A 288,358-nucleotide genomic window follows, 5' to 3' on the forward strand; every position below is an offset into this window, starting at 1 on the left:
TCCAAGCACGAAGTCCTTTCTATAATTCAGCCTCCTAAAGAAAGAATGAGCGTAACTTGCATTTATTTTTAGCCTGGTTCTGAGTTTGAACACCTCAGGGCTAACTTTCTCCTTTTGGCTCGCATGTTGTCCTCAGGGGCCTGTCACTTCTGCACGGGCTCTACATGTGGAGTGGAATGTAACCTGGTTGTCCAGGGCAGGCTGCTAATTACAGCTTTAATTTTATTGTATTTAGGAGGAGACAGATATCCAACCTTTTCTTACTTGTAACTACGGATCTGAAGAAAGGCATGATAGCAGATAAGACATGCTGACAGACAGGATGGCCCCGATGGCAAATTGCCCATCAGGTGAGTAAAACCTGCTATTGATGAGCGGTATGAAAGGATGACTGTTACTATAACAATGTATGTAGCTAGGTACAGCTATGTATCTACATACACATATACTCATTACATGCACACACATATATGTATTTGTTTCTATGTGTTGTTAAAGAGTTTAGAAAAGAGAAGAAAAGGTATGTTTTGTATTATTCCTGTGTATACACTTGCTTATGTAATACATGCTTCATTTCCTCTGGGGACTTCTTAAGGAAGTTACTAATGTATAAGCAGCACAACTTAAAAGAAACCAACTGGAATCTAAATAGTTTCTTACAATGCCTACAGTTTTGCGATAAGCAAAAAAAAATTGCACTTTGAGGCAACAGAAATGATCTATTATTTTACAAGAAATGAGCTATTATTATACCGTAAGAAAATAAAAGCAAGGGTCTGCTCTTAGCTGTAAATACTGAAAAAATTATTTTAATTTTGAAAATGCTAAGATGTGGTTTTGTTAGTTGCAAATTGTTGCAGCTCCATTGCTTTGAAAGGGAAACAGCTGATTTATATCAGTTGGAGATCTGTCTTTGCATTGTTGATGTTTTATTCAGAATTCTTGGATCACAGTACATTAGAAATTGCTGTGGTAGATTTGCCATAAATATTCAGGTTCTGTGATGCATTATTCCTTGAGTAATCCCATTAATTTCAGAGGCTTAAAACTACTCTAGAGGACAGATTCCCCTGGAAAGAGGAAAAGCTGATCAGTCTTGAAATACGGTTACTGGGTGTATTACCACAGCCTGCTTTCCAGTGTGGTGATGAACTTAATTGCTATAGTGTCAGCTCTGTTCCTTGTTCCATGCACTATTGTTTACCAACTGTGTTGGGTTCAATACAGCACCTTTTGAAATTGATAGGAGCCTTTCCACTAACTTCATCAGGCATTGGGTGTTTAGGGATCTTGAACTAGCTCAAATAGAAGCTCTTAATGCAGCTTGGCCTTCTTCCAGCTTTAGTTATTGCCTGTGGTGCTTATACAATCTGGTATATAATTTTCTCTCATTTCATAAAAGAGAGAGAATGACTCAGAGCCATGCTATGCCACTTGGTGGTTTTGTTTGTATATTGTCACTTACCTTGTATTCAAAGAAGACAAATCCAACAGCAATCTAGTTACTGACCCTTTCTATATGTGTTTATATATATGAAGGCTGCCCTTACATTTATATGACTGACCAAAATGATTATGAAAATACAAAGCCATGTTCATTCTCTCTTAAAGTACTCATTTTTCAAAATGGGGACAGATGTTGGTGCTGTTGGAAGAAAAAAACATAAAACCTGGGACAATGGAAATGTCCACTTTTGGTGCTGAGGATGTTTCAGAAATGGTTGAAATAATTCAAATTTTAGGATGGTGTCAGCCTTTTTAATTTAAATTTTAGGCAAAAGAAAAAAATAATAAAGAAAACTGCAAAAAATATTTTAGTTAAGTAGTTTGCACATTTCTCCACTCTGTTAAGAGTTAAGAGCAGGGACATGGTCTATAAGCGAGTCTACCAGTGTTACAGGCACCTGAGCTTGGTATTGTAGATGCTGTGTGTGTTTTCTGCACTACTGGTTGAAGAAGGCAAGAAGACTGCCATCCGAAGTTTGGTAGCTCTCATCACATTAGGATTTTTCTCCCATTTCTCTCCATTTCCACCAGCAGTTTGTCTTGTTTTCTGCTTTTTTTCCTTTGGTTATTTGAATGAAACAGGTGTTTCACAGAAAGACTGAGTGCTTACAGCTCTAATTGGTGTCTCTCACAAATGGATCTTTTGTAGTGTCTGGTGGATTAATAGGGGGTTAGGTGCTTAAAAAAATAAACAGTGAGTGCAAACAGTGGGAAGGAAGGGGGAAGGAGTAAAGCTGCATGTGGTTGATGGGCGAGATGATGTCATTTATTTAGCAGAGGTGATACAGTAGTCAAGAGATGCTATGAGAGGAAGGGCTCCTTTTAAGGAAACACATTACACCACCAAGGTTGCGTATGCTATCAGCCGTGAAGCAAACCACAGCATATCTGTTAGTGGCCAATGAAAAAAGTTCATTGGTTTTGAAGCCTTGGAGCTCAGGTGCAGTGAAAGAGAATAGGGCTCATTGTTAGGGCAAGGATAAGCACTCCCTTTTGTTCATTCCCCTGCCCCGCTCCTCCTTTGGCACTACAGTAATAATATCTTGTCACTCCTAAGACATGCTGGCATAGATAGTGTTCACTGATGGATGTTCAGTCAATGAATGCACTAAAATGGTTTGTTTCTGTTGATGTATGTCTTTGTAGACTCTTCTAATGGGAATGTAAATAAATGAACCCTTCACCAGTGATTTCTTTCAATGTAGTCCAGTTTAACCCCTGAGTGCCTTCCTGCTAGGAGGCTCTTCAAATGCTTTACTGCCTTACATTACTATGTCTTTTGCCTTTTTCTTGAGTTTCATGTATTCCATTTGCTGTCCAAGTGCACAGGCAACTTTCTATATGGCAATGCAAGTAATTTTTTTAAAATTGGTGCTCAGTAAAACAAGGTTGAGAAATTAAGGTGGGCAGTCAAGAAAGGTAAGGGCCTAATGTCCACTGAGACATTTAAAAAGATTTCTCATTATTTCCCTGGGAACTGTAGAGGTGATGACAAGCTCTTGAGATTCATTTCTTTTAAGCTGTGTGCGAGACCTGGTTTATGTGGGGTTGTGAATCATAGAACTGGAACATTTTTTCTGTGGTCACCTCTCACATAAATACTACAGTGGTACTTGTCCTCAAGACACTGGAACTCAAGAACATCTTCAGAAAATACCCAGAATGAATATATTTACCCTTAATGATAAATCAAAAATAGCTTTTACAGAGAAGACAGGCCCTAATGTATTAATTCTCAAGGAATTTTTTCATCATAAGTGTATGGGAAGGAGAGTTTTGAAAGGAGATTAACATAGTTTTCACAGCTCCATTCTAGACTTTGAAGTGCTCGTACTTGCACAGTTTACTTACACCACTGGAAATGCCATCTTCCGTAATTGTGCATTTAAAGAACCATTTAATGACCACTAGCCAAACCCCATTTCTTCAAGTCTCCACTTAAAGAGGCTTCTCTTCCAGAGAAACTTGTACACCAGTGGTAGAGAGCTTCTGATGAAGATGGAAATGGAAGCTAACAAGCCTAATGCTGTCAGTGTAATTTCAATTGTCATTTGGAAAAAAATGCAAAACTGATTGCAGTTTCCCCTCCATTTCCATAATCAGCCAAATCAGTCATGGAATAGGATATACTTGCACAGCAGAGATTGAGAACAGTGGAATATCACATGGCTACAGAAATGCTCACCAAGTGCAGAGCACTATCTGATATGATCTGTGTAACTGCGTAACAGGTCATGTGTTGGGACAACATACTGTCGTATCATATGTCTGGAGCAAAGACAATTAAAACCAGCCTTCTCCTACTTCAGCCTCTTGTATGTAGGACATGCAAATGCCAGATTTTGCCAGGAGACCGACTACTGACAGAGATCATCCCTTTCTGAAATGCTTTTGCTAAAACTTGTCTGTTCTGGAGTTTTCAATGTGAATGTACTCACTGAGGGACAAAATCTGCTTTTTAAAATATGCTATTTATTTTTCAGCATATATGCTTGCTGACCCTGCTAATAAAGTGCTATTTAACAGCTATATTCTAGAATGGGGAACTTTGTACCTCCAGCCCCTTCTCCTATATATTTATTGTAGTGGAAACATAAGAACTTTATTGAATAGTTGGCTGTGAGGACACTGGAACAGAGCATCCAGTATCTCCATATCATTCCTTCGTAATTTATGGTTGCAGCGTAGTAACTTGCAGCACCAGATGTGAGTAAGAAAAAGGAGGAGTGCAAAAGACAGCTTCAAATGACTGTGATGAATAGTTGAAAGTGAACAGAGGGGCTTTTAAAACCCTTTAAAGAAAGCCTAATGCTCTGCTTCCCTAAGCAGCAGGCTACTGATGATGGAAAAGTCACAGACATACCTGCAGAGATTTGGGAAGCTCTTGTTTCAGTAGGTCTTTATGGCAGCTAAAAAAAAATTCCTGTGCTCCTGCCAAATTGGTTGGTGTGTCCAGCTTGCTTTTCTTCTTTGCATTTTGCTCTGTGAGGACAACATGCAATGACTCAGACAGTGCTGACTTCCAAACTGTGTTTATTCTTAGTTAGCTACCCCCACCAAGACCAGGCCCTACTTGTGTCTGGTACTTTACCTTACAGTGCCAGGATGGGTATATTGCAAGTGATGTCATACAGAGGAAAGGGTTTTGCTAGGAAAATAGTTATTTGTCATCAAGACTCTTACCAATGAGACTGAATTCAAATTTCATGTGGTCATAATCTTCCTGTCCAATGCACCGTCAAGGTCTGAAACACAGAGGACTCGAGCAGTGCTATCCTGAGGACTGCTGTCTCCTGGCTGCATTTGCTTTCTGATGGTAGCATAAAATACCAGGCCCTGAAACCCCTGTATCTTCTCTGCCTTATTAAAACCAAGTGGTGACATTTTACTTGGCAGGCTCTACCTGTACTTCCCTAACGGCACCCTTGAAATCTAACATTAGAATAAATCATGAATGAAGCACTTTGTATCCTCTTCCTGCATCACCCTGTTTTATAACAAGCTTTCTAAAATATTCTGGATTCAGACTAAATAATGTTGGCTTTTCCAACCATCAAATTCCTTGATTCTATTTTTTTTTCCTTTTTTAGCATCACGATTTGAAAAATTCAGCAAAAAATTTTGACAGATGCAAAGGATTTTTTTTAAGGGATTCTTGAAGCTTTAAGGGAGTCTATTGTTTGAGTACAGCTAAAATTGTTTAAAGTGGAATCAAACAGTAGTCTTTGTGTACTCTGAGCTCTGCAGGAGTATGTCTCTGAGGGGGATGCAATATGCTGCAAGTGAACGGCAGAGTGCTGCTCCTCCCCATGCCTGCTGACACTGAGCTGCCACTTCATGCTGTCCCCACAGGCATTGTCCCTCCTGCCACTTCCCCTTCCTACTGTGGTGGGTGGGTGTGCTTCAGGGACTGAGTAGATGCACTCTGGGTGGCTGGATCCTGGAGGTGTGGGTGAGCTTGTTGTATGGAAGTGGGGGTCAGTGAGAGCCTGTAGGTATTATGGTGTGTGGGCAGCAAGGCATGTAAAACATGGTGTGTACAACTGGCCTGAGCATCAGTGCTGCCCTAACTGATGATTTCCTTGTTTTATGGTGATTCCATTGATAGGAAAATGCCCTCAAAGAGCTTCAGCTCTTAAGCTAACACAATTTTTGTGGGGGTGAACTAGTTGGCATAATATAGCATGCCACACCTCTTATTCACACAGGCATTTAGGAAATGGTAAAGCAAATAAGCTCGGTGGTGCCAAAATCAGAGCGATAGCTGATGAAGCCCTGATGGGGAGAACAGCCAAATAGTGTGAATGGAATGTCAGTAAGTATAGAAGTTAAAAATACACATCTCAAACCTTGAGGACACTCTGGGGACTAAGAAGCTATGTTGATACTAGACTTCAAAAGATTCAAATAAACAGCAGGATTTTCTCAATGCATAGAAGTGCATACTTGTGATGTCAGAGTGATATTATTTCTGCACTGTAAATCTCAAGACAGATGCCTTAAAAATCAGTCCAGATAAGTTGCTTCTTATTTAATTTACATTTATAATTGCACTTATTTTATTTTCATTTATTTTAGAAACTTAGTTTTAGATTCATACTGTGAATCCCAATTTCTGTATTTCTGGAGATAACATTACTCTAATGCTTGTTTAGGGGAAAGTGTGTGGCTTGTGTGGTACTGAGCAGTGTTTCAGAGCACTAGAGTTCAGCTTGTGTCTATGCTAGATGACCCTGGGCAAGTAAAGCAGGAATAATAACATTGATTTGCTTTGTGAGATACTTTGAGATCCACAAATGAAAAACAGCGGAGAAGAGTGAGGTGTTAATCTAAAGCCAGACTTTTTCTGGATGCTTCTCATTCTAAGTGTTTGGAAGACCAAGATGTCCCTTCTCCCAGTGCAAGTGGCTTCCCAGTTCTTAAATGCTGCGTAGGCTGTGGCTTTGTCTCTTTATAATAGACAAATGAAGACTGTAGATGGTATATACCTACAGTGCCTGGGTGGAAACTGCTAGAAATAGCTACAATTCTGGTATCTCCATCTGTGTTACTTATCCTGGTCTCCTGTTATAATGAGCAAAGAGGATTTTAGATGATTGAAGTCACCTATTTCAGATGTCTGCTTTAGGATGAGATTACTTTTGTCTTCAAGTACCTGTTCCCTCCAGTGCTCACAAAGGGAGTTTACTGTGACTACCTGGATCCTGCGATGGAGTCTTAACAAAAGCTCCCAGTGTGTGTTTCACACTGCTGCATCAGAAAATAGGTGCCCTGGCTACCTGGCAGTGCGCATCAGCAGTTGGCTTTCTACTGGTTAGATGTGGTGAAAAACTGGGAGATGCTTTTGCAGATATGTTTCAACTCACTTTGATTTGGCTAAGAGAAAATGGAAAGATAGTAAGGTGGGGAGAAATTTTTTTATATTAGTGCCCTTCTTGGTCTAATAGCAAAGCTCAGATAGAAGCAAAGGCATGACAAATACAGACCATAAAAGAAAAATTTTTTTTTTTTAAATTTTTTATTTAAAAGTACTGATTTTTTAACAGTAGAGAGAATCTATGGAATAATTTTCTGTGATATAAAATCTTTGAATCAGTAGTAGGCTGGATTAATTGATGACTGTATTCTATCTGTAGATCAGATTGGTGAATTGTAACAGTATTCTCAGAAATGAAACGCCCAAGCACTGCTCTAGAGGAAAACGAAGAGCTTGTTGTTCTTAGGACAAAGTATATTTATGATAAATGCCAACCTCCTAGCAGGGAGCCAAATTATGTGCATTTTTATGAATTCATAAGAGTAGCAGCTAGTTGCTGCGGAAGAACGACCTCACATACGGCAGTACAGTTTATGCATATGTTGACATGAATTAAAATAGCAGCATCAGAATATTAGCCATCTGCATGTCTTCATGTAAAAGCTTGATTAACTCTGAGAACATGAAACTCCTATGTTCTACACATGCTGTTTTGCCCAGACTAGATTTCTCAACAGAAATGCAGAAAATGTAAAAACATACGTAAAAACTTAATAAGGTTTAAAAAACCCTACATTAAAGCAGCATCTAGATTCACCAAACAAAATCAGGGACCACTGCATACTGCTGTACAAATGAGTAGTAACAGACATCCCCCGCTGTGTGAACATTCAAAATACACGGAGGGAGCAGTGTTCTCTTGTGAAAGGCTCTGGCCATGTGAGTTGTTTCAGTGTGAAAGGGAACAGCCATGTCTAAGGGAGGAGGAGAAGACCACTTCAGTGCATTTTATCACTTTCTATTTTAGACAATACTGTAGTCCTCAGAGCACAAAGAAAAATGCCCTCTATATCCTGTTTTGTATGTTTAATACTCCCGAACTATTTGTACAAGAATAAAGCTCAGACAGAAATATTGCCGAGCTTTTCTGTATGTGTCCCACCTTGCAAATTCCCTTAGTTAATCTTCTCACCTCTGTGCTTCAGTAGTGTATATAAGAGCTCTGTAGCGTTCTGTAGCACCAAGTGAACTTTGGCAGGGGAGCTGCTTTTAGAGCTGGATTTGAGCTCTATTATTGAGAACTCATTGGAGGGCAGTGCACTACAAAGTGGGACACTTGAAAGCTAGGTGCTGGGGAGAGGGAAATTGCTGCATGAGCAAGAAGTGAGATTATAAATTCAGCTCAGCACGTTTGGAGCCACAAAAATAGATTAGGGGTTTGTAAAAGAACGTCCTCAAGGATTCAGAATTACAGCCAAAGAGGAGGGAACACATAATGCTTTAGTGCCCAGTGATTTATGCACCAAATAAGTTTGGATTAGTCACTAATGTGAAGTGGGTCTGGGAGGATTAATAACTCTTAACCAGCAGTTATTGTATGATGATCAGCTATAAATCTTTGAGTGAAACAGGAAGTAGCCAAGTCTTTTCTCTCTGGAGATGGGCAATACTCATGCCATTGTTCAAGGGCAGCCCAGTTTGAATACTGTTTTTTTCTCAGGGTAAGGCTATGGATCGCTCATGGCAACTTGGCCATTTCCAGTTTACTTAGAAGATACATGCTGCCAGATGGGCCTGTCAAGGGATGGAACAACTGTGTGAAACTATGAACTCCCATTTGCCTGGCTTATACAATTAGCAGCATACAGTTGACTTTTTGGAATGGGCACATATGCCCAGAGAGGGAATAGAAAAAGTGTGAAAATACTGTAGGTTGCAAACTCTTCGTTGTTACTTTTCATGCTCTATTTCAGTCCTGAACAACTTCTAAGATCATTTTTCCTACTTGTTGTGGTTGTTTGAAGTGGAAAACTTTCCATTAAGGACTAAAAATCCTGTTCCAGTTGATGTTTTGCCCATTTGTGTTTGTGCCAAAACCAGTATGACTTTTGATTTCTTCTGAGCATATGTCAGCTGGTGACCCACCACACCTTTTCTTGTGTGGCCTATATAAACTGATGCCGACTGAAGCTTCAAAGAGTGACTTTCCTCCCTGTAGGACTCTACCTCACACTTATTTCCAATGAACTGCCATCCTTTCAATTTTCCACAAGCAACAGTATAATTGAGCAGTAACCTTAGTGTATGAAAATCTGTGTGGCAGATGAAAAAAACAGCATTAGACTAGAGGCAGCTGGAGTGCACTCATGAAGCATAAAGAGCTCAGCTCCCATAGAATCTTTTTCATGAGTATTTAGAGTTTAAGAGAAAAAACTGTTCAGCTGTTTGATGGAGGTGAAATTCTTATCAACCCAGAAAAGACGGAGAGCTGTTTGAGTAAACAAATTGTTTTTCATCCAAAGAGTAAGGAGGGAAAGTTACCCTTCCCTGTGAAGAGGCCTGGCTAGATCAGCCAACTCTGAACCCCCTGGGGTATTTCCATCTGGACAGTCAAATTTGTTTAGGCCGTTGAGGGAGAGGTACCAGAAGATGCACTGTCCATAAGACACAGGGAGTCCTCTGGATGGCAGAAAAGACTGCTGCTATGTTATAAAAAGCTATCTTTGTTTGTTGCTGTCTTTATTATTTTAAATGAATGTTTATCATCTTTTTGTTAAATTTACCTGAACTTACCCAGCAGATATTTACAGCAGCTTTGCTGCTGCAAACTTATTGCGAAAGATGTAGTTGATCTGCATAAGGCATCATGGTGGACTGAAGCACAAGACTGCGACGGACCTACAATCAGCACTTGCTCTAATGTCCATTCTTAAAAATGTTCAAGGCTTCCCTTTCCTGAGGGTGCACCAAGGAGGTTGCCGTAGTTGCTGAGAAGCCGGATGTGTGGAGTAGAAGTGATACCTGCTCTTTTCACCTTAGCTGAGCAGTCCTAGAGAGCCAAAGCAGTTCCTAAGCCAAGAGTCACAAGTATATGTCACCACAGCTGTTGCCCATAGAAGTTGTTCCAGGTGGCTCTTTCCCCTTTTCCAATGTGGAAGCATTGCCTGTTTGCTTCTAAGAGGACCGTGGAACAAGCTAGAATATCCACATGAAAATCAAGTGAGAATTGCCTTGGTTTTGGCTTACCTTTTCCAAGTCTATGTGGAAGTACTTGCAAAGCTGATTGGTGGATCTCTTCAAGATTAGGCTCCTGGCAGTACTTTTGTGAATAATGGTGGTGGAACCAGAACCATAAAAGGCATTAAAATACTCTTCCTAAGTACGCTTAACCCTGTGCACATCTGTGGAATGTGATTTTGAAATGCCTCAAATTCACACTCACACAGAATCTGTCACCATTCCCTGTGACCTTGATCAGGAGCATTTCTTTTAATGCCTGTTATGCTTCCAGATAAGCAGAGCACCACCCATTGACCCAGGCAGGTCATTATCCTCTTCCTCTTTATCAGGAATCCTTCAGCCAATTAATCACGCACTGCTCTGCAATCTTGAGGCTCAATTATGCCTGGACAAGTGTTGCTCAGCTGTTCCTCCTGCTACAGATGTGACATATCCTGAGATTAGCTCTGATTCACAGAAGGTCACTGATTCAGTATCAGGCGCTAAGAAAAGCTGGGCTGTCTGGGAGGGAAGTGACACCATCTTAGAAGCATTTTATCACAAAGTAAGTGTAGATGTCTAAAAAATCCTGCTTGCCACCACCACATCACAGCAAGTCCTTTTCACTCACTGTTGCCTCTCATCCTGAGACAATTTACCAGTTTTTTCTAGATGGAGATGTCAGCAGACTAATAAACTGTTAGTAGCGCACCGCTGACAGACAGTAGCTGGTTCTCCTTTCAGATAGTAGGTAGCTTAACTTTGAATCCCTGTGAGAAACCTGGTTTTTCCTATTTTGTGAAAACCCATTTTATGCAGATCAAATAGTTTTTGTTTTTCTTTTCATGTTCCTATTTTTACTAGTTGCTTTTCACTAGTTACTCCATCATGGACATGTTGCGCATGTGAAGTAGTTTGATGGTATTTTTGATTGTTCTAAAAATTCTGCCTTAGGTTTGGGGTTTGGGTTTTTTTTGTTTTGTTTTTGTTTTGTTTTGTTTTGTTTTTTTCCAGTGGCTGTGGCTTGACACGCTTGTTTTTAGAGTGCCTTGGTCACAGTATGTTTTGTGGCCCCCAGAAGTACTATGGGGCACCCACTGAAACGATGAGCAAGTTGTGCCTAATCTTGGCAGCATGATTCTGCATTTGTGAGGTTGTTCTTTTGTAACCATTTTCTATTCAGTTATGCAGAAACACAGGCCAAGATTTAGTAGAGATGCTTGCAATTCTATAAAATTGTATTATCCTTTTAGAAAAAAATGGCCTTCCAATTTCTATAAGCAGACCTTGTTAAAAAAAAACTCTGAGTTTCAAATCTTTAAATATGGTTCTTACTGTTTTTATTTAAAAAACCCTCTTTTTTTGAACAAGATAAGCAGATGCTGAATATGGAATTGTTTACTATAGAAAATTGTTTACTACACAGAATAACTACCCTTTATCACTTTCAGACTTCAAATAAATTTTCTTAGGAATCCCTACTGAATGAAAGCAGTATTTGCATTGCAGCTGTGGATGGTGCCACATGGAGTCAGTGAGCAGATAGGATCTGGTTCTGCACCATGCCCCTGGCTGGGGGCTCTTTACACGCTGGTGTGAATACAGAGATATACAGTGAAGTTAAATAGGGTTTGGAACTGTGTATGAACAACTTGATTTAACTGGGCCTGAAGCAGCTGTAAGCACACAGCAGGGCTGTATGTTAGCTTGCAGAGCTAAGCCTGCCAGTTTGAGAGCTGGAAAGCTTCTGTCTTAAAATACCCAGATATTCTGCACCTCATTTTCTGCAGACAGAGCTACTGCTATTACTTCTCACCTTGGCACCTAAATTTGCAGTCTTAACTAGAGCTGTTTGCAGGTTAGATATTGTTCAGAAGCATAAACAAGATAGCCTTTTTTTTTGTAACAAGTTATGGCTCACCAGACAAGGGAAAGGGGAAATGTGTTGTCCAAGGTTAATACAGCTAAGAAAGTGCAGGACAAGGAGAAAAACCCAAACTACATTGCCGTCCATGACACCCTGCAATGGATATTGGTGAATACATACAGACAGTTGTAATAGTATTGTGGCTGGTGTTCTCACATAGACTAACATTACTCTTCTACATTGTTTTTTAGAGGTTTAAATAAGGTTTAGAAAAGATTTAAGTGGGCTTATTTTGAATGGGCTTTATTACTCAGATTCTCACATACAAGTTCTTATCGAGTGGTAAGTTCAGGTTGTGGATGCGTCCCACCACGCTAAGACGCTGAAAAATGACTCTTTCTTCAGAGAGTGTATTGCAATCTAAGTATAGGGCTACATGAGTCTGATGTGATATATTTGGTGCTGAAAAAGTTATATTTCCATCTTGTGATAAGAATTTATTTGCATTTTCAAGGTACAGAAAATGGAGACTGTGGAAAGATGTCATTGTAGAAGGCATACTTCACTTGATACTTGTTATATTTTATTTGTCAAAGTTACAAGATAATATTTGGGCTTGGTTGCTTGTTCAACAGCAAATACTGCAGATGTATCTATTTTTTAGGACACAGTTATTTGAATTACAGTACTGCTATTATTCTGACTGTCCAGAAAGTTGCTGGGAAGCAAAGCAAACTGAACTCTTAATGAAAATAAATAGTTGCCTAATTGAGACATTTTATCTTAAAAGCCACATAATTAAAAAGATGTTCAGGAGAGAAACTGGACACAAATGCTGTAGGTGTTCTTCAGAAAAATATTTTGTGCTGTTCAGCAAAGGAAGAAAGCGCTGTGGTCTGTGATGTTAATGAATACAGGGTCCCTAATGGCATTGCCAGAAGGCCTGTGGCTGAAGGCTGGCGCACAGTGGTGATGGACTAGAGGCTGAGGAACTGTATTGGGACTCACTCCAAGGCATCCTCTGTTGTGTTGTGCTGTATGCACTTGCCTTGCATCGTGCGCTTTCAGTGCAGGACGTGTTCCCAGCAAAGACTGCAAGTGGTGTCTGATGCTGTGTTTTACTGACTAGCCTGTGAGCTAGATGTCACCTTCTGCCATGCCTTCTCAACACAACAGCCAGACTTAGTTGCATGCCTTTTGCTCGCCTTGTGGTGTGCGTAGAGTTGAAGCCTCACAGAGAGAGGAGAATATAGACTGCTTTTGCTTTTGCAGCTCAGAGCTCTCCAAACTTCCCCTCAGCCTTTTAAAAATAATTAAATGGGAACCTTAAACTCAAACACATCTCCAAAAAACCAAATAGAGGTGGTCTTATCCTACAGATGAAAAAGAGGATTAGAACTGGAGGGAACTGAAGTTATTTTGATGTTTTATAAATAATCTTCCAATTTCCTATCACTTGTCACTTCATCTTTCATGGGGTTAGTGCTGGACTCTGCTACTCTTTTTGTCAGACTTTCTGCTTTCTGTGCTGATCAGCCGCAGGAGTGGAAAAGAAGCTGGAAAGATGAGAGGAGCTATAGAATCCTAAAAAAGCCATAGAAATTTGCTAGAGATGCAGGTAGGAGTGGACTGTGCAATTCAGCTGGGGGCAGCTACATTGCCATGTAGTCCCAATAGGAACCAGGCAGAGCTAAGAATAGAGCAGATATGAGAGCTGGCTTCTTAGTACGAAGGTGAAGGATGTGAAATTTTTCTATCAAATCAGATATTCTTGTTCTCACTGCTGCCCACTGACAGTTATTAGATCATTCGGTAAAGACAAAAGAGGCTGGCTGAGGAGTTAATGAACAGCGTGTGTCTGTTATACAGTGATTGTCTAGTACAGCAGGAGTTAGTGGACATTAATGCAAGAGCTCTCTTCTGGGCTTCTTTGTGGAAAGGACACCTACCCATAAGCAGGAGAAGTTCTTGGAAACCTTGAGTAATAAAAAGTTAAGCCAAACTTTTACTGCTTTTCATTTTGTTACCAGTATATTCAAGTTATTTGAAGGGGACCTCTACTATCACTGAAAAGCACAAGAAATTTTCATCTGTGTATTCAGATCTAGATTAAAATTTGGCACATTCCTTCCAACATTGCAGTATTTATAAACAATTCTTAAAACCAAAAAAGCTCTTTCTCAGCTTTGGCCCCAAACCTTTCAACCTCTATGGCTAGAAAATAAAATACTTGGCATATAATCTGAAAGGGATTATATAGTGCTGTTTCTCCAGTGTTGGATCTTCAGTGCTATATCTCTGCTGCTCTGCTGGTGTCTTGCAAAATGAAGAAACACTGAATGAAGTTTATTTCCTCTATGGCCAGATTGTATCAGTTCTGTCTGAAAGCATATCCTTTTATTTTTATTTTATTACCATATATTCTAAAAGCATCACTTCCTGCTTTGAAAAAGATAAATATTTTTCTTGTTTTCAATTTATTTCACTAGTTTTAAAATACAACTTTATATACAGTCTTGAGCATTATTGTTCATTACTAAAACTAATTTGCTTTACCATGTCTCAAATAGAAAGCTAAACATCACCAGCCACCTTTTACAAGTAGGGATATGGAGGTGCAGGAGTATCAATTTGTCCAGGATCACCCTGTAGCTCAGCAGTAGACTCAGAAGTAAAGCCCATGTTTCTCTGCTTAGTCCAAGAAGAATCACTTTTTTGGGGGGACATGTAAAATTTAGTTGAATTATAAGATATATTGTTAGTCATTGTCTGAATGAGCAGATTATTAACTGTGGTATTGGCCAGGGAAAATATTTGTGTTCAGACACTCATTATCTTAACAGGTGTGACTGAATGTGATTTATCACAGGGACTTTACTAATTTAGAAAAAGAAAGACAAACATTGGGATACCTGGTAAATAATGATAAACTACAATAAGGTGAAAATATTTCAGCAAAACATAAAACCAAAACTGAGAGCCCCACATTACAATGAGTTATGGTTGTAAAACAATATCGTGAGTAGAGAATAGAGCCCTAAGCATGGAGTGCTATGGCCAGTTAAAGTCACTACAAATGTGTCTGTCAATTTAAGGAACATTGAATCCTATAAGTGGTCCTGTAAACATCTATACAGTCTTCTTCAGCAAAATGCTTATTCTTAGGTCCTGCTTCTCTTTCCTTTTTTTCCCCTAAGAAATTATGGACTCTGGTGGTGGTGATTGTACTTTGCATTTTCCAAGTTCCTTGGTTCCAGATGGATGTGGTCAGGATTTCATGAGATTTTAGATTAAGGTCCTGTAAGCAAATGCCAGCATGCATGTAAGCACTGCTCTATGCTTTTCTCCTTCTCTAATTTATTACCTTGCAGCATCTGAATACAGAGGAAATTAGAGATTCAGATTTGTACTTCTCAAAGAAAAAAAAAAAAGAGAAAGAAAAAAGAAAGGGAAGGATCCCACCAAAATTGCTTTGTGATTCCCTGTGAGGTCATGACCCCATCCCGCTGAGACTGCTGTTCCAAAGTAGTAACTTGGTAGCTGGAGTTTTTTAAAGTGGTTGTTGATTGGCTTAGCTGTAAGAAAATCACATTTCCCTGAAACTCTTAGGGATACTTTAAATGGGTGGATTATCCAGCTGCCTGATTAGAAGTTTGGGTCATGTAAACACTGAGTGTTTAGATTTAGGCTTTTCGGTTGAAGTCCAGGCAGCTGTTTGCACTTAACTCCATCAAGAAGCCCAGTTAATCAAAGAGCAGGAAGGATTTTTTACCTTCTTAAACCTGTGTCATTATTTCTGCTGTCCAAACTCTTTGGAGTTAGGCTTGTTGCAATGTAGAACAAGGTATTTTGGATGTTCTGCTGAGGAAACAGGAAAAAATGAATGGGGTTTTGGTTAGTGAGATGTTGTGCCTTGTGGATTTTCCCTTCTTTGCTGTGACGTAATAATTTCTCTGGTCAAAACTGCATCAAGCCTCTAATCGCAACCAGTTTGTGCCTTTAAAGCTATGGATCATAGTGGTGATCTATGTTGTTGTTATCCAATCTTGTTTAGTAGCTTCTCTGCATATTTGTGTATTTGAGGGATCAGCTTGCTTTCATAACCTCAGTGGATGAAATTAAGTCCTTTTCTGTTGGATATCTGCCCTTGACCAGGGGTGTGAGACATCTTTCCACACTTAGATCTTTATGTCCATGTTCTGTAGTTGATGTAGTAGAAAAAAGTAGATGACTTTTCATGGCCTTCTTCTTGGTGCTTTTACACTGAAAGGATCCTACACCCTGCTTCTTCTTGTGGTTGTTTTTTTTTTGGAACAGCTCCAGCAAGTCCCATGGGGGCACTAACATGGCTTGAGTTGTTTGCGTGTTGTAACATACAGTATGTGCTACATTTGCCCATGGTGTCCTCAGATGCATGCTCAGAGAGGCAAATGTCAATAGTGGAGTAGGTGGGAGAAGGAGAGGATACTCTGGGGAACAGGGAGCTATCAGTCAGGCCCCGAGGGAACAGAGGGGGCTGAGGAGAGTCCCTAGAGTCAGAAGGGTACAATTTGCTGTAGCTCAGAAGGCTATTGAAGCCAAGGAAGAAGAGAGAGACAGGGAGTTACAGTTATAACTCTTGTATCAGAGATTATATCCTTTCCTGTCATTTTCTACTTGCCTTGAGTTTTCACTATAAAAAAAATCAGTTGCTGTTGAAGTCAAACTTGACTTTTTGAGTCTTACTTGGGAGCTTCTTAGAACAGAAAGTTGAGGCAGACCCACCTCAAAGCTCTGGCTTGCTCATGTCACTCTCCTACACACACACCATTTCCAACCATCAGGACCTATGGACCCTGTTTACACTGGATTTATTTTAGGGAATTCTTGACAGTCTGAATAGATAGCACAGCAGAGTAACTAGCTTAACACTTCAGGATCCAAGCAATGAAAGAGTCTTTGTGTAGCAAAGAAACAGAGTCTTTCTTCTCCAGGAAAAAAAAAAAAAAAAAAAAGAAAGAAAGAAAAGAAAAAGAAACTTCTAAAAAATTGGTTTTATTTTTATGGGTTCTGTTTTAACCCCTACCAATTTGGAAAATACAGGAGAAAAAAACAAAAAACAATAAAACTTTTTGTGAAACAGCTTCTTTCAGTGGTTATCTCTTTATGTACCATTTCTGATTGTTGTAGTTATAATCTTGCTTTTTAGCTACAAGTCAGCAATATTAATTGTTGATTTCTATTTCTGACATTTTTGTTTGTTTTCTAAATTTAGAGATATCCAGAGGCAAACAACAAGCACTTTAATGTGCGTCCCTGACAGCATGTGTACTTGTGATTAGCTAAAAGTAATTTTACTAATTACTTGGTACCAGTAAGATTTGCTTCCTTGTATGTATGCTTACAATTGAACTGTGTGCTACGTAAACAATATATAATACAGTACAAATTTGTAAAGAAGTAAATCAAGTTTAGCTTTGACAAGCAAAACATATTAACATATTTTATTTTTTCTAAAATCATCTTCTCCAAGTCTTTGAAATTGCTGGCTATTATATAGTTCTGACCGTGACAGCACGACCAGTAAACTCTCATGATGCTGTTAACACACAAGTGATACTACTTGCATCGAACTGTCCTGAAGCCATCGAGGGCCCAGCTGTCATCTTTTATGGCTGGAGAGGAAACACCCAGAGAACTGTGGTTTAATAGGGTAGGCGTTTCCCTATCAGTTTACTGGATAATAACTCCAAGACCCATAATTCCAGCCTGAATTACTAATCAGTGTCATACTGTAATTACAGAAAACATTTTTGAGAATGTTATTGCTAAATATTGATTTGCTTTTAATCTATAAAACAAACCTTAATTTATATTTTATAATGTACATGGCTTTCCCTGTAATTAGATCTAATACTTATGATGTTGTTAACTAAGAAAATGTGTGTCAAATTATCTTAAGGAAACAGTAATTGACATGGGGATCATTCTATCTTGTGCACAGTATGGGGCCTGGGGACAAATCTAGTCCTGTAAGAATTAGAATAAAAACCACACAAATAATGAGCATATGGAGATACAATAGTCAGCAAAGGACTCTGGTGAAAAATTGGCATGTCTCTGCTGACATTTAATAATGTCATCTAATATTGAGATACTGATCGATATTTGGAGACAATTTAAACTGATCAGATCGTCCTGATAGAAAGATCAGACAGTTGAATGTTTTTTTATGTTTTCTTTCCTTTTGTTCACATTGGTCTGAAGATATACTTTACAAGTGCTGATCTGTGAGGTGGCAGTTAGCTCTCAGGTTGTGGCCATAGGGACTGAACTGATACTGAGTTTTTGTTATTATTGTTCATATTGGGGTGGAATATAATATTGTCACAGCCTTTCATGTTTTCACATGTATTCATCCCTGTGCTTTTCTACTTGCCTGTCTCGTTTTGTGAGCCTCGCTTTTGAAAAGGAGCAGGCAGTGTTTCAGATCGCTCCTCTGAGCGATCCTGTGCTATTTATCATTAGCAGATGTGGAGGGCTTTGGTGTCCCTTCTGTAAAGAATAAGGTAGTACTTGGGGCTTGTTTTTCTTACAGCATGCAACACTAGAATAACATTATAAGGTACTGCTTGGTCTCCTGGGAAATGCTTCCACCTTCTACCTGTGATTAACCCACCAGGCCACTTTATGTCACTATTGCTCCACATTCAAATGTCGTTGAAGCAGCATTTATTGAGCAGCAGGCCAGGATGCACTTTCCAGTTTGTTATAGACTTCAGAAGTTCAATCTTCCAGAAATAGGATCTCGGAATTGGCCTTGGACGGCTCCTTTTGGTGGGAACATCCCTCTCAGTTGTGTACAAGCTAGGTGACTGGTTTCCAAATGCAGGAGATACCTGGTCGCTTGGGTTGCCTGGGTAATTATTTCCTTTTAGATTGTGCTCCTTTGTGACTTCTGCTGGAATTAGATGGGCTGAGGTATGATCTCACTGACATTGTCTCTTTTCCCTCCAACTTCTGGGACAGCTGGCTTAGCAGCCACCCAGTTGGGAATGGTAGGAAGCAAGTCCTCCCTCTCTGCAGTAAGGCTGTGGCCAATAAGTAAATGTCATGCTTGCCAAGACAGGGGTAATAAAATCTCATGCTTGAGGGCATAAGACAATCATTGCAGAAGTCAAGCTGAAATTCCTCCCCGGACATGCTACAGCATTACAGTTACCTCAGCCAACAGTTCTCATGAGCTTTCCATAGTGTATCTTCTCTTCACAAGGAATGTCCCTTCAGAGAGTCTTTTACCCACATCTGCATGCTGAATCTTCCTTGTAGCTGTTCTAGTGCTTACTTGTGCAAAAAAGTAAAGTTGGAAAAGTTGGGGGGTAGGCAGAACCTCACCTTGATGCCAGTTGTGCTGTTGCTGCTTGCTGATATCTACTTACCACTGACGTACGTACTGGGTTTTTCTCCTTTCCTTTGGAGAAATGTCTACACTGAAGTAGTTTCTGCAAAACTCCTACTGTTGTGATGCAGCTGCCAGGGTGGCAGTGTGAGTTTAAACCACCTGTGGGTGTTTTCTCCTCCATATGTTCTAGACTCTGCTTTATATCCAGGCTTGGTGGAAAAGAAATGTGTGCCAGAGAGAAGGTCTAGGGGTTTAAATCATCAGCTGATATAAATGGGCATCGTTCCATTGACCTCAGTGGAATGACACTGGCCTGTGCCAGCTCAGGAGTCTCTGTGGTAGGGAGGGAAACTGGAGAAAAGCAACTGTGAGGCATATTCATTCACTTGCTTTAGCTTGTGAAGTAATGGGAAAATTTTCTTGAACAACTTGAGTCCAGAAAAAGACTTGAGCATCAGCAGCCTCAGGGTAGGAGCATGGGCTCCCTGTGCGTGACCCAGGAGAGGCACATGACAGCATGCTGTGCCCTTTATGCTGGGCAGTAGGAAGAGCTCAAGCCTGGCCCTCTGCAAAATGTCTCCCTCCATGGGCATTCAGAGACAGGAGCCTTCTGGAAATAGACGTTTTAGTGGCCTTTGGATGAAAGAAATAGAAGTGAAATGGTCCTTCCTTTTAGATGGTGCTTTAGTGGTTGGTACTCACTATTTTGCTAGTCCTGTGGTATCAGGGCAGTATCTTCTCATTCACGTAATCTATGTGGGAACCAGTATATGAGAGATTTCTGAGATGTCTGTAGGTGTCTGTGATGCGAAGACACAGCGTTCTCCCGAGATGTGGACCTTGCAGGGAGTTTTGTCTCAGACCCATGCCGCTGGTTACTGTGAGCTAGCACGTGCCCCAGGCTGGCACTATTAAGACACAAGACGCTTTGAGGTCTGGTGAATGCTGTGTTTGCACAGTGAACCAGATTAATCACAGAATTACTTCTCAGCGACAGTAAAAGAGAATCTATAATTATGATTCAGTGGGAAAATATACAGTGGTCAATAACCCACATAACTCTTACTTCTATTTATGTGGTGCAGAAATGTAGTGTCAGTGTCCTGAGCTCTAAAATGAAATATCTACATATATTAGGTTTTCCCAGCACTCTTTGCTTAGTAAACTTAAGAGCACAGCTAATGTGAACTTCGGATTTTCCCTGTCTGAAGGGAGACATGCTGCCATGCCCCATCTACTTGACAGACTGGAGTGGGAATGACAATTGCTAGAGTCAAGTGGAGGTTCTCAACACAGAAAAGTTGATCTTTCACTCTTAAATTTTATTGTATTTTAGTAGCTGATTCACTTTTCACATTTATTGGCTTTGCTTAATTTTTGGGATAAGTACCTGTGTCAATGGTAAAATTGGTTAGAATAATTAGACCAAAATGATTAGGATTATGCAAAGATACTGCTTTGCCCTCTGAATAGTTTGGATGTCTTCTCTTATCTGAACCAGAATCTCCTGCTGTGTTATGCCCTTGGAGAGAAGGTGGGGACAGCTATGGGCACCAGGGTCCTGCTGCATCCTGGCAAACACAGCAGAGCCTGGCCCAGAGGGGATAACAGCGACACTAGGCAACTAAAGCAGAACTTCTCTTCAGTCAATGTTTTGAAACAGAAAGAGATGAAATTTTGGCCAGAATAGTCTCATCAAAACTGAAATCCAGTTCAACAGCCAACTGTTTTTTTAAAAGCTCCTCCTGCAAAAAATGAGTCATATCATCTTTGAGTGATTTTTAGAGATAGATGGAAAGATTACTTTCAAGTGTGATTGTCGTGGTTTAAGCCCAGCCAGCAGCTAAGCCCCACGCAGCCGCTCACTCACTGAGGACAGTGATTTTTTTTAATTTTTTTTTTTACATTACAAATATTTAATCCTTATATCCTCCAACTTTGAAATACAGGCAGGGGATATACTATTTATATATTTATATATATATACACATATATGTCAAGAGCTCTTGGTAAGGTAACTGCAAGGAAAAACCCCAAATCTTTAACAGACATCCTTTATCAGAAATTCTAACCATCCATGTCAATAAAAGTAAACCAAACCTAAAAGTTTTTAAGTTTCCTTTTCCTCTTGGTAGTTACGTTATCTGCGTTTCAATGCTTCTACAGTAATTAGAGATAACTTTAGCACTCATTAAGCTAACTTTAATGCTGGGGCAAAAAAATCACACAAAATCTAAAAACAACTCAAAGCAAATTTGAAACAATTAAGAGCATTCTTACAATCATTTGCAGATAATATCTCAGATTTTAAAGAAATAAAAACTTCCTAATGAATCCAGTTCTTCCTAATCAGCAGCAAAAAATGTTGGCCAACTTCCCCCCCTGCTATACAGCATTTATTTGTCCCCTGTGATGTTAAACCTTACTGGTAGGTCACACCCCAGCCTTGTTTCAAAATGAGGGGTTTTACTTCTTGGATGACATAAGGCACAACTTTCAGTCCCTGTGAATCTAGGAGGAGTTTAGAGTGACCGAAGTTATATATACCTACATAATGTTTTGCCCTCACAAACCATTAAAGCACAAAAGCCAGTGAGAGACAGTGACACAGTGCAAAAAGTTTTATTTGCCACTCAGAGTGGCCATCATTGCAGAAAATACAGTAATTTCCTGGTTACTTTATTAAGGGTTAGTAAACCCTGTTTACTTTTTTTTTTAGTTTACCAGGTTGCTGAGTCCATCTCTAACTATCCCAAAATCAAACTCTACCAGCAGAGCAGACTAGGAAACTTACAGCAGAGCTGCAGAGTGCCTGCTACTCCTGCTTATAAATAGCAGCATCTGTGCAGCAGTAATTAGGAGCTGTAATTGAATGGGCCATGTTGCAAAAGTAGTTTGGCCAGACTAGTGTGGCCCAGCGTTTTCTTACAGGCATTACCTGTTTCAGTTAAATGGCATTCTTATGTTTCAAACCTAAGAAGAAAAGAAGGATGGGGGTACTAGAAGATGCAAAACTCCTGAAGCTTCCCAGAGCTAAGGTGACCAGATATTTTCATTATCCAGTTGTTGAACCTGCCTAAACCTTCCAGTCCGTTCCTTTTAGCTGTAGAAAAAAGAAACATGGCTCTTTTTTAGTAGTTATTTTTCAGTAAATTCACCAACACCAATAAAACCAAGAAAGTTGGTTCTTTGAGTCACTGATTCAGTGTTAAGTCTTCATCCCATTTTGCCAAGGTATACAGTGCCATATATTTACTCTAGGAGATCCTACTAGTAGTAAACAATTTCATACCATCATTTTTCCCATGGGAAAACTAAGAAGATAACCAGCTGTTAACAGAGGAGGTATGGAGAGTGAAGTAGCCCAGGATGCTCAGAATATAAAGATATGTGTGTTAGTGCAGGGGAAATAGTCAGCTTTTTGCACTGCTTGCTACCTTGCATTTTCAGCGCCAGAGCCTGGCCCTAACTGCTTCCAATTCTGACAGCCAATTTCTGACCTTTCACTCTCTATGATCACTGTTCATTTTTGCAAGCAACTTGGTCTCCTTTCTTGTCCAAAAATTTTAAGCAAATATGGTTGTTATTATGATTACCTCTGCAGTATTGGCTTCTAGGAACCAAGAAAAATCTCACATCACCACTGTGTACAATTACATCATCTCAACATTGCAGCTGCCAACTCTTACTATTTGCTGGAGAGTCATTACTGTTGCTTTAAAGAGATGGAGTGACCTCATGAGCTTCTGAAAAAACCCCACAGCTGACTGCTTGCCATACCGACATAATAAAATGGTCATATGGGACTTTGGTTGATTAAATACTTAAATACCAAAGCACCTGTGCTTATTGCAAGAGATCAGGTCCTCTCCACTAGACCAAATCCTAAATCTGAGCTCCTCTTCTGTGTCCTTTTAATAGTGGTAGACTGAGAATGGAAAAGGGTAACTGTTGTTCACAGCTAATATGGAATGTGTTGGGATTTAAGAAAAAAAAATCTGGCATTAGTTCAAGCTTCATTTTAAAGCTGAAACAAATCTAAGTATAATTGAAAACAAGAGCATGCATCGAAATTGTGAACCTGATTCTTATTTACACTGCCCACCCTTTGCACCTCTCCAGCAACGTGAAAGGTCTTGGAGCATGGCTCAGTTATTTTTACACTCTCATGAAGGGCCTGTTTATTGAGTTGGAGCTTAGGAATATTTATACAACTGCAGGATTTGCCTTTTAGAGCAGTGGAAAGTCAGCACTATATAACTCTCAGGCACTGTGCTTTAACTTACTTGGGGTATCCAGTTGGACAGTTGAGGGGAAAAATAGGGACTGGACAATGGGTGGGTCAGAGGTTCAATAATGAGATGTGAAGTACCTCATCTGTAGGTCATTTGTGTGAATCAAGTAGACTTTGGTTATTGGCTGGAAGTGATGTGGCCTTTGATGTCTAGGTGAAAGCAAATGGTCTCTGGGCTGTCTCATTGGCCAGATGATCTCATCCCAACTGGCAGTATTTGAGAGAACCACCCTCATTTGACACTGTAGGTCTCACCGCACAACCTAATGATGCTACAAGATAAAGAAGTATCCTCACGTTCTTATGGGAGAAGACCTGCAGGTCAAGGTACTCGGCATCCTGAGTGGGACAGTGCATGGAAAAGCTTCCATTGGTGTTGCCTTTTCTGTGCCCATTCTGAGGACAAGCAGACACGATCAGGCTCCTGGATGACTGAATGCTGCCTATTGAAACCTCTAAATTGGCTTAACCTTTACTAAAGTAATGGTAGAAAATGGAGAGGCAAAATGAGAAAGTGAAGGAGTGCTCTGGGAGAAATATAGTCATCAAGAAGCTAGCAGGAAAATAAGGGCTTGATTATGTAGCTCCAAGAGGGCCCTGCCAAACTGCAGTGCAACAGGAAGAACCTGAGCTGGTGGCAGTCATTTCTTAGGGTGTTGACATCCTGTGTAACGGAGGTGCTTTCTTCACTGGGCTGAGCATGGTGAGTTTTCTTCTCCTGGCAGTGCCAGTCCTGCTCTGCAACTGAGGACTGTGATTCTGCTATGTTGCAGGTTCCCTCAGTTGGCTGCCTCCAATTGACTGGGACCCAAGCAATTCCTTAGTGTGCAGCTTATACTAGAATAAAAGAAGGATGCATCTGCCATACGTTTCTTATTTCATGTTTTACCAGTTGTCACGGTCTTTCTTAACACATGAGCTCCAGGAGTTACAGGAGAACTTAACTTTCCAATTTTAAGTGGTTGTAGAGGAAACCTGGAAAACACAAGACTTTTTAAAGCGCACTCAGAATGAAATAAAAAGACACAAAGTCAATGTCTTAAAAAGTCCTGAGCACTATTTGGGGAATGTGGGAGAGGAAAAAAGATGGAGATGTTCAGATTATTGCCAACACAAAGTACTTGACACTGTTACGCAACATCTAACACAGCAGAGCCTTGCTCAAATGGCTTTTCAGGGAATTTCTGCCATACCACTATTTGAGTCTGTGCTATACAGAGGACATCAAATGCAAGAACAAGTTCATACCTCTGGCCAAGCCAAGAATGTTTTCATTCTCCCCCTCCCCAAAAGAGGCAAACCACTAGCAAATCACAGTTCCAAAAATGTTTGACTAAAGCAATATTTTTATGAATCAACATTAAAAATAGACCTCAAGAATTGGACCTTAAAAAAAAATAATAATCCCGCTGCCCTGAATTTCCTGTCACTCTTGAATGTTGTATTAAATTTTGATATGAAATGTATTTTCTTAAATTGGAATTTGTCCTTAAATTACTTATGAACAATGAACTCTTTCAAGCAAAAGAACTGCTTGCTTATCACCAGAATTAATGCTGTGGTTTTTGTAAGTGAGTTTCCATAGCTTATCAAATCCTTTCGTTCCTTTTAGTTGGAGAGGAACTGAAAAATGTCTATCAGTTAATTTTCTTCAATTTCAAGATTTTAAATCAGGTAATATTCCACATTTTACCTCACTAAAAGTGGCTACAGGCCACCATTCATTCTTGTTCTCCCTTGTAATATCTTCAGCCTAGAGAAACTCACTCTTTTTTTTCACTCATTTTACAGCTGCTTTGACTAAGGAACCATACTAACACCAATATAAGTACATATGTTCTTTTGCAACTCATTTTGCTCTGCAGGATCCCAGCGTGGTTATTGCGTGATTGTTTTTGCCACTGAAGTACTGCCACCTGTGGGTGAATCCGAGTTGTGATTCTTCATGGCAGGGTGAGGGGAAAGAGAAGAGTTTATATTGCTAGTTTGATTGAGAGTTAGTGATAAAAATGTCTGGTTTGTAACATTTCAAAGCTCATTCATGGTTATTTAGGAGTGTCACGTTAGTTATATGTGTGACAGTGACATTCCAACCCTTTGACCTTCAGGTTGATGCTGCATTAGTGGTAATGAGCTTAGTTCAAGCTATAGATAATAAAAAGGTAATATAGCAGACTCTACAGGTGAAAGTTGCAACCAGTATCCCTGACTTCTGGCATGCCTTGAAGGTCAAAGTTTGAGGGCCTTTTCATATTGAAAGGCTATGTTACAAGTGTTCCCAGTAGTGTCTTGCAGAGGATGGAGCCTGAATCTGGGAACTTGTAGCAAGAGCACTAGCTAATTTCTGCAATGGTGGCAGTGTAAGAAGATAAATGGTTCCTGAAGACTTGATCCAAACCAAATGGCAATCAACATGACTTTCAATTTTTTCTTTGGTGAGCCTTGGAAGTCCTCCAAAGCACTGATTCCCAAACAACACTACATTTCATAAGTTAAAACCAGCCCCAGAGCTTAATCACATAAACCATTTGATCCCACAAGAAATCTGGGAGTGCAGTGTATGACATAGATCTTCCCTGCTTGTCACTCGTGGCACTGAAGACGTATCCCAGTGCATGGTCTGTGTTCCCTGCTGAACAAAGTATGAGTGGATTTCAAAAGCTCTTCCTGTCAGGATTCAGTGAGGAGGATGAGCGAGGGATGAGTGTGAAATGGGCAGACCTTTGAAAGATAGGTGACATTGGTGGATATAACTCAAGGAACAGCAGTAGCCATGCTGAGTCTTGCTTTTTAAAGTGTGTAGTTTCATTTATGGAGACACAGTTTCTTGGTGACTGGCAGAATGTTTGACTGGAGGAATAGGAAAATCTAATACAGCATTGCCCATCAAGTGATGAGGAATTGCCTAATTTGGAAGGCTGTCTGTATTTAAAACCCATCAAATCCTTGTGAGTGTCAATAACTAAAAAAAAAAATAATCACAATGTGAAGATTAAGTGAGCTGCACAATTTGCAGTTAAGATAATCATTTAAGCACAATTTTATTGGCTTCAGGAACTGCAAGCATAGACCCAAAGTTAGGTGTTTTCCAGAAAGGTAGTGTTTCTTGCACTGGGGCTAACCGCTGTAATTCATAGCAGTTGCATCATCATATATTGTTCATTATTTCTGGGACACTGAGAAATACAGGTATGTGATCAGAATTAATATGTATAGTTCCATACAATAATACGTTCTTTGTGCTTCCATTCATGCAAAAAAATCTTGTTTTCCCTTAATACTATTGAAGTATATGCCTAAATATGATGTCATTTCTAAAGCTGAAAGCAGATATCTACAACAGGTATTTAAAAAGAAAAATTGTACTTCCTAATTTGTATAAAAGGGAAGCCCATTAAAAGGGTACAGAGGATAATGCTTAGATTATTTTTCGAATAACAGACAACTTCCATATTCCCATTATGAACAGTACACATTTCACAGTCCATCTGGCAGACAATAAACATTGTGACTTTATGGGCTTGAAATGCTGGGTACTGTACTGCCAAAAAGAAAAGCTCTGCACATATGGCATTGGGTGAAAAAGCAGTCATGGCATGTCTCTCCCAGAAAATATCCATTATGTTTGTTAGTTTTATGCTTTCTGCAAAACAACATGTACTTAATAACTACTAAGCAGACCTATGTGAGTATTTGGTATCGACCACCTGCCACTGAAGTGGCATGGATCTTGCCATATTGAACTGCCACAAAGGTGACATTTTGTTGTGTGCAGCCAGGCACTTTACATGACTGTGCATCAGGTTAATGAATTTGATCTTGCTAGAGTCGTCTGAGCTCTCCTAAAGAGATTTTAGGAAATTTGGAAGAGCCAGTCAGTCTAGGGAAAAGCTGAAGCTGGAGTCATCAGAAGATGACTCCTTAAGTTGTGGAATGTTTTAGTGTCCTTAAAAACACATGTGCAGTGTTGCTACTAGAGCTCAATTTAACCATTGGAAGTCTTGTATATCAAATTATTGAACGTTGACATCTTATAAGGCACTGAGAGTCACAGTCCCAGTAAGTAAAAGTCTTTTCTCCCGTTGTCCTTATGACTGGTCACTTGATTTTGGGGCCAAATTGCATGCTAGTCTTCACTGTTACCCTGTGTGTGCTTATATGCATTCTTTGCAAGAGAAAATATTAGTCTTGCTCTTTGACTGTGTAATCTCCCAGGAAGCCAGTGGAAAAAAGACAGTCTTACACCTCTTGGATACATGTCTGTGAGTGCCAGTGTCCTTCCAGGTCGCTCTTCAGTGAAAGGTAGTTGCAGATTTATTATACTTCAACTGGTTGCCATCACCAAAGAGAAATCTGCTGCCACAAGGCAGCTGGGAGTAATGCCTGGTCAGTAAGATCAATACTAGCCTTGGCTTGAACTGCCCGTGACAATTAGTGTCCCCCACTCCCACCCCTTCCTGCATGGTTAGCTCCTGGGCACTCCATAGCTAAGGGCTGCAACTGCCTGGAAGTTCAGCACTAGTTCACAGCATTTGAGGATGTGACATAAGGTCCAACTGTCCACACCTGCAGTTGACTTCCCAAAACATCTGGATCATGTTAGAGGCAGGCTTTGCTGCTAATTTTGATGCTAGAAATGGAAGGTGTGACCCTTTTCAGGGTCTATTACAGGATGGGATATGTCGCATAGTCAGTACTGATACATCTGAGTATTAAGCTTCGTTTCAGATATTTCTGGCCTCCTATTACTTATGCCACCAGGTGTCAAGTTCCATCTCTAGTGTGAGCAAAGAGGAAGAATCTGCAAACATGTTATGTCCACACCTTGAAGAGCTAGGAAACCTGGGGCTTAGCTGAAGAGTTCATGAAAGTAGCAGGCAAACTGAGTGTTGTCGTGTTGATGGGATTTTTTTCCATGTCTTGACTCATTCAACTCCTGGGGGTGTGTGACAACCAACAGAGCAGACAGTGCCAAAAAGAAACACATTTCTACACTCAGCTGCCTTTATGTTATGATTAGCATTGCCTGTTGTGGCATCATTGCAGTAAGACCAGATTACTTGGTTTTACCAATTCCATACTTGTACTCATAGTGAAAAAAATGCATTTGAAGTGGATTAAACCCCCCTGTCTTTTCCTTCCTCCTGATTTCATTCTCTTTAAATATTTATGAGCGCTGCAGCCCCACAATGGCTAAACTTGCATGATTCCAGCACCGTAGGATTCCTCTGAGGCAGAGAATTACCATTCCATTTTGTAGCTGGAGAACTAAGGCAAAGCAAGGTTCTCCATGACCTGTTCAGAATTACACAGGTACCCTGAGACAAAATCAAACCCCACATTTGCATGTCCTGAGTCCTATTTCACTCGTTGACTCAGATCTCCTGAGGTGCCCTTCCTTTTCTACCCATCTGGGCAGCACTAGAAGGGCTTCCTGTAGCAAACAAAAGCTAACGAATCTCGGTAACTAGCTAATGAATCTCAGTAACTGTATGTGGGTATGTATCTGCTTGAGGTGAGAGAAGAGATTTCCAAGAGGCTGAAACTGGCATGCTGATGAAAATGAGCAGAGATTATAACTAGGAAACTATTTAAATCTTTGCTTTAGTGGAGGAGTTTCAAACGATTTTCATGAAAGAGTAGGAAGCATGGTTTCCTGCTTCTGTAATTTTGTTGTTCTTTATAGTTGATTAGAAGCTGAAGAGAGATCTGAGAAGCTCGTTGGAGCTTCCTTTTTGTGGAGATCCACAGTTGATTGTTTGCTTGTAGGACATCCATTTGCAGCTGTGTTCTCAGTAACGTTGCCGTTGGAAAGCTGATATGCTTTTGTCAGATTTAACTTTATAAAAAAATCAAGTGTCACTTTGCAAGCTCTGAAATGTTCAAACTCTCTTTTATCATGGCACCTTTGATCTACAGCTTGTGCCTTTACTGCCCGGTCAGGTTGGGCTTTTTATAGTTTGTTGTACTCTCTTCTCTCTGTCCCATGCAAAACCTGCAGTGAGCTTAGCACTTCTATCAACAGGGACAGGCCTTACTGAGAGTGAGAGGACATCAATAGGTGGGAAAAACCTTCCATAGATACTTAAATGAAAAATAGAGGAGTTTTTACTGTTCAAGACTGGCACATAGGTGACGTCTTTGACTGCACGCCTGAGCAATAAAAACCATAAACAGCTACGAGACAGAGTCCCATCTTAAACACTGGGCAGCTGACAGTGTCCCTCAGATGCCATTGTATCCAAAGGACATTAGGTCTGCCTCTGGACTGTGAAAAACCATCTCCCTTTTCCTTAGTATTTGAATTGTTCTGTAAAAATATATGCAAAATGCTGTTTTCTCTAGTTTGCAGATAAATCAATTTTTCTTCATGTCAAGAGACAGAAGATGAGAATAGCAAATACTGCCTCCCAGGAGCTCACATGCAAATATCTTCCCATTTGATTTAGAGTGAGTTTCATATACAGAAAAACAGCTGAGTGCACAGCTCCTGTTAACTCAGAAAAGGTAGCAGTCTTTAAAGAAGAATTACGGGAAGTGGCATCAAAAGACATTATGTAGTCTTGTGACTGGAGAAAAACAAATGATCTTTCTAAATTGTTCTTCTAATTCAAATCCACTGAAGAAATGGAGTGGCTCTCACTGACATTTTTCTTTGAATCTAGTCCACATGAATGAGGGCAGCTTTATTGTGCAAGAGTGTCCTGGCTTAACAAATCACATATGCAAAAGCAGTCCTTCCGCTTTGCATCTTCTAAGGGGCTGAAACATCAGGTTGTCTAGTCTCAACTAGAAAGGGGAGTCCCACAGGAGCTGCTCGTTGCCTGGTTGTCCTTGCTCTGCCAGTAGCGACTAATCTTACTTTGGGTTTTCCTCTGCAATATTCCCCAAGTGTCATCATGGTTTGCAATGGTTTCCACAAAAGGAGAAATCCTAGGATCTAGAACAGTGGCATTCAACCTGCCACCCACATAACCTGGGGAAGAGGCTATTTGAAGCTGACAAAGCTTACAAAACTCCCTTGAGAGAAAACCCTTCTTCTCGGCTTGCTACTGCCAGATGTTTCATGAGTCACTGTGTCTTACTGCATCTGCCATTCCTTGTGCATGTAGACTGTAAGCTTTTCAGGGCAGGGACTGTCTTTTGCTGCATGCTTGTACAGTGCTTTGGTCTTGCCTGGTAGCCCTAGGGCCTACCACAGTATAGATCAATTTAGCTGTAACTGATGGGAATGATTCTTGATGAAGATGCACAACCAACCAGAAGAATCCAGCTGGCTCCTTTATATACATGTGTATTCTGCAGTGCTAACAGCCGTAGAAATTAAGCAATTGAAACTGCAGATGCTTATAAAGACTTTGATTACCCACAGGAAGCACATCTTTTGAATAAATCAGTGTGGTAATTTCTTTTCAGACTAAAAGGGATATTGAAGTCAGGAACAAACTTGCAGTTGTTGGGAATATTCTATGAATGGGTAAGTGGTGTTGTTTTTGGCAGTAGTTTATTACAGACATCTTAGGATGGTAACTGCAGGATCACTGATAATACTCAGGCAGCATTCCTGCTTATTACTAGCAGGGATTTGGATCACTGCTTTCTTCTCAGAAGGTGATTATTCCGAACAACAGAAGATTTTGAAATATGTCACTTCAGCATGTTTCTGTTTATCTTAGGAATTAGTATGTTTGATCATTCTACTTAAAACGGTAGCAAGTTGTTCGGCAACATATGGTTTACAGGTTGAGTGTGCTGTAAATACTACCTTTTTAAAATAAAGTCTTGGAGATTTAGCTGTGTCTGGTAGAAAAATGGGGAGTACAGGTAGATGACTAAGGCAGTGAATAACTTAAAATGGCTGTAGACTTTAGTTGGAAATAGTGCAGTTGGCAGGCACATGTTGTACCTTACTGATGCTTTCAGACCTGCCTGAGGTTTGCCTGGCATTAGTTTCAAACTCCAACCATGTCATTGTGGTGGGTGATCTGATATGCAAGAACAATGTTTAAAAAAAGCACCTTACTTCTATTTTCTGAAGTGACTTAGAGATGCAGGTATTTCAGTCTGATTGGCAAGATGTAGAGTCCTATGCAAAGTAGATGAGACATTTTTTTGAGAGGTGTTTTTCCAAAAGAATGAGACATTTACTTGAAGTGAAAATCTTTTGCAGTAATCAGTCAGTTTTCATGTATTGTTTTATGCAATCTTTTTTTTTTTAAAGAAAGCTCGGTTTGATTTGGCAAGGACTGGAGAGGAGATGGGAGGGCATTTGTGTCTTATTTTTCATTTGTTTTTGGGACTGGCTTAAGGGTTGAGTGTGCTGAAGCATGTTGCTTAAATTATATCAAGAAAATTAATTTAAGCCAGAGGGAGGTATTCTTCATCTAGTTCTTCTGGTCGGGCACTTTTCAAATGTGTTTACTCACCTGGCAGAGTAAAGATTGAACTCGGATCATGGGCCCTAGTTGTGTATTAAAGAGGCAATCCCCTTACACATGGTTACAACACACACGATTGAAGTCATGAGTCCCCTCCATGCCATTCCTGCTCATAATGTGGGATGGCACACTGTTTTTGTTTTTGTTTTTGTTTTGGGGAGGAATCTGTTTGGTTTGGGTTTTTACGTGGCTCATTTTTGGTGAAATGGAGGGGGTTGTGTCTGCAGAACAGCACTGACAACTTGGTACCTGGAATAATTTGATGACCTTTTGCTTCCCTTTGGCATGTGTATGCCTGCAGAAAATTCGGTTTGAAATAAAATGCACCTCACTGCTAAGTATTTGAGTTATTTAGTAAACATTTTTTCCACATGTGCCTAAAGGCAAGCCTGAACAATACAGTGCAAAACAGTGCTTTCTTTGTTTCTTATTAAAACATATTAAGCCTAGCTCTATTCTGGACTTCACTGCCTTTCCATTTTACTTGGTTTAGAAAACCTTCAGAAGGAATCATGCCACATTATGCACTGTTCTGGTTCTCTGTTTGGACTGCCTGTACAGATAGTGTTCCTCATTTGGAGGGATCAGGAACAGCAAGGATTTTTCATGCTATAGCTGCATGGTGTGTCAGAGGAGAGCAGGCATCTTCTTCCACAGGTCAGCAAGGGAATCTGGACAAGCCTGCACTTTGCTATCATCTTTGCTGGTGCCTGGAGTTCAGAGTCCCTCTGTGTGTCCCCCCAAAATTAGACATGCAAATTTACTGGCCCAATCTCATAATTTATCTTGTGGAACTTACCCAGCTCAGTCATCAAAGTGTTTTTGTATTGAAAAAACCATACTTTCCATTGTCATGCCTGGGAACTAAAATCTGTAAGTGTTCAACATCAGAGGTTTTAAGGTACACTTGAATTTCCTATGCCACCTACAGCACCTTCATATTTGTGGGCATATGGATATGTGCTGGAAATTTCACCTACTCTTAGCTCTTATTTGAATTGTGCAGGGGTAAAAGGATTATGCCATAGAGATGGACATGGGTCCAAGTGCTGCTGGGCAAATGTACATATTATAGTGGACCTTTATCAAATTACTTTTCTGCTTATCACATGACTGTTACTGACTTGTGTATAGTATAAACACTGAGTAAGGAAAAGAACTGTAACTACAGTGAAGAAAAAAAAAACGTAACAGAAAACGTAAGGTGAAAGACCAGAATATTTCTGTTTGGAAAGGCTTCTGTAGTACCTGGCTTTAAACTTCTTTCTTTAAGCTTCTTTAAACCTGGCTTCTATTTGGACTGATCCTCTGTGGTCTCCTCCCTTAAAGATGATAGATATATGACATTTGAAATGTAATTCATTTAAGGAGTTTGGCTTAGATGAACACCAAAGAACAGAATCCAGCTCCCATGGAACATTGCAAAGGCATGCAGAAATGTCTTTGTGCATGGTTGGAATACTTTAATATTTTGAACAATCAGTTTCTTCAAGGGAAAAAAAGGATCCTTTTCATGCAGAATGGGCACTTTTCAGAAGAATTGTGTTACGAAAAAAACCATTCTCCATCAAAACATCTGTGATTCATTTCCAGACCACTATTTGTAATGATAGCTAATTTGATTCATATTTTCCTCTTTCTCTTCATGAGTTGTATGTGAAAAGATGGTGATTTTCACATATGGCTTTGCATTTCAGCCATGCTTAACAGTCTTTGCCTATAGATCATTAACTGCCAGTTTGTTGAAAAGATTCAAGATCTGAAATTTAATTGATGTTGAGTTGCTGTGACATAGTATAGAGGGTGGGATTTTCAAAATAACTGGTTGATCTACCTTTACTGCTACTAAAGTCAGAAACGGTATCTGGGAAGGAAGATGAGGCTACCTTGGAGGCACTTGGAGGCACAGGTACAGTTTCTGCCAGCAAATATTAAAAGATTGGAGCTGTTCAGAGAAGTAGTAAATAGTAGGGCCTGGATTTCAAAAGAACTCAAGACCAAGAGCACTTCAGAAAAGCAGTGATAAATTCTGCCCTTCCCAAAGAGAATATGGGGTGTGAAGAATGGTTGGGTATGCTTGGAATATTTGAAAATCTGGGCATTTCATTGATCAGCCTGGAAACTGGGTGCATGTGAGAATGTATCCTCAAGCGTAGATGGTGAACTGTTTCAAAATTAGTCTTTTGGTGCTTATTGGTAACTGTATTTGCAAGACTAGGATCTTCAAAAAGCATCTCTAGAACTCAGAGGCACAAATTTGATTGATAGACTGTGTTCCTAATTCACTGAGGACTGTTTTATGTAAGTGCAGTTTGGAGTAAATATCTGTAAACATATGGCCCTAAAATCTGTACCCTAAATGACTTGGGAGGTAGCAAGTGCCACTGACTTTTGGTGAGGGACATGTAGGCACTTACAGAACAGTATATACAGCTGCTAGAGTTCTTGAGTTATCTCAGGCATGCCCAGACCAACGCATACATTGTGAGCGGGAAGCACAGGACTTTCCTATCCTGCCTTGCATTGCCAAAACGATATAGGTGTCTACCTCTGGATATGACTCTTTCCTCACCTTGCCATTATTTCTTGCTTAGAATTAAGGCTTAAATCCTATCTCATATAAAAAACAAACAGACAAACCATAAGAAAACCAGAAGAGATCTGATACATTTTCTGCTACCTAAATATTCTTCAAGTCTCAAGGCTGGGCTTTGAAAACCAGCTTCCCACCTCTGGGGAAAGGTTGATCTCCAGGCTGTGGAGTCATTCTGGGTTTCTCTCATCCCCAGTGAATCTTTCAGTATTTTACACAAAGCAAAGGAACTTCAGCAGGAAGAGCATGGCAAGACCCTTCAGTAAGCCTTGCAGCCAGCGACAGCACTCTGCACTAAAATTGGAAGAGTCCACATTTAAATCTTGCTCCAAGTTTGGCTAATGATGGAGTTTGAATGAGGTGTTCAAGGTACCCTTGAACCTAGGCACCTAGGGTTCAAGATAAACGGTACCACTAAGCCCCATCATGGGGAGCAAGACGGAGCACAGGTTGTGATGACGCTTATGTGTATTTATTGTGTACCAACAAGGCCCAGTGGGTGATCACGCAATTTCTGATTCAGCCTGGGATTTAGGCAGGAGGTGGGCACTGAGCTGCTTGCTGCTGCCAAGACACAGCCTGTGCCTACCCACCGAGAGACATCTTGGGGACTTTCCCAAAGAAAGAGGTGGTGGCAAAGTCAGGATCTGGGAATGCCAGTCTGACTGGTAGAATTAGGACTGGCTTCAGAAGGGGGTTTTTGCTCTTAACTTCCTCTTGAAAATGGGACTTTGACTCCTAAGTCAGTAAAGAGCTTTTAAAAACATGAGCTTTAGCCCTTTTGAAAATCCCAGCCTTGATCCCTACCACCAGTAATTTGCATTGGTATCATGTGAATGAAATTAGCCCAGTATGTTTTCTGGCATTGCTTGCTTACTTGGAAAGTCTAACTATCTAGTCCATGCTGTGTCTGAATTCTTTTTTTCTTGTCTCCAAACCATCTGGGGCAAATGGGGTTTAATCCTATGCAGATCTTTGGAGTTGGATTTTTTCCTTTTTTTCTTTTCTCTCTCTCTTTTTTTTTTTTTTACTATCAGACCTGATGCATTTGGTTTACAGCCCAGGGTGAAGAAAAAGAAATAAGGAGGGGAGAGGATATAAGGAGAAATAAGGAGAGGAAGAGTCTGACTGAGGTGGGAAGGCCAGAGAAAGTGATGAACACAGAGAGGCAAAGGACAGAAAGTTGGCTGCTGTGGAGGTGGAGAAGTAGTGGCAACGTACAGACAGAGGGTGTGATGGCACAGACTGAAGGCTGTATTCCATCCTGGCACTTGGTGGAGGAGAAGGGAAAGCCAGAGTGCAGCCAGCCACAGGTTCTGGTGAGGCCTGACATATCACTGTGAAGAAATAATTGGATGATGTGCTACCATCTCTTCTTGCATAGCTATGAGGATGACACAGGGCAGACTGAAAAAGGAGGTAGAAATCAGTGAGGGAAACACAGGAGAAAAAAGGAGTAGTCCAATGTAGAAAAAAAGGAAAGGATATGCTGCTAGGTGAACAAGGAAAGAGGTAAAATAACAGAGAGAGAGAGAGAGAAGAGTCACAGCAGCAAAAGTTCAAGTGGAATATGATTTCCTTAATTCTCCAACCTTTCTCGTATAGGGGAAGAAAACCAGCATTTGCAGAGAGAACTGCTGAAATCACCAATTGGTGTGGCTGAGCCCTTTCCTTGAAAAGGGACCTGTAAGATTGGGACTTGAGGTACCTATTTTTTAAATTTAGCATTTATATTTTATGGTCTTTTGTAGGAGAAGGGGTAGACTTTCAGGGCTGATTGTGGTCTAGGAAGGGAACAGATTGTTGTGTAATTAGGGATGAGAAGAAAAGGTAAAGTCTTTCCTATACCGTCTATGACCTGAATGTGGTGGGAAAGATTAGGCTTGGTGGATATTTCCATAGCAAAAAATGCAGGTGTGTTCTTAATTTGGATTTGCTAACCTGAGCTAGATAATTCAGATTAAATCAGATAAACCAAAGCAATTTGAGAGCCCTCAATGTTATTTTAACCTGAATTGGCCAGCCCCAATTAAAAGCACATATTTGTAGACTTGCCCTGTGCTAGGCAGCCATGCCCATGTACTTATTGGCTCCGGGAAGCATGTCTGTACAGTCACCATTGGAGGGTTAGTCTTTGGCTGTGCTGCAAGCCCTCAGCTTTTGTGCATAGCTGTGCTGGCCCAGGAGCAGAGTGAACTGGAGAGATTGCTCGAGTTGTCCAGGATCAGACAGGGAGTCTGGCAGAGACAGGGACTGAGTGGAGACCTCTTGAACTGCAGCCCAGCGCGTGGGATTGGATAAGCAGAACACTTAATATTGGGTTTCTGTTGAGAATACACACAATTATGAACACTAAATTTCTTTCCCAGGAGCATTCCCCAGTACTGATTTAAAACGTACCATTTCCACAAATATTTCTGCCAGAAAATTAATTTGTTAAAATATTCGTTGAAAGCAAATATGGAAAGGAGGCTGGCACACAGCTGAAGCAAATTAATGTTAAGGATTCAAATGAAAATTAAATCTCTTTTGCAATAGTACATTCCTGCCTCTAATTATGACTCTGGGTGAGTAAATGACTCTGTAAAGTCACTCCTGGAAGGTGTACATACAGCAATCAGTGTGATAACAGCCTTGTAGATCGAAGTGGGTGGATGACTTGAGCAGTATGGTAATGACATACGGAGCCTTCCCTATCTTGGAGACAAATTCCTATCTAGCTCAGATCAATAGTGGGGTGAGCATTATTGCTTGTGGAGAAGCTCTGTAACACAGAGACATCCAGAGGCTGTGACATGTTGGGAGTTGCTGGCCACAGCCCTGCCAGGTCCAGGAGCAGCCCAGGGCAGGAAGCCAAGCCTGAGCAATTCGACTCCGTGGGCAATAGCCTCCTGTTGAGATACTGGCATGGATGGGAACTGTGATGAGAAGGTGGTGACCACCCATTCAAACAAACTCCAGGCTTCTCTTGGTGGCTTTCATTTAAGGCCACATACCCTTTTAGGTACCTGGAGCAAACTCAAGATTTTGGGCTAAAATAAAGAAGGATTTTGAGGTGTAATAGCCTATGATACACAGGACATCAGCCTGCATGATCTAAGGGTCTGTAGGCTGTGGAGAAGCCTGCCTGGTACAGGCTGGCCTGCCTGCACCTGTAGCAGTAGAGCTGTGTTAGTTTGCAGTAGCAGACTCCTGCCCAGCCAGCACTCATAGCCAGCCAGGTGGTGCATCTGGCAATTTGTCAGGAAAACAGCTCCTACCATCTTTCTGCCCCTCGCCCCCTACCTTTGGCTCCTTTGATACTCATATAAACGGCCTTTTATTTTATGATAGGTGGCTTTGGTTTTATCTTCCTTGTGCTACTCATTTTTCTTCAGCCACGTTCACTTTCCCCTCCTTGCTTCCCTGCCGTCCCCTTTCCCTTCCTTCCTCCACATTTTATGCCAGTAGATGGTGGTATTCAGCAAGTTCTTTGAGTGCCAATGTCTCTCCCTTTGTCACTAGCTGGCAGTCCAGCTCAGCAGTAGGAAGAGCTGTTAATGTGTGCAGGAGTTTGTCTGTGGTTGGGCGACTGTCATAGCGGTGACCTGCAAGAACAAGTTCTGCTAAGTTACTCTTTATTTTCTTTCTTGTTAGGTCTCTGAAGGAGCTGTCAGATTGACAAAGAGTCCTAAACATCACCAGGGGAATCAATTATTTGTTGTCATGGATGGGATTTGGGAGAACTTCGTGTACACATTTCTGTGGGGTTACTCAACCAGCTGGCAGAGGCTGATGTTGGCTTTGTAGCCTGCTGTCTCACAAAAAGTTAGGGCTGGAAATGGGGGAACATAATTCTGAACAAGATAATCACTGGTGAAATAGTAGGTCTCAGATCTGGATGTCCAATGCAGGACAATTGAATTATAAAAACTCAGATCCCTTTAAACTATGTCGTGTTGGGCACCAAAGAATTGAAATTCATGGTACTTCAGCAAGCGAGTTCTCAGGAAGCCTCACCCCTGCTTAAGGGCAGGATTTGCAGCAAGAGGTTGGCTGAGGTTTTCTTCTTATCATGGATAGCATAACGGGACTAAGCATGCTTTGCACCATATGTTATGCAACCAATGAAGAACCTTAATCCAATACAACAGCATGCTGCTCTGTAGATAAAGGTACGGCAAACATTCTCTTCCACATCTTCATTTCATGTGCTTTATTAATTCATGTAACATCCATATTCCTCTTTGGAAACGGTTTTTATACCAGGACCCTGGTGCTTATGTGAATCAATGGGAAGGCTGTATGGAAGTTATAGAAACTGGACAGAAATTATGTTAAGGATTAAAGTAAAGATTTTCAAATTTGGTGGTGGGAATAGTGTGCAAAATTCCTTCTGAAAGAGGATGGGCAGCAGTATGAGCAGCACATGTACTTTCTAGGTGCTGTCAGTTGCTGTTCTGCTCTGTGATGCTTCCTGAAATATCTAACCAGCAGTGGCCAAAGTATTTTTTAAAAAGAAATGCTTTGAGTGTGAAACATTTCTTGCCTTGCTTTTAACATCTCCCTGTAGTTCTCACATGTTCTGCCTGTGACTTTGCAGGTCTTTCCATCCCAAGCCCCTTTTGGGCATGCTTGAATGGGAATAGCTTTTATTCCTTCTCCGAATTTAGAATTTGGGCTTCTTTCCTATGGAGACCTCAACTGCAGCATCAGATCTGAAATAAATTTGCTGTTTAATATTGTGATTAGTCATTAGTCAGTTAAGAGTAGCCAGAAAACAAGAACTAAAATGTTGAGGTGTGGTGCTTTTATAAGCTTCTGGCTGGAAAATTACTGATTCAACTCTACAGAAAAAATGTGGAGAAATCTGAAGTGGCGTGCTATTTTGGGTGTCTGTTTTAAGAGATTTTGAAGGTCTCTGGTATTCAAGAGTTGCTCAGTACTTACTTTCTATAACAACTTGTTTTAAACATTTTAACCTGAGAAACAAATACTTTGCTAATCTGAAGCAAGAGTCACTTGACCTTAGAAACCTTAAACATAAACCTTAGAAAGACCTTGTGTCTTGCTGCAAGAATTGCTGTGTTTTTGATGCCCCAACCTGTCATTGAGAATATGCTTATCTCTTTTTAGTAATGTACCTCAGCAACATATCTTGTCCCAGGAAGTGTCTGTCTTTTTCAGTTGCAGCACACTATTGTTTCTTGTTCTAGCAAGGAGTGTTTCATAGCCAATGCATCTCCTTCCCATTCTTTCTCCCCTTTGTCATTCCCTGGGGCTTTACCAGCCTAGTTGATAAACGTTCATCATCATACTGTAGATTACCTCATCCTCAGATAAGAACTCAATACACAATTACAATTCTATTTCTAAATAACAGTGGGCCAGGCTGTAATGCCTTTTCTCTTCCTAAATAGCACCCACAGTTCACTAGTGGAGTGGCTTGAAATCAAGATGCCATTCCGTGTGGTTAAGAATATTCGAACTGAGCCCCACAGTCCAATGGATTTTAATTCAGTATTACTTTTTCAGTACTTCCCTTCTCTAATTTTCATCTAGTTTTCATTGCTACGTTCCAAAGATTGCTATCCCACATCTGAAGTTCTTTGAATATCTGTAACAAGCATGTTCTCCAAGATCCCAGGATGAACGATACCTGTGTCTCCTAAATGTTAGCAATGTTACTAATGCTGCTTTGTCTCCACATGTATCAGCCATAGGACTGCTTTAGAAATGTCTTTTCCATGTGGAAAAATACAATTAAAAAATCCCTTCTTCTGCTATTTTTGATGTATGTTTTATTCAAATTTTTTTTGTGAGAGGGTTGCAACAAGAAACAAAAGCAAGAACTAATATAAAGGAGAATTTCAACATCTGAAATAATGTTTTGTTTTTTTTTTTTTAATCAAAGATACTTTCTGATCCACAATCAAAGTGTTTAGTTTGGGATTTTCATTGAACTTGAATTGTCAGTGAAAAGTCCAAAATTTTGTCAACAGTTCAATTGTGTTAGTTGAAGAAGCCAACATCCTTCAGCAGAAAAATCTTGGCCAGTCCTAATCAGCAATGCTGGAAAAACTATTGGATCCTGCAGAAGTCCCCTTCAATCAATGAAAAGACATAATCAGCTCTGGACTTGCTTCTGTTTATGTAACTGTGGCCAACATTGCTGCTGCTCTATCAAATGATCCTGCTGAGAACAAACCTTCCTCAATGTGGGGTCGAAATTGCCAGCGGTGCATTATAGCATTGATGGAGCAGAGCCAGTGTTTGTAACAGTAAGTCTGCAGACATGAGGTTGATTTCCAGAAAAACATCTCAGGACAACTGAAAAACATTTCACAAATCCTGAATCTAGTTCTCCATTGGAGGAGAGAGCTGTAGCATGAGTAGGATCAATTTCTAACCTATTTGCCCACTGAAATGCTGCTCTCCACCCCACTGTGGAAGCACATATGCTGGATACTGGTCCTCTCCCTTGTTCCCTGCACTGGATTCAGAGGCATTGCTCCTGAGCAAGGGCCTGTCCATGTGAATAATATGTCACAGAGAGGTTTCTAATGAGCTGTTAATTTTAGGATTCCTGGCTAATTGCCAGGTAGACAAATGACAGACTTTATTGTAAATACAGCTCACTTCAGCCACTAGAGCTGTTAACTAGCATTGCTAACCCAAAGCATTAAGAAGTCATGAGTCAAGCCTCTCAAGTCATACCACTGGTTAAAAATGATGAGATTTTGTAAATAATGCCTTCTGGGGTTTTCTTTGACTGGTGATTATTCAGGTTCATGTTTCTCTATTTCATTTTCTGCAGCTGTGGGAATTAGAGTTTTACTATTTTGTTTTTTCTAATAGCAGCACTGATCATCACCCCCTAGATTGTCACACCCATGTCTGCATTCCTAGGGTCTTCATAAAGGTCTTAAAAATAAAATCAACAAAGAGCCTTCTGCCTTCTGGCCTCTCAAATTTTACTCCCAAACTTGAGCATTACTTGCCCTCAAAACTTTGAAGCCAACCATCGGAGGTAATTTGGAAGACACTTTGTTTAGACATTTCCAGGTTATGGGGCTGGCAATTCCTTATCATTCTAACTTGGTTCGCATGGCATGAGATAGAGATTACAATCTAGGAAATCATATAATCTTGTGAAGATTATATGGTCCAGTGTATCATCCATGTTAAATGTGCCAATAAAGCCTGCCATTCTTTCTTAAAATGTGTGTCAGATGCTGGCACATCATGCTCCCTGTGAAGGCAATGATGAGATTATGAATCCTCATGGGGCACATCCAGCACCTTTGTTAGATAATTTGCTGCATATCTACAAATATATATTTTAGATGAGCAACTTTGAGCAATCCATGTTAAGAAGATATTGGATGTTTTACAATATTCCCTCTCAGAGCCTATTTCTGTAAAACTTTTAAATCATTTCTTAGTCAGACCGAATTCAACAGAAGTTCTGCATGAGTAAGGAGTGTGGAAGGGATCTCTCGAGGGGCTTGGAGGTTTTCCTGTGCGTGAGCACATCTGTGTGTGAGTGCATCCTGCAGTGAAGACTTTATGAATCACACACATCTTTCAGTTCAAGGGGCTGACCATTTCCAAAAGGATGCCTGAGTAGGCCTGCTCTTGTGTAATATTCCAAGCTCATCAAATTTGGGTTTTGTTGAGCATTTGGTGAGGAATAGCAAGTGGTGACACCTGTAGGAGAATATCCTGTGATATAACAGGCACTACCATGTCCCTCCTAAAAGGGAGTCTTTGCTTTCCTCACAGGTCTTCCTTTTTCCCAGCTTTTATCCGCTTTGATATTCAGGAAGGTGTTCTGCCTGAAAGGCAGTTTTTATAGTAGAGAGGTACTACTACATGGCAGAATGGAAGGCCACACCGTTATTTTCTCTTTTTGTTGCTGTCTGTTTAAATGATTTCCTTTTCAGAAGGTATCATTATTTGATAGGTAGGAAAAACTGAATAGTGTCAGGATGAGGCTCCTCTTCAGCCCCTGCTTTCCCCTTTGTGCACCTTTGCATAAGATGAGGAACCTACATAAACCAAAGGAAGCTGCAAGCTCTCTTTTCAGTTTGAAGAAGGCAAGGGAGGAAGTATTTAATTCCTGCTGCCTGTAATTTATTGGTAAAATGCCAGGTTTTGAAGAGTCCCAGACTTGCTCTGGGAACTGCTCTGGTAATCAAAGATGTACAGGTGGGTTCTCATTTACTCCAGGACTCTCCAGGTGTGTGCAAAGTATAAAACAGGCACTGATGCTGAAGAGATATTCATGCCAGCTCCTGTCCTTTCATCTGAAGTTGGTAAGGAACCTCCTTCAAAATTTTTTTTTACTAGAAGAAAGAAAGAAAGTCTCTCTCAAGGATCAGTGCCACCACAGGGAAAGGAAATGGCTCATAACAGAAGAGATGTCACAGCTCCATCTCTTTCATCCTCTACTAGAAGAAGCTCTACTGTACATCAGCACCTGAAGTATCCTCCACTCCAGCATGCTTAAGTATCCAGCATGTACTATCTTGTATTAGGCTTCCCTAGGTACTGTAATATGCAAGAGGAGCTTCAAGGGCTTTAGACTGAAGTCAAGCTAGTTGTTAGGTGGTGGACCTCATACCCCAAACCCACTGCACTTATGTGTAGAAGTCTCTGTTTTGCTAGCAGAACTCAGAACAGCAGCAGATGGACATTTGGGGGTTAAAGCTTTCTACAGGGAAATAAAGTAGGAATGCTTTTTCTCAAGACGACCCTCTGTGAAAACTCTGAAATTCCATCAAAATAAATTGCTTTTCTGAAGACAAAACATCAGATTGTTTCCTATGTCCTCCTATTTGGGCTTCTTTTTCCTTTTGTCAAAAAATTGTCAGCAGTACATTACTGCATTTAAAAACACAGGAAATGTTTCTGTTTCTTTAAAACTTTTGGTAGAAAATATTTCCTACTTTCCTTCTAGTTGTGATCAGAATCTCACCTGCACTTCTCAGGTGTTATCTGTATCTAATCTGAACAGGCAGAAGGAGATGCTTGAAGCTGTCATGTTGGCAGATGTATTTGAAAAGCATTCCCTGGAACGAACTCAGTGCAAGTTGGTGGTGGGGGAAAGGAGAGCAAAACTTAATTTTAAGCTGTTTGGGAGAGGCACTGTCATTATGTTCTGTATGCATTAAATGCAAACACAGAACAGGTTCAGGTCTGTGGCTGGTGCTCTTAGGTGTGACAGTTGTACAAATGAAATAATAATACCAAGTAATCTCAGTTGGTCATTAACCCTGCAGTAAACGCCTGTTTCATTTGCCAGGTAGGAGCACTCAGGGAGCTCAGCTAAAATTGGCACCTTATTGTGCTAAGCACACACAGACACCTAATTAAAGACAGTCCCTTTCAGTGAAGTGTTTTTTTGGTATAGATGGGCAAGACAGATAAAGGATGGGAATAAGAAAGCATAATTATCTCCATTTCACAGATGGGGAGCTGAGAAACTCTGGTCACACAGGGACTCTGCTGTGGGTTTTCTGTGCTATCCTGGAGACATGCTGTGGATTAGTAGGGTCTTACACCCTAGCCCTGTGCTTCAGCCACAAGACCATCCTTCCTTTGCAGAAGGATGCATCGAGTTTCTTGTTGCTTAAATAGAAACCTCAATTTACATTTTCCTTGTTTCTCTTTTAAAGAAAGCTTCCTGACCATTTTGGTTTCTCTCGTCCTCTCAGAGTGTTAGTCATCATTTAAAATACACACAATGATTACAATGAGTCTGATCATGTTCAAGTACAATATTTCAGGGAGGCTACTTGGTATGACTTGCATGAGGACATGAAATGCCAGAAGGACCAGTGCAATCAACAGCAAAGTTCTGTGCCAAAAAGAGTGGGTGGGGTCATGTGCCGTATACAAGGGATTCATAAATGTTTACTATAATTTGCTGCCTGGTTATATTTGACCTCTGTGGGTTGGCACATGGACTGATTTATTGCATCCATGCTATCTTAATTACTAAGGACACAGCTGAGAGCTTTTTAAAATTAAAAGTGACTTATTTTCCTCAATTACTTAAGTGCAGAGGCTCTAGCACATACGCAGTTGTATTTTTCTATCAAGACAATATATGATTCGTATAGCCAGTTACACTTGTTTGTGGTTCTCCCAGATGCTGGACTGTGGGTACATGCAGATGCAAGCACTTGACACTGGCTTATACGGATATGTTTATGAAGACTTTGCAAACTTTTCTTTCCCCCACTGCTGGTCCTGCTTACAAAACTTTGCTTTTCCGGGTCTCAGCTGGAACTGGAAGGCAAAATGAGGAAAGTCTCTGAAAGGTTGCTCTGAGTGTTTTTCTAGCCCAGCTGGATGCAGGTATTATTGGAGACCTCATGAGAAGGATTATTCCAACAAAATTTTCACCCTGGCTTCATGGACTAAGGCATACAAACAAGTTTTAAATAAGTATCCAAACTTAGGCTTGCTTAGCCAAACTCAGACACTGAAGCTTTTGATGCAGCCTTGCTAACGTGTACATCGTTGGACCATTTTGAATGTATAACACTAAGCAGTTATGTAGCAGGTCAGCAGGAATTCACAAGTGCTTGGACTTAATTTTTTCATAGTTCTCATTTTGAAAATGTGTCTGGATAATCAGGTCAGACGTTAGGGAAGCTGGTTTTCTGTCAGCTATAGCACTGTCTCAACTTTTGCAAATTTAGGCAAAGATTATGAGAAGCAGTTTGCAATTTGAAGTTCTCTGTCTGAGACTTGAGACTTCCTCAAAGGGTCTAGCTTTCAGAGGGTCTTTCAGTGTAGCCCCTAAAAACTGAACAGTCCAAATTGCTCCTATGTTCCTCTTAATTATTACTGCAATTCCGCTTACAGATAAGGTACATAACCATATCTATGGATCTGAATTTGCTGTGCTAGAGCGTAGTTGCAGACTTAAGAACTTACAGGCTTTATTCTTATATTTAATATTCTTATTCTTTATTCTTATTTCACATTAGTTATGCTCACACATAAATCAGCTGAAGTTGGTGGCATTTTTCTTCACATCAGATAGCAGTGCAGTGCAGTGATTTTTAGCATCTGGTTCCAGGACCCCAAGCATCATCTGCAGGATCTGAGACAAGTAAAACACTCAGTAAAGCAAACCTGTCAGAAGACAGAAAGTGACTCTAAAGATGTTTGCATCTCTTCTGTAAGTGGAAACAAGTTGTGAACTCTGAACTGCTATAAGAAAAATGGTAATTCAGTTTCTGTAAATCTCTGTGATAGCTCATTTCATGCTCATTCCAGGATTTAAAATACATAATGCAAATAGCAACTTCATATGAAAGTGTGTTTCTCTCCCTTTAACATCACTTGTTGAGAAAGCAGATAAAATAAATTCAAGCTATCCCAGTCCTAAGTCTTATCTTCTCTTCCAGAGCATGGGGAGGAAAGGGGGAGACTGAAATATCACAGTGTTTGTGAGCTGCTAACAAAACTATGGCAGCTCTGGAACAAAACAAGCAGGCTGCAGGCAGGGAGGACCACCTCAGTACAGCCTTCCAGCCCGCTTGCTTCTGGCACAGCTAGGTGCGTACTTCTGACAATACAGCATAGAGAGAGGAACTGTCCCCTGGTCACTGACTGTGCACCTACATTGCAACTGGGAGGTGTGGTTGCAGCGCAGATAATCAAATAACAACTAGCTTTAATCTTCACAGGGTTTAGGGCAGGCTGGACAAGCCTGCCCAGGATGCGGCATGCATATTCAAGAGCTGGTGCCTGAACACTGTGTCTCCACTGCTTAAGGTATCCAAAGTAGCTAGATTGAAGCTGGTCAACGTGTTGCTGTCGTGCCTTTGAGTGCAAGGCAGACAAATTCACAGCTGCAAATTAAGGTGTTGTAAGTCAACATGAGCAATAGGTATTCTCCATCCAGAATTACTACAGAGATGCTCCCAGTTCTGTACAAACCTCGGGTCCCATTGCTCTCATTGCTGTGCAGAGAGGCAGCAAAACCGGCACTAGTTACTGAAGGACTTGCAGTCCGAATGTGCAGGACGTCTCTCTGTACAGGCAGAGATAGGTCTGACAGTGCAATGACTTCTTAATGGTCACGCCAGAAGGCCAAAATGATCTGGAAACTTAGACCAAATTGCCAATCCAGACCCATAATAATATCAACAAATCATTTTCCCTCGATCATTCACTAATAGCTAGGGTCTGTTTGTAGACCTATGTTACAAAAGGGTATTAAATACAGAAGACCTGATCATGGAGAAGAGAAAAGCAGGGGAAGGGCAAAAAACATTTGAAACTTGAGACAACAAAGGAGTGAAAACTGAAGTATTGAGATGTAAATATGGATGATGTGTACACAGATACACCTGGAATAGGGAACTGCGTCTGTGATTGTACAGTACCAAAGGAAGAAAAGAAGCATAAAGAACGTGAAGCTTTCAAACAGGCCTCTGTAACAAGTCAGGACTAACCCTTGGGGTGAGATTGGAGGGAAATCAGCATTGAAGAAACATAGAGAGCCAGTTAGTAAGGAGTTGTGTAATTAAACCTTGAGTCCAATGGCAGCAGAGTCCTGCATGAAATCATGACTCTACTGAAATCAGTGGCAAAAATCCCAGTGATGTCAGTGGAGCAGCTCCTGGCATTTACCCATAGTAATGTCTACTGGTTCTGCTCGTAAGCTGTGGGACTGTACGTGGTACTGTAGCCTGCATGAAAAGAAAAGGCTAGTAATAGGAAGGTTCACGTGTGCACCAAGAGCATGTTTTTTTGGAAACATGGCTTTTTGATTAGGTGTGTTTCTTTTGAAGAGTGCTTGCTTTCTTTGAGAAGTGCTACTGTCACATCAAAAAAATGAAACTTTTGAAAAGCAGTAAGTTTTCAGCTGAAGTAGATGACCATCCTGGAAAATGTCATTCATCTCAAGAACCTGACCTGTAGAGTCAAAAGGAAAGCACAATTTAATTTCCAATGGAACACCAAAGACACCATCTTGAATCACAATATTAAGGGATTGGCTAGAATACTGCAGTGATGTTTTACCTCCACGTCAAATTTTTCAGCACAAAAACCCGTTCTGTTTTGTGAGCAATGCGGAAGCCGAACTCAGAGGCCTGCTTGGACAAAACCCTGTTTGTCCAGCTGCTGCACAGGAAAAATCAGCTTCTTCCCAGGATAAGCCAGCATCTTGCTGCCTCTCAGAAGGTGTATTGTCACCTTTCCAAGGGTAACAGCACCCCAGGCCGAGTCCCTGGATGCAGGAATTGAACCCGGGACCGACTGTTTTCGTCAGTAGAGGGGGACAGAGAGCTACAGCAGGAGACAAGCCCGTACTGCGCTTTACAGCTTTCTCAGCAGATGTGTAAGAAATGGCATTTTGTTCTGTGTTTTTACAGTGACTGATGCACTGGAGTGTTGGTCTGTGACCTGAGACCCTGTATGCTTTGGTAATACAGATGGAGAATAATAGTTCAACAAAGGAGCATTGTTAGATAAATCCAACTTAAAATAAAGGCTGGTTTTGCAACGCAAATTCAAAGCCACGACAGGCAAGACTTTTCATTTCATCTGCTGCTAAAAGCAAGATGCTTAAGGGCCTGTCTCCAAAGGGTAAATACATGCTCATTTAATTGCATCTTTTTTTGGCAAAGGGAGAGTGCATTATTATTATTATTATTTATCATTATTATTATTGTTAGACATATTAGAAAGAGCTATATGCTGTAATATCCTTCATTGCAACCACATTGATTAGCACTAACTGAGAATGTAGTATAATATTAACACGAGGTACACAGGACTTGTTTGGCCTGTCCTGTTACTTAATTACGCATGTATAAAGTAAGAGGCACAGCACCTGTAGAGATTCCCAGCACCTCCTGTTCAGCTAAAGCAGGAGCTGCAGTGTATGAAAGCAGTAACCAAATCCTGCAAGCATGTTTACATTTTGAACTTCCCAAATCTTCCCAAGTGGAATGCAGGGTCCGGTTTCAGCCAAGGAACTGTTAGCAGTGAGTGAGAGTTAATGGATCAATCTGCTGTCTCTTGTCAGTGCTTTTACTGTTGACTTCTGGAATGTGTTTGATGAAAAGAAAGCAACTTCTTGAGACAGAAGATACAGATGTAGCATGTTAAGGTTGGGACCTACATGAACAATAAAGCAATGTTATCAGTGTTTTGCTTCCCCAGTGCTGCTCGCCAAAACTGACAATAGAATAGCAGCAAAGCATTTCTTTTTTTAACTACCATAACTGCACATTAACCATTTGCTCTGATTCTTTTTGGAGACACAATTAGATGTTGTACTTGGTGCTATAAGTGAAAGATGCCAGATATTTAAATGGGAGCATGTTGCACAGCCCTCTGCTGCATTTCTGTGGCCAGTGGAAGTTGCTTTCTGAAAAGCTGAATTAAAATGGAATTTGCAGGATTGTTCAGCCGAATCAAGCCTGCCATCTCCCTGTGCTCTACATGCTGCCCAGCAGCAGAATGCCCAGGCACCATGTGAATCTTATAGGATGCACTCATTCTCCCCGTATCCCGACAAGGCAGGCTGTTACACAAATTGCAGTGTAATTTTGAGGCATGTGGGTTGTACCCACCCAGCAGAACGCAGTGCTGTGTGGAGATACCCAGGCTAGCTCTGAGCATGCTGTAGCTGGGAATGCTGTGGTGAGAGCTATCCACAATCAGATTATATTCCACTCTTGGCTAAATAGTAGACCAACACCAGGATATTGCTCTTTTACCGGAGCCAGGTTGTTAGGAGTTAGCTCTGATGTGCCCACTCGGTACTATAGCTACCCTGTGCTGTGTAGACTTAACCACAGAGGCTAAAATCCAGATCCATTGAGGTATTTAGGCTTTTAACTCTCACTGAAATGTACAGGAGTTAAAAGCCTAAATACCTTTGGGGATTTGGGCCTAAGTGGCTTACAGAAAGCCTGTGGCACAGCAGAGACTCAGATATTTTGACTCGGAGGCTGGTGTCTCCGATATGAAATCATTCTTCCTCTCTACATCTGGTAGCAGTTTGCATTCACATTTCCCAGCTTGGGCCATCAAAAATATGCCCATGCTTAGGACAGGAGGTGAAGAATAATTTAGGTAATTGAAACTACAGCAGGAATGTGGTTCTGTCAGAGGGCTGTTGCCTGACCTGGAATTTAACCAGACAAGTAGGGCTTGGGGAAACTGCACACCAGCTCTCGCCTTTCAGGTGCACTGCAGGCAGTTAGTTTCTCTGGTAGAAGGCAGATAATAGTTGAGCTTATGTGTCTGTTGAAAAGGAAGCCATATTGCTGAGAATGAAAGCAGGAGACTTGCCAAACACTTGCCTTGTTATCCACATGACTGTTTATCAGTTATAACTAGAGCTGAGCCAATAATTCTTAATGGGTAATTCATATGATGAATATCTCCCCCTTACGCTATGTTTGAATGGTGTATGAACCAGCCATTACTTTCAAATATTTATTTACTAGTCACAATTATTTGTTTAATACTGTGAATAATTCATGGTTTGTGGAATGTTTTCAGGCAGTTTTCTGAAAGTAGCCAATACCCAGGCTATTTTCATTGGGCAGAGAAGTAAATGTAGCCTTTTTCTGATTACACCAGTGTTAACTGAGGATAACTTAAAGTCAAAAGGCTGGAGCCTTCGCTGATGTAATTTGGCATAGCTCCATTTTTTTTCAATTGATTTCAAATGACCAGTGTTAATTCACACCAACTTACTAGATGGTCTTGAAAAGAAGAATTGTATGAAGGAAGAAAGACTCCCACACCATATTGTCCCAGGACTGGCTAAATGTACTGCATTTTGCAGTCACATCTTTTAATTAAAATTCTTATATGTATAAATTCAAAATTTACCTTTAAAAATATCATTCAATATTAATATCTTAGTTGCTTATTAATGAGTAGCTTTGCGGTAAACTAGGCTTGTATGATTGTATGCACAAAGTGACAATTTCTGCAGAAATAGTCCGAGTTCAGTTTTTATTTGCAGGGCATGGGGGGAAATTGTTTTGAGGACAAATCTGTGGCTTGTGTTGAGGTTAACCTGAAAAACTTCCTTGTTCAGTGTGCAGGACTTTTCACTTCCAGTATTACTTTTACCATTACAAAATCTTCCCTTATATAAGTCTCACTGACGTCAGTGGAGCTTTGCCACTTGTATTTGCCTTATCAGATTTCCAATCCTTAAAGCTATTTTAGAAGACATTTTTAACTAGATTCTCTGAGGTACCCAGCTAATGATGAGAAAATTAGAGCAGGAGATTGTGTTGGATTGAGTCTCTCTGATTCTCGCACCAGTTATCCGTGATCTCCAAGGGTTGTATGGCAGAATGATTTTGCTGGAATACCTCATGCCTTGTCTGTATCCTGTATCTGTCCCCCCCTGTCCCAGTTCCCTTCATTACAATAGCAAATTATATGTAGTGATACCACCAAGAGAACCAGGGATGGGTTAAAGGCTGGATCCCTAAAAGTAGATTTCTAGGTGGTTTCCGTTTCCAGATTTTCAGAGCAATGTGTCAGGCTTGCAGTCAACATTGCTGCAAATTTCCCAGCTGAATCTCTGCATATCTGTGTTCCTCTTTAGTATTTCTTGTCTAGCTATATAGCAAAAATTTAAATGCTGCCACTCAGATTGCCACCATAACGTGGCTGTGGTCTTGGCCACAGGATCCTTGTGTTCATAGCAAACTGATTGTTAACAGCGCTTCATAGGGAGAAGTCTTGTGCTTTTCTGTCTTCTCTTTCATTCTTGCTTTTTGGTACTTCTGCTCCACTGATGGTATGGCTCCTAGAAATACAAAAGCATAAAGAAAAAATCACATTTCAGAAAGATCTGTTGCTTTTTTTGCTGAAGTAGCACAACCAATTTGAATGTTAAAGAATCTACTCAGACTAAATGTCCAGGTGCATGTCATTGCTCACTACACATAATTTACTAATGAGTGGATCCGGACAAACAAACTGAGGATCCAGCATGCCCTCTGGCTGCCTATAAAAATGAGGAAAGATGATCAAGTGGTGTGAATCAGGGCCTTTCCATAGCAGCGAGACATGAAAAAAGCTGGAACACAACAGCTTTTGCTGTTAGGTACCAAACATTATCTCAACAGTTCGGTAACCAACCATGGGGGCAAATCGGTTTCACAAACCTTATTAGATTAGCACAGTTAGCTATTTAATATTTTTCATGTCTCAGGTTTCACATTTCTGGATGTCAACATAAGTTTCCCTTGTAAATTTGTATATGTTTGGCTTTTGACTGTGCAAAGGTAGGCGTGATTCTCGGAAAGGCACAGCTACTGACCTTTCTTTAATTACAAGCAAATGCAGGGGGTTGATGGATATTGCCATAATGTTGGTTTCTTCTGTTGAGTGAACATTACTGAACGGCCTTCTGAAAAACAGTGGTGTCTTTGTACTGCAGGCTGCAGTTCACTAGGAACACACCTGATTACACCAAGCTCTTTTTAAGCAGAGCTCTGCACAGTGTCAAAGGAAAATGTTTTATTGTAAGTGTAGGGAAGAGCAGATGCATAGAAGAAAGGTCAAAGAAGAAGAGAACCAATTGACCTGCTAAAACAGAGCATCTTTGGGGATTTTTAGCAGAAAACCTCTTTGTCTTCCAACCACTGTGATGGTACAACCCTCAATCAGAAAGAACTGCTGTGACCTGAAAGATATGATACCTTTTTGTATAAGGTCCTCCCAGCCAGTTCAAAGGCAGTAGTTCTTCAGCCATGTGCTGTCATTACAAATCTTTCCTGGACTGTGATTCAGGGCTCAATTCTGCAAACACTTGGTTTCCCATTTGTATTTGGTTTTGTGTGACTCTTACTTCCTGAAACACAGTCCTCGGAGACGCAGGCTTGTAAAATTGTCCCTACTGACAGAGGGAGTGACGGAGATGAAGAGCACACACACACCGCACAGGGGAGCTGGCTGCCCCGTGTTGGTACAGCCACACAGTGCAGTGCTGTCTGGGGACACTTGTGTCATCCAGTGCAGACCTATATCAGGGTCCTGTTACGCTGAGCTGTTTCTGCAGGACAAAATAGCTTGGGCATAGTGTCACGCTGACTTGGTTATACTGCCGCAGCTCTTGCTCTGTAGCTATCGCAGGAGATGTTTGCTGAGAGATCTCAGAAGCATTGGGTCGCTGGCAGTGCATGTGTATCCCCAGACACTTGTTCCTTCCCAGCAGGGAGATGCCTCTGAAGGGGGGACTGGCATTAGCATTTTATTTGAGATCAACAGTGTGCTTCTGAAATGAGTCTCCCAGTGATCCCCACTTAACTGCACATTTACGTCGCAGAGCAGTCATGGAGGACATGAGCTGGATTCTTCTGGGATGGCACTAAGCTGATGGACATGCTTCGGGACTGCACCTGGCACGGGATGGCTCGTGCTGGTTGCTACTGCCACTAGTCTGCAGCTAGTCTGAAGTAAAGCACATGCAGAATGGAAATGGCATGGTGTGGATGTCAGGTCCTCGGCACCAATTGTTTCTCTCTATATATCCATTCCTCTTGTTCTGCACATACTTGCTATTATAGATATGGACAGAGATGCTGCAAGTCCCATCTCAGTACCTTGACTCTTCTTCCCTCCCCTGGGCCATGCCAGTCAGGCTGTTTTCGATATGTATGTAAGACTTCAGGAAATCAGGTTTACTTTGATAAGACTCTCCATATGCTTACAGTGATTTCTGTATGTAAATACCTTGCTGAATAGGGACTGGTGGGTCAGATCAGGCAGCATGAAACCTAGAGCTCTTGTACAGCTGCAAAGCTATGAGGTGTGTGAGGGGCAAAGGGTGAATTTCTTTCTTTCTCCCCTTGTTGTATGGTATCTGATCACATCTCATGATAGTCCCCTTCCCCTTGCTTGCACTCATATAATTACCAAACATTGCTCTTTCGTGCTGCCTCTGGAGACTGACACTGTTGAAGCATGTAGTTTAACTATCCTATTGACCCTCTGGGGGAAAGATAGGAAGAAACACTGAAATTAAACATAGGTGGGGTAGCAATGATAATTATGTTGGATCATAACTTCCACTGATCTAATTAATGCCACCTAAGTTGTGGCTTGTGCAACTGCCTTGATTTATTGGTTATATCCACAGTTCACAGAATGACGTTTTTGCAGAAGGCCCATGGCTCTGATACATGGAGTGATAGAAGTCGTATTTTATGAACTATCATGTGGTATAGTTACAGCATGTGTAACAGTTTGAAAGGTGCCTGTTCTGTGATGCTCTTTAGAGGCACTGTAAATTGGTGATCCAGATAGGACTAATGATGTAGGCTGTACAGCCCAATTAATTTGTTTCCAGCCAAAATCCCTTCATGCTGCTCTTAAAATTACATTTTCCTATTGAATCTAGTATAACAAGCTCTAGGTGTTCCCAGCATTAAGTGACAGTAAAAGATGACTCTTACCTAAGTTCCAGTTTATGTATTTGTTTTATTACTCAGGATATGTCTGGATTTTACAGCTGAGTATGTTAGGAATTTAGTTACAAGTTGAAACCGCTTTATAATGCGTGGCTATAAAGATCAAAGGTTGCAAAACCAACATTGGAGAGCCAGGTCCTGCTCTTCCAAGGCTCATCAATCATGACTTAGTTCTGGCCCATCTCACATAATTTTCCACCATGTGCTGTCATTCAGACAAATGTTTACCCATAGCAGTAGACCACAGACTCCCACAACTCTTAGGCTAAGTATTGCCATCGGTTGCTGACAGCACTTCTCTTTTTCTATTTACCTGGTATCTCTTTTTCCTCCTCAGTTTTTTTTCTTTATCTCAGTTGATAATTTGAGGCATGTGGCTTCTGCTAGTGGCACACTGGGAGTTCCCCTTTCTTCCAGGTGGGCAAAAATCAAGATCAATATAAAATCAAGTTAAAGATCTTCCTTGCTTCCCCCTAGGTATCTGCTGAAGACCATTACATTTGTACTTGCTGAAGTTCTGCAACCCTCTGCGAGCGCATGAAGCAGAAATAAGGCAGGAGAAATCAAAGTAAAAGCTTTATCCAGCAAGTCTGACTCTACACTCCTATCAGATAGGTCACTGAAGGAGGAGTCGAGGTGAACCAGATTCTTTGCACCACTGCCATCAGTCTGCAATATGGCACTGGATAGATCACTTTATTTTTGGTTTCCCATCTTTGTTTCTCTTTTAATTGTGAGACCCTCAAGTAAGGGGCAGTCTTTTGCATCATGGGACACCCACAAGCCACAGTCTTAGGAGGCTTCTTGATGCCACTGTAGTAGAAAAAATGATCTCTGTGCAATTCATCATTCCAACTTTGCCTGGGAAAACTGGAACACCTATTATGAGTTTTCTTATGAAAGATTCCTTGGTGGGAGATATAAGAACAACTGGTAGGCACTCCGATCACTGGCAATTCTGGGTTTTTAGGTCTTCCTAAATGAATTTTTCCCCAAGATGTTCATTCTCTCAAAAACTAAAAAAAAAAAAAAAAAAAAAAAAGAAGAATTTTGTCTCAAATAAAATGTATTGTGCAATCCGAAACCAAATATTTCATTTACTAGTTTTTGAAACTTTTAATTTATTTATTTCAAAAAATAAAGTGAATTTAAAAGTAAAGCAGCTTTTGGAATGGAGAAATTCAGACTTTTCTCCAGAAATATCTAAATTAAATATTTAAATAAAAATAAGCATCTGTATATTATTAGATTTAGCATCAAAATGTAACAGCTCTTAACTTTAGGTTTGAGTTTTGCCTACTTTGGTGACAGAGTTTGAGAAAGTCAGCAGCATAAAATGTGTTTTAATATTTTTGAGACCTGAAATTTTTCCCCACTTCTGTTCCTGAATGAACTTTTTGTGGAATTCCAAGAAGTAGATTGAGTTTATAGTCAGTTGTCATTTAAGTTGCAGGGTTAGAAATGAGAATTACTCTGAATGGCTGTTCAAGTAACTCATTTGTTTCCTTCTGAAATATCTGTTGCTGTAGATCCAGCTTTGGTTTTCTCACCCCATGCTGGCCATTGCTTGTAAGGATTGCTAGGAAGAAAAATGATTAATGTAATTTGCTTCTTATTGTGGCTGTCACTGTCATGGCTGGAGGGTCAGATGCATATTTGACAATGAAAATCCAGATTTTCAGAAATGATTGGCGAGTCTAGGTACTTCTTTTTTTCCAGTGTCTTGTCTTTGGATATGTGAAAGAAGCTCAAAGCATTGAGCCTTAATTTTTTAAGGTGCCTGAGAAAACAGTTGCAGGCAGAACTGTTTCCTCTTCTACTTTGTGCCTTTGAGGGTGCAAGTTGCATCAAAAGGCAAAACAGCAAAAAAAGAAACAGGGAAGCATGGTTGCATTATCATTCTGAAGAAGCATTTTTATGCAAATGCATGTAACAGTTAAAATAAAGCTCATGTTATGTTGCCTTTGACTTTTGTAACTGTTGGGGTGTGACAGGATTTAAACTTTTCATGGCATGCCAAAAAAATTTCTTAACATAAAGTTACTTTGACTAGCTAATGTAATTATGTCCATTACTCACAGGGATTCCACTTTGTCCTGTACTTTGTCTTATTAATGTATTTGTTTACTGCTAGCGGGAGCGGGGGCCAGTGTTGATACCAGCACTCAGATGTTTCTTGCTGCTGCTGTTCACCCCTGGAGTCTGCTGGAGGTTTCGTGGAGGAGGAGGAGGATAGGCATCTGGCTCGCTTGAGGGCTGGGAATGACAGGAGCTCCCAGGGTGGGGTAGAGCTGGAGGTAGAGGTAGGATTTGAGCTGGCGGCTGCTGCAGAGATGAGACAGAGGCTGGGCGAGTCGTGCTGGGTGAAACGCCTATGGACCCATGAGCTGTGTCCCCAGCTGGAAGGAGCCCTGTGGATAAACTGAATCAACACTGGCTGGGGCTGCTGGGCTGGCTTGAGCGGGGAGCAGGTTTGTGCTGGTCCTCAGGCGTAAGGTTATGCTGGGGTCTGGAACTGGTGCTGGGATAAGCTTACGTTTGGCAGCAGTGGGCTACTCTGCCTGGATTTCCGCCTGAGGCCAGCTGGGATTTGGGTTAGAATTTGGCTGTTTGGCTGATTTCATTGAGGGTTATGTTGTATAGCACTGGGTGGGATTTTTAACGACATTGAGCTACACATCCTTTAACTTGTAAGAGGGCAAAGTTATTTCTCCCCATTGGTCTGCATAACTTCTGAGGGAGCTATTTTTCTGTCCTCTCAAGGCAGAACCCAGATGTCCAAGGCAGACATCCCCTGTGAGCACAGGACCACATGGGTGCACCTCTCCCTGTCCTCCTGGGCAGGGTTATGGTCAGATGCAGAGACCTAAAGCCTCAAGTTGATTTAATCTGTACCTGCCTCTGTAACTATGCCTGGCTTCCTCTGACCCAAATTACCTAACTCAGCTGGTATTTCCTTCCACATATTCCTTCCCTTACATCTACGCATCTCACCTGCTATAGTTTAACTGGCTGCAGTGGGGGAGTTGGGGAAACTGTGTGCTAATGCTGTGCCCACCTCTGCCCTTCTCCCTGCCTGGCTTAGAGAGACACTGTGTAAATGGAATTTTTAACATCAAAAGTTTCAATTACAGCAGGAAATGTCAGGCCAACAGAGTGCGACTGTTCCAGGTTTCCCATAAGGAATACTCCCACCCCTACTATTTACCCATATGGAAAAAACAACCTCTGATGGTATTTTTTTAAGTTCTCAGGTAAACGGAGCTGAATGGTATCATCACATACATGGCAGGCTTTCTACAGGAGATGAAAAAGTGTAAATCATAGCACAGGGTCCAGAGCCTTTACTGTGCCTTTTTCATGAAAGAAAATCCTGGGATACAGGCTAAGTGGGATGGAGGCTGTTTGAGAGGCAACTTAACTTCTAGCAAGTTAGCAGTCTTCAGGAAAGAGGAACAGGGTGGAAATGTTGATTCAGAACAGGAGATCATATGGAAAGCAGCATACAGGGTGGCACGTACACATAATGCTGGAGAAGGTGGGTTACAGGAGAGCCTTACTGGGGTGCTTTCTAGGAGATGCGAGTTGTCAGTGCAATGACCAGCAGAGCTCTCTACCTTCAAGAAGAACCTGGCTCTGTCTTCTTGTCTCTGAGGTAGCTCAGGCAGGAATAATGTCTCCCCTTCATCTTCTCTTCTAGAGGCTGAACGAGTCTAACTCTCTCAGCCTCTCCGTGGTCATCATGAGCTCCAGCGCCTGATCATCTTGATTGTTCTCTCCTTGATTCATCCAGAAAATGTATCCCCAACATGTCTTGCAGGTCACTAGGCAATACCATGTTCAGCTTTTATTGGAAGAAATGTAACACTTTTCCCATGGCCTCAGAGATCTCCAGTGGTCTTGGGTCTTGCTTCATAGTACAGAGCCACTGCTGAGATGGATGATACAGCCACTTAATTCACTACCACTCCTGCAGGGACTCTATCATTTGCCTCAAGCAGGAACAGGTCATGCTTTTAATGACAGTGTTCAACCTGTGGGATTGTCTTGGACATACTGGTTCCTGAAATCGCAACTGGGGCTTCCAAAAAAGCCTGGAGAACTTCAGTGGTCAAATTAAATCTGTAGATGTGGTAAGGAATTTGGCACTTAGGTCACCTGCCTCTTCAGGATAATTGAATGTATCCCCACATCAGGCTCAGTCAGCATATTGTCCAGCAGAAGAGTTGTTGCTGTTGAGTTTTCAGAAGTGTTTCAGCTCTCCAGCCTGCTCAGCAAACTGCTTCCTAATGGGAAGTGTCTGTCTTCATGTGTGCAATATGTATAGATTGGCACTTATTTACAGGAGGGAAGTTTTGCATGGGTCAGTTGGAAATATCATGTGAAACCTCATTGTGTTTCTCTGCAGAACGGCACAAGATCATAGCACAATACAATAAGTTTTGCAGATGTGGTGGTACAGTGCTTCTGGTTAGGGCAAGTGGGAACACAAGAATTTAATTTAATAGAAAACGGTGAGGTTTTGAAATGTGTTTTTATTCCATAGGAAGATGAAAGCAAGGCCTCCTGAAATGTTTCATGAAAGAAAATGAAAGGGAAGGAGAACTTTTTAAAAATAGCTATTAGTTTGCTGGTTAAGGAATTCACCTGGGCAGAGGGATCTGTGCATTGAACTTGCTGCCCTCTATAAAACAGAGCATGAATTTTTACCTACATCCTGTGTGTGAGCTGGGGTGGTAGTGAAGAGGGCTCTGTCCTCAGCAGGACTCAGGGATCTTTTGGATGGGTTGTATTCACAGCATTACTTGGGGAGGTGGAAAGGGAACAGAGCTACGTGTCAGCAAGCAGATCCAGCCATGGGTTCATCCATGGGCACTATCCTCAGCAACTCAGCTCAGCTCTAGCTTACCTGGCACTGGGAGGACCCTCTAATAAACAAAGAAGCAGGATAAAGGACATGAGATAGGGTGAGAGAAGGTATCCTCTGAAATCTTTATCTCCAAATACAAGTTTAATAGATGTCAAGGGTCTTTTTTTTTTTTTTTTTTTTTTTGAGAAGCCTATTAGCTATGGAAAAAAATGTAGTACTATTCCCCATGATGTAAATCTGTATAGATTTAAATTGATGGGAAAAATTTGCAACTTGTGTAAACAGGCATAGCTCTGTGAAGTCAGTGGAGTCACACCAAATTATATCAGCTAAGGATATAACCCATCATTTTTAATGGTATCATTCTTCCATATGAAAAAAGGCAAGGAAATGGGGTTATGTGAGGGAGAAAATGAAGAAAAAAACACAGCACAGCACACGATTTACAAAATCTTGTCCGTCAATTTTCTCAGCTTCTGCATGGAAAACATCTGCATGTTACAAAACACTTTGATGTCTACCATATAAACTCCGGGCTCTCCTATCCACTGAATGGTACATTCACAGGACATTGCTTCTCTGATGTCAGCTGCCCTCACTGGGAATAGGCAAGCCGAATATTGCTCTGAGCAGCTGAACATACACCACCTGCTGATTCCAGTGAGTTCATTCTGCTTGTCTGCAAATATAAAATATTGAAAGGGTCGCAATTATTGTTCCTTTGGAGACATTAAAGTTTAGAAGCTGCCTCTAATGACTGATGTATAGTAGTAGACGGTGATCTTTCCATGGAAAGATGATGGCTACTACAAGATAAACCTTGTGTGGGTAAAATAAATAAGGTCATTCTCTTAGGAGCTAATGCATGATGTTTGGTTAACCAGGGCTACCAAATCCAATGGGATTATACCTGTAATTATACCAGGGAACCATGTAGCTTTCTAAGTTCAGAAATCTGCCTGGTGAAACACTGATCAGTAATGCAGGAGACCAGCCGAGGTGTTTGCAAAGGTCCCTACTCGGGCTTTATGTCTACATATAAGAACTTGGCTAACCAGTTCTGCTTCAAGCCTTTGTGCTAGAGCAGCACCGCCTGTGCACACGTGGTGGTCTTCATGTTCTTGTTGCTTATTGGAGGTGTAGGAACAGCAGCTGGTTCCCTGTCCTAGGGTCAGTCATAAAAGGCAGCTTAGAACAAGGCAAAATGGGTGGGCAAGGAGTAAAGGATGCACACAAGGCCAATTGTGTGTGTAAAACAGCTGTGCTTTTAATTTGTCGCAGCAGATCAGCATCTGACCACTCACTTGGGATGGGATTCCTCTGGCTGTATGTGGACATGTACAGCTGATCTAGAGCTAAATGGTCTTTGTAGCTGTCAGGGAGCGATACTGATCTCATCCTAAGGGAGGCATCTGCTGTAGGCCGGGTGATTTACTCCCCATAAGTGCCTACTCACTCCTTTAACTCTGGTGGGAGGTGAATGAGGCTGAGCAGATGTAGATACCAACATTGTTGGGAGGTAGGTGAGAGAAAGTCCATCCTTTGCTACAAGGCAAGTGGTGATCATGCTGGCTCATAGGGAAAAACAGTAGGTCAATGAGTGAAGGGTCAGTCAGACAAATCTGCCTGAAGCCCTGCTGACCTCTCTCCAGCCTAGCCCAGTAAGTAACAGAATTGTGCATTTGGAGAACTGCTCCTGAAATACTCAGTTACCTTTTGCCAGCTGCCAAGTTAGTGCCAGGTGTGACATTACTCCTAGGTTGTGTTTGGAGACAGTTGTGTTGGAAAAGGCAAAGACAGCCTCTTGGTATGGCTGGAAGTGGTCAGCATTGGACAATTTGTGAAAAATCTTGTTCGCTGATCCCTGCCAAACCCCATCTCTCCAGTGGAGCCAAATTTAGCAATGACATCAGTGGCAATGTGCATTAAATGTCATTAAAGCAACAGTGCTAGCACCGTGGATGGACTTGTCCCAGAGGGAGAACATTCCCTTTTGATCTGCTCTGCAGATCCTTTGCCCTCGATGTGTGGATATGTACACCTCGCTTCTTCCACACACTGACATCAGTGGAAACTCCACGTTTAGACAGGTGCAAAATATGCAGTACTTAGATGCATTGCAGCGATAAGGGCTCTGAACTGCTAATCGTGGAGGAAAATTCCCCATCCTGCTCCTACCTTGCTGTTTAATTTTGTGTTACCTAGCAGGAGAGCATGATTCTATGATGTACCTTCTTCTGAGATGACTGAGTTTTCTGTAGGGTGAGACTCGCCACACTGAAATGAGTAATTTAAAGAGTTCAATTAGTAATTTATGAAACAAATTAGCAAGATATTAAAGGCCTAGTGCAATGACGTGCTTCTGAAGTGATCTGATGAAGGACTTGTAATGCAAACTATCCTATCAGATAGGCTAATAATAATAATAATAATTATAAAGCAAACTTGTTCATTCAAAAGAAAATAGTCATTTTGAGGCTACCATCCTCTGCCATAAATACAGCACTGTATTTATGTACAGGGCTAGCACTGTACAATGTCAGTGAGCAAAGGTGAAGGGTTTTTTTATGGGAATGGCAATAGTTTGTAGGTTGCAATTAGGGATGTATGAGGCAGGGTCACTATTTTTGTGAAACTGTGAAATTCTGCAGAATGCTTAAGGGTGCATCTGGACTGCAGTTGGGTCAGAGGATCCCAGTACAAGTTGCTGTGGCTGGGCTAAGCTTTAAATTCCAGATTTTGGGTGCCAGGTGCACTTATATCATCAGACAAAGGAATGCCCACATTGTCCAGCAGATATGTCCACTGCTTTTTGAAAACCCTGCAGCTCACACTGAGAGCCCTGCTCAGCCTAAGTTTGGAAAGGAGCAATGGAGATATGGGAGGGGAGGAGAGGACAGAGTGTATTTGATGCCTCAATACATTTGGCCAAAACTTTCCTTCCTCCAGGTTGCCTGACTTAGACATGGGCGCAGTCTAGTGTGCACTTCAGTCTGAGACAGTCCTCCAAAAAGGTTCTGAGCTCAGCTCTTCCTCAGGACAATACTGAGACTTTGAGCACAAGCAGCAGCCAGTCTAGGAGCCAGAAATGTGGACAGAAAGCAGGTAAGTCACAGGGCTAGGCACACTTGAACTGTTTTGAATCCCACTCATTACACAATGATGTAGAAATAGCCTTGGATTATATTTTAAGACTGTTTAGCCCTGACCCACATCCCATTGAAGTCAATGAGATGTTTGCCAGTGACTTAAATGGGCTCTGGAACAGGCCTGCAACGTTACTAGTGCCTTCAAATACTTCCTTCACCTGTAGGATGAAAGTCCTTCTCCTGAGTCAATGGGCCTCCTTACTTCTTCCTCCCCTCTCAGTTTCCATGGGCCCCTAGCATGGGAAACTCACCCTTATTCATCTTTGTATTTCCATGTCTCAGAATCAGGCAGGTTCTGGGTATGTTCCACATAGAAGACTGTTATCTTTTCAAATGGCAAAAAAGAGGGGATTTTTCCATAGTCACATAGTTTTTCCACAGAAATGTATTCATGAGAGTTAAACTTGCCCAAACTATGTTAATGTATGTGGTTGGCTTCTGTGCCAATTTTCATTGTGAATAAGACGCAAAATAAAAGGGCTCTTGTGTCTCCCTTTCCTCCTCCCTGAAACCCTCCCATAATTTTTGACTTCATAAGCCCATTTTGTATGTGAATCAGATCAGGAGGGAAAAGGCAGGGGGATTACTTTTTCTTTTAAACTGTGCCTTTGCTTTAAACTATTGATAGACACATGAAAGTTATGACTGAACCAAGAAGAGGTTAATACAGTGGGGCTGGATCTTAGGGTTAGTGTAAATTGGGATAACTCCGTTTGTCCTGGGTGAACCTTGCAGATTTACACCAAAGGAGGACAGAGCCTTAGCTCATTAGGGGCTCTGTTCATTGCTATGTTGTTATTTGAAGCCATTTTCATCTGACAAGAGAAACGGTGTCTCTCTTTAATATGGATGTTAGGACTTAGCTTGACAGTCTCCTTCCAGAGCATGCACCATGGGTTACCACAGCACACACAAAACATCAGTTGAGTTTAGGCAGCTCTGTTAGCCAGATGGCTATGAAACATTCATAATACAAGCTGTAGCTGTTATGAGCCATTTCTCTTTGGTGCATGTCCTGACAAGCTGCTGTTATTAAGTTTCAGTGTATTTCTGTTAATGTTACCTACCTATTTTCATTCCTGTATGCTGTCACACAGAGCTGGTTGGCGTGGTCTTGGGAACTGGGCTTCAAGGCTCCTCCCTGTGAAAGTTGCCAGCTCATTTATTTGTTTCTTTCCAGTGGTTCAAGCTGGTGCGTTATTCAGAAACTTCTGAAAGAGCAGGGTTGGGTAAACCTCTGATTCAGTTCGTTTGAAAGCACCCTTGAAGTCCTCTTCCACATCTTGCCTTCCTGTGGCTCTGAAATAGGCTTGATGAGGCTAACTGGAGCCCGTTTCTGAGAAATCATCAGTGCTTCTGTTGAAAATGTCCCTCAACTTGAAGGCCCCTGTCCCTTCTTGCAGAACTGTGATACTTCTTGTTTGGGTCCTGACTCTCCCTGGTGTTTGTTTCTCAGTCGTAGAGGGCAGAAGTGCAGGAGGAGAGGGGGCAAACACAACGTGAGTTGTGGGGTGTGAATGTCAAGTGGCAAGAAGATCACTTGTATTTTATCCTTATCCCAGCATTACTCTGCAGGGACAGTGGTCACCAGTCCAAGTTACATTCTCCCGATGGCTGCTCAGTTTTGCAAAGCCCATTAACTTTGCAGATGGTGGCAAGGACATGGGACTCTCAAGGGAGCTCTGAGTACTCACTGCTTTTGATTCTGCCAGTGTTGTCTCCCTATGTTTAGCAACAGAAAGAGCTGTGGTGCAGAAGCCACTCTAGGCTGTTGGCTGTTGGTATAATCCTTCTGGGATGGGTTGTATTAGTTGAGGTGATTTGACTGATAGCTGTAGGCTCTCCTCAGCCCACCTTTGCCCTGTAGAAAAGCTGCTGATGCAGTTATGCAGAAGTCTGCACACAGCCAACTGCATAGACCGTGAGCTGTTGTCTCTATGGATGGAGCACACTTCTACATGCCTGGGCTGAAAGGGCAGTGACAGCAATGTGCTAAATGGTTACATGCAACTTGAAATACTTGGTAGCTAAGGGTCATTCCTGACAAGACATTTAGTTTTTGGAGGAAATGTATACTATGTAAGATTAACAGACAGACTAAGGAAGCTCTTTGTAGAACATACTTTCAGCAAACCAGTTCAGTTGGTTTGTCAGTTTATAGCACTTATATGAACCACCTGCATACTGACAGATGTTTCATTTTTTATTTGACAATAGTCATGTTAGCATCCAAAAAAGTGTAATCTTGAGATTGGCTTTAGAAATCCTGAGATTTTAGTATGTAGAGCTGGGCAAAAGTTGCCTTCTGGTTTTTGCATCAGAGGCACTCAGGTCCTTGCATTCACAGAGGAAAAAAACTGACTTTAAATCAGAGATGAGGTTCTTAGGTACAAAAATTATTTTAGAAGAAAGTCATTGTATGTAGGACTACTCACTACAAACTTGTAGGAGTTGGCTGTTCTGGAGAAATCGGGCAACAGCTGGTATTTGAAGAAATCATTCACAATACAAGGAGAGCCTTTTGTTCATGTGCAGCTGAATATGTAGCAGACAGATCTAAATTACTCTTTGCAAATGTTTTGTTACAGTGGTGAGTGCAAGACCCTTACAGGATGGATGCTGCAAAAATAAGAGGGCACCCAGAAACTCGTTGGCTGTAGTAGCCTTCTGCAGCATCCCCAGAATCCCCCTGTGACTTGACCACATAAGCCAAGGTGCAGTCCCTGAAGGGAAAGATCTCCTCTTGACAGATCTTGGTGGCTCTCATTTCAGCTGCTACCTTTTGGAGAGGAAGAGAGAGGAGTGAATGCATGGTAGTTGTTTTGTAATGGATAGCCTAGGAAATTTCCATCACAGTTGCAATCTGCTTAGGTGGACCCATGTACTCCTTTCCCAGCCTGTGAAGAGAAACAAAATGTCTGGCAGACAAGAACTAGATTTTTTTTCAGAAAGTCCCTGCTCTTTTTTCACAGAAGAGCTTTTTGCTGTGATACCAGACTACCCAGTCCTGCAGACTTTCTTCCCTTGGCCTTGGCTCTAATCTCCAGTGTTCCCATCCTTTACTGCGAGGGGGGCTTCTTTCACATCTCAGATGTTTATACCGAAGTCAGCCAGGTATTCATCCAAAGGAACCAGTGTCTCAGGCCCCGACACAGATCCTGACCTGTGCCCAGGGGACCCATGCACCCATCCACCTCCTGGTGTTCAGGAACTATGACAAGGCTTTGGGTAGTGTGTTTACAGTACATTTTCCAGCTGCAAAGGGATGAGGGTTTTCATTGCAGTTGTATGTAAATTGTTGTGGAAATGGAGAGTAATAAAGTTCTTGTTTCAAGAATTGTCACGAATGCTTGGTTTTGAGGCCAACCATTCAGGTCCTATTATCTCTAGGAATCAAGATGTTTATCTGTCTAAATGATTGCAGTGTGTCTCAGGTATTTGAAGGTGGTTCTTCCTATTTGTGGGAAAAAGAAAAAATAAAATAAAAGAATCAATCTTTGTTTCCCAAACTATCAAAAGCTTATTAGCCTCAGGCAGATCTTTTTATCTGCACAGAATAAAGCAGATATGTCCAGATCCTCAGCCAGTATAAATCAGTTTAATGCCCTTGGCTCATTATTTTTTCTCATGCAGTTTCTCTCGAGTGGGATCTAGGCTGTTTAAGCATCTCCTTGTCTTCATGTGTCCAGTTTGAAGGTTAGCAGAACAACCATTAGCCCAGGCTCTTGGAGAGCTTGCACTGGATGCCACCCTGGTCTCCAGTGCCTACAGAGTTGGTGGAGTGAGGTTGTGAGCCTTTTGTCAAGTAGCCAAGCAAGACAATTGTTTTGAAGGGTCAGAGGAGAAATGTGAGCTCAAAAGGTGAAGGAGAAAGTGGTGGAGCTGAGTTCAGGCGACCCCAGATGTAAGCAGCATGCATATATGTGCCTCTTAGTTTACTGCAAGGCTGATGCAGTTTTATCTGATGTTTAGGTAGAACTTCACCCAAGGCAGTGGGTGCCCTGGGGAGCTGCTGAAGGCTTAGGCTTCCCAGCTTCCCTGCTTCTCAGCTGAATTGACTGGTGCTCTGGCGAAGTGGGGTATGTCTCCAGCAAATCTGGTTGCCACATGAAATCGGCAATGTTTTCCACCCAAAATAAACCTACAACTTCCACTTGCAGTTGGTTAGATTGACTAAGGGACATAGAGTGGAAAATTATAACGTTCATAGAGACGCAGAGACTCCTCTGCCAAGATTCATGTCAAGAAGAGGGTAAGAGCAGTAAAGGAGACCGGCTCCTGCTGTTTCAGGATTACTGGCAGAGCAGGCCCTTCTTCCCCTCCAGAGGGGCCAGCTACACTAGCCAGGAGGAGTGGTGGCACCAGACAAGGAGGTGAGGATGGGGGGCCCGAGGGCCATAGGTGCTGGGGGTGCTGGCAGCCCTGCCTGCACTCCCTAGTGCCTAGGAGGAAACCTGCCTGTATCAGCCCAAATCCCTCTGGCAGCTCCCAGCCCCGTAGAGTACCCCCATGTCTCCCCCAGGTGGGACCCTGCCTTAAAGCCAGGGCAAACCCTCATGTATCCCACAGGTGATTTCTTTGGGGATGGGGGTATCAAATCAAAGCAGGTTGGCCCTTCTGGCTGAGAAGGTCAGGTTACTGGAGTTCTCCCCCCCCCCCCCCCCCCAGCCTTTTCCTTTTTTATTTTAAGGGCGTGGTATATTTTGTAAGTTTTATGTTTATCAAGAAGTTGATTGTGTAAATAAAATTGCGGCCTTGTGTGCCAAATAGCTGGGTTATGATTTCCTGGAGGAGAGCCAAGGTGGTGTGTGGGAGCATGCCAGTGTTAATATGTTCACTTTGCTAAGAAATACAGCATGTGTGAAGCAGTGAGGGAGGACACTCTTCCAGCCATGGTGCTGGTTAACCCTTCCCTGGCACCATCGTCTCCATGCCTCTGCCGGGCTTCCCCCAGCAGTGGTTCACAAACAATTTGTGCATTCACCGGCAGAAGCGGCTGAGGCTCTCATGGGCTTACCTGGAGCCTGGCCAAATCAACATGGAGCTTCACAAGGCTCAGCATCCCACCCTGATTCCCCTCCTATGGCAGGAGCTCAGTGTTTTCTTCAGCTGGCATGTGAAGGCTGCGTCGCACAAACCTCAAAGGGGCCTCCGAGAGAGGCCAGGTCAGGCACGTGCCTGGGGATGCCAGGGCAGGGAAAAGGGCCTTGGGCTAAATGAGAATAAACTCCCCGACTGTAATAACTTTATTCCCTATTTACTACTAAGTCCTATCCAAAGTTTATCCTGTTTTTTATCCTGCAGAGGCAGCCAGAGTTTTTCTCCAGTGGCTGTTCGAATAGCAGCTGCATCACTGAATAGTTTGAGAGTATTTTCTGCACTGGATGGTGCTGCAGAGAGGAAGCCTCATGTCACTGAATGCAACGGGAGGATTACTACCAGGCTTTGACCAGAGTTATGCTCTCGTTGCTTGTTTTGTTACTTTTTTCCTACAAATCATGCAGTCCCTGTCTCCTTCCACTCATCCTTAGGTCATTACATTCTGGAAGTATTTAAAACAAATGAATGCTGAAAATGTAACCTCTCGCTTTCCACCAAAAAGGAAATAATGAGTTGGCTACTTCTGCAGACAAAGCAAAAGTCCCGAGGATGCAAGAAAGGACTTCATTTTGTCAAACAGCAGGGAATAGAGTTAGCTGTGTTACAGTGGGGGTGGGGGGTGGGGGTGGGAAACGTGTGTTCACAGGGAATTCTTGCAACTCAGGCAAAAATAGTGACTTCCATTATTTACCTACCTAAGCCGGAAACCTGCTTGCATTTCAGGCATTTATTGTAATTCCTCACATAGCTGGGGATGATAAGCCCCGCTAACTAGTCATTGCATGCTGACTGAAAATGATAGTTAATGTACACTGTCTACCCAAACAACTTTCTTCTTTAACCCTTTCAAACTTGCTAGGTTTGGTTTTTTTTCAGATAATATTGCTGCTGATCAGCCTCACCTCAACCCTCTGTCTTTATAAAATTCAGTTTAGTGGAACTCTTTGATCGCAGTCTAATAATCTATATGGGAGACTTCTCAGAGCAGTTCACACGTCTAAGATAGAATGACAGTTATGGCTCAAATTTCAAAGGAATCAAAGGGAGCCATTTGGCTGACTTCCACTAAATGTCACTGAAATTTGGATGCATAACTCCTATGTGTTCCTTGAGTAGGCTGGATACTGTGGTTTGAGCCTATTAATGATCCTGAACCATAGCCCGTTGCAGTCGGTGGAATTCTTTTCTTTGTATGCTATTTTGTATTATCTAGGCCCAAATACCGAGGAGGCGAAAGGGCTTTGCTCCCAGGGGAGCATATGGGGAGGAAGCGCCCATCTAAGGGTTAGAGTTTAGGCAAGGGGAGCTTACCTTTTCCATCTGTGCTCGTGCATGTATCCATGTCTTCCTGCAGCCATCCTGTCTCACTGCAGCCCTTGTGGCTTTGCCGTGTGCAGGAGCATGGTCGGCTGTCCCAGGCACCCCGTCCCACGCGGGCTGTCCTCTCGGCAGCGTGTAGCATGTGTTGCCTGGGCTGGTGTGCCCGTGGGCTTTGTATGGCACACCAAGCTCTAGACCTGAGGTCACCGCTGAAATGCCTGATGGAAACATTTACTAATTTCAATTCGTGGGGGAAGAGAGAGAAAGAGTTTTCAGTTGGGCTCCTGCCCAAAGCTGTTTGCACCGGGGTGGTGCATCACATGACTCCCAGCAGGCTGTTGTTCTGGGGATTTGGCAATGTCAAAGATACAAGGTGCATATTGATGTTTGGTACCAGCGTTATATAAATGCTACTTGCGCAAGCCTAGTAGCTGATTTTACAAGACGTGGGGAAGGACGCTACTTTTTCCAAGGGCTGGATTTAGCCCTAGCTGCAATATCTTCCCAGCCGTGATACAATAACAATACTTAGCAGGCACGTAGTTCTTAACATCATCAAAGCCATGTACAAGCAGCAACTAATTATCCTCACAACACCCCTGTGAGGCAAGTATTACTATCCCCATTTCACAGATGGGGATGATGTGACTTTGGGAGGTCAAGTGACTTGTCCAGAGCCAGTCTGCAATGGAGCTCATTAGTTCCTGGCTCACAGCCACTGCTCAATGTACTTGCTCAGCCTATTACTGTATTTTATTATGCAAATCCCCATGGAAATTAGAAGCCCAAAGCAACCCACAGATCTAAACATGGTGACATAGATCTAAATGCTGGATCCATTTTGTTTGAAATCAGTTCTGGAGGCCTTCCAGTAATTTCACTGGATTTTGGATGGCAATGGAAAAAGAAAAGAGTGACTGTCATGCCTGGAAATCTCCAAGAAAAATGGAGGTCATGAAGATGTGTGTTGGTGGCTGTCCATCTTTACCATTGTTTGCACAGTGTCTTCTGAGGCCACCAAATAGTGCCAAGCTAGACAGGGTGTCACTGAGATCAGTAAAATGGCAAAGAAAAGTTCAGCCTCAATTCCTGCAGGTGTATTGCAAGCAGTGAATGGAGACTGGCCTGCCTAGTCCCTGGAAGACTCTTCGGCCACAAGGTTAAAGCTGGCTGAAGAGACAACCCAGGAAAGCCAGCTAGCTGCAGTGAACTGGGGTCTAATTCAGGCTTAAAGTTTTTTTCTGTATTGGCAAGCTTTGCTCAAAAGCTGATGTTGTCCATGCAAACTGTCACTGGTTTGATGATTCAGAAAATAAACCAAGCCCTGTTTGGCTTGCACAACCACAGTTCTTCCGGAAATCGCCAGGGATTTTGCATCTGCAAGGAAAGGAAAAGATATTCACCATGTAACGTTGGATCAGGACTGGTTCCTGGCTTCATATTTCGTGGACTGACAAGTGTACTGCTAGACTTCATGAAGGTGTCATCATGCCACTGAAAGTTGGCACTAATTTACACTAAGTCACCCTGCAGAAACTGGGTCACAACTTTTTCTTTCATGAGACTTGGCAGCGATCTCAAGGTTTACTGGAAGCTGAAGAGAGGATGCCTATGTGCAACGTCAAAACCAACTTAGATGCAAGGGGAACTGGGCCCTGTGCCACTGATCAGTGCATGGCATGTCGGGCTCCAAAGGTGATGGGATGGGACTTCACTGCTTTGCAGCTCCAGCGGTTGCTGCTGGTTGCCTTTCGCACTCTGAACAGGTGTAAATGACTACCCAGAGGCAAAACATGGCAGAATCGGGGCCAGATCTTCAGTTAGTGTCAATCAGTGCCTCAGCTTCAATAGGGCTGCATCAATTTGCCTTAGGAAAGGGTGTAATGTGGGAAACAGAGATAAGGGAACTCATGTTCTAGCACCCTATATCCTATATAATTGCTTAAATAAGAGCACAGCCCAAAACAAGTTTGCCAGATGCTGGGGTGGTGCAGAATCAATCCCGTGTTTTGCGGGCAGGTTTATACACCCAAATGGAGAAAACCTATGGCCAGGATGGGCTCACCTCCTGCTCACTTTAGCAGCGCAGCTTGGGTACCAGCTGTCAGGAAGGATATGGTTATATAGACCTCAGCACAGAGCCCATATATGAGGCCTTACATTGTGGTTGCTGGGCTCTGCTTGGGCCATGCCTCCGTATCTCCTCTGCTCCTATGACCCACGGTAGCTGGAGTGAAGCCAGCTCTGGTCTGTAAGCTGGAGCAACAATCATACCTTTGTTTTGCCAGGCAGATGAATAGATAGATAACAGCCAGTTAATGGATGGCAGCCCCTTCCCCCCCACAAACGTCAGTCCTATCACTCAACTCCTCCCCCAGCAAAACGAGGCCTCAGGGACAGAGAAAGAGCGCAAAGATTAAAACTAACCCGTTGCTTTGGAACTCCTCAGTGAAAGGGGCTGATAAGAGAGGGCTGAGATCAGGAATCAGATTTCAGGGGTAACAACTGAATAACCAGAAAACGGAAGGATGCCGAAAGGGTTATCAGAAGAGAGCGAGATGGTAAGCACGTCCCAACAGCTTCTCTTTTGAAAAAAAGAGGAAAAGTGTTTCTCTTGTAGCAGCTACAGACACAAAGAGCTGTTCAGACCACTTTGCACCCACCAAGAACCTGGAAAGATGAAAGAGTGTCCCAGAGCTCTGGTGGAGGTTTGTAAGCTGTTAGACAAGTACTGTTTCCATGCTGGCAGATTCTCAGGAGGTGTAAGCCCCACTGTTTTGTGCTCTTGCTGGGAAACGATCAGCACTGGAAAGACTCGGGAAGTAGGTAGGGCTCATGCAGCAGGCTCTGGCTCAGGCTGGGCAATGTGGTTTCTATTTAGGAGCTCTCCTCTCAAAAGCCTCCATAAAAGCAGCCTGAATATAAAAGCCCATGTTCTTACAGCGTAGAGGCGTTGGGAAGACTGTCCCCACCTCTAGAGAGGAATAAGATTCAGCAGCAGAGGCTTCACAAAAGCGCTGCAAAAGTAAAGTCTGCACCTCTGTAGATCTCACAAAAAAGTTGTTGGAGTCACTGTGTGATCCAAGCAGTGTATTTCCCCTGCTGAGATATGGGCCTTTCCTATATTTGCACAGGACAGGTTATCAAGAGTAAGCAGTACAGTGGGAGAGAGGCATCAGGGAGCTTTTCCTCCTTTTAGGACGGTGAGGAAGGGGGAACCCACTTGCTATCTTTCACCCCAGTGGAGATTGCAGGGGGTTGTTTAACTTGGAGGAGGAAGGCAGACAGCTATGGCAAGGTTGCAAGGTTACTCCAGCCAGCGCACAGTTAGCAGGTTTCTGGGTGATCTGATTGAAGCTATGAAAGAGGCTAAAAACAGGCAAAGAGGATCCTGGGGCCTTGTCACTCCCACCTGGCATGGGGTGATATGGGCTGGTTTTGATTATGTCTTTAAAAATAAAGGTAAGCCTGAGGAAAGGGAGGAGGAGAGATCTGCCTTTGAGAATTTGTTTTCCCATTCCCAGTGGGTGAGCCTGTCTACATACTCACTTGGGCATGTAGTAGTTAATACAATTTTCTTGATAATAATAGTTTGGGGGCTCTGAAAAGCCAGCAGGTGGTAGCCAGATAAACCAGTTGTGAAGGTAAGCATTGACAGCTCCTTGAATGGCCCCAGCCATCTCCAGCAAGGCTGTGACAGTCTCGATTGTGGGGCTGGAGACCCGTCAGCACCAGAGCAACATCGTCATCGTCAGCCTCAACAGATGTCCTTTAGTTGCCCACCTGAGTGGTGAATATGCTATGTGTTTTCCTTCTTTTGAAATTCTGGATTTGGAGCCCGCATCAGTCCTCTAGTTTTGCACCTTTAGCATTGCTGTTTCTGAGCATGTCTGGGCAGACCCCGAGGCAAACTTGTGCCGTTGCAAGGACAGGGGTTTTAGAAGCGGTACTGGGTACCGTGAGACTTGGGAAAGAGTTGGAATATTAGGCAGCTTTCCTGGCAGCTACTCTAAGAACCATTTTTAGGCCTTGCTTACATGAAAAATTGCCTTGATACAATTTTTTTGTTAGGAAATAATTCCATATTAATTTTTTTACCACCGGTTATAATGGGACAAGACCTCATGTGAATGCGGTTATTTTGGTGTTGAAGTGACTTATACCATACAACTTTTCTTTCCAACAAGAGCTGTAGTGCTTTCACTATTCTAATATACTCAAAGATGCACTACCTTTATATGTAGATGAGATGTTTAATGGCAGAGACTTCATTGCGGCACGGTGAGGGTGAGCAGGAAGGTAATTATAGTCTTGCTTTTTATTGTTCTTATATAACACTAATGTGGATATTTTCCACCCCAGCTGTGGCTCCCAGCCTGCCCAGTCTTACTTTCCATTGCGGTGTGGATTTTGGATCCCACAGATTCAGGGATACATGGCAAGATGGCACAGAATGGCTCATTTTCCCCTGCGCCATGACCATGGAGGTGCAGAGGCAGACCTGTGCTTGCAGATATTGTCAGTGCATGAAGCCAGGCATACTGTCCAGTTTTCTTTTCACAGTCAGTTTTCTAGAACCAAGCAAGGGCCCAACCCCAAAGCCGGATCCTTAAAGCAGCAGATTTTTAAGGATACTTGAAACCTGAACCTGGCTTTCACCCCAAATCTTGTGAGCAGTGTTTGCACTTATGATAGATCAGATCTGAACTATACGATCAGAAATCACACAATAACTTTCAACCATGATGTGCAAGCACCTTCCCGTTGCAGGATACAGCCACCATGAGTCTGACACTTCTGTGGAAGAGCTAGACTGTAGGTCAGTGTGCTTTTGTTGGGCTTTGTGCGGGTTTGCTGGCTGTGTGGCAGTGCTGGCTGAGCCTTGCAGGTGGGCTCAGCTGTGTGAGCACCTTCCCTCAACATCAGGGGAATTGTGCTTCTGGAAATCCCAAGCTAACAGATTGATTCCTCGAGTCCTTTCAGTTGAGATTTCCAAGCAGGGAAATCAAGAGTAGAAAACGAGACATACAACAGCTTTCTTAGGCTGTGTGTTATTCTTCCCCAGTAGTTCTTGACAAGTTCTGCAAAATGGCTTCATAAAACCTTTCCCTGAGGTGAGAGTATTCTTGCAACCCGGAGAAGCAGAAATCAGTACAAGAGCTCAGTAGGTCCTACAAGGCATTTCATGCCTCATTGAATACTAACAGAAACTTTTAAGGAATATGAAAAAAACCCCATTCTTTAGGATTTCATCCCATGTCCAGCAAAGATACCATCAGGGGTCTTACACCTGAACAATCCTTATGATTGCATGTTTAGATCTTCTGTGATTTCTCAGGGAGATAACAAGAGATAATGGCACACATCCCATTAAATAGCTGGTAGGGCTATTGAACTTCTCCTCTCACCACCTCTGTGATGCTGGGTCACAAATCCTTTTGCTATATGCATGTAGAAGAACTAGCATTTTGAAATCTGTTAGCCCTACAATGACACTATTAGTAGTATTACTCCTATTGACACGACTACTGCTACTAATATGTTAATGAGTCATATCATTAACAGATTAAGAATTAATTATGTACTGAGGTAATGTATGTTACACTTTGATTTCAAGTGAAGGCCATTTGCAAATGTCATGCATGCCTTACTGTGGGGATGTATTTCCCTGCTTAGGAGCTCTGGTGCTAGAGAAACATTTGGCATTGCTCCTAGAAGTTTTCCACAGAATTGCTGTTTATTAAATGGTGCTACTTATTTTGCTCTTGTTTTCATTAATGAAATAAGAAAGGACCTAATTCTATATTTTTTGAGGCCCAGAATTTCCCATTAGTTTTGAAAGGAACATGAAAGAAAAGAAGAAAAGTACAGGGCCAGTCCTCAAATGTGCTCTTTGAGGTAGGAGAAAAGAGACAGTGAAGCATGCCTCCTTCTGACTCCTGCGATTTCAGAGAAAATTCCCAGAGAAGCACCTTTAGCACGGTAATATCCATAGTCTACCTACCATGGCCTGGACAACACTTCAGCAGCATGCTTTATGCAAAGTAATATTCCTCTGTGTCAACAGAACGATACTTGATTTATATCTGCGGATTTGAAATTTGATGCTGTGACTTCATTTTTGGAGGAACTGTATTCCCTTCCAGGGGAAATTCTTGTGAAAGAAAGAAAGAAAGAAAGGAAGGGGGTGGGGGAAGAAAAAAAGAAAAGAGCAGGAATGATAGAGGTTACGATAGTATTACGTTACCAATTGGATAAACTGACAAAACAGCCTACTGTGACTTGGAGAGTTTAATTTTGTACATTTTGGCAACTTCTTAAAGCAGAAAATGAGAGCAGTACTGTCAACAGGGCTTTTGATATTTCTTGGTGTTTATACTAGAGATGAAAGTGCATTCTGAATTAGGGAGGAAGGCAGCAGGCCAGATTCTGACTTTGGTGACAAGAGGTGATAAACGCTGCAGATCTACCCCCCTGTAACAGCGGGTAGGAAATGGTTCTCCTGTTGCACAAGATGTTGTGAGGTTTCAAGTTTTTTCCATTCCGCTTGAAAGACATAGGATCCATAAAGGGTTTGTTTTTTTCTTATTACCGCAATAAACCAGTAGATAGCCAAGTCACTCGCTTGGCGTATGGGAGACCCAGCATCATGTTCCTGCTCTTTCTGGTTCAGTGTTCTGGACTCTGGGCTGCAGAATTGGTCTTGCTGTTACCAGCAAATATTTTATGACTTACACCCGATATGAAATGACTCCTACAGAAAAGCAACATCCAAGAATGGCCTCTTGCTGGGACATTAAGATATCCCTCTTGAATTTAGGAGATCCAAGTTCAACTCCCTGATCTGTATCAGGCCTTCAAATGTACGTCTTTTGCACTCCAGCTAAATGCTGGAACCGTTGGCTGCTCTGGGCAGGTTTGTTTATGTGTGTTTTGACCAGAATTTTCCTCGTGGACCAGAGAAACCTTTTCCCAATGGAAGTTTCACTGAAGCTGATACGTATAAACAACCAAAAAAGCATGTTGGGGGGGGACACACGACAAAACAAACTATCAGAACCAATTCTCTGAACAAATATGGCTTAAGACACGTTTGCCAGTGATTCAAATCGGTTTCTGTGCAATTGTGTCCTTTTGCTAAGATTTAATGGAAAGAGCTATAAATTGTGGTTATGATTAGCCAGCAAGAAAGGTATCTGTCAGGCAAGTTCTGCCACCCTTACTCATGTGCGGTATTTCATTTCACAGGTTGTCTTGGCTATTTCGTTGGACAATCCCTGTAAGGCTGCTCTGCCCTGCTCCTCTGCCTCCAGCAGTGTTATTAAGGGAAGGAGGGAGTTGTGAATTCCTGCAGTCTTTGGTGAGGTACAACTTCCTTCCTTGCTCACAACTAATGAGAAAGGCTTCACCTCTTCTCCAAACTTTCTTGCCTGTTTATTTGTAGAGGCCAGTATCCAGACAGTATGGGTAGTGCTTCAAACCAGACTTGGACCTGGGATGTAGGCTGGTCCAGCTCAGCTGCACAGTAGAGTTTTTGTTGCATGGAGGCATCTTAGTGTCCTGCTTGGGACATAATATCTTGCCTCTAAATAAATGGTCTGCCCTGCAGGGTAAGGTAATTCTCAACATGAGTGAGGCTGGTGGAGCTGGCCTTATAAAAATATCTGGGCAGTGGAAGAAAATAACTGCTGTTTTCCAAAAAGATGCATTTTTCTATTTTATTTTTTTTAAGGCTGTGATAAAATAAATGTTGTCTATGATGTAAAGCTGAAGGGTTGACCAGAACTTCCTTTGTGGTCAAGCTCTTTTTTTATTGATTGATTTTGAATCCTCTAAATTTGTCAGGCTCACAAGTGCAGCGGTGACTTAAGTTATAAGAGAATGTTTGTGTCTTTAAGGAAAAATACAGCGACCCCTCCTCCCCCTTGCCCTTCTCAACCTTGTAAGGAAACCTACACTTGGCCAGAATATTTTTTCTCCCTCAGTGGAAAATGTCAATTAAATATTCAGAAAAAATAGCAATTAAACCCTCATACTCCTAAATCCCAAGAATCTTTAATGGGAAACCGCTGAATATGGAATAGTTGCATAATTTTGGCTGAAAATGCACGTTGGCATTTTTTGGTAGAAGCTCAAAACTTTAAGAGAAATGTTGTGAAACAATCACTTTTCTGTTGATAAAAAGAGATATTTTTTCAAGCATTTCTGTGCAAGCTGTTCTGCAGTTGACTTGGTTGAGCAAAGCTGTAGCCACATGGCTGTGCCACTGAAAGGCACATAAGTGACTTTCCACACTAATTTTTTCTGTCTGAGCCAATTATTGTTTCAGTTCAGCTTTTTGGTCATTCTTCACACCAGGACAGACATCAGGGTTTGGGCTGGGATCATTTGAGTGGTCAAGTCCAGTCTTGTCACACTGTACTGCTGCTGCTGCTGCTGTCAGCCCCTCAGGGTCTGGCATCAAGCTCTCTGCACTTTTGGGACACATCTTTGCTTAGCTGGTTTTACTGGGGTAAAATTCCTCCTCTTATTACTCCCCACTGGCATACACTGCTTTACTGCTGACTCAGATTTGTTCTACAAACAATGTGTAAGTGTGGTGTGTGGAGGTACAAAATACAAAATGACCAGGTGAGATGACCAGGTTATGGCAAGTCAGTGACCCGAACAGCAAAGCTCAACTGAACTCTGTGTAGTGAGGTCACAAAGTACTCAGTCCTCAGATAACAGAGAATTACTCATCTTCCTTCAAAATCCATGCCTACTTATGTAGCTAGCTTTTGAATGTAGAAATATATGGAATCTGGATATAAGAAGTGAATTCCAGGGAAGAGAAAAACAAGCAATATGAACGTGGAAGAGCTTTGCAAATCCATGTAAACACTGCACTGTTTCTCTTATTCCCTGGGCACGTTGGCTGCTTCTCTAGTGCATTTAGTACTCAGTGGTTCTCTGGGTTTTCTGTGTTAGGGGTCCGATCCCTCTCCCATCTGTCTGGGTCTTGCTTCTGGTTGAAGATTTAGAGAAGAACTGGATATTGGCAATCTGCAAGACTGGAAAGAGAAAAGGTGGAGCAACATTTTGATATTAGTTGAGTTTATTTACACTATTTAGGATGTGGACTTCTCTGCTTTGTTTTCCTTCGAGGGAAAGAGATACAGAGAAGTTAAAGGAGCTCCTGTGTATGATTGCACAGTCAGCAGCAGAATCAGCCATGTAGGTTGCCTGTGAGGGTATTTCTTCATGTTGGCTCAGTTGAGCTGTTGTTGAGGTCAGTTTTTCCAGTGATCTCTATTATGGGAGCTGAGGTTGGCCATTCCTTATCCACATCCCAGTTGGCGAGGGGCCCTTATGATGGCCAGGAGTACAGCTCCAGAGTAAACTAGATGCTCACAAGGTACACAAGGCAGTTTTCAGTGGCACTAGGGAAAACAGTTACCAGAAGGGGAAGAGATTCTTTCCACAGACCTTTGTTTTAAAGGGTATTTTGGGGTGCGAGTTAACCTTTCCTTGGGTCTCTTGCCAGCAGGTGGGAACCTTTTTAAGTTGTCCTTTTTCTGAGAAGGGCTGAATCGTCCGCCCTAAAGCATCCCTTAATGCAATTAAAACCAGCAGTACTGCTTCTCCAACACTGGGGCCTCCGATACTGGGAGGGGAAGCGGTAGCTCTTCTTTGAAGTCCCACCTACGTGAACATCAGTGGCAGGACTTCAAAGGGAAGCTGCTATTTCCTGTTGGAGCTCAGCCCTGGTGCTCAGCACTGCTAGCAAAGCAGTTGGACTGGTTGTAAAGGCACTGATCCAGCAGAGAACTTCAGCACATGCTTAAGTCCCTCAGGACTTAACCGCATGGTCTGCTGGGTTGGGACTCAGCTTGTCTGGAGACTGGACTGATGATCAGGGTTATGTCTCCCAGGTCAAATTTTCAAGGGGAAGACCCAGGTTAAAAAGCCTTTCACAAATGGCTTGATGGGTGCTGCAAAGCTGGGCTCGCCATTCATAACCCAATGGCTTGGGGCACCTGTGCAGCAGCAGGAGGTGGAAATACCACAAGCAATACTACTGAATTTAGCAAACAACCTGGAGACAGACAACAGGTTGCAGTAACTATCAGTAAATGCTTGTAAATCATTAATTTGGAGCTAGCCTAAATCAGCATTGTTGAGTTCACCTCAGAGGAGCTGGCCAGGTGAGGATCTGGCCCAATAAATAGAGTTGTAGAGATGGGACTCTATTTGCAAACAGGTAAGAAATGCTAAAGGCACAATCACTCAGCCCCACCTTTTGCTGAGTAATATTTTATTTTAGTGTTAGTTCCTCTGCTGTCTGTGGAGCTACTTGCAGACTAACGGATGGCAAAATTGGGATGTAATTTTCTAGCAAGCATTACTTAGGTAATTCATGTAATTGGCACCAACTTACTCTCTCAGTTTTTGTCCTCAGGCTACAGACAGACCTTGTGGTCGTGATCTGCAGTTGGTGCACAGGTACCACACACTGCTAGCCCTGTTCTCAGCATCATGTTATTCCTTCTTCCGTAGCAGTGCAGCATGAGAGGTTCTTCCTCATCACAACCTACATGAAGCCCCATGGTTGCCTTACGTGTAGCAATTAAAAGATGTTTGGGAGATGTTCCATGCTGGCAGCATGGGTGTTTGCAATTGGAAAGGCTGCTCTTCTTTGTGAAACAGATGTATTGGATTGAACATGGTACTTTTGTAGGCTGTGGGAATAAACAGGTCACAAAGACAGAGAAACCCCGGTATTTTCCAGGTCCCGCTCCCTGAAGTCCTCCTGTACTTGGCCTAGCACTGCCTGCCAAACTCGACAGTAGACTGCAGTTTTCCTCCACTGTGCTGTTCTCCCTACAGGGGAACACATTGCCTAGTGGCTAATCCCCCATCCCAAGACAGTAAACCGAGAACAGTGTATGGATATTGTCATCTGAGACGAACTGGAAGCATCTTCATTTGGATTATGAAAACACCTATGAAATTGTTAGGACACTGGTTTTGGATGTCACCAGCAGACATCTGCCCAGCCATTCAGGTTCCCAGAAGAAAATTCTGACATATCTTCACTGTGCAGATGAGCACTGCGTAGTTAGTGCTGACCAAAGAAGCAAAACTTAATTCTGTGCTGACCTGATGTGCCTGCAGTCCTGTGGTGCTGCCCAGGGAAAGTAAAGCCCCCACACCTCCACTTCTTGGGTTGGGTGTAGGATGCTAGGACAGTGCTAATGTTACTGTTAGTGCCGCATGATATGTCCTTGGCATACTCCTTGTTGGCTCAGCTTGCTGTCTCCACTCTGTGATGCTGCGTGAAGGTCTGTTTTGGAAGTACCCGCATGCAAAGAGCAGACATGCTTTTCTTTGGGTGGGTAGGTTGGATGGGGCAGTCATTGACAAACACCAGTGTGACTCATTGCTCACACCTGAATGCTCTGCGAGGGGTTCTTGTTCCTGAAAGTAAGTGTGGTCACTTCACCTGAGAGTGAAGCTGGTGACCTCCGAGACTTGAAAAAGATCAAACTCAGCTTTTCTGCACCTTGAAAATTCACAAGACTCAGCTGATGCAATTTCTTGGGAAGGAAGCCTTGTGTTGTGACTGAGGCATGGGACTAGTGTGCAAGAAAAGTGTTCAGTTCTTGGTGCTGACACAGATGTCTCACGTGGCCTTGAGCAGTTCATTTGGTCTCTTTTTTTCTTTGGTCTCCCACCTGTAAATTAGGCTGATAATTCCTTATCCATCTGGGTATTAGCCAGCAAGTTCTTCAGGTAAGGGGTATATCTCATTGTGTGTTGTATAGGTACTAGGTTTGCTCTTGAGCAGGATTCTCCTGTAAAATGAAGAAATAATATTAATAACCAATTGAGACAGGATGGATTTTTGGAAGGACTGCTTCCAAAGGCTCTTTGGATTCAAAGAAGGTGCATTTTGTTAATCTTCTTAATTTGTGTGGTTTCTACCCATGGGTTAGTACTGAAAGGGTTTTATCCGATTCCGGGTGTACATGCAAATATTTCTATTTGAATAATACTGGAGAATAAATTTAGAAATGTTTAAAGAAGGTATGAATACCTCAATCTGCTAGGTGGAAAAATTACTACTTCTTGTGGGTAACCCAACCTGTTTAAGTTGCTAAAAACATACCTGACTTAAAAAAAAGAGGAGAAGGCATAGCTGAAAAGAGAGCTTTTTAAAAAAACAACTCTCTTCAGATTTCTAGTTTAATATTTCACCATGCAACAGTATTTTCATAACTGCAGCTTTTTTGGGCAGATGTGGGGGAAATTAGAATATATTAAAGAACTCTGGAAACCACTTTCTATTTGTAAAACATGTTGTGTGTGTATCATAACACCTACAGTACTTGTAGCTTTGCCAGATTGTGCATCGACTGCCAGAATTTTCCTTGCTAAATGACAATATACTACTTTGTGGGTATTGAAAACAAATATTTTGAGGGGAGGGAGCATTCTCATCCACAAAATGTTCATCGTGCTTGCAATATTCAGCCATAGTGTTTTATTTGAAGGCAGTTGCGTTTTTCAGCTGCTTACCATAAGTCAAAGGATAGATTTGATGAATGTTTGTCTGCTCTCTAACTGTTCATTGGTATGTATTTTTTGCAATATAGCAGCCCCTAGGGGCTCTGAAGGAGATGAAGGCCTTGGGATGCTGGGCATTGTACAAACATGTAGTAGAGGACACTAGTGGAAATTGAAAAATATGGTGGTTATCTTCAGAAGTGCAGCCCCAGAGTAGTTTTACCTGCACAAGACGGTGTTGGGACGGATGTGAGATTGCCCAGCTGGGTGGATGGAGCAAGGTAGATGGTGCTGGCATGCGGTATGGTCAGGTGAAGCCATGGGACATTGCAATGAGGACTACTGGTATAGTGTCTGGTGCTGGAAATAAAGGAGATGGGAGAGATGCATTGCTGGCTGGGCAGCAACCATTGCTGCTGAATAGGTTATGCAAAGGCTACAGTTTTGCTATGAGATGCAGATACACAGCAGATATCTCTAACCAGCTGAGGTTACCAATTATCCCAGGGTCTCCCACACAATTGTGGGTTTTGAGGGTGACACAGAGGCATTCCCTTGCCAACATGAGATGAACTCTGACAGATCCCACTGTATAAAAGTCTCCAGAAGAGGAGTGAGGAAGGAGAAAACAGGATTAGAAGCTGCTGAGGTCTCCTCAGTTCAGCCGCTGGAACAGCCTCCACTGGGCTTTTGCTGCTGCTTATGAAGTACAGACTGCTCTAACTTACACCCAGGGTTATGCCCCAACGACAGCCCGGCACAGAGCTGTTCCTGTGCCAAAACCCAAGAGGAGCCCGGAGCATTGCCCAATGCCCTTCAGTGCCGTGATGTCATCAGCACATTGCAAGCTGCATTTGCCAAGCACAGAAGTGGAGACATTTGCTGACATTTTGTATTATGTTTCAGTGGCACTCCTGGTTTTATTTGGCATAAAAGCTGTGATTAAAATGTAAGCTAATTAGTAGTTAGCTATTAATATCTACTTGCTTTTTAATCTTAATAGACAGTTGTGATCAGTTTTCACAGGTATAAAGAACTAGTGTCCTGCTAAAAACTGTAACATGCTTTAATCCGCAGCTGAGCAGTTTTCTGTGACTGGAGAGACCTGTTGGTTTTTAGAATTTGTTATTAGAGATGGACGATTAAAATAGAAAGGAAATGGAAAGATGTTTTGGAGTCACTTAGGAAAAAATCTTCTGGAATGGTCTCTTCTGGGTTTTTTTTACTCTCCTTCTAGAAATTATATTATCTAGGGTGGATGGGGTTGCTCCAGAGGCTTCAGGGCACATTAAAGGGTAATAAAAGGGCATGGGGTGAGAAAAAGGTTCCTGCTGGGTTAAAGAGAGACACATGATAGCTCATCTGGGAGCAGAGAGTCAGGTTTAATAATGTCCTTGCTAAACACAGTTAATAATTGAGGTCAGGGCCCTGGGTGAGGGTAATAAGGGGATAGTCTCCCATGTGTGGAGTGATGGGGTAAAGACAAGCTGTTCAGAGTACACAAGTGATGCTGATAGCAGGCGCACAGCAGAGCTGGACTGGGTCGCTTGGGACCATGATGGCAACAAGTAGTTCACAAAGCACTGCTTTTTGTGTGTGTGTGTCTTTTATTTTAAAATGCCTGATAATTACATCACTTGCAGAATAGGGGGGCAGCACAGAAGCAAGTGTGTTGGCTTAGCACCGTCAAAATGCTAACTGATCAACTAGTAGAGATCTGGTTAAGACAACAGGCTTATCTTGCTCCATCTTGCTGATGTGGCAATGTATAGCTGGAATTAGGAACTAAAGGGCTATGAATGTTTCCATCAGAAGGATTGGTTTTAGGTATCTGAGGGTCATTATGCATGCTGTACATCAGAGTGCCTCCCAAATCCCAGTGCAGTCATCCTCAGAGCGCTCTGCTGAAGGCAGGATTACCTTTTCCTTGTTGTACAGGTGAGAAATCAAACTACCAAATACCTGAGAGACTTGGCTAAAGTTGTACAGGGAATCTCTGTCAAAAGAGAGTTACGTTTTTACTGTAAGCACTGGTGCTGACCAGTTCCCATAGGGCATTTATGCTCACATGGTCTGTGTCACCACTGTCACAGACATATTCTCACAAAAATGTTGGGAGAAGAGTTCATTCCTACTACAAGAGACAAAATGTGTGATGATCATGTTCAAGACACCATTTTTTGGGTTACAAATGAAACTGAACTGTTAAGAGTAGAACAAATGTTACTTTCTTGTTACATCTAGTTGTCATCAGTCTAAGAAGGCCAAACCACCTCTGTATCAAGGAGATGGTGAAGAATAGCCTTTATCTGAAAAACACAAACTTATTTAATATGTTGGTCGCATTGCATGGCCTGTACTTCATGGCCCTGATCCTGCCACAAGGTGTGGATAGAAGAATGCCTATTGGTTTTGGTGGGACCATGGGCTGCATGCTGCAAGCCTGGTGCTTTCTGTGCAACAGGATTTGAGCTACAGCTTTCTGGGATGAGGCACGTGTCATTCTTGGCACAGCAGGGGAAAGCAAGTGCAACCCATCACAGTTTCTTCCATGTCATGACAAAGTTGGAGGGAGGATGGAAAAAAAATGCTCTCTGATTACAACTCACGTATGTGCTTTGGCAGAGAGAACACAGTGTAATTGTGGGCCAGAATTTTGCCATTAAGTGGTAAATCCTTGAAAACTGTAATTCTGCAGACTTTAGGCACGGGAAAAGCATGTTTCTCAGGTTTGCACTGAGAGCGGGGAGGAATGGGAACATGTTGTTGGCGGGGAAGAGAAGCATTGTGGTGCTGTGTAGATCTGGGTTCAGCTCCAGGCACTTGCACAGTTTCTGTTGCAGTATGGCCCTGCCTATGCACTTGATCAGCCAGTGCCTTTATTGCCCTTCCCATTACATAGGAGGGGGGAAACTATCTCTACCTAGTTAAAAGGTCTGGGAAAAGGACACCCTCTTCTTAGTCAATACATTGCCTAGCACAGCATCGATACGTTGCCTAGCACAGGCAGGGTCCTGTGACCTGCAGGGACTTCCGTGCCAGCAATTAATAATAAATCACAAATATCATACAAGTTCTCTGACAGACCCTTCCTTCCTTCCACAGGCTTGTACTCAAGGTATGGGGTAAGAAAAATAAAAAAGGAAAGAAACAGCTTATTAAATGGCCAGATTGCATTAGTTTGGCAGTCTTTGCTTGAAAAAGGCCTGGTAGCACATGAAAAATTAATCAGCATGTGAAGGACTGGAACATAGCACAAGATCTAGTAGACTGATGAAGGACTGAAAATACTGCATGAGTAAGTCATTCATAGCTTATCATCCCAGAAATCATTTCCTCAGTGATAACCACTTTTTAGAAAGCATTAAACTGAACATGGCATGGACTTAAAATTTAAGATAAATTCAGGTCACATTTTGGCTGTCCTTGAGGTTGAGTGGCAGAGGGGGGATGGCAGGAAACGAGCCATTTCTGTGAGCTCTTTGTGAAGGGATGTGTGCTGGGCAAGTCCCCAGGGTCAGCAGCGCCCAAAGAGCCATCTTATAAGGGATGCAGTTATATACAATTCCTCTCACATCTAAATGCCTCAGTTGTCCTATGTCAGTAAAATACTTGGCATAGCTTGTGGCTAGCTGGACCTTCCACATCCCTGCTCCCGAGCATGGGTCCCATTCCAAAAAAATAGTATGTCGTCTGCAGAAAAAATATTATACTGTGAGGCATAAGTTAATCTTAATTGCTGTGTTTCCTCACTTTTTAGGCTTGGCTTTGTCACTGCCATAATGTTCTTTTAATGTTGTTATTGTTTCTTATATACATTAAGTGTTTTACAAATGATGGATGGCCAGGTCTCTCCGATGTTTGGTTGCAACAGCTCAGTTACATGTACTGCTAAAATGTTAGCCAAAGGAGACGATTAAGAGTCTGTGTGTACAACTAAGATGGATTTGGGGCTTCTGATCCTCTGGCTGGGTGTTTTCTGTCCTCACAGGTATCAACAGCCCAGATTACGCTGTTGTACCCTTCTATAACTTCTTCTGCGTTACTCCACTGTTCCCAGAGGAGACTCCATCCCTGCTAGTGGTGGCGGGTGCTCCCAAAATCACAGAGTCCCAATTGTCCTCCCTGTGCGATTCATTTGCCACATGTTTAAAAATGAATGTAGCTATGTGAATAAGAGGAAAAGTTCAGGCAGAGGAATAATTTATAATTCCCAATAATATTGCTTCTAGCTACTGCTCTATAGTGCCAGTTCCTGCCCAATGTGGTTTAAGCAGCTAACAGCTATAAAAGTTTGTTGACCTGAGAGGCTTAGTATCAACCATAGGTACAGTCAAAGTCAATATGGAGGCTGAAAATCCAGTGCTAATAGAAAAATAGAAGTCAATATTTAGGATGTGAGTCAGGAACTTAAAATAGGAAAGTGAAACAGATGAAGGCTGTAGCTGCAAGAGTGCTGGAGGTGAAATGTTTAGATCCAAGGACCACTGCTGATTACTATCTTCCCCTCTAACAAGGTTGCTCATTCTGCTTCAGAAATTCATTTCCAGTGGCCAGGCCACCTCCCTGACCTATATTTCTCAGACTGCCATTACGTCAGAGCCTGCCTATTTGGGGTTATAAGTGAAATCCTCTGTCTTCTAGGTGAAATCCGCAGGTAATTATATGTGGGGCAAATATGGGCTGGGGCATGGAGAGGCCAGGAGAAGAGTTTGGCTTAGCTCTGTTTATATTGGAAAATACCCTTTCTAAGGCTGTACTGTTAAGCCTTGAAAGGGAGGGGGCACAGGGGAACTTCCCCCATACGAGGCAGTAGCTGCCGGGAACAGGGATTTCACAGTGCGGCTCTTCCAGCTAAGCATTGGGCGGAAAAGTAACCAGCCGTAAGTGGGGGTTTTCATTCTGGAGAGGAGCATGAGGAACTGAGAGCTCTTACCCACAAATGAAAATGATGTGGCCTTATTTACACGATGAGGGATGGGGAGCAATGCCCGAGCATGCTGATGATGAATTTATATGCCCTTCAGTGAGGTGGTATTTTAATTTATACATCCTTTCCTCAGTTTGGTTGCAGTGGACCAGATCTCCAGCAGATGTGAATCTGTCCAGCTCCATTAAAGTCAGTAGAGCCTCTTTATTCTAGCTAGGGACTGCATCCACATCTTCTGGTATTTAAAGAAATTGCCATCTGCCAGGTTCTCCCATTGCATTCCCTTTCCATAGAGAGACTTGGTATCTGAGAAGGTTTCTCAGGACTCACACTGACATTATCTTGCTTCTTTAAGAGGACCCCATCATATCCTCCTCCAACACATGTGATGACATTCCTTAGCTTTGGCTTTGATGTCATAACCTTGTTTTCACAGACTTGCCCTGATCTTGTTGTGACAAGGTCAAGTCCCATTCAATTCAAGAGGGAAGTATTAATACCAGGGTGAAAACCCCTGGTATTAATTAAGCTCTGAGCATTAACTTCAGGCATATGCTGCTGTCTTTATTTCTTGCATGTAAAGTGCTACAGCCAACACAATTGGTTCATGATGCAATCCTAGCTTTGATGAAAAAAAAAAAAGTATGTACTCTAAGGAGTGATTGCTGGACAGGAAGCAATCAGATTCAAAATCTGAACTGTGCTCAAAAGTAACACCAGAAGTAGCAGAGAGCTAAGTCTGACAAACTGTGTTGCAGCACCACACGGTTGACTGGGAAAATCTGTTATCAAAACTATTTTCTTGTGAAAAGTAAGGTTTGTTTGAACTGAACTACCTGAGGTCTCTATATAAATTTGAGTTTTTAATTTTTAAATCTAAATGCCCCAAACCTCAAATATTTAAGCTGAAACAGTTTGATTGTAATATGGTTCCTGATTCATGCTACCACATCTGACTATTGTGAACTGCACCAGGTTTTAATTTAAAGTAATTGCAGATTCTATAATTTGCTAGCATTATTGTAATATCAATAGTGTTTGTTATTTTTTCTGACCAAGTGCTCAGGCAATATGGCATGTCAGCACATCCTAAAATATATACATTGGGTTATGCAATGCCTGGTAGCTATTTAACTTAGTATTTCAGGTGTAGAAACTGAGGCACATTGCAAAGAATGATTTGCCCCTGGTCCTTAATGCAACCTGTTGTAGACTCAGTACGTAACTGGATCCCAATCTTATGGGATGTTTCCCTGAACTAGAAAAAGTCCAGTCATCTCATACTCTCCTTTGCTGCAGCCTTACTTTTGCTAAGGAAGAAGCAAACTGATCTCTCTCTCTCACCTTGGGGACCAATATTAAAATGGATACGGCACCTTTCAGCCAAGCTTTTTCAGCTGGAGAGTTCTCAGAGATAAGGTATCCATAGAGATACATTATCTATACATAAGGGTGTATGTAGAGGGTTCTCTTCAGGCTGGCAGAAATCCAGCATTTCTGATTCTCAAGAAACCAAAAGAAACTACATTTTCTTTCCTTTTTTTAACTTCAGGTAAAGCAGCAGCACTTGGGTCTGGCAGCTGCTCAGTTTCCCTTCTGTAGCAATTCTGCTAAGGCTGTACTTTGATGCCTTTCTGCCTCTAAGAGAAAAGTTCATGTACTCCTGGTCCCCCAACTGCCCTTTGGCTCCTTGCTCCATCCCTGCACAGCAACTTGATGGCCTTTCACCCTTGTTGCTGCTGGTATTTGAGTAGCTGTGCTATGGGGCTGGGTGATGGGAACTCGCTGCTGATCCCAGCACACCATGGAGCTGCAGGGAACTTCCGCTATTTCCCTGCTGGAGCACAAGGCCCACTTCAAGGTCACGTCATCTGCTGCTTCCAGGTATACCAGCAATACAGACAGGGCTCTTTCTGAATTCTTGCTTTGCCTTTGATAGGGCAAAAGTGAATCAAATGAAGGATATTCCAGATGAAATTTTTTGAGGCTCCTTGAACCATTGTGTCTGATGGAACTTTGTTTCCATAGAGAGCCTTTCAGCTGGGAGCAGTTTTCAGCATCATACCTCTGGGGTAGTCCCATGATTTCGGAATAGGCAAGCCATGAGTCAGTTATAAACAAAACCACAAACAAGGTTTTGTTTGCAGATCATTGTATAAAGCATTGGGTATGTGTCAAAGGCTTTGAAGATTTTGCTTTAAATATAGTTGGGTATTGTAAAATGTTCTTGTTACAACATAAAGATTTCCTATCATGTAGACACAAATTCAGCAGTACAGATTTTAGAGGAACAGAATGTCCTAAATTGACCTAAAATTGTTTTACTCTACATAAACATGTCATGATTTTTAAAGAACTTAGGCTCTTTCATGGACAGAAACTTGGAATTTCTCCCCTCAGACAGTACAAAGCTTTCCATGGTGAGCTCTGATGAGTCAGGAAATATTGGATCTTAAACTTATCACTCTTGCAAGACTGAATATTGCATATTTTGTTGCTCAGAAGATTATAATTTTGCAGAAGTGTTACCCATTGAGGAACAAAGTTTGAATCACTGTCATCTGTGCTTATGTCTAAAGATATGTCTCCAAGGAGGTCCCAAGGAGGAATATTGACATCTGTTTCCTTACTCTGCCAAAAAGAGGATGAAAAATATCGTGACAAGTGGACATGAAGAACTTTGTAAGAGTGGTCTAAAAATGAGTTGCAAGACAAAACAAGTTTTTTACCAAACCCATGACTGCTCAGAGTAGAAGACAACCACATTCTTCCCTGCCATCCCAATACAAAGAAATATGTGCCTGGATGTGTTAAGATGCCACCTATATTCCCCAGATGCTCCTACAAAACTGATCATGAAAAAGGGAAGAGAAAAAGTTAGAAAGTAAAATAAAATATCTCTTCCTAAGAGGCTATTTGACACACAAAGAAATAATTTAAGTGAGAGGAAAAGAGCCCTCCCACCATTGCATGCACCTGGGTAAAGCTGGAAAAAACAAACCACAGGCTCCCGGGCTGCAGGTACATTTGACCCTATTGCCCAAGCTGTATTTCAGTAGTATATCTCAAGGAGCATGGGCTGTTAAATGATTCAAGATGGATAAGATTTGCTGCAATGGAAAACTTGTATGCATCTATGCCTCTCTAGTTGAAAAAACATTTGCAAAAATAGATTAGCAAATACTTGTTGCAAACTGTACTGTTAACCTAAGAGTAGAAAAAGCAAGGGGATTTGAAACTGCATTTTAATTTGTCATGCTTCTAAATAATTTATTATACATCTCACAATATATTGAAATTAAAACCTGAAGTATGACATACAGTAAATAATTCAGAATGGCTCTTTCACCAAGTGTGAGCTAGGTTATTGATACTTCATTTTAGTTAGATAGACATTAATGTCATCTCCTGCTGGGGATCTCTCAGTTGACTGATTTTGCTTGCATTGGTACCAGTGAAAAATTTAGGGCCAGAAAAATGATCAGAGGGCTGGAACACCTCTCCTATGAAGAAAGGCTGAGAGATTTGGGGTCGTTCAACCTGGCTCCAGGGAGACCTTATTGCAGCTTTTCAGTACTTAAAGGGGGCTTTTAAGAAAGGTGGGGACAGACTTTTTAGTAGGGCCTGTTACGATAGGACAAGGGGTAATGGTTTTAAACTAAAAGAAGTTAGATTTAGACTAGATATAGGGAAGAAATTTTTTACATTGAGGGTGGTGAAACACTGGAACAGGTTGCCCAGACGGGTGGTACATGCCCTGTCCCTGGAAACATTTAAGGTCAGGTTGGTCAGGGCTCTGAGCAACCTGGTCTAGTTGAAGATGTCCCTGCTCATTGCAGAGGAATTGGACTAGATGACCTTTAAAGGTCCCTTCCAACCCAAACTATTCTATGAAATCCTCCTTTAGGTAGTCCACAAACCCCTTGTGCTAAGTATTCATTCAGTTCTTCTAATGATAAAATGCCTGTAAGGAAGACTTCCTGAAGCCTGAGAAGCAAGGGCAAATAATCTCATCTAAGGGTGCAGCCTCAAATACACTTTGGGAGCAGCCACACTACCTTGAGGATAAGGCTGTAGGTCTTGATCAAAACCTGATCATCTCCATTACATATCTAAGATGCCCGAGAAGAGTGTGTACAGTACACAGCAGCAACAGAAGCCAGTGCAGGAGTGGTATGTTATTTGCAGATTGATGGCTCATGCTTTCACATTGGCAAAAACAAATCCATGCATTACTGCAAAACTGTTTTTGTTATTTGAGATTGAAATCTTAACAACCAATTAGTATCTCATTAGGGTTCTATTTACATAGCTAATGAAGATAATTTATGAGGAAAGAAAACATTTGAGACTCCCCAGCACAGTCAATTGACTTTAACTTTGGTGAAGCAGACAGCCAACTGCATTTAGAGCTTCCTTTTTACCTGGATAATAGGGAGAACAAAAGGATATTAACCCACAAGCAGAAAACAGCCTTCCTGTACCATGGTGGGAGAGCATGACTTAAACTTCCCTATGCCTCAGTTCCCACTAACCAGGCGTAATGAGCTTTCCAATCCCCACACACTGTCTATTTGGGGTACTGACTTATCCTGAGCAGAAAACGTGGTTTTCTTTGTCTTTTTTTTTTTTTTTTTTTTAAATCTCCAAAAGAAAGAAGGGGGGTCATCAGACTTGTTTGAAATTTGTGGATCGATCCTGTTCAGCCTGTATCAGAGGAGGTCTGTATGTTATTGTAGGTAATCCAGAGTTTACTGCAGGACAGTGTGAATTTGGCACTCCCAAGTTTTGGGAAAGATACACTGAATGATGTTATGAGTTTCTGTAGTGAAAGATGCTATTTAGAGTGGTCCAGTATACCAGACCCCTTGATGCTGCCTGTAGGCATAGAATTATAGGGTTTACGAATGCCTGGAGGGCACTAGCTCAGTCGTTAGGAGGTGGGAAGAAGTAAAATATTTTTAATTTGGAGGGGGTTTAGCAACTGTGGTCTTGTGGAACTGCAGTTCATGTTTGCAAGTAGCAGAACAGCAAGGAAATGGAGCCTCAATCTTCCACAGCAGAGGGAAGTCAAACAATGGGAGCTGTGAACTTGTTTTTGGTTTCCAGTGCCAGATCAGGATTTAATCTGATCGGGGCCTAAGCCTTGCAGCTACTTCTGTGCGTGTTCACCAGAAGGCTCTATAGAACAAGCCATGACCCAGACTAGATTGACGTGTAGCACCGTGTTTCTGGCAGAGGATAGAAACTTGTGTGACGCCGCACCCAAGTTCATTCCCACAGCCTCGGGAAGCAACTGTCTGAGGAAGACGGAGCTGTGGCTGGAAGTGTCCAGAGCAGTACTTTGGATGGCTGTGCTTACCTGCCTTGGCATTCAGATGCTGCTCTACTTTCTCTGGAGAACTGCTTTGAGGGGAAAGACAATCTTTTAAAAGCAAGAGAAAAGAGGTGATTGTTTCTCATCAAAACCAAATATTGACATTTCCTGCCCGTCAAAACTTTTGTTCTTGAACCACTGTTAAGGAAAAACACTTACAAGCTTAGAACAAAATCTGAAGCTAGAGCGCCTGTAGGAATCATGGGAGACTGTCTTTTCCTTAAAGATACTGGTTTTTTGGTCATGTTTAATCAGGGACTAGTCCCAGAAATGCCAAGATATTGTAACAACCATTTTTAAGATGGGCTAGGTCTTCAGGTGCTTTGAGTATACACAGTTTCAGCTGAGTTATACAAGTTCACTAGATTTAGACTTCATATTCCTCTCCAAGACTTAAAATAGGAACGCTAAAAAGTTGCAAACCAAAGCTGAGCTAAAGCAAAAACTGTTATATTGATACATATTCAGACCTTAAAGAAGCTATACAAAGCTATATAAAAATGTGAATCTGTATTTATGATCTGATTGTAATTATTAGCAAATTGCACTCTGAAGATTAAACCATTCATAGAGACAGTAGAGAACTTTTGTAGACTTTCAGGTAGGTACAGGGAACATATATAATGATATGTATCTAATGATGACATCTAGGCAATAAAAAGAAAAAACCAAATTTATTAAAATCAGAAACAATCCATCTTCTTTCCCTCACTAATAACCCCTTGATCACTCATGGTATTCCTGAGAAATACCTTGCTGAAGGTAAACACTTGTAGTGAGAGACAGTTAATACAGTGGATGATGACACTGTGCTCTATGAAATGCCTGTATGAGGTATGTGTGTGTGGCTGATGCTCATGGAGTTTGGAAATCTTATCTTATCCCATCCTTTTCTTTTTTGCATCCATACATCCATGAACAGAAGACGTTCTTCACAGCGTGGAAGGTGGGCAGTGGCTTCAGCCCCCCACATCCATCACTGGTCGGAAAATTGTTTCAAGCTATGCTTTAACACACAGCACAGCATGAAAAGCATGCATAGGCCTGGGATTTAACTCGGAGCTGGGATCCTAAATCTCAGTATTAAGGGGCACCTGAGTGCTTTCTTCTCTGGAGTCAGTCTCAGTGGCTCTGAGGAAGTGTCTTCATGAGCATATGAAACATTTTTCTGTCTAGTTGACTAATTCAGCTGCTTTAGGGATGCAGCTGCCGCTGCGCTGAAATTGTTTTCATTTACTACGTGCTCCAACATTTGTTCTGAAAGCTGCTGCTGCAGGAGAAGACACTTATCCCTTGTCTGCTGGAGGATTTCAGTGAGATTATTAAACTTGTGCTTTGCTGGCTTTTCCCCCCTTTGCCACTTATTTTAATGATGCTGCAGAAGCTCTTCATTCTCGCACTGTTGCTGATCCAGTTCGTGCAGATCACATGGGCAGCATTCCCAGGGAGACTGGGTCACCCAGGAAGAGAAATCAGCTTGGGAAAATCACTCCTCTTTTTTCATACATCCTTGTTCCTCCTCCCCCCGTCCTCCTGTGTGTATGTGTCTCTCTCACTCAAAAAAAAAAAAAAAAAAAAAAAAAAGAGGGGGAAAAAGAGGCAGAAAAAGCTTTGAAGGCTTAAATCTCAGATGTGAGCTTACTTGAGCTTTTATTGCCTTTTTTTTTTTTTTTATCCAGAAAAGCTTATGTTCACTCAAAATGGCAATTACTTGAATCTAATTGGAACCATTTTATGTAGCTCCAGACTCATTGCTTGATCTCAATAATAAATGAACTTACAAAATATTTTTGTTACTAAAGGAATTGTAGTTGGGCAGGCCAGATCATCAATCATGATTTCCTTTTGGAGGCTTAATATGAACCTCATTTGATTTTGAACAAAACAATGTTAGCTGAAAAGTTAGCTACTGCACTTTCAGCTATGGCAGGGAAGGGAATGTGGCTCCTACAGATTTTTAAATCACTGTTTACAAGTTAAAGATTTTAGCTGAGATTTAATTATTAAATGAATTTACATTTCATTTAAATATAAAGGGAAAGAATGTATTCGTAATGTGGAAGTTCTAACTGAGATCAGGTCTCCACTAAGTGAAGTGCTGTGTACATGCTCAAAGAAGGGATTACTTTTCAGACAAACCAGCTCTTTGAACCTGTGCAGTGCAGGAGCGGTAGTTTTAGCAGAAGAGATGGAGCGGGACTGGGTGGCTGGGGCTGGGAAGGAGGTATCTGAAGGGAGGGACGATGGCAGCCTGTGCTTTGATCAACTGAGTTGCTTGGGACTGTGTTCTTGACAGCTGGGCTTGCTTGAGAATGTTTCTGTGCTGAATAAAGGGCAGATGGAGAGAGGAGGGAAGGGCCCTTCATCTCTGGGGTAGATTGGCCACTGGAAATGCAAAACCTGAACCCAAACAAGGTGTTATCGAGCTGCAGCATACATGGGAGAAGTGGTTTCACCTTGGTTGTGCAGAAGACCCAGGCACAGGTGGAGATCACTGATATCTTCTGCCCAGTTTATGGCTTGATAGTGAAGGAATAAAACTTGAATGAGGTGTGACTGAGAAATTGTCTCTAGTGGACAGATTGGGGGGGTGTGGGGGTGTGGTGTGTGTGATTTGGGACCATGTGTTTGTCTGGTGAACTGGATAAAAACATATTCACTCCCACCACTGAGCTGTTTTTAAAAAAAGACTGAGATAAAACCTGCCCAAAGTGGTCACACATCCTCAGCTGGCATCAGTGCTTTCTCATCAGTGCTTTCTGACACACCAGCTGCTCATCCCTGCTCCTTTCCCCCTCCCTGGAGCTGCCACTCCCCTTTCACCTGCCAGCAGAACAGCACATACAATTGCTCCCTAACGTGGTCCAGAGAAAATAGTTGGTTAGCTTAAATGCATGGAGAAGTTTTATCCTAACTTGGAGCATATGGGAAGACCTGAGTTAGGCAGTGGTTGTGCATGTGAAGCAGAGGAGGCACTACCCCTCAGTGAGGATGTGGGAGGAAAAGACAATCCCTTTCACTGCTCCCTGCAACCAGAACAGGGTTTATGACCATAGCGTGACACCCTGATAAATAGGGTGCCAGTCACAAGTCAGGTGCCAGTTTGGACCAGCTTGTGGACCAAATGCAATGCAAAACTATGTTGTGGTACTTGCCATTAGTGTGCCAATGGAGAGCTCCATAGATCCTGGCAAGCCTGTGCACAATTTGCAACAAATCTCCTTCAGCCCTTCTGTGGGAATGGCTGAGCACAGGCCACGGCCCTGCAGGAGTCCTTGGGAGTCCTCTTGCCTCACCACAGCTCAGCAGCATCTTGGGATCCCACCCTGTTTTGGTACAGGCCTGCCCCAGAGCTGCTCTCTGGATCAATGCAACTCCGCTTTAAAGTGGTTTCCCCTCTAGGCTGCTTTAAACGCTCTCTTATCAACAACTTCTGTATAGATAAAAGGTGTGTTCAACAAGTGTATGAAATCACGATCAGCTGACTGAAGTGATGACACTGTTAATCTAGTCCTGCATCCTCCTCATGGTACCTGGGCAGGCAGAGGTAAGCATGGCCTTGGGCTACACCCATGCTGGTAAATAAAGCAGTGCCTGGGAACAATTTTGGGCCCAGCTAAAAGCCAGCGACTGGTTGCACTGTCAGGACACCTCTGGTATGCTTTTGGGTCACGCCAAGAAGCTCTCTCCCAAATGGTTTCTAGCCATGGTTTGTTTTAACATTCCTGGGACCATCCCCAAGCAGCAGTTTGCATGCAGCCACCCTGGTGCGGAAGCTAGCAGTGAAGCAGGCTTTTCCATGCCAGCTGGCCTCCATGCCCAGGAATGTTCCCAGGCACACTTAATTTACTAGTAGAGATGTAGCCTTAGAGGAAGAGATACAAACAGGGCTGTGGGTCTAGCTTGCTCCCATGGAATTTTGCCCTGGGCTTTGGAAGAAGAGGATTTTGCTTCTCTGGAAGTGCAGTGGGCCCAGGAGGAACACAGAGCGATGTGCTGTTGGAAGGGAAGGAAGTGGGGAATACAGTACATTTTTCGTCATGTCTTTGAGCTTGGGCAGTGATATGACAGGTTGCTTTGGTATTGCTGGACCTGGATTGCTAGTTAATGCCCTAAGGTGGTTGTAAATTGTACCTTCAATGCAAGTGAAGGAAGAGTTGCAGTTTCGATAAACTGGGGAGAAACTGGAGACACTCTGCCCCCGGAACCCCAGTTTCTGGCCTGAAAGCCTTGCCTTGTGTTGGCTTTGCGAGCCGAGCATGATGACTGAAGCCTCCCAAGCTGCAGTGCCAAATGCCCATGCTACACACCGCTGGCCTAGTAAGAGTGAGGTGGGGATTCACTTCCCTACACTTAACTTGGGGCTTCGTTTTCCCCCTTAAGATGGGATCGGATGCTGAGGTTTTTTTCTGCTTGTAGAACATGAAATATCACAATAAGAGAAAAAGCTCTAAAGCTTCCTCATTCGGGTGGGTTATTTAGGCTTTCTTGGGTTGATTACATTGTTTATGTCTAAGCAAACCCCTTTGTCAGTAGCATGGTTAATGAAAGGATTGCCAGGAGCAGTTACACCCCTCCTGAGGGACATTGAAAATACTATTTCCCTGAACACAGTGGGGATATTCTTTCTGCTAATCTGCTGGTCTGCTTAGAAGTGTTTAATTTAAATGATCACCATGTGGTAGCTCAGGAGCCTCCTTTCCACATGGGGTTTTGGGAAAGCCACAGAGCAGATCAAAAGCCAAAGAGATGGACCTTAGACCCTAAAGCTAACTGCTGCAATAGCTGATACCCAATGTGTTGGGACTGACAACGCACCGTAATATTAGCAGCATCTGTTTGAGTTACCTAGGTAGCTTGTACACGTCATTTGCCTGCAGACTGGATAAATCAGACAACTTAACGCACAGCTTCCCATGAGCCCTAAGACCAAACACATCAATGAAGTCTTCAATTCCTGCCTTTTGTTATTGCTTTGGAGTTAGTAGCAAAAGCAATCAATTCTTGTAGCGAGTCTACATAGCCACACATACAGCTTGTTGCAGCAATACAGCTGAGGTATGCAGTCATTAAAATTCATATGTACACAGCAGACCAGCACAGGGCCTGTATGCTACTTTGCCCAGGTTTTATGGCCTAACTTACATGATGCATAGGAGCTACCCTAGCTCTTCTGTATAGTGGGGATTTTCAATCCAAGAACCTAAAAGGCTTTTTAAATACAGGAGAAATATTTCAAATAGAAGCTGTCATCATGATCCAGTGTAGAGGAATTTTGTATTTCTAATTAAATTAGAGTTCATTATTTCTAATGAAAGCAAACATGTAAAATATGTGTACAGCTGCCATGTGGTGCAAATGGCTTTCAGTCAGGCTAGCTGTGAAATCACTTTGGCTTAAGGGAAATAAACCTTTATTTTATCATATATGTATATATTAATTTGGAGAGTTTGTAGAAATGCTTTTTCACAGTTTTGGCCCTCGTAAATTCAGCTTGTTGTATCAGACCATGTCCAATATTGTAAATGAATGGAAGGAAGAAAGGAAGGAAAGAAAGAAGGAAGGAAAGAAAGAAGGAAGGAAAAAATAATATTTACATATTATTATTACAGTGGTGTATTTTTTTAATTTATCAAAGTTCCTTAATAGTAATGTCTGACATTTTAGAAGTTGCTTAGGAAAAAACAGATACAAAACAGTCTACTTTTTATTAAATTTATTTTGTAAGGAAACTATTTTCCCACCAGCTGCAGAAATGAACGTCACATTCGATTGCACAACTTGGAATTTCAGTTTTCCACTGGTATGGAGAGAGTGGCCCTGATTTTTCAAGAATTTATTCACAAACTTAATTTTTAGGTCCTCAGGGTTCTTCCTAGGCTGTGTGAGCATCTGAACCAGCACTTACAGAATCCATTCAGTCTGTTTAAAATTATTTGAGGTAGCAATTTTGGTCTTGCGGTAGTCTTGCTTCTTTCCTGATTCATGTGCTGGCTGCCTTTTCTGGCAAACAAAGAAGGGCAGGAGAAATTCTGGGGCAGTTCCTTTTTCTTTTTCAAAACCCAGTGGTGGCTGTTAGGGCTGTATGCAGAGGCTTGGGAAGTACACAGGGGAGCAGAGAGCAAGTGAGAGGGTCAAAGGTGCAAAATAAATGGCATTTATTCCATGTTTCCCCAGCTTGTTTGTTTGTTTAGTATTTTGATTTATTTGAAAGGAGTTTATTCCATGGCTGATGAAAGGAGTGTATTCAATGTTTAGTATACCCACATGAAGTGGATATGAATGTTTACTGAGTCTATACACATCAATACTGTATAGAAAAGAGAAAATGTAAGAAAGGGCAAATCTCCTACAATAATACAAGGCTGCATAAGTCCAGTTAGAGAAGGCAGAATTGAAGGGAATAATGGAATTAGTAATTGGATAATGCTGCAGATCATGAATGTTTTATGGTACTGCTTTTTCAGCCTAATCCTGAAGAGGCTGAAGGATGTCCTTAGTTTTACAAGCACGTAAACTAAGGGTAGATAGGTCATTGCAAATTTCAGAAAAAAGCAGGAAGCTGAGGCGTGGCGAGGGAAGGTAGTTAAAGGTATTAAGGACTAAAAAGATTGGCCCAGGCTTTCCCAAAGTGCTAAGCAGGTTGGCTGTACAACACCCACCCTGCAGTGGGCCCTGAAGAAAAGCAAAAAGGAGGAGGTGATGGCATAGCAAGTGAGGGAATTCACTGCACACCTCTTCTATGGTGACTGATCCAGTTTGGGAACAAATCTGTTTGTTGATACCCTAACCAGTATCTTTGTCGTCCTGACCAGGGTTGTAAAAATCCCTCTCTTTTCAGTGCAGATAGACTTACAAGATCAGAGCTTTTCTCCATAGTTGAATGAGATTATAATACTCCTGTTAGGATTTATGGGTTGCAGTAAGAACCGTGGACAAGGCACTGCAGGAATTTGTCAGGAAACTATTGGGTAATAGATTTGGTATTGGGCTTTTCAAAAATGTCTACGTGAGCTGAGTGCTTAACATCTCACTGAAGTTTTCGGAGTTTAACCCCAAAACTGTGTCTAACCTGATTATGCATCGCCGAGAATCTCAGTGTGACCTATATAGATCTTTGGGCCCCTGTACACCTCTTAGAAAAACAGCCTTTCACCACTTTCTGCCCCTTTTCCCCTTCTGTAAAATGGAGGGAGCAGTTCTCCCTCCTCTTGGAGAGGAATGGGGAAGCCAAATACAGGAGGAGTACAATGATTTTGGGGCTACAGATGTTCCAGGTATAAACGACACCTTGAAGCAGTTCAATGTGTGCTGCTAATAATCCATTTCTGCAGTTTAGATCGTGGTTTCTGGAAGGCCACTGGAGCAGACAACAGCCTGGGAATGGTCAAAGGATGTTGTTCTCCTAAGACCCCTCCCAGTCAGGAAATTTTGTAGCACACAAGCAAACGAGCTACCAAATAAAAGTTACAGGGTGGTGATTGAACTGAGACCTGTGCCCATCAGAGCTTCTCTCGAAACCGGGCAGAGCTGGGAACAAGGGATGTAATTGAAAGCAACTTGCAAATAGCTTTACTCCCAGCATGAAGCAGGTGCAGCAGCTGATCGCTTGTGCCGAGCACATGCCACAGAGCAGGCACAAAGCTTTACTATTACTTTCTGTAGTTCTGTCTAGGTTTAAGAGGATATTTAAAAATTGGAATGATAATGACCTGAGAAAACATGACTTTACACCAGAAAATAAAATTGCAAATGTTCACTATCAAAGGCATTCTGGCAAAGAAGTGTTAGAGTACAAGAATGCCTGATGATGCAATGTTTTTCATCCTGCAACTGAGCACAGAAAACCTTTTCATATGCCCTAAATCTGCAGCTACAATAAAGCCTTCATACACACAATCTGCTTAAACAGAACGTCACACTTGCCTTTATTTTAATAGCAAAACATTATCCAGTTTCACTGCTAAAATATGCCCTTCTTAAGGCAATATGCGTAACTTTATATTATCCTCCATTTTACTTGACGTCAGTATCTCTGCAGTGATGAAATTATAAGCTCCTGAAGTGGACCATCTATGACGCAGCCATTTTTCTTTTATGTGGAGGAACACCCTCACCTCATTGTCTTCCTAACAAGACTTATATAATTTTTAAAAATCCCTCTTTGCTCCAAATCTTCTGACTGGAATAGTCAGCATCGCTGTCTCTTCATCACTTAAACATGTGAGCCTATAGCACCAAAACCAGCAGGAATTTTGCCACTGTCTTTAAGGCAAGATTGAGCCCTGGGATTCCAGATATTTGAGATTACTATTGGCATTAACCTAGTATTTATCCCCAAACAATAGCAGGGCCTAACTCTTAGTGCTTTTACTTGAAGGTCTTGCAGGGACTTACAAGTGGGGGTCAGCATGATCATCCCCATTTTGAAGGTGGGAAAACAGGGGCACAAAGGGAAGGACAGAAAAAGGAGGTCTCCCAAATCTTAGTCAGTTCACTGCCTGCTGAATCTCCCTAGCCTGACAGTCTGTGACTATCCATACTGCACATAATTAAATGTACATAAATGGTGGCGGTGCCTAGGAACCTGTCTAGTGATGACTTGGTTGTTCTTCAGGCTATACAGAGGCGTTATGGCATTTTTTTCACCTCTTAATGATAAAAGCCATAGGTCAAATACTGGATTTTAAAATTTGGAACTTTGTAGCATCAAGGTGAAAACAGTAAAAAACAGGTTATCATGTTAGCCTCCCTTTTTCCTCTTTCCCGAGCAATAGTATTACAAACTGTAGGAATTTGTCTTACAATTTAAAAGTTGCACGGCCACGTGAACTGATTACTGCAGCCTATATTTGCAGACATAACACTATTAGGAGGAACTGTTACCATTCACTAGCAATGGAGACTTACAGAAATGTAGAAAATACTGGGTCTGCACTGTATTTCCTGATAAATACCAACTTCCCTGCCACTATGATGGAAGGAAAGTGGAGATTTGATGAATGAAATTGAGACTCACTGTGAAACAGAGCAACAGCTTTGAAGAGCTGCCAGATTTCAGCGAAGGTGAATAAGAAAGAAATGGACATTTCTGAATAAACTGCTTTCCCCTCTTCAAAAACAAATTACCATCTTGTAAATTATCTTCTCGGGTGAGAATCCATTCTTCATGGAACAGGAGGCAGGCTGTGCGCAGAGACAATTGATAGATGTTAAAAGACAAACCACCAAAAGACAAATACGTCTTCAGAAAACAGTATTAAGTAATATTTTAAAGAATGGCCACACATTATATTCACACAGATGCCAACAGGAAGCACAGTTCAGGAACAGAAAAGCTTTCAGATAATCTCCACCCATTATGAAGCCAAAACCTCAACATCACTAACACATCTTAACTCATTTTCAGAAGTCGCCCCTCTAGCATTTGATGCCGTACCATGTATACGTTTCATACTTCAGCACAGATTTTTATCAAGAGGTTTATTCACTAAAATGTGCAAAATCTATAAAAAAGCTCACTACTATTAATATTTCATGTCTCACATACTTACCATATCTAGGGGGCAGTGGTCTAAAGTGGGCATTTTCAAAATTGCTCAGCATTGGTCTAACTGGTCTGCTGAAATGAGCAGTAGAACTGTTGACTATCAATGTGCATAGAGTGATGGGAGTATTTCTGGAGACCTGTGTTTCTAACTAGATAGAAATTAGGTCTTTTTTTAAGGTTTACAAGTTCAGGTCAGAGACCCTAGTAAGCATTTCTCATCTAGGTCTTCCAGATGAAGTCTTCTGTCTGTAGCCATCGACAACGATGGTTGCAATTTAACCAAGTTGGAAAAAAAGACCCTACATGGTGGCAGTATATAAATGTGATTTAGTATAGTATTTGTAAGAAGAAAATGCTGGGGGGAGGGGAGGGGGGGGCGGAGATTTTCTTCTTCCCTCCGCTAGTCTTGAAAAAGGACTCTCACTGTGTTGTAAAACCTATCCTTTTGGACACTTCTCTATCATTTTACTAAGAAAACCCAACCATACCTGAAGTTGAGATCTGTCAGCTGTGTTTGGGTCCTGGAAAGGAACACCTGGATCTGAAACCTTAGCAGCAGGTGCCACTAGCTGAGTATTTACTGGCTCAACACCTCTCGAAAAACCCCACTAAACCAAAAAAAACCTCAAGAAAAAAAAAAAAGAGAGAGTGCACATGGGAAAGAAGAAAGAAATTAATCAGTCCAGTCAACTATACAAAGTTCAGGAGCAGGGAAATGAAGTTTCACAAAGAAGATTAGCAGATATTCACAGTCAGGTTTCCTAAAACCCCACATCTGCACCAGATTTTTTCAGTGTAAATGGTGGTTTCTCTCTGGCGGGAGTTTAGCTGAAGAGCAGGCTTGATCTGGAAAGTAACTCTGTAAAATGAAATGACATTGCGGGAGCCCAGCACAATGGGGCTGGATCTTTAGCCGATGTACCCAGCTTCACAGAGGTTGTAAGGAATTGCAGCACCAGGAAACACGGCCAGCTGAGCTTCGGTTTCTTTATCTCAGGTGCACTGCTGCACAGCTGTAGGGGTGGGAAGGAGACAAGGGGGTTATGCCTGCTGCAAAGGCTCATTTGGGGAGCTGGAAGTCTGGGTGGGCAGGTCCTGGCATGTTTGCACTCCACAGAGCAGGTGCTGCATTTGTTGTACCTAAATACACCTGTCTCTAATGCTCTCTATCATGATGAAGATGCTTCTCAGCGTGTGACCTCAGGTGCGCTGATGCTAGGGATGCAGCGGGAGCAGGCCTGAATGCAGTATTCAAAGGCAGCGGGCTCTGCAGAGAGGTATTTAGTCGGTGGGTGTGCTGATGAGGCATGAACCGTAACCAGACCTTCATGGATGACACTTTGGGGGCCTTGTTCCCCATATGCACCAGGGCACTGGCTGAAAGGGAGACAGATCTGCCTCAGTGAGAAAATTCTATCTGGGGCTGGCAGCGGGGGGAAGCTGCTGGGGCACAGCTGAGGTTCTGGTGTGAATGCCAGTGCACTCAGGGAACGTACTGTAAGTGCTTCAGTGTTGTCTTGTTGGGACCTCATGGAAACAGATGGGAAGGCAGAGTTACTGCCCCAGCAGCTCCTGATCTAACTAGACTGAGAGATGACAAACTAGAAGGGGAAATGTAGTTTATAGTCATGAGAACAGAAGACTGTGAGAGCCTATTTCTGTTTAAAATTGGAGAGGGGCAAACCTACAAGACCCTCTTGATATCAGACCAGAGTATATGCTGGCCTTCAGAACAACCACGAACACATTTCTCCCTTATAAGGCTCATCATCCTAATATAGAAAGCTCCTGGAGATAACGTGAAGCTGGGCATACAGTACAGCCTATGCTCCAGGCACAGGGAGTAAGTGTTGAGGCAAGAAATGACTTTTTCCTGGCATGACCCACTACAGATTGAACTGGAATAGCAATTAGAAGTTGAAGTGCTCATTTAATGTCAGTGATGTGTAAACTACGTTGCCATTGTTATTTTAGTGCTGATTTACATAATTGGCATACCCTGAAGTCACATTGCACGCACTTTCAGTTCATGCTAAAGACTTGCAGGAAGTCATAAAATTAAACATTATCTGCGCTGGAATGCAACGGAGAAGTAACTAAACTTTTGAAGGATTTCACCTCGTTCTGTGTCACCTCTCCCACTGTATGTGTGGTGGCGAGCAAAAATCAGGTTAACAAGTGTTTGGAGCTGTTGGTATGAAGCTCTTTAATTACATTGGTGTAGTTCTAAGGTGGTTTGTTGCACTGGTATGTAACTCCCCGTGTGTTCACCTCGTCCTCCAGCGACATTTTGCCGGTATAGCTGAAGTCATTCTAACGTGATAGGAAGGCCAAAAGGAAAGGGTCCACAGGAGGAACTATTCCAGTCCAGACGTGCTGAATTCCTGCCTCAAATCGGTGGTTTTCCTACATTGGAAAGTCGTAAGATGGAGGGAAAAGGCCGCTCCCAAAGGAGGAGCTGGTAATGGAGCTGTCTCAGTTGTTATTGCTTTAAATCCTCCTCCGCAGTAATTCAAGGTGTCAAAGGCTGTCTGTGTCTTTTGCAAATGAAGCCCCCGAGAGGTATTTGGAAGAGGAGGTGCAGCACAGGGCGCTCACCTTGCCGAGAAGGAGCCTGGGCTGCCACTGGGACCCCGGCTAATGATGGCATGCAATGGCTTCAGCTTTGATGGGGACCCTAAACTGCTCGGTGTCGCATACCTGCGCAAGAAGGGCCAGGCCCTACCGCAGAGCCCAAGCAGACAAACCGGAGATGAGGCAAACGATGTGTCCCTACCCCCAAATTCCTAAACCGTGTCGGGATTAGATTTGCCAATATCGGCAAAAGGTGTGAGGGAGGTAGCCGGGATTGAGAGCCCGATCCCACTGAGCACGGGCCTGCCTTCTTCATCCCCGCCACCTCTGTCCTCCGCTGTGCCTGTACGCAGCTGTACGTGATGCCGGGCCCGCGACGGGCTCCCGCGGCTGCAAACCAGGGGAGCACCGGCGGGGGCACGGCTGGGCGCCCGCCCCGCCGCCACCGGCCTCGGCCCGAGCGCGACTCGGCCCCGGGGCAGGTGCCGGGCGGAGGCGAGGGGTCGCGGGCAGGCGGAGGGTGGTTTGTGATGGGGTTGCCGGTTCGGGGCCGGAGATCCGCCGCATTTCCACCACTGGAGGGCAGCCACATCTTAAAAAAAAAAAAAACACCAACCACCCCAAAACACCAACCCCTCTGCTGTCCGCAGGGCCGGCCGGGGCTGAGCCCGCAGTCGGATGCACCGCAGCCGCCCTCCGGGAGGAGCCTCCTCCCGAGCCCGGACGCTTGTCTTTCGGGGAGGAGAGCGAGGAAACCCCCAGGCTGCCAGCCCTCGCCCCGCGGCTGGGCTGCGGGACGCGCCACCGGCGAGGCCGAGGTCGGGCAGCAGGCTCCCGCGCTCTGCTGCTGGCCGGGGTAGGAAAATAAGTATATATATATACACACACACATATATATGTTTAAACTGCTTTTAAAGCACCAGGATTCTCCCGATACCTTACGTGACCTTCACACCTTACTACCCCGGCAGCCCCGGCCGTCCGGGGCACGGCGCTAATCCGATTTGCGGCGGCGGGGCCCGGGAGCGCTCGGGGCCGCACAATGGGTCATTGTTTGGCCCGGCCCGGTCCCGCGCCCCGCGTCCCGCTCCGGGCGGCCGCGCCACGCCGTGCCGGACCGGCGGCGGAGCGCGGCCGCCCGGAGCAGAACGCGGGACCGCTCCGGCGGCGCTTCCCACACCGGATCGGGGGCCGGTGCCGCAGCTTAACGGGACGGGGACGCCCGCCCCATCCCTCGTCCCGGCGCGGAGGCCGGCGGCACCGCGACCCGGGCGCGGGCGGGCGAGCAGCCGCGGCGCGGCCGGTCGGGCGAGGGAGGGAGCGGGCGAGGGAGGAGGGAGGGAGGGAAGGAGCGAGGGAGGGAGGCGGCGTCTCCTTTAAAAGCCGTGCGGGGCCGCAGCCCGCTCCCACAGGGCGGCTGTGATTGGCGCGGGCCCGCGAGCCTCCGGGGTCGTGACATCGCCGCGCAACAAAAAGCCCCGGCGGCGGCCGGCCACCCCCGGCAATGGTGCGGTGCGGGGCGGGAGGCGGGCGGGCCGGCGGGGCAGCCGGCGCTGTCCCCTAGCGCGGCCGCTCCACGCGGGCCGGCAGCAGGCTACTCCCCACCCTTTTTTTTTTTTTTTTTTTTTTTTTTTCCCCTCTCTCCTCCCTCCTTTCTTCTTTCTTTTTAAGGGAGCGGAGAAAAGTCAAGCTTCATCTTAATGTTGCTGCGGGAGTCTCAGTAAATGTCCATCTGTCTGATGTGGGTGATGCAAAGGACATTTTTTAAAAGGAGCCTTTTAACTCCATAGACACATAGGGACCCCTTCACGGGCAGGGGCAGGCACAGGCACACACACGCGAGGAAGAGGCGGCGGAGGAGGAGGAGGAGGAAGAAGAAGGAGAAGCAACAACTTTTCGATCGCTGCTTTTAAAAGGGAGAAGCCCTTCCCTGGCCGGGACTTGCCTTCTGCCTCCTCAACCAGCTGCTAAAAGTATGTTTCTGAGGCGGACTGTACTTCAGGGAACTTCTGTTTTCTGCTCGGCAGCTGTAGAGGAGCAGCAGCGAAGTTTGGAGTAACACCAAGTGATGCGGGAAAAACACCCCGAGAGCAGAAAACCCTCCTGCAGACACAACCCCTGCTGCTGCACACAGGTATAACTCCGGCGGTCACAGATCCGCTGAAAGCCTTCTCCGCAGGATGACTCCGTGGGCCACGGCGGAGGTGCTAGTGCTCTGGAAGAGAGAGGGGGGACGGGACACTAATAATAATAATAATAATGATAATTATAATAATCCAGCGCAGAGTTTCACGGGGCAGAATATCATCCCGTGGGTTTGGCTAAGGACCTAGCAGGATTTGTATTTTCCTCCTACCCCTTCTTCCACTCCGCCGAGGGAAAATAGCTCTCCCTCCCTTTCTCTCCGTTCTGCCTCGCCGCGCAGCCCCGGCGCGGGGGAAGCGGAGCCGGCCCCGAGCCCCCGCGGCTCAGCGCGGCTCGGCCGGGGGTGGGGGGCGAAGCGCGGGGGTCGGGACGGGAGCGCAGCGGGGAGGTCGCTTTGCGCGTCGGCTGGGCAGCCGCCCCTTCCCTATCCCGGCGCCGGGCGCTTTCCCCGCGGAGCGGTCCCGGCGGCGGGAGGCCCGTCCCGTCCCGGCGCACACCTGCGCCCCGCCGAGGGCAGCGGCCCGGCCCCGGCGGTGCCCCCGCCGCGCTGACAGCGGCCGCCCCCTCTTCCCCTTCACCTCCGCGCTCCTTTGTTGCGGATCGCCCCGCTCCGCTCCCCCGCCCCGTCCCGTCCCGTCCCCTTTGATCTCCTGCCACGGGGATTTTCGTGCCTCGCTCCGCCGCCCGCCGCCGCCGAGCACCTGAGGCGGCCCGACGGGGGCCCCGCGGGGCGCTCCTCCGCGCCCGCCCCACCGGGGGCCGGGCCGGGCCGCGGCGGGGGCCGCTCGCCATGGCCCGCGCCTCGCCTCGCCGCACCGCGGGGGGCCAGGCCGGGCGCTGGGGTGGGACCCACCTGCGGACCGTCCCCGTCCACCGCCCCCCCACACCCCCCCGCCACCCCGCGGCGCGCTCCCCCGGCGCGGTGTCCGCGCTGACTGGTTCCCATCGCCTCCTCCTCCTCCTCCGCGCAGGTTGATCATGGTTGCCGCGACCCGCTCCCTCCTGGCGCTGCTGCTCTGCCAGGTGCTGCTGGGCGGCGCGGCCGGCCTCATGCCGGAGGTGGGCCGGCGGCGCTTCAGCGAGCCGGGCCGCGCCGCCTCGGCCGCGCAGCGCCCCGAGGACCTCCTCAGCGAGTTCGAGCTGCGCCTGCTCCACATGTTCGGGCTGAAGCGGCGGCCCAGCCCCGGCAAGGACGTCGTCATCCCCCCCTACATGCTGGACCTCTACCGCCTGCACGCGGGCCAGCAGCTGGGGCAGCCGCCCGCCCTCGGCTACCCGCTGGAGAGGGCCGCCAGCCGCGCCAACACCGTCCGCAGCTTCCACCACGAAGGTAGGGGCGGCGGGGCGGGGGCCGGGCGCGCGCGGGGCCGCGGGGGGGTGGGGGGGGGGGGGGCGGGCGGGCGGGCGGGCCGGGGGTGGGGGGCCGTTAACGGGCGCGGGCTCCGCGCGCGCGGCGGCGTGGGGCGGCCGCGGGCCGGGCGGAGGGAGCTGGAGGGGAAAGGGGAGGGCCGGGGGAGGAGCGTCGGGGCGGATTCCTCCCCGGGCGCGCGTCCGCTCGGCCGCCGGTAACGCGGGGTGTGTTGAATCCACCGGGGCGGCGGTGTGCTTCCAGCGCCGCGGCTGCAGGCTGCGGGGTCGCTGCTGTGGCGCGCTTGCTCTGCGAACCTCCCCCCTCCGTCCGCCGAGAGGCTGCGGCGTTACTGACTTCCTCCGCTGAAACAGAGCGGCTCCGCGCGAAGCGTTCCCACAGACAGCTTTTCCGTTGCGAGGCTAACGAGCAGGGAAGTCTCCCTAAGGCGCGGCTGAGCCGGGGCCCGCTGCGGAGGTTTCTAATCCTTATCTAATCCCCGTGAGAGATCAACGAAACAACCGATCGCGGCCTCCTCCAGCGCTCCCTCGCCCCGCCGTCCGGGAGCGGCTTATTCCGGGCCGCCCCACGCCTCCCCCGCCGCCAGCACCCGGGCTGGGAAAAGCCCTGTGGCCAGGGTTCAGCTCTCACCCGCAGGTAACCTGGCCAAACGCGGAGCGGGGCGTCCCGGCAGCACCCCCACCCCTCCCCGCCTGCAGCCCACCCGGGCGGCGGACCCTCTGGGACGGGTTCTTGCTCTCGCTGAGCAACTGGGTGCGTTTCCCGGCTGACGGAGCCGCTGCGGCGTTAGCCAGGGCACGGGTAGGCCCGTGCAGCCGGTGGTGCGCGTGTCGCTCGCGTGCTCTTTTGGGAAACGTTTCCCCAGGTTGTAATTGTTCCTGGCTGCTAGTCTCCGGTGCTGGCGTGCAGTGGCCCCGCTGTAAAAGTAACAAAAGTGCAGTTTTCCCCATGCTTTTAAGGTGAAACTGTGTTGAGAAAAGAAATCCGTTACTGTTGAATGTTTCTGACGGATAAAGGAGGCGGCCTCGGAGAAGTGGACGTGCCGTTAAGTGGAAAGCCTTATCGTGAGAAAGGAGACGGATGATGAAATGTAACGTCTCATCATCTGCATTTCCCTACGTGGAAAGTAAACACCTAGCAGCAAAGGGGGAAAAGCCAGAGCACCGGTCACTCATGTTAAACCTGAGTATAGGTAGGCAAGGGGCTGAGCAAGAGAGGAGCCGAAAGGGCCGAGTTTATGATTTTCGGCAAGTGTAAAAATCTGCAGTTTGAAGTAGTCGTACTGTTACAGCAAAGACTGGTTTTGACATAAAAGCTATTCTACAATTCTCACAGAATTGAGAAGAAAATCAATCCGTCTCCATTATTTTTCACTGAGCTCTCATTCTGTATTAGTGGCTTCTTGGAAGCAGAAGTTCGTCTTGTGGCCACGCAAAGCATCTGCATATTTACAAATATTGGGCTGGTCCTGAAATACCGTAAAGCTGAGCCTTACCTTACACAAAAAGTCATACTGGATTCAACAGGGGATGGTTACATGACTAAGAACTGCTAACAGCCGTTATGGCTTCCCTTTAGAAAGTGAATGTTTCTCCAGGATGCTTAGCACCAAAATTAATTTGTTTTGGCAAAGATTTTTAATTTCTTCAATGTCTGTAGCAGCAATGTACTTCTTAGCAACCCTAGATATATTTTACTCCCTCTGAAGCTCCATTCAACTATTTGTTGACTCAAAGGTGAGAATGGCCTGGGGTTTAGTGACTTTTTAATTTAATTTTTTTTTGTGGTTTTGAAAACCTGTTGTTCAGAAGTGACTTTGTTTCATTATCCATTTACCATCCACCTCTTTTTAGCAGTTGAACCTTCCTGCTGTTCCTTGTGGCCCTGTTGAGTAAATGCTAGGGTGTGCTTTCTAAAGTGCCGTTACAGATGTTGAGTTCGCCGTCTCTAATTAAGATGCAAGAATCCATATGTTAAGATTCGTAAGTCACCTGAATTGCGCAGTAATATTTTTCAGAATGGAGTTTAAGGGATTGATGTTAGAGCCATATTCTTGAAAAAAGCAGACATGCAATAGTTACCCTAAGTCCTCAACCAGTTTCAATGATTCTCATCAGACACCTACGAACTATAGTGCTTGAGTTTTCTCACTAATGTCCTTGAATTCCACAGTAATGCTATGTGTTTCTTGCCGCTTATAACCACCTGGTATACAAAGGACACCAGTATTCAATCAAAATGCATAACAATAAATGAAGCATTCTTAACTTCACGCTATACATGCTTGCATAAATGAACAGAAAGACATGGGAGACGGTATTTTCTGCCTGAAAGTCTTTCAGATCTTGTGTGTCACATGTGTTAGCTGTCATTTGAAAGTTGCCAACAGCAGGCTATGAGGGGTTTGGTTGCTTGTCTCAGTTCCTGAACTTTTTCTTTCTTTTCTTTTTTTTCTTTTTTTTTATTTTCCCTGTTTAATCAAATTAGAAGTTCTGGAAGAACTGCCAGAAACAAGTGGGAAAACAGCACGGCGTTTCTTCTTTAATTTAACTTCCATCCCTAATGAGGAGTCTATCACCTCAGCTGAACTCCAGATTTTTCGGAAACAGGTGCACGGAGCCTTTGAGAACAACAGCAGCTACCATCACCGTATTAATATTTATGAAATTGTAAAGCCAGCCACAGCCACCTCTAAGGACCCTGTCACAAGACTTTTGGACACCAGGTTGGTGCATCATAATGCAAGTAAATGGGAAAGTTTTGATGTAACGCCAGCTGTTTTGAGGTGGATTGCACATGGACAACCTAATCATGGGTTTGTGGTAGAGGTGGTTCACTTGGACAAAGAGAACAGTGCCTCCAAGAGGCATGTTAGGATTAGCAGGTCTTTACATCAGGATGAAGATAGCTGGTCTCAGCTCAGGCCATTATTAGTAACGTTTGGGCATGATGGCAAGGGACACCCGCTTCATAAAAGAGAAAAGCGTCAAGCAAAACACAAACAGCGTAAACGCCACAAATACAGTTGCAAAAGGCATCCGTTATATGTGGACTTCAATGATGTGGGGTGGAATGACTGGATTGTTGCCCCACCGGGGTATAGTGCCTTTTACTGCCATGGGGAATGTCCTTTTCCGCTGGCAGATCATCTAAACTCAACAAACCATGCCATTGTTCAGACTTTGGTCAATTCAGTGAATTCCAAAATCCCCAAGGCTTGCTGTGTGCCGACAGAACTGAGTGCTATTTCCATGCTCTACCTTGATGAAAATGAAAAAGTTGTATTAAAGAACTATCAAGATATGGTTGTGGAGGGTTGTGGGTGCCGCTAACACAGCAAATATATTAGACAAAAAAAAAAAAAAAAAAAAAAAAAAAAAAAGCTGACACTTTAATATTTCCCAATGAAGACTTTATTTATGTAATGAAATGGAAAGAAAAAAAAACACAACTATTTTGAAAATATATTTATGTCTACGAAAAAAAGTTGGGAAAACAAATATTTTAATCAGAGAAATATTCCTTTAAAGATTTTAAATGTATTTTAGTTGTACATTTTATATGGGTTTAACCCCAGCACATGAAGTATAATGGTCAGATTCTTATTTTGTATTTATTTACTATTATAACCACTTTTTAGAAGAATAGCTAATTTGTATTTATATGTAATCAAAAAGAAAAAAAATATAGGGTTTGTACATAATTTTCCAAAATTGTAGCTGTTTCAATTGTGTGTATTTAAGTTGAAAAGAATACATGGAAGGTTACTATGGCAAAGTGCATAGCACATTTGCTTTCTGCTGTGCTACTGTTAAGGTCACAAGTTCAAGTCCAGAAAAAAGTGGATAATCCACTCTGCTGACTTTCAAGATTATTATATTGTACAATTCTCAGGAATGCTGCAGGGTGGGCTGTCCACTCCATGAGAACTGGCATCCTCTTTAGGTGAAACATTTGGATAAGAACCAGACGTTGCTGATCTAGTATAAATACTACTATTCCCAACTAATTTGCAGCGTGAATATAAGAAGGACCAATAGAAATCCTCCGGGAGGTGGGGGCGGGGGAAGACTGAATCCTTTCTAGACCTACAGAAAAGTGAATGTTTGATGTTTCCTTTAAAAGTCCTTCCTTTAAAAGTCCTGGCCAAATATAAAATAATAAAAACTAAAATGTCATCCTTTTTTTTTTTTTTTTTTTTGTGATTATGTACACTAAAGAGGAATACTTACCTTATTTGTACTGGCCCTTGTCTTTAACTGTTGGAAAAGCATTGCATACTTCCTCACCTCAGATGTGAGCTCACTTCTGTGGAGTGTTATAGTGAAACTAATCTTCAATTTTTGCCCTACATGTAGCAAACTGTTGTTGTATGCAGCCTCTTATCTAACCTCAGCTGATGGTTTTGCAGATTAGCTTGTCTTCCTTTCCAGGGTTTTGTGTTTGAAAGCTTTTTTTTTTTTTTTTTCTTCCCAAATGTTTAAATCTATTTCAGATAATAAATCATAGAATTCTGATATTTCTTTCTGAAAAGTCCAGTCTGTAAGAAAAAAATGGTTCATTTGTGCAGTCATCACAAGGGTAACTTTGCTTACATCTTCTTACTTTTTAAATCCTTCATGTAAGGGGCAAAAGCATGATTTGCAGTTGGCAAATGCAGTATTAAAGCTAATATTTGTTGTGCGTTAAAAGACTGGTATGGCAGTCAGGTTACTAGCAGCAGAACCTGAGATGAGCATGCAGAGGCTGGGTTGCTTGTTGTGTGAAAGTTGTGCTGAAACAATAGAGCAGGAAAGTAGCTTAAGTTGGTTGGCTTCTCGGTGATCAACTGCAAAGTGCACTGAAGCCAGGAACAGAATGAAATTGTGTTAAGCTGCTAGCGGTAAGTTCCTGCCTATTTCAGGAGCTCTCTGCTGTATTTAGTGGATATATAATGACTGTGCTGATACCTCCAGAGATGTCAGAACCCCCCTCATGCTCTGTTGTGGATCTGTTTCTGGATTTGGTGAACTGAGGCAGTGCTTCCTAAAGCCATGTGTACAGTTGGCCCATTAGAGACCTCTCTAAGTCAACTCTGGGGATCTCTGATTTGGGCCTCCTACTAGCCTAACTTTTTATTAACAGAAACCTCTTTCTCATGGCCCTCCCCAAATTCCTCCTTTTTTACCAGAATCATCTGTGTTACAGCGAAGGTACTAAATAGGTTCGTTGATCAGAAAGGCTAACTTGATGATATCTTAGGTCGTCTTATAGAACAGTTCTCTATTGCTAATCATCACAAAAAGCAATGGGTACAGAGGATGAGAGAGAAAAACTAATTTGCTGTTGGCTGCTTCCGTTTTTCTCATGAGCTTAAAAATATCTTAGGCTAGCTGTAAGTTTCTGTGGTGAGATACAAACTTACGTATTTCTTTGTACCAGCAGTATTTTTTAATAGCTAGTAGAGAACAATCCACCACTCTGCAGTTTGGCTCTGCTTATTTTTGAGAGGTAGCTTATGTTATTGGTCACGCTGATAACTACATAGCAGCCTACAAGTTCGCTGTGTTGGACAACCTCTATTTCCTTTTTCGAAAGACCGGTGCCGTTTTGTTGGCTACTGTTTTTAGGGGGAAGCATCCTATGGACAGAAGCGTAGTTTGTCTTTTGCTTGTTGCGAGCTTTGCTGGTGATGCGTGAGTTTATGGCTGTTGCTTTGGGAAGGTTGTCAGTCACAGGATATACCACAGTGAAGGTTCTTCAAAAATTCAGTGATTGTTTGCGATGCGCGGTTGTGCTAGTCAGGTCACAGCAGTGTTAGCGTAGTCTAAAACCTGAGCTTGCAGAAGCTGGACATAAAGTGCTGAAAAATTGAAGATCGTACCATTTCTATGAGCAGGAAAGGTATGATCCCAAACCTGCTGAAATCAGTAAAGACCCCATGGCACTTCTAACCAGATCCTAAACTCCAGTGTTGCAAGGCTTAAGTTTCACAGCTCCTAGCCCTTTGTGTGTAACTAGATTGAGGGGGGCTTTTTACGGAGTGGTGACTGCTTTACTTCTCCTCTAAGGCATGAGAACACATTGATGCTAATCTTGTTTCAAAAAAATTGACTATGGCGCTTGTCTATGCATGAGCAGTAGCTGGCTCATGGCGTGGTGCTGCATTCCTTGTAAAGGCAAACCTCCTGTTGCTTGACAAAGAATTGCATCCTTAGTAAAATACACTGTGAGGCCAAGGTATAATTGTAAACCTATTAAGACCCACTCTTGTAAGCATTTCTATACTTGCTTAGTGTTAGTCACAGAATCATGAGTTCCATACTGAATTTGAGGTGGAAATATGCATGTGTCAAGCTCAGCATGTCAATAAATTTCTGCAGAATTGTTTTTGTAACATATCTTTAAATCCTTAACCTCTCTCTAGATTGGAGATGTGAGAGTGCTGCACTGAAGAGTTTGTTTAGGATTTAAAATAAAAGAAAGAAACCAAACTTTCATACATGAGTAGTAGAAAATTCTCTTAGAGATCAGTTGGGTTCCTGAACTCTGCTAAATAGGGTTGATGATCAAACAGTCCTTCTGAAAGGTTTGGGCTTTCTGATACTTCCAAGACATCTTCTAAGTCGGGTAGTGACTGCTAAATAATCCTAAATACTAAAGGTATTCTGTTACCATAGTACTCCAGTACTTATTTTAGTTCTTTAGTACTTACTAGTATTACAGGACTCTACAAGAAGAAAAGAGCTTTTTTTTTTTTTTCCTCTTAAGTGGAGAAAAAGCAGATCTGGAAGGCAGAACTGCCTTTGTTACCCTATAGCCTATTTCCCCTAAACATATTGCTTCTAGGCACTTATATAATCTATATAGGCAGAGATTGTGATAGATAATGTCACCCTTTGTGCATTTCAGATAAGCATCTCTCTAAACACAAATGTGATCAGCATCTCTCCTTGTCCTTTTGAGACTCAGTAACAGCTTTGTCGAGAGGCTTGATAATTTTTGCGCAAAATTCAGTTGGACTTCTGTGGTCAGCAACATGTAAAAATGACGTGGGAAGATCTTCAGTTGAGGTAAGCTCTCCCGAGAGCATTGGCCATTTTCACCGAGCAGGATCTGCTCTGCTGCGCTAACCTGGGCTCATCATAATCAGGCATTGAAACCTTTCCTGCTCATATGATAATTGGGTTTGGGTGTCCACAGACTTATCACCTGCTTCTCTCCCTGCTAGGCAGTTAGGTGTCTCACTTGTGCAATCAGTACTGATGAGGCTTGGAGAGGAACATGATTTATTGTACTCTCAGCTTTGAAGAAGGAGCTCATCTGGACTGCATTTATATTAGACCCACTTTGCTACACTATTAGAAGAGGATAATTATTGAGCTATTTATTGTACAGCTATTCCTAAATTGTTGATTTTTGGGGTTTTTTTTATTGATTTCAGGAGGCAGCTAATTGCCATATGGCAGCTTGATGTTAATGTTTTATGAAGATCAGGAAACAAAAGTTTATGAAAAGCTTTTGTATAGTAACTGCAGAGTTTCAAGAACTGTTTTATACTTCCTGACAGTGCAGGTCTGGCTTAATGGTTTGTTTTTATTGCTTAAGAGTGTAAACCTTTCTTTAGCCGATGTGTGGAAATTATATCCTCATCCCGCATTACGCATTTCTCATTGCTCATTACTCATTCCCTGCTTTCATTTCTGCCATCTGTAATCAGAGCTTTACTGTTTCAACTGCATGCAAAATGCTCCTATCCTGTTCACAGTAAGATACTTTTCCTTAGCACTCATCCACCCTTTAAAAAAAAAAAAAAAGTGGTGGGGAGGGAAAATCTTAAAAAAAAAAAAAAAAAAAAAAAAAAAAAAAGGGGAGGAAAAGCCTACTCTGTCTATATTGTTTTTCTCTGTTTTGGGTGGAGTCTGTCTTAGATTCTGGTTGCTAGATGGTTTCTGTAGTAACAAGCAGAGAAAAATCCAAGACTGAAAAGGCACTTTTAAAGGTGCCATATCTTGCCTGAAGTATTATTTATCTAATGATGGATATGGAATGTTTCTCTTCTCCTTTATATTAAGGCTACCCCTTTTGGTAGGGCAGACTGCTGCTATGAGAACTTGATCTGTTGTGTTCTTACAGCACGAGAACATGAGAACCACGAATCTTGTTCCCAGTTGACTTAAGCTGCTCAAAATAATGATGAAAAGCCAAAGGCATTAAAATGTACTTTTAAAGATGTTATAAATGGTTGTTATAGGCACAAACCACTTTGTTTTTTAGTTACATAGGAAAGAAGAAAGAAGCTAGGTTCAGAAGGACACTTGGATTTTACATATTATTGCTGTAAGAAGGGTGTTGGATAAAAGCCGTAGTTGTCTATTTTGTTAGACTACTATGTACAAGGAAAAAATCCCAGCTCCTTCAGAATATAACCTTACTTTGCTGTACTCCAAATTTTTTGTTTATTTCTCCTAAGAGATTTTGCAGGTGTGTGAGAAAGTAACCATTCATGTGTGTCCACTACATTTGCCTTGCTTGGGCACAAAAAGAATTAAAGATTTATTTTAAGATTACCTCTTTCCTGTCTCTCCAGTACTAATCCTTCATTACCTGTATTCCTGACAGCCTTGTCTGCAACAGGCAGTAATGATTTCCTAAGGTGGAGTTTCCTCTCTTTTTGGAATCTAGTCACCTGTCAGTGCCCTCTGGGATTTAGCAACCTTCCGTCCACAAGCCTCGTGCAATGGTCACTTAGAAAAGCAGGTACACTGGTTTTGTTCTGGTTCTGTGTCTTTTACAGAGGCAAGTTTGTCCCTGCCTTCAGCAAGAATCTTAGTTTGGGCAGGGTCTGAAGGCTTGCCCCCATTGCGTGCAGCAGGAGACACCTTGTAACACCAGGGACTGTGTTTGTAACTTGCCAGAAGTCTGAAGGCCAAAACTCATTTGCATCTGTATTTACATAGTGCTGTGAAGGCACTCAGCTGTAGTACCTGCCTGGGCTTGTATTGCCCTCAATAGATGAACAGAGGCTGAGAGTTGTTGGACTTCTCCAGAGGTAGGAAACTTGCAGTGGGTCGACTTGGTTCTCAGCTCATAAGGCAGGGTAGCGATGAGATGTATTTTTGCTCTTCATAGTTCATTCTTGCAGGGGCTTCTGCGAAGTGTGCTTGGCTACCCATACAGGAATTAGATGGGAGCCACTGGGTTAGGTCTGCAGTTGGGTATATTGGCTTAAGTCCAGCAAAGAAGCAGATCTGTGCCTTTTTAGTCTGAAAAAAGGCAGGGATTTTTGTGGGAAGAAGCTGTAGGAGAGGGAAGTGGGAAGGACCCTGCAGGCTTTTGAAGCTCAAAGTGCTAAAAATTTCTAGAGGGACTTCAGGTAAAGAGATCAGAGCAGCAAACTGATAACACTCTGAGAGTTCAGGTTCCCACAACAGCTGGACTGTGGCAGATTTACAATTTAATGAGGCTGATAATCCCATTAGAGATTAAATTAAGAAGGTTTTTCTGGGAGATCACCAAGAAAATTATGAATATTGTACTGTAGCTTGGGTCATAATGCCAAGGCAGTGGAGAGCTGACGTACTTCTTGCACTGCAGGATACTGTTTCATTCAGTGTGTCTCATTAAAACAGAGCATTCAACTCCAGCAGTGTTTCACTACAAACAGGAGCAAATGTATTATTATTTTTATTATTACTACTACTATTATTACTGTCATCATCATCATCATCATCCTAGAAACAACATGCAGATTAAAAGATGGAAATATCAACCAGATCTGCAAATCAGCACAGCTCTACTGGCTTTGTTCTCAGATGGTCAGCTCCTTTTTATTAAAGCAAATCCTCAGAAGGCAGGGTGACCACGTATAAAAAATAATGTTTTTAAGGTAACTATTGACATAACTCCAGTAGCTTGGAACTTGCACAAAACCATTTTTTATGGCATCCTGCACACCCTGGTGATGGGAAAGTGTTGTATGGAATAATGACCCTGTAACCGCAGACTTCAAAAGTATAGAATATCTGCAGCATGATGGAAATAGCTGTTTCCACATCAATAATATACACACAGGCGTATTGAAGCTTAATTGCAAGGCCAATGGTGATGGGAGGGGGAAGGGGGAAGGGGGAAGGGATGTCTGACTACGGCTGCACCAAACATGCGGGCTGAGCAGAATGCCTCTGTTTTACAGCCAGAAAGAATGATTCATTTCATTATAATTTTGACTTTTGCATTTTTCTCATGACTTATTGATAACTTTGTATGGGACTTCATAGACCAAAGGAGTTATTGACTCCTTAGGAATTAGGAAGAGAGACAGGGTATGTATTATTTCTTATAAACATCACTCTGGCTGTTGTTTTAAATTTTCTATTTTAAGGACAGTTCTAATGCAATTTCTTCTGCTTGCATTTTCTCTCTTCTTTGAATGAAAAAAATCTTTTACTTAAAAGCAGTCTTTCACTCTGAGGCCAGCTTTTATGTCCATTTTTATGAAGAATCCTGATCTTCTAGTTGACATCATAATGTTAACATGAAGGCAGTTTTGATGTCACAAACTGTTGCTATTGGACCAAGCCGTTTTCCCAGCCTTGGCACTGTAAATAAAAGGTGGGCCCAATAGCATTAAGTGAAAAATGAGCGTTTTTGTTCTGCAAAATGCTGGCATTATTGATACTCTTTTATTCCTATTGTTCAAGACCTAGATTAGTGGAATGACAGGTATGTTGTCATTTTACTGCTTTCAGTGTACAGGCTACTGGCATCGTGCAGGATTACTTTAAAGCTTCCCCTGCTGTAATTTTGTGAGGACACCTGGAGCCTGAGATTCTTAGAAAGAAAATTTCCTTACACTCTCTGGGGAGAAGCCTCAGAATGCCACCTTGAGACTCAAAGATCAGAAAGAAATGGAAATGAAGTTCTCCTTTTCTTAGCCACTGGTATTTTAAAGTCCAGCAACATTTTTGGTTACTTAGGATTAGCAGTAACCCATGTTCTAGATGATGTTTTTACTGAGGAGAGGATCAAAACTAATTGATTAATATTTCCTGGTCTGGTAATTTTTTTGAAAAAGTTTTTTTTTCTGTTTGGTTTGGGGTTTTTTTAGAAATAGTTAATTGTTAACTACTCCTTGACATGTTGGGCAAAGAAGTCTCCCAGGTTGCAGATGAAAAGACTTTCATCTTTGAAAATATAACCCAAATGTACCCTAGAGGGCAGAGTCATTTAGAGAGAGATTCTGCACACCTGCTGAGTTACTGATTCATGCCCACTGCAGAGTTCCTCAGTGAGAAGGACCAAGCCCTGGGAAAATGATGTTGGGAGCATGGGTGGAGCCTTCTGGTTTTTGTCAGCAGCAAAAGTTGAGAAAGTGGTCTGTGACTCTCCTGTGTGCAGGTTCTGACAAAAAAAAAAAAACAAAACCAAAACCAAAAACCATTAAAAAAAATCAGTAGTTTGCAAATGAGTCTGTATAAGCCAGCAGGCCATTTTGCTGGCACGTAGCTATTGCAGCTCTCACCTGCTGGAGGGTCTTAGCCTTTTTTTGAGGGTTAGATTTGATTGTCAAATAGAAGCAGCTTAACTTGTGCTTTATATCAAAGAAAATAAACCAGGTGCTGCCCTTTTCAAGAGCCTTCTCCTCTTGAGACCTGAGCCACACAGTGGGCTACTGCCAACTTTTCTATTTAACTGGTGAGGAAAATTTGTTGTCAGGCCTTTCTCTGTGAGCCTGAGTGTCTGGGAAGGTCTTTCCAGCTCCTCTTGTATGCGAGTACTTCCTTCAGGGTTTCAGGCTCCATTCCTCTCTTCTTTACCTTATTCATCTAAGGGGGGGGAAGGTCAAATACTGGGACACTTTGAAGAGTGTGCCTTTACCAAGCTTTGGTTTTTCTCTCTTCCTGGAACTCTCATTACATGATCCTGGTTTTCTAAGCCAATTGTTAGCCCAAGGCCAAATCCTTAACCTTGGGCTAGATAACAAAAGCACAGCTGAGGTGATCTTGACTCCTTTAAAAAGGCTGTCTACTCTTTGATGCACTCAGAATGAGACACATAATTCATTTTAGTTCCAAACATTGTTCTTAGCATGGGAAATTAGCAACCTCCGTGATAAAAAGTCAGCATGTTAAGTATATGTGTGTGTGTTTTATGTTGATCTCTGTCTTCCATTGCGTTCCACGTACTGGAGGGTGTTGGTGTGTCTAGGGAGAACCGAGATTGAATCCTATCTGGGAAGTTTTACTTTATGTAACTGCATCAGTTCATACCAAGGCCTGAAGACTTTGCGCCAATGATAGGAATCAGCATTTGGAAAACGTAGCCTTCCGACTTGGCAGCTGTAAATGAGAGGAGCATGTAATTGGAGTCTATCCTCAAGAGAAATTAAGCTGAGATCAAGTTTATTAATGGATATCAAAACTGGCTTAAGTGCAGCCCTCTTCTGTGCAACGACGCTAGAGGAATGAGAAAGGCCAATGAGTGTCATACAGTGCCAGTGTCTGGCAGTGCTTATGTGCAGAGGCTCTTCTGTCTCTGTGGTGTGGAAGCCTCCTGAACAGGTCCTTTCTGAGTTTTTAATTTGGGAGAGGACTCTTCCACCATATGCTTTATTGCTGAAGACTCGGTGCTACTCTGAATAACTTTGAGGGTTTATTTTGTACTGTGGTCTAGCAAGCCTGATGGCAAGAAACATAGCATCACTGGTGGCTGTAGTGTCAAGTGGGCCTAGTCACGAAAGGTGGTGGAAATCACCGCTAGGCTGAGAGCAACAAGACAGGCTTTGGGGGCTAAACCTGTTAAAAGGAAATGCTGCTAGTCAAATACTGCATCAGAAAAAAGAGGCAGTGTAGCAGCAGGGCCACCAGAGTAAGGACAGGAGAGACAGCAAACTTTACTCTGCTGCGGAGCTGGAGTGCGCCATTGGATATGTCCCTCACTGTCCTTATGTGCTAATTCTCAAATAGCTCTTCCCTGCCTCGTAAGTGTTTTGTAATGATATGTACCTTAAAGAATGCCCAAATGCACTGCTGTTTATCCTGTAGGGTAGAGATAGATAGCTACATTATATGGCATAATAACAGGTTTCGTCTGTTGGTAACCAGTTTGCATGCGGACCAGGTCTGGCCAGTATTAAATTGGAAAGCAAAGATGGCTTTGTGATTAAGGTGCTGGAGTGGGACGCTGGAAATCTGGGTTCAAGTTGTGGGTCAGCCATAAACTCCCTGTGTGACCTTGAGCAATATAATTATTCTGAGACTTCAAAGGTATCTAAACAATTTGGACACCCATTTTCCAGTCATTTTAATTAACTGGGGTGCTTTGAAACGCTCAGCTTTAATCTCTCTGTGCCTAGGATTCTCATTTGTAAAACCAGGATAATAATATTTCCTTGCGCATGAAGAGGATGTGTACGTTAATGATTGGGAAGTGTGCAGCTACTTAAAATGCAGCAGATACGGAGCTTGCAAGTTTAGTGAGGGGGGAGCATGTTGAGTTTTGCAGGCATGGGGCTCATAGACATATATGGGTGCTGCGCACAGGACAAACTTAGCCTATTTCAGTGAGATTTGTTTACGTGTGGGCATAAACTAGGGGATAGTTACTTACCATGATATATTACCGTCATATTGGTTCTTGGGAGATAAATACTACTGCAAGTAAACTGCAACCAAAATATTTACTGAGAGGAACAACTCATTTATTCAATATTTCATTTAGCTCCATAGCAACATCTTGCTGTTTCTTTTGTGTCTTGCCATTCTTTAATAGTGAATATTAAACTTTTACAAGATAGAATGACTAGTTATTAACATTTCCATTTCTGTAGCTTTACTTCATAACAAGCCCCTTTAGTGTTACTTCATAACACTCCCCCTTTAGCATCATCTACAGTTATGTCCCTTTGCCCAGTGTTATGTGACTGTGTAATGAAAAGCCTGTAATGCACACAGGCAGCGGGAAGGGTTAAAAGAGCCAAGGGAGTCTTTAATTCCTTCATTTTCTGACTTTTGTGGGTTTAATACACAATCTTAACATTCCATTAGTAAGTGGTTGCATTTTTTTCTTTTTAACTTAAGAGATTAAAGGTTCCTTCAGATTTTACATTTTTTCACTACTCTCTTTAGTCACATCAGTTTTGTGTGCTAGGCAGGCGGGAAATGAAAAGCTGTCCTCAGTAACCATTGATGCTACTCCCAGAGCCGAGTGATGGATGTCTAGGAGATGCCTGTCCATAGGGGGCTGCTTTTCCCAAAAAGAACCTCTATCAGGGTAGAGAAATGTTTCAAAGGCTCTAGGACTTGGGTTCATCACTGGCCTTTGAGATGACCATCACCCAGCGTCTTTGAGTAAAGTGCTTTGCAAACTGCATGCAAAACACTGTACAGTGTTACTGTCAGAACATCTGATCTGGCACAAAAGTTATTGATATGTCAGTGGTAAATATATATTGAAATAAGGTTTCACTATATAAATGTGAAGGAAAGAGCTGGCTGCTACTCTAAACAGCCTGCACTGAATCAGTTGCATGTGTGACTTCAGTGTGAATCAAATCCGAGTCCTTTTCATTGCTCCCTCCATTGGCTTCTTATAATGACTGCTCTGTAGACAAGAAAATCTGACTCTCTCACTTCTTGTTAGCATTATGCTAGGATGGCAACGGAGTAACTTGTTATTTATCATAGATTTTCAAAGCAACCATGAACGAAGTGATTCTTTAATGTGCTGACATGTATACTTGCAGGATAGGTGACCAAATATTTCTCAGTTTTGTTCTAAAGTCTGTATTATGAGCATCCTGAATATTGAATGGCAATTTATCCTTGAAAACTTATTCCACTCTAAGTGGAATAAGACAGTGAAAACTCTGGTTGTAGTTTTCACTGAAAACCAACAATCAGAGTTATAAAGGATTTGGGGTGGTAGCTGTTATTACCCAAGATTTTCCTATTACTTTGATTTAGCTTTTTACTGAAGTGAGCAGGTAAGAAATACTGACAAATTATCACTTCATGTTCTGTACAAGCAAATGTCATCTCTATAGATTTTACAGAAGAATAGCTATTTTATGATGAGTCTAAGTAAACATTTTCAGATAGTCTCACCTTGTAGAATGTGGTCATTTGTCTCTGGTAGCTGCCTAGTTTAAAAATAAAAGCAAACAAACCAGGAAAGAATCAAGTCTAGATAACTACCAGAAGTTAAAATGACCTTAGATAGAGAAAACTCCTTCTGGATTTTCCAGGAGAAAATAATGCATTGAATTAATTGACAAAGATAAAGCTAAGAACAAAATATGGTAATATTTGGGGTTTTTTTACCAATGGCACAATTCTGCAAAAACTTAATGGTCTTATTGGCTATTTTTTATTCTAGGCCCATCAGAAACTTTTGAACAGAACTTAATTTGGTATATTGTTACAAACCCTGATATCTGCCCAACTTTATCCAAGTTCATGAACCTTTTGAACAGCGGCCCCCCTCATGCCCCTGGGGTTCTGGAGGGGGATTTATGGCTTCATGTGCAAAACAGTGTGAAACTTGGCACTTGCACATGGCCTGAACCCTGACAACTCCAGCAGCACTAAGCAAAATCAGGGCCTATGAGCTCAACCAGCTCAGAGGCAAAGTAAAGGTTTATTGAAACGCATATGAACTTGAACTAAATTCCATTTTAAAAAATCTGGCCCTTACTGTCCATCATTACCTTATCATTAACATGGGAGAAATCCATCCCACATGGCTGTTGTGAAGATAAATTCAGTAACATTTATGGCATTCAAATAAGGATGGTGGCAATGGTGGTGTTGGGGAGGGAGTTAAGGACTTCTGATATTTCGGAAGGAGGTTGATGACTGGCAGATACAAATGTCTTAATAGTCAGTGTATGAATAGGAGAAGTTCCTCTGAGCTCGTACTTGCTGAAGAGCCAAGGCAAGCCAGTCATTAGGGCTGTCTGACAGGGTAAATGAGTCACAGTCAAATCAGGCACTCATTTACATCACCAGGCTTCTTCAGAGCCCGTGCAAACTGCAAGCTCCGGTTCATACTGAAGGCCAGGTTTGCCTTTTGCTTTCAGTGGGGTTGAAAGCTTAAGAGTGGGAATTTGGCCGAAGGTCTAAAAATCTACCTGCCTCCTGGTTTATAAACTGGCAAAGGTGCTACCTGCAGCCAGTATCCAAGTCCGTTAGAAAGAGAGCGTCAGTTTCCTAACGTTATTCAGTTGCAGTTCTGCAGATCTTGTCCTTTTCATAAGAATGGAAGTCTCTGGCAGTCATTGGAATTGACTGATGCTGGGGATTGGGCCCACAAGGTACAGAAATATTTCTTCCTTTGCTCATTTCCTGGCCTTGCCCTCTGGACAGGGGGTAGGCTGTCTGGCATTGGAGCTTTCATCATTCAGGTGGGTCATGTTATGCCTCTTTTTACCAGGTCCTGAAATGAGCCAGTGTTGCTCACCTCCAGGCCCAAACTGGCTATAAGTGAACACTTTGGGCATTAATTCTGTGTTGTGTTGCCTCTACTTCTACACTGTATAAAGAACTCGAGGGATCCTCCACAAGTGAAGCCATGGGTGGATTTGTCTGGGTGGACCTCTTTCAAAGTTGCTTGTAATTGTTGCATTTATGGGGTATGGATTCCAGCTGTGATCTTATGGTGTACTTAGGATGATAGTGCCTTGGCTTATGAAGTTACAATAGGAATATTCTGCTGTTAACACATGCAAAAGTCTGGTTATCAAGAAGTGGGTTCATTTTTCTGACACTAGCATAAACCCTGCCAGGAGAACTGTAACCCTCCCGACATCTGCTGGAAGGGCAGTGTGATGGGGCATAAGCAATTCAGGAGATTTACAGAGTACATCAGGGACAACTTTTTGATGCTGGTGCTGGATGAGCTGACTGATTGAAGTGCTGTGCTAGACCTGCTGCTCACGGATAAGGAAGAACAGTTTTGGGGTGACTTAGCTGCAGTATCATGAGATGGTTGTTTAAGAACCTGAGGGAAGTGGGAAAGGCAAGTAATATAATAACCACTCAAAATTTCAAGCGTGCGGACTTTGGCCTCTTCAAGGAACTGGTAGGCAGAATCTCCTGGGAGTCTGCCCTGGAGGGCAGAGACCCATGAAAGTTGCTTGATCTTCAAGGACAGCCTCCTCAAAGCACAAGAACAGTCCATCCTGATGTTCAGGGTGCTGAGCAGGTATAGCAGGAGGCCAGCTTGGCTGAACGAGGAACTCCTGACTGATTTCAAATGCAAAAAGGAAGAGTATGGAGGTGGAAGCAGGGACAAGCAACCAAAGAGGAATACAGAAATGTTGCCTGGGCATGTAGGAGCAGAGTTAGGAAAGTCAAAGCTCAGCTGCAGTTGGAACTGTTGAGGCTCAAAGCAGATCATTTCTATGTGTACATCAGCAACACAGGGGAGACCAAGGAAGGTGTGGGCCTTTTGCTGAATGTGGCAGGTGATGTGAAGGCATGGGAAAAGGCTGAAGTATTCAGTGTCTTGTCTTTGTCTTTATTGGCAAGATCTGCTTTCAGGCCTCTATGTATAGTGGCAGAATTTGAAGAAAGAGGTGGTACCTGCATTAAAGAATTAAAGATCACACAGGTAAATGTGGCACATACAAGTCCATGAGGTTCGACAGGATGCATCAGAGGGTGCTGAAAGGCTGATACTATTTAACATCTTCATCAACAGCCTGATCAAAGAGAGTGCATCCTTAGCGAGTTTGCAGGTTACAGCAACCCAGGAGAAGTGGTTGATATGCTGGAGAGCAAGTCTGCTGGGCAGAGGAACCATCTGAGAGGTGAGCTGGAAGAGTGGGCTAACAGGAATCTCCTGAAGTTCAACAGAGATGGATGCAAAGTCCTGCGCCTGGGACAGAAATGCCCCATGCCCAGGTACGGGGGTACCATCTCGTCACCCAGGGACCTGGGAGTCCTGACAGACACCACACCCAACATTTGTCAGCAACGTGGCTCCTGCAGAAATGAAAGCCAACTGTCTGCTGGGTTGTTCTGGAGAGGACTGATTATTCCACTCTGCTTGCACTTGTTAGGATGCCACTGGAGTACTGTGTCCGATTTGGGACTCTGGTAGAAATACTGGCAAACTGGAGAGACCTGAGAGCAGCTGTGGTCGTTAGGTGGCTAGACTGTGTGACACATGAGGAGAAGTGGGGCAACCTTAATTTATTTAGCTAGGGGGAATATAATTACACTCTTCCATGACCCAAAAGGAGGTTAAAGAAAGGATGAAGCCAGACTCTTCTTGGCGGTGCACAGCAAGGACAGGAGGCAGCTGCCACATATTATAGCAAGGGGAAATGTGACTGAATAAGGAAAAACATCTTCACAGCAACAGTGGTTTAGGACTTGAGCCCTGAGAAGTTGTAAAACTTCCACTTTTGGAGATTTCCTGAACTTGACTAGTCAAGGCCCTGAGCAACCTGATCTAACCTGAAGCTGGACCTGCTCTGTATGACCAGGAGGTTGGACAAGATGACCTCCAGAGGTCCTCTCCAACCTCAGTGTTTCTGATTTTGTGACATAGAGAAAAACCATTGAGCAAGAGCAATAGATGGAGCAATATGAATGTGGCAAGTTCTAGTTTCTGTGTATACCATGTTATTTCTCAATTGTGCTTTTGTGCTCCATTTAACAAGCAGAGAAAAAGAGAAAACCTGCTGCTTTGTTTTTGTTTTGTTTTTTTTTTTTTTTAATCCCCCAAATCATCAAAAATTTGTAGGCAGGAGAACTGCTGCAGTATGCAGATTAGGATGTCATATTTGTTGAAAGACTGTGTCCAATATCAATGAAATAAGATAAGAAACAGCTGATCATTTATTTCTGGCAGGCATTTTTCTCATAAAAATCAGTTTTGAATGAATCCTAACAATGAGTTTCAAAAGATCGTCATGCAGACAAGAGAGACTATAATGCTAGTCTCGGTCTAGCAGTTCGGTCTGAACTTTTACAACAAAAATTATTCAGTACAGGATAATTAATGATTTCAGTAGAAAAATGAAGTAGTTTGGATTTTTGCTCACAAAATCATTGCAGCCTGGATGACAAAATGATATAAGGACATCTTTGACCAATTAGAATAAAAATTAAAAAAAGACAGCAAATTGTTGGCAGACACTGACACCTGTTAAGATTTGAGCCCATGCTAGAGTATCAAGCTTCTGCCGAAATGTGTACTGAGAGTATTTTTGTTTTAAATATGACTTCCCATCCTGGTATTTGCAGGTGCATTGTACTAAAGTGAACACAATCATTTTGTTAATTGCAGTTCAAGCTCATTAGGGAACTATAAAGGCAGAAGAATGAATGTAACCGTGCATTAAATGGTAAATGATTTTGGGGTGGGAAGCAGTCAGGTGTGTTGCCCTAGGCTATGATTTTCCCCAAATTAACATACATAGCAAAGAAAGAAAGAATGAGGCGGGTGGGAAGAAAGAAAGGCCACAGGTCACCAAAGCAAACCTCCCAAACTTCAGTGACGCTGAAGGGAAATGTTAGTTGCTGAAGGGCTGAGAATCTGGCTGGTACTGGCTCACACCAGGCAGTTTTTGTATTGGTTTTGGTTCATTCAGTCTGAATATGGTGAAATCTGAACCAACTCAGCATTGTTCATGTAGTTAACATGTAACTGAGCAGAGCTTTAGAAGGTTTCACTACAGCCTGCAAGACATCTCGGATGTGCAATGTTAATGACTTTTATTACAAAACCATCTTGAAGTAGTGTATGCTTGAGCAAACAGCCAAACATTTCCCCTCAGAGTTTTGATGGAAGGTTTGTAAACTTGAAAATGTGTTATGTGTTATCACAAAGCTTGGTTGCTTCCATCTCCCTACTGGACTTTCAATCCAGCAGGGATCCACGGGTTTCCAGATGGTTTTACAAGCATATTTTGCTGCCTCAGAATAATAATCATCAAGTGAAATGAAAACCTTGGCCAACACTTCAGATCTGAATAGCAATACTGAGTGTCTCAATGTTTGGGTGTCTAAATGGACATGGCTCAAAGAAGAGTTTCTTTGGATGGCCATAATTTGGATCTTCTGGAAAATCAGGCTCCTTTTGGTTGCCTCTTGTTTTCCGTTTTACCTTTTCTTGAAGTGAAAATACTTGTTTTGAGAAAGGAGGAAGGTGCTAGGAGAACTGAATGCAGAACTGAATGAAAATTTTCCCCTGGAATTTTTTCAACTGATACTGTATTTTATGAAGAAGCCCCTAACTTTTCTTTTCTGTTTGTTGGTTTCTTGTCCATTTCCTGAAAGCATTTCCATTTTATGCTGCTCTAATGAATTGTTTAACCAGTCACCAAAGTTAAAAGTTTCACAATTTTTAGAATATTTCTGTTATTATGATGGGTGGATCTGAAATACAAATCTGTAATACCTGAATGGCAATTGAGCTGCAAATGAACTAAGTTTTTTTAAAGCTTTCAGAAAAATAGCTGATTTCTGTCTAGTCCTAAAAAATTCCTTCGATAGAAAAGAGAAATACCATTATTTATTAATGTTTATATCTGTTGTACCTATATACCCTTTAGCCATTGTTTAATTATATCTGGTTCAATTTCTGTGTTCTTTAGTTGTATCCCAAAGAGGAGACATCTGTGGACAGTGTTCTCTCAGTGCTTAAACATAACTATGAAAAGCAATTAGTCTGAATTAACAAAAGTCTGTATATTAGTCATGAATTTTCTAATTATTCAGGAAAATTATTGCATTCTCAAGCAATTGGACTCTCGAGCCCCAAAAGTGTATACAATAGACAGGAATATTAATATTTTTCCTCCTCCCTTCTCATATATCTGATGCTGCGTAGCATCAGGGAAGAGCTTCTGGAATGGTCTTGGTTGAATCTTTTCCAAGATTGAAGTTCTTTGAAATCCCGGCTTCAGCAGCTGCTGCCAACTTTACTGTCCAACATGAGACCAGTAAAACCAGATTTTGCTGGTAGGCCCAGTCTCCAAGATGGCTTCCTTTTGTAGAACCAAATATGGGCAGTTAATTTGCTTTTGGATGTGTATCGTATTTAACAAGATGGATATTTGTTCCTAACAGCTTAAACGCAAAGGTGTGTACTCTTGTCTACTGTGTCTATTCCCAGTTAATCCACTTGCCGTTTATTGTGGCACATTTGTTATTTGCCTGTTACATATAGTAGGTCTGCAAAGAAAATGTATGCAACTTAGTGAGTCTAAAATGAAAGTTTTCAGCTTGAGGTAGACAGGTGATGAGCTATTCAACCATAGCCAAGTGAGGGAAAAGTAAGGAAAAAACCCTCTTTCCTGACAGCTGATCGAAAGTAATAATATTAAAAAAACCCAAACAAACACACACCCATGGCTAGACTGGTACAAAAGTCATCTTTATTGGTGGCACGTGGGCAAATACAGTGGAAAAGCTCTTTAAAATATTACAGGAAGGAATTTCAGCCATCATGGGGTTTTCTGTTATTATGATGGGCGGATCTGAAATACAAAACTTCCCTGACATTTGCTGTAAATTGGGACAAACCCATCTCTTAACTTAACAATGTAGAAATTGTGGAAGTGCTGCTCTGTGTGTGTGTATGGCATGTGATTGATGTGGGACTGGCACCACCAGTTTTTTGGGAAAAGGAAAGAAAGTTTTTCTTGCCTTGAAACAGTAAGATATCCGCCAATTTGAGCAGCTCTAGCACCACGGTGCTGTTGAGATTTGGCAGGAGAGTGACTTTCACTTTGCTTTCCTGCCAAACTCAGCCACTTAATGAACATTTCAAACCTCTCAGCTTGCACGTGCTCGGCTAATGTTTGAGGGAAAAATCTCGTCCTTGCAAAGCCGGCTCAGGCTTCTCCCTGCTGCGTGGGGGCTGCTCTCCTGCAGCCCCCACCCATGATGGGTCTGTCCCTTGGGGAGATGGAGGGGGGCACAGGCAAGAGAGGAATTTCTCTGTGACTGCAGCTGTATTTTCAGGTTGCGAGTAATCTCAGGAAAGCCTGCATGTCTGGTTGAGTATCTCCCGCTCTACTCATGGGAGGGGGATAGGTGTTTGCAAAGAACTCTTCTGTCCCCTTGATGCATAGATAATGTGGAATAGAGTAGAAAAGAGAGCGGGAGACTTCTGTATTTTGGGGAGGTGGTAGAAAAGTTTGTGTTCAGCACGTTTCCTTCCAGAAACTTGAAATGGAGCTGGCAATTCCTGCATTTTGCCCTTCTCAGCAAGTGTCTACAAAGTCCCCAGACAAAGCGTGTGCTCAGCTCCCTTTTGTTTGCACAGCAGAAGGCAATGTGCTCTCCTTCATGTAGGTACTTTGTTAGCTTTAACTACTTGGGGTCTCTTCAGTAACTCCAAGGGTCCCAGGCCTGCTGGAATTTGCTTTCAGCTATGCAGTGGATTTTTGTAGCTTCATTTCGATTTTTTTTTTTGAAGTCAGACATCACACGTGTGCGTGTGTGCACACTGTATTTAAAAATACTTAGGATATACCAAAATTATCTTGCGACTTTAATTCTTTTCCCAGCCCTGCTCCCATCTTCTGTGTTATGATACAGTCTTTAATTAGACCACTACAATTACAGACCTGCTTGGGGAATGAATCAGGGTTGTGTGGTAAAAGACACCATTGTCCAAGGATCTCTACCCCTTTTCTGGCAGGAGTGGAAAGATGAACGGTGAATGAGGCAGGGGTTTGTGGAAGGAGGCAAAAATATTAAAGGCTGTTCAGATGTGCGCTAGAGAATCAGTGCTTTCAGTGCTCCTGCCAGAGCGATTCCAAGCAATTGACTTAAACCAAACTCTTCATGGGTGGTCACTAATTCAGTGTTCCTCATATTCTGGGTGTCTGACTTGAGACCCAGGGGTCTGACCTGAAATCCTGGGCAGTCACAGGTGCAATAAATGCTCAGGAGACCTGCAGTATAGCAAATATCATTGTAGCGTGCTGGAAAATGAAAAGCCTTTGGCATGCCCAGTTGCACTGTCCCCATAGCTGTGGATCCTTCAGCTCCCCTTTTCCTTCCTTGCTTCCCAGCCTGCAAAATGGGGGAAAGGTCATCCCTTCACTTTGTTGGGGAACAGTGAAGATAAATTCAAGTTTGTGACGTGCCTAAGTAATAACATCAAGAGTGCCATAGCAAAACAGATGAGGACATTGCTAATTCTGCTGCTGCAGCTGGGTTTGAGTCATGTGCAGCAAAGCGGGCCTGGGAGCATGCAGTGCGCGCTGAGGCTCACATCAATTATTGCGTTGCTTTCCAGGGTCAGACCAGCCCCTTCCTCACCCTGGCTAAGGCTGGGGCAGGCACTCTGCACTGAAAATAGTGTGGTCATATCACTACAGGCTGTGTCATCACGCACATGCATGAGGGGAGGTAAAATTGCTCCATTTACTGTAATTCTGGCTTTTTCCTCAATTTTGAGTGCTCGGCTTTGCAGGAACATTAAGTCTTCTTTATCTGTTGTCAGTAACAAACATCCCTATACACCCCCCAGCAAAGAAATGCTTTCCTAATGGTTCTTTAAGGCAGAATGTGCTGCGTTAGTGGCTTGTTATTAGGAAGAAAACTTGGAGGCACAAATGTTGATCTTTTACTGCACAGCAGTTTATGGCTGGATAAAAGGCTTCTGAAAATAGGTTTGATTTAAATAAAACAACTATCTCCACTTTAATTTTTCATGTGTGAACGCTTCAGAGAGTGCTTCTGTAAACTTCATTACAACGCATGCCATTGTGTGCCAAATTATAAGTTTCAGGATCTTTGAAATTAAGCATCTGTTATCTCTTGCCTGGGGTTTACTTAAGGAAAACAAGAATTCAAAACATGAATGCGCACAATCTTTAGAAAAATACTTATGTTTACAGTTTGACCTTTACTTTCTAGTGTTTACCTAAGGGCTAAGTATTTGGAATTATGCTTTGGCTTATAAATGTTTATCATCTAATAAGAATGATATCAGAGTTCTTACAAAAATAAGAGTTCCCTGGAATAATTTGATGAAAAAAAGAACCACAGTGAGGGGAAGGGAGGGGGGGAAAAAAAAAAACCCTGAAAGAAAGGCTTGGAACTTTCTGGCATCGCTGAAGTTTTGATTGAGAACAGTCCCCCCAGGGCAGGTGTCCCTCGGGGTTGGGGGTGGCAAGATGCTGCTCCACAGCCTGTCCCCGGGCTGTTCCTGTCCCCAGGTAAAACCCAGGGCCTTCAGGGAGGCCCTGAAGGCCAGCCCTTAAAGCTGGTAGCAGTGTCCCAGCTGGGGAGGATACCGGGCCAGACCTGAAGTTTAGCTGAGGAGTGGCAAAGGTGGAAGCTGCTATGGCCTCGAGGAGGTGCAGTGCTCATGGCGTGGAGATCTGTGCAGGGGCTGTGTGCAAGGCTCAGCCCATGGAGATGCAGAAGTAGCATGAGGGAAGGTGCAAGTTCATCCCATGTTATGAGCCTTTTGAAAGCTGACTTGCAATACTGAGGCTGTGGCGTAGGAGGTTGTTCTTCTGTCTTTTCTACAAAATTACGTAGAAGACTAAAACAGGTGGAATTTCTGAACAATGTTTTTGAGAACCTGAAAGAGGGACAATGAGATGATGGTGTGTTGGGGGAATGGGGATGGGGTCAGATACAGTGTAGGAAGGGCCAAAGAGAGCTATAACATATCTCTAAGCTTACACTTTGTCTCCCTTATCATACAGTACCCTGCTTTTCCAATTTCCCGGGCATCTCAAGTTGCTGTCATTCTTTGTAGGACTTGCTGGGGTCTTCCCTTATCTGAAAAAGTGCTTTTCAGGGTGCCCTTTCCACACAGGTGCAGGAAGTCAGTAGGAATTCAGTTTAAGAAAGGTGGCTCAAAGTGCCATTACTGTGTTCTTTTTCTCTGCTAATGTAAACATGCTGAGATGATGTTTGGATTCCTCTGCTGTCAGTAAGGACAACTCAGGGTCAGTCTTTGGTGGGTTTCTTTTATCAATTCTGTTCATCGATGAGCTTATGGTTTGCCTGCCTGCTCAATTTTTTTTCCCCTTCTCATACTGTTTTTTCACTCACTTTAAGAACAAATTCCTCTTCCCTCTCTTTCTCCACGAGCCGCACCCAAGTGTTTCCCAATATGACATAGCTACAAAGCTCAATACAGTCATTGACCCTATCAATAGCCTGGTGAACGTGGGCTTATTTCAAACCACACCCATGATCTGCCATATTGCTGTGGTGAAACTGAAGCTTATAGGAACAGATTTTATTGTTGCTGCAGCATTTTTTATGTCCCTAATGCACCATTAGTGTGCAACAGTGCCACCATATAGAGGGAAGGCCTAAAGACAATGCAAAGGCAGCCAGTTCTGGTTTCTGCTGTCTTGACCTCAGATTTTCATATCCTCTGTAACTTGCTGGGCTTTTGGAATGCTCTTGAAGCAGTTGCAGATCTTGAGGTGGCTGGGTTGGTGGGTTTTTTTGGTTTGGTTTGGGTTTTTTTTTTACATTTCTTTCCCAGCTGCATAGATCAGGCTCTGCATGTTTTTTAACTGTAGTTTGGCTCCAGATGCGAACTCTGTGATCTTAATTAGCTGTTCTCTGATTAGCTTGCTGTGGAGAGGAAAGGGATTATATTTACAAGAGGTGGCTATTTTTCTGGAAGTAGAGGGCTCTCTCCCTGGTTTACTTTGAGACCAGCAGGCACAACTTGGCTCCTGAGGTCAAATACACTTGCGTTCTTCCTGCCCAGCTTGCCTGTGCCAATGTATAGCATTTGGTGGGTCAGGACAGGGATGTAAGTAATGAAATGAACACAAGGGCATTTCTGCTGCGGCATTGGCTTGTGAGTGCCCTTGAAATGTATAGTGTTTAAACCTCATACTCTGCTGAATTCTTAAATTTGGGCAGCTTAGCTTTTGCTGCTCCTGCACAGCAGCTGGTCATTGACAGTGCAAACTTGAGGTAAACCACTACTGTTCTGGCTGGATTTTTGTACTGGATATTTTCACTGGCACGTTTGGCTACAAAAGCTGCAAGTGAATGGTGAGCCATGCCCAGACATGCCAAGGAGCTCCATTCAGGTGGTATCCCCAGACTTAATCGCTTCGCTCCAATCAGGGAGCAACATAGTTCAAGCAAATGCCACCTTTGGGTGAGGAGGGTGGCTGAGCTGAGCTATGGAGAGCTCTGGATCAGTGGGAGCAGCCGCAGTGGAAAGCACGTGGAAGGCAAACCAGGGAGATGTCGGGGGACAGAAAGCAGTCATGAGAACTGAGGTAAGAGGGGAGGTGGGGCTTTGCTTAGCTCTTGCCCTTGGTCCTAGGCTGGAAGATGTTTCTCCTGACCTACTTCATCCTTTCTTCCAGTTTCTCTGTGGAATTTGATTTGCCCAGCTGGAGTAAATAGGAAGATGTCAGACCCCTACTTCCTAGAGATCATGGCCCTTACCACTGCCCAGAGGGGCAGCATTGGCCATGGCAGTGCTGATCCCATTGGCCTTGGAGGTCTCTGTGCGCTCTTGGTGACGGCGGGGCAGCTCTCAATTATAGTCCCAGGGGTGAGCTTGACTAAGCAAACTTTGCTGCTGATGGGGTCACTGGGGATTTATTTAATGTAATTATAGTGAGGCTCCTGCGGACATGGCTGGGTGAGGAGTGTACTGAATTTCCAAAACCTTGGAGAGACCTTTGCATGCACTGTTCCATTTTTTTTTTCCCCAAATTTATGGCAAGAGAACAAAATGTGAAGCAGGTTGACAAGTTTTCTGCCAATGCCTCCGGCATTAGCTATGATTCATTAGCCCAGCCTTGAAGAGATGTTCAGAGGTCCAATAAAACCTATTCAAGATCTTGTTTTGAAAGGCCTGCAGGAATAGGGAGTGAGAGGTTCTTTACAATGTAACGCCGTCCCTTTCTCTTCAGGAACAGGGTTGGTAACTTCTGTTTCCTGCCTGCCTTTGAAGCTGTTTTTTTAATGTATATTAAATAGTGCTCAGCCACATATTCTGATGTGGATGGGTTTGCAGGACTAGTGGTAAGGAAGACAGGCCCGCCTCTGCCCTGTCCTCCTCCCTGTGTAACCTTACACTACAGAGTAAGACCAAAGTGTGTGTAAAATACAACTTTTTTCATTCAGATGGCATTTTTTTTACCATTGTTCCCACAGCATGCAATTCAGAGGAAAAATCCTAGAAATAGCATTTTTAAGCAAGGGTCAGTGTAATTCCTCCACTCTCATTTAGGAAGCTGAACTGTGTATAGATGTTAAGTCAAACTCACCATTTTTGACCCAATAGATGTAGAATAGGTAGAAATGCAAACATAATTCCTTAGGTTACACATATGTCAGAGTTTATGATAGAGGCAGAGCTGCTCATTAGCCCATATAGAGTGGAGACCAACCAAAAAAATCTTCAGAGGAATCAAGTTAGATTCTAATCTCAGTTACAAGAGATGTGACGCCAGTGGTTTTGGGAAAGCTCTTCCTAATGGATACGGGTCACTTAGGGCAGAATGAAGCCCATCCTGTTTTAATAAGTATTTAATCCTGGTTCATATGTATTAATAGATGATGGCAATGCTAATTTGGTCTGAATGCTTGAGGTGACCTATGGATGTGCCAGCTGGAATCATCTGGCCACAGGAAAAGCAGAGATTCTCAGTTTTAGGACAGGCCTGCAGACTGTTAGACTGGACTCCCATGTTTATTCTAGGAATTATTTTCTCTAGGTTATGTGAGAACTCTTTTGCTCAGTTTGGAGCAATTCCTCTCCCAGATTAGTGGCCAGAATTTGGATTCAGGGTTTGCTAAGAGAAATGCTTGACATGATCTGTCTTGCTCTGTCCCTGGTCTTTTGGGGTATTTCAGCTATTTTTCCTCTGCTTTCAACATTGTGGTTTCTAAATGCCTCTTCCTTTCAGTGGCCAGCAGCAGATGAATTCCTTTTTCTCTCTTTTGAAGTAACTAATACTCGGAGCAAAGGGAAAGTGAAGCCACTGCTGGACTAGTCTTTCTCTCAAAGTTATGTATCATCTGTTAGGAAAGCTATCCAAATCAAATGAGTATTTATGTGGAGTGGCTGAATTTAGTAGCTTAGCATCTGAATGGCAGCATTATTTTTTTCATGCAAACATACCAGTACTTCTTTCCACTTTACTCACCTTTCCAAACAGGCCATTGTCCAGTGTTATCTCTGAAATCGCTGTCAGATAACACTGGACAATGTGCTAGTACAGTACAGACATTGGTTGGTTAATTATCAACCCCTTTATCAATATAGTTTTAACAAGGGAACTTGTCATAATGGGATGAGTGGCTGGGAAGTGAGCTTGTTTCCTTGTTCTGCAAATGCTGTTACTGGTTTTATGTTGATGACTGCATGTTTCAGTTCAGATTTTGAGCTTAATGTACATCCACACCGACTTCATTGCAGTTCTCATGTGCTTATAGGTATTGCCTGATGACCTAGCTGGCAGCCTTTCACCATGCAATAGTAAAAGAAAAAGAAAAAAAAAGAAAGAAAAGAAAGGAAAAAACACAACAACTCACCAAAACACCCCCAAAACACATAAAACCTTCCTTATTCTATTGAAACCTTGGCTTTATGTGCCATTGGAGGGTCCAATACAGAGCAAAAATTTCCTTTCAAGTTTGCAAGCTGCGTGCTGGGAAAAGCAAACATCTGAAGGGCAGAGAGTTCAGGCCCTGCCATCCAAGGTCAAGGCTGTGCAGCTAGTGCCAAGCTGTATGATGAAGATACCAATGGCCAAACCACCAGTGACTGTAACAACACACACTTTTTCTGAAACATGTTTTTCCTGTGCTTTTGTTATACCTGCATTGTGTTGGCATCACTTTGTACTGAAAGATGATTAGGTCTCTTAAAAGAGGGACCTGCATTTACTCTGAGGGAAATTAGATGATTTTTCCAGCACTTGTTGCCCTCCCCAAACTCTTGCCTGAGGGGAATCATGTTAGTTTAGTGGGGCAAAATGAGAACTCCTGGGGTTGGAGGTTTGCTGGTGAATGAGCTCTCTTCTTCATGGCCGCATACACTTTCCTAGCATGTTACCTGTTTATCCAGATGAATTAGACTCCTAAAGTAGCTCTAGGGCAAAGGAGGTTGTGTTAGCTTTGAACTAGTGCAGTTTTCTCACCCTCAAAGTGATATAGTTCATCTCTTTTGAACCTAGCAGAAGGTTTTAATACTAGAAAAAGTCCAGAAGGAAATCCCAAACCCAGCGTTTTGGTAATTCATCTAAACAGCTGTGATAGCTGATACTCAGCCTGCCTGCTGAGGGAGGACCCCATGAAAATGCCCTTTGAAGCTGGGGGGATTTTAAAAGCTCCTGTTTTGTATGTGGGACTGACTGGAGACAGAAAGCAGCAATATACCAGCTCAGAACATGCCATTATCTGCAGGGAGACTCCGGAATCCTGTTTCATTGGCACACCAATGAGTCTTCTGACTTGTAAGGATGCTCCTCGTGGTTTTTGCCTTTCTGTGAGCTTTCCTTAGGCTTTGAGTGAAAGGCAACACGTGTGGTACCTACTTCCATTTACTGATTGGGGAAGGACCTTCACCAAACACTCTTTATCCCGCTTTTAATAAACAGTTTTCAAACTGAGCTCTATTCAACAGAATTATAAGCAGTTTTAGTTGTCGTTGCTAAGACAGACAGAATCACATTTAAACCCAAGAATATGCTGTTAAAGAGTTTTACCCTGCTGGCACGGCCAGACTTTTTTTTAAGTCAATGCCTAATTCCAAGCAGAATTTTTTACATTATTTTGGTCATCTGGTCCCTACATCCACCACACCTCTCTTTTCACATTTCTAGTCTGGCATTGAACTCGGTTTCATAATACTACCGTAAGAGCGTGAACCTCATAGCTCCACTTACAGATGAATCCTGCTCTCTCCATTGGGCTGTACCAGGCACTGCCATGCCAGACCATCCCTGTCAGCGGAGTGATGCTGTTTTACCTGGTAGAGAGACTGCACTGTCTATCAGCATGTTTCCTGTTTCTGAGGATTAAAAAAGCTTCTTGCTCTGGGAGCAGATGGCCACCTCTCCACCCATCCTCTCAGGTATGGGGAGGCAGCCAAAAACTAGCTTAAAAGAGCAAAGCATAACCTGTTCAAAGGAGAACAGAAAGGAACATTTTTCAAACAGCTTAATGAAGCACTTGTTAAGGACTGCCAGGGACAGATTTCCATTCTACACAGGATATTCATTAGAAAAGTAAACACCCTCCAGCACCATTTGTAAGAACAAAGCAGCTTGCATTTTATAACGAGGTGTTAATTTAATGAAGGAGGGGACTGGCAGAGGAGCAGGAGGCAACTAATCAAGTGACAGACACCTTTTCCTGGGAGGACAGGGCAGCATAACTGCCCTGCTTTGCTGTGTGGTGGCAGAGGATGGGCACTGTGCACTTCACAGCAGGCAGGGATGGTCCTGGGCTGAGGAGCTGTGGGGCTCTGGAGTTTGTTGGCTGACACGCAGTGGTTGAATTGAGGCTCTCCAGACCCAAGTGTCTCAGCTGAAGAATGAGGTCCCCTCAAGGCTATGGCTTCAGGGTAACCTTCTGGGCATTTTTTTTCAGGTACTGAGACACAGAGATTGCTGGGATATGTAGCTTCAATGCAGTTCATCTGTACAGCTTTGGGAGTTGGGGATCTTACAGCTTCCACCTTTGCCGCCCCTGGGCAGGAACCTGAAAGCCCATGTGAGTGGGGGGCCCCATGCTCCTGCTCTGTGCCCTGCTCCAGGGCCTGAAGTCCTGGGACTTCCTGAGTCTGCTATCAAGGTCTCCAATGCTTATTGTGACCCCAGGGCAGGGTGAAGTAGCAGGTACTCAAGTGTCAAAAGAGCCAGCTATTCATTTATTTCACAAGGAAAGAAATCCTGTGACAAGGTTTCACATTTTTTGTCCCCTTAAAATGAAACAAAAAATCCTGATTTCCTTTCTGTGGGAAGTTTTCTCTATCTTTCTGAAGCTGATCCCACACTCACACACTCACAAAATGTCACAGCTCTTGCAAAATAGAAGTGTGGCAGTTCAACCACCTCCGCTCTGGTTAGGATGTTGATGGATTTGTGACTTTTGCTGGCTTAGAAAGAGCTGGTCTAGGGCTAACGTGTGTTCACCAGTGGGTCATCCCAAATGATGCACAGCTCTGGGGTCACTCACGGGAAAGGGGGATGGAGAGTCCCAGTCTGCTTTTCTGAAGGGGTGAGAAACAGCGGGGACATTTTGCTCTGCCGCTGCTGGCTGACAAAGGTAATCTGTGTGCTCCCAGGATTAGCCAGATGTCACCAAGGGAGAGCTGTGAGGTGAGGGCAAGTTTTTCTGCATCTCCTGCCAGGACTTTAGCCTCAAGCCTATCTCTAATTTTCATACATGTATGTCTCCCACCAGGGAATTTCTACCAGAGCATTCAACCTGTACATTTGCTCCCCATGGGGACAGGGCCAAAGCTAACCTGCCCTCACAGCTCCGAGAGAATGGGAGTGACTGTGGTGCTTGGCCAGGGAGGAGGTTTAGGAATCAGAGGGAAAGCACATGACACGAGGCCAAGTCTTATTTAATGACGCTATCCTGTTTTTGATCAGAGCATATGGCAGACTGGAGAGGGGAGCAAAAATAAGGCCACGGGAGAAATTCTGGCCATGAACCTATATAATCAGTCTGAACGTTGGTGCAAATGAGGTCATTTCTCATGTTTATATTTTTACATGCATTGTACACTCCCCGTTCCTCCTCCTCATGTCACTATGATGTGAAGGGAATTTCCTGCGCACGCACGGTATTGTTGTTGCAGGGCTTTTGTGAACATAAACCACTTCAAGTGGCAAGGAGAAATAATACTCTATTTTGGCAGTAAAAATACAAAGTTAGGAAACCTCCCACTCTCTCAAATCATTTTACTTCTGGTTGCTTGCTGAATATTTTATTAAAAGATTAGAAGGAGAAGTGGCTGCATTTAGCAGCTGCTGACACGTTTCAGCACTCTCAATATGTAAAGGTCAGCTCTTAAGCGCTGTAAATCAACCTGACTTCGCCGCAGCCCGGCCATGCTATGGCAGCTCAGGAGGGGGCTTGTGGAGGAGACCATGTGGAGCCCTCATCTCCTAGTATATTGTAGATTATCTATTGGATCTACAAGGAAAAAGCATATTGGAATGGTGAGGTTTTTCCTCGCAGTCTCTCACCTTTAGGTGTATGCCACTCGTGATAGTAGGGCAAGTTGAAAATATGTGTCCTCTTTGGCTTCTGGTTCCCATGAAATAGAAATATATATATTTCCTTGGCTATAGAATAAAAAAATCCTGGTTTGCACTAGGAGGGAAGGGTGGTGGGACACAAGGTCTGCAACCACCATTCAGGTGCAATAAGTCATGGGGTCCTTGTCAGTGGGCCACATTAGGGGTGATGCAAAATGGCTGCAATACTCCAGCAGAGTCCAATTAAAAGCAGATGTGCAAAGGAGAATCGCCAGTCCCCTGCCCACCCCCCTCACTCCTGCCCCCAGCAGCTGCCTTAGCTGTGAAGCTGTTGCTTAAGGGCAGCAGAGCTTTCCTGCGGAGGGCAGGCCAATAAAGCCATCCCAGAGCTATGTCTCCCAAGCTTGAGGCCAGAGGGCATAGCATGCTTTTAACACCAGAGCTGTGAAAATGTACTGTTGAGGCTTGAGGAATGAGAGCCATAACTGAGAGCAGCCCCAAGGCTGCTGCGATGGGCGCATCTCCCCTCTCTCCACCCCCTGGCAGCACATCCCCTTCCCCAGATGGCATCAGTTTGGCAACACAGAGCCGGTGGCCGGGGTCTGGCCAGAAACACAACTTTGCTTCCTATACGTACTGCCAATGTCCCACCTCAGCCTCTGATTTCAGGCAGGGCAGCTGTCACCAGTGAGGTGACAGGTGTGGGGCAGCACTGTGGTCCAGCGGCCAGACCCAAGAGCAAATCAGTGGTGCCCCAGACACTGCGATAACACACCTCTTCTAAAATTACACTTGGAAGAGGCTTCAGAGTGCAAAAAAACAACAACAGGGAAAGAAAAAAAACTGAACAAAAAGCCAACCCTCATGTAAAACCCAAGGCTGGAGGAATAAAAGCACCAGAAAACATTTATATTGGGCTCCCTTGATATCAACACAGATGAAATGGATCCCCATGCTTCCCTCCAAACCGCAGGCTCTAAAGTGGATTCCAAATCCCATCCCCACGTTAATTTAAGGGCCTCCCAATTAGACCGTTGGATGCCTTTCAAAGCTTTGTATAAATTGGAGATTATGCATCTAGCAGCAGAGGCTTGTCTCCTCGCTGGAGCAGCCACCGGCCATAGCTCGCTGCCCAAGCAGCCTGGGTCTCTGGCAGGGAAATTCGGGGGCCGAACGTAGCTTCCGGGTGGCCCATGGAGGGCGGCTCTGGCCCCGCTGCACCGGGGCTGGTATCTGCTCCAGCCATTCGGTGTTAGAAAAACCTCGGTGCTGCCAGGGACTGGATGCGGCAGGGCTGTGGGAGTAAGCGATTTCTCCGGTGCGCTGACCGAAGTGGAAAAATCTCAGGAGGGGAAAAAAAAATAAAAATCCTTTCAGGTTGATTTGAAATGTTTTTGCTGTTCTTCCTCTTCCCTCCTCCCCCGAACCAGCAATCAAAAAAAAGAACCCCTCATCGCAGAACATGGCACACTTTCAAATAGTTTTGGTCAAGCTGTATTTTTCACAGTTAATTTTAAAGATTTTAGTTGTTGTTGCCCAGACCAAGGATTCTCCTGTATTTTCCTAAGAAATAATACAGTCCTAGGTGGTGGAAGCTTCTTGTGGGAGAAGGAAGAACCAGAGATTTTTCATTCCTGTGTGAACCTCAAGCGTTTCCTCCCGTCCCTCTTGTGTCCTCCCTCCTATCTGCCTTTCCCCCAGGGGCTGCACCCACACTTCAGAAGCTAATGGGTGATTGGCGTTGTCTCCAAGACTGAGCTGTCCCGTGTGTGAAGGCAGAAGCAGGGAGATGTCCCTGTGGGATGCGGGGGAGGCGAGCTGCGGGCACGCGAGCTGCGGGCACAGCCACCTTCCTGCGACTGCTGTCTCAGAGAGCAGTGAATGACTCATTTAACAAAGGATCCTCAAGGATGGCTAGAAAGGGCCACCTTAAAGTGGCTGGTGGTGTTGGGTGGCCACTGTGGTCTTGCGTTTCTCCTGTTGCTCACCAGCTTTGTCATCTCCCATCTGCCCTCCCCATGCATTGCAGCTGCTGGACTGTCAGATCCTGAGCAGAGGCTGGGTCCTATCCCGGTCTGCTTGGAGATAAGGAGCTGCCACTCGTAGTACTTTGGATTTCCAAAGAAATGAACCAAACCAGCTGAAGATAAGTTATTTTATTAAGCTTCATACTGATGGAAATGTGATCATTGTCCTAACTTTAAATGTTCGCCGCCAGGCTTCTGAGCCCAAACTCAATCAGAGTGGACCAGCTCATTGAACTGGCATTAGCTGGCTTCAGTGAGTGGATTAATTTAATAATTAATGATTAAGTGACCAAGGGGTCGGGAAGTCATTTACTCAGGCATTTCCATGAGTTTGGGTCTGGACTTCCCGAGGAGCTGGAGCTGCAGGGAGTCCTGAGCCTGATTCTGCCACGTGGGGCAGATTCCTCACATTTTGGACCAGTTGATGGGTGCCGAACACAGGATTTGATTACAGCAAATTTTTCTTTCTTTCCTTTTTTTTTTTTTTCCTGCTCTTTAAAGTCATTTTTCATGGTCAAATGCCCTATTTGGCATAGTTCAAATTAGGACGGCCTTTTTTGGGTTTGGCACAGAAGTGGAGCACTTAGAGGATGGCTAATTTGCTGCTACTGCTAATGCCAACTGCTTTAAACTTCTGATCCTTGAGTAGAGGGATGTAGGACTGGACTGAGCTTTAAGTTCTTTTTTTCTTATGCACAGGAATATCCCATTTTTATCAGTCTTCCCTTGAAACATTAGGATTTTTCTTTAAAAAGCAACAGGCAGGAAAAAAAAATAATCATAAAACCCAAAGGATAAATTTGTGTCTCTTTTAATGTAAAAACCACGACGTCACCATTAAACTGTCAAATTATCCTCTGTTTAATTTCTATATAAATTTTAAGACTTTCTGCAGACAGCCAATAAACCTCAAGGTGATAGGACTTGTTTCTGCTTCCATTGAAGTTGGTGGCAAACCTCCCATTTATTTTGGTGTGTAGGATCAAACCCTAGGCACATAAATAATCAGGCACTGAATGTGCTCTCTGATTCTTCTGTCCATATCTCTCCCTTCCTCTCAGAAAACTTCTGAGGCTGGGCCCAACATTGATCTCATGCACAGGCTGGGAGCATCTTTCTTTCTTCCCCCCCCCCCCCCCCCCCTTGTGGGTTTTGATCTCTCCCTTTGAAATGGAAGCAAATTCCCTGCAGGGTGCTCTGTGATCACTTGTTGGGTGTAGTCGCATGCTTTCACTTCTTGCTGTAGGTGAAATGGCTCATGTGCAATGATATTAACTCTCTGGTAGGCAGCCGTACGCAGCAGGAGCAATACACTGCATTCCTTCTGTTTTCCTAGATGCTTAACAGAGTACGTAGCTTCCCCCAACCCCATAAAACCTAAGTAAAGCACAAGTGTGTGGAGTGGAGTAATGCAGTGCTATGAGAATACAAGATATATGAGAAGCAATGTTTTAGGGAGAGCCAGACCTTGGACAGACCCATCTGTATAGTTAGCCTGGGTTAGTTGATATAAATAAAAGATATTACCTCTTCCTGCAAAGTCATGTATTATCTAACAGTTCGTTGTCAATTTTGATTTACTTGCCATAGAAGAAAATGTCATTTCCCCTTGGTTTCATTGGAATGAAGCAATTGGAGAGGGTAGTTGAAGAGGGAAATTACAGTGATGGGATAAGTGCTGGGAGAAAAAAAAAAGAAGACTGTTTTAACAGGAGAACTATGGTTAGGCCCAGCCCAGAGAAGTATGTAAGAATGTGCTTGTGATTTGCTTCCAACAAAATTTTTAAGCCTATACTTAACTATAAGCATGAGTATCTCATTGCTTAAGGTTAAGCACGTGCTGAAATACTCATCTGGAGGTAAGCCCTGGCTGGCAAGACTGAAAGAAACAGAGATCACATAATCAACTTCCAAAGCAAGAGCCTAATCCTACCCAGTCAGCTATTTTGGGGGAGTTTCCAGGAAGGCAAAGAGGTTGCAGGAGGTGGATCTGCGTCTCTGATCTTACAAATTTCCTGGCAGGTGCAAAAGCGACTGCTCTGAACAATACCAGAGGTGTTTGCAGGATTGGCCTGAAGGCTTTGTCTGCAGCAGAAGATGAGGTTAACAGGCTATTTAAAACAAACAAACAGCCCCACCTTCCTCCAAAAATTTCACAAAGATGGCCCCTGTGGTCGTGGTGTGATTTAAAAAAGATTTAAGCAGGTTTGCTCTGAAACCATTCCTGTAACTCTAGAAAAAATTTGTCTTTGCTCTGTTGTCTCAATCAGTTCTGCAAATTCATGTCCCAAAGTCACATCTGTATTAGGGAGTCAGTCTGGTCATCTCTTCTTACACCCCCATGTCTTGGATTTTCATATTATTTGAAGAAAAATACCAAGGCATACTAAGCAGTTCTTGAAATGATGTTTCCTTATTTAGTAGGACTTCTAACTGGAACTTTTCCAAATAATTACGCTTAAAGAACGTGTGCGCGTGCGCGTATGTGTGTGTAATGGGGTAAACTATGCTCTACTCAGGCAAAAATGCATGTGCACACACATGCACAAAATAATGGGGAAGAAAGGGAAGGGAAATGCATTTGCTTATGGATATGAAATGCAGTTCTGAAAGCTGGTCTTATTTTAAGCCCTTGGAGAACAGAACGTTACAACATCAATGAATGTAATGCCATCTCTTACCACCTGTGAAATATAGGACCATGTTTAGAGCAAGCAGAGAGAAAAGCAAACACAAAAGGAGAGAAAACAAGATCAGTGTGGGTCTGCTGCTGTGTGCTGAGGTGGCCAAGGTCTGCTTGGGGCCACAGATGGGTATTTGACAAGAAGGCTGGAAAAGGAGACTAGGTACTCCACGCTTCATCAAAACTAGGTTTAAGGTCCTGTTTTCATTATGAAGGCTTTTGGCAAAGGCAGACTTGATGAAGCCACTGGATTTTTTCTATCTAGTGGAGACGTGAGGGAGGCGATTGAAGTGTTTCCAGGTGTTCCTGGCTTCAGAGAAAACTCAGGAGAGTTTTCAGCTTGCTGGTGGTTTGTATGCTAGACTCAGGGTTCGCCAGCACTTGCTGCCCTCCCAGGCTGCTTGGGCAGCAGGTGAGTTTGTTCTGCAGCACACACAAGCCCCATGAGAGCTGATACAGCCTGGCCAGCCCACAAAGACAGTGGAGGAGACTTTTGGAGACATAGACAAAAACCACCCAAGGCTTTGCTGCCAAAGCATATGACAGCTCTAGGAATGACCTCTGCAGACATAGTTTCAACCTCTGGTTTGACTGTAATTGCATTAGAGAATAAGCCACTCATTTTCAAATCCCCAGTGGTGAGTTTGTGGGCCAGGCTGTGTATGTCTCAATATTAAATAATGAGGTGGAATAACATGTGCGATCATCATACGGCATTAATACATTTGGAAGGCACTGGGTACTAAGTGGGTCCTACACAGTGTTTCAGCAAAGACCTTGCCTTTGGATTTTCGTGGAGATGATGATCTACAGAAAAGGTAACATGCTCGAAACAATGGAATTTATCTACAAGTATGTTCAGGAAGGCCTGGGGCTTTCAGATGCAAATACAGAAATATATTTAACATCTTGACTTCTATTCTTTTGTCATAATACAAAGTGGAAAGACAATGTTTAGTAAATGTTTACATCTTACAAAGGGGAGTTTTGCAAATTGCATTGTAGCTCTTTGGGAGGAACCAGGAAAGAGGGCAGGATGTTAACAACATAAAAAAGAATAGCAATAAAACCCACCCCTAATATTAATTGTCTAAGAGGAAATGCATATATCTCTCATCAGGACATTTCAGACTCTGCTTTGCATTGCTGGAAGCCTGAGAACACTAATCGGGTTTTGGCATGGAGAAGCAAGTTCTTGCATACTTGAAACATAACTCATTTACAGTTGTTTTGTTGGATGCTTATAAGCAATACGGAGAAACTTCCAAGTCCCTTCAGCCTGCTGAGCATCAGAGCTAAGAGCTGGCCCAAGCCGCAGAGTTCAGATGTAGATCTGGCTCAGCTCCTTGACGTGGGAACTGGAGGGGTCCGCTCTGATTAAACAACTCCGTTCATTTTTGGTCCTAAGGTTGGCTGTATTATGCAATGAAAATCTATCAACAGGTTTCCTTGTGAATTAATAATGCACCTGAAAAGATTCTCGAAGAATCACTTGCACCAGCCCTGTGGCACGGAGCCATCAAGATAGCTCTTCAGCGAGGTGGCAACAGCTCACGCTTCCTGAGGATCTGGGCCCTGGGCGTTGTGAAGGTCGATCTAGTGCTGGCAGGTTAAACGAAGAGGGGTGCCTAAGCGCTTCAAGGCAGTCTTGGGAGGGAGGCATAGCTCAGAGAGCTGCAGCCTGGTCCTCTTCCTTCTTGAAACAGCAGCCGAGAGCCACCACACGCTGGGGTCAGGTGCAGACTCAAAAGGCAGGCAGCGATGTCGCGGGACACAGGTGACAGGGAAAAGCACATCTGACTTGTAGAAATTTGCCATTGAACTCTGTGTGCGTATTTGTGCATACGTGTGTGTATGGAGGGAGCTGGAACAACAGGTTTGTGGCTGCAGTTAAATCCTTCATCACTGGCCGATACCAGACATCGTGTAAAAGCCTCGGTTGTTGATGTTATTTACTTAGACATGAGGCTTTGCCCCATGTTTCAGTTTCTCCCACAGACTGCTATCCAAAGATGAGTTTGAAGATGAAGATTAGCAACACGACACTAACTCTCATGGAGAGTGATTTCTTCTGCCCGGACCACAGCCCATTTCTCCTGGTGCCCAGAAAGCAAAACCCTGAGCAAAGTGGTCTCCATGGGCAGTTTCTTGTAGTGATGTAAATTGTAACATTTTTGCTGAATGATTTTCATTTCATGCTGAGTAAAATCCTACGAAGTTGCAATGAGTAACATTTTGGTTACATCACTTTGTTGGGAGGAAAAGGAATCGGGTAGTAAACTGTGTGACTGTCAAGGAGTCCTGCATGTAACTCACGGTGGGGCTTTGTATGTGGAGGATGCAAAATTTCTACAGGAAGACTGGAAATCCACTTGTGGAGATACAGAGGATTTGATGCCAAATGCTTCAGAGCCAGATTTTTTTCTTTTACATAGGCTACCTAAGTGGCTATGCACCTTCCTCCTTCCAGGTGAAGTGGAGACCTGGTCTTCATTCTCCTTTGTAGTGTAGCTCTCATGCTGTTTTCGTAGCATACTTACTCCTGTTCTGCATGGACCATTCCTACAAAACCCTGCAGAAGCATGTTCCAGTAGTTAGATAATACCTGTTTCCCCCCCCCGCCCCAGTTTTTCTCTTTCTCTCTGTCTCTTTCTATTCCTTCCTTTGCTTTCCCTCCTCTCCCTTTCCTTTCACCTGTCTTCCTCTGAGCATCCGTTCTCCCTCCCCGTGCATGGCTGCCCGACTGTCATTCACTGTGCTGCACATCTCTTCTGATAGCTGGCAGGAGAACTGCAAGAGTCTCTTCCTGCTCCACCCCCACAGGAGGTTTTGGAGCCCTGCAGGGAGCTGCAGACTTATTGCTCACTGACTTGTAAGGGCAGGTGAAGTGCTCTAAACTCCACATAGTAGCGAGGAAGGTGGAGGACCTGCTTGGCCGAGAGGCTTTGCAGGAGATGGGTCTGGCGGGAAGGAAACTTTGGAGCAGTTGGGGCTGTGCAGGAGGATCTGAAAGCCCTGGACACTACCAGTGGGTTTGCCCACTTATTTAAAATGCTTTGGCACTCCAACAAATCAGACCAAATGGCTATTTAAAAAAAAAAGGACAGGACCATATAATGGTTGTCACCAGGCTTTGTCTCGTTTTCTTGTTCATCATGGTGTTAACCTTAGCAGAAGCCTTCATCTCATGTCAGCCCAGGACAAAACCTGGACACGGGCACAGTTTCCAGCTTCCACAATCAGTCCTGTAACACCAAGGAAAAATTGGGCCAGAGGAGAAATGCTTGACTAGCAGCTGCTGCCCGTAAAGCAGCACTGCAGCTTTTTAGCGATACCAGGATATCAGTGAGTTATGCTGGCCCTGTCAGCCTGCATGGTGTCCGTGTTACTTCTCAGCCTTAGGAGACAAGCTGCAGAGTTTACTAAAGGACCTCTTTTGCTAAGTGTGAAGGTATAGGAAAATAACAAAACTAGCTGGACAGTTTTCTGAGGTACTGATGACCCATCTCCACAAAAATGTTTTCATATTCTGTTAAAAAAAAGTTTAAAAGTGACTATAATTTTCTTCTCCTCCCCCCACTCTGCCCCCCACTTACGCTCTTTCTTCTTGCTGGCAAAAGAGTACAAAGTGTTGAAAAAAAGCCCAAAACCATGAAAGAAGAGGAAAGAGATGAAAACTTACCAGCATCACTTTACTCTTGTTTGAATAACGGCAAAGGACTTATTTTTACTGTTGTTTTTTTTTTTTTTTAAATAAGATTGCAAAAAACTTCCCTGGTACCGTTAAAGGATAGTCAAAAATGTAATTAATAATAGAAACAAAATAAAATTCTAATAGTCCAGGGTGAATATTGGCTAAGATGGCCATAATCATATAAAACCTCCTCTGGGATCTTTCATGAGCATAAGTGAGCTCAGAGAGCCTTTTACAGCACAGCCAGAGCCTCCTGTAGCAATGCTATGCCCTAACAAAACCAGGAATGATCTACAGGATCTTTATTAAGTTACAAAAAATATTTTCTAACTTTTTCAGTCCAGGAGATTATTTTTCTTTAAGGATCATCCTTAGGTACTGACCACAACTGGTCTTAGAGAGACTCACTCGGGTCGGGCTGTGGTAACGTGGCAGCTGGGATAAATAGGAGAAAGAGGACATTTAGAACATCTGACTTCTGACCTGACTGGGACTGGGGATTTTTTTTTTTTTATTGCCTCAGGACAAAATTTTCAAAATCTCCTGAATTGGCTTAAAGGCCTAAAGTAGCATTTTTAAAAGCAATTGAATGTTTAGGCTTTGGCTTCCCTCTGATTTTCTGTGGGAGAATATCAAGTCAAATATGCAGAAGCATCACAGTTCTTTAGCCAAACTCCTTGTGGGTACTTGGTAGGTTTCCCTTCCCTGTTTCTAATTTGGTTTATACCCCAAAGCCAACTGGTTTCTGCTATTCGTTCTGTGGGTGGAAAGCTTGTGAGAAGGTATTAACAGCTATACATCCCCGTTGAGCAATTTTCTTCTCTGAACTTTCCTGGATGCAAGAAGGAAATTCTTCTCCAAATCAACAGCATGTTTTCAGGCCTTTGTTGTTGTTGTTGTTGTTTTTTGTCAGGCAGATCTACATCAGGAAATCTGAGCTCCTGGAGAAGGTTCAAGTACAGACTGAGCTTCAGGTCTCAGCTTGGACTCAACAGATATTAATAACTACAAATCTTTAATCAGCACAGCTATCCTACTTGTTAGTAATATATGAAATACTGTTTATCACTCAGGGACTGGTGTTCTGGTTGTTCTGCTCCGTGGCACATGTACAGGATAAGTGATTCCTGTCAGTTTAGGGCAGTCTTCACCTATGGTTTGTTCTCTGGTTCTCTGCTGAGGTTGCCAGCATGGATACTGCAGCCACCCGCCTTGATTGTGTGCATGCATCTCTTTGTCAGGGGTGGAGTGTGGCCTCCAAACCCCTCCATTGTGGCGGTAGATGTTGAGCATCAAATGAGACTTGCAGCTATTAGCAGCAGACGTGTTAGCCACAAAATGAGATAGTTATTGGCAAGCTGGAGGGTCCCTGGGGAAAAGTCTATGAACCATATGCTGGTGAGGGAGCCAAGGGCTCCAAGTCATCCCATTCTCATGTCCATAATTACTGGCTGCTCATAGGCACTTGCTGTGATCCCATCTCACCCAAGAGGAAGAGTTACACTTCAAAGCCCTTCTTTCTCCTTCGTTGCTATTGACTGTGTTTTGAGAAAGGTCTGTGTTTCTCCTTTAGCTATTAGAGGGGAGCTAGTGATCTGAGCTAGTCCCTAGGTGAAAGCAGGGCTCCGAGCCTCTATTCTTACTCCTTCATTTGCCAGCTCACCAAGAGTGACCAGTGACCTCGTAAGAAATGGGCATCTCTTTTCCAGAGACAGAGGACAGTTGAGTCTCCATCTGACCTTGATTGGAAGGCTGACTGTCAAGAAGGGGTGTAAAAAGTATGAGGATAACCTCTTGGGGTGAAGAGGCATTGAGGAGTCTTCTGTGTCAAGGCTTACCCAAGCTTGCTTTGCTTAAGCTGGCTTGTTTGCTGCCACCCTCTGAAGCCCCCAGAGATGACCACTAAGAGGTTGATCAGCTTCATTGCCCACAGATTTGGGTTGGTGTAGTAATTCCTGTAGCAATTCCCTAGTCTGGGGGAACATGTGCTCCAAACACAACAGGGACCACAAAATAGCTTGTGGTTTTTAATCAAATTGTATTCTGTGTTAATATCACAGTTTCTTCCTTCAAGAAAAGATCGGTGACCAAAACTTTAACTACACTTCCAAATTAAATTTGTTAAAATGCTGCCTCCAACAGGTGGGGGGAGTCCATGCCAACATTCAATTTAAAGTTCAATTCAGTGCTGACGGTTTATGGCTGATAATGAATTTAGCAAGCTACTAGTTAAGCTTTGATGCTAATTATTTTAAGTATCATAGGTTCTGATTCACAACGCAGTAATCACAGGTCATTATTACTGACATTATTAGGTTAAGTTAAAAATTAGCTTTTAGGCTTAGAGCACCATGTACTAATACTCTCTGAAATGGAACACCTGTGTGATGCCTTCACAGACAATTGAGGGAAATTAGCCCCCTTAATTAAAAGAGCTACAACTGTGCATTGTTTGTTGTTACATTGACAAAAAACCCTGGTATTTTCACCTTTAGACAGCAATTTTCTATAGCTGAAATGGGACACCAGTTGGAAAAAATGAGCCCAGATTTTGCAAAACTGTGGTGACTTACCATTGAGATAGTGTGGTCAGTGCCCTACACACCCTTCCAGGAATAAGTTGAACGAAAAGTGATTTTGTTGGCTGAACCCTTAAACGGGCTAAAATGGGATCAGCAGAGCCGCATCCACGTACTGGCTTTGTGTTTTAGATAAACACACACACAAATCCAGTTTTCTGAGACAGCTTCAATGACAGGAGACAGAAAGCAGTTTTTTTCCTTCTGAGAGCTTCCTATCTCGGGGTTTCTGCAGGCAGGCTCCAGCCTGTGCCTCTGCTGCATCCAGTCACACCGCCAGCCTTCATGGAGGGATGAAGCGGTTTTAACAGGATTAGGTTTTACCGTTGAGAGAGCTATGATAGCTGTGACTGCTCCCTTCACCTGTGGTGCTTGAGGTCCTCCATCTCCTCTGCCAGCTCAGGGTGGGTTATGGCCGTGCTGGTCCCTCTCAAGCGCTCATGAGATCTCGAGACAGCACAGAAACACAATTTTTGAGAGGCACTTTCCTCTGGCTTCATGTTACAGGGTGCTTTGCAATCGACAATCCCTCTCCAGGTGCAATGAAACATATTAGTCTTAATAGATTTTTGAATAAGATGGTTATTTCCACAGAGACTATTCCACTTCCTTTAGCTTAGGTTATCTGAGGTATAGGAACAAGTACCTTGTTTAATTGGGAAGGGCCTGATATTTGCATTTCAATGGGACCCTCTAGTTATAGAATCCAGTGAAAAGCATCTGCAGGCATGTTTGTGTGGGATTTTGATCCCTTTGCATCTTGCAAAGAATTGACAGGTATTAATTCAAAGAGGGAAGGAAGTGTGATAATTTCCTCATCTCCAAATGTAAAGTTTCTTTACAAGGAAATATGGAAAGCTTAAATAATTTGCCCAACAGCATAGCCCAAAATAGGACACAGATACCAACCTCTAAACCTTACCTGTGGCCATAAGATCATCTTTCTTCTCTTGATAATGGTGAAAACGCAGAAGCTGTTGTGCAGGAAGCCAGGACGGGGCACTGCACTGCGGGGACAGATTAGGATTATGAGGGGCAGCACCTGGCATGTGGAGGCCAGGGAAAAGCAAATGAAACAGTCACCAAACCAGCCTGCCTGCTGCAGCCCAAAAGGAACAGTCTTCTCACCGACATCTACACACAGGGTGTTCAAAACAGCGAGCGGGCTCTTGCTGGTGTGACAGGGCAGGAATGTTTCGAATTCCCCTCTTGCCTTTCAGACTGGGTACCTTCTGGCAGGTCGCTGTGGAGACCTCTGGTAACACAGGGGTGGAACTGGTGAGGAAACACCTGCAGTGTCTTCCCAGCATCAGTCAACCCAGGAGCTGAACAGCTGTGGTTTTCCTGGTTTTGTTCTTGGAGGGTTTGGGGGTCTTTCCTTCTGGGTTTTTTTTTTCAGACACTCTAGAGCCTCCTGCCAGAAAAAATGAGCCAGGTTTTGCAGCACATGTTTTGGTACATGTCTGTGTAGAGAAATATCTACTTTTCTTTTCCACCTGTCCAAAATAGGGCAGGGGTGGCTTTCCTTTTTGGAACGAGCCTAAAAAAAAAATAATGAAAATGGACACCCCCCCCCCCCCCCCCCTTCTAAAAATTGTTTCTAGCTGAAAAGCTACCTTGCATCATCAGTATGCACTTAAATTTACAAAACCGGTCTGGATTGTTCTGATAAATCTCTTGAAGATAACCAGGACAAAAAAGGGGACTGTTCAATTGAAATTGTAACAAGGAAATATGCAAGAACACCTAGAATATGAAACACCAGAACTGCAAAACTGAGCTAAAGACTCAGGGTTTGGATTTTGTGTCTGGAAATATCAGCTGATCCCAGTTTAATAAGTTCTGCAAAGAAAAATATTAAGTGGATCCAAGCTTTCAGTTATAAGACTCAGAGCACTTCACAAATGTGCTAAGCATGCAATCACTTTTTTTTTTTTTCTTTTGGGGGGGAGAGAGAGATGGGGAACTACAGCACTGAAAAATGTGCTTGTGTGACACAGCTGCAAATGACTCTTTGACTCTCACTCCATTGCTTTTGCTGCTGGGCTACACTGAAGTAATTAGTTGGTTGCCAGTGGTGTATCTGGGTGTAAACAGAATTCACTCCATCACCCAGGAATTGTGGGTGGTGGGAAGTTCTGGCTGATGGGGCTGTGGATTAAGTGTGTCAGTGCTGGAGGATAGGGTGTTCCTGTGCAGAGAGAGCCCTCAGTTTAGGAATTTGCTCCTCACAAAGGTATGCCAAAGCCCCGAGGCTTCCTGCATTTAGGGTGTGATGTAAGATACAGCTCTTTGTTGAGAGCTTTTCTCCTGACATCCTTGCAAACCAGGCAGATGTGTGGATATCTCCTAGTAGTTACCCCTGGAAGGAAACATTACTGGATATCCTAAGGGGTAAACAGTGCTCAGAGCTGAATTAAGAAGTGTTGTCTCTGTTTACTCTAGTTCTGTATGCGTCGCTATCTATTTTCAGGGCAAAGCACTCGTGTTTTATTAGCAGTAGCCAGTTTTCAGTATTGACTCCCAGACCTGCAGAGGTGTCCTCTTTGAAATCCAGAAGAATGAGGAATTTGACAAGACTTCAGGTTTCACTCCAGTCCCAAAGCTCAGATCACACTCAAGGAAGGAGCTACCAAGCGGAGATGGGAATGGATGGCTTGGAAGCGCATGTGACAAGCAATGGGGCTGATGCTGGGCTCCATGCGCAGCCCTACTCCAAAGGCCAACTCTTGGCCAGGAGGCATTGCCCCAACAGCTCCTTGCATCCAGAAGAGCTGAAAGCGGATCAAGCTGGTGGCCTCTCCTGACAATTGCAAGCAGCCACAACCTGCCAGGGCAAGGTGAGCACACCCTGCACAGTCCCTGTGCTGCCATTCACCTTTGCGGGTGTCCCTCATCATTGCTCTCCTCCTCCAATGTTAAAAGCTGCATCAGTTCTGTACAGGCATCTTCTGCTTTTGTAAGGTGTTCGTCAGGCTTGGAGGTGACTGTTTCTTCTGTAGTTTCTTTGGTGGGTGACGGAGCTCCTTGTCTGTGATGAGGGAGATACCAAAGCCACTGGCTAATGTTGTGCATAACCTCATGTCTCCCTATACTCTCTCCCTTGGCTTGTTTGCTTTGTTTAGTTTGCAGTGCAGGACAACTGCTTCTTATTAATCTGTGCATTGTGTTTTCCATCCTGCAATTTTCTTCGAAGTTTGGGAGTTCTAGCAGCTGCTGTTGTGTACATAATAATAAGGATCTTCAAGTATTTATTCCTAGACTTTTTAAGCATCTTTCTTTCTCTTGTCTTTAGAAAATGCTGAAATTTTCATCATTCAAGCTGAAATTATACCTAGAAGTAGTTTGGTTTCTGACAGGTTATTTGGAGGGATAACATCTTTAGTCCAAGATGGGATTGAGGGAGGAGACGGAAAGAAGGATAGAGACAGACAGATAGACACAAGCAGATGGACGTACCCTTTCTTATCCCCGTATTTCTATATATCAGTTGGTACCAGCCTAGTGCCTGATGTGCCTGTTTATGTGGGAATTCAGGGTCCAAGTAATGAACTTGCTTGCCTGAGATCAGTGGCTTGGCCCTGGGCTTCCACCTCCCCCAGGCAAGTGTCCTGTTTTGAGGGAAGAGGGGATCCTTGCTCTCTCCAAAATTCACAGCACAAGTAATGTTGCATGCTCAGAAATCCTCCTAGCTGGAGTTCTTATTTTCTAGCTAATGCTATTTATATCAACCTTTCCCTTCAGCTTTAACCGGGATAGGATCAAAGCTCTGGGAGCAGAGATCTGTCATTACACAGGCTATGAATTCTGTATTCCTACCTCAGATTTTGATTCAATTTGGGGGTTGTGTGGAATTCATCTAAAGCCAAGTGGTTTTGGATGTCAAAACCATAAAACAATTTTCCTGTTTCATGTGACGCGGGTGTATAATAATATATTTGGCCTTGCCCCTAGGTTACCTAACCATGGGCTGTGATTCACCTCAGAGGTTTAGCTGCCCTTTTACTGGACCTGTGCTCAGCTTCAATTTTTGTAAAGTCCAGCCAATGCTTCTGCCTTGCAGGTTCCACCAAGAGCACTTCCAGTAGTTCTGCTAGTTAACATTAAAATCTACTTACTGCCAATACAACACTAATGCTCTGCACTTCAAGGACACCTTCAGTGTGATGATCTCAAAGCAAATCAATTAAGGGTTATCCCACACCCATGCTATGGATGGAAACATTGAATGTATGGAGAAAGAAATCCTAAAATCACTGGCACACTAGATGTGAAAACTGGAATTTCTGTCCGTTTCTGTCCCTGTGAAAAAGTCGGCTATATCAATGTTTGTTTTCTTCCCCATCCAGAAGACCAAAATTTTGCTATTGTGGATGTGTTTATGGAATACAATATATAAAAGAAAAAAATATTCCCAGAAAACATCACAGGGTTTAGCTGTGTATCAGTTAGATTCAAAATCAGGCCAAATGACATTACACCTCTGGTGCTGGGTGCTGGGTGCACCGCTGGATAATGGATGGTGCCTGCTTCTGAGGTCCGATAGCCTGGCTGCAGTCAGGGATGATGGAGGTGCAAAGTATCCAAACTATTATTGGTGCTATGGCATTTTTGCAAATGCTTTTTAGTGCTACAGTGAGTCAAAGTCAAATACTTATTTTTAAATTTCCCATATGGCAAAGACACTCCAAACAAACCTTCCCTGAAATTTGTCCCTGAAAAAAGTCCACTCTGCTTGCACATTGCAAGCAGCAGTCTCCGTGCGTACTGTTACAAATCTGACATAAATCAAGTGTTTGCAATACTCGGCTGGAATGAGATTAAGGAAAGAGCTGTGTATTAACTCACTTTATTTCAGAAGAGTCTCACTGTTTATTAGGCCAAATACAGCTGCTGCACACAGGTCCCCCTCTGGGAAGCTGTGACTGCTCAGACTAGCAGGCGGTGGTGGAAGTCCAGCCTGGAGGCACTGCCCTGCCCCAAGCCCTGTGCTGGTGGGATTTGGCCCATAGGTCATTAAAAGAAGACAGGTTATGGTCAGCTTTGGTTCTGGACTCTCCACATTGCAGTTGTTTTTGGCTGAGGAGGCACATAAACCATTTCTGATTAGATTGAGTGTGCTTGTCCTCTTCTGCATCCCTGAATGTTTGCATGCACAGAGATAGGCAGTTGGCCAAACAAGAAGGGTGTGTTGCCTTTGATAAGGTCAGCACCAGATTTTTGGTGCGATGCATGTAAACTCTGCAGGATTAAGTAAGGAAAAGCTTTCCCTCCCATGTTATGCTTTGTCCTGAGCACTGGTGGTAGTGGGACTTGCATCCCAAAGCATATTTGGAAGCATTTAAACATGCAGCTGCGACAGCAGAAGGGGGAAATGACTTCTCTTCAAGCGCTTGAGGCAAGGATTACTTTTCTGCAAATTGCCATAGGAAGTGATATTTCTCTAAAGCTCACGCCTCCTTAAACACATCTTTCTAAGGGACGAATTTCCCTCCACATTGACAGTTAGCCTTTCTTGCAGTGCAAGTCGTGGACTGAAAATCTAGGCAGTTTAATGGAAACAGTCCCTAAAGATGAACAGCTTCTCCAATTTGTCCTGTGTGTGAACAGAGGCTTCTGCTTTAATCTCACCCTCTCGGTCTTGCATTTCCGGGTTATACTTTTATGTGAGTCATAGTTTTTATCTATACAAAGAGAAGCTTTAAACTGCCTCAAGTGAGGTATTTTTCCAGTACTTTAGCACTGATTAATCATTAAAGTGCCAAGATCAAAGGGTGGGGAACTACAACGTTGGTATGTTCTTATGATCACGTTGTGGCCAGTTCCTCTCATAAATACTGGTATTTTGTGAGTTTCAAATCAGATCTCCCATGGAGAATGGTTTGGCAACAAGATGGTGGGCTGCTTTTCCTTGCATCTTTCAAAAGTAAAGGAAGCTTTAACTCCATGAGGAATGCAGTATTAGTCCCACAATAAAAAGACCAGCTATTACTTCGAACATGTTGGCACCCAAAGATGCCAGTGATTTAGGCATGGCTGTAAAAACCCAGCTTCATGGGACTGTCCCTGTCCTGAAGATCTGGTAGGTCAATCAGACAAGCAGCGAAATGGCTGGAGCCTAGAGCCTATTTCAAGGGTAACTTAAGGCAAGTTAAGGGTGTAAACCTCACTGTAAGCCAATAAGACTTGCCATTTAAGTGCTTAAGTGACTTCTGAAAGTGAAGCTTTTAAAATAATGCTGCCGCTTTTGAAAAAAATGTAGCCTAAGGACATGACTTCAGTGAAGCATTAGCCTTAAATGGCTGTGCCTGTTGTCTTCTCACCTGAAAGGCCAGCGCTTGCATTTAATGATGCTTTCAACCGTAGGCAGCAGCAGGCATGGCAGAGGTGCGGGCTGGTGTCTGGGCTTTGCTTTTACTTACACTGATAACCTGCATCCTGCCCCATAGCGATTGCCAGGGTCCCGACAGCCTTCCTGTGGGCCATCCTGTGCTGTAGCCATAAAACTCACTTTCCCCTTTCAATGTGGTTAACTGGTATAAAATCTGCAGTGCCCAAATATTTGGGATCTGACAAAAGAGCTATCGTGCTTATAGCTTATTAAAAAATGAGAGAGAGAAGAGCATACGGAGTGCGAACAGGTCCTGCTGCTGGTGACCACCTGTGGATGGGAACACGACAGTCTGGCTGCTCTGGAGGAAAGGGAAGGGTTTCTTGTTTTGTTTTTGTGGGGAATGAGCAGACCATAGGGCTTGGTCTTCTGTGTCTCTCTCCTGCATTTGGAGCAGGTGAGCCGTGCACTGGGGAGCAGCAAGCCAGAGGTGAGGCTGGGACTGAAGGCGAGGCATGGCAAGGCAAGTGCAAGCCGGTGACACAAGTAATGAAGGATCTGTAAAATTAGTGGCTAATAATGGTTGTCCTAGAAACAGACGGAATGGAGCAATAGTATTTCCAAAATGTCTTTTTTCCATAACATGGGATGTTTGAAAAGGCTATTATCCCTCCTTTAAAAAAAAAAAAGAATTTTTTTTCCTTCTTTTTTTTTTCTTCATTCTTTCTCTTGTGGGAGGCCTGGGACTTGACAGCGTGGGCTCTTGTCCAGCATTTGTTCTGACCTAGATTTTGATCTTTGCTTTTTTCCCTTACCTTCTGCTTAGCTGGCTACTACTTCTTAAACACATGCATATAATCTATAAAACATTTGTGTTTCCCATTAGTTTTACTTTCTATTTTTAGGAGATTCTGAAGACTATAACAAAGAGATTTAAATTGCAATGACCATAAATGCTTTGGGCTGCTAGGGCAATCTAAATAATTGTAATCAGCAAGGGAACTTGCTAGACCATTTAGTAAAGAGAAGTGAGATATTAAAACATAACAAAACAGTGAAAAATACTGTAGATTAGTCAGTGCTTGTCTTCTCACAGTGGGCAGCGGCAGTTCGCAATACCTTCTCTGGCAGCACTGGAGAGCTGGTGCACCTGAATTAAACCCCTGAAATCAAGTAGTTACTATTGCAGTACAGCCTCAAGCCTTGAGCATGGTTTGGGATCTTTTGTGCTGGGTGATGTGCACATGTATATAAAAGACAATCCCTATCCTGGAGTGGTTATAGTGGAAAAATACACAAAGTGGACAGAAGATAGGGGGGATGATGGGGTTTATGGTCCCTGTTTTCCAGCTGGTGATTGGAGGCAATGGGAAGACTCCGGTTGACATCACTTGTGACTCTGGCCTCCTTCTTATTGATCTCTTTTAGCTGTCCTGTCCCCGACGATTCCTGCTTTCCTGTTGTTCACTGCTCAGCCACTTGGGCTGTGGAGTAGGTATGTTGCTATAAACACAAAGATAGGGAGAACCAAACCCTGCAGTTTGCACAAGGACAAACAATTGAGCCTGAACCTTGGACTGAATGAGAATTGAAAGTTTTAAAGTCATCAGTTGATTTAGTTAAATCAGTTGAAAGAATGCAATGTCATATTTAGCTGCATTTATTTTACTGTTGCCTCCTATTTGGCATGGCTCGGTTGCCCATATCCCGATTGATACTTGGAGACTCGTGGGAGGATGTGGAGATTTGGCATGAAGCACAAAGGCTGCGCAAGGTCCCTGCATCTGGAACAGTCCTGCTCAGTTCACAAATTCATGTTTTCAGGCAAAAAGAAGCTGAGGGTGGAGGACATTTCTCATATACATCCCACAGTACTTCTTGGGAGATGTGATGTTCACCCTCAAATTTCAAACTGATGGTTGATCTGATGCTGGTGAAGTTGGAACCAGCTGTTGTTAAGCTTTGGGGAGGCCATCTTCATGAAGGTAATTTTGTCTTCTGTGTTGAATTTACAAACTCCCCACCAAACCCAAATATGACTCAATATGCAGGGAACAGTGCTCACTGAATGCAGTGGAGGCTCTGGCTTGTGCTGGTTTGGATTTCATGGGCCTATCAGAAAGATTAACCCAGAAGAAGAAACTTAGCGTACCATCTTGTTCTGTAGCAGCAGCTTCTGATGGTGATCTCTGTGCTGTTGTAAAATGCATTTTACAGGAAAGATTATTGTTTTTATGCACAGACATGTGCAGAGCTTTATTTTTGTAACCCACTAGTGGCAGCAGATCAAAAAGTAAAGACGAAAAGAAGGAACAAACCTGTCACCCTGAGAACACTGGTAGCAGTAAGTGAGGCAGCCCTGTCAGCCCGGGTCGTTGGAAGAGCAAAGGTTGCTGGAATCCTGTGCGCAGTAAAATGTGGAGGTTCTTGATAACCCATGCAGTTTACTGATGGGTTAAAAAAAAAAAATCAGTAGGAAGAGTGCTTATCTGGTGGGGAGCTGGAAACACCATTTTTCACAGAGGAAGGCAGACCAAGCTGTTCCCTGCTGAAGGTTATAACTGCTTGGTTGTTATGTTTTCATGCTGCAAAGGAGCATGGACTTGCCCAGCAAGGAGGTAAAGGCACAGGGAGAATTGGGCTTTCCCAGAGCAAGTAGCTCTGAGGCCTGCTGTCTTACCTGGCCCTTCGGCAGCTAAGTAAGTCTCTTTGGGCATCTGTTGGTGAGGATTTCTAGCTCTGTGTGCCATGCTTAAGGCATGGCTGGAGCAGCACTGGCCAAGCACCTGCCAAAACCGAGACTCAATGTATGCACTGAGGAGCAGCAAAGTGCAACACCACCATTCAGGCAGCCCTCAGCAGCAAGCCCTTTCTTTTGGTTGTTTTTTTCCCTTTTCTTCCTTTCCAAAAACTCAAGTCAGTGACCAACAAGCCATGTGTGCGTGCATGCACGTGCACACACACCACATCCTGCGATTCCTCCTGGTTAATGTAAGCGAAGGACAAGGTGAGTGTGCAGTCCCACTGGCCCCGTCTCCTTTAGGTGTGCTGCACCACCCAGTGCAATTCACAGGCTAATCCGGTTTGATGATCCAGAAAGAATGTTTCAAGAATGTTTCATCCCTCAGTAATTTTGTTAACCTCTCCTGGCAACAAAAAAAGGGGAGGTAATGAAGTGGTATTTTCAAAGAACATAAAACCTAGACAGCCCTTCTCTCCTTTGAGAAGGGTTAGTAGGCGTATGGAGGACTTCTCCACATGGCTCTGCACTTCATCTGCGACTTGAAGAAAAAACAACCTCATGGGATACTAATTCAGTCCTTGGTTTCTTTCTTGTATCAAATGCTGCCAACTGTGCCTTAAATTTGGGCCAGATGCATGATGGTTTTATGATGTGATACTGTTAGGAAGTCTGGGTTGAATATAACAGAGGCTCTGCTAATGGGGCTGCTCCTTTAGGGCAATGGTACAACGCTGGCTTGGGACGCTTGAGCTATTTACTCTGTGCCTCTGTGGGAATACGTCTTCAGCAGAAATTAATGGTTGGGTTTACCAGGGTGGATAAGATTACTGGGGCTGATTGGGTCTGTTAGTGTGGCGAGAGGAGCAAAACACTTTCTGATGCACTGGGGCTTGGGGGAGAGCCTTCCATGGCACCCTTATTTCAACAAAACCCGACACGTTTTGTTCAGGTCCATTCCTGAATTACTTGTGTGCTGCTGCAGGCATGGCATTCACACATTGGCAGGGCAGGCCCTCTCCTTGTCCGAATGGACAAAAGAGGCAAAGAAGGATTACGCTTGTCTCGGAGTGAAGGGGTTTCATTACCCACCACGGCAAAGATGTGGCACAACTGGGCTTGGAAGCAGCACAGCTCACAAGTCCAGTTCAGTGCACAGGACTATTTTGCAATTGAAGCCTAATCACAATACTGTCCTGTTCCTTTCTGATCACGTCATGTCCCAAAAGCTTTGTGGAGGACCAACCAAATCTCCTGTGATTTCATTTACTAAGTTCAGTCAAGTGATACAAAAACCAGAATGCATTTTCTGCCAATCTGAATTTGCAGTGATTAAATTGTGCAGTTGTAGGGGGTTAGTTTTCACAGACAGATATTAATAATTACTAGTTAATATGCTCAGTAATCCTAAGGAAATATTTGGTAGCCTTTACAGCTACTTACCTAATAGAAATTGGCATAATTCCTTTGAATTTGGCCTCTGCAACTCTGTGTCATCTCCCCTTTTTGTTGTCTTTCCTAATAATCTGATCGCTGTCTTCAGACTGTGGTGAAACTTTCTCTTCTTTACCTAGCATTTATTTCCCAGTGAGAGCCCAAACTGCTTTGTTGTCACCTGTTCTTAAACCTGCCTGCTGATGCAGAGATGGAGGAGAATGATTGATATAGCTTATCAAAAATATGGGCCAGGCAGGACTGCAGGATCCCTGTGCATGTGTATATATGTATAATTTTTATTTTTTTTTAAATAATCTTCTAATGCAGTGAGTGTGTTATGCATTGAGTTCCTCATACTATAAAACTTCCTATGGAGATAAAACACTCATTTTTACTGTGCGGGAGTTTGGGGACTGTGAGTGAGCGAGGCTAACTCAATACTAGCCTGTTGAACTATGTGTGCTTGCCCAGGGCTCATTGACCTCCTGATAGTTGGTTTTGATGCAGGGCTTTATAGGGGGGAACAGCCAAGAGGTGTGGGGTAGTTATTTTAAATGCAAATTACTTGGCTTCATATAGGACTAAATGGCTGAATCCTGTGGGTAGTGTGATGCAGGATGGCAAATAATGATGCTAACAGTTTGATGTACTGAGCATAAACCATTCGACCAGAACACAGAGCCTGCCCATTTTTTCTGTGCTTTTGGTAAATACAAATAACATGAAAAGTTCTCTATGTAAGAAAGCAGCACAGCAGTTACTAAAAATTAAGGGAAATACAGTCAAATATCTTCAAATAGTAGCATAAAACCAGTAACTTATGACTCAGGACTGAATTCAATCTCCAAGTGTGATGCAAGAACTCTTTACAAGGCAGTTACGTTTCTGCCTAAGATTCTTCCAGTGAAAAAAATACTTCTACAGCAGAAACGTTTTAGAATATTACAAATATTACAATTTATCCTCTATTTGTTATTTGTCTTGAGGCTCTGTTAGCTGAGCAGCCACAGTGGACTCAAATTTATGCAGACACACAGAGACGATACCTTGGGGTTTTGGCCATCGTTATGTTAGTGTGTCTGAGGTGGGAACAGGAGAGACCATTATCCACATCTCATTTCTTCTTTATCCTTTCCATTTGCTTTGTCCTCAAACCCCTGTTCAAGGAGGCCATCAGTGACAGGAGTGGAGGTAGCTCCTTTCTGTGAGTCTGACACTAACTCTTCCACTTCTCTTTCAGTGCAGTTGTGTGAAACTCATCACACAAATGGGGGCCTTCTCCCTCCATGATGGTGGTGCAGTACTTTCTTTGCTTTGCTGGCTCCACTGCTCAGCTGCTTCTTGGTGGGTGGCTGTACTAAGCTGCACACCAGTGTGACAAGGGGGGGGGGGGGGGTAGGAATGCTCTCCATTTTATAGACAAGGCACTGTGATCTTCTAGGCACAGACCGATGTTTCCCAAGAAACAGTCAAGAAAAATCATCTTTCACCCATTGTAGCAATCCAAATGCCTACCCTACCCCTCTCCCTGTGTTGTGCAAGGAGCATAAGTTCACCTTTTTCTGTCCCCAGATGTGCCCCTGGCTTGCTGGTTCAGCTGAAGGGTGTGGTGGCCAAATTGAGCCATTTTGCCTGTTTCCTGGCTGGTCCCACTGCCATGGTCTCAGTGGGACCAGAGCTGCCACACACTCCCACCTCCAGCGTGCCTCTGCTGCTGAAAGTGCCAGCTGAGGGCACAGCTGGAATGGGGATGCTTCCTCACTAGAGGATTAAACCCTCCTTGGTCCTGATGCTGTACCAGTAATAAAACCTCGTCCAAGGCAAGTCATATTATACTAGGAAAAGTGTGTTTTTCCTGAATATCTGTGCCTGTGCTGGCAGAATGGTACCAGAAGCTATGGCGGCCAAAGCCATTAACTTTTTTTTTTTTTTTTTTAACCTGCTTAATCAATAAATGCTGTGACAAACTCAGCAAGTTGCACCAGGATGCTGGGCTGTGCTGTGCAAAGCTAGTGAAGTACCAGCTGAGTATCTGCCCCAGCAGCTGGCAGTGCTGCAGGGACCCCGGCAGCAGCAGAGCTGCTATCAAGAGGTGTCAGATTTACTCAAGGTTGAGACGAGAGTGTGTTTCGCGGGATGGGGCTGTGGAGCGCACTGTAACCATACCAGCAGGGTCTTGCCTGAAGCCCTGCCCTTGCAAACATTGACGCTACAGCAGACGTGAGATACTATGTGGCTGCTTTCCAAAGTGTGGGATAGGAAGATATGGAGGGGGTGTATTATCATTTTCCTGACCGTTGCAGGTGCAAAGAATTTGGTAACAATATTTGCTCTGGAGCCAAATTGCTCTCAGACTTCCTCCTGTGTTTATTCAGTTGATGAGAATTACCCAGCTTTTCTGCTGTGCAACAATCACAGGGTAAGAATTCCCAGACAGGGTATTTTTCTTTATTTATTTTATTCCCTTTTGAAACATGCGTCTAGACAAGTGACAGGCAAACCTCAAATTGTTTGGTTGCATATTTGAAAGGTACCTGAATGTTTCCTCCCTCAGTCCGTCCCCTGAATGCATTCAACCTGCCTCAGTTCCTGGTAATTGGGCTGAGACCCTCAAGAGAGCAACTTGTCTTGTGAGCTTTTTATCTCCTGCTGGTGTTCAGGAGTTCAAAGACCTCTCGACCATAGAGCTTTTGCAAACACTTTGCTCTTTGGATTTCTGATTCTGTCTCAACCCAAGAAGCACAAGGAAGAATGAAATGGTAAAAAAACCACGCCCCCCCACCCCCCCAAACCATAACATAACAAAAAAGTGTTCTTCATTCAAATAAAAAATGCAAGGAAGCTGCTTATAAACAGTTTGAGAATAGGACAAATGTCTGAATCAATTTTTAAGCTCATTTAGACCAGGAGTTTGCTGCCAGTAGCACATTGCCCTGATGTCTGTGGCATGTAACACTGCAGAAGTTATGTAGCCCTGTGGAATGGGCCACACAGGACATTTTACTAGTACAGCCCTTGGTCATGGCTATAGGCTGTTTGCTGAGCTGAATGACTGGAGTTAGTCAAATGCATTTGATTTCAGTGGGATTTCACATGGATGAAAAAGTCTATTGCAATGTTGATGGCAACCTGTTCTGTACTTGGATCAATAAATATTTTCCTGCTCAAAAATAATTACAGAGTCAGGGCTATTTACTGGAAACAGTTAAAGAATAATTAAGGGTAAGTGAAGGCAATCAAGAGCCCCTTACATTATGTGTCAATCCATTTTGTTACGTATTTGTCCAACCAGTGATGCAGATGATCCTACCCTCTGAGCAATGAATTACCAAGCGTTCGTGGTAAAGTTTGTCCCATTTATACTGTGATGTCATAATTTTTAAAAAGTTTTTGGATTTCATTTTTCCTTTACTAAGTCATCTCAGGAACATGCTGCACCTCAGTTGGGTCACTTCTCTCAGGTTTTGGGCAGCTCCACTTGCACTTGTTCTGACATGGAGGAAGGGAGGGGTGGGAGCAATCTGGTTCAAAATGCAAAGCTTTGGTGTGGCTCCAGTCTCTCCACCATCCCACTGGCTTGGTGCTGACACACAGTAAATACCTGAGATGAGCGAGCCAAAGCACCTTAGTGTGGGAGTGGAGGTTCGTTGCAATAAATTAGGTAGGAATAGTGAAAACCTCTGGTTTCTGCTATCCAGCAGTTCATTTTTGTTCTTATTTTTCAGTTAGCAATCTATAAAAAAATTATTGCAAAACTCGACTCTTCTCTCCAGAGTCAATAACATCCCCTGTGCCAGGTGGTGTAATAATTCAAAATAGGGCAGACCTAGGAGAGAGTTAGATTGGGTTAGGAAGCAAACTCCAAAACTCCAGCTCCACTGCAGCTGGTTCCTTACTGCTAAAGGCTGAGTAAGGAGAAACCCAATACTGCAGCTCTACGGTAACACTGGAAGATTGTAATTTCCATTCCATTCAAATTGTAACGTGAAAAAAGTATTTCTTTGGCTTGATAAATTCCACGCGTCCTTCCCACCTGTTTCCATTTTAATGCAGAAATAGAAACACTCCAGTTCGTATCTTGTTTCCAAGTTGGCAGGAGAAGTCCCTGCGTTGGTTGGTAGTGCTGTAACAACTTATCAGAATATGGTGTAGCTCAGTCCCTCTTTATTTTGCTGCTTTTTTCTCTCCCCCCCCCCTAATGTATTGAATACTGAGAGCTGGTTCTTCAGCTGGTGTCAACTGGCAAAGTCCTGGCTCTTCTTGAGAAGAGAGCCCAGACCCGCAGCTAATGCAAATCACTGTGAAGTTGGGTAATGTTACTAAGAAAACATTCTGTAATAAGCCGTGCACTCAGAGTTGCTCGGGGAGGAAGAAGAGCTTGGTCTACTTTAATCACAGGATGACTTTGAGACACAGCCATGTTGTAGCCATGAAAAGGGAAATGCAATCTAAGGGGAGAGATGAGGCAGTGACAGCGCAGCAGGCACAGGTGAGAGTTTGGCTTGAACGTGGTGCACTTTTTTGCTCACCAAGAAACGGGAAAGATAAGCTGAAGCAAGAGCCATCCAAAGTGTTGATGAGATGGACAAGGAGAGGAAGGCCTGTCTTGGGAGAGGAGACTGGGAGGGAAGAGTTAAGAAAACCAATGGCTGATATTTCTGCCTATAAATATGTCATAGGTAAAAATTAAGAAAGGTGAAGATATTCTCTTTAGGCAGAAGGGTGCAGTGGTACAAGAATAGTAATATAAAGTGCCATGGATGGACTTAGGCTGGAATTAGAGAAAAGTTCCTAACTGCTGGTGGTAGCAAGCACAAGCACTCCGCTGCTGTGAATCGTTTCTTGCTCACGCTGCAAGGCCCAACAGGAATCATGCCTGTGGACTCTTAGCAGATGTCTCTTGGTTTGGAAAAGGACATCAGAAAAACTGTTTATCAGGAAAAAATTAATGATTATATAAAAATTATGTTGCAGCCTAAGAAATGAATGCTTAGACCAAAATAATGCAGGTAACCACAAGGAAGTGAAACGCTTTTGGGGAAATCAGAGGAGAGAAATTGGTATGTGTATTTGTCTACATCCCATTCAAATGTTCAGGTCAGCACAGAGGGCTGCTCAGAAAGGTTATTCTTTGGAGAGGCTAAGGCGTGGGTGACATCGAAGTGCCTGGTGCTGTAATGCTCTGCCTTGTGTGTAAACACAAGCTGTGCACTCCCCAAAATGCATTACTGCCGGGCCTGATTTCAGCCTGCCCGTGTGTGATGTGGGGAGAGGGTGGGAACCGAAGGTTGCACTGAGGAGAGAGGAAAAGGGTAGAAATGTGCCCCTGTGTGTGGGGAGGTCTCCGTGCAACTGCTCAGCCTCAAAACCACCTCGCAGCTTTCTCTTACCGAGGAGCAGATGGATGCATCATGCAAGGACGAACAGCAGCTAACTGACAGCACAATGCCCCCAAAAAACTGTCCTTGTTTGAGTGTTACTGACCCAAGGGGAGCCACTCTGCTGCCCCTGGTTGAGGACCTGCTTCATATCCAGCTCGTCAACATGGAGAAAGTGTTGGTTTTTTTAAAAAACTGTGGGTGATGTCAAGAATAAAAGACTTACTTTAGTGAATAATCCTAAGTAAGGAGCAAGCATTTAAACAAAGAGCCACTGTGGAATTTACAGACAAATGCATGAATTGGCCCATTGTAAAATGGACAGCATTTTACTCAAGGATGCAGTGGCCACTTCCAGCCTTTCTAATTTCCACCAAGTTTTAGAGGCTAAGTGCTAAGGAACATAAAGAGGAGAGTTGTTAGTCAGTGAATGGGATTTCACCTGTCCTGAGAGTTTTGATAGGTTGTAAGCATTAGCCCATCTTCAGTACACCTGGATTGGCTTCAGTCCTCAGATCACTGGCCTGCACCTGATGAAGGACATACATAGCAGCAGAACGGATCAGCTGGGAAAATTTAGCTGGCCAATCTGAAAGTCCTTTGCACTTCCATCACCTCCCATCCAGTTAGCACTTAGACCTCCCTTCTTTGCAACAATGCACAAAAATAATGGCTCAAAGCATGGCAGTATGTTGGTCTTACATAAAGTGAATGGGTTGTGCAATTCCTACTGCAGTATAGGAATACTACTCGCTTTTGTGCTTTAGAGTCAATGAAAAGGAAAAAAAAAATAGTCCTGCCTTAGCTCTTTGGCAGAAGAGCAACAATTTCAGTGCACCCCCCACCCCCACCCCCCAACACACACATGCTTTGCTGTGTTACGGGCAATGGTGTTGCTTGGAATGAAATGCCACAGCTGTGAACTTTGCTTCATGTTAGACAGGAATGAAATGTTCTCTGCTTCACTTCTATTTGCAACACAGGTGACATGATTTTGGATTACATTACCTGAGTGATCATCCAAATTATTTGCCCAGACATAGTGTAACAAAAAAACCCACCCGAAAGAAATCTGTGGTGTAACTTCAAATATGTATATGAATATTTCCATGCTTGCAACTCTCCAGTGTAGGTGTCTAGTGATTCCCACTGATTATCTAACCATATGTTTTATTTTTCTCTGTTTTTTAAAAAATAAATGATTCCACACATTTTTTGTGGCATGTTAGATTGGCTAAAATAACACATGGTCTTATCCTGCTCTGTTTGAATTTAAGGCCACCATTCCCGCTGACTAAACTGATTCAGGATTAGGCCCCCAGTGAAGAAAAGTCCACGCTATGTGTAGAAGTAGCCAGGACTGTAAATACAGTCCCTCTAGCTTGGGGACATATTGAGCTCATTCGGTACAGAAATAATATTTTCCCGTAACCTGGTCGTATACAGATGGTCCAGTCCTGCACAGTACAGGCAAAGCTCCCACTGAATTAAGAAGACAAAAAAACAGATTGAAAATTTGCAATTGCAATTAAGGTCAGTATAGCATGATCAGTGCAGTTCTGAAATATGTAGACGCTGCAGTTTCTCTTTGGAAAAAGTTGTGGTCCAAACATGCTGCTCAACTCTGAAGATTCACAATTCATGCAGTAAGGCTTGGCTCCCCTTCCAGTTATGCCCTCTGTAAGCATGAGGCTCTCATGTTTGTGATACAATTTTCTGCAGTGGATTACCTGTATGTCCAGCAAACAGGTTTTTCAGGTGCAAAGTGGTGCACGGAATAACGCCCAGAGAGGTAACGCTTAGAAACTCATGATAACTTCATGTGGCAGGTCCTGCACCACAACAGAGCTGGGGAGACCTGAGTCACAGTCCTCAGGGATGCCTCACAAATGCAAGCTTTCTAGGATGAGGCACAAGTTAAGTCTCAGGTTAAGTTTATCACAAGTTTGGCCCTTCCTGCTAAACCACTTGGCCAGCTGACTGACAGAAGAGTGAGAACGATACGGCACAACAGAGAAGTGGCAATATTTTGTGAAACAAGGAAATGGCTCGCCAATGCTAACTGCCCCATGGGGTTTCACACTGCCATGACTGTTAATCCTCCAGGAGAACTGGATCTATACCAGGGTACATTAAAGAGAAAAATCTCTTCAGCTGGCATGTGCAAGCAGGGTGATTTCAGATGAACTTACTTCTGGGTGTAGCTGAGAATTCCCCAAGAGGAGGGCAGCTGAGAGCAGCAATGGGTATTGTTCAAGCACAGCAAACCAAGCCCACCATTCAGGGTGCTGTGGTCTCTTGCAATAGGGCATTAAGGACAGATTCTGTGGTTTTGGCTGGTAAACTACAGGAATTCAGTGCAAAAGGTGTGCAGCTCACCTATAAACTTAAGTGATTCTCTATTTGGCAAAAAAAAGGTGTTGTTGTAGTTGAGTCTTACCAACTTGAGGTCCCTCTGTTTGATGGTCTGCATGGTTCATGAAGAAACCGTAATCATCAGGGACAGATGATCTGATAGTTATTAAAAATAATAGGCCGACAAATGACATATCCCTGCCCATGGAATGAAATACTTGACACACCAGATGGGTCTTCTTATCACTGATTTCTCTAGCTTACTCGGTCAATATTGATAACATGCTCAGAGGAGTTAGGAGAGTCATACCAATAAACACAAATGCCTAAAGACTGTCTGCAACAAGGCTTCATGATAAGAAATGAGAAAAGAAAGTTCTTTCCTGAAATGATAAGAAGTTAAAAGCTGCTTTTTTGGAAGATGGGTATAAAGCTCTGTTCACTATTGTGGGAGGTTACTGGTGAATCCCATCAGGGCTTTGGCTAGGATGTCTGCCACACGTCTTTGTGCAAGAGAGAGGTTTTTGTGCGTTACTTAGAAGTGAGGTCGTTGAAATACTAATTTGATAGTGTTCAGACATATTCATAAATAGTCTGGTAAAAAGGATGAATAGTGAGATGAGAAATTTTGCAGATGATTCAAATTACTCAGTGTTGTAAAACTAAATCTGGCCACAAAGCACTGCCGAAAGAGTTCATGATCCTGAGTGGCTGGGCAATAAAATGACTGATGTAGTGCAGTGTCAACAAAAGCAGAGCACATGCAGAAAACTCACCCTAACTACACTGCAACGTAGATGAGCCCTAAATGTAACATTTAGCAAAGAGAGCTTGGAGGCCGCTGCAAATATCACTTGAAGTCCATCAGAAGAGGCAACCATCATGGTAAGAATGAATTGGCAGAGACAGGAACAAATCAGAAGACAGCATGATAGCACTCCTTGATGAAACTACATCTCCATGGCAGTGTGTTTTCTGGCCACCCAACTCCAGAATGATTGAGCTGAACTAAAAAGCACAGGAAGGAAAGCATTCAGGATGAGGAGAGATGGGCAACAGTTTCCATAAAGATGGAAAAATAAGCAGATGAGGAGTCTTCAGGGTGGAAAGGGATGACAGCATCAGGAGGTACAGTGAAGGTCTGTCAGATCATGATTGACATAGAAGGTGGCAAATAGAAACTGGTCATTCACTGCTTCTTGCAAGAATTAGAGGGGACACGATGACGCTGTCACACAAGAAGGTTTAAACCAACGCAAGGAAGTACTTTTTCATACAAAGCATAATTAAATTGTGGAACTCATTGCCACAGGATGTTGCTGAGGCCAAAAGTTATAAATGGCTTGAGAAAGGGATCAAAAACATTTGAGGAGGATAGATCCATGGGTGGCTGTTAAAACACACAGGTTTGGAGGCAGCCTCTGCTTTGGGAAGTCCATAAACCACGGATTGCCTGAAGCGAGGAGGGTACAGCAGGGGAGGGATCGTGCTGAACTTCTTCCTTGCATTTCCTTGTCCTGCATCTCCTCCTGCCTATGCTGGGAGATGGGATACTGGCCCATGTGGCCTTTTGGTGTGACACTGGTTAGGTCCCAGCTCTGCTGCATCTGTTTGGGGCATGTCTCTTCTTAATCCTCTTTAACTAAAAAAACTCAAACCAACCTCCCTCCCCCCCACAACCCCAAAATACAACCAAAACCAGAAGACAGGGAAGAAACAGCCCAGCCCTCCACACACTGTTAGTAGGCAGCCTGGTAGTTGTTTTATTTTCTTTAGAGTGGACTTTGTGTTGCAAGTGGCAGGAAGCCATGAACCACAAAAATAAAATAATTCTAACCCTAGTGCTAAGTAAGGAAAACAAAGATGGCTCAGCAATTAGCAGCATTATATATGTTAGTACTAAGTAACAACAGATGTCAGGACTTGAGCCCTTTGCATTCCTTGCAATCTTTTGAAAACCAAAGCCTTTTGACATTGCTATACATTATTACAGTTATTTTGGGTCTGAGAGAACAGCAAGGGTTCTTTGAATGTTGAAATATGTAGGTTGCTAGGACTGGCTGGGTCTTACCTGTGTCTACCTCACCGTCCTGCATACTTCTGCTGACTTAACAGGCTAGTGTGTGCTGTAAAAGCCTGCTCTGTAAAGACATGCGCTGGCCATGAGTCATTAGCAAGCATGCGAAGCTAATTGGCAAAATACTCATAAAAGATTTTGAAGGTGGGTTAATTACAATTCATTACACTGTAAACTGTCCCCAGGCTATTGTTAAAAAATGCAGGAGTTTCAAGGTCCAGTATTTTATGATTCATTTTGCCATGCAGTGAAAAACAGACTCTATATCAAACTACATTCATTATAGTTAAGACCACAAAATCTTTATTGGTTTTCCCAACATTCCCTCCTTGTTATATGAATTCATATGGACTGCACATTTCTAACAATTGGCAAGAAGGCATGAAATGAAATTTATGATATTTTCTTACCTTCTACTCTCTGCAGCCTTAAAAACTGCCCATTCTAGTTGCTTTACCTCCTCCCACCTTAATTCGAGCTGATAGGATGGGAAATGGAAAATAAACAGAGAAATGAATAGGAACAACTTCACCACAGTTAAGATTTGGTTGTCTGCTGAATCTGGCTGCTGCATGTGTGTGCAGGAACTTCAGCTCCAAAAGGATACTGGTAATGAAACAGTAATGATGAAGAATTTCCTCCTGTAGTAATACAGGTAGTTTTTGTTTAAATTTGGAGTAGACACATTTTTACCGATTACTTGTATTTCCAGATGGAGGCTATTGTGGCTAAGCCCAGGACGGACCTTCAGAGATCTGCTCTGACAAATCTTGCAGGGTCATGCATCAGTTTACTCACATGAATGATACCCACATGCTTTGCTGGATGGGGACCTTTGTCTACTCATAGCCAAATTCTCCAGCTTATAAAAGAAGATAACAGAGCCTTTGACTATCTTTGCTTACGCCAGGGTTGTCAAATACTTATATTTTCTTGTGAAAGGTCTGTGGGAGGGAGGCATTACTGTCGAGTAGCTTGGTATAATTCTCAATAATGCTGTGTTGAGAAAAAGTTAATAGAGGACCCAGCTGTGACCTTTGTGGGAAGAAAGCCAAGCGCTGTTCATCAGTGCTACCTTTGTACCCTTCTCCGGGGGTGCTCCTTATCTCCTTGTGCTGGCTGGCACTTGGGCTCTCCTTTGAGGCTTAAATGGTGCCATTCAGCTGTGCTTTTGCTCTGTCCCAGTATGCTGAACTCTGTGCTCTTTTGCAAATCCAGTGGACTTTCTCCTGTGTTGGCCCAGCCCGCATCTGGCTGCGCCGAGTCCTACTCTGTGCATTCATCTATATCTCTAGGAGAATCGTTGTTGGCATTTCCAGCTCAGCCGAGCTAATTTGGGGGTTAAATAGGTTCCAATAGGCTCTGAGCAGATTGCTGTTACTGTTATTAATACATGCCATTGAGCTACAATGGTCTGCTTGGAGTCTGAGCTCGAGTCAGAGCCCAGCTCTGCCTGGCTTTGGGGTGCTGCTGTCCTGGGCAGAGCAGCCACCGATGGTGGTTAGAGCTGGATCAAAACCAGATTTAAGCATAAGGAGATGATAAATGGTGGCAGTAGCCAGGGACTACTGCTCTCCCCCATGAAAACTGTTGATGACTTGGATGGATTTTGTTCTTTCAGTTAATATTTTACTTTTGTACTTTTTTGAGGTGATGGGGAGAGGGGGAATACTGAAGAAATCTCTCACTCAGGCAATATTTGAATTGCTGGTCTTAGTTTTTTCTTACTGAAACCTCTAAATCTTTCAATGAAACTGGACATTTTTGGAGGCTTTTTTTTCATTCAATTGAAAAATGCCTTCTTCATCACAAAAAAGCATTAATCGAAAAAATCCAAACCCAAACCCTTCCAGCTTGAAATTAGTCACGTGGGAATATCAGTTTGTTCTAGTAAGACTCAGTAATGGATTTATTGTGGTGTGCATTGGTTCTGCTTGCATTAACATATTGTAAAGTGATAAATATCTTGGGTTGGCTATTTTGTCTGAGGTTTTCTCTGGGAAACTGGATTTTCTTACATGTGTCAGAACTGCCATATTTATTGGGACCAAGAATTTGTCTAGCTTGGTTTCCAACACAGGCATGCAGAGAAGAGTAAAAACTAACTCAAGCATTTATGATACTTGCCCTGGGTAGTTTGTCAGCCTGCACATCTACGCTGTCATGCTGGGGACTGACCCCTTCCTACTGATGTGACCGGAGGCTGTAACAATGGGAATGAAGCTCAAGGGGGTCACCTGCGCTGTATGGTTTACAATAATGGGGGCATTTTTCTAGCGGGTGATCCACCGTATGGGATGTGCCACTTGCTCCCCCTCCTGAAATGCTCTCCCGATTGCACTGGCGGGGACCGCTGGTCATTGCGCCAAGAACTGAGCAAAGCCCAGAAGAGTTTATAGCCCAGCAGCCAGAGATTGGCTGGGTTTTCACAGCTGGTGGGCATTTGGAGCAAAGAACTTGGAAATCAGAGTTCAGTGACAGTGATATTTATGGGTACTCTGACTAATCTCTGTGGTTGGGACTTAACAACTATATCCAAAAACATTGGCAAATACTTCTTTTGTCTTGTTTTGTTTTGGTAAGAATTATAGCTGTTCCTGTTGCCATCTCACCTGGAACTAGTACATGAAGAAACTTCACCAACTTCACTTCATGACATTTAGCAATGTCAGTGCTGTTATTGGACAGATGTACCAGTGAGTGAAATGGAAACAAAGGAGGAAAAAATGTGTGACCAAAATTTTCCAAACTCTCACAGACACTTGTTTCTAATGGTGGAGAGATTTTGCAAGTGGCAGGTGTCAGTATTAAGTACTGAATTCTTCATTTTCCCTTTGGCCTCATTATAAACAAGGATATTTGGTTTTAAAATAGACATTTTTCATCGCTTCTTTTTGGGGTCATGCCTCTGTAAGACACACAGATGCTGAAATTGGACAGGACCTTTTAGCCATAATCTATGAAGCTCCACGATTTCAGAGGCTCCATTAAGAATATTGTGCAGAAATTGGGATTTTTGCCATTGGCTTGATTGGCTCCAAGATTACACCCTTGCTGCTCCTTGGAAGTCAGCTTTGATTTGGAAATCATCTTGACAAATGCTGTGATACATTGCTCTCTGAGGAGATTCCTGCTACTTCATCGTTTTGATGAGGCTGTAAATAACAAAAGAGCCTTACTCATCAAGTGCTCCTCCAGTCCTGGCTCAACACAGAGTAGTCAGGAATGGGCAACAGCAAAATGTTAACCAAATTCCTTCAAATCTCAAAAGAAATGTTGACTAGAGCTTCTCTGAGACTGCAGAAAACTCGCCATGGGAAACTGTCAACATTTCTATTTAACATATTGTGTCAACATTTGGCATCTGTGAATCAACTGGGGAAGTGTTTGGAAAAAACAGGAAGATACAATTTTATGGGTGTTGGATATATACGTATGTGAGTATATCCAAATCAAATTTATACATCTTTCTACCTAAAATGTACATACTACCTGTATACAAAGTTTTCCAGTTGCCATCTATGTGTGTGTGTATATGTGTTTATGTGATATTTATATATGACAACGGGAGAATTTTCAGCCAGCTCCAGTTTTGAGCCAGTCACTTTGAAGGCAGATTTGTTTGTTTGTTTAACAAACTGCATTTTGACAAATGGTCTCTCCTAGCTAGGAGCTGGATACCCCGAAAGCCGTTCTGGATGGGCTGTGGGACAGGACGTCACTGTTGGTACTTTCACAGTTGCTACCATCAATAGGTCCTCTGGACTTCTCCTCCCTGAGCTGGTGTAATTCACTAGTGTACTGCCCTCCACTCCAGCAGCTGCTGAGTCCCGTGCAAGTGTTTAGGGAGAGAGCTTGGTCCCATGGCTATCCGTGGCAAAAATCGCATTGACGTCAATGAACCTGGATTTCACCCCCACTCCTTGGAAGATTTTTACAGATGTGCAAATGACACACTGTCTATATCCCATAATCAAAGACTCCCCTCTTGAGTTTATTTACTTTTACACTGTGTGAAATATTAAACTTAAGCTCTTTAAATTCCTGCTCTTATTCCGGGCCCAGTGGAAGGACCTTCTGTTGTCATTGAAATTCCTTGAGGTTGGTGGAAGTAGCTTGGTCAAAGTCCCTCATGTAGATTACTTCCTACAGTAAATTCAAAGGGATAGGACATCTCACAATTGGCTTTTATAACCTTATGAAAAAAAACATCTGGCTCAAAAGCTGCTGGCTTTTTCTCTATTGGAGGCTGAGCTGCTAAGAGATCTGTAGCATTCCCCTCAGTGAGCCAAACCCTGCAACTCAAAGCAGGGAAAAGTGTCATAAATCATTGCAAACAAGAGGTACCGCTATCTAGCTGTGCACTGATGGTCCAGCCATCACTTTTGTAACCAAGAGCTCACCAGCAAAGGTGACATTATCACCACCATGAAGGCAAGCTGGAGCCCTACAATGAATTCAGGTCCCCTGTGTGACCTTGGACAAGGTGTGTACGCTCCTTGCCTTCACTTCCCTATCTAGAAGATGGAGCTAGTAACGCTTGATTTGCTCACCATGTTTATTTAAATTATAAACACCTCCAGGCAGAGGCAATCTCTCACAACGTGTCTATACAATGTCTAATAGAAGGCCCTTGTCTCAGCTTAACCTCTAGGTACTACATGAAGGCAAATAATAGTACTTGGCAGAGCGAATATTTCAAACTAGAAATCTAATACCAAATAGTTCTCATTCTCTCCTGCTTTTGGCACTTGGCCCTATTCAAGATGATTTTGTTTTGGTTTGTGTTTTATTAAGAAGGTACAAGACAAAATCCTGAGGGCCTTCTGTCTCCGATTCCCATTAAAGTTTACATTCCACTCACTGGCAGTTTGTCTCAGAAGAAGTGTCCCAGGATTTCTCCCTAGAGTTTTAAATGGACGTATGGCAGAAAGCAAGAAAGCATGAACTTTATCTGGTCCTGGAGCTGTAGCTGTAATCAGAAGCTTTATGATGAAGTTCAGCTGGAAGAGCAAAGGAGAGGAGAAAAAAAAAAGAAACACAAAACAAAACAAGGGAATGCCATCAAAGTCTTTCAAAGACAGAAATTCATTTTACCTTTGTCAATGACTGTGGTTTTCAAGGATAAAGATCAAAGCGATGACCGTGGGCATAGCTATGACAAATGCCGAGATCAGTCTGTTAAACCCTAGCATTAGCGCTACAGTTAGACTGGTGTCTAGACTAGCAGTGGGTACTCATGCCAGGTTTGGCAAACACAGCAGCAGAGCGCTTGCATCAGAGCTGTAGCAAGAAGAGTGAGGCATCCAAATTGCAGAGGAGAGGGAGCAATCAGACTCCAGCAGAGTGGAACTGGAAAAAGGAAGTCCAGAAAAAAAACCAAAACCAAACAACAACCAACTGAAAAAAAACCAGCCCACAAAAAACCTTGGCCAGATTATTGCCTGAGCTGAGGGAAGACAGCTGAGAAGATGTATCCCCTCCCTCCCGTTTTTTGCATTGTGATTAATGTACACAGAAAGCTTAGATAGCTGGGGGAAAGTAATGCCAAATTCTTATCAATACAGATGAGCTGGCTTCATAGTCCTCCATCCCTTTCATGTGGAAATGAGACTGCATTTGATGAGGCCAAGCCCATGCTTGAAATAGCTCAGCTGGGATGTGTGCATGGTGAGGGCTCAGGTGCCTGCACGGAGACTCGAGACTCGCTACAGCTGGATGGAAAAGGGGAGACCGTCCCTGAGGGCAGAGAATGCCTTCAGCTTCTTCGCTTTTTCTCTTCCTCATGGGGAGGACAAAACCCCCTTGCTCCGCAGGATAAATGCACGCTCAAGTCTGAGCTGATGGACTGTACAAGGAGGCAAGGTGGTTTTGGCTGGTGAGGGGCCCTGGTCTGCAGGGTCTCCACATTCCTCCAGAGACCTCTTGCATGGACCCTTAAAAATAACACCAGACCCTTAAAAATAACACCCTGTCATGCCCCAAAGGAGGAAGGTGGATAAATGAGGGGAGTACACACACACTTAGAGCATGTGTTAGTATGCTTGGAGTCAGCCCCACTCACACTGCTGCCCTGGGGCACGTGCTTGCTCCAGGGCTGCAGGCTTGGATGAAGGAGAGAGGAGAGATGGCATCACTCGTTGCATGTAGCACCCTGTGCCTGGCCGAGTCTGGGGCTCTCCTGGCCTGAGAATGACACACAGGATGGGTCCAGGGACAAACTCTTGAAAAATTGCATGCTGCTGAACAGCCACCTTCACTGGAGTATCTCAAAACTCCCCAGATACTTTAAACCAACTATTTCTCATCGTAGTTACATTGGCTTCTGCCAGTCATGACGAGTTCAAAAGAAACTGCAAACTAATGTGGGCAAATGTGATGTCCAATGGATGAAGATAGACTGGAGGAAATATTTTCGTAAACCCAACTGGTTTCAGCTGTGCTTCACGCAGGGGCTTGCATTGCCTGTTGTCAGGAATACGGTGTAGTACTTGCTAGAAGCAATTAGCTAAGACTTCGACTGGTCATACCCTATTCTCAGCTCTGCTACTGACTCACCTGCATGGCCTCAGGTGAGTTGCTTGCATATTTGTGCCTTAGTTTACCCATTGGTAATAGCAGAGATAGTAACAGTCTCACGGAGTGGTGCGAGAATTAGTTAATTAATATTTGGAAAACAGTGTGTGCCTTGACGTCTTTGTGCCTTTGCTTACCCATCAGTAATATCAGAGATAATAACTGTCTTATGAAGAGGTACAAGGATTAATTAATTATTTGAAAAGCAGTTTGAGATCCTTGGATGAAAGATGCTATGTGAGTAAAACATATCATTAAAAACATCTCCTCGTCCTCTGTGAAGTTAAAATAAAGCTGGAGCTTCTTAGTCATTCAAATAATTAAACCATAAATACTGTTTATTTTAATCTTCCCTTTAAAAAAATAATCTAATCTAGGCAGTGATACCAGCCAAAGAATGAAAAATGTTTCAAATTCAGGATACCTATCAATTTGAAGAGCTTGATTCTTAATTGCTTTTTGATTTCTATCAATGGAAAGTGAGAGCAATTGTATTTACAAATGCCTGCAGAAGCACAGGGCAGCTGGGAGGACACCCACAGTTCCTCTGCAGGGTTTCAGCCTGCATATTCACATGGATACAGCCGCTGTACACTGCGCTGCACAGGGTTTCTCACACTATCCCAGCAGATGATCCTATATGACTTGTTAACCAACAGGGAGGTGTAGACTAAAGGCATGTCAAAGCCAGCTTCCCCCCGCCAGTATGTGGGTGCACTGAAGCAGGGTTGCAAGAGCAATTTGTCCTCCCAGGAACGGTGCCAAAGGGACAATTTGACCAAGCAAAGGCACCAGTCATCAGCCATTGATCCATTCAGCCTTTTGCATCCCGGGCAGCTTGCACTGTTGTCTCTCCTAATGCTCAGCACTGACTGTGTTCTGCGAGCCAATGCTGCCCTGCTTGCTCTGCCCAGGTCCACGGGGAGAGAAATCCCAGAGCAATACTGACTGACGCTGGAAAGGAACAGTAGGAGAGTGGTTGGAGTCTATATTTAAAATCATCTTTCATTCATAGGTGTCCATGCCAAATGTGGAAAGCCCTCTCAGTCACTTCCCTGGGGACTTTCTGTATATTGGGCCATAAAATATATGCAACCGGCCCATGTTTTGTCTCTTTCTCTCTAGTTTTTGTGCATGTTTTTGTTTTCCAAAGTTCATATGTGAAGAAGAGGTTTGCAGAATCAAGGTCATGGTTTTTAATTGAATGGGGCCTCTTTTAAGGTATAACTACTGCTGGGAACCTGCTAGCATAACCATCTGCTGTGCTGGGCACCCAAACCACCACCCCACACGAGTCTTCCACCAGCTCAGAGGGCCTTGTCTCGGCCTTGTCATGGCCTCCCACTCCTCTCTGCCCATAGAAGATTTTGCAGCGATCACCAAGAAACCTGTGTGGGAATGTGGGGAGGAAGAAAGGATGTAATTGCCTTCCTGAGCTCCAGTGCTTTCATTAATTAAATGTCCTCCTGTCTTTTCCACGCTAGTCCAGCTTCTACTGAATTTTCATCAGACCAAAAGAGGCCTTTAGGGCCATTTGCAAGTAACCATCAGATAAAAGCAATTGTCATCCTCCTTATGTGGCAGGCAAGGAAACAGACACAGGTAGACTGCTCACACAGGAAGGCGAGGTGGGACCTGGTGACTCAGAGCTTTTGACTCCCAGCTGTCAGCTTTAGACGCCATTCCAGCCAAGTATACAAGCACATGGTTATCTCTGAACTCATGAATAATCCCATTGATTTAAGCCATAAACTTCAGCATCAGGGCCTTAACAACCTGGCTACGCTTACCAGGAGCAGATAAACAGGACTGTAGTTCTTGATAGAGCCAAGATATTCCTCTTGACATAGAGGAATAGTAGCAGATGGTAGTTTCCCTGGTGCGGGTTTCTGTCTAAGAGAACCACAAATGGGGATGAAAAGGTGGCTTGGTCCCTGACATGAGGGGTCCCCTGGGGAAGATGTAGCTCCTGTGCTAGCCTCAGGACCTTCCTCCATGCTGAACATGAGTGGACCCATCCACTCATCCCGTAGGATGCATACGGGGGGCTGCTTAGCTGACTGCAGTGACATTGACCTTGGTGGTGATTCCCCAGAGCATGAAGCCCAGATGATGTGATCCCAGTCCCCAGGTTTTGCTGGTGAGGAACTAGGTTCCCCTGGGAGGGGAAAGGGGTATTTGCATATGTGATGATATCAACTGTCCTCTCCTGACTGGGGTTTAGTGAGTTCTTTATCCCTTCGCTCACGCAGAATCGGGAAATGACCTAGTTGTGAAGGAGTCTCGCCCGCAAGCAGAGGCATCCCTCAAAACTCTGCAGCCCAGTTCAGGATGCAGTTTACTCCCCCCCAGCTGCTTTTGACCTTGCGTTTCTAGCAAAGGGCTAAGAGATCAAGGGAAACAAGAAGAAAGCTATGTTCCTGTTGTTGATGGGAGAGTGAGTGAAGCAACCTAAATTATACATGGCGTTGCCATGGTTGGAGTGTCTCTCCCTTCTATTATGCAAAGTGGTAGTTTTACAGACAAAGTAGAGGGGACTGGAGATACCAGAGCATTTGGGAAACACATCCCATAGCTGACTGAAAGGCATGTTTTACTTCTGGCTGGTAACATGGGATTTCAGCAGGCTGCCTGTTGTTCAGCCCTTCCCCAGAGGTGAAAGGTGTCAGCTCTGCCTCTGAAAGGGAGCAGAAAGACTGTGAACCCCACCAGAATTGGAGCTGTAATTTATAACAGCAGGGTTTAGGTTTTGCAGCCTGGGACAGGAGGTGGTGGCTTAAATAAAATGTTCAGTAAGCCTGGGCAAAGCCCATTGTGCTTCTCACTTATGAGAAACTTTCAGTTTGGTCCTTTGTAGCTGCGCACACTGACTCCTGATCTCTCAGCTGGAGTAACAGTGGGGGTGTGTGAGCTAAAAGGACCGATCCCCATTGCCTAATATGTCCAAATATTCTTCCTGGTCTGCATCCATCTGCTGCGTCACGTCATTGTGGCATGTCGACATGAAAACTGAAGGTGTGAATGGAAAGCTACTTTTGCTGGCCTTAACTTACGACAGCTCAGGTATCGACGCAATGCTCCTCTGGGAGTGTGAAGCTCAGCGTGTGCTGAAGCAGCACTGGGCCAGATTTCTGGGGCTGAGGCTTCCAGTGGGCCTTTGCTGCTGGCTGGCTGGAAGCCCTCTCAATCTTGAGTTTGTCTGCAGCACAGACATACCCAACCTGAGGGCGGGGATAAGAATATTTTCTCTGCTTCATGACTGCGCAGTTATTTTGCACAACACTCCTAGTACGTGAGCAGAGCTCCTCAGCACTGCATTGACAGCTATTGAGAGCATGTACAGGAACAAAAGTTTCTCTTATAAGCCTTGCTAGATTAGCCCCCTTCATGCCCATTGTGCAAACCCACCAACAGGCAGGATGCACAGACATCTCAGATATTTCACAGATAATGGCATCAATCCATACATAAAATAACCAAGACACTCATGGCTTTGGTTTGTGCATCATGTGATCATCCAAAGGCTTTAAAAAGGGTATCACATAGATCTCATACCTACATATATTTTCTATCTTCTCTCAGATGCAGCTTTCACTGGAGTAGTGCAGGATATAAAAATGTCAGGCTTCCCTTACGGCTTTTTAATAACTGAAATTCAACTGATGAAATCTCAGATTAGGAACGGTGGCCCTTGTTCTCACTCAAAGCTCTGGGATGTCAGCTCTTGGGCTGATTTCTGAAGCAGTTCAGTCTGTGATAAAAGTTCTTTAAGAATCAGCGGCCAATACTGGACCAAATTCAGCCACCTTTCACTTGGCTGCAGATTCCCCTAGCACAGATGTTGGAGTTTATAATCCACATTTAATTTTCCCCTCTTTCATTTTTCCTTAGGAACACAAGGGGGAACAAAACCAGGAAAGGACAGAAGGGATGGAGGAGCCCTGCTTGCACCTGGCGCACTGCTCGGGGACTCGGCAGTCTGACTCCTGCTCCAAGCCTTTCCTTCAGACTACTGCCTGACCTCAGGTAAATTGCATCACAGCTTCCCTATTGCTCAAATACAGTTAAATATAGCATTCATTCTATAGCATTTACAAACCAACAGGTAGCAAGTGTTACGTTGGAGCTAGGCACTTGTAATACTGCTTTTTAAGGCATATACTCCAAAATTCAAGGCATGGGAAACCCAATGGTTTCATAACAAAGCGTGGAAAAACCCCAACAAATTGGCTCAAACCCTCCTTTTCAGGCCACACCCATAAAGCAAGTAAGACTATAGTGGACAAATCCTCCTCTGGCAGCAGGCCGATCAGCCAGAGCACCCTTCGCCGAGTCCCAACCTATTTCACAGCACGCAAAATCACTGCGGGAAAAGGCTGACGAGGCTCACACAATTCATAGCACTGTACCTTTGCTCATGACAGCAATGCTAGCCAATTGCTAGCGTCTCGGTGTCTGGCCAAAGCGGATGGCAGACAGCTGTCTGAAGCTGGGACATGGGAAAATGGGGATAACATCAGGTAAAAACAAAAACATCTTACATACCTACTACTCCCATATCATCCTGCTCTAGGGAGATGCCTGCTTGCCGTGGACTGAGTCAGTGCCTGGTCTTGTGGTCCTTCAGCACTCCATGGAGCTACTGCATGCTTGGAGACTTGAGGCTGTTGGTATGTCTTGTCCTGTCTACTGTGTACAAGGACTTTACAGCCAACATTGCAAACCAGCGGCTTGGCTGTTCCCACTCTGTTTTGGCTGGTTTGGCCTATTTGAGTGTGTGAACAAACATGCAGCCTCCCCAGTGGGTCAGCAAGTCAGGATGGAGCAATAAGCACCTACTTGGGAGTACTTGGTGGCTCCTTTGAAAAATCTCCCTGGACTTTTATTGGATCTTAGGATACCACGAAGTATCTGCCTGCATCTGGGCTTTGATTCTAGTGCCTTTCCCTCAGAGACCACAACTGACAGCTCTCTTCTCAGGGGTAGGGAAGAATGGGGCAGTGGTTGCGTTTTTAGGGTAGGGAGAGTGAAAGGCTGTTTGAGGCCACTGTCTGCATGGGGGAGCTGCAGGGCTGGTGAGAATGATCAGGAATCATCTTATTTCTCCTTCCCTGGTGTCCTTGGTTCAGCTGGGATAGAGTTAATTTTCACAGGAACCTGGGAGGGGGCACAGCTGGGACAGCTGACCTGAACTAGCCAAGGAGCTATTCCATACCATGTGACATAATGCTGAGTATATAAATGGGGAGCAGGCTGGGGGGGTCCTCTCTCACTCGGCTTTTGGTGGGGGAAGTGGCAGACCGTCGGGTTCCGGGTGGTGAGCAGTTGCACTGTGCATCACTCGTTTTGTATATTCTTTTATTAGTACCGTTGTTGTTGTTGTAACTACTCTTTTTGTGTTGTCCCAGTAAATTGTCCTTATCTCAACCCTCGAGGTTCCGGGTTTTTTTTTTTTCTTTTCTCCTTTCTGATTCTCCTCCCCATCCCACCGGAGGGGGGCAGGGAGGAGTGAGCGAGCGGCTGCGTGGTCCTTTGTTACCGGCTGGGCTGAAACCAGGACACCTGGGTTGCTAACTCCATCTGGGGGACCACCACTCCTGGGTCTTCCATTGCCCCCCTTCCCCAGGTCCCATATTCCTGACTCTCCCCCCCCCAGCTGTGCCACCCCAGCTCTTCCCCAAACTCCTCACTGCTCCCCAGGCAAGTCCTGGCCCTTCAGCTGCAGCGTGGAAAAATTCAATTTTGCCTATGTGGCTGAGAAAAGTTGGCTCTTCATAAAAATACCAGCCCGCCTGCAGGGAACGAGGTGGAAGCTAGACCACGATGAGGCCTTTTATTTCCTGCAAAGGCGTGTTTGCAAGACACTCGTGGAGAGCACTATGCAGATGAGCGACACTGTGAAAGGCAGGGCCAGCTCCCCAGCGGGGGGGAAATGGGGTAGATCAAATAGTTACCTAGATTTCCATCAGCTGTGGGGCTGGCCAGGTGGCAGTTGGGTAGGCTTGCCATTTTGCACGGGTGGCTCACCTCTTTGCCAGCTGTAATAAACACAGGCGCTTGGTGCCAACAGAGCTGGGCTGAGCTTCACCAACAGATGCATTTTCTTCCCCGCCTGCTCCCTTGGTGCGAGTGGCCTCATCTCTGCAAAATAAGCACATGAAGAGAAGCTGAAATTGCCAAGTGGGAATCTGGTTTGTATTCATGCTGAGAGCTGGCCAAAGAAGGAGAAAACATCAATCTCAAAAGGGTTTTCAAGATTTGGACATTTGGCTTCATCTTTCACTATGTTTGAACACGATCTGTCAACTGCCATCAAAAAAAACAAGAGAATAGCCTAGCCTTTAAAAATCAGTGCTGCCATGGCTAGAAAGTTTGTGAAGCACATGGGAGGAAAAAGATCAGTCTGAACCCAGGACTTGAACACAAATCTACACCCCATAACCTAATATTGTGGGATTCCTTTCTCTCTTGTTGTGCTAAGAAATTCTGGCCAGAATATTAGAAAATGAAATGCAAAAAAAGCTCTTAAAAGTAATAATAAACCTCCCACCAAAATTAAAGCTAAATTCTGGAAATTCCACATTTCTCAGCTGTGTATGTTTTGTGTTTGAGAAAATTCATGGTAGGGTGTAAAGATTTTACCTATCTGAGCTTTGGATGGTTTCATTATTAACAGGCCACAAATTAATTAGGTGGATGATACAAAAATGACTGCCAATAAAATATTTACATGGATTCTTCATTCTGTGTGAAACATCTTTTATATATATGTATATACGTATATACCATAAATAATAGAAATGATGCTCATATTTTATACTAGGGATGTAAACACTGGTCCCAACAGCAGTGGCAAATGAACCACTCACATTTTCTGATTGCATAATTTGCCTAGAGGATGGATACATAATTACACTATAATTAAGTATAATAAACAGAGAAAATGATTTGAGAAGGAAAAATTATCACAGCCTCAACCACATCACCCAGAAGCTCTCTTCTAATTAAGTTATTCTATTAAACAAAATGTTTTTAAGGTGGGTCCCCTTTGAAAATGTACATTATAGCCCATGTAATGTAATTTACTTTATAAGTAGAACATAGCTTGTGTATGGACAGATCGTATCTGATAGGACTCAAGAAATACACAGCCACTGGGTCCAGTCCAGCCAGGTGCTGAGTCCCTCACTCCCCTGGTCCAAGGAGCAGACCCTGAGTGCTGCTCCGGGAAATTGCAGCAGCACATAGAGCAGCCTTTTATTTGTGCTCACTGATGGGCTCTTTTTATGTTACTTGGTTTTTTTCTGATTTAAAGGGAGAAATGCTAGCAGGTAATTCTGATGTTGTCCTGTAATGATACAGTACAGGCAAAGGACAAGAAAAGAGGGAGCTCAAGCTGGCCCAAATAGCTCATGCTATTTGGAGTTGAGAGAGTCTTAAAACACTATTCCCTCTCAGATGGTTTTACCCTCACTAATTCTGCTCAGTGCTTGGCAAGATGTGAAGATGGGGTTCCCTGAAGAAATCCAAAACACTGCTTCACAAACTATAGGACTCAGGAAGACCACATAATCTGCTACCTCACATGGCAAAGGCCATCGGACAGCCTCCAGTTCATTCCTCTTAGAACTACAGCTTATTTTTTTAAACACCTGTCCCCAGCTGCTCGGAGACTACAGGAACTATTACAGAAGCCTTAGAGCATTATTCTGAAGTTAGCTACTGCTCCTGTCCCCCTCCCCACAAAAAGTAAAAAATGTTCAGCTTTAGTTTTCAGCCATAAGATTTCTGTATACATCTGCCTCATTTCCACATTTCTCTTCCTCTTGTGAGTACTTAAGAGATTGTCATCAAGTCATCCCTTAGCCTCTCTTCTGTAAGCTCATTAGATCACGCTGCCTGATCAAATCTCTGCTGGTTTCCTGGCTCTTCAAGACTCATACATCCTTGCAATGTTCTTTAAAAAGATCTCTGTATATCAGTGACCTGTTTTCTTAACTATTTACTCTCTTCTTCAGTTCCTAAGTCACTTGTAAGGTTTACTTGCAATGATTTAGGTTTTCTTTCAGGTCATTGTAAAAAAAGAGCATAACCTCAGTAACGCATCCCTTTGGTACCTGCTAGGGATGAGATCTAAGAACGGCCTTACATCCAGCATAGGAGAAAACATCCCTGGCCAAGGAAAATCCAGGGAAAGAAGAAACTGTGTCCTAAAATATCAGTTGTCCACAGCAGCACGAGGTCCTTGAATTCAAAATGTTGAACATGAATTATGCCGTGAGAACATCTCTGAATGCCCAATGGAGATGTATTTCCCTAGCTCTGTCTACTGCATGCACAGCTTATTGGGTAATGGAGAGCAGTGTGGTGGTCAAGAGGAATCTTCTCTTGTTTAGAGTTTTCCGCTCTTAAATGTTTGCAGACCTTTGAACCACAAAATCTTGTAGGTTATTGACGAGATTATTGATGTGTGTGGTTACTGCTTGCAGGATGCCCCAGGCAGGACACTTACGTCATCATGGGTCTGTATACTCCCGATGACTACTTCAGTTTCTTTCCTAATCCCATGCATTTTCAGTTGTATAGTGACCTGATTTCAACTAGGAGCTTCCATGAAAAAAATCACATGGCAATCACAGACATTGTAAACTCAAGCCAAAGAGTCATTTTCAAATGCTTGGCAAACACTAGACCACAGAAACTCAATGTGTCGTAAGATTCCACTTGGTCCCATCATCATGAGTGGGAAAAAGGAGGAGGATTATCCGTAGACCTCAAAGTGTTTTACAAAGGGAGGCAAATGCTGCTATTCCCATTTATTGGACAGGGCAATGGCAAGCTGAGACTTGCACAAAGTCACCCAATTAATCAGCCAGAAAACTGCCACTGAAACCCATATTCTGGTCTAAACAGGTTCTCAGACTGCCCTCATCACTGTAATAGCTGAGTACCCTTCAGTAGTACATTAGGAGAATTTGGGCATGTCTACACCAGCTGACGCAAACAGCTGCCTGTCAATCCAGCCCCCTTCTCAGCCAACTGGACAAAAGCCATCTCCAGATGGAAGCTGTGTAGCCACGTTAAAACCATCCTGAGCCCAAATGTATGAACCCCACCACAAGTCGGGGTGAAGGCTCAACCCACCGTCACTCTAACTCAGCTCTGTGGCTTCCAGGGTGTAGCTTGCTCCTAGGGCACGGACAAAGCAGATGCGAGACTGTCTCTGGGAGCAGATGGACCTTTCTTTATTCTAAATCCAGTTTCATCATCTGTAGTGCCCCTCAGAGTATTTCCTAATGCTTCAGTTCACACTGAGCCACGGAGACAGGGCACAAACATGTTGGTTATCTGGTTACAGCCTTATGGCTCCTTTGAGGCAAGACCTGGAGGATGGCAATTTGAACAGGGATATTTGGATACACTTCTATAAAGAAAGCAAATCTCCAAAATATAGTTAGTAAGTCAGGAAAAAGGAAAGAGAAGGCAGGCATCTCTTTAAACTCAAGATCTACTTGTCATGAGCGAGAGTACTAAAAAAATTGGTAACTTAATGACCTGAAGGAAGAGTAGCTGTTATTACAGGGCATTGTACTGGCAAAGCTCCTATGCATCACAACAATAATTCTCTCCAGACTTCTCTTCCCTTCCAAGGCATGAGGAAATATCAGTGCATTTAGCCTCAACTCCCTGGCAGGCGGCATCACTTCCTCGTGAGAGGCAGGGAGCTGACACAGCGATGGGAAGGCTGTCCTTTGTAGCAGCTACAAAAGCCCCGTGTGACCCAGTAAGTCTGACGCAGAGCTGAAGAAATGAGTCCTGCTCCAAGGAAGCTAAAAATCCCAAGGTGCCCCGAGAGCGTGTCCTGGACTATTCATGCTCCCAGGTTTAGAAATCCTTTGAGGGTTGCTAAGTTCATACAAACCACTCCTAGCTCTGGAAGTCCCCACACCTTGAATGGTTAGAGGCTGGCAAAGCACAGTGTGGATGTGTCCAGCTCTGCTCACCCTGATTTTGCTTTCCTCCCCAGGCACCTACTTCTGCTGACTGCCAGCAATGGGCCATCGGGCAAGGTGCGCTTTGAGCTGGAGCAGCACAGCTGCTCTGATGCTCTTGCCTGTTTCTGGATCCCAATCCCTGCTGGCAGAGGTCCAGCAGCTTCACCAGATCATCACCCTTTGCCTGGGGAAAACAGGGCAGCGCGTAGGCGGCAGTCTTTCTTTGCAGCTTTGCATTTATTGGACTTTTGCGCAAAGCCCTGAAAGGCGAACGTATGCTTCATGCATATGCAGAAAGGGCATAGACGCTGCTTGAAAAAAACGGACCTGGTTAACTTGGCTACAATAATCCAGGAAGTTTGTGGCAGAGCTGCAAATAAAATCCAGACATTTTGCCTTTTGGGCCTGTGTCTTCACAACAACACTGTTCTTCCTCTGGGCATCTGGGCTTGTTGTCTTATCGGGATGCACTGCTCAGCATGTCTCCTTAAAGGGAAAGAGTGCTGGGAAAGCCATGCTTTAATTCTTTAGAGAAAATGACACCACCTACATAGGAAAACCCCATAGCTTTTTGCAATTATTGCCATGCATGTATATCTTTCCCTCCCTTTGTGATCTTTACCACTTCCTCACCATATGTAAAAGGCCTGATCCTGATGAAAATAGTCATGGTTCCAGAACTGCCACTCAGACGATGTTGATTTACCTCCACAAAGGATGTGGCCCAATGCTTTTGGCCAGATTTTTCTGCAAGCAGCCAGTCACATCTCTCTCTCCTCCACCCAGAAAACTGGGGGAAGTCGTGTGACAATAATCTTGCTCAACTTCACCTGGCCCACCCAGGGAATAGCTATTTCTGGATAGACATGGAAAACCCAAGCCTTGTCCCTTTAATCTAACATCTCATGTATGTTGCTAAGCCTAATGTTTAATTTGAAAAAACCAACCTGAAAATAGCATTAAAGGAAGCAGAGGATTTGAACAGCACTATACTTTTAAGATAGTCTTTCTGGAAAACATTATACTTAAAAACTGACCCTTTTACCATGAGGTTACTGAAACTATAGAGCCATCCCAAGCTTCCTGTGAGATAAGGCTTGTAATTTGGAACTGAGTAATGGAGTATAAACACAATTGGCTTTGTATTAAGAGACAATGTGTAATCATCTGGCAGTGTCTTATTCCCCCCACTCCAGAGTGGTTTGGGGCTATTTGTGCTAGAAATTAAAGTTAAGAGCAACACGATGATGAAGGTAGCTCATCCTCCACATCTGACAGAAGGATGGTGTCTCAGGGTGCAAATCTCCCTGAGGCTTTGGAGAAATAAAACTACTTTTGAGCATTCATGGTCCCCTGTCTCCCACACTTGTGGGACTGTTGATTTAGGATGTAAGCCTGCAACTTGAATGTTTGGAAGGGCAACTGTTGAGCTGTGGTGGGCAGAGGTGGACATTGCAACCTCCTCTTAACTGAAATGACACAAACTCAAGACTATTTTAACAAGAAGAGCTCATTCTTTCATATTCACTTGACATATTTCTATTAAAGGGACAGCAAAAACAGAGAGAGAAACACAGGAGTTTCCGTGGTGGTTTTATGCCAAGTATAAATATCTGTGTAGGAGCCTTTCAGACCTCTTTGCACTCCCAGAGCAAGGACCAGATCTGGCCTGGGTTTTTTAATTTTCTTCCAATTTGTTGCTGTGAAATCTGACAGCCAGGCAGATGTATCTGCCTTGATCTTTGGTGTGGATCTCCTGTTGCACTCTCCTCTGTTTTTCCAAGCCTCAATAGGGGAAAGTGAAATTGCTGTCCAGAAACATAAATCACAGCACCTCAGATCTGTAAATTCTCAAGAGTTTTCCTTCAGGAGCACTAGCAGGCTTTGACCCAATTTCAAAAGTGGGTATAAAGCATATATACATAAGGAAAGCACACATACTTGTAGCATCTGCAAAAACATATGGTAGTTTCACATCCCACTAACCAGTTTCCTGGATTGAATACATATAAGTGCAGGCTTTGTGAGAACTAGCAGTTTTTTAATGCTGGGTTTCTGACTCTCATCCCTTAACCGCAGTCCTTCCTTGACTTTGTGAGAGATACCATTTCCCTCTTAATTTGGCAAGTTGTTGCACAGAGTCTTTCTGGATACTTATTCTTGTATAGCCTTTTTTTGCAGGTGAAGCTACTCTCAGGCTCGCCTGACAGTGTCTTTACCCATCTTTCCATTACATACAGAGGTGTTGCGTTATCTCTGCTGAATCCCGAATGGCAAAGAGCAACCATTTCCAGGATCAGTAATTACACTTCAGAGGTCATGGAATTTTGCTGGGCTGCTAATCTACAGAGCTCATGGCAAATTTTTCCATCTAAATCTTCTGTTTAATGAAAGACTGTTTTGCCAAAGGACCCATTTTCCTTAAATATACTTTTTTGAAGCAGAACATCTAAAATTTTTGGCTATTGTTTCTGACAACAATGTAATTTTTCCTGTCTTATCAGCATTTTCTGTGCAGATACCCACCTATCAGCGCGTTTTCCATTTTAGCAACCAAACTTGCCTTCTGCTACTGCCACCAAAGCAATAACCCCTGAAGAATGCATTTAAGTAAACACATGTAGATATGGAGAGACCCTCCTACATCTTTCTGTGCCCGGGGCTACACCACTCCTGTTGTACATTAATTTAAACTCTTGGAAACCCCCAGAGATGGAGATCCCAAAGCCCCTCTTCTGTGCCAGCGGTTCTAGCACCTCTCTCTCTTTATGGATAGAGCTTTCCTAAATTCTCACCTCCTCTGTTTTGCTGCAAATAAAGCCAACTAGATCTTTTCCTTCCCCATGCAAATAGACCCAGTGATCACTGGACTCTTTTACCATACCCCTTTCAGCTACTGTCTTCACACCTGAAGTCTCTCATAGCTGTCCTCAGTCTTTTCTAGACTAAATAAATCCAATTGAAAAAAAATTCCTCACAGGTCATGTTTTTTGAAACCTCTTATCAGTCCTGTTGCTCTCCTCCAGACTTCCTCCTGTGTTTACATCTTTATTTGAATTACGGAGTGCAGACCTGTGGTCTGGGCCTCTCCAGCACCAGAATGATCTCCACACAAAGGGTGTTCCTAATACCTCTTCTAATAACAAGTATCTTTCTGGCCACAGCATCGCACGGTAGACTTAGATTGGAGCTTATCCTATACCAGCTCCCCTAGCATATTGCCAGTACCAGGCCCTGGTTCCTTATATGTATTTTCATTATGCACTTTCTTTTTCATGTAAAACTATTAAGTTTATTCAGAACATTTAAAATCAATCCTCCTGCCCTCCCAAAGCTGGGGTCTCCCAGCCTCTTTTGTTGTTTTAGCCTACTGTAAGAGCCCTGTCTGCTCTACCATCCAAACTGTTACTAGAGATTTAAATGAACCATGACCAGCACAGACTTCTGTTGATGGTCCTCTCACTTTGACAGTGAATCGCACATGCCTAATCTTCAAGGATGTTATTCCAATCAGTGGTTGAAAAATAGCAATTGTTTCTGTCAGATAGGTATCATTTCTGATACTGACAGCTGTCCAAAGGAGACCTGAAGCCAAGAGTGATACCAGTGAATAATAGGCTAATACCTACTCGTCACCTGTACCGAGAAACAGGCTTGAGTACCAAGCCCTGAAACTACACTCTCTGCTTTTTTTTTTGTAAGAGGACTGCAGCAAAGCCGGATTATTCATAGCTCTGAAAGCAGGATGGGCACATCACTATGCCCCTAAAGCCAAGATGATGAGCTAATCAACTTCGTATTGTTAGAAGAGTCTCCACCTACGCTTTCACACAAAGGGCTGATTAGCTCACAGGTATGCAAAACTCTGGGAGGATGCCATCTTTCATCGCTACCAGAAGTTGTTTAATATATGTTAAGTTGCCAACAATTAAGTGTTTGTGTGTGTGTACACACACGCGCAGCCACTTGCTCCAGTCCCAGGAGCTGCTCACTGTGTTGCGCTAATCCGCCGTGCCGGGGCAAAGCCCTGTGCTGGGCATGGCTCCGCTGCTGTGTGCTCAGCTGCATCGTGGGGCCCTGTGCCGCTGGGTGACAGGAGCTCGGTAGCTACCACCTTCTCAGCACAAAGGAAGCAGATTTTTACATGCTTGTCCTGCTTCCAACGGCAGCGGCTGTGACAGAAACAGTCACGGGCTGAGGATGTCTGCATAGGGAGCAAGGGGATGAGTGAACAGTGCATGGTGTACTTCCACTGCTCTTGCAATGTCCTTGTGCAAGAAAGCCGAAAGCACTCCACCATCCAAGTCACTGATGGAAATACTGAGTCTGAGTGCACTAAAACATGCTCTTCCCCTGTACGGGTGCACTCCACATAGGAAGAAGGTCAAATAAGTGCACATAGTGTACTACTGCTTAGGCTAGTTGGTGTGATTCCCATTCCAAACCAGGGGTGATGATGTGAAGTATTGGCTCAATGTTTGGAGGTGCTTAGCACCTCCTCCCATCACCACCCCATGGGGGGTGCATATGGGCACAGCACTTTTCTCAGTAAAGGCTGGTTTTACATTACTTCCAATGTCACCTCTATGAAAAGTGCTGCATGGCCCAAAAGGGAAACAAGCAGAGTGGGAGGAACTGGGAAGAAAAGTCCTTTGAAGCAGCACATTCCCCTGTTCCTCCAGTGGTGAAGCTGTGCTGTTCAGAGGAATATATGCACTGAGGCTGCACGCAGCCCGTTGTTTGCAAACCACCTACAATGTATTTGTCCCCTTTCAGTGTCCATCAGCAGTTCTCAAAGTGCAACAAGCTAGAATAATCTCCTTATATCACAAATTTATGTCAGAAGAAAACAAAGGGTAATCTGAGGAAGAAACCCTCCCTAGTATGAGAGAGAAGAAAGAGAAAGTCAGTAATACGTTTGCTGTCTTCCAGTGGTGTACTTTATCTCGTGCATGTAGGAAGTAATATCTTCTTGCTGTCTTTTTCTGCACTCTTCTTCCATGCTCCTTGCTGAACACTTGCAGGATGCCAGGAATGCCCTATGCTCCCCATTAGCTTAACAGTTACCTGGAAAAGAATATGACCAAAAAATTCATGCATTGAAACGTGCTTTCGGCAAATGTGTAACAATACATGTTTCCCAATATGTTTTCTGACTATAGTGCATAAGCAGTAGAAGATTCAGGAGTGCACCACAAAAATGTATGCTTGCAAGTAAAAGAGCTTGCTTTTATCTTGTTTATACAGGGAGACATCAGCTATTATAGTATAGAGGATTTTTCCATCTGGGCCACCTTCATTCTAAGGAGATGCTGAGGGTGTGCCACCTGCTCCTCCTCTTCCCAGGGATGTGTGCGATGAGGGCTGGTTCATGTTGGGCAAATCAAGCCCCTAAGGAACTGAGTGTAAATTCATGCCCTACAGCTTGTGGGGAGAAATGGTCCCAGAATAACTTTGGTCTATTGTTGACAAAAAGTAACTGCCTAAATCCCAAATGATTACATCCCTGTAGAGCTTTGCTGGCTTCAGAGAAGCAGTTAATGGTTCTATCAGTTGGGCTCCAGCACAGCCTCTTCACCTGGTGGGAGCTCCCAGACAGCCCCAGCCCAACCACGACTGCTCCTTCAGACGGACCATGACCTATCCATCACTGGCTGCCGTTGACAGCATGGCACATCAAGTGAGGCAAAGAGGGAGTTTGCAGAGGCAGACAGCTCCCTTTGCTTCCTGTGGCCAGTGTTTGTACTTAATGCAGAGCGTTTTTACTTTATAGAAGTCTTTGCACCAAATGACTTTGTCCTAATCACTGCACTACCTCAGTTATCGCCCGCACAAACATTCCCTTCAGATCCACATACCAGCTGGGCCAGAAATCACACAATTGATGTTTTGGTTTCCACTGCCTTATCTAAATCCAGTTACTGCTCAAAATGAGACTAAGTCAACAGACTTAATTGAATGAAAAGGCTGTGAGACAACCTAGAGGTTTGTGGCTGTGTATGTCCATGCATGAGTTAATCACTAAGCAAACACTTCACAACAAACAGAGCTGGGCTGAGCAGGATCGTTTTTTCTGCGGCCTGGAAGCTCGGGACACGCTGGGGTTGCACGAGGCATTGTTGGGGCTGGCAGGAGGATTTAAACAGCATTGCAAACAATGTACCGCCACAGAGAAAAGCTGGGGATAGACAATGGAGCAGGCCATGAACAAACACTTCTGCTTGCTGCCTAGATTAGGAGATAGCAGAGACCCTGTAGTAGCGGCCAAAAACAATTGCTCGCCTGTAATTGTTGCTGTCCGGATATGTGAAATAGCTCTGCTGGCACTCAACAGCTGGGACCAGCGAGCTGCTTGATGTCCTTAGCTTATTTCTGGGGAGGCAGCTGCCAAACTCTGGATGTCCCCAGCTGCTAGCTCTTGCAGACGTCATAGGTTTTCCCCAGCTGTACAGCCACTGCATCCCTCCTGGCTCTGCAGTTCAAGAGAGAAAGGTATAAACGAAGTACGTGGGAATGGCCACACTGGGTCAGACCACTGCTCCACCTCACCTCTCGTCTTGTCCTCAATGCAGGCCATGAGCAGATCATTAAAACCTGTGTAGGGTCATAGCCAGGATCTAGTCCCCACTGTGACAGTGCTGCACAAAGCTTGTCCAGAGCTGCAGGAGTAAAAGGACAAATCCTTACTCTGCAGTTGCAGCTTGCCCTGGCAAAAACTGTGCCTCTTCTTTTTCTACCACCTGCTCAGTTCAGAGGCCCTGTGTTTTTGGTACCTGGTGCAGCTGCTGTTCAGGTAGGCTGCAGTGGAAATGCTCAGCTTCATGCCAATGGTTCATCTTAGCCATTGCAAGGAGGGAGGCTGAAGCTGCAAACCTCCTAAAACAGTTGTTAAATACCTTCTAACATGAGACAACTCACATACTTGCCTGGCTGGTAGGACTCCATCAGGTGATGGAGAGCCTGAATCAGGTTCTTTGGTCAGCAGTGAGAGCCTTACAGAAATCTAAAGATGGCTTTGCCATGAGCAGTGTAAAGACAGAGCCTCACCCTTTTAGCTGGGGGTTTGAACACAATTTTGGCTGGAAAAACTCATCCCATGCTACAGAAAGACATCACACCCTGCACAGGCCACCCACTCGTCACCACATGCTAGCTTGGGGCCAGGACATCTGGCTGTAAAAATGCAACTGTGATGGTGTCCCCTAAACAAAGGAGGATACTACACCCAGCTACTACACCCTTCCTCACTAAAGGAGGCTGCAGACACCACTATTATATTTGCAGTTCTTGCCCTTTGGCGCACCGTACAAGCAGACAGAACAACTTTTCTAGCAAAGCCAGGAAAGATAGGAAAGGTGATTAGCTTTGTGATCAGGCGCTGTGCGGCCAGAGTGCTACACAATGTCAAAAGAAACTGCTGCTGAATGCCCAGGTTTCAGGATATAACAATAACACACAGCACCATATTTCATTCTTTTAACAAGTGTTGAATACGCAAAGGCTCCTTTCCCAGCTTCTGTCTCCGTCTTGGAAGCTAAGGAAGAGCTGTGTGTATAATTGTTTTCAGATGCCATCCACTTTATTGATTATCTGAGCAGGATGCACAAATAATGGCAGCTAACGCCAGGAGCAGAGATCGAATGAAGCTCGCTCCCTGTTGGGAAAAGCTGAAATAAAATCACCATATGAATGGGTCATTGAAAACAGGCTGGAATATATTCCCCATAGTAATTCTGAAAGTTCAAGGGCAGGGGAAAAAAAAAAAAAAAAAAAAAAAAAAAAAAAAAAAAAAAAGAAGCCGTCTCTGTGTTCACTAAACTTCTAATATCTGAAAGTGTTTAAAAAAAACCACACATGCACTTTTTTTCATACAATCGTGGAAAAACACACTAAGCTTTTGACTCAATGGTTTTGTTTTTCCAGTAAGTCCCTTCCAGGTTCCATGCGCCATCTCATAGTCACGTCTGCTGGGTGAGCTTTGAGCTAACAAACTTTAGAAGAGCTTTCTGTGATTTTGCCACATCGAATTTCAAGTATCGGCTTGCTGGAAGTGCGGTGGAGAGGGAGGAGGGAGGGAAGTGGTGCGAGCTTTGCCAACACACCTGCACAAGCTTTGGGCTCTCCTGGACACTCTGTGTGCTAATGATGTATAACCTGTAGAGCCTGGCAACATGCTCGCTGAAGACTATAACAGACAGAGTGTGCATGCCTCTGATTTCTAATTTCTTAAAACAAGTAATAAACCGCTTCTCCCCAACCTTATGCTGTAGGTAAATGCTTAGGATGGAAACTGAGATGTGTTCAGCTGGGCAGAGCTTCTACCAAGGTAAGGAACAAATGACAATTTAATTATGGTATTTTAGGTCTGTGTAATTCCTCTTCTAAAGCAAAGGGGAGCAACAAAGCTAAAAGAAAGACAGAGTTCATTTCAGCTCTAATATTCTGCTAATTTTTCTTTTGACTATTAGAGATGCAGCTGGATCCTATTTCTAATCCACTTTCAAATTTGCTTGAATTAAAATCCCAGATCACTGCTGTGTTTTCAAGTTGAAGTGTGCATAGTAGCCAAGGTTTATATTGCAATTTCTGGAGTTATGGAATGATGAGCTCCAATAGAGGAAAGTGTGTTGTATGCCTGAGTCCTGGGGAAAAAAAAAAGGTTGGCATCAGTGTTATTTTGAATTAGAGCTCGCTTGTAGAATAAATAGCCTTGAAGTTAATACATGGCTACTTTTTACATTCAGTTCCACCCACTGGAACTGGTTGGTATGGAAGAGCGAAGGCAGCCATGGTGGAGAGGTAGGAATGTGAAGTGCTATTTAATTATAAAGCCTGGGTATTTTTGAACTTTCATCTGAAATTCAAAAGTTCCCCCATTGGTTTAAGGCTTATTTTAATAAATTCACTTTCTGACTAAAAGAGCACAGTAAGACTGTCCTTGCTTTGAAATACCTGTGCTTTCTCTATTGCTACCTGAATCCCAGTCTAAAAGCTGACATTTCTTCTCTGGCATCCTGTTTATGTCTAAATCCAATAGCATAGTCTTGTTAGACTTTGTCACCTGGAAAACACCATAACTCACATGAAGTTATGAATCCCCCTATTCTCTAGGCTTTCGTATCTGCCATGACAATTCACAGCCGCTGCCAGGTGAGGCCAGCCAGCCAGTATTTATGGAAAATGAACAGACTAATCATTTCCAATAGCGGGACACGATTATGATATAATTGCAGCAGTTTACATTGACATCCAAGTGGACGGATATGAGCCAAAAATTGGAATAACGGCTCCACCCATCTACCACCCAAATGTAAACAAGCCAGCATGGTTAAAAAGAGGACTAGAAGACAGGGCTCAGGCGTTCTCCTCCTTCAGCTGTGTTAGGATATCATTGCCAAGTTGCCACACAACCTTCCTGCCAGGCAATTTATCCAGCCGTAAACTGACCCTTAGCTCACAGAAAAAGTTCAGCGGCTTCTTTCAGTATCAGCTTCTTTTTAAACATGGCTAGAAGTGCATTATTGTCAGGGAAAGTGAGAGATTATATTTTGGAGATTGGGTGTTGCAGGGTCCTGACTTAAACCTGTTAAGTACCTAAAATCCAGCTCAGCCTGAGCCATGTTTGGCACTGTTGTAGTGTGTACATGTTACTGCCAGCATGGATAAGGGAATACCTGCAAAGGGGAAAGAAGTTGATATGAATACAGCTGGAGAAGAGGTGAATGAGACTGATAGCTTTTTACAAAAGACTCGGGAGGGGCTCCTTTGCCAACGGATGACTGAAAATCCAGAGGTGGATTGTGAGGAGCTTGATGTGATGTCAAGGAGAACTGGGGTAGGTCTTCAGCTGAAATAAATCAGTATAACGGTCCTGATAGTGAGCAAAACCTGCTAGTTCACCCTAGCTTTGTGAACTATTAGCCCCTTTCAGAGCAGAGTTTCTTGCAGGAGAAAGACAAAGTTTTTTCTTTCAGCAATACTAGAGTCAATCCCACTCCACTGTGAGGATTTCTCTCATTAACAGAGAAAACAAAGCTATTCATCTTTGGGTGGGGGTGGTCCTGAGAAAAGCCTTGAAATTACCCTTATAACTTACTTCCTTGCCTCTCCCCAAGTTGGCCTAAATTCATCTAAATTGAACTATTCCCCAAATTACATTTCCAGTAAATTCATAACCCTGAATGAAACAGCATCTGCTGTTTGTTGATGCATCTTTGTGTGCAATGGTCAACCCATTCCTCCTGATACCATCACTAGGAGAAAATGGGTGCTGCGCAGCTTCAAGTTCTCACTCCTAAACGTGAGACCAGCCTGGATGGAGTATGGTCTGTGTCTGCATCTCCGGATATCACAAACCTCCTCAAACAGGCTGGCTAAAAGGAGGAAGCCCTCTTGGAGGCTGGGGCAGTTTATACTAGTGGAGGATCTGGCCTGCAAACACTTGCACCTGTGGTGCGAGGACAAATAAAGGCCCATGTTCTAAGGCATGGTGAGCTCCCAGTCTCCTAAGCTGTATGAAATCCCATTTCCTTTCTACTTGTGCTAAAAGTAAAAACAGAAACAAAGATGCACACCTAAATAAACAGAAAAGCACAGACAGCAGAAGGGGAGGGGGGGCCCTAGTGGGCCCTAGTGCAGGTTGTACGCCAACTAGTACAGAGAGATGTTTTCTATTTGCGGTCCTTCTGTTAGACCTTGCCATATCATGTGGATGAGAATGTGAGTGGGAGACTTGTTGGACAATGTTGGTTTTACAAATGTCTCACGATTGCAGAAACACCTGCTTTACATTATTTTTCTTGCTGTTCCACAACAAAATTCCTCCCTAGTCAACAGTTCTCAGCAGGCCTCATTTCTTCCTTCTCTGTGGAGGGCTCAAATCACTGGTTTCTGAATCCTGGGCCACCACGAGATCACACCCGGACCTCTTTGAGTAGGAGGGGGAATACAGAAGGCAGAAGAGCACTTCTGTGCAGAATCATGCCAAAATGTTGGCTAGAGGACCAAGACTGCATGAGACTGCTTACCATCAGGTGGGGGAAGTGGGGCAGAAGGGTTACCCAGGCCAAATGGACGGATCTGTAAGACCCATCTGTTTTCACCATGAAAACCTCACAGCCCACACCTATGCAACACACACCACTTCAGTCACCACAAGTTATTACTCTTGGTCTCCACCGCTTCCTGTGAAGCTGTAATGGGTCTGAGACAGCGTCCAATGAAACCAAAGGGAGCCTTTCCATTAACTCAATGGGCTCTGGATCAGGCCCAACATCTGTTTGGCCCTCTCTGTACACAGCGCAGCCAATTTATTCTTTATCCATTCCTGGGCCTCTCTCTCCAATAGCATCCATATTTTTCCTACTTATGGTTGTCATTAGCCACACTAAGCACCACCCCCAGAAAGCGACCATCTCCACCCCTTCAGCAGCCAATCCCCTGGCGTGGCATAGCTATGAGTGCTGCCCCAACCCCTTATCATTTTAGCAAGGTAACAGTCTCTCCTTTCTCCTTGTTCAGGTTTCCAGGCCATCCCTTCAAGCTGCCAAGCTCTTCCTACTCTTTTCTTCCCACCAAGGATAGGGCTGGTTGTGCCTTCTGTTGTATTGTAACCCTGGCCAAGAATCAATGCAAAAACCAAACAGAAAGGTCCAAGAACCTGTAAGACACCTGAAGAGCATTGTGAGAGCGGGGACAGGCTCTCTGAACAGACATTTCCCACCTTGGTTGATGGCAACCCAGGCAATGACTTCCCTAGCGATCCAGAGTACGAGGGAGAATAGCCAACAGGCAGCTCCATAGTCTTATATTGGGGTCAGAGCTAGAGTAAGAGACTTAGCAATAATTCTCCAAACTGCCTATATAAGATCATAGAGTATCTCAAGTTGGAAGGGAACCCCGTAAGGATCATTAAGTCCAACTCCCTGCTCCTTGCAGGACTACCTAAAACCAAACTGTATGTCTAAGAGCATTATCCAGACACTCCTTGAACTCTGACAGGCTTGGTGCTGTGACCACTTCCCTGGGGTTCTTCCCCTGCCATCCCCATATCTCCTGAAGTATGAATATATGTGTTGTGCCAGTTCATAGCACTTCAGTTTCCAACCACTCACACCAAATTTGTGATTCATGTTGCAGAGACTACGATGGGATTAGGCACAGCTCTTCTCTAGGTCCCACAGTGACAGCAATAGCAATGGTCCATGAGACACCACCTATTCACTAAGCAATAAGCAATATTAATTTCTTTATGGCTTTGCTGAGCCCTTGGATTCCAGCGTCTTTTTTTCACCTGTCACACATGGATTCCCGCGCTGTGAAATGCATGTCATTGCTAAGCAGATAACAGACTTCGTTAAGAAGCCAAGCAGCTTCTTACAGCAGAAAAACAAGTCTCCAGTGTTAAAGCTAGAGGTTATTCCAGACATAGAGCTACAGATTCATTTTGGGCACTGCCATTGTGTGAGAATCCCATGCAAAAATACCCCCTTGACATACCCCGAAATCACATGGGTTTGAAAATGCGAGCGTGACGCCTGAGGCCGGATGTGTGGACTGGAAGGCTGCTGGCACCATGCATAGGCACATCTGCATGTCAGGTAGTTACTCATCCCTGCATACTTCCCTGATAAAATCTGGATTGCCTAAAGCTGGTATTTTCACTCCAGTCTCCTTATCAAGGTATTTACCACCTCCTGTCTGTGCCTTGCAGACTGAGGGTGTTAAATGCTCCCTTACTCTCTCAGCAGTACAGTGAGCTCAAGCATGTAGGAGCTGCTGTACAGGATGGGATTTCTAAACCCACTGGAGCACGCAGTGGGTGGCTGCTGGCCTGGGCTCGATAGAATCTCACCCTGTTTGTACCTGGGATGTTGCTCTTTTGATCCTCACGCTGGCTTTCTGCAGCTGGCGGGCTCCTTCCTGTGTTTCAGGGCATTTGTTGTGGTGTTTTCTGGTAGTTCCTGATTGCATTTTAAAAGCTGTTGTCTCCTGTGGAGGGCTCTATCCTGGTATAGCTGTTGCACAGCTGCATGAAGAGGAGGATAGTTTGGGATGAAGTTATCTCAGGAATGGCAGAAGTATATATAGCACTTCAGTATATACACACAACATCTTTTTCTCTTTCTCTCGAAAATAAAAAGCAGCTCTCTGTCTCTCTATGTAACAATATTGAGATAGACCTGCGATCACAATCACAAACACAAGATGCCCCTGGAAATTTTGAGTAGTCCCTTTCCAAGAGCACCCCCCCACCTCTTTCCCAGCCACTGGTGATATCAATCATCTATTTTAGCCAGTGGCTCTCATACCCTCCTCTTCCCAGAGGGAGAACATCACTCTGAACCCTGCACAGGGTGCCCTTGATAGCTCTGCTGTTCCCCTCCAAGCTCAATAAAAGGGGAAAAAGAGGGACAGGTTCTGAAACACAGTATCTTAAAAATTATTAATTTCCTTCAGGAAAAGTAGTATTTGATTATCCATTAGGGAAAACTAAGCAACAGATGTGTTTCAGTTTGATTTCACAAACATGGTAAATATTTCATCAGTTTAAGAATAACATTTGTGGAGATTGATCAGCTGGCTCTACATTCTGTTGGGGAAGAACATAGTTTATTTTGGGATGCTGATTCTACAAACAACACCATCCTGAACAACTTCTGTGACCTAGGAATGTAGCTTGGTGTCAATCAGTTTTAAAAGAAGGCCTTTTGGCTAAACTCAAACAGAATTAAATGAGATGCAGTTTGATTTCAGAAATACCACCACGTTCTTTTAGTTAAAAAAAATAAAAATACAGAGTCTTTCAGACTTCATATAAAAAGATTTTCTTCTGACATTTCTGCTCCATTTTTTCATTGCTGTTTGGGGTGTAGAAAAAAAAAAAAAGGCAGAACTATCCCATGGGGTAGATTTCCAAATTATTTGAAATTTCTGTCTTGACATAGGCTGGCTGAAAAAAGAGTGATCTCCCCAGCTGCCTTTCCTAGAGCAACTGCTCAACTGTTACCAGCTTGAGCAAACTTGTTTAAATCCCACCACTACACCACTCCACACATGCAGTGGGCTTGGAATGCTAGACAACACTTAATGGAACCCAGGAAAAAGACCTCTATTTTAGTGTTTAACCCCTCTGTGGTCTTTCTGCTGAAAGATGTTAGACTTGGAGCTAAGGTTGTTGTCATACTTGACAGTGCTGGTGAGAGCACTTTGAAGCCCACCAGCTGTGCAAAATGAGCTCCATCCATTGCCAGTGGTGAAGGAGAACCAAGCAGGGTTCATGGGGCTGGTTTTTCCCATTACTTTGGTTTTTGGAGAAGCCAGCACTGAAATCAGAGACGACTGCATATCTGAGGTGGCATTAATTAGGTGCCAATTGCAATGAAGACGTGATGCCATGGGCTCCGACAGGAGCTGTCTGCCTGGGATCATATCCTGCATCCAAGCTATAACCTGCTTTGCATCCTCCCTCCCGGGGGTATTAAGACCAGCTAGGCTAAAACCAGCTTGAGACATGCCTGTTCTTGCGGTGGTTTCTCCTCGGACTCTCTTAGGAGCTGTGACTTTTTGGAGGTGTTGTGCACCTGCCACAACCCCTGCCTCCATGCCTGGGTGCTGAGTGCCCAGAGCATGGGGAGGAGCAGTCCTGAGAGGCCTTGAACAAGAAGTACAGGAAAGCAGATGCTTTACAAAATGCTGATCCACAGTTTTGTCCTGTCCTGCAACCTCCAAAGACAGTGCACGAGAATAAAATGTAGGGAACCATGTAGTGTGAGAGAGCAACTCAAAAATTACTCCTGTAGTGAAGAAACCACATAATATATTCAAGATGTCAGAGGTTAGCTGTGGTGCATGTGAATCATGCTGCAAATACCTCACCTTTAACTTTACCATCGTAATTAGATTACAAAGTTTTTATTACAGTTTTAAATTCTGCCTTTATAGGTTGCTGCCCAGCTGTGCACTTAAATCTGGTTTTATCACACTTTCTGAGCTCATCACATTTAATTCTGCCCCTACGATGCTGGATTAACTTTAAGGGTCGCTGAAGTCAGAAGTCACTCACCCTTGCCCTACTAATGGATTCACACCATCCCCGCACGGCCCCAAAGAGTGATGTGTACAGTAAACTATATTTATTGGCATGGTGGAGGAGAAGGGGCATTGGGGTTGTTTATTTACTCCACCGCTGTGCTTAGCTATCAGGGTATTTGCACAGATTACTGCATCAATGAGATATTGTTTACCTCCATGTAATATCCTGTTGCAATGAAGACTTCTCAGCAGCACTGGTCTGAGAGCTAAAAAGGAGAATATTTAGGTCTGCCTGTGAGAAGTGGATGGCTGAATAATGAGGTATATAGACCTGTATTATCTGAGGAACTGATCAGTTGTCTCCATTCAGAAATCCAGAAATCACACCCTGCTGTCACACTCACTCCTGCCAGAAAGCCCAGACCTGGTATTTTATGGATCCTGTCTGATATTTGAGGCAATCCCGGAAAAATGAAAAAACATTATTTTTTTCTAAAGGTGACTTCTTCGCTGTTTTCTATCATCAGGAAAGCAGGGCAAGGCACAAATTAAACTCTTCATCTAAACAACGTTCATCTCCAGGTTTTACCTCAATCTGTTTTTCTTTGACTAACAAAGATTAGATGGGTTGGTGTTAGATACCACCAAAACAAGGTGATCCATTGTCCTGAAAAATTCATCGTGTAAATGGCCAAATAAAGGGGAAATCATATTCTTTCTATTAAAAAAAATGGAGAAATGAGGTACTGAATGTCTAAGTGATTTACATGAAGTCACAGGGGGAGTCTGAAAGGGATCTGGGAAATAAAACTAGCTCCAGTGGAAAGGTCATTTCTTTCTCTCTTGCAGGGGAATACTTTGAACAGAATTAGAACAGACCTGAGCCAGAGATAGACAGCAGGGACTTTAATGAAAAATGGAGGGCAAAATTCATCACTGAGTAACACCATGACAATTTTTGACCTTTGCCATTCAATGACTAGACACAACATTTTTGGAACTGAGGTTAATAATCTTCGGCAATATACAACCTTCTCCCAAGGAATGTGTGGTGATTAGGGCAAAGAATTTCACATGGTCACAAAAGATCTATCTCAGAGTCCTGGGCTTATAAAATACTCTATTTCCTCCATTAATTGTGTCCACGTGGAGCTGTAACTAAGTAGCTGAAACAAATAAAACCAAAGTAATATTGTTTCCTTTTAAAATATTTCACTTAATTTGTGGAAGAGGTTTGGGCTCATTAAAAATAGACCATCTCCCATGAGGGCTTTTTGCTTTTCTTCTCCAAGTCTCTCAACCAATCCTTAGTAATGTGTACAGCAGCACACTCCTCCTCGGCACAGCCCTGGCTGGAGCTGCTCTCATTTGACTCAGCAGCTCCTGTCATGCTCGGCAGCAAGGGCGAGCAGCGCACGTTTGGCTAAGCAAAGTGAGGCCTCGGTGTCTTCTGATGCGTCATTGCTCTGAGATGAACAGTCGGTGTTGCTGACTAGAATTTCCTCCTACCTCCAGCTCACTAGGAAACTCTGCTCCTTCCTCCCACATCAAGATTTGGCTATCACAATCCATGCTTTTTTTTGTGGAAATGACAATATGTTCACTGTGACCAAAGGTGCAAGCAGTGCCTAGACCTCAGCTAGAGCCTACACAGTTGAAGCTATTGTGCAGGCATTTGGCTGCTTCTAGTGGATCTCAGTCTGTTCCCTGATCTTCCAAAGTAAGCTATGAATCAGTTACAGGTGACATCAGAAACCACTGTGTCGCCAACAGACCATGACAATTCCTTTCCCCGGGCTAACGTCAATCACAAAGCAGGGGACAAAGCACACAAAACAGAGGCAAAGAGCAACCTGGATCAAGGGCGTTAGGCTGCAAGAGCAACCTTCAGAAGAGATCAAATGATTCCACAGATTCCTTTCCTGTTCCTTCATTTTTTCACCTTCATCAGGATATCTTTTCCTCTTAAGTCCACTCCTCCAAAAGAACAGCATCCACAGCTACGACTCTCTCTAAACAAAAATGGGGCAAGATCCGGTGATTCCATGTAGTCCCTTGCAAACTCTCCCATTGCTGGTGTGCTCTGACCTGGAAAGTGCTTGCGCTGCAGCATGACTGGGGCCACACCAAGACCCAAGGGTGGCTGATGGAATGATCTGACCAAAGGGGGCCCAATATGCATGTGTTTGCAGAAGTTACAGGAAGCTTAGGGCAGAAGTTGAGACCATGATCTCCTCCACACTAGCATGTTTCACAAGGTAGTAATGTCCTGTTGGCACCCAACATTCTTCCCCTCTCCCCCACTACTGACGTAGCCCCAAATACTCATCAGGTATCTGGGATAGATGTTATGGTATATATGCTTCAGCCCTGTTTTATGAATACATTTCCATAAAATTGGATCCTGTGATCCCTCTCTGAGTTTCTCCTCTCTTGCACGCTCAGTTGCACTGTAGAAGAATTTATGCCAAAGTTACCAACCAAACTATTTGTGAGGGCACCCCAGACAAAAGGTGTAGAGGAGTTCAGAGGCTCCCCCAGTGCTGGGTCACTCTAGTCCTTCTCACTGGTTTTCTCCTTCTAGGGGGGAAGCCACATCTGGAAAATTACTGGTGTCCTGCTGTTCACTATGGACACCACTGGGAACTGGCATATGGTCTTGTAAACTGTGATTAGATCTACAAAGTAAACTCTCATTATGACCTTTCTCAAGGTCTTTAAAAACACATTTCCCCAACTACTATGATTATATACAAATTCTTTCATTTCGGTAATAACAACATCATCCACATTTTCCTCTCCCTCCTCCTTTTTCTGATCATAATCTTGTTAGGCACAATAGAAAAATCATTCCATAATTCTCTTTTCTCCCCATGCTCTCCAACTCTGGGCATGAAAACTCTCCTCCCACCAGAAAAAAAATAATAAATAGAAACAGCGTTTCTGCTTTGGATGAGCTGAACGTGAAGCATGGGGCTTTTCTGGACCACATTAAAAGGTAACTATAGTCAGCCTTTCACTAGCATCATCATCAGTATTATTAACATTAGTATTATTATTATTGCTTTTATTAGAGCCCCCCTTAGAGATAGTAGCCAAGATCAAGGCTTGATGACTGTTCAGATACAGACATAGTGTGAAGGCAGTCCTTGCCCTCAATGGCCTGAAACATATCTGACCAATCCAGACACGAAACAGAGTGTGGGACACTGGGTGAGACACTTTGTCAGTGTGAGAACCAGAACCCAGCTCAATTAATCCTGTGTCACTGCCATTCCTCTGCTGCTTCTCTGCATAATTTGAATTCTTCCTTCTGCAGCCTCTGCTGATCATCAGCATGGCTCTACCAAACGCCTCTTTTTCATGCGAGGTGCAAAGCCCAGAACTGCCATCACTCAGCCCCAGGAAACACACTCCCGGCAACTGACTGGGATGGCAGTGAGGTTTTGCCCAAAAGCTTGTCCCCACTGTAAGAGCTGTGGGAGAACAAAAGCAGGATGAAGATTTCTGCCCTAAGTATATTTATTCCAGAGTATAATGTTCTGCTCCAGGCAGGCATGCACTAGTCCCAGGTGACTTCAAAAGAGCTAATTCAAGATCACCTCTCAGCCTGTAAAAAGCCGAGCAGGAGAGCTGGACCTGCTGACTCTGCAGGGACCAGTTTAGGTACAGCAGCACCTGGGAAAAAGGCATTTCACCACAGCAGGATAACTCGGTGTGTTTAAGTCATTCTGGCATCCTCTGAGGGACAACGTGCAAAACCTACGTACCTGACAGAGGGCTATGTATTGCTTATATCAGATCTGTGAAGAATCGTGTGATATTATTAAATATTTGCAATGTTACGATTGTAACAGAATATCCCACTCAGATGTATCATGGGAACCAAAGAAGTAAAAATATCCAGCAGCAGTTTGCTCCACAATAGGGACTGTGCATGCAGGTCACATATGTCTATACAGGCATTTTGTGGATCGTGTATATCTATACGTCATAAATGGAGACACAGACATAAGAACACTTGACTTTAAGGACTGAATCACTTGGCTTTGATAAGATTTTTGTCTAGATAAAAACTGAATTGATTGACATCTCATATTTCTTGGGTTTAATGAGCTCATAACTGTACTTTAATTGGTTTAATTACTAGAACATAATATTACAGGTATGTAGTATAGACCTGTAATACAGAGTTATACAATACATTATATATGCTATACTTAATAAAATGCAACATGTAATATAACACAGGTTTTCATAAGAATTATTAGTAGGATTATCAGTAGTGAATTTTCAGTGACGTGAATACAAATTTCCTTTAAGTAATGTCTTCGGGATTCAGCCCTCCTTGTATAAGCTTCTCAGAACAACATACATATGAGGAAAATGTGAAGGCTGTGAAATATGAAATTATTTGTAGGCTAGGGTGGGATTTGGCTTCAGTAAGCTCAGGGTCTAAGTTCCTTCAAGATGTTTAGACACCTCACTCCCATTTAAAATTTCCATGTTCACTTCAGAAATACAATTTTTCCTCTAGCTTTTTCCGAGGCTGGCTCAACACTCACAGCATTTTCTCAATCTATTTATTGTCTACGTTTTGGAAATAATTATTAACAGTCACCCACTGTTTTCCTAACATAATTGTTTAGATCTCTCCAATGACACAATTAGCATCTGGGAGAAACACCGTAGTGTGCAATTGTGTCTTTAATTATCTTTCCATTGTGTGTAGAGATGCTATGTGCCAAGGCAGTTATTACACCTGACAAGGACAATGTATTTACAATGGGTGTTTATACAGGCTAATTCCTCATAAAAATACCTTGACAGAAAGTGCTCCACCTGCCTTCATGTTCCCTATCACAACTGCTAATTAATATTATCGTGCTGAAAATGATCCTATCAATTAAAGCCTCTTCTGTCATAACCACTGTTCCCTGCCTAGCTATGCTAATTAACCTGCCACTGGCTCACATGCAGGGAAGGCTGTTCACCAGCCAGACTTCATCTTGCTGATCTGATTTCCATTGCTCCGCTTGGTTTTGCACAGAGCCCTCCTTTCAGCTAAGCATGTGCCTCCCCTGAAGCACACTACCCAGTCAGTTTGCCTCTCCACTCAGCAATTCTTACGCTCAGCTACTGCTGCTGATTCAGGGTTTAAAGCTACATTCAGGTTCCGTGGTAAAGTTCTCATTGATTTAATTGGTTAAGAGGGCTGACAATAAGCATATAATTGAAGCCAAGTGCCATCTGATTTGCTTTGCCAGTCACACTGGTTAAAATGGCAGTTGTGAGTGCACTCCGTGCTCTTGGACAAAATTATTCTGCAGGACACTGCACACAACAGTTGCAGCTGTTCTGAATTTTCTGTGTGTTTTTCAAGCTAAAATGATGTTTATATTGCTTGCATAAATAAGACTTGATCCTTCAAACTGAAACAGAGTGGAACTGCTTTGCAGATCTGGTCTCTGGGAATTGTATGAGGACTAGGAAGGACAGTGGTGAAAGCCTGCCATCAGTCCCAGAAAAGTCAGGTTCAAAGAGCGACTATGCTTTGTGCAAGACGCTTTGGGCTTGATTTTGGGCTCGTATCTAGGTATGTAAGGATACAAACAGAAGTCTAATAGGATTGTCAAAAGGACATTACTCACCCCTCGGGAGGCTGCCTCTCCTGCCAAAGAGCTCCTGCACAGCTCAGCTCAAATTGCAAAACCTCCGTGTTCTTCTGTTTCTCATCTTTTACAAGCGAGATAATTACAGAGGTGCTAAGAGTATAAACATAGTAAAGTCAGGGAGGTGCTCAAAAAAAAAAAAGCATGTAAGGTAGATGGGGCATGACTAGTTACTCTTGTCTTAAGGCATGCCTGAGCTCTGTAGCGACACAGACAGGGCTTCTGGCCAACTGAAAAATCAGCTGTGATGTCTCAGTGGCCAAGGGGGCTGAGTGAGGGCTCTGAGGAAATGGGGTTGTCCTCTTTGGGTTTGCTTCAGATCAGCTACTGAGTGATGTTGGACTCTGAAACTTTCTTGGGCCTTTTCAATGTTCAAGAAATCAACAGGCTATCCCTGGAGGACCACTTGAATCAGGTTTCTGGTGTCCCTCTGTGCAACTACAAACATCAGTGAAATCACATGTAGGGGGGGAAAAAACCACTCCAATCTCCTCTTTTCCAACTCTCCGAGAAAGACTAGCTTAAAATACAGAGGAGCATTCCTACTGGAAGCTGCTGTTCACTCATCCCAGCTTGCTGGGCTGTCCTCGACGATAAAGCTGTTTGCCACATGTTGCTCAGTGGCACTACAGCAATTATGTCAAACTAGCACAGCACAGTGGGGGAACCCATCCTGCCGACCCAGCAAGCGGGGCCTATGCAGAAGGAAACAAGATCTTAAGAGAAAGGATGTCACGTGATGAGCCACTGCCTTTTTTCCTTGGGACCAGCTCTGCAGTGCGTGTTACAGATTAAATTCTAGGCAAATGTAATGAAATCTTGTGGAGTGATGGCAAGGTAAGAAACCCATGTGCATGTGCCTTCTGGCAGATAAGGCATTCAGACTGCTCTTTCTGGAACTAACCAGTAACAACAAAAATAAACAGAAAAAGGGAAACAAACAAAGCTTAAAAATTGAAAGCATCTTCCAGCGTACAAAAGGAAGCAGTGAACCAAATAGGCTAAAGGCAGAGGAAAAGATGTGGAAGAATCAAGACTTTTTTACCCCTATGAAATCATGGGATTCTTGTAAAGAGAGGCAGAGGAAATATTCTCAGAGAAATGCAATGGTGCCACTGTGAAATGAAGCAAATTGTCAGCACTGTGTCTGTGCATCTACAGCACTAACGAGGGTTAAGGCATTGCAGAAAATATTCTACTTAAACCTGTTCCCAAAGCACCCCAGGATCCCCTGGCCACGAGGAGCACTTTCCCCCCCCCCAGGTCTCCCTCTGTGACAAATCTTGTTTTCCCTCCTGTGTTTGGAGAAGGGCTGGAAGGTGGCTAGGATTGACTGTAGTGCCTGTACATCACAGGCAAATACCCTTTATGGAAATACCTGTTCTTGTCAGGGACTCCCATGAGAGCTGAAGGTATGCAGCACCTCACTGGATCGGTACTTGCTATTGCCACTAGTAATAATAATGAAGGGCAGGGGAAGAAATAACACTGCAACCTTGAGGTCTGTGTGTGCTGGGAGAGCAAGGATTCCACAGGGCACTCGATTCTGCTTTCTCTGAAGCAGCACTAAATAGAAATGGTTGGTAAAACTTCAGAAGAACCATATACGTATGTGGTTATACAGACTAAATATAAGGAATACACATATCTTTCTTTGAAGCATGCTGTGCTACCAAAAGGGAATCACTTAGCAAGAACAGATCCCTTTTTGACTGCACTTTGCTTTGAAAGGAAAACATCCAGAGGAAAAACAAAAATGCCAAGAGCGTTGCAATTGTGCCATTTCAAAATTTAGGGCATGAAGCACTTGGCTTTTTCGCCTTCAAGTTCTCACATAGATTGTTATGCAAGACCGTGAAAAACGGGAATGGAGAGAACAGGCTTGGGCTCACTTTTTTGGGAGAAATTTTACTTTTGGAGTGATTATTAAACTCTTAAGTCAAATTTCAAAACTCCTTCTTGTCAGGGCATTCCGTTTTGAGTATTGCTTATGTGTCTCTATATTACCACCATCACCACAGGAGCTACACATCACATCTCCTAGTGTACTAATCCTCACAGACCCCATGGCCCACAGTTGTGGAAACTGAGGCAAGGAGCAAGTAGGTCATTTTTATAACTTGACAGAGACCATCACTGACAGCACTAGGTGACGAGCTCTTTATAGTCAGCCTGTGATCTGCAGCTCTGCCAAAAAAATCCCCTTTTCTACTCTGGTTTGAGTCAGCCTGAGTAACGACAAGGAGTCTTTTGTTGTTGCCATTCGAGGACTTGGCTGTTGGTTCGAGCTCTCGCGCTCTCATTAAGGAGGCAGCGAGGGGGAAGCAGAGTGCCGATCCCAGCGGGAACACGTGTCCTAGGTTGGCCCATCTGCAAAATAATTCTTCCGTGTGTCATCTAGGCCAAAAGCTGAGTCTGGGATCTGCTGCATGGCTAAGTTCCCTCCCCGCAGCGGCCAGAGCAAGTGTGGTGACAGTTACGGGGAAAGAAATTGAAATGTTTTGGGGAGTTATGGCATGGAGAGTGACATCTGTGGCAATGGGCTCATTAAGTGAAGGATTTGGTGTAATACATCTTGCGACAAGGTCATATTCTCAGAAAACTAGGACTTGCCAGAAAAATGAATTAAATCAGCCAGGCTTGTGATTTGGTTTGATTGCTTCCAAACTCATCTTTAATCTAAGTTCTTTTCAAGGTCATCACAACTGGGCTTGCATGAATCTTGGGGCCTAATCCTCATCTGGTGCAAGCTGGAGTGAATCCATTTAATTGAAGGGACCCTCGCCAGTTTACATCCGATTGTGGTTATTTTTAAGGGTAGGTCATTTAGAAATATGTAAGTACTTATTTCCAGCCATACTTTTTGAATAAAGCAAATAAATCTGAAACCTACTAGGATACAGAGCATCGAATTTTTTATTTTTTTTAATTTTTTTAAAGCCATAGAACAACTATCCCCATCTTGAATCACTTACACTATAACGCAGGAAACCCAAGGATGTAAACAACATTGAGGTCTCCATAGAGTATTCCCCAGTTCATCTTTTGCCAAGAGGGGATATCCAGAAGGGTGCTAGGCTGGTCACTGTGCTTAACAGTGGTGGCAGTGCCACCAGGAGAGAAACTGGAGGAGAGCAAAGGAGACATTGCTCACCTGCAGCCTCCAGAGCCTCCCACAACCCAGCCCTGTTGCTCCTCCTTCAGCATCCCTGTGCTCTCACCAGCTTCTCCCAGGCTCACCCCCACTGATTGAGGAGGTGCAGCTCCCTTGAAATAATTTCAGATTATACCAGGTGAGGATTCAGCCATGGGATTCAGCCAAGCCCAGGTCTGACAGCCCCATGAAAGAACTTGGATGAAAGATGTATCTGGAAGCAATGAGCCTTGAACAAACCCTGGACCCTATCTCAGCTTTCAAAACTGGCCAACCTCAGCTTCCAGAACCCCAAACAGCCCCTCTCCAGATTGAATTTTGCAGCTTCAAGGAGGAAGACCAACCATGACTTGCCTCACTGCTGGGATGGGCTGGCTATGAATAGTCCTGTCATGCAAGAGGGAGTACGGACTTTGTGAATTACTTCTGATTCTTCATCTCTAGTGGCGATTCCTCTTTCCACATCCTAATTTCTAGCCATGGTGAATTGCGTCACTCTCAGTTCCACAGACCTGTATCCATGGGAACATTCCCCATCCATGGGAACATTCCCCATCCATGGGAAAAGCCACAAGGTAATGAATGAATGCATTTCCCCAGGGAGAAGAGACTGTTCACAAGTTTAAGAAGAAAAAAAGCTGATTACCTGGATTGAACGTAGTTTGGTAGGTCAGAAGAAGCTGCAGCAGCTCACTGAAGGAGAAAGAAAAAACACCCACTAGCGCTGGTTTCTAGAGAAATAAGGTTAAGACCCGGGGATGACTCAGAGAGCAGGGCTTTTTCACTGCCTTTTGGACTGTAGCCTCTAAAGACTTCAGTGCAATGGTCTCCAAGCAAGATTGAGACCTCTGGGTATTATCTGAATACAGAAAGAATGAACAGCATAGCCTAATGAAGTACTGAGTAGGAGAAATACCTATTTTGCTCTATGCTTTGGGTTTGGTTTTTTTTTTTGTTTTTGTTTTTTTTGGGGTTTTTTTTGTTGTTTGTTTGGTTTTTTGTTTTTTTTTTTGTTTGTTTTTTGGTTTGTTTGTGTTGTTGTTTTGTTTTTTTAACATCCTTTGCACTTCAATAATTGTCTCCCTTAGAAAAAATGGTGCACATAATATATGGCAGAGGCAAAAGAGCTATATTAAAAGCTTTAATTACTGCTGTTTAACAATTAGTAGCTCTATTTGAAGATGTTTTGAATAAGATTTATGGTATGTTTTCTAATTTTTAATTTATAATTATGGGGAAGAAGCTTAGCCTTGAGTATTTCTCCTCTGAAAAATTTAAAATAACATATAGTACACTTTTGGTCTGTAGAGAGGAATACTAAAACAGGAAAAAACATGTAGGAAGAAAAGGATAAAGTTTTTTTGTGTGTGTAAGCAAGGTTTAAATGGAATAATTAAATTTACCATAATCAATAAAACGTGTGAGTCAAGTTTATTGAAGTGGCTATTTCCCATTGCATAATTTCCCTGGGGAACTTTCATTTTTAATTCAAAAATAAAATAAAAAAAATAAATAAAAAACCCAAACCCCTGAGCACTTACTGTAAATATGCCAGCATATGTGTGAGGTTAAGAAAAGCACGAGCCTACACCCAGGAATCAAAGAGGGGCTTACCACTGCTTTGACACTAATTGTAAAAGCTGAACATTTTCTAGAACCATAATCAAATCTTAACTGCCATGGGGGACTCATTCAGCAGCTCACAGTAATTCTAATAAGATGCAGAGCCTTTCACCTTTAGGTCACCAGTTCAAACCCACTTTGGGTTGGTTAGTAAACAGAAGGTAAATCCTGAGTCCAGTGGAGTGCCAGAGCATCTAGAGTAGATGCCAGAGCAGCTGTTGGGCACAAGTAGGAAAGTGTTTTCCCATCCATCCCGTGTCATCTATGCTTCCCCTGGGATTGGCATGGCAACGTTCTCCAGGGGCTCACCTTATCTCTCTTGGCCTCAGATCCTCCCTTCTGGAAAGGGGATGGGAAACCCTTCTTCTTGCTTCCCGTTCTCCATTTCAGCTGGAGCCTCCCCGGATGCCCCATAGCACCTACCACCAGAGACCCTGATCTTGCCACGAGGTTTTTCAACACTTCTGTAACACCTTTCCCAAGAAAACGTATCTAGCGATATCATCTCTGTCCCACTTCCATGTATACAATTCCTCTTAATTAATTGGTTCATTTACTTGAGCACCACAGAAAACAGACTAATCAAACATGTAATTGAAAATAACAGGCCCCCACCCCGCTGCCCTAGGCCGCACAACAAACAGCTCTGCCAATAACGGCAGCATTTGAAAACTGAAGCCGAGTCCTTGCCTCAGCACTTCGCCTGGCTTCAGGTAGAACTTCACGCACCGCTCTGAGCTGCTTGTACACGAAATCACAACTCCAGCTGAGGCCTCTGGCACTGCCAACAGCCCCAAAGCATCTTAAGTTTTGTGGCAAACACCCCACGCATACCCTGCTACACCAACGCCTGGATGGGTCCTGGCTCTACTGTGTCTTCCTTAAGGAAGCCATGAATGTTTGTTTCAAGCTGTGTGATGTATCAAAAGGGAGCTACATGATCCAACCAGCCTAAAGACACATTGCTACCAATACGGACAGTCTCCGCTCTCCTTCAAACACGTGTCCCCCTTCCCACATGCGTGGGGATGACTCAGAGGCTGCTTTAAGGTATATAGTTATAGTATGCAACCCCATCTTTCTGGCTATAATATGTACACTTCTGTGTATGTGAATACAATAGTCTGAGGCCTTAATTATGTCTTATTAATACAGCTGAGAAGTTGAGGAGCTCTAAGGAACAATTCATTCATTGTCCTCTACACATCTGGGTTAATGTTTCCTCCTTGGATTAGTCTGTACCAGTGTGTTCCCTCTCTGCTCACCACAAGCTAGCAGTGCCAATTTCCCTCCGTGGCAGCTCCAGTGACAGCTGTTTACTTGGAAGCTCATGGATTTGATATATGGGTGCTAGCCACAAATTAATGGCATACTTTCCAGATGCAATGTCTTTAAATATTCAAACAATAAGCCAAAAGCACTAAGCTGTTTTGGCCATTTTTTCACTTAACACTGAATGTCTCTCAGAGATGATGTAAACACGATTTCTTGGGGCAATGACCAGAACACTTAAGATATTTCAAAGGTGAGCAGCAGCAGGAGGTGCTGGATAGTAGACAGTTTATGGTGCCATTTGTCATCTGAAGCCAAGACTGGAAATGTCCAAGCAAGAAAAGCAGAATAAAGAAGAAAAACAAAGTATTGAGGATAACTGTAAGCAGGTTGCCTTCCCAGCCTGCTCTGGTCAGGAGCTGCATGTGCTGGCCCGGACTCCTGAGTTCAGGTGAGCTGTGCTTGGCATGGGATCCAAAGAGCAGCTCCCAAACCATCTCCAAAGGCTCACCTGGAGCATTTCAAAGCAACAACAAGAGTCTGCTGAGGACGGTTACAGTGGACAAGGATCACTAAAACACCTCAAACCTCTCCTTGGCTAGATGTCATCTAGAAATCCTTCTTGAGCAGAGGAGTTGTTACCTAGCTCACAAATGGAGACCAAGATCTGCCCCCAGGTGTGCCTTTCTCCCAAGCCAGACCTTTAGCCATGGCATTGCTCCTATGACCTCAGTTTGCATTATATTCACCCTAATGCTGAGGACTGGGACAAAAATAGCATTTGAGGGTGAAGATCAGAATACAAAAGTGGGCAAAATTGCTTTGGGGCTGGTGTAATTGACTTATCACCTTTGCTTAAAGTTGACAACAGGTCAAATTGAAAACTTCGGTGAAGTGGAATGGCTGCACTGCAGCTGTGTGGTAATGATTTATACCACCGCAGAGCCTGGGCCAAGAAGTGCAACTTACTTCTTGGCCAACTTACATCACTTTTTCTTCCCTCATTGCATTTTCTTTGGCATTTTCTTCTTCACATTTACTCACTTTCTTCCACAGAAATTTAACATGGCCTGGACAGTTGAGCTATTAGGATACGGATTTTCTATCCAGTAGTTATAGGGAGTAACCTTGCACATTTTTATCTACTTCAAAATACCAACAAACATGAGCTGTGTGGCCTTACGTTGGATGAGGGCAAGAGAGAGCTCCAAGTAACCTTGTCTGAATTTGAAACCAGTTCAAGCCTGAAACACTGCCTGTTTGAAGGCTCCTCCTTTATTCCCTCCAATGTTGTTATTAATTAGAGAATTAGTAGTTATTAAAGTTATCATCATCTTCACTGAATGGAAAAATTCAAGTTCATTATCTAATGGGAGGAAAATAAACATCATTTTACAAGGGTTTTAAAGCAACAACGCTAATAACAAACCACCCCAAATTCTAGTCCACAGGCAGAACGGACATCTGCTAGAAAAATATGATAATTCCCCCACCCACTATCCTCAAATTTAGGGATTTGTGGAATATGGGCCTTGCCTAAAGTTGCTTGGCAGAAATCCCCATTTTGAGTTCTTATGTAATGAAATCATGTGGTAGTAAATCAAACACAGAAACAGGAATAAGTAATCCACTACATCCTTTGAAAAAAGTATGGTTTGACTCCATCAATTCAAGTTGCCTGGGCAATGAATTATCTGTATTTGTTAACTAAAAAGCGATCATCCAACAGTCACCCACCTTTTGTATAATTTCCTAATCTTCAGTCTCAAAGCTGAGCTAAGAGCCAGCACAAAATGGGCTGGTCGCTCATAAAGAACTCCTAAAACTAGCACTAAGGTGCCACAGCTTTGCAAAGCCTGTGCAAATGGCCCTACATGCAAAATTTGGGCCCTCTTACAAACTGTTCACCTCTGAGTGTTACGTGAAAGGTGGCAAATGAGTGTCATAAAGAACACAAGGGAAAATAGGCAGAAGAGGGGGAAGGTTAACACCGACATCATGATATAAAAACTAGAGGTTGTCTTGATCTAGTCTGTACTGAAGTTAACAGGAACCTTTACGCAGATCTACTCTACGTGGTTTTCTCTATGCCCTTGGCGCACCCACATGGTTCAGAGCCAGGGAGAGGTGCTGGGTAGACTTTGTCTTCTGATAAATTCATTGTGACTTGGTCACAACTATCAAAACAAGAGGTCTGTCACAGGGAGAGCTCATGAACTTTTTCTTTTGAAACTTCCTATAGAAACTATGTCTATTGAATCAGCAATATCAGCAGATGATGACTGATCTCTTAAATTATGTTTCAGTTTTCTGTCCTGTCTTCCCATCTTTTTCCCTAGAGAAGGTACATTTGATTTTTGGTCCCCCAAAACTCTAAGGAAAAAGTAAGTTCAGTGAAATTTTCAGGTTTTTGGAAGGAAACTTGTATTTCCTCTGAAAAATCACAACAAAAAATAAACATTTCTTGTCAACGTTTGCCTTAGGAGTAATAAAACATGGATTTCACTCACTGATATATCCAAGAAAGCAATCAGAAAACAGAGTTCATTAGCAGCTTTACAAACAAGATTTACAAAGAGAGTGATCTTGTATTTAAAGAAGCAGTTGAAAAACGCATTGTATCAGAACCTGGTGATCGTGATCCACCCACTCAGATTGCTATCATACTCATAGTTGCTGCTTGAAATTCACTTGGTCACTCGATTATATGTGGAGCCCCTTGGGTCTCCAGTTTTTAAAGTGACTTTAATGACAAAACTTGCAAAATTTGGTATCCTACCTCATCCCCTAACATTCTAAACTTCTAATTTAAGGGTTTTTATTTTTATAACTGAGTACTTAGAAGTACTAAGATCATGGTTTTATGCTTGTCCATCTGTCTTGGATCCATTATTGTTTCAGCATTGTGATTCATCGCTGTGAAATCAATGTGAAACAAACTTCTCCGAAATCTTGGGATTTCCGAGAATCCCCATCTGAATGCCATTTAAGAAGATTTGACTTTGTAATTAACCATTTCTGAGGGAGTTAAAAAATATAAACAGCTCAAATGTAGCATTTTTACAACCTTAATAAAACCAAATGCAACATCTACTAGGTACACATTTTAACAAAAAGAAAGAGGTTGCTGTAGCAAAACAGCAATCACTGTAATTTTAAGCAAAATCAATGGTAATTGTAGAGCAGCAAGGTGCATGTTATTGGCATAAGGAAAATTCTCTCTTTGTACTTGAATAGGACAACTTGATAAAACCAAGAGATCATCACATGGAAACAGGCTGCAGTACTTGGCAGGAACCAAAAGCAACTTTTCCACTAGATAGCAAAGCTTATGTAAAAAGTCTCTCCATCGACCATGATCTGAGTGCTCATGAATGCCACTGAGTTTACACAAACTGCTATGGTCTTTGGTAAAACTGATGCATGGACACATCCCTGGTGTGTTTCCTTGAGCTAAAAACAGTGCTGTAAGACTCCTTCTCAGCTACCTTGAGCATCACTGCTGGAGGGACGCGGTGACTGCTGCTGTGCGCTACCCAGAGGGAGGAAAGCCGTGTGCTCCTAGTGATGCATTTGCTTTCTTTGTGGCCTATTCTCCGGAGGTAAAGAATGATATGAACTACAGATGGGTGATGTTATTCGAACAATCTTTTTTTATTCAAGATGAAATTTTTCCTCTGTTAATTTCATAGTCCAGCTTAAAAAAAAAGTGACATGAATTCTAAAATTAGCAAATATTTTCATTCTTACACTAAGGAATGTGTGCGTGTGTGTTTAAATTTCAAATTGCATTTGTTTCCAAATGCCTTTTCTTTCACAAAAAAAAGGCAAATTCCAGAGTGGCACATTTGGGGCTGAATAAACAATACTTTTTAATTGTAATTTTCTTTATTTAATTTACTGAAAAAAAATTTGGAAAATTGTTTGCTCCAACACTGACTGCCTACAGAAGGTGCCCTGCTGTTACAAGTGCCCTGTGCACAAGCTTCCATGAGTTACTGTGCTTGGTCAGACAGGCTACTCTGGGATTAGGACACAGGCTTCACAGGCTCCATTTATCCCTTTTCAGAGCAAAGAAGAGATGAACTTGGAGTAAGCCTTCCAAGATGACTTAACTCCTCCTCTCACAGCAGGAATTGGTACAGCCATCAGATAGGCGGCAAGCGAACGCCATGTAACTTTACCCATGTCAAGCTTCAGAGTGCTGCACACAAAGAGCATTACATTTTATGGTTCCTGCAGAATACTAGGGGATACTAATTTTACAGGTGCATTCTAGCAAACTGCAGTCCCTAATATCAGAATGCCATTAAAAATAATGCACTCCTTATGCCCAGGCAGTTAATTTAATATTAAATCAATAAAACATTTACTAGGGCTGGTCAGGGGCCTGGTTGCTGACAGCAGACTCAGCTCACAGCAACAAATGTCTCCTCACCCTTTGCAGACAGCTGCTGGTTTATTGTAGAAGACGTCTTTGGTCCTGACAAATAGCCTCCCTAAGCCCTAATGAGTCCAGAAATTCAAAACATTTGTGGGACATTTATTAGCAAGAAAATACACCAGCCTTTTGGGAGATCTGGATCGACAACAACAATCATCTGTGGGCCAAGATCAGTCCAGCTTGGGCAGGGAACATAAAATGACTTTCTTGGCCACGGGGAAAGACATTGTAGCTCTTTCCAGTTGGTTTGATCTCCAGGATATGGAGACTGGGGTGGGAGCTCTTCTCTATGCTGTTTTCACTGGTGGAGTCATTTTAGACTCCATCAGGTTCCTGACAAAATGCGGAGATGGTGGAGGTCACTGGGATGGGATCCATCACCATCCCATCTGCTGCTGAGCACAAGCAAATCACCTGGTACAGCCACCTCCCCCCTCCGCAGTCGCTTCCAATTTAACTCAGGCAGAAAATACAGGATCTTGTCAGCATTTACAGTGACATTAAGGGGCAAGATTAGGGAACTGTTTTGTTGGGTTTTGGGGTTGAGGTTTTGGGGTTTTTTTCTATAAAAGAATAGAAAAGATGTCAACTTCTTATCAAGAATCTGAGAATCAAAGTAGAACTTTTATAGCAACTGCAAATGACCTCTCCTCACACACATCAAATACGCAAAAAAAAAAGAGAAAAATGGAAAACAATCAATACACAGCCCAAAGGAAAAAAAAAATGGCCAAGCTTACAGAGAATAGCAATCTGGCACTTCTCTATGAAGAACTGGCATTTCTGAGTTAAACAGATACCTTCTATGCAGATGGTATTGTGTGGAAAAACCAATTATCTGACCGCCCCCCCCCCCCCCCCCCCCCAAGTTGTTTCCCAGCATTGTTCTCAGAAGACCGGTCCTGAATCAAGTGAACAAAGCTCCAGGGACCCACAGCTGAGGACCTTTGCTCAAGAAAGCAGATCTGGGACACGGACTTCCATGAGAATAGCAACATACATGTTTTAGGCATAGTCCTCCCAGAAACACTCCCAGCAGACTTGCCTCCTCCAGTAGCTAGGACACAGGTACTGAGGTGGCTAGTGGAGGAGTCTGGTCCAAGCAGGAGGTGTCTGCTGGAAGAACAAGGTGCTTCCTGTGCCTTCCCTAAACCCTGAGCACCTGGAACAAGTCAGGGCCTGGCCCAGCTCTGACTTGTCCTAACACCACTGACGTTATTTGTGTGATGAGCCTCTATGCTGCACTTACAGGAACGCTTTAGCTGTAACCCACAAAGCCAAGCCCAGTCAGAATTAATATTGAACTCAATCCCTAGTAGCTTCCCTTAGACATCAGCATTCCAGCACATGTAATATGATGAAAACAAATTTCATGCCATGAAAGCAGAAATATGGGTGAGGTCTGGGAGCATAGTTAGGATGTGGTTTTCATAAGTACTCAGTGCTGGCTTAACTCTGCTCCTATTACAGTCAAGGGTAAGAAAGACCCATTGACTTCAATGGGAGCGGAATTAGGCCAGCACTGAGTGGTTTTGAAAATCCCACCCTTAGCTTTTATATAACATAGAAAATAAGAATCACATGCAAACCTTCAGAGGGTAATTGGTCCATTAAAATGCATATCATTATTTATTTTAGCCACTATTTTTAATTTGAAGATTTGTGGCACTGATAGATGGGGCCTGACGATAGCTGGGGAACACCCTTCAGTTGGGGAGGGCCAAACCTCTTTGGTGAGAGGAACACAACACCGGGGAAGTCACAGCGCCAGCTGAAAGCAACATGTTGACATTGTCCTCAGTTTAAAAAAAAAAAAAAAAAGTCTTTTCAAAAACCCAGACATGTTTGTAGAGGTTTTTTGGGAGACGGGGAAGAACTTTCCATTGAAAGGACCAAAGTCTCCTGCCCCCATCTCACAGCCCACTTTTATGTTCTTTTGTTCTTCCTGATTTATGACGAAAATATCTCTGTGGCTACAAACCAAACAAATCTCTTCATTTCCCCCCTGCCTTTAGAATGAACCCTACAAAATTCGAACAGGAAAATGTAGACTAAAGCTTTTTTCACCAGCAGCCTTAGACAGGGAGGTGCCCGTGCCCCGGCTGGCCATCATGGTCCTGGTGGGATCAGAGGTACAAGATGGCACGCGGTGCGATGCAGAGCCAAAGAGGCAGGATTTGCTGCATCAATCCGAAACACATTATTCACCCGCCCATGTTCCAGGAGAAGAGGAAGAAGAGGAAAAAACCCCATTGTTTACAGGCTGTAAACCCCTGAGCTGTTCCCTGAAGGGGAGCTTTGGAGCATGTCACCATTTCCTTGGGAGGTCTCAATAGGATGCAGAGCATAAGGTGGCTTCCAAGGGGTCTGCACCCCTGTGGTCAAGTCTGGGGGTCACACAAAGGCAACTGCCTTTGCTTGTCCCCAGGTGCGTGGAGAGCTGGCATGCTCTCAGCACAGCAGTGAGTCAGGAACGACTCACGAAGAGGACAGACTCGTTCTCAGGCACTCAGGAAGCTCAAACAGAGGAAGAGGACAACCAGGACATGAAGGCACCTCAGTTTTGCAAGAGGAGAGGCTGCTGGGCTTATTCATTAGTACCAGCAGAGCAAAAAGCAGGGGCAATGCAGTATTTCAGGCCTGTGCCATCAGCAGCAGGGAGAGAGGGATACAGCCACTGACCTGTTGCTTTCTGACCTCAAGCGCTCCAGCTGAATGTGGGACCTCCCCACATGTCTTGAATGGAAAGTGCTGTCAGCTTAATCCTGATGCTGTCAGCAGAGCATTTATCAAGCCGATGTATCAGGTCAGGATAAAAACAACACGTGTCCTTTGGAGCAATGCGGTTAGTCCTCCCATCACTCCCAAATCACTGCTCATCTCTCTCTGCCGTGCCCCGGTCTAAGACATGCAGATCGCAAGCATTTTGCTGATGCCCTGGCATCCTTTCGGCTCACTGCTGTACGGTCCTGTTGTCAGAGTATTAGGCCCCTGCTACGTAAAGCCTTACATGTACTCTTCATGCCAGGTCGTTGTCTGCAGGGTCAGGCTCAGCTGCTCCTGATCAGGCTCAGATGGTGACAGCTCTGCAGAGACCAGGTCTAGCCTCTGCTCCCATTACTGCGCAGGCATTTAGCATGAAAAAAGTCACCACGCACAAGCCATTAACGGCACGGGGCACAGAGACTGGAGCCCCAGGGGAGACATTACCACCCTGCCTAGGTTCGGGCTCCTCATTCACCTCAGCACAGGGGAGGTTTCTCAGCCCCTTGCTGAAACTACCTGTGGCGAGGAGACTGGGGAGCCTGGCTGAGGCCCCTGGCACCCATAACCCAAGCAGGCTCTTCATCAGCCATGTGAGATGTGACCCCTGGAGACTTCTGGCTATTGGGGGAAAGGATGCTTTTATCAAAACATTTTTGCCATAGCAGACACAAGGGGCTCTTTGCCAGGTTCCTTCACTCTTTCCCCTGCTTTATTTGCACAGATGTTTTTGCCAAGGCTTGTCATCAACCTGGGGAGGGGGCAGTTGAAAAAAAAATAAAATAAAAAAAAAATGACCGAACAAGTTGAAGAAATTGCAAACAGTAAATCTGGCACTCGCTAGGCCGAAGCCAATAAGTTGCTGAGGTTGTACTTTTCAGATTCAGTTTTAGGCTCTTGTAAATTTTCAGTTATTTTTAACCTGCCTTTCTGAGCGAGCCTAGGAATGAGAAAGTAATCGTTTCATCAACTCAGGCTATATAAATCTCCTTGGGGTTTATTATTTGCTGTTTCATTTTACTGGCACAAGAGCTCCTACGAAAGTACAATAACCTACTCGTTGATTTACAACTTGGAAGCAGGCACATGCTGAAAAACTGAGCGCGTAGCACCTGAGGAAAAGTGCACCAAGTTAATTGAAAAGCTTCAGGAAACTGGAATTCCTCACAGTGATACTGTCACATGCGTCAGTCACCAGATGTAACTCCAATTTTCTGCTTTCATAATAAGAATTCAATTGATATCCCCAGAAATAAAAATCTGCAGCCAGAATAACAGCACATTTATCATGAGCAGGTTTAAACCTTAGAAGAGAGCTGTGTGCAGCCCTCAGCAGAGGGGTTACTAAGTGCTGTGGGTGCTTTTTCTTTTTTGTGTGAGTGTGCTTTTGTGCATAAACCTATACATACAGACGTATAGGTCTCCCAAGGAAGTCTAAGATTAGAAAAAGGATGTTGTCTCTGGAGAGTTACTCCCATAGCCCAAATTAAACATCACTGCCCTCATTCCTTTTTTATCTGTTTTGTTCTTCCACTGATCCCCACATGTCCATCTTTCTCACACACAGACTTCTTCTGCAGTCCTGACCCGTGTCATTACTCGCCAGGTAAAAGGGCCATTCTCCAAGTGGACCATTGCCTTTGATTAGAAACACAGACACGCTGCAAGCAGCACAGCACAACGCTGCATACTCCTTTATACACATACCTACATACATATGCCCCAGCGATGGCGAAGCCCATTTATTGCCTTTTGGACGCCTACATGTTGCAATCCTGCCATGAAGGTGTGGCCAAAATAGAGTGGTAGGAAAACATCGGGCAATATTAACACGTCTCTCCGTTTTTTAGAAGCAGGTAGCAGCAGACTTGCTATAGAGGGAAATATGGCCAGATGCTGCTGACCAGAAAGTCTCATTCCCACGGGCCGTGGGAAGGAGGGTGCCGGCTGCAGCTGCCCTTGGGGAGCTCACCCTTGGCTCTCCACATGCTCCCTAGAGGAGAATAGGAAACAAAAAAAATAATCTACAACATCTCTCCATGGAGGAAACATGGGGAATGGCATTTTTCTGGTCCAGATTTAGAGGTTTCCAGCTCAGGTAGGTTTCACATTACCTTCAGCGGGGGGCTTGTATTTTGTCAGGATGGGGTTGTGTGGTATTGAATAAACTGTGAAAACGCCACCTTCGCGTCCCAGTTTCTAGATCTCCCTTGGACACCAATATGTAGCATCCTTGAAAACAAGACCACTTTGCTTCCTGTATGTAAGGAATAGGTTCCGCATCGTACTTGGATGAGAACTTATCTCAGTCTATAGGCTCAGTGGTACACAAGGTCCCCAAGATGGATTTAACTGTCCTTGCAAAGCTGGCAGGCTCTTGTCTAATGTAAACATTCCCATGAAGATTTTAGGTACATTAGGGTGAAAAAACCCGCCCTTTTGTTGTTTTCCAACCAGTTTTAGGCAATGTCTGACTTTACATACTCAGACCGGATAAAGTTGGTTTAAGAATTTTCTCTTTAAAAAGGACAGCTCTGCTTCTGGATGAACCACAAGTGACCATTTCCCCCCTTGTATAGCTGAAATCTGCGATTCCCATCCAGACAGAAACCACAAAATGCAATGAAATTAGTGTCTTCACTAGAATTTAAACTCTTATGTATTTCTGCATTCGATAATCTTAATATATTGCACCCATGCATGTGCACACAAGCATACATCTACATATACATGTAATTTCAAAACAAAGTATGTGTTATAACATTGTCACCTAAACAGGGGCAAAACTCAAAAATCACAGATCCCTTCTGCAAAAGCGGATGACCTGTAACACTCTTTGCCTTAAGCTGGTTCTGCAGCTCTTGGTTTCTGCACTCCCATCGGTGGCCGCAGCAGGAGTCACATCCCAACATCACCCAGCAAATGACATGGTGCAGATCCGTGATTTCCACATATTATGTTGAAACCGACAGACCACTGACAGCCATCAGGGTTTCTCACGGACCACAGGGACTCCTTGCACCCAAACTCTTAACTGAAACCCCCACCACAAGCACCAGTCCCAGGGGCAGGTGCAGGCTTGTGCCATGGCTTCATGGGAGACCTGAGACCACTTGACCAGAGCTTGGGACCAGTGGCAGCACATTTGCAACCCCAACACCTTCCACATCAGATCAGGTTGTTCCACTGTTAATGCACACCTCCCTGCATTTGCTCTGAGTCTATGCCAAGCTGAGTTTAATAAAACCAACCAACCAACCAACCAAAACCCAAACTCAAAACCAAACTATAAAAATTATATAACAGTTTAATTATGTCAGCTAACTTTTGTCCTGTCACCTTATTTAATAGTCTCATCTGTTAGTAGCCCACATATTGTGCTCAGGAGTAAAACACCTCAAGTATAAGAGGCCAAATTACCTCTCAAATTTGTTAAACCTTTGATACAGGCTGATTTCTCCCAGCAGACCCACTCCAAAGCCACTTACTGGTAACACCACTGGCATAAAAAGCCACCTTGAAAACTTGCCCCCACTCAGCCCTGCCAGAGGAACACCAAGACAGGCTACAAACCTTCCTGGTCGCAAGGGCTTGGCAAGAAACATCACCCTCCTGCTGACTATAGGGAGACTTCTCCCATCAGCTGCCACGCATGAGCTGTGAACATCTCTTCCTCCAGCTGCTGAAGAACTAAATCTAAGTTTGCAATGTGTTTCAGATAAGACACTTTTCAGTACTTTATGCAAAGTGGCCCTCTCTCGTCTGAGACCCTCTATTCCTCTTTTTAAATCATTTGCCCAAATCTCACTGATGTCTGTTTTTCATGAGGCCAAATGGGTGAGATTTTGAAGGATGTATCTTGCAGGAATGACTGATCTCCAGGAGCAGACTAATTAAGTAATCCTGTGGAGGAGCAGTGAGCACCCGTAATGCTCTGCACTCTGCAAGAGCAGCCAGTCCAATGAGTCAGTACAAAGAACTCTCATATTAACCTGCCTCTGAAGTTTAGGTAAACTTCCTGATCACTTAGACTTTCAATTTATTTTTAGGGAACTATTTCCAGTAAGTGGTTCAAGATGGATTACAGTTTAACTGGAAGCTTGGGAATAAAGAGATGGTCACAGGAAAGCTGGGTTCAATTCTTGCCTCTGCCACAGACTTCCTGTATAAATCTGAATGCACTGCACCGGGGGGGTATTCACCCATCTAACTCAAAACATCTAATTTCAATGCCTATATTAAGAGCTCAGGCTTCCATTATAGCCAGTGGAGTGAGCTAGGCTGAAATGATTCAGAGCACTTCCAGGAGTGGTGCACTTACCGACCATATAGGGAGCAGAGGCTCCTAATTTAAGAGCATAAAGCAGACTTCTAAATCACCTCTGCCCTTCTGACATCCTTGGGGGTCAGCTTCTCACCTGTGAAATATGTTCTGGATTAGCGACATGAAGAAAGTGGTACCCACACTGAGCTTAAGCAGCAGTCCCCTGGCTCGGTGGCTCAGGAGAGATGCAGGAGACACACCAGACAAGACCAAATGTCCAGTTTAAATTTTTTCATTGGTATCTGTGACTTATCTACTTTCTGATTTAAAAAAAAAAAAAAAAAAAAAAAAAATCATAAAAGGAAAACATTTCAAGTACATTTGCCTCTCCTCCCCCCCTCCTTTTTTCTCCCTCCTGATGGTTCTCCCTGGCATCTTGAGAAAGCAGCACGACTGCAAAAGTACTTCTGGTGACATCTGTGAAAATACTGTCGCAAAATGTTCGAGCTTCATGAACAGGCCCCCAAGACTAAACATCTTTCCTATCAGTGGTTTCTGAAATGAAAAAAGTAGTCTATATGCTACTGAAGCAAAATCAAATTCTTTTATTTGAGTATTCTTCCCCAGACATACTCTGTAAGGATTTTTTTTGTTCAACCTTTAATTCTGAATGACTGAGAATGTTGCTCTCTACATTTCTAAAATGAAATTATTTGAGAACATTGTTTGAATTGCCTAAGAAGAGAGCAACAACATGGACAAGCATCGATATTGTGTAGGGAATTTTAAAATGTGAGGCTTTACGTATATCAGATTCAGCTCTGAACAATAAATATGTTGTGCATTGCTGGGGCTTATGGGGGGGGGGGGGGGCGGGGAGTTTTTTTGAGGACTGTGAACTTTCCCTTCACAAACTGTCCTATTTGGGATTGATGCTATATCAGTAACTGAAGATTGTGCTACTAAGCAGCTACTCAGAATCCTGCAGTGATAAATTAAACCAGAGGAAACGGATCATTTCTGCTATCAGGGTCACTGTTGTCAACTCCTAACAGGGCAATTGACTTGTCAAGTTGTCTCTGAAAGCCCGAGCTCAGATTTCATTGCCTTTCACATTTTTTTCAGAATTGTATACAAGGGTCTCCGAGTCTGTCTTTCACCCAGCAATTTGGGAAATTCCAGGCACCAATCCTGCTCATAAATTGCAGAGGAATAGATGAGGTGAGTCTCAGCGTGAGACTCTCCTACTGGAGCAACTGTGTGGAAATATTAAATACAAGAAAAGGTATGATAGGGATGTGTATGTGAACAGATGGGGATTTGCTTGTGTGTCATTATCAGGCATGAGCAAATCTTAAATGGTGAAAGGTCATTTGGAAAAGCCACAGGACACCTCTAGCATCAAGAAGAGAAGAAAAAGAAAACTCTGACACTCTGAGGCTCACTGTATTATTTTGAATAACAATCAAATCCACCTGCTAGAGAAGCAAGATACTAACTGTAAGCAGACCAAACCCACTAATAACATTTCCTACTTACATTTTTATAGCTTAGGTAAATATAGACCTATATATATATATATACACACTAGTTAGAAACCAAAAGAAGATCAGTACGCATAACAGTATTCACTCAGCAGAAGAGTGAATGATCCTTCATTTTAATCAGCTTCCAGGCTGGAATAAATAGGTACAGCAGGAAAAGCAACTTGTTTGAATATCACATCATAGGGTAATGTCAGAGAGGAGAAGCGAAGCCATTTCAAGTGCATTGCCATAATGCGTGGGTCATGCTGCTACCCAAATTAGAGTTTCAGTTTTCCAAAAATGCTTTGGAGTAGTGCAGAAACTCAAGTGATCACTTAAGGGAAATGCCACTATTATAAAAAAATGCTCTTGTTCCAAAACCAAAATTGGTCGGTGGTCAACTAAAAGATTTCTTTTGTTGTTACGGGTTTCTTTTGGTGGTGGTGTTGCTGCTGCTGCTGCAATTAAATTGAACGGTTGCTATTAGATGTTAACATCCTTGTTTTTATTAATGATTAAATAAATAGCTCACTCTCCCCCACCCACCCTCCCCAAACTAGGCTGCATCCATTTTTCCACAGAAGACCTCAGTTTCAGTGAAAATCATTTCTGGAGGAAAAATGTTCTATTGGAAAATAGTGACCAACTCTTATAATTATGGTTGAAAATCCAAACACACCCAGATGTACTGTAAGCCCTTGTTATCTTTGGGATGTCTGAGTTTTTGTGGCATCCTCATATACAGCCATGGCACTTTGAATGGAGAAGGTGAAGTAAGAATATGCGCAGGGAGGTTCTCTGCTTCGCCCTGCAAGAATGCCTCTTTCCTCTACGCCCAAAAAGACCACTTTTCCTCCCAAGTCCATGCTCTTTACCACCTCACCCCCAGTTTACCCTCTTGTCATTTCCTCTTGCCCTCTTCCCGCCGTATCATGTTTCCAGTTCAGAATCTGTAGATCCACAATGGTTTAAAAAGCAGCTCAAACTTCCAACTTATAAACATCGCTTCCTCTGTCTCCTGAATTTATTTTAATAGCTGATATTTGAGCCCAGGGGATTGTTTTAACTAACACTGTATAGTCAGAAGGAATCACTTTCCTCCAGGCTACCTCTAGGTCAATAGCATAAGGCAAGACCCCCTCACATTTCATTACCCAGGGATCAGATCCCCTTTCCCAATCCATCACTCTGAAGCTCGTTCCTCCTATTCCTCTCAGATTTGCGTGTATGATTCATGTGGTGCCAAATCAACAGTATATTTGCTTTTTTCTCAGTTCATTGTTTTTATTTGCTTACATGTTCCCTGTCATAGTTCAACTCATAAATCAATGCCGGTTTATTTTTTACAAACCCGTTGAAAGTTTGAGCCAGTTTCCACTGTTATGAAAGACTCCCAATACTACACGTCCTTTAACAGGTGGAAAATGTCTTAAGAGGCTGTTTGGATGGGAACAATTTTCTAACTTAAAGACAAAGTAGTATTTATTTATGACTTAATCTAATTCCAAAACAAAGTAACAGTTCCCTGCACCGAATTATCTCCTGATGATGTTATCCCACTAACATATGGTTTTATTATTTAAATAAAAAATGTAATATTGAAACCATTTCTAGCTATTAAACTTGTGTAACTGATTATAGTGAAACAATGTTCCTGAGATACTTTAACAGACCATTTTCCCTTAAGGACACCACTAAGTGTCTGTCCTAGCTAAATTTAGCATTATAAAAGCAAGCAAACAGAACCCAAACACATTCCCCCCCTCCAACCCTTTTGCTTAACCTTTAATATTTTAGTTCAGAGTGAAGAGCTGTTGATTTACCAGGTTATCGCTGGAACAACCCCACCCCTTTTCTGATGGCCTAGACCTGGAGTAAAAGAAACTGCAAAGAAGAACCCCCAAAGCAGAGTTTTGTGTGCATTACCAAGGTCAAAGCTTGGCTTAGCAGGCCAAGCCCAGACAGTTCCAGCTGGGGACAAGGCTCACCTATCCCACCTGGCCAAGTACAGAAGTCCAACAGAGAGGAACCTGCCTTTGCAGCTCTCCCAGTTGCTAAAAATATCTTTTGGAGGGCAAACTGCTGCCATGAGTGACAGGTTGCCCCCATCCTAATGACTGGACAGGGTGGTTCTCCTCTCCTCCCTTCTCTGTGCTGTAGCAGGATGCAATCCCCGAGACCATCTGGTGCCTCTTCCTCTCTCTTGCTGACTTCAGCTCTCTGCTGTCAGCCAAGTGGACTGCTTCAAGCCCGTGTTTCTCTAATGTTTCTTCCTTGCATGAATGACATTAGGCACTGGGGAAAAAAATCTGCTTCTGGGTTAGGACACTGATGATGTCCACTGGCAGCTTAGATGACAACCATGTGCTGCAAGTCGAGAGCTTCAGTGTCTACAGAGCAAGAAAGGAACAAAGAGCAAAGCAGGCTGTGGCCCTGATGGCTTCTGCTTGAAACAGCAGCTCCTTTGCCTTGAGAGAACTGATCTACACCTCTTCCTACAGGGCATCCAAAACAGGCCCTTGAAGTGCTGTGCCTGCAAAAACAGCAGGCTTGAAACAAAGTAGACCTACCCTGCTAGGATGGGACAAAGAATTTTCCCTACTGCCAGAGCATGCTTAAAGCAGAAAGTCCAGAAGTCAGAAGCTTCCGACGTTGCTGACCTCAACCTAACATTGTACTTTTGGATTGAAAGAAGTAATGTTGCAAGATGACTTTGAACATGCTGAGAATCAATTTCGACTGAACTTATAACGTTTAACGCATTGAAATTATTTCCCATCATGAGCCCTGATGAAAACCTTGGCAATTTTGTGTGCTGTGAAAGTTTAAAAAATAATTTAGAATAACTGAATTATTTCATTTCTGTAATGTTTCATGAGGATTTGGACACATAACCATTTTCCAATATTTTTCTACAATGAGAATATATTTCTATACAACATTTTGTTTTAGATGGGAAAGCCATAATATTTATCTGAAAAATGCCAAAAATACTTGGTTTGACAATTTTAAGCTTTGCTACCTTGCTTTTTCTTCAGATGAAAAATTGACTGAAACCGACCCTTTCTTGTAAGATGTTTCAGATTTGACACATCAGCATTTTCCAACCACAACACATTTACTTTGAAAAAACTCAACCAACTTGGACAGTCACTATGAACTTGTGCTCTCTGCTTGTTCCCTTCCAGCTCTGAGATCACTAGGGATAGATCCAATACTAGGTTTCTGCATGCCAAGAATCCCTTTGTCCCGCACACAAGCTGCCGTCTCGCAGAGAACCCACTTTCAAACCTTCTACTTGGTGGAGTCAGCCACCTAGCCCTGTCCTTCAAGCCTTTACAAAAATCCCTGAATTAATCTGCTGTAAAGCCATTAGAAATAGTTTCTTCTTCCTAACCACTGATAAAATTTTTGATGAAGATCAGCTCGAAGTTCAGGTCAGGTATTTGCAAAGTCACATAAGTTCATGCCATTCAATAAAAATGACGAGAAACACAACGGGAAATTAAGAAAGCAGGTTAAAAGCCATCATCTATTTCCTTCATGAAAAATCAACATGCATTCCATAAGTTTTCACAGGCTCAGTTCCTGGGTTGTTATATGTCATTATACTAATCCTTGTCAATGGGATGAGTGAGAGGCAGTGGGCAGAGGTGAGACCAGACCCATTCAGATGAAGACAAGGGTACTCAGCAATGAGAGCAAATAGCCAATGGCCCAGGATTCACTGCCAGAGGCTAGTAAATTCACACGTCCTGAAGCAAGACCAAAGAGATATTTTCTGGACAGCGCACCTTAATCACACTGTTAGAAGCCTTGTGCTCCAACACTTATTGAAATTCTGTAGGTCAGAAATACAGATTGTCCAGCTAGATATTTCCTACCATTTTCAAATGTATTATTTACTTCTACTTTCTGTTTGCCAGAGAAAGAAGCTAACTCTTCCCACAAACCTTAATTAGACGAGTTAGAACGACTGGAAAAAATAATCACATTTTCAGGCACACGAGACTTTTCTATGTGGGTCTGTGCGCCCAAAAGCTATTCCAGCTGTAGGAGCTGACCTAACAAACAAGATTACCTGTACCTGTGAGCCTTGTCTGCCTTATGTCCATAGACAGTCCAGGCTACTGCAGCACCACTGCTTTAACTGGGTATTTAGACATTCCTGGCACAGCAAGACTTTAAGCTTGGTTTTTACGTCTGCAAGTAACAACATATTAGAGGCAATTAAAAAAAAAAAAAAAAAAAAAAAAAAAGGGTGCTTGCCTTCTATTTGTCCCTTTCAAAACCTCCCTCCACGGAAACTAAAATTACATAATTCCAATTAGAAGGGGAGCTAAAAGTGTTTAGATTCTTATACACTCATCTAAAAGCCTGGATTATTTGCTACATCCCAAGAGACACACATCGCGGGATGCTGCTGGTGGACGTGTACCCGGGTCTGAGAATTCCTGCTTGCTGCCATGAAAACAAGAGTTTTGCTGCAACGTGCACAGACCCATTATTATTATTAACTTCCTCCAGCTTCTGAGCAATTTCTGAATTGTTCCTCAATTTTTTAAACTGATTTATGGGTTGCAGGGAGAGAAAGAAGCAGGGGTTTGTAAATAGTCCCTCCCTTTCATTCCATTTCAGCGCATTAATTGCTCATTGTCTGTAATTGGAAACATAAAGTGCATTCCTACTTGGATCGCATGTAGACAGCTGCCCCAATGTGACTCTTAATGTACAATAAACCTCCAGCGTGGTACTGCAGACTTGCTTGTTTTAATAAAGTTAACATACAAGGACTTTGAAATCCATGGAAATATATCTAATGGGCACTTTTGGTTGAAGAGATAATTTGTTTCTGCTTTGAGAATGTTTTTCCTCTTTGAAGGTGTGTATATTAAAGGCAATGACCTGAGTTCACAGAAGCATCCCCAAGATCTCACCCTTCTAGTTTAAAGTCAATGTTTTGGATAGTATTTTGCCTTTCTACATCAAGGCAGGCCTCAGAATTCCCTTAGAAGGGAAAGGAAGAAAGAAAAATAAAGAAACATAAATGGCTGTTTCTAAAATACAGAGTTTTACACTTCACCAGGCTTATCTCCGTTTCTAGGCCTGTGTAAATGCAAAAAGGCGTAATGCAACCACACGATTTTATTGGCTTGACAGCCAATTTCCCAGGCTATAACTTGCCTTTAGGAAATGTGGCTAAGAAAGCCAGGAATAGTCCATTAACTTCCCTGTTGCTGTGAGCAAGCAGAAAAATGATGGTTCCCACAGACAGAAGGGAAGAGGAAAGATTCCTCACTCTGTACCTGGGTTCATTTTTGAGGAGACTCCCATTTGACTAAAAACCTTGCTTTTGACTTTACAGTGGGAACTATGTATAAAGCCCACAGCTTAACAAAGCTTTCCCAGTAGTTTCCGAGGAAGTCAAATGAAAACAAGTTATTTTGAGTCAACCTTTCTGGAGAGACATAGGTAAAGAGAAGGCTTCACAACAAGTATTGGCGATGGGAAACTGAATCCCTGGAAGGATCCTGGGCATGCTTGGGAAGCCTCTTCACACAGGGAGAGGCATTCAAGGGCCCACAAACCATCTTTAGCTGCCACACAAGTTAAGCACAGGGATTTTGCCTGAAGCAGCATAGGAAAAGCACAACTCATTTCTTCTGCTAGCAGATTCCTGGGACTGCAAACCTCCAGTGGTGAGTGGGAATAAAAGCAGCTAGAGTGGGAAGCTGTGTCCCAAACAGCACAGCTATTTGCAAACTGAACATTTGCCTGTAGTATGGCTGCTTCATTCAGAGAGGCAGGGCTTTCCTCTCTGCTCCCCACTTAGTGATAGGGGCTTAAATTTCACTGTTGTCAACCAGCCTGGAAAAAAGAAGACATTCTCAGATGGGTGCTGGCACCTGCGTGCAGCAGGCAATAGAGAAAATTGAAGATACCAAAATTCTGACTCTGGGCCATGCATGGTGGCTTGCCAGATGCACCACAGCAATAAGCCAAGAGAACATGAAATAGTTAAAATTCCCAGGGACAACTGTGTTTATTTTAAAGCTCCCAGCAGCCCTTTAAATGAAGAAATAAAATCTTTCATCTCCAACTACATACAGACCTAAGCCTGAAAGTGTTTTGGGGGAACCCATTATTAAAATAGAGACCACATAGTAAAGGCTGAAACAAATGAGAAGGTATTTTTGTTTCCAATGCTAAATTCACTAGATACATTTGTCACTTGCAGGAACATCGATCTTGCCAGGTACTATACAGAAAAACAGCAACAGGCAGACCCCCTCCTGAACCACTCAATCATTGCAAGGAACATAGAAATACATGCATGAAACATGCACATAAGTGTGTGTGTGTCATCCCCCCTGCCACTTTTTTTTAGAAAACAAATTAATTTATGCCCTATATCCTGTCCTGGTTGTTATTTTAGACTTAGAGATTTTTTTTTTTTTTTTTTTTTTGGTTTGCTGAATAGTAAACAAAAACTGGCATGCTGCAAGAAAAGCGATTGCTTCAGTAGAGAAGTGCCCATTTATGTCATCCCACAATTATTTCAAGCACTATAGTTGAGGTTAGTCCCTCCAAGGCATGTACAAATTGCAAATACACACAAATAATAATGCTCATACTTTTGGAAAATGTGAAACCCTTTGTTTTGGAAAGGTTGTTCCTATTATTTGTGGCTTGCAACTGTCATCATTATTCAAGCCTTGTCTTCTTTCATGATTGTTCTGCAGCTACTGGGTGCTTGAGAACTTCCCCAAAATTAATATACTTCAAAGAACCAGACATTTTGTATATAGCTTAATTACAGCCTATATAATTAAGTTTTAAAATGATAAAAACTCCTCTGTGCCATAAGTGTACTCAGGCTTCGGCTTACAGGCAAGCTACTACATATCATCTGATGGAGAGAAGGGCCAAGAAATTCCATTTCATTAATTGTTTCCTCCAAATCTGAAATGTAATTACATATTTTCCAGGGACCTTTGACATTTTCACACTGTGGCTTGGAATCTGATCATACCCTGAAGTAAACTGCCCGGCTGGTCACAGACTTAGGAAAAAAGATCACTAGCGATATAGACTTGGCTTTTTTCAGACTCTGGAGAAGAGAGGAGCAAGCTGCACAGGTCTGGGTCAGGGTTTGTTAAAAGAGCCTTGAAAGGAATGAGGAGGAGATGATGAGCTGAACTCCTGTCTCAAGTAACTGCTCTTAGAGTGATCAGAAAAGGCACTGGAAGAGAAAAGTCTCTCTTTGCAGCAGCCAGGCTGGTTCACATAGGAACTAAAGAGATTTTTGAACCTTCCTCATGTTTAACCTCCCTGGGGTTTTGTGCTCCTCAGGTTTCTGGACTCTTTTTTTGAGCACAAAACCCAGTCTGGGTGAACAGAGATGTGATCCCTACAGACATAACGTACCAGCACTTGATTGCTCCAAGAAGCATCCCGTAAGGTGAGTGCTGCTAGGAATTGGCACCAAGGGCCCGATGCTGCCATCCTTATTCAGGGTGGGCATGTCCTTGGTCTATCAGGAGCTGCAGCGATTTTGTTAATGAATAACTCTTTACTAATGAGTAAACCATGAATGAACTCACCACTTGAGAATTCACTGACTTGCATCAGTGGGCCCAGCCCCCCCCGTTAGTGTTGTTCAGATGAGTGTGATGTGTGCATGTGTAGACACGCGCATACACACACAAGGTACATGTGTGTTACCAAATAACTAGTTAATTTACTTTCTTGCAGACAGAGCATGTTAGACTGCAATGCAATCAACCTGAAACTTCTGCAAATGCTAAAATCACATGAAAATACAATTTTTAACATAACACCAAGTAGGGTTTTTTTAATCTCAAAATGCTTTTCTTGTATTGCTTTGGATGCCTCAACTCCTAGACAAAACATATTTCTTCAAAGTGTCACTCTGTTTCCCCTTAGTTTCATGAACAGGAGACCAGCACCTTATTAGAAACAAAATCGATGAGTCTCCATGAATCATTACTTGGAGTTTGGAAAGGAAAAAAGAAATTTGGCAAACCTTTAGTCGGTAATATGTGCTTCTAAAACCTACTCTTTGAAACAGCCATGTTATTACATTGTGAAAAGTAGTTACTCAGCACGTGCTGTAACTTTTCATAGGGATTTTTAGGCCAAATTTAAAGAGTGCTAATGATTTTGAATGCCAGACTTGAGACCCTACAGCAGGATGAGGTTTTAACAAGACTTGAACAACTGCCTTCCCTCCCCCAGGTTGTGCCTCCTTTAAAGATCTGGATTTTTGGTGCCTTAAAATTAAAGTACCCCACATCTCCAGCCATGGAAAGTTTTGGCCTTCGTACCCTTCTCAGTACATCGAGAGTAAACTCTCACTTAAGGCAGTGGGAAAGCTCCTGGCATTCAACAAAATACATTGGCATACTGGGAACGTCATTCATTATTAGAAATAAGGAGAAACCACAACTGCAAGCGCCTTGTTCAGCAATGCGAGTGTACACAGCAATGGGACACACCAGTTCCTTTCAGGCAGCCTAGTTGTGGTACTGGGAGCAATCTTGCCTTAGAAACTTGGAGCTAATTTATTCTGCTTCTCAATTACCTCACATAACTCAGCTATCACTATGAGGAAGCCTGCTGAAAGGTTCTCCGACAGTGGCTTACACTGAATGCTTTAGAAGATGGCATAACCTGAGGGTGATGTGTGGTAAGGGCCAGCACCTGCTCACTTATTCCTCTTATTCATTTATTATTTTAATAAATAATTGAAAATACTTGTGAAGGCAGACTAGAGATAACATATAATTAATATTAGAACACAATTCTCAGAGCTTGCCAAATATCATAGACAGGTGTTATTGTGGGGAGAGCAAGGAAGTCAAACCTGATTCCTCCACTTCCAGTGCTCTGGCTTACAGCAAGCTTGCAAAGCTGGAGCCCTGCAGTGAAGTGGGCAGGCAAGAAATCCAGATTTTATGAACCCCAGGAACCCCGGTGTGCATCCAGCCAGCTGTCGGCTCTGAGCCCCTGAATTACCTCCAGCTCCCTCATCGGCCATCTGGCTCCCCAGCGATGCAGTTCCACTGCAATTCGAACCCTTCTTTAACATTTCCCAAAGAAAGGGGAGATGAAAACAAAAGGATCATTTACTTCCTCTAATTGAGAAACAAGATAGGAAGACAGATAAGCCAAGGAAAATTGGCACAACTCCATGGACTTCAACTGATCCTAGAGAGTGGGGTGATGAGCGCGGCATAAAGAATATGAGTATGCTACTATTACTGTCTCATGATAGCAATAACAGGCTGTTATCTTGCACATTTCATCTTGGGATATAAACCCACTTTACAAGGGAGGCCAGCACCACAGAAATGAAGTCGCATCGATTTACCCAGAAGGAGCTACCCCAACACTTTTTTGCTTGTCATTCACAAAGTGATTTTTTTCCTTGCTAAGACAAAAATAATATAGTGCTAGTTGTTGCCAAATATCCACTTTTGAAACTTGGGCCCAGTCATTTTCAGCTAAGCAAACTTGGCACAAAATGAGTGTTGCCTATGGACAGAGTTTATAACATGGGAACTTTGCCAGGATCCTATTGCAGCCTACTTTGAGGTCTGGTGCTTCACCTTCTCACCCTACAACAAAGATTAAATAGTCTTCTAACAAGGAAAAAAGAAAAAACACCTGATACTATTTTTCTCTTCCCTCCCTAGGATTCTAGGAATTACAGTCTGCAGGAGATGAATTTCAATAATGCCATGAGCAAAAAACGTGGCTTCGCCTGAAGCCAGCAGTACTTCTCCAGGCTATGATTATTTATGTGCATCACACACATAAACACGCATGCACACACAGCCACAGGAGGCTGGTAGAAGAGCTCTCTTCTCACTGGTTTAAGGGCACAAATTAAAATATGCTGTTTAAAAGAAAAAAAAGGACAAATAAATGCTGTGAAATAATCCAAAGCCACAGGGACTATTCTTTTAAAAAGATACTCAGCAGCCTGAGGGTGCTGCACAGTGACTCAAAGAAAGGCCTGTAATACACAACAGAGCTTGTATGTTACCTGATGAGGGAAGAACAGACCCGCAAAAATCCCCCGGGGAACAGACCTGACAAACAACGGATCAAAGGAGTTAGAGAGGTTGCAGCAGCTCCTCTGCAGAAGCATTACAGACGCTGCTTTAGAACCCCTTGCTGATGAGGGAGACAGAAATGGAAGCCACAGCACTGCCTTCTCTGGTCCCTTGTTGCCTGCAGCGTCAGCAAGAGGCCTTCAACGTATTCACTGCTTTGCTCTCGGTACAACGGAAACTAAAAAGGACCAAAAAAAAGCCATGACGTTCCGCCAGAGAGGAGTTACCACTCTGTTAGAGCCTGTGCACAGCTCCCACCTCAGCAACCTTCGTAAAGCATTTAGCATTTCCTGGGTGTGACATGGGACACAGAAAAAGAGCGGGATGGGGATGTTGACCCCGACCAGCTCTCCTCCTTTGCCTCTCTGAAAGAATAGCTGAGACGAGAGGGGAGGGTGTGAGTGGGAGGGAAGCATGGAAAGATTGATGTAAATTCATTTTTAAAAGCCAAACAGATGAAAATAATTTTCACAGCCCCACAGCTGTTCTATGTATTTTTTTTGGACCAAGCCTCAGCAAAATGCAGTGCAGATAATAGCCCGAACTTTGGGCAGATAAGCGCTGCGTGATCAAGTCAGCAGCATAGCCCCAACATCTCCCCTTCCTGGCAGCCAGTGTGCTCCATGACAGATGAGCATCTCTTCCCCCCTCAGGGCCTTTTTCCTCCAACCGACACAGGTCGTCTGGGGCAGGACACCATCTTCAGCACACTGCTGTTTGCCCATCACTCTCCACTTCACACCTGAGCCCCAGGTGTGTTGAAGGGGAAAGACAGCACTGCTCCAGGCCTTCCCCGGCTCTCTGCTGGCACCTTTCAGCATGAAACATGTAGGGGATGAAAACCCAAAAAGGAGAACGGACATAAGTCCTGAAGCTGTGCTCTCCGAGGCAACCTTGCCAAGCCTCGGACCACAGAAATGACAGATGGACCTACAGTCGTGTTTGTCCTCGGTTATTTCCTATAAACCAGCCCTGCCAACAGCCAGCCAGTGCTTTCTGCAGCTTCCACTGCACTTTGTGGAGCAAGATCCTACACTGGTTTTTAAAGGCTACAAAAATCTCTCTGTTTTGGAGCCAGACAACACATGTCCAGGAACTTACTGTCATGCTCCACGTCCTGCTGCCTGGTAGGAGGCAGAACTGTCTTTTCCGCTACAGGGAAAGCAGGAGGGCCCTGGCACACCAGTTCCCCACAGGCACCTTCTGGCCAAGGACAGGGCCCAGTCAAAATGTTCGTGTCGCTCTGCATCAGTCCCAGCAGATTTCAGTCCCTGAAGTCAGCCTGAGCCCTTCCCTTGTCCTCACTGGGCTCTGGCACTGGCCTCAAAGAAGTGATGGGGAATATAAAATGCTACAATTCTTTCAAAAGTCCAAGCTGGCATCTTCGCCGCATAGAGGTTCCTGAATGGTGTTGAAAACATTGCTCTGAATGTTTGCTCTGGGACTGTTTCATTAAATGGAAGTGTTCAAAACTGCTTTTATAAAAATTGCTGAGGTTCTGAAAGCAATGCCTTGAGCAGACACAAGCGGGGCACGTGGAAAGCAACCGCTAAAGGCAACACCGAATGGGACAGACTGTGTATCCTAAGCTTTGAAGCAGGTTTAGGGCACCTGGGTTCAGCAAGTTCCATTCCTCAGTATATTTAACCCAAAAGCACACCTGAACCCCTTGGGACAAGGAATAAGAGGCCTGGAAGGGCTCCCCATCCTCAGCGCACTCCCCTCGGCGCAGCCCCCCTCAGCACAGGGCTATTGCATTGCACGTTGTTTATACACAATGGCACAATATAAAATCCATTTAGAAACTGGGCTCACTTACTGCTATTAAAGAATCCATCAGTGAATTTCATTTTTTATTGGTTCAGTTACAAAGCTCACAGCAGTGTGTTGTGTTTGTTTTTCCAGAGCACCAATAAAATCTTTTTGATTAAAAAAATTGAGAGAGGGAGAGAGAGAAAGAAAGAAAAAGAAAGAAATTAAAAGCTGACCTGGTATAACCCATGCAAGCACTGAACCTCAGCAGTGCTATATAAAAAGAGCCGAGAGGCAGCAAAGCCAATTTGCTGAGCAAACGCTCAACTGTGACTGTAACCAGCAATGATCAAAACCTGTTTATGACAGAATTTTTGCTTCATAAAGTAAGCGCAATCAAGCCCTGCTATATTAAACCAGGTTTTGTCATAGACTGATCACTGAAAACAAAGCACGGCAGATGTAGAGCCCTGGAATAAAACACATAGCTCTTTTTCTCTTTCCATGGGCCCAAGCTTGCCATATGCAATTGATACAGCCAGCTCTATGTATTTATGGTGCTACATTGCCATATTGCTCCAGAGATGTCAAACAATCTATGCTTAGTGTTCCTTTACAGATATTTTTCTTTCTTCCTTCTTGTTTATGGCCATACATCTCAAAATCAGCTGCCTTTGGCATGTGTGACCTGCAATCCTATTTGGCCTTTGTCCAGTCCTGCTAGTTACACCCACCTGCAACTGAGCTGAAAATTATATGCAAGGTGAAAATTACCTTTAAATACCACAAAGACAATGACCCCAGTTAAGATCATACAGGGACCACATAATAGTGCAATCACAGAAAGCAGTAGCCACATTTCATCAGGCACTGTATAGAAAAACTGTGGATGTGGCCTGTGTCAGGGCCGCTAACTCCTGCACAGTGAAATGACAGCCTGGTTGCATTGTTGTTATGTCCTAGGTTTCCAAAACTATGCCTATGAAGAGCAAATATAATACTAAGTAATTCAGTCATAGAGGTTTAATTTCCAATTATATGGACTGGTTGCAACTCTACATAACTGCAATCATATTGTAACTACATTATTATGAATGGACCTGTAATAAGAAATAAGATTCATATCTTTAGAGTGAAAATAAAGTTAAACGCAATTTCCTAGACACATAGTATGATTTCTATATTTAACAGAGCTGGTTAATTTATTTTTTTTTAACAGGTGAATTCTGCCCTTTTTCATCAATTATTTCTCCAAATATAAATTTGTGTAAGTGCACTTTTAAGAACAAGCAATTAAAGAAAAGGAAACAATTTGCTTTAAAAAGGCGTGAATTTCCCCATCTCAGTTAAGAGAATTAATTTTCAAAATGCCAGCTAAAATATACCTATACGGTTCCAATATTTGAGAAAAATGCAAATAGGGTAACAACAAGAATTTTGGTAATTTCAGTTCCTAATATATTTTAATCAGCCTTAGAAAAAACAAATCCTATTTTATTCGTGTTTGTCAGGTATTTTATCTAATGGGATGTTAATGAACGGCTCACTTTGGCTATTCATTATTAGTTACTGATTCTTGGCTGGCCACCATAGCACTAGGAGACAGTCTCACACTACCATGGGTGCTGGCATGAAGGCATGGGTTTTAGTATGCATTCCACAGACATTCATAAACCAGAAATATCGTCTTGGGCAAGAAATAAGGCACAAAGGGCTTGACTGGAACAGCTGTCCAGAACTAGAATGAATATTTGCAAACACTCACTTTGTCATCTTTGGCTATCTTTAGAGATGCTCTTTAGAGGACCATGAATCCTGCTGAAAATCAAACATCTTGCATGTTGCTAAACCTCTCGGAGGCTTTCAAAATCTTCACCCTGGGGATTGTCTAACTTGGAAAACAAATTAGGCCAGCTATCATGGGACAGGTACTTATCAATATTTGCATGGGTGGATACTGATAGCACCTTTATCACATTCGGCTTAATCCACTTGGGAAGCAAGCCATTACATAATCCACCGAAGGCAGCTGAACAGGTGCATCCACTCTGGGCAGCACTGTGCTTTGCATTCACATGCCAGCTTCCTCTCCCTCCATCCAAGCTCTTGGCCTTCAGATAAGGGGGTGTTGACTGAGTGGGAAGTTTGTCCTCACCAAAATCTCCAAACTCTTGGGAAAAGTCAAACCGTGTAAGAGCAGGAGCCTGTGTTTTCTTTCTTCCTTCTTGTGGGTGGGAAAAGAACAGCCTACACAAATAACACAGTGCAGGAAACCTTTGGGGATTAAAACATGATACGCCATATTTCAGCAGGGATTTAGACAGGACTCACGGAAGAAGGAATGCCTCCCTCGCGGTCTCTAAATTACGTTGGTGCTTTTCTTGCTTTCTTCTTTCACCATGAGCTTTCATTTGGAGAAAAGTCATTTGCCACTGGGATGCGTGTAAAGAAAACAACAAAATCAAACCACTATTTTTGCAGAACCCTTTTTCTTTGCACCCTGTCGGCAGAACAGATCTTACATGAGCACAAGAAAACTATTATGCTAAGCCTGTTCCCAGGACAGGAAAAGTCCTCTCCCATCCTCATTAACATTGTACAAAGTATTTCAAGCTTGCAAGTGCTATAGGATAGGTTTGACAGACATGACTGTTGACCCGAAATATTAGCAAGGATTGGAAAACAACTGGCTGAAGCTTTCTGAACACGACCATCAGCATGACTGCCAAAGAAAGCATCAGCACCCGTTACTTCATGAACCAACATGTGATTTGCAGAAACACTTACACGGCTTAAAAAGTCTAAACCCTGCTTTCAAAGGGGCTTAGTCACCACAAAGTGATTTAGGTATCTCAGTACATTTGAGGGGCTGACCGTTGAAAGTGCAGCTTTCAATGGAAATGAGTCGTTGATTAGGAATTTCAAAGAGGGAAATTCCTGCTACAACAGCTATTGCGGAAGACCAAAAGATCCTGCAAAATACATTTCCTCCAGCATAAGCCCCACACCTCCACTCAGGCCACCCAGACAAAGTGAGCTGAAACAGCAATATCATAAGTCTGATGACAACTGCTAAGGTGGGGCATGTGGAGATCCCCATACTAATGGGACAGATCTATACCGTTAGGACATAGGTAACTTACTGCATGTGTACGAAACAATTAACACACAAAGTTCTTTGGCCATAAAGAAGCCACAAAAGCCATCAGCCCTAAGACTGAGCTTGCCCACAAAACTCTATATAAACAAATAGGATGTTCACATAATACAGGAAAATCATTGATTCAATTCAGCAAACAGTCCCAGAGAGAACAAGAGGCTTCAGTCCACACTGGTTAAATAAGATTACAGTTTTCTTGGGTTTGTTCAAGCCATTCAAGAGGGATGTACTGCACTAGACCTACCTTGGGAGACTGCTGCTCTAACATGGAACCCACACATTGTTTTAAGGCAACTATTTTCAAAAAGGCCATTGCCACAGTTAAAACTCTAGCTGTGTGCAAGAGACCCATTTCTGAGCCCCTACCATTATAATTCAGAGAAATTAACTGCTGAAATCCTTTGCTGTGAATGAGAAGAGCTGCTATGCCAACAACCTAGGAAGATCAACATAGCTTACACCCTGGCAGAAATTATGATAAACCCAATCACTGCAAAAAGTAACAGAAATGCAGGAGAAATTCATGTCCTTTTCAGCAGAACACTTAGCATATTAGTCTGGAGCATGGGTAAGAAGAAAAATTGAACTAAAAAGGCAAACCCAAAGGGCTTGGATTCTGAAGTCCAAAGCAGCTTTGAAAGTGAAAGCGGCAAGTAAAGTTGCTAATAACCACAAATCAAGCTGCAGGCTGAACACTTTGTCATTTAAAAGCCTTAGATCAGTGGTTGGAGTGGCATTATTTGAATTTAATGGGGACACAGTAAAGTGCTGGTTAATTAAGCACTGAAAACTTAACACGAGCATTTAAAATACCCTTCAATCTGCCATTTGCTGTTAAAGCATATATTAATAGCTAGAGCTTGCTGGAAATGCTCCACTGAGAAAAATTTTGGAGTGACGAAAGCTCAAAAATTTTCACGGTGAAAATTTCTACTTTAGCTCTAAAAATCACAGAAAAACACCTTAAGGCAAAATATTTTATTTTGAATCAGTTCAATATTAATGGAAAAATCCCACACAGGTAAGTTTATCTATGATGACATATTGCCTGATGTAAATCTAAGTTTTGATCAGTAAAACCTTGGCCTTTTTTGGTGAGCTGGGCTCTTTGCTTGGGTGACCCAAGAGGCAGCACCAAAATCCTCCTATCTCAGGCAGATGTCCTCCAGACATCTCCTATATCAGGAAGATGTCTGGAGGAACACGCCTCTTGCCTCATGGTGGCCTCTCGTTATCACTCATACCTGAGCAAGCCCCTGCTGAAACAAGCAGAAAAAAACCCCCAACCCTCTCTAAGAGATTGTAAAGAAAATCTTTAAACAGTAATGGAAGGTTAATATTTGACACCAGAATAGCTGAAGGCTTCTTTTTTTAATTTGCAATAGAAACAGCAGGTCTGAAAGTCAGCTAAGATCATACTGATGGTCTACCCAAGGACAGCTATGGCACAGTTTGAGAAACGCTGCTTGTGATTTGCTCGATATGACCATCACGTCTTCCAAAACCAAGGAAAAGTACCATTTCCAAAACGTCAAAGCATTGTCTTCATCTATAATGCCAGCTCAGCAGGCTAGTGAACTCATTCCTGCTTACCAATAAATTTTTATTTGGTTTTCCACTGAGAGATTAGATCATGCAGGAAAAGTTCACCAAATAATACTGTAAAAAAAGATGAACTCACACAAGATTTTTATCGGTCATTAAAAAAAAAAGCCTTCTGTCAAACTACTGGAAATTAATTAACTTTGAATACTCAAGTACATAAACATTTCTGCAGAAACGCTTTGGGATGAAAAAAATTATTTATTGTGTCCTCCAGGGAAATGTACCTTGTCAATCCCTTGTCACTAAATCACTTGCTAACAGTTATGGTGTGAGGTAAATTACTGTTTAGCCCTGATGAGTTTAAAGACCTTGAAGCCTAATGAATTCTCCTATTCATACTGGAGGTTACATCTGCACTTGAGCTCTCTTTTAACAACCTTGTGCTGAAAAGATCTGATGTAATTTTATTATTTACTAAACAGGTGTCAGTAATCATGCCCAATGATGTCAGGCTGCTCAATAGGAACTTGCTTTAAGATGACTATCCAAGCCAGTGCTCTGTGATCATAAAAAGGCTGTCCCCTAGGTAGCAACGGCCTCACAGCGCATTTGTCGGTGACAGCTAGGGCTGGTTAATGCTGCCATGAACAAGAGTGAGTACTGAGGATATTTCATTATATGACAGGGTTAATTCTGCAAACCCCATTAATGCAACCCATCCGCTAAGCTCTTGGGGTTTGCTCCATTGGAGGGCCCTTTGCTCAGGCAGCCGAGAGCCCCGGGTGCTTCCCTCCCCACAAAAGCACACGTGGGGCTACACCGAGGGAGATTGTGCTCAGCAGAGCTGCGCCAGTTGAATAGAGCAATGGGCACAACATCTTGTTCATCCCAGTCACTGAGGGTAAGAAGCCAAAGTGATATTTTACTTTAAGAGGTAATGAAAGAGCTCCCGGTGCGGCAGTGCTTCACTGGCATAAACTAGCCCAAGGGTCCCTGGAGAATTTCTGAGTCGCTTCCCAAGTAACCCAGAGGCTGAAGGTGGCCCTGTGAGCACCCCTCCAGGGCAGGCCAATGCAGAGGGATGCTGCTCCTCTCCCCTGAGCCCTGAGGGCTGCAACAGACTCTCTGGGTAGCATCTGCTGCAGTTTTATCAGATACAGAGCTGCTCTTACATGTCCTTTGGGACCTCACTGTCTCCAACAGCCCAAGAAATAGGTGGGCACGGCTCTGATGCTCTCTGCATTACACCACTTACAGCACCTATGCAAAACCATGCTGGCCCTGAGCTCCTGCTGCTGGAGGAGGCACTGTGAGTGTCCCAAGCAACAACCAGCTCAACAAGAAAGAAAGAATGTTTTGGGCAGTCAGGATTTTGCTCCAGGAATGTCTTTATTTCACTGACTTGACACCGTTTGGTGTTAACAACATGGTATTTTAATTGTTTTATGGTCAGTTACTCATGCAGCATCAGGCTGCTGGGCGTTTGCAAAAGATTTTGGCTATATAATACTGTTCCCTTGGCAGGAGGGAAATTCAAGGCAAAAAAAGGCAGAAATGCTGGCTTCTGGTGAACAGTGACACTTGGCCCACATGCAACATGAGGGTCCTCAGCTCGTCTAGCTTATTACCCTCCTAAACTAAATAATCTTAAGTAGGCTATTGAATATTTCTATTTTTAAACAGAAAAATGTCTGGTTTAGCTAAACGAAACTTTTCACAGAAAAAGTAAAAAATAAAAATAAAAAATTTCTACAACACAAAGAAGTTTTTGGCTGAAAACTTTCCCATTTCAGCCCTGCGCTGAAAACATTCCAAGTTAGACTAAAAATGTTTAGTCTTTAATGACAATGTTAAATTTTCCATGGAAAAAAGAAATGTTTCCCAGATATGTTAATAAGCAACAAGCTGTATTGCTCACTGCTGGAAATGTCTTCATTTGACTATATAATTTTGGGCACTAATTTAGCATTCATATGCCTGGAGTTTTAACAGGAGATTGCTTGTTTCATCAGACCAGTAAAACAGCATCAAAACTCTATATGGGCATTCGCGCAGATATAAAATCATCCCAATTTGTTCAGTTTAACTCATAAATCAAAGGCAACATGAAGTGACATTTTAATTCAAATTCAAAGCAAACTTGCTACTAGGTATTAGAACTCCATGTGGACAGTCTTACTTGGCCTAAGGAAATGCTGGTAGTTTGGTTTAACGCACTTTCCAAAACTCATTATATTAAATCACACGCTTCTTCAGACCTGAAGAAGAGCTCATAAGCCTGGAAGCTTGTGCCTTCTTTTCCCAGCTACAACAGTTGCATCTAAGAAAACACAGTACCAAAGACCACATCTTGCTGCAGAAAACGAGCATTGAATCAATTTGATTGCACTTTGTAAAACCAGGTTCCTGACAGGTTTTTTTGCACACAGCAATGGGTAGCAAGAGTAAACGTCAGTGCTTTGGTTCGCTTAAATAGAACATTTTCTACGCTGTAAGAACTAGTTTTCCAGGTCCAAGCCTACATGTTTTTTAGATATTTTTTTTCCCCCCTTTCAATTTTGTTACTAGGTATTTAGCTCTTCCTTCCTTAATGGGAATTTAATAAGACCCAGCTGACAAGTGCTCAGTGAAGTGACCAAGCAGCACCTGAAAGAGATGGGATGTAACATTCATATAAAATGCCTGAGTACGATCATTGTTATTAAAAGGATAACCGAATGAATTCATAATGATGGGACACTCATTTCAAAGTGTTTCCATAGCTGTTACACATCAGGAAAAATAGGGAAGTTACCTCATTTTCTCCAATCCTAAATAACCTTATAAACTCACCAAAGAAATTAATTAGCCAATATTTCTTGAAAATTCATAACAAAGTTTCCATTTTTCCATCAGATAATTCCTTAGTGCATTCTGGTTTTTAACTTCCTTCAAGCCTGGATCATTTTGATGTGTGAACAGACATTTTGTGTTTCCATGGGCTATTTCCACAGGTTCAAATATCTTATTTAATTGACATTTTCCTGCTTACAAAAGCTGTCAAACTTAAAAGTAGCAGTTGATTGATAAAACATGGTTTTTGTCTGTAACTTAACTTCATTGTTGGGGCTTATTGCTCAAGCTCTGAATAACTCCTTTCTTCAAAGTGACTTGCATTTGGGTTTTTGGTGGTGTGTTTTGTTTGGGGTTTTTTGGTTTTTGTTTTTGTTTTTTTTTAAGCATAGATGCTTTAATCTACTTTTATAAATTAAAAAACTGCAGCAACTGCTTTTTCTTTTTTTCTACAGCTAGATCTCTTCAACAATTTGCTTCCACTTTGGAATTGCTACTCTCTAAATAAAGGAGTGTAACTTGACTTCCAAAGTCTTCCAAAGTCAGCTTAATAATCATTTGGCAATTCATCCTTTCCAATCCTGACTATAAAACAAAAAAAAAGAAAAAAAAAGCAAGCACTGAGGAAAGCACTGACATTTGCAACATCTACAGCAAATGGCAGTTATGCAGGCCATAAAGCAGGTGGTGCTGATGTTTTCTAATAGTAACAAACCCCACAACAGTTATGAAAGGACTATTTCTTCTAGCTATGAGAAATGCACAAAAGTGTGATCCAGAGCCAAGTAGGGTCTTTTTGTTGGCTTTAGTGGTCTCTGGGTCTTGCTCATAATAAAGTCATGAGCAAGTTGATATGATGCTGAAATGACCACTGTTGGCATGGACAGGGATGCCTTTGCCTCTGTGCAAATCATCACCAATACGGTGCTTCATGGTGGGCAACTATCTACATTTTTCCACCTGAACGTCACTGATTTATGATGCAGACACTCAGCAGTGCCATAATGGCACCTCACTGTTAACCTCCTCCATAGTCAGAGAGCACAGGTGGGATCACCCCACCCTTCCACTGACCCCAAGTTTTTCCTGCATTTCAGCAGTGCAGCGTTTCCTTTGTACAGGGTAGAACCCAGATGCAGGAGGTGAGTGACACAAGATTCGATAAAACCAGAGTACAGCAGAGTTGCAAAGGCTGTTCTCTGCCCACACACAGGTCTCCCATGGAGATCACCTCCAACAGCCTCTTGTCCTCCCTTGCATAAGCCCCCTCTGCTCAGAGGCAGCTCAAAGCCACTCTGGCATAGCCAGTCTGTGCTTTAATTTTGCCCCACTGTAACTAGCACAGTCTCAGAATTAAGTTCAATTGTCCTGAATAGGGATGGATTAAATCAAGTGCCAAAATTCTTTTTTTTTTTTTTTTTTTTTTTTTTGAGTCACAGCCCAGATACAGTAGTTTCACATGCCTTTGGCAGAAAAATGTTATTGCTTTCTGAAGCAGTTGTTTTTTCAGTGACATGACTTCCTGCAGGGGCGTTTTAATTATTGTTGGTGTATCACCTAACTTAGTTATGTATTGCTTTGAAGTTGTTCTTTGTATCTGACAGTAAGAGGATGGAAAACAAACATGACTGTGTTTATTCTCTTCCCCTTGCCCTGCATTGGCTTGGTGCAGCCTTTGCTTTGGATTACACAAACACAGGGTGGATTGAAAAAGAGGTCCAAAAGAAGAGGCCAGACAAAGCACATGTACTTGACACCTTTCTGCTGGCAGGTGTTTTCTCTTAAGCTGCCCTTATTAACAGTCAAGCAGAGATCACATGCATAAACCCCCAAATGGCAGGTCAGGCCCTGAAGACAGAAAATTGCTGAAAACTAAGGGGTGCACCCATGTGTTAAATGGCTATTCCCAGCTGGTGGGGGGGGGATGGACGGACGACAAACCCCAAACAAAAAAAATCACAGTTCCCGAACTGAATACATCAGTGTTGTACTGGGTTATGGGAGTTGCTTCTCTGTGGCAGAGAGGTAGTATTTGCAAGCATTTGCATATAACTGCATGAAGTGATATCCCAGCCACCTGCAAAATAGAGGCAAGGAAAGCTTCCTCATTGTACTGCCAAGGTAGGGTGGAAGGGCTCGACGCTAGCCAGATGGCAGCAGAGTATGCACAACCTACAACAGGCTGCTGAAATGTGTCCCAGCCCAAGTCTCCTGTTACTTGGATATTTCTAATAGGTTTAGGTATCGAGGGTTGGGGGATGACACCTCACTGCACTCAACTCAGCCTTCACTTCAAACACAATCCACCTCCTCCCCATCCAGGTAGCAACTAGTTAATACCCTCAGATATTTTATTTTTTAAATTAATCACCAGAAAGGTATTTTCTTTTTTTTTTTTTTTTAAAAAAAGGCAATTAAAAAAAAAAAAGATGGTTCCTGAAAGGCAGCATGCCAGCAGCCAGATAAAACATTTCAAACTATCTGCTGCAAAGTACGTGCACAACAAAGCTATGAACTGGGGTATTCATTTTGGGAGAATCCTCTCTCATCTTGAATGAATTTGAACAGTTTTAAAGTCAGACAGGAGAGATCTTGTAGGTTCATCAAAATCTTCTCCCTACCTACCAAAGGCACCAAGAGAAGGTACCATGAGAACAGCTCCTAGCAGTCAGTTATTAATAATAGTTTCTTCATTAACAGAGCAATTTCAGTCCCATTCTGCCTCTCCCATCGGATGGAAGTTCTCATCTTTCAAAAGCAATCTGAGCAAGCCATGTGAAGATTTCACCATTTGTGGCTTGGGAAAGTAGAGATGAAAGACTTCTAAGACCTTTTACTTGGGTTTGTTTTCTGCTCTGGGATGATTATGACATTACTCACCACATGTGCCATCTTCCAACCCCAGGAGACTGTGCTGGGGAGACCCAGTAGACTGTACAACTCATTTCTTATTTTAGGGCTTTTGGTTTCCATGCGGTTTCCACCACCACAGCTGAGGTCCCAACCTGAGAGCTTTTAAGTTGGATACTTCAGGCGATATTTACATTGGGAACTTCAATGAAAGGTCATAATCCTGCTTCAGGGCTATGTGCAGCTGTAAAGAGTTTCTGTTTCTATAACAAACTGTTTTTTAAAGGTTTAGGGTTTTTTTTTGCCTTGAATGTCATGCCATGCTGAGGAAATACCTTTAGAATGGAGGATGCACCCACACTACCTCTTGCAAGAGCTTCATGACTGCACTCACTGCTCATGGGAAACAAAAGTCCAAATACACAGAAAAAATCCTCCAGCCAGCTCTCCACTCCCACTTCCCAACCCTGCACACCTGGTGTTTAACATACACAAAGGAAGCCTCTTTCCTTTTCCCACAACCTGAAATCTGGAGTTTAGCTGTAAAGCTGAGCAGGACATGAACCTGGCACGTCCTCTGCTTGCTGGCCCTTCTGCCTCCTCATTTGCTAAGGCTTGTTTTCAGGTTCAAAGCCTTTCCACCGTCCCCCAGTGAATAAACCTCATTAAAGAGGACAACAGGAGTCAACTCCTGGTGCCGAAACCTCTCGGCTCATATGCCACAGTCACCCCGCCTGCCTACGCTTATGGCCATGCCATGAAAAACCGTACTGAAATCCTATTGCTTCAGGCCCACAACAATCTTTGAACCCAGACAGATGTCCAGAGATGAAAGGGGAAATGAAGCTGCTGAGTTCCTTTCCTGACATGACAGAAGCATACACACAAGTTGACTACTTCCTATGACCAGCCCCACCCTCTGAAATTCTGAGAAAAAAGGGGAAAAAAAGCTCAGCTAATGAGAATTGCAGCACTGTTCACGCCACAGTAGTTAAGGTTGTATTCATTATAAATCCCCTTTTCAAGGTTTCTGTCACTCAGCCATAAAAATCATTTTGGGTTGAAATCTAGCATCCAAGCTTTCTGCCCAAGGACAATATTTTTGACAGAATTTGGAAACAATTGGTTTGGCAAAGTGCATCTGAAGTTTTAAGGACTGCAAAAAAGAATAGTGGTTAGTGGTGTCAGATGCTATTATTTTATGCTCTTATAACTTAAAAACAACTAATTTAAGTTCTGTGGTTGTTATTACTCCATAATTTCCTCTGAAATATCTGGCCCATTCCTAATAACAAACTCCTGCAAATTGCTAGCACCTCTCTAAATAGAAAAATAATAGCATTCCTGTGCCAAATCTTCAGCTGCTATAAATTAGCTTAGTGTCATTGCTGCCCATTTACATCAGCTGAGGTGTTGGCCCCAGGTGTTTAGCAAAACTCATTTTTGGTGTGTGCATGTGTCTGGTTGGCTCCATTAGTCCTTAGCTGGGCAGTTCCCTTAGCTGGGCAGTTCCCAGGAATTTAGAAAGCAGATGGTTAGGTAATGTTTTCAGGATCCGACAGAAGTGATCCTGCTCTCACCAAAGCCCATTGCTAAACATCACTTGACTTCATGCACTGAAATCAGCACCTCCACCTAGAATGCGTAAAGTTTTCTTCGGGAGCATTGTCACACCAGGAAGTTACGCCGGCCACGTCCAAGCCCAAATTTAAGTCAGGCTCCCTCAGTGCAATGAATCACACGTATGTTTATCTTCTCTTGTTTTGCCTTTGGAGAAGCTGGCATTTAATTCATCCTGAGTACATTTCATGCAGGACCATATATTTTGGAGGCCACTACTCCCCAGGGCACAGCAACTGAAAGGTGTTAATGGTCAGAATTTGGTTCTCCAGTACCTTGGGGAAGTCACATATTTGCTTTTGAACTCATGCAGCATTTTTGGGGGGATTTGGATATTTTCATAGAGGCTGATCACAATAACCTGTCCTCTCCTTCTCCTTGTACCCACATGAATGGTATTCTCTTATTGAAAACTAGCACTTGGATAAACAAGTACTTTGGAAATGCTTGGGTAAGTTCTGAATAACTGAGCAGTTCCTCTTCCATTTGTACTAACCTGCAGAGTGAAACCCACATGCATTGTACCATGTCATTGTAATGTTTTAACAAAGCACTTCTGCCTACACTTCAAGTTTTCTGCAGCTCCTAGTAGAAATCGGTCATCTCCATATTTGCTTCTCTTTTCTGTGCACAGTATACGTGCACACAGACTAGTTAACCAGTTTTCCTTGGAGGCTTCTCATCAACAACACTAAAAACCAAATTGGACAGAGCAGCTGCCCACCTCTGACATGTCTGAGAAGACCCCTTGCAAAGCTTCCCAATTTTCAAACAATCTTACTTCTGCCTGCACCAAATGGCATCATTGTCTGAACACAGACTTCTTTTTCCACTTGCAATGGCTTCAGGATGGTCTTTGTCGTTTGTGGTATGTTGTTGCAGTTGCATTTAGCAATTTAGTAACTGCATCTGGCCAAAAGTGGGGTGAAGATTGTGGATATTAGCCAAAAGTTTAAGAAGTTCAAAAAAAGTATTGTTGTGTTGTGAAAACGTCTCACTCATATGTCCTACCAGTGTATTTGGATTGGAACCTGAAGGTCTTTTGTGTAGATAACAGAAAAATAATACTTATTTTTCTTCCTAGTTGGGGTAGTTTGTTAGTTAACCTGAGAAAGCTTATCTAGCTCTGAACCCCTAAAATTCAGTGATTCCTTCTGTATATCCCTTCTCAGTCCCTCAAGTTTAATCTCCACATTTAAAATCAGCATTGCTCAGAGGAATGGATTCAAACAAGAGCAACAATAAAGATTAACCAAGTACAGGTCATTTGCATCCTTATCTAAAATTCACACTGTTTATGCACTTTAAACCTGGTCTAAAATTCCCTGCTCTGCCAGATCCCCTTTGACAATACATAGCTAATATTTAGCAGGCAGAGCTCCAGTGATGGGATGCTGAAGCCAGCAGAGCTGCATGTTTTCAATGTGAAAAACAACAACCAGAGACAGGTTGGCTCTCTTCTCATGTCAACATGAGAATTATTAGGCGATCCCACACCTATTAATTGCTCTGTGGCCATGATGGCCTCCTAGGCTTAAAACGGTACAGAGTTTACAAATCAGCTTTCCCCTTAAAGGCTGCTTAACTAGATACAAGAGAGACAAACAAGGAGGCGCCAACAAATTACAATGATTAAATGGCATCATTTTTCTCCCGATCTTTGAAGCAGAAGGGCAAGGCCCTTGAGCAGGGCAGAGATGACTCCCCCACAGCCCAGGCAATCGGTGCTTCTGTCCATGGAGGGAGGAAAGCAGCAGGAGTAGGTGCTGTTCCAAGGCAATAAGACACCCACGACCAGTGCAACAGGGACCAGGGGTGGTCACCGGGGACAAACCTACTCACCTGACAAGAATAGTAAATTGCACAGTGTCAGATGTCAAGAGAACTTCTCAAACTCTGTTTGGAAAGTCCAGGGACTGTTTATGTTGGGGTGGGGGGGAAAGGTATTCATTCACCCTTGCAATGGGTTAAGCAGCTCTTACCCCTAAGATAAGCTACTTGTGCTAAAATGTCAACAAGTGACCTAAATTATTTAAGATACAGAGCAAAAGTGGCCTCTACTATTCAAGTTTCAGTGGAAAGCTTAGGGGAGGGGGAAGAAAAAAAAAAAAAAGAAGAAAAAAGGCATCCCTTCTCACAAAAAAAGCGCTATACTATCCCATCACTCTATGAGATTTTTCTGCCTGGGCTACTCCATCTTCCTGAATTAGACCCCCCCAAAATCCCCTAAGTTTTAAAAGTGACAATCTGAAAGCAGTATAGAAAGAAATCCCTTCCAGAGAACAGGTTAAAATTTCAGTGATAAAAATAGCAGCTTTCTGTTTTGACACAGCAGCTATAGCTTGTTCCTGTCAAGGTGGTTTTAAAATAGTATCTCAGGTCTCAGCTACAGAAAGCCCCTCTCAGCTACTATTTCAGAACTCTGCTTGGCTTTTTCCTAATCCCTGTAACAACAAAGGCAGGCTCCTAAAAATACCCAGGGAAAAAATATAAAAGCTCAATCAATCCATTACTTTCAGAATAATATTTGTAGATTCCTTATTTCCCTCTGTGATACCATCACATTTAATCATGAAAGTCAGGTTACAGTTTTACTTGGCATCTGTATCTCTTGTGGTGTAGGGAATAGAAAGTTTGGGCTTCCAACAGCTGTGGAGAAGGGCCTCAAATATTACATCATTTATCAGTAGCATTTCCAGAAAAAAAAAGGAAACATTCCATGAAAAGATAATTTACTTGTCTTAATAATGTAAGCAGAAATTAAAGTGGAGAAATCCCTTCTGGCAGGATTTTTGACAGTTACCTTCATTTTCATCATTGCTGACTGCACGTATCTGCTTTGAAAATGAATAGTTTCCACTTCAAAAGGAAGAAAGAAAAAAGAGCACAGGAAAGGAGTGCGAGAGGGACTCTGTGATGTAGAACTTCATCGACTACAATATTTTCTGGGAAGTTTACCTGCTCTGAAGTCCAGATAGAAAGGGTACCTTGGAGAGTATTAGGGAAACGTTTATAGCACATTCAGTAGGAGTACACGTCAGGGTTTTGGCTCAACATACCCACATTGAACTTTTAAATAAACATCCATTTAGGCAAAGAGAAGAAAAGCGATGGGTCCAAAACTGTACAGCATATATATATTAACGACTTTTTCCTAGTCAGAATAATTGGAAATAGTTCAGCAAAAGAGCTATAGGGGAGTGGTAACCCATCACTGAGAAGGCAGGTCTCAATTCCCATGTTATCATTACTGCTGCCATTCATAGCAGGACCCAGTTTTTTCTGCTACAGTCAGATCTCTTCTGTGCTAGGCACTGTATGAAAACAGAAAACCAGAGAGTCCTCATCTCAAACACTCTCCTGTGCGTACAACTAAAAGGCATCTATGGATGGGAGGTCCCTTCTTGCACTGGGAGAATGAAAAGCTAGGGAGGCCAACAGTGGAGGGCCGAGCATTTGGATGTCTGTCCTTACACCCTTCTAGGTAACATGACCTCTGACAATTGAAGAAAAGTTGCACAGGAAGCCCATGGCAGAAGTGGGAATCGAGCTCAGACCTCCTTCTCCTCACCACTCTACAGCAACCACCTCATCTCCAAAGGAGGAGCATGCACATGATACTAGTCATGAAAAATAGTATCGTGATCTCCAATGAGCATATGGTCTAATTCTTCTTAGAGCTGCATCAATCCAGTCCCCATTAGAGTCTGTGCATCTTCAGCCCAAATAACCAAACCAGGAAATACCCTGAGGGTTTGCCACAACCATTGAGGTGCTCTCAGGCTCTTTAGAAGCTAAATAAATATGGGTGAAAGTCATCTGACTGCTGGGTGGACACTCTTGCTACTGCCAGCCAGTGCTGTCAAGTAGCAGTATGATACTGCGGGTGCACACCATTTCCAAGGAGAGAGTTGTCTGACTAAACAACTGCTGTGCAGAAATTAGTGCATAGCCAAACCTGATTCTCTTGCCTATTGAGGACTTAGTTAATTATTGCAGAGAAAATGCCCCAAAGGGATTTAGATAAAACAGACTCTAGCCCAAGTATAATTACAGTCAGCACAAGTTACTTGGTAATTCTTGTAGAAGGGACAACAAAGTGGGTCCCTGTTGCCACTAATCCTGGTTATCTTTATGCTTCTTCCGCCTGAGTCTTTAACTCTTTTGATAGTGCGACCACAGGGCCTGATCTCTCAGCTGATTTCACACTGTAAAACTGGCTGAGTTTTGAAAATTTCCATGAAATCCATGGTACCTATACAGTTTTAGATGAATAAATATGTAGTCATTTCCAACACTGTTTAGAATGAGAGGGTTCCACACACAATTTCCACCCACATAAACTAACTTTTTCATGAATGCAGTTCAAGAACAGAGAAAAGTATCTGCAAGTCATACTCAAACTGAAATACCCCACTGTTATTGCAAAAAGGTGGTTGGGGTGGAAAACTTGTCCTGCAGTGCAGCCCAGTTAAATAAAACTGTGTTGTTTGCACAGTGGTTTTTATTATTATTTAATTACTTTTTAAATCAAAGTAGTTTTTGTAGACCTGTGTGGTAACTCAGTCACTTGGGGTAAAGCTGGTGTAAGCTTATCTACTGAAGGTATAATAAGGTATTAATTTTTGCCAGAACAACGCATTCAAAAATCCTTGCTTAGCCACTGAAAGATGAGATTGGCTTACCAGTTGCAATTTTTAAATAGGACAGATATATGTTTTGTTGGTCTCTACAGCACACATTCTCAAACCTTTCTGTGCAACCATGAGGAACAGAAATGCAAATATAGAAGCACCATCAGCCAGATCTATTTATCAGGTTACTTCACTGATTATTTCAGATGCAGAGCCTGGCTTCCTACCCAAAGCACTGTCAAGCTCCAAAAGAACTTTGACAGCTCCTCTGTGGTGGTGGACAGGGCATGGTGTTTCTGGCCTCACCCCAACATGACTATGCTGTGCTACCTCAGAGCCACATGGATCCAAACTGGGAAGTGAGCTGACCAGGGGAGAGCAAAGACAGGGAGCAGAGAGGGAAGGGCATGGGGATTTCACACTGCATGCAGCTTCCAGGCAAGCTGGGAAACTATACTGGGCTTTGTTTTAATCCCTCCTTCAAGAGGGATTGCAAAATATTAGATACTTTAGTGAAGACAACTGGTGTAACATAAGACTGTGTTCCCCAGGTTCACCCTGAACACCAGCTATGCAGCCCAGAACACGTCAGACATGCCATGGCCTGAGGAACCACTGGCAGGAGGTGGCCAATTCTGGGGGCGCATGGCTGGGAGTACAGGTTCCTGCCCCAGCCCCAGGGCTAATGGGATAGAGGCTTTTGCGCCAGCCTAGCTGGCTCTCCCCATTTGAGCAGCCTCACTCAATTCCCCAATGAGACCCCAAAGCCCTGGCCCAGTCAGGAGCACCAGCACCGCTTTGGTCCCCTTGTGGGAGAGCTGGAGGCTATGTTGGAAACCCCATAGCCTCCTCCCGGGAGCTTTGGCTCAGGAAGGGGAGACCAGCCCTAAGTAGTTTAACGGATGTACGATCCCCTGCACAGAAGCCCTTTATGTGAAATCAATGAACCACTGGCTGTTCTAAATCTCAGACAAAATACAGGAGAGTTTTGATTGTGGTTTGAAAAGAAAACTGAAAGGAACGTGTTGGAAGGGGAACAGATCTCACCTAATGAGATCCCTGCAAGTGCTGGGGATTAACACACTGTTTGCGATTGCTCCTGAATACTAACAGCTTTGTTACGTGGCTCATGACAAGCCCGAGAAGCTTTGTAGTTTCACTGCATGATTTTAAACCTTAGGAACCCCTTGCACTCCTGAAAAAAAATGAAAGGCCAGTGTGAACTGACCCATCTGACTTAGCTTCGGAGTGTTAGATGCTAGACCAGAGGGAACACCATAAGGAAATGGATAGTTTTACATTGGTCCTACCCTGCAGGGAGCCCAGCACCATCTCCAGGCAGCAATGTGCCTTTATACTACCTGGAGAACTTCTTCCAGCTCTTTTTACCCCGCTCCCATTTCCCCCCCATATTTATGATTTCTAGCAAATCACAGCCTTTGGTCTCCTCTCCTTTCCAAAGGGCTGGGATCCAGCTGGAAGCTGGTCCACTCAGAAACAAAATGAGGAAAGGAGCAAGCTGGCAGCATGATTGCTTGGCAGCTCATGTTGGAGACAATACTCCCCTCTAATTCACAGCGTTGCAGAGTTCAGATTTCAAGGCAATTGCTGTGCCCGTTCCTGCCAATGCACCTTGCAAAGGCACATCAGTGCCCTACCAGGGGATGCTCCAGCAGCAAAGTCCTCCAGAGGACTTTGATGGATCTCAGTTGACAAAGAAATGGCTAGTTTTGCCCCACTGCTGTGTAAAGCCTCCTCAGATAGCAACGTAAACCACCATCAACTAAAAAGGGCTAACTGCTCCCAGAACAGCTGAGATTTTACTCCAGATATTTACACTGCTCTTTGCCATAGATATGGAATTACAATAAGAATTCAAGTGACTGTGTTAAAAAAAAAACAACAAACACCACCAAAAAAAACCCCCAACAAACCAAACCAAACCAAACAAACAACCAAAAAAAAACCCCAAACCAAGGCAGTTTACAAACTCAAGAGCTTTCTCAGCAAGGAGCTGGAAAAAGGTAGCTTGGGCATCTTAAAAGCAGGGACTGGGACTTTGAGTCTGGGTTGCCTTTCTACCAGTTGCTTGTGGGACTCTGGGCAGCTCACTTAACTCTGGATCATTGCAGCTCTCAGTTCTGCAAGAACAGAGGTGATTGGAAATTAAAGAATAGTAATATAAAGAAATACTTTTATGATTACAAAATCTCATTCTGTCAAAACAAGGACATTTTACAGAAGGAATTTCAAACTGATATCCTTCTCGTGATACCCAGGACATGTTCTGGGAAAATCCACTGCAGATGTTCTTGCTGGACTGAGGGAAATTGCCGTGCTTTTTGGGTGCCTACAAGGGGAACTGTGAGGACACCAGGTTTCCTCAGTCTCACACCTCCAGGGTATCCTCACCACACACACATACTGCCCTGGAGGTTCCCAGCCCTATCAACCTCCCTGCTGTAAGGCTGGCAGGGATCCCAGGAAGACCTGAGATTTGGGACAACCTCAGGGCTTTGCAAAATTGAAGGTAGTGAAGTGGTCACTACCACAGAGGTATTTTGGACAGCTTGAAGCTTTGTTCCTTCAAAAAAGGAACCTAAGCAGTCCCTTCTCTCCAAACAGTTGGCATGGCTTGATTTTTGTAAAAGGTGCAGAAAAGTTCTTGCCCAGTACATTTTAAAATTACTCCTTTATCTAGAATCAGAATGAAAACTTAAAAACAACCACACCAAAACAGGGAAGCATTTCAAGTGGAGCAGATACTCCAAAACCAAGCAGCTGCAACCAGGCCTGGAAGGACCCCTGGAGTTGACCTCTCTCCCCATCCCTCCTGGCCAAGGTCCACAATTATTGCAGGGAGCCATCTGCTCCACAGAAAGATATAGAGCACATTCTGCTCTCCTCTGATCCCTCCCTACAGCAAGGAAGTAATTTAGCTCCCAAGCACTTGTCTGATCTTTGGGAGGTGCTAATTTTAATATGACATTCCCCCTCTTTCCAGGCCTTTGCTCCTCTATTTTCACGGTGGACTGATCCCTTGTGGCACATACAGAGATAGCGTGTGCTTCCTGTCCTTTTTGTGTTTTGTGATGAGACATCAGGATGCTGCCTGGCACACTGGGATTTTGCTTTTGGTTTGAGCATCTGTGAGTAGCTGTTACAGGAATTGTGTGACTTTTCTTAAGATGATTTTGACTTAGTGGAGCTGCTTGACAGCCTTGACAGACTGTTCCCAGCCCAAAGTTGTGTCCTGATTTTAGGAAGCTTTTGACATCACACAGGGCTAAACCACCAAGTCTGATACAAAAAGGCTCACTTTGGACTTGGAGGGCTGGAATTTCCAGCCCAGCCTCTCTGATCCAAGTGCTTTGCAGTGAACAGTAGCAAAGCAAATACTCCTGTTGTTACTGCTTGTGCAAAGAAAACTCTGCTTTTCAGGGGTTTGTGCATCAGAGTGGATCATATTTCTGACTCCCCCCCCTCCCCCCCCCCCTTTTTTTTTTTTTTCTTTGGAAGATATTTACTTGCAGAAGTGTTCAACAGACCCTCCCCACTCAGAGCCCTGTTTGCAAGTGTCAACCCCAACTTGGAGTTCAACCCTCAGTCAGAGGAGCAGTAAAGCTGGCAGGCTTAAGTACTACAGGAATGCTAACATGGCAGATCTGAGAGAGTTAATTTGGTCAGAATGCACTCTAGTAATGTTTATGTTTTAGATAAAGTGCCTACAATGTTGCAGCTTGCCCTTGTGACCCCATTTCCTCATTGGTGTGCAGCTCAGAGAAAGTGATACTTAATTCCAAATCTTTGCTTTTATTAGCTCCCAGAGAGGGATAGGATTTCATCTCAGCCTTATCTCTGTTATAAACATCCTGTTACCATTCATATCAGGGGGCTATCTTTGGGAAAATGATTAAATATGTTCCACCAGGCACAGACAGCTTTCCCTGATTGGTTTTGCACAGTACATGGTGATTTTGCATGCGTGCATGTTGTCAAACAGCATGAGCCTAATCCTTGCAAAAGGGGTGGAAATTTTACATGCAAGTGTGAAAACATGTGGGGGTTCTTCCACGAAATAACACTATCTGTACATTTAAAAGAACAGACCAAAGTGCTGTATCTAGTCCTAGCCTTGCTCAGACAGCTTAGCCATAGAAGTCTAATTCTTCATTCTTCTACCTTTTTGCTAACTCTGCTGCAAACGAACTGATTATTTAAGCCACAAGCAAGCATGACAAGCATTGGTGCTTCTCCAGCTCCACACCGATTTCAGGATCAAAAAAGCTTGGGCACGTTCATAGTATTAACAATATTCACTTCATACCTCTGAAGTCATTTAAGCAAACAAATTTATGAAGCACTGCATGCTCAAGGCAGCAGACTCCTGAAGGACACCTCCCTCATGCCCCACAGGTTAACCATCACATATCATTGCTCTACAGCAGCAGCTTTTCAGCCAAGCACACATTCACAAACTTCAGCTACGGAGTCCATAAAAGGAACCGAGAATGCAATTCTATCTAAGCTGTCCAGCAATATAGGGAGGAGGTATTTCTGAAAGGATCTGTACCTCTAGCCCATGCTTCTCAACTCATAAATCAGGAAAACCCTTACCACCACCTCCCAACCCCCAAAAGCACTTTCTCTGGAGGTACCCATACACCACCAGTATATACTGTGAAAAAAGATAAAGAAAGTACCTGACAACGTATTACACTTAGCGTATAGCAAAGCCAGATATACATGGGAGTGCAAGGATAGGGTTTCCTGGTGTTAAAGAAGTTTTGTTTCCCATATTCAGTGGTGACAGTTCATGGAGACACACAGGGTGAGAGGAGCCAGTTTGCATTGGACAAGCATATGTCCAGAAGCTCTGTCTGCTGTGGCTATGCCAAGTGCTGACACACCAACTTCTTGCGACATCTTGACATCTTCTTGTCTAGCTCTACCTTTTGGCACTAACCCAGGACAGCCATCCTTTGATTTCATTATACAAGTGATCTGGGCCAAGACCATAAAAAACTCCGTGTCTAACATTAAACTTTAATTCAGTGATTCAGGAAGATATTTTCAGTGTCACAAAGGGCAGGTGGGAAACCAGTTCTCCATGACTTTCCACCAGAGCTGTGTGCCAAATTATGCAGCCTTTTGATCTAGAAAATAGATACCTTAGTTGAGTAAAACCCTGGATTCCAAATGTGCTCAGTAGGCAGCACTACTCCTCGATTTAGAGCCACGGTTCAGCTCTACATTCCCCAACACACATCTGCAAATACTTCCAGGTGGCAGATATTGCTTGGAGCTGGGGCTCAACCCAGTTCCCCATCAAAATACATCCAAATTCTGAAAAAAAACTTAAACTTGGGGCTATGTGACCTTTACAGGTTGAACTTGTCAGACTGAGTCCTGTATTAACATATACATGAAATTCAGGGCAAAAAAGCAAAAAATGCTTCCAGTCCAATAGCTGGAATATCACTGGTTAGAAAGTTACAAGTATTTTGTGTGGAAGTTAAAAGGAGATATCTGTCTCCTTTTATTTATATAAATTTAAAAAAATAACTCTTTTGGGAATCCTTTTTTTAATGAGTTAGTGACAATACAAAGAAAAAACCCCAACAACAAAACATTTTATTCTGTGTTCTGTAATCAGCTTCTAATTCCTTTTAGTTTTGGAGGTTTGACTAAAACAAATAATTTGGGAATTTAATGAAAACAAAACCCAAAAGTAAAAATTTTAAACAGAAACTGAATTTTACATGGAAAGTCCGTTCCAGGTGGGTTTTTTTTCTTTCTTTCTTTCCTGTCCAACCAAGATTGAAAGATATGAACCAAAAGTGAACATTTTTCAGAATTTCTTTTCCTGCTTTTGCTGGAGGCCATTATACATCAAGCAGCTTTCCAATTTAATCTTTTGATTTTAACAGCCTTTGTATCTAATTAAATAATACACCCTCCAGGGGACAAGGAGAAGGAATGGACCCTGTGCTCTCCATCCCTTTCAGCCTTTTCTTCTCCTCGCTGAAGCAGGAACAGGATGTGTCATGCAACAGGGGATGATCATGATTGGGGATAGGTCCATCTTTGTGCAGCCCTCGAAACATCACCCCAATGTCTTGCTCGGCCCTGGCTCAGGCGTGCAGGAGCACTATGGGGCCGCAATGGCACCAGCTGAGAGCAAGGCCCATCCCACAGCTCCCAGGACTGCATAGCCCGTGGTTTTCTGTACCACCTGGAAAAGGTCATGCTCAAGCAACCAAACAAGATGTTGATGGCTTGTGCTTGAGCAACCTCTACATGGCCCCAAATAACAGTGAAAACAGTGTCCTTTGGGATCATCATCAACAGATCCAGCCTCCTCAGGAGGAGGAGGGGCAGCAACGTGGGTTCAGAAAGGTAGAAACGCACTCAGAGGGGTGCAGAGAGTACGTGCTTATCTCCCCAACAGCCACTCCTCCTGTCCCCAAGTGGGGTTAAGCTCCTCCAGCAAACACTTCTCATTTCCCTAGTTGGCATGCAGCCAGAAGATTTTTGCCTTCTAGTCATGTGAACTTTTCAATTTGTGATTCTTACAAGCTGAGCTTACATGAAACTGTTTCCTGAAACGAACTGTTTCAATTCCCCCTCCATCCCTCTCTCCGGCTACCATTTCTGCTAGAGCAAAACCAAGCCCATTTATTGATCAGCCAACAATAAACAAAGGCTCAGAAAGTCCCAGGCATCCTTTAAAAGCTATGGTGACATGGTCTCCTATCAGATTTGCTCTGTTTAACTACACTTCCCTCAAACATTACATCCCTTAATGTGTATTTAAACAGGTTTGGCCTCTGGGGTACATTTTCTAACGACCTTTGTTTTAACCCAGTGTATTCACCGGTGCAAATGAAATGCTGCAAGCCATGTGCGAGTGGTCAGTTTTGCTGAAGTGGGAACTTGATCACCGATTCCAATAAAAACCAGATCAGGTCCTGTATCTTTACTTCCAAAAATCAGCCTGTCTGCTGTTTTTACCATGGCTGGATTTAAGTAACACAACATTATCCCCTGGGAGGTTTTTTGAAACATGCATCATTGACGTGGGCAGAAGAAAAGTACACATACAATTCTTTAGTTCACTCAGGACCAGGGCACACCATTAAGTAGAAAGACTTTCTAAAGGAAGGTGAATGGGCAGTGGAAGAGATCTGTTGCTGGATGTTGCTAGATACAGCACGTCGGGGAACTGACTTATGTAGTGAAGAATTAAAATCAAACTGGGACATGGAGTGAGGCATCCCTGCCTGCAGCACAAGAAGCATCTCTGCTCTGTGGCAGCAGGGGCAAAAAGAGCCAAGAGAATGTGAGGTCAGATAGTAAAGTAATACAAATCTGGTTATGTCACGGGCAGATGGTGGAACCTCATCTGGAATAACATGTGAACATCTGCTCATTTTTTCCTTAAGATGAAGTAGATTGGAAGGAATTAAAGACACTGAGGGGTATAAAAGTGAAAACTAGAAAAATGTGCTGAAAAGAGTAGATAATGTAAAAAAATTTGTCCTTTTTTAAAAAATTCACCTCTGCTAACACCAGTATTTTCCTAGGAAAGAGTTTTCTTATTTTTATTTCACTTTTTGACAACAGAAAACTTCTGTCTTTTTCTAAGACTGAGAAACTCTTGCTGAACTTTTCAATCAGACCTGAAGCCTGAAATTCTCAATCCATGCCAGGTCTCAAAAGCGAGTAGTACATTTTCTAGGCATATATTTAATTTTAATCAGTTTAAGTGGAATTTAAATACACATTTAAGATCGGGTTTTCCAGGACTTGGGCAACTAAATCTCTTCAGTCTCACCAAAAAAGCTGACCAAAGCATCCTGTGTTGGCCATGTGTCTCAAGAAGCACACAGCCAGCTCATAGGAAGTACCAGGCCCTGGGACTTGGGGAGATGGAAAGTACCATCAGGCTGGGTTTAGACAATCCTGGGAGCCAGTGGAACGCAGGCTCTGCATCTCTCTCAATAAATCCTTTGATAAACTGAAAACTCAAGTGTGCTCCAGGGCACAAATGCAGTACATCATGGGGTAGAAGCACGCCACGATGCCTAGCATCTGAGTATAGCAGATAGGATTTGGAGACCTTCTGCTATCTGCTCAGCCCTAGAGTCTGGTTTGGCCAGCTGCAGCAAGGTTGACTTATTCAAATGACAAAAGGATTACTGGAGGTCATCCCCACCTTAGCAAAAAGCATAAGCCCAGCTTTCTTCACAGCAAACTGCCTTCCTTTAATGGTATGCTGATTACAATCAAGAATGCACAAGGGTTTCTACAGATAGAGCTTATGCTCACTTTTTTTTTAAAAAAAACCTTTTTCCAATTTAATATTTGGTCTCTGATCTACCTCTTCCCTATATTTTCTCAATAAGTATGTTTGGTGTTCAACCCAAGGAACTGTCAGCCTGGGTTGGAAATGCTGAGGCCTGACATTTCTAGATTAAATGTCAACCAGATGTTTGTGCACTTCCCTTACAAGCCTTTCAAGAAGCTTCCCAATTTAGTATTGTGTTTCACTGTTAGGGGAAACCCAAGTTCGTACCTTACTAGTTTGAGCTGAAAGGTATTGAAAGCTTCAGGGAGGGAAAGAAATGACAGGTACCCGAGGGACAGGAAATACAATTCCAAACTGCAGTCCACAATAGCTGGTGTCCATCTTTTTTTCTTTTTTTCCTTCAATGTATTTCAAGTCTGACTGAAATACATTACCTTCAACTCCAGAAACTATTTTTATATAATACTAACATTTTCCCTCAACCACTGAAGCAAGGGAAATATAGAATAGGACATTGTCCTTCCCTTAATCCTCTCAGCCATAGTGCCAGAGGTGGCATTGCTTCTGACAATGGAGAGCAGGATACAGGGGGAAAACTGAAAAGAGATTTATTCATGAGAAGAGAAGAGAGGAGGAAGAGTATTACTGCAGCTGTAACTGTCTCTACAGACCCTACCTGGGATGCAGGAGGACACCCTGGCTTTCCTCCACTCTCTCATCTCTGCGTGCAACCTTGCAAAAGGCTAGCCTCAGTTCCCACACTGTAAAATGGGATTTATGGTAAGATTTTTTTGTGTGTGTTTGTTGTGTCTTGTATGGTCTACACAGCAAGGGACTCGCTTTTATTATGCTTCTCGCATGTACTGCAACAGGGCCTCAGGCAGAGATGGGGAGCTCTAGGTGCCAATGTAGTCAATAAATAAGGACATAAATAATACAGTTACAACATGTGGCTGAGAACTGGCTCTCATCCCAGAAATTCAGAGTGAACTTTCCTGTTTTTGTTGGTTTAGTTTGATTCTAGTTTCTTGGTCAAAGTAACAATTTTTTAAACTGAATTTTCAATATTATGAAAGAAATCAACAGGGAGACCTGGACAATGACCCTACAAATGGGCCATCATGAACGTCTCCAAGAGGCGAGGAAAAAGTCAGCTAATAGCTGCTCATGTAGCAGGCAGGATCAACACCCACTCCCAAGCCAGATCCTTCACTTACAGCTGCATCCAAATTCCAGAATACAAGTTTTTTGGATCAAGCCTATCTATAGGAAAAAAAAAAAAAAAAAAAAGGGCAGTAACATATGCATATACCCTGCAAGAGTTAAGGTTTGTTGTAAAGGCCAAGTTCTTACTTGCTGCATGTAGCAAGCTCCAAAAGAAGTTGTTCGAAATAAGACCCCCAAAAAAATCCCCACTGGGGTGAGTGTTCTGCAAGAAGTAAACACCTCCATGGCCTCCAAATCCACCCTCCATGCGTGCAGTGGGAGCCACACTGATCGGCCAAGAGCTGGTTCCTACCCATGAAAACGCAGGCAAGGTTTCCCGCTGAATTTCATTACCGAGAACGAGGAGCAATTCCGCTCGACTCAGTAAATGGCTTCCAGACTGTGGTGCGGTGTGACCGTGATGAGAGTCTGACCTTGCGCACTCATACAGCAGGAGGCTGGGAAATATATTGGGTGAAATCCTGGCTCTGCTGAAGTCAGTGGCAAAATTCCCATTGACTTCAGGCAGGTCTGGGATTTCACCCATTCCATTTTTGGATGTCAGGGCAGCAACCCAGTACCAGATCCTGTTCCAGCCTCCCAGGTCTGTTTGGAGCCACTTGTCAGGGATCAGTGACCCCTCCAGAGCAGCAATACACTCCCCAGTAGGCTCACAACACACTGGTGAGCCCAGCGGAGGTGAGCAGGTTGGAGGACTCTCCATAAACGTGTCACCCAAAATGGAGCAGAAAGAGAAAAATCTGATAATTTAGAGCAAGTCCTGTCTTACTAGGGACTGGATTACTCTGCTTGGTGGGGGTACTTCTGAAGGCTTTTGAAAACAAAACCACTTAATCACTGCAAGGGCTTGTGACTCATTGTCCTGTAAAAAGTCTCTTTTGACAACACAATGGCATCTGAAAAGAATAGATAGAAGAGATTCTCAGAACAAAGAGATATTGAAGGGAATAACAAAAGGAAATGAAACCAAGGCAATTAATCTATCCACACTGTTACAGATCAATCGGGAAAGTGCTAAAGTCAGTTCATAATCCTCTGACAAAAAACACAGGCTCTATGCATCTCCTGCCGAAGCAAATGAGAGCTATTTTGGTGTGGCAATCCGAGCATATAGTTTTAATGTATTGTTTTGCCATTCATTTGAAACTAAAATACTTTCTATGAAGTAAGATTTTAAGTCATAGCCATATTCACTGCTGATAACATGTTGGGAAACATCACTCAGGACCAGTTTTAGGTGACAGTTCTCTGGGAAAACTTGCCAACAGCTCCACTGGAGAGCAGTGCAGATGGAAAATACACAGAATTTGGTTTTGTTCACAAGATGCAGGAGAAAAGTAAACCTAGCGTGTAATTTGTCCGGGGTTTGCAAAGTGTAATTTTCTCCCAGCCAAGCCAGTTCAGAAGGTGACCGTGTCATATACAGAATAAACACTTATGTCACTATGATCATGTCTGAGTATTTGAAGTGAAAAGGTTAACGTTTAGTGCAGCTCTAACATGACTAGTATTGCCAGAGAATAGACATAATCCAGCATCTAAATTGCAAATCACAAATCTCATTGTTCACATCATAGGAATGGAGAATGTTAAACATATCCCCAGTACACCTTCCTCATTCCCAAATACAATAAATTAACACCTACCAACTTCTTAGACAAGACAACAGCAATCCCTGAATGAGCCATGACCTGGTCTCTCATTGAAGAACACAGATTTTGTTTGCTTCAAGAAAATAAATTCTTTCTAGTTATCAAAAATCATAGTTATTTAAATATCACCAACTGTGCAACCACAGATGAATCTTTGCTACTTGATGCATACTTGAACAGAGATACACTGCCTGTTTTTGTTTACAAATAATTAAAAGCCCCACCTGTAAAATCTGCCTTGGTGAATTTACATTGCTCAAATTATTTTCTCCAAATCTGACTTTGTTTGTAGTGTTGAGGCCTGAAGTAAAAAAAGTCCTGCATGTTTATAATCAACAACTCCTAAGACCAGCTTAATATATAATCACCTTAGTCCAACACACACATGCACAGGCAAGAACATGCAGAATCAGAGTTCATCTTGCAAGGATGGAATGCTAATATAGACGACCAGAAAACATGTTCCAGTGTGCTAAAAGAATTTCACTTTTCAGGAACAATCTTGTGCTCCTCAGAACTAAAAGTAGTTAGTATTTGAGAAAAGGTAGGTTGTTGAATTGTACTGGTAACAGTTTAGCACTTAGACCCAGGAAAAGTGATGTCAAGAAGCACATCACAGTTTTTTCCACCCCAGTCTGAGCAAGACAGAGGTGGATTCTTCTCAGCGCTGTGTGTTAGTAGAGCTTGTGTGTGTTTGTCAATCTTTTTCCTTAGCTTCTTTCATCAAAACAACAACAGAAGTCCCACAAAAAACCAACACGAGTCTCAAACTACATGCATCAATCCTGTTCTAATGCAATGATAAAGGCACCCAGCTGAGAGGTAACAACGCAGGAAACACAGGTGGTATGGCTGAATGCAGTTTCCCCTGTAGCTTTTGGCTAGGCATATCATGACACAAGCTTTGTGCAACTGCAAGTCATCCTGGGTGCAGAGATAGTGCTCATAGCCATAAAACAACAAATGCACACAAAACATAATATGCATGCTTTTCAGTACAGTTAAAAAAAACCCAAACCAAAACCTTTCCACCATACTGCTGCTTTTCTCCTGTGAAATATATGCCTCTTCAGTCTTATGTTTTCCACTCTTTTATAGCCTGGGGTGAATTTGTCAGGAGAAGGGAGGGAAGAGAGTGAGTGAAGAAGTGCTTGAGAAAGCAATGGTTGAGCTGTTTTCAAGACTGTTTGGAGTTTTGGGTTGGGTTTTTTTGGTGTTATTTTTTTGTTTGGTTGGGTTTTTTTAGAGCAAAACAAAACCCCACATGAATATTCCTACAAATTACATTTTTTCAGCCTTTTAAACTGAAGTTAAAAGGACAGCAGTAATTCCCAGCAGGTAGCGGATAGGCTTGCTGTTATTTGTGTCTAGTGCAAAGACACCTAAATCCCCCAGCCTCGTCTGAGTGAGTAAGTGCTCAGTACAATGCTGCAGAGCAAACACTAGGTAAGCAGTAACCTTAAGACCTTACCACCTAAAGCAGACAAGCAAGGAAGGAAGCGTCACTGTTGTCATCTTATCAATTGAGAAATAAAACACAGAGCAGAGAACAACTTGTCTGAGGTCAAAGAAGAAATTGCTGGTGGAAACAACAGCAAACCCCAGCCCTCTCAAGTCCCATTACATTGTCTTCACCACAGAAAAGAGGCTTTTGCTGGACAGGGAAACAACTCGGAGCTCAGAGCTGTGTTCAGATAAAATCCATCTCTCTGCATTATTTGCGCATGCACAGTGGAGTGTATTCCTCCAGCAACGTGGATCAATATTCTTATATTTAAGGCACAGAACTGGCTAAGTCTTTTAATTGCACAGCCACGGTGTACAATTCTGTCACATCCCAGGATCTCTACCAGGAATCCTTCATTTATCTACATGAGCCTCTCGGCTACACAACACTACTTAAAAGCCTATAGCCAGTCACCTTGGGCCATGCTCCAATTCAGACTGCACATGCATCAGACCTCCCCTGAGCTTCTTGCAGCTGCTGAGCTAAAGCTCTTGGTGGAGGCATCAACACAGTCAGACAAAAATCCCTTCACGCTATTAATTTGTCACCAAAGGACCACCTACTCCAAGACAGAGATGTTACAGGATTGCACATGCTGAGGTTGCATCTCCCCCTCTTTATCCTCCATAGAACCTTAGACTGGGCATCAATATCACACCTCACACAAGAGCTCACAGTATCCCCACTGCAGCACAATACCTTGAGCATCAATATCTACTCAACACTTTAGTTCTGTTAGCACGACAGGTCTTCAGTCCCCTTGCAAAAACAAAAACAAAAACAAAAACAAAAACAAAAAAAAAAAAAAGGAACTAGCTGCTGCTGCAGGTGGTCTTATCAGTGGCACAAACTCCCAGGGTTCCCACTGGTCATGGGCTAATAAATTGCCTTAAACTGTGCCACCTGTAAAAGTTAACTATGCACATGCCTTTGCTGGTGATTTCTCAACTACTCTGAGATCAGCTGCTGAATAAACACCAAATATCCTAGTTAGCTGCATTTGTTCTGCTGGGTTAAACCCCAGACATTTGTCCTAAAGGCACAGCAATATAGCTGGTTGCTATGGCTTTTACTTAAGCACTGTTTAGTGTGGAGGTGAGTGCCCTGCACCTGTGGTGTGTGGGTGGGTGCATGGGTGGGTCTTTGCATAGCAAGTGCAGATGTTTCTAATGAGAGCAGCAAACGAGCCAGGGCACCACAGGAGACCTGCCTCCCTCGCTGTGTGTTTTCCTAGACACGCATCTGGAATTGGGCTTTGGAGCGTACCTTGGATATCTCTGAGAAACTCCCTTTGAAATGCTGTTTTCACACAAATAAAAAAAAAGCAAACCTTTTATAATGACCTCCCATTAAAGTATTAAAACGTTAAAATAACAGAATTGGCTTATTTTCAAAGTCAAAAATGCCATTGTGTTCCATATTTGACCAGACTTTATATTTTAACCACTTAACAAGTGGCAACTTAAGAACAATCTGCTTTAAAAACATTGATGATTCTTTCCCTCATATTCTTAGAAACAAAACTCCTTTTCCTCCCAAATTAGTTACAGATGACATGGCAAAATATGTATATGTTAAAACATACATGGTCTAGCTCCACAATAAAATTCAGCAGCTCCTACTTAGCTCCAGAAATCTTGTAACATGCTGTTGTCCACTGACTGACCTGTCAAAACATAAAATAGCCTCAGAATGTCTAACACTGTCTACCTGTACAGTAGATGACTATATATTAGTATTTCTGGATATACTTTGCCTGTCTACCCTCTGCTTATTTGGATGGAGCAGAGAGTAAGCAAAATTAGATGGTTTAGGCAGATGCTAACATGCTCTGAACTAGGTTTAAAGTCTTTGGACAGTAAAATACTCTTTATTTATAGTGTAGCGCTTCTTTCACAGTTCAGGCATAGTTCAGTCCCAGTCATATAAATAATACTCTGACTATTATAATAGGGAAAAAAAGTGCATAGACCTACTTATTACACCAATCAGATAAGCCCTTTAAGGCCAGGGTAATTTATTGACTACGCTGGAACATTTATAGGCTTATTAGCCAGAGCTACAATGATAATGAATTTTATGGACATTGAAGAAATCATGCAGATGAGCAGCCTGGCAAAACACATAATGTCACACAGCTTTGAAGACTACTTGTCCAGCACTAGTAAAATATAGCTCCCTGAGAGCTGGGGCTTTGCTGGCAGTCAAAACAGCACAGTAAACAACTCCTGCCCTGCAGTGAGGTGGGTGCAGGGAATCTCCTGCAGCCCGACCTCAGCCACCGCTCTTGCCTGGCAAATATAAGACATGAAAACATTAAGTTTGTTTGGATGACAAATAGGTGCCACTGAATTGCGACAGCACCAGCCCAGACAGATGGGTTCCTAATCTTCACGTATTTCAGGAGTAAATTAGATCCTTTGTGAGATTAAAAAACACTACATCAGCCCTGATTTTTGGGGATTGAAGTTAGTCAAAAGAGGTAATTGCCTTGCTCTCTCAGCAGTAATGGTTTTGTGGTAACCTTTGAGGGTAAGGTAACCTTGAAGGCAAAATCTGCTGCTGGAGGGTACACAAGTGGCTGCTGTTGGAAGCTGGAGGAGTGGGACAGCAGGTCTGGCCCCAGAAAGAAAAGGGGTCCAGGAAAGCTGGTTGCTTTTCAGGGACAGCCTTCCTCAAACTCAAAAATGGTCCATCCCAACAATCAGAAAAGCAAGCAAAGGCAGCAGGAGCCTGCATGGATGAACACAGAACTCGTGACAAAACTGAGACATAAAGCGTACAAGAGGTGCAAGTAGGGACAGGTGACCTGGGAGGAATACAGAGGGTGATGGGACACTGGAGCAGGTTGCCCAGAGAGGTTGTGCAGTCTCCATCCATGCAGGTATTCAAACCCTGGCTGGACACGGCCCTGGGAAACTGGCTCTAACAGTCCCTGCTCAGAGCAGGGGGGGTATACACGATGATGTACAGAGGTCCTTCCAGCCTCAGCAAGTTTGTGGCGTCAGTCAACAGAAAGTGCTGAGCAGAGAGATGTGTGTGAAATGCCACCCCACTGGTGTGCCGAAGGCGCCTGAGTCAGAGCATGTGGGGAGGTGCCTCCATCCACTTCAGACCCAGAGCCCTCTTGGGAGGGTCAGTGTTTATGGCTTGTTTTTTTCCCAAGTGCAGACAGACACAGGTGGGAATGCCCTGCCTTTTGCACAACCGTCCCGTGGTCAGAGCTCTCAGCTGTGTGTGGGGAGCTCTCCCAGGACTGTTTATGTATTTTACAATAAACAATCTTGGGATAAAACAAACCAAAACAAAACCAAACCCAAGCAAAATAATCTTGGGAGTTGGGTAGAGAAGCCAGGAATCCTACCTGCCGGCTGGGTGCCCGGGGGCGCTGCATTACAAAACCCTTTTCCTTCATCCCCTGGCACGGTAAAGCTGTGCTTGGTGCCACACTGCTGCTCTGTCTCCTTCAGGGGGGTAGAGGGTGCAAGAGGAGAAAGAAACCCTCACCTTCCCTTCCTCTCCTCCTTCCCAGGGTATTCTCCTCCTCGGTTCAAAGGGAGCTCTCTGAATCCCCCATCTGAGCTAAACAGAGGCCCTCGACTTTCTCAGCCAAACCTTTAACCTCAAGGCCATGCAACAGCATAAGTAGAAACAACTGGACATCCAAAAGACTCATCTGAAAGACTCTGCAATATATATGTCAACTTCCCTGTTGTTTGTTGTTTTTTTTTTTCTACTTCCATGCTTTGTCTTACAGCACATCTCAGAGTAAAATCAAACAGCTTGAAGATCTCTAATCCTCTCACTGCTGTTCCTATGTTGTTATCTGAGGGCTGAAGGTCTGGCTTTGCAGCCATACATTGGATATCACACCTCAGTGTATTGATTTAGCAATAGCCTCCTCTGATTTATGGGTGCAACTGACATTTGAAGTGGTTCCTGTAAAAAAAATACAAGATAAAAAGTAGCACAGTCAGTAGAAATTAATTTAAAGCCACTAAAGCCCACCAGGAATAGTCTTGTGCTTCCAAGTTAAGCACACGCTCTGGGGTTTACAGGTATTTAAGTGCAGCTCAGCGCTGTGCTGCTGAGATTTTCAGGTGGTGTTTTTAAAGATGTTTGACCAATGACAGTTGTTAATTGAAGGTAAATATGATTTTCAAAAGCTTCTCAAACAACACTTCAGTTGCTCTCAGTAGGAGAGTACCCCAGTCATCACAGAGCTTTGAGTGTTTCCTCCAGCTGAATCAGGAGATTTAAATCCTGACATGAACTGGCATAAAAAGCTCAAAGACTCAGTCCCATGAAGGATCCTAGATGCCTTCTGAAAATCCCCCTCTGCACAGCCAGGAAAGGTAGCCTTCAGGCTTAGGAGCACTGAGTGGGCAATACCCAAACATATGGCTCAGGAACTTTGAACAGGTTTTTTGCCCTGTAGTGGTACAGAATGGTATGCATCTAAAAGAGCAAAGAGAAAACACTCACCTTGTCCTAAAATCTGCACTCTTTGCAACAGAAACTTTAGGTCTGTTAATTCATTTGGGTTCCTGCTGATACAGGTAATTATAGATAGGAAAATCAGGTGGGAGCCACCTCACCCCATGCTGACCTCTGCACCTGGGTTGACCTTCCAACCTGCCTTCAGGGCCAAGAAGAGAAGGCTTTTTTAGGGGCTGATTCATTAGACCGATTTTAGGGTGAGCTGAATTGGTGACCATTTCTCTGCACTAGGAGCACCAGGGTCACTAGTTCCAGTATGGCTCAGAGGATCAGCCTCTGTACGTGGACAAATTTAGGTGAGACAAATTCTCTCCCTCCTGCAGGGATGCCATATCCTATTGAAATCAAGCAGGGTTGGCCACCCCAGGGCTTTGGATATGCCACCAGTCTCTATCATTGATTTTTACACAAGTAAACACCTATTAATATATGATCTTTTGTCCTTGTATGTGTCTGCTTGGTGTTTGGTTTACTGGGGCACCAACTAACATCACAGTATGGGTAAGGCTGCCTGAAATTTCTCATGGAAATACCTGTACATCAGATGCAATGACTTGTAAATACACATATATATGTGTGTATTAAAACAGAATTCAATGAAAAATAGAAATCCAATGAAACATGTCAACTGTCAAAAAACGTTCTTTGAGATTTTGCATTTTCTTTCAGTTTTTGAAACACTGAACACAAATGGTTTTGACATTATTACTAGAACCTTTCATGCTTTCCTCCCTCTTTTGTTTTTTTCCCCCCACTGGAAAATGCAGAGACATTGGACGTATTTTGATGTGTTTTGATCGCTTTTCACATGTCATACTGCTTTCCACTCAAAAAAAAGCTGGAAAACAGGAAAATCTTAAATGAAATATAGGAAGGTGGAAATGCAGCTAAACCCCGGCAATGCCACAGCTGTATAAGGAAGCTAAAAAATTTTGGTTTATAGAAACCAAAATACATAAATCTTTCATTTTAACATTTCATTTTGTTAAAAAAAAAAAAAAAAGTTTTCCTGTATCTCCTTCTCAATCTTACTGGAGATGAAAACTCCTGTGGTATTAATCTCTTCCTAGATTAGGTATGCCATCTGCAAAGGTATGGAAACTTGTGCTATAAATGGCCCAACATTAATTGCAGTAATTTCCCCATGGCAAAAAATGGGTGTTGCAGGGCCTTTTTTTCCCTTAAATTCTCTTTATCCTTTTCTTTAAATAGCTGAAGTGTGAATGTCGCTTGACATTTCTTTTTCTTCGGGGAGCAGTTATACCACCCATGACCCTTGGCTGTGTCTCCCAGAAGCTGCAGTCATTTTTGGTTAAGGGTAATTGGCAGCAGAATACACTTTGTTCTGTATAGTGTTAAAAATGGGCTACTTTGTTTTGCCAACCTTCCTGAACTTCCTTTCAGTTCAATGAAGGAGTGCAACATTTGTATAAGAAAGAAATATTGTCTTCAATGGGAAATGTATTCCATGTGTGTTATAATTTATATTATGACAGATCTTTCTTAACTTACAATATTGTTATTCACTGGGTGGAAAGAAACTTTATCAACTTCTTTCTTTCTTTTTTTTTTTTTTAAAATGGGTTCTTTGAGGCAACCATAATTTTTATTTGCGGAAATATGTGATAAATTTGAATAATAAATTTATATTAAAACTCCCATTTGTATTCGATTTCCTTCATAAATCTGGGTAAGATGTCAGCTGAGCAGTTCCTATATAAAATATTAGAACAAACATTGCCTGTCTAATTGAAAAATCTGTCTTCATCAAGGACCTGGAGCTGAGCTTAAGAATGAAAGATGGAGGCTTTATTTAATGCAGTTCTGCCCTGACTGTCATGAATGCTGTCTTTTTCTTCCCCTTCACCACCTCAACATAAATAGCAAAGCTCTATTCCCCAACTGGTCTTAAAGGCAGAAATACAAAGATACGCAGAGAAAGGAATGGTTGCTGGTGTCTGTAGAGTGGTTTAACGTACTTATGTTCCCGAGCGTTAATCCTCCTGCACTTAAAGGATGGGAGTTGCAATCCCTACTGTATTGGCTGGCCCAGGTTCAAAATTTACAGCTAATGTAATAATCTTCCAGGGTCACCCCATGGGGTCATTCCTGCTATCATCAGAGGATGTAACTACAACAGTGGGAAGAGATAAGGGTGAAAGCAGAAAGGGAAATGAAAAAAGGAGGCTGGGAGGATTTTGCAGACTGAGGAAAGAAAAAAAAAGGAAAGTAAGGGAAAAAAAGCACGTATGTGTGTTTTCAGAACCTCTGGGATTTCCCTTGCTGATTTAAAACTCAGAGGGCAAGTGTGAAAACCTGCCAAACCTACCAGTGTCCCTGATCCAACCAGGCTTTCACAAGAGCGACTACAAAGTCAGTCACAGTTTGAAAGGGAGGCAGGGGAATAAGTGGCCCCTGGACCATGCGAGAGTGAGAGCCGGTGGGACTCCCTGTGCTGCCTTCGCCGGGCACAGGAGGGGAGCCAAAGAGAGCAGCACCCCAGCCCAGGAGCCTGGCTGGAGGGTGCCTGCTCTGCTCATGGGGACACAGAGCTTGACCCCGCTGAACTTCATGGACGTGCAGCAGGGGTGAGCAGGACCCTCTCAGTCTGTTATACCAGAAAAAAGATGCCCAAGAGTCTAGCCTGATAATTACTCATTCAAAGAGGTCTCTGAAGCTATTTCAAAGTTCATATGTAAGTATGTGTGTAAGGCTTTTCTTTGCTGCACTCAGGAAGCACAGAGGTGAATGAATGAGAAACACTGGGTTTTATAGAGCAGTCAACAAAGGAGATAAACCTCTACTTTTCTAAAGCTGGATCCTCCCCAGGGCCTAACAAACAGCTCAGGGAGGGTGGAGGCTGCAGAGCTATGGACAGGGAGGATCTGTATCCAGATGTGGACTTCACTGGCAGCAGACAGATTTGTGCAACACTTCGAGCTGGATCAGGTCAGAGATATGGCCCTGGTACCTCCTGTAGATGTGAGCAGCTGTTGTGGTGCTAATCCACACCTCTGGAAAACTGAGTTCAGTTTTTATCCCATCAGACACTTTCTCTGCCACCTTGTTCAAAGCACTCAGCTCCTCCAAACCTTGGGTTTCAGTTTTCTGCACAATGTATTTCATTTGCTTTCAGCTATGACCTGTTGCTACCACCAGAGAGTCAAGGATCTTTGCATTGACGTCAGTGCTGCTTTGTGTCTAGCCCTAAGGAAAATGGCAATTTGAGTAATACGGAGGAATCCAGACAGGAGGAAGAACAAACAACTGTTAAGGAGAACTAAGAAGATGTAGCTTGCACAAGAAGCAAAATCTCAATGTAAGCAGTGGTCACGGGACTATTCTGATGGACGCTACAGGTAGGCATAACATCAATATTAATAATTGTCACATATTGCGTAGTCCTGTGGCCACTGAAATCCTTATCTTCCAGCTTTTTGAAGGAAATTCTGGACCCTTGGGCACCAAAGAAATGATGACATTTCAGAAGAGTTCGATCTGTATTTGGGTGCTCTTCAAGCACCTCACCAGCATCTTTGCGAAGGGAGGAGCATGTCAAACTCTCCTTTCACTCAAGTATCCCCCTCACCGTAAAACTCCGAGTAAAGTGAAATGTTAGGACTTTAGAAATACAGGAACAGGGAACTGATGACTTCAACACTAATGTTACAACCGGTGTAAAGAAAACCACAAACTAATGAATCTCAAAAAACTATCAGGCCATCAAAAAAGAATACACTACATTTTTACTGCATTCAGAAATGAAACCAGTATCAGCCTGAGCTCTCAAAGTACTGGAGATCATGTCTGTCTTCATGGTAGCTGGAAATTCATCCAAGGTGTAAGACAACCTCATTTGTCTCCTGTCGTAGGTTTGTGGCCCTAACAATTTTTCATGTAGGCAGTACTGCTACAGTGGAATTACAGCCCGGCAATGCCTTTCACCTTTCAGGGAGAAATGAGGGAGGGAAAGGATGATTTGTGATAGAAATATTTTTTCTTCAGCCAAAAAGATAAGGAAAAACAACGCTATTAACTGCAACACAAATACTCAGCAAGAACCTAAGAAAATTGGAATGAATGTTGTTCAACTCCTGAAAAAATTTGCAAATTAAATGTCTCATTTTCTGGTTTTGATGAAAAACAGAAACACTCCGAGGAAAGCAGAAACTTTCTGTGATTTGCTTGCTTTGGCAGAAACAAAATAGTTTCTGATAATTTTTATGAACATTGTTTTTACCAGCCTGTGCTCTCACCATCACTTTATTAAAACTAAGGAAGCCTCTTATTAAAAGACATGTAAAGAAATAAGCTAAAAGCAAATAACCTTCTCTGTTTGCAAGAGACATTAAGGGATAGTGGAGGTATGAAGGAGGTGGCTTCCAATCAAAGTCGGAGGAAGACTCTGTCATGTCACTGGGGACAAAATTCAGCTGGCAGCAGGGATTTCAGCAGCAGCTCATTTGGAGTCTTATTGCTGAACCAGCAGCGGCTACTAGTTGGTTGTTGGGGGCAAGGAAGCTTGGCTGGGGATGGGGACCACAGCACTGCTTTCACTTGTGTGCTTGGCCCCTCAAGCCTTTGTCCACTGACCAGCTCATGACTGAGAATTTCTTGCAATGGTAAATGCCAGGAGTATGAGCCTTTAATTAAGTTTGAAGAATGCCATAATGGACTGGGAGCTGATGCTGGGAATGGGTACCGATCACACTAGAAATGGTTACTAACCCTTCCTGCCTCACCAACAAGACATGGTGTTTACACCATCCAGAATGTGAACAGTTTGGCATGCAACGTAGCATTACTACACTTCTTACAGAGCACATAAATGGGTCATTTTGTCTCAGGTCTTACAATTATCAACGTACACTTTACATATATACACACATATCTATATATATAACAAGAGGAACGCAAGAGATTAATGCTAGCTCTGGAGGTTACTAACTCTGGAAGATACAGTGGCTGATGAGAGCAGTGTTAGCAGTTCACCATTTCAATTTGATACTGCAATTTACGTAGTGACCTGTCTATTAACCCTGCCCCACTCTCGCTGCACCAGCAGCAATTCAGGTTGAGCTGAATAACCTCTGTCATTGTCCTGGCCTGCCATGAGGTTTCTCAGCTCAATGCCACACTTGAATGACACTCTGTCATTATGCTATATTTAGGTAATGAAAGGTGTAATTAGCTTTGTTCTGCTGCAAGCTGATCCGATCCTGTATGCATTATAAAAGGTAATAAAATAGGTGCACAGATATAAAAACCTGAATAAGCATATTATTTGGTGTAATTTCATGAGCCAAAAACCGATGAAAGAACTGGGGTAAGGGAGCCTCAGCTGCTCCAGTGCCCAACCAGACTTGTCGTGAGAAGCCATGCAAAAAGCACAGCGAAGGTATGTCGAGGCATCAACAGAGCCATATTTAATCAGTCCCCCGCTGTTGCAGCTTTTATATAATTGATGGCATTTTGTGATGATTGCTTTCCTATTACAGTACTGTATCTTATCTCCCCATTGTGAGGGGAGCAGTTTTATGTTATTGTCAGCAGCCCTCCAGAGCCAGCATTATCCCGGACCCATGCCCTTTGTGGGGCTGTCGGCTTGTCATTAATTGTTCTGCCTGGCCTTTGTCTGGGACTTTGGCCATCTGCTTTATCGCACCCCATCAGCCTTCGGTAGGAATGAATCGAACTGATAATACAAAAGTCCTGGCAGTAGACATACTGGGCTAGAAGCTCTGGATGCCAAATTAGTCAGTCCTTGGGACATCACACATTTTCTTAGCATGAGTAATTCTAGTGGGGAAAGGAGTTTTGTGGTATTTGAAAAAAAATACTGGTGTGTTTGATACGAATGCTAGCCTTTCCAGCAAATCCTTGGTGATTTACACCAGGTGAGTGACACACCCAGCTTTGGACAGTGCCTTAGAGTTTTAGGGAATATCCTCAAAGCTTCACTTGTCTCCAAGATGGTGGAAAATCATGCAATGGCTCACACACTCTCCTGCACCCAGGCCATGATCCTGGAGATAAGCTACTCCTCCATCCCCCCTTGATTCCAGCTGCAGCATGACCAAGGCTCCACAGTGAAATATGCCAGCAAAAAATCCCCCACCTGCTATACCAGAGGCTGATCTGGTATCTGTCGGTGGTTGAGAGGAGGAGAGTGGCTTGAGCAAGGACATGAAGCCCAGAAAACCTGGGCACCTGAGCCACCAGCTCCTGGCAGGGCAGCTGGTGCTGCCAACTTGCTCACATGTGCATGGACCTGTGGGCTCCTGGGCTATACCCTGCCTCAGATGCAGTGCCTCCGAGAAGAAAGGGAGAGGAGGCAACCCACCCACAGCACAAGCATAGCCCTACACGGAAGTGCAGAGGTGCAAATCCAACGTGCCCCATGTCTTGTGGCCCATCCAAAGAGCTCCAGGACTTTCAACTGCCTTGCACATGTTTCGAAGGGGCTACTCCATGACTGCAGCATTTGTAGAGTACGTAGGTTCAACCTCTTGTGCCCACCTCACACATTGTTCACTGGATGTGGCTGCTCTTGGGTGTCTCACGGAGCATTCACCACACACAACAAGGGGCTGTGAGTGTCTGGCCCAGTGTGCACAGAAAACACACCTCAGAGGAGCAGACTTCAGGGTGTCGTACAACATTTTCACACAGTGGCCATGATCAAAAGGCTGTTGGAGTCACGGGAAAGATGCATCCCTCCCATGGACTCCAGTGGGCTTTAAAGCAGGGCCTGTGATCAACAGTGTATGAAGTCTCCTCACAAAAGTCTCCCACAATAAAGATGTTTCACCTGATGCAGATGCTTGTAAAACATTTCTCAAGCAATTATAAACAGGTAATGCTTAAATTGCGTGGGAATATATGTACACAAAGTGAAACGGTTCTGTTTTCACTAATGAACAGGACTATGGGTGTTTGCTCCCTGGTGGGAAGAAGGAGTTTCTCAGACACATTTCCTAGGTGAGGCAGGAGCTGATGTTGAATATAACCAATGTACCAAAGGCAAATATTCCAGTTATTGCCGTCTGGTATGGCTGTGACCACCAAATGACTTGTGCAAACCTATCCTCCCATCCTACTTTACCACCACTTGCTCTTCTTTCCCTCTAGTGGGTCTCTAACCCCTGTTTTGTTTGCCATGTATGAAGGAATAAATATTTTCAATAGCTTGAATGTAGTTCTCTCCTAAAAAAAAGCACTGAGTCTCAGGGAAGCCTTTAGACCAGCACTAAATGCTCCTGAACATGTTGCCCTATGGTAACAAAGGTAAGAAAGACGTGAAAATGAGCCCTTTAAAATTCACAGTATTTTTTTCTTTTCTTGTTTTTTTTTTTTTTCTTGTGTGTTGTATTTAATCAACTCTTCCAACTATCTTATTTCCCCATAGCTCATTGCCTTTATCAGAATAAAACAAATTTTCCTACCCTCATGCCTAGTTCCCACATTCAAGGATACAGGAAAGTCCACAAAGCAGCCAGGAGCACAAAGGCAGCCGGGGGGGACACAAACCCAAAGCTACCCCTGCCACCAGAGACTTCACCCAGGAATTACAGGACAGAGAGCCTTGTGTTTCTTGGGACATCACAGCAGATTTCCTAATGATCCTCTCGGGTCTTAAATCTTCTGAATTAGTTCATCTGGGGCTTAAGTGTCTATCCAACAAAATCAACATACCAGCTACAAGCAGCCATAGAGCTGATTTCCCCCCCGCCCCCAAAGAGCCAGACAAAGCCACAGCAAGGTACTCCACATCTGCAAGCCCAAACCTGCTGTGGGCCCAGCTGGACACAGCCTCTGTGCAAACCACAGCAAACACCTCCCCAGAGCCACAGCGTGACACTGCAGCCACCCACACTTTCACTCAGGAATGCCTCTGGCCTCGAGAGATGATGGATATTGTCTCCTGATGCTACCCATGGAAAAACAAACAAACACACACACCCCTTCTGACAGCCCCGTAACCTGGCTACTACTGGGGGGTGGGAAGCTGCACCCTGGGAGTAGAAAATTACCCCTGGGTTTGGGCAGGCGCTGAGCGCACCGGGTACCCAGCCTCATGAACTGCTCTGCCACAAACTTCCTCCTCAAGCTTGGGAAAGTCACTTTGCTGCCACAATTCAGATATTAATGGGAGCGAGATGCATGAGCATTTTTCAATTTGCTCTTCATAAAGTAGGGGTAATGGCTAGGCCCTACCTCGCAGGGGGGTTGTGAGAAAAAAACAATAAAGGTGGTAAGACAGTCACAGCCTGCTGGGATGGGGGCCACACACATTCCTGAAATAGATTTCCTTGGGGTCAAGTTTCTCTTGAGGTGGTATTTCAAAAGCTAAACATAAAGCGGTAATGAATTACCGTTTGGGATAAACCAGGTCCTTAGCTATTCATAGTTTAGATATGTCTCATAATGTTTTTATCAGGGCCAGCTCCTGTGCTTATTAAAAATGCTAGTAATGTCCTGTTTGACTGGGTTTCTTTGGCCTTAAGTGTTATTGCTTGCTGAATACAATGAAAATGTGACATTTCAAAATAAATGTGTTCTTTCCAAGGAAATCTGGCTCCGATGCCTGATAAATTCCACCATTCACTCAGTTTCTGGAATTTGAAGAATCCCTCCCCATCCTTCAGCTGGTATTTTCTTAAAAGTAACTATCAGGAATTATCAAACGTGGGGAATTCCCAAAGGCCCTAACATCCCAGCTGGATCAAAGTGGGGCGGTGATAAGATCGGTGACTGCATACATCCCTATTCTGTGGAAGGTAGGTGGGCGGAAGAATAAATACAGTAGAGGCCGTGCCAGAAGCTAATGCAATACAAACATTCAGCTACCCTAGATGCATTTTCATCAGGCTTTGTCTGTGACAGACCATCTTCCCACCTGCGGAGAGAGGAGCGGTTCAGTTAGAGTTAATCTGGCACCGGGTCACATTTAGCACCTCTGCTCCTCTGCCCAGCCCTTTGGGCCCAGAGAGGGGCTTTGTGCCCAGCTGTCATCACAGCTCCCTCTCCCAGGCAGAGCAGGGGACATCCTGAGCCAGGCAAGAAGGGTGAGGAAAGCCATCAGAGATACTATGTGTACCGATGGGTGCAAGCCTGACGCTGGAGAAGGCAGCACTTGACTGAAGAAGATGCACCGAACGTGGTTTTCCACAGTTCCTGCACAGTTTACATTCCTTTACAGTTCCCACAAAGCTGAAGTGCCTCTAAAGTCCTTTAAAAGTTACCAGGTCTCTGATGGTTTCTTGCCAAAAGGTAGCCGAGACTTCACGTTTCATCTTAAATCAAGATAGTTTTAGTGATTCCACGTTTCTGCAGCAGATGTTGCTATCTGCCGCAGAAAAGTGCTTTTGGAATATGAGACTCCTACTTTCCAATCAAGGGTGTTTGGGCAAACTTTACAAACATGAATATATGCATATTCATATCCATGCATTTGTTTCAATTACAGATAATGATACCTGTGGATAGAGGGGCTGGCGTTTACTGCCTGTTTAGTTTTCTGTTTTACTTTGAGTTTTCCATAATGTATACAAGAGAAAATAAAAATAATGAATTCTGCATCCTCCCTAGGCAGACTAGTTTCCCTCTGTCAGACCCACATCCTGCCCCCAAGGTGCAGTGCTACTGCCTGGATGTGAGAAGGAACTACAGTGCCTCAGTCTTCTCTGTTACGGTATTCATCAGATGCACAAAAGACACATTTTTATCAGCCTGAGTTATTAGGAATCGAAAGTAAATGGGAAATCCTAATAGTATAAGAGAAGGACTTAGCTGAAATATCACAAAATAAGAGCAGGTGCTGCTTTGACAACTGATACTGATACCACGAAGTGTTTGGAGAGAAGATGCTGCACATTCTCAACCATTCAGTGATGTTTATCTTTCTACCTTTTACATATTTTTTTTTGGCCATTGCCTGGCAGTTGCCAGATAGGAATTAAATCAAGATGGGTCATTTCTTTTTCGTTTTACTTGCCTGACTTACTGTAAAAGCTGTGAAGTTGGTTGGTGTAGAATGGAAATGTCAGGGGAAGCATTTTTTATTAGTGGCTTCTGGAGGAAATGTGCTAATAACTATGCTACTACTATTTGTTTCACTGGTTTGAATTCACGTAAAGTGAGAGAGCTGACATCAGGACCAGGGCAATTCTGTGCTGGAGGATAATGCAGCGCACACAGATATTGCTAACGCCACCATCTGCTGGAAATGAATATGTATGTTAGGACTTTGCCTATTACAGCTTTTATGATTATTTTACTGCTTGTTTAAATGCCAGAGTTTCCGTTTTTCACATACTGATTGCTTTCAGGTGCATCAATTCATACAATACTAGCAGAGGATGCATTTTTTAAATGTTTTTCCAAGGACTGGGAAAAGAGATTCTTAGGATTTGCCTGCTCTTTGGGGTCACTCACAGTGTAGGCTCTGTTAATGCTGCCTATCCAGTTAGCTGTTTGGATGCTAATGGGATAAATTAATATTATTTAAAATGGGCTCCGTGCTTCACAGCCAGCACGCTCATCATCTCATAAATGTGACATGTGAAAAAAAAATAACAGCACATAATACTATTATCGCCCTGAAAGTTTGGTTGAAATTACATTAAAAATTCTCCCTGATGGCAGAAGTGTTCTGTTATTTTTTGACATTCCATTTTGTACAGAAAACAAGAAGGCACTCGTGCTCAAAGACAAATGGATTTTTCCAAGATCTTATATCAGGCCATAGTCTTCTGCAAAAGGCTTTTCGACGAGGAATGTGTGTGGAAGTGGCAATGACAGACAGGTAACTATTAAAGATGACAGAAACAGGATATGGTGCCAGGAAGTATTTCAAAGACCCAACCAGCAAAATAGAGTCTGGCTGCTTTAAGCAAAATTTGCAAGTGCGTACTAAAGTTAAGCATATGCTTAAATAGTAGGCTGAATAAGGACAGACTTATGCACATATTCAAGTTCTTTGATGAACAGTTTCTTATTAGCGGGTTTAATTTAATACAGCTGAAAGTTCTGGAGCAAGTTGCTGGGATGTTAATAGAGAGTGTCTTCGCTGACCAAGCTCAGCCAGTGGGTGGAAAAAGTTGTGGAATGGCACTAAAGAGCATTACAGAGCAAAATTAGCTTTGTTTCGTATTATATATATTTCAAAACACGGACAAACTGTTAATAACAAGATGAGACATCAAGGCATGCATCAAGGATAATGAGTTAATCATTAAATTATTCCTGTCTGTTTACATTGTCAGACAAAGTAGCAGTCAAAACGTTCAGAATGTTGCCTCAGTGCTAGAAAATCCACAGGGAAAATACCTTTTCGGCACTTAAAATAACAATTTTTGTGCTACTGAGTCATCAAAATTAGTTCTGCATTGTTAAACTTTAAAGGAATTCTGCAGATAAAGGAGTCAATGAAATGTCTCTGAGACGTACAGAATATTCAGCGCCAATTGTGCAATGAAAACAATTTATGTTGGAAAACAAAACCCCCTTTCCTATTACTTTTGGTACTTTCTCATCTTCTCTAAGACCAAGTACTATTGTTTCTGTGCTCACCTAAAAGACATTTAACAAACTAACACAGTGAGAGGGATCTACCTAATAACCACAGTGATTTACACAGACAATTATTCCTGCCTCCCTATTGCCACTACAATACTGAGCTGGAGAGGACAGTGTTTTTCCTTCCCTCACAAGGATCAATGGTATCTCATTCAATGCCACAGGCTCACCAGATATGGTCAGAAATGATGGGGAAGGGGTTATTGCTGGCCTCCTTAAGATTCACCTTCTTGTTTCGAATAACACAGGTGACAAGTCACCAACCTGCCCACAGTCTGCATGAGGATGAGGATGCAGGAGAATAAAGGGGAACTGTAGATGTCTGCCCTCTGGCGACTGTGCAAAACCACTGGGAAAAAAGTGTCTGCAGAAAGCTGCTCCCCAAAATGGTCATATTTGTCTCGCTCGGGTCAACTGACTGGTGAAAACAGCAGCATCTGGACATCTGTGTCCCTCCCGTGCAGGGAGTGGCATCAGCAGGGCCTGAAGGACCCGCCAACATCACCTTCTCCTAGTTTCTTAATTAAATGTGCACAACTAGAATATTTCCGCCATTCAGCTCTATGTAGTTTACCAGCTCTGCTTCAGGATTCCCAAAGATGTTTAAGGACACTGCAGAAGTGTCCTGGACAGTCGGGTTTCCTCCTAATGTGACTGCTACAGAGTTATGGAGAATGAAAAGAAAGATATAAATCTAAAGTAATTTTTTGTGTTTATTTACAGAATGTCTGTAAATAACTCCTGCTGAGTTACTCCCACCTTAGGTGAGCATACTGTCCCCAGCATGAAGATCTAAAATATTTGGATAAAACTCTACAAATCATTTTGATTGGTCAAATGTCCTCGGTCATTTCTTCAGTGAGGCACTCTCCTAATGAGTTCCTTAAGATATTCTCACTTATTTGCTTCTTCCCTCTAATGATATACAGTAGACACTACTGGTTCACTTCATCTGGTACCTGGTACAGTGGCACTATTGTCTGCAAGGCACAAACAGATCTACAACCCTTTTCATTGTCCTGCTGTTCAAGAGAGCCAGGTGGCACATTGCAACATCACAGGCTGCAAACACATACCCAAACACATTCACCTTTCTTGGGAAACCACTATGGTGTGTCAGACATCCCCAGCAATTCAAATTCCTATAGATGTGATCATTTGTAACCATAGCTTTTCAGCCCATCTGCAACACATACCTCTGGACCTAAAAAGAACAGACTGTTACAGCTGAGCGCCCTGTCCCTAATAAGCAGGGCAGCCCTCAGAGCTCTTTGGCAGCCCCATGGGTGGTCAACAGAAGCGGAGTGGGCAACAGAAGCATGTCCCAGGCTTCCCACGCTCCCACAGCTCTTGTACAAAGGCTTTTCTTCGTCTGGCGGATACCTCGTTATCTCCCCGCAGGGCCGTGTTTCTGCACGCAGGGTGGTGGTTCCCCTTCACCCTCACGCAAGGCTGCAGAATGTGGATGAGATAACTGGTCCCGGGCAGCCCCAGGCAGCCACGCAGGTATTAAGCCCTCAGCCTGCAGTTTTTCAAGCACCGAGAGCAGCTTTGTGATTATCAGCAATTACCTAACTGGGTTGGGTATTTCCACTCCTGCCCCTCTCTTGTTTGGTCACAAGATGTTTAATTAGAGAGATGAAGAGACTTTCATTATATTCTCATTGCTGCCTTTCAAGGGTGAAGAATTGCAGAAATGCAACAAGCCCAATTTCCTTGCAGTCGAGATTAATTTGAAAGCTGTCCAGTGAAAGTATATTTTTTCTTAAACTATAACATACTGGCAGCTACTGGAATAGTCGGGGCTGTAAAATATCTAACAGACATAACAAATGAAGCTTATTTCTCCCAAGTGAGGACTCATTCAATAACGCTTTCAAAAAAATTAGCAGCAGGATACAGTCTTTGTTCGTACTACCTACTTCAGCAGATTCCTTTATGATTATTCTTATTTCTTTGTCAAAAACTTTTTATACATTAATTGGTATGCTCATTGACTGGGGTTTTCTGAGTAATAGCTGTGATAAAACGCTAGTGGTGTTTGTTGTTTTATTTGACAAAAGTAAGATTTTTGCAGAGATTAAGAGTAATCTTGAGTTCTCTCAAAGCCATGTGGGTCAATATAATCCCAGTGGAAAACAATTTGACCATTACTACAGACAACAAACAAAATTTGTGAAAGAACGAATGGAAAACAAATAGAATCATAGGAGAATGTTTAGCAAAGCTTGAAAGTATTTTATAAGCACATTTTTGCTTCATAGAAGAGAAAGCAAACACTGAAAGGTACCAGTTTTTAAAACTATTTTCTATTAAAGGTTATTTTGAGCACCTCTAAAACTGTCACAGAACGGGACTTTAAACACAATTGAGAAGGAAGTTCCTGACCTTTGAATATCATGAACATTTACTTAAGTAAAGAATGATTCATGACAACTGCATGAATCCATGAAGGGGACTCAGTTTGCAGTAAGTTCCACGATGAGTACTTCAGTAAGCACCACTGGTGAACAACTTTCTATGACACTGTACCACATGTCACAACATTTCACAGAGCACTGGGCACGGCATGGCCCAGTGGAAGAGATATGGGATAGGGACTACCTTTTGTTTTGAAGTAATATTAATCACTGGGGTCCCAATCCATGAGCTGACTGCCATGGCACATCACTGTGGTCCACATAAACTCATGAAGGTAAAAAATAGAATTACCTCCCACTAAAATACTGCTGCAGCCCTTTACTTCAATATTAACATAACATTACAAGCAACTGAATGATGGAAGAGCTTTAGAGTCCAAAGGCAATGAGATGCACTAGAAACTTCAGTTTAATTTGATATTCATGTTATTGAAATCTGTAAAAAGGGAGTGGGCAAACACCTATGTGTCCACAAGCGGCATGGAGGAACTGGAGGCAGAAGCCAGATGTGGTACCAAGCACATAAAGTGGCTATTCCCCATCCACTTTCTTTTTTGGACCAATATATTATTGTTTTTCTTTCTTGAGTGCTGCAACACTACCACTCTTCCTGTGAAGCTGCAGTTGACAGGGCACTATTTTAGCAGAAACAATGTGAGCGGCAACAGTACTGTACTGCCACCAGGCACATTTCCTGCAGAATATCCTCAGATTCACCTGTGCTGAGCCTAACTGCTGCTCATACAGCAATTAATACTCATATGTGTAAGACAAAACATACCTCCATGTAATCTTGTGCATAACCCTAATTTCACATTTGTTTTGATGGTGTTTTGAGAGCTTAAGCCTCATTTTCCTTCTTATCTGTTAGCACAGAAAAATAATACTGTGCTTTCTATTGGCATATGTTGGCTATTGGTTTTTTGCAGTTTCATGGGAGTCAAGGCAGGAAAAACCCATGCCCAATGGCCCTGGGAGCTGACTGGGTCTCATGGAGAAGATGACAGTGCTCTGTCTACATATCCATTTCTGAGACAGAAGTGAGATGCTCTATTCAGTGCCTTGGGGAACCATACCTTGTTTTATCTCCATCTTTTGCACTGTTATGGGTAACTGATGGCGACTTAAAATATTTTGCACATAACCTCTCAAGAGATACTGTAAGATAGAGGTGGATTCCTAGGCTGGTACAAACAAGCAGATGTTCCTTTTGAACATGCACAGGGAAACCAATTGCTCTCATAATCCTGCAGGACCTCCAAGAGAGATTGAAGTGTTCGTTCCAAACCCTCCCCCCCACCCCGGAGCAGCTAGCACTTCTCAACTCTGACTTCTCTGGTTATGCAAGAAGTAGTCATGGGTGATTGAATCCCGGCCTTTTGCAGCACAAGGACATGTTGCGTTTTTCACTCAATTGAGCGGATTTCATGTTTCAAGGGGCGCAGGCACCAATGGCACTTTGAGTGGGAGCAAAATCCCTGGGTTTGCCATTCCTTGCTGTTGATGAGATACAACCTGACAAGGCTGATCCCTGATTTCCGGCTCTGCTGAGAGCCTCCCCAGCCCACCCCGCGGATGGGGACAGTGTCCTGCTCGCCTTCCTCCGCACCCCGCTCTGCGAGACCTGTGTAAGTAGCATGTGAATTACACGTTACGAGTGGAAACACCACGCAAGCTGGCTTCCTGCAGAGGTTATTTACTTGCTTGAAATGTCAGCTGGGCTATTCCCCCCCCACACACACTCCCTTCCCCTCCTCCTCCCCGATCCTCACCTAGGAAAGCAGATGAAATGCCAAGAAGAAATGTCACTCCAGCAAGCAAGTTCGCTTTGGGGCATAAGCTGCACTTTGATAATGGTATTTGTTCTGTGGGT

General features: G+C 43.2%; 1 protein-coding gene across 4 annotated transcripts; it reads left to right on the forward strand.

The window, feature by feature from the left end:
- The first annotated feature begins 105,065 nt into the window (after positions 1 to 105,065).
- Positions 105,066 to 211,572, forward strand: BMP2 (bone morphogenetic protein 2). Of its 4 annotated transcripts, XR_007506084.1 has the most exons (6): positions 105,066 to 105,574; positions 106,557 to 106,915; positions 109,442 to 109,679; positions 180,899 to 181,033; positions 195,273 to 195,328; positions 211,339 to 211,572. XR_007506084.1 is itself a non-coding variant. In XM_049801058.1 (5 exons), exons 2-5 carry the CDS (start codon positions 106,564 to 106,566, stop codon positions 211,208 to 211,210), a joined length of 750 nt encoding a protein of 249 aa, XP_049657015.1. In that variant the 5' UTR covers positions 105,066 to 105,574; positions 106,557 to 106,563; the 3' UTR covers positions 211,211 to 211,328. The 4 variants fall into 4 exon arrangements, 3 of the variants coding, with proteins under 3 accessions (XP_049657015.1, XP_049657016.1, XP_049657014.1); XM_049801058.1 differs by lacking the exons at positions 195,273 to 195,328; positions 211,339 to 211,572 and adding an exon at positions 211,186 to 211,328; XM_049801059.1 differs by lacking the exons at positions 180,899 to 181,033; positions 195,273 to 195,328; positions 211,339 to 211,572 and adding an exon at positions 113,846 to 113,878.
- The last annotated feature ends 76,786 nt before the right edge of the window (positions 211,573 to 288,358 follow it).

Source organism: Accipiter gentilis, chromosome 5 (assembly GCF_929443795.1).
Source record: "Accipiter gentilis chromosome 5, bAccGen1.1, whole genome shotgun sequence".
In the NCBI taxonomy this organism is placed as follows: Eukaryota; Metazoa; Chordata; class Aves; order Accipitriformes; family Accipitridae; genus Astur; species Astur gentilis.

Excerpts from the sequence above, each read along its gene's own strand:
- BMP2 (XM_049801057.1), top strand. The coding sequence starts at position 106,564 with ATGGTTGCCGCGACCCGCTCCCTCCTGGCGCTGCTGCTCTGCCAGGTG. Across the intron at positions 106,916-109,441 it reads CCGCAGCTTCCACCACGAAG|AAGTTCTGGAAGAACTGCCA; the intron begins GTAGGGGCGGCG and ends TAATCAAATTAG.